This window comes from Dermacentor variabilis, chromosome 10 (genome assembly GCF_050947875.1).
Source record: "Dermacentor variabilis isolate Ectoservices chromosome 10, ASM5094787v1, whole genome shotgun sequence".
Taxonomy (NCBI): Eukaryota; Metazoa; Arthropoda; class Arachnida; order Ixodida; family Ixodidae; genus Dermacentor; species Dermacentor variabilis.
In genome coordinates this window covers 26,544,612-26,769,893 of record NC_134577.1, presented here as the reverse complement: position 1 = coordinate 26,769,893, position 225,282 = coordinate 26,544,612, and the positions used below count along the sequence as shown (strand labels likewise).

Here is a 225,282-nt window from a genome sequence, read left to right as displayed (position 1 = left end):
CAGCTTAGTTTATCTATTTCCAAAGAGCACCTGTAGTTTCTCAGACAGACAGAGGACCTCGGCGAAGATCCAAATTTCTGAAAGGCAGCACTACTGGCCTATTCCTCGTTTTCAACCACCACAGTCGTTTGTGGCTGCCCCCGTCTCCTCCTAAGACCAGACACCTAACAGCGTCGTTCGATTGGGGTGCAATAGAATAATGCGATGCTCAGGGGTCCAAAGTCTCAGATGGTTAAAATTAGTCTAAAGACATCGCGTCCTCCCGTACACACACCTACAAACACAAAACTACGCGCGAGCATCGGACGAAGCGTAAAATCTTTTTTTGTTATTATTATTTTTACTCTAGATTTCATGCGCAGATTTTCTGATGTACTCATTAGGTGAGTTCATGCTTCGTTCGTAAATGGAGGGCTCCAAATTGTGTGGCTTCGCTTTGCAGTGAAAAGCTTGAGCTCGTTCTTCTACAGCGAAGCTGTTAGCCTATGGTTTGTTGACATTTTTCGTGTCGTCGTCCGTGGGTAAAATGTGGGCCCATCGCGGAGATAGTGCAATACTGGGCCGACCCGCGACGTAGGCGAACCAGGCTTCAAGCACTCAGCAAAGGGAAGTGAAAAGTGCACACATTCTTTGAAACCACGCATACAACATACAGAACAACATTCAATTCAGTAAAGAACATGCACAAAACAAGCATCCGAACCGCATAATTGATGGTAAGGCGCTGCTGATAACCAGCACCTGACGCTCCCCGCATATATTTCGCGGTAGTGTAGTGTCGCAAGCAGTCGCGGCGACGGCCGCTTGCGACGTGGGGAGTGACGTCATTAGCCTTTCGCGTGTAAAAAAACGAGCCTAGCAACTGATTTCATTGTTGTTGCAGCAACGCTATTGGTAGGAAACGCATAGTTAGGACTCCAGAGGAACAGCGTGAATATGAGCAGCAGCAAATGGGAAAATAAACGGCAATACGACCAGTGGCGTGCTTTCTATATTACCATGACTCCCATTACTATAATTACTCTAAGTTACCCTTGCTACCAGTACTCTAAAGCAACAACGCATTGCACATCCCCTTCAGCAGTTGTAGTGGTGGTTTTCAACAGCTCTGCTGGGCATTGACATTCGCAAGTCCGGTATGCCGAGTCAACAAGTGCCTTCACTTATGGCGATGCGAGCCCCTGCAGCAACTGCGCTAGCATGCCCATAAGTTAAGGTAAATTCGCACTTTTTTCTTAAAAATCAGGCAATTAACCGTGGTAAGTGTTATACTAAATGACGTAGACTCCGAAATGCAATCATTCAGCAAAATTTCAGCATGAACAGTGCAGCGGTGAGTGCAAAGCCTTTTTTTTTTAACAGGCGCGGCAAGATATGCTGGTCCCTGTATTAAAAAAAAATCGAATACTAACACATCTAGGGTGCTTGAAACAATATCCGTGAGATAACGTGCTGCGAAACGCGGGAAAGGAGGCCCCAAATCTATACACCCACAGCTTATGTCTACAAACGGGGCACCGAGTTCTCTATCGTTCACAACTTCTGAGCACAATCGTGGATGCGCTTTGAACACGTCTCATAAATCCGAATTTTGGCTTTCAGTGCGTTCGAACTTTGTTAAGTGATTCACAAGCTTGCAGCCACATGTGAAAGTTGGATTCTTCCGCCATCCAGTGCGACCTTTCGTACCGAGGCATCTTAAGTGACATAATTGACTCATGATCGGGCATGTCAGCGGTATATGCAAAAATTACACTGTGTGCCCAAAATACTCTGAGAAGCACAGCTGTGATGTTTGGCGTGCGACTGACTTCAAGTGTGCCAGTTTCTCTGGACCCCATGAAGCCTCGTCGAAAGACTGTCCGAGGCACAAGGCAGAGCTGAAAGTCCTCAAACATATGGTGAGAGACAACTCAAGGCACATAGTGGCCGCGGCCGAAGTGCAACGGCGTCGTGGCCGCCGCAGACGATCTTCGTTTATTAAAATACTGATACCGTTGTAAGAAAGACGCTACTACCTGCAACTGGAGCTCCCAAGCCGGTCAACCGCACTGAAAACAGACTTAGCTTAGTTTTTTAAGCTTAGCTTTTAAGCTTAGCTTTTGTAACGCGATGTCTCGCTCGTAGCGTCCATTGGTTCGCAAATATAAAAACCCATGGAAGTGACCATATACCTACCTACATGAAGCTAAAGCGCCAAGAAAAATCGCCTTCATCAAATCTTCAACAAACAATATATTGGCCTGTGTTTAAATCACTTATGAAAGACGCATACCACGAAGGCTTTTCATCCACACTGAAAATTCACATCGCCAAGGCCATGCAGAATGCTATGCGTTAATTTCGGCCATTAGAAGTATACACGAGTTTTCAGGCGGAAATTCAGCACATCCGTGCAATCAGCCTGCGAGCAGAGCGACGATGCAGACTGACTAAATCAGTTTACGACCTTAGAAAGGCCAGACGCATTCGAAAGAAAATTCAGCGCCGCATTGGTGCTTCAAAATCAACGCTGAAAATTTTTTGTGAGTGTCTTGATCCGCGTAAACCTCTATTGGTTGTTTAGAGAACATTTCATGGACGGCGAACAGCTCCTCAACAGCACCGTCCATTTAAATATTTAGCCCTCCTTCAAGGATGCCAAGAAGACGTAGCAGAAGATTACTGCACCAGGATTGTGGGTCCGACATTCCAGTCTTGCACACCTGTTCCTATTGTCATCCTTGGCTCCTGAGACCCTCGTATGGGTGCTCCTATCTCCACAGAAGAAATGGAGGCCGCACTCGCTAGGTGCAGATGATCTTCGTCACCAGGACCCTATGGCATCACACACCTTGCGCTTGCAAACCTTTGTCAAGAGGCCAGAGATGCACTTCACCTATACAATACATCGTGGCGTGACGGCTTGGTTCCTACGAGGTGGAAATTCAATGGCATTGTTCCACTCCTCAAGCCTCGCAAATCTTCATTAGAATTGTCATCTTACCGTCCAATAGCACCGGCCAGCTGCGTCGGCAAGTTAATGGAGAGAATTATTCTTACACAGTTAGAATGGTACTTTCAATTTTCTGTGGTCTATACAGAGCTAATGGCTGGCTTTCGGCGCGGAAGCTCGTCAATAGATATGGTTATTGACCTTGTAACATATAGACAGCACCAGAAGCACCTGAAACGAATCACTGTGGCGTTATTCCTTGATATTAAAGGCGCCTACGACAATGTAGGACGTCATGCTGTTCTAGACGCCTTAGACGCTGTAGGGATTGATGTACACGTCTTTCGCTAGATCCGCAGCTGTTTGAATGGACCTTTCTTTATTTTGACTTAAGATGGACCAATGCCATCTAGCTATACCACTCGTCGTGTAGCGCAAGGCGGAGTACTTAGCCTACCCTATTCAACATGGTGCTCGTTGGTCTCGCCGATTCGTTACCCCAAACAGTGCAGTTCTCCACATATGCCGATGAAATTTGTGTATGGACGACTGGAGTGTCCCGTGTTCAAGTCCGCGCACAACTTGAATATGCTTCAATGGCCATGTCAACATATTTAGGAAAGCAAGGCTTGGAGCTTTCAGCTGAGAAGTGTGCACTCGTTCCTTTTACTCGCAAAGCGATGACCGCGTATGCATTACGGATTAATAATCAAATGTAGCTTACAGACGAACGCACCGGTATTTTGGCGCCATCATTGAGAGAGACTTGTCTTGGAGCCCTTACGTCTGGTACTGGACAAATCGTTTGGCCGCCATTGTGGAGCTTCTCGTGTTTCTCGGCGGGAAGTCCTGGGACGCTACAGTACCATCAACGTTGCAATTATATAAAGCCCTATTTGAATTTTCTGTAGTTCGACTTTTATGTACTAGGAAATATCAGGACTAAATATATCCGCAGACTTCAGAGTGTGCAAGCCCGAGAACTCAGAACTTGTCTTGGTCTCCTAAAAACGACGTCGTCGATTGTGACGGTGGTCACTGCCAGATATTCTCCTTTGACAGCCTACATTGGTACAAATGTCCTGAAAGCGCACATCAGAAACCTACTCAGATTCCCTCAAGACATTTTAATTACTTGCCAGCAATGAGGCCACATTCAAATTTTCCCAAAAGTATTGTAAGACATCAATCGGTACTTGCCTACTGAATTCTCGCTTGCTACATGACTATCAGTCCCACTGGGGTGTCTACACCGGCCGCTAGTACAATTAACAATTCTGGGCTTCAAAATGAAAGCTGGAGCGCCGTTGCAACCTTTGATGCAAATAACTTTGGAATACATTTACAACGTCCACAGATTGCACCAACATGTCTACACAGATGGTTTGGTAAAACTTAGCAGTTCTGCTGCTGCAACTAGCATTCAAAAAATCTGCAGAGATCAAGTTAGACTTCATGTTTTACTACCTCAACGGGTGCAGAATTTGCGGCACTCAGTGCTTCACTGGATTTCAATGATCAGGCACCACCGCAACATTGGACAGTTTTCAGGGATTCCAAGGTAGCCTTTCAGTGCATACAAAGCCCAATGCGCCACGGACCCAATGAACAACTGGCCTCAGAAATTCGACAGATATAGATCATCGTATCCATGGCAAGGGACACAACATATTTCAGTGGCTTTCAGGATATTGCAAAATCAGCGGAAATGAACACGCCGCCGAAGTCGCCTGATCTGCGCATAAAAATGGTCAATGTTTCTTGATTCTACTTTCGCGAACAGACGCTGCCGCTCGGCTGCGAATGATGTCCCGTGAGTGTACTTTGCCCCTGTGGGACTCGAACATTTTGACCGTGCGTCGTTTCCGTTCGTTTCCTCCAGACATACAGATCCATCTACCGCTTCGACTGCCACGACCTGAACAGGCCATGTTTTAGCGTCTGTGGCTAGCCGTTGCATTTACCGACTCTTATGCTTTCCTTATTTGAACGACCAACAGCCCCACGTGCGGCACATGCAGCTGTGAAGAGACGCTCGCACACATTATCTGTGTCTGCCTGCGCTACAGCGCCGAGAGACAGGTGATGTGCAGAGTGATGGACCAATTGGACAATCGTCCACTATGAGAACTAAAATGTTTAGGTCAGTGCACGCAAAAGCATCCGTGCAGAAGGTCTTATTCGCGTTGCTAAGATTCCTGCAGTCTACGGGCCTTCACGGTAGACTTTAAGAACGCCGACCCCTACCGCGCCATAATGTACGAGGCTTGTTTGTGCTCGTCCCCTCATACTCTCTCTCTCTTCTCCTTCCTTTCTTTTTCACTATTTATCTGCATACTCCTTCCCCCGTGCACTCTGGTTCACCTCCCCTGCCTTTCTGTAAAACCTTTCTTTCTCTCTCATCATGAAAAGTTTTAATATGCACAACATAATAAGAACAGGGCTATAAGTGCTGCTAGAATTTACTGTTGCCAGTGTCTTTAAAACAAATCTCACCAGTAAAGCGACGCAGAGTGCTTCGGCGACTCCGTCGTAGGTCTATGAACTAAATCGAAAGAGAGCGATGACTTTATTTATATATCGCGCTGAACAGCCTACACTTGATCCTAGAGTGTGAAGGGTCATTGTCAGAGAGACCCTGCTCTTGTGTAAAAGCTTCCGCATGGCTATTGTGCTGCACTCCGTGCTTCCGAGACCAAAATAGAAACTGTTCTTCGGTATACTGTGGAAACGATGCATATTAAAGACCTAAAACGTCGGCACCGGCCTATGTATTAGATTTTGTCGAGACCACGGATCTGCAGCTCAAGCTCTTGCGGCAAGGGTTGCTATAATTGCGGTTCCAAGTTAATCTTTCTGGCTTTTTCTCCAAGTTCATTTTTGGGCACAAGTTCATTTTTGTAGGAAGGCTTACAATAATAATAATTACATTTTAATATTTTCGGTCTCTTTCATGCTGTCGCTGACAATCCTGAGAAATATGTTCGCTGAAGTTGTTCCTAAACTTTTATCTTTTTATGGCACGTTGGTTCAGTCAATGATAACATATATTTATGCCTGGTGAAAAGCCGATGTACTTAGGGCACCACATTTCTTCGTACTGAACGAACGAAGCAATTGGCTAGGTTGAGTAAGCGCCAACAATCAGAAAACCTGATCGTCTTCCAATACCGACAACCAACCCCACTTTTTACGTAGTCGACGCAAACAAAAAACAGCAGTCCTGCGCCACTTTGCTGACTCGTAGTCCATGTTCTAGCAAAGCAGGTTCTGTCTTTTATGTGAGCAATTTTAATGCCCGTAGTTAAACAACACATTTCAACACCAGTGAGTGCCAATACCATTGTCGAGAACCGATGCAGCGTGTGACGTTCACTCACTTGCCCATTGCATCCTACTTCGACAATGGAATTTGCCGGATCTTATCTACTCGTGTTCGCTGGACCCTGACTTGCGAGTTTGTCTGTCACCCAGACTCTACTGTCGCGAAATAACTTCAATGTGCCGCCTGTGGTTTGGCGTCGCTTTCAGCAACGCTTATTGATTTCTTATCAGAAAGGCCAACATCAGCGCATGCCACTCTTGATGATATACGGGGTCTCATGGCACAAGGGCCAGATATGGCCAAACAGCGCCTTACGCACGGTGATGGTTTTTCAGTTATTCGTGTATAAAATGGAGAATTGTGCTTTGAATGGTGGATGTATTATGGCTGTAAATAGGCCTAAAATCAGTCGCCTTAAATTGCGTCAAATATAGAAGTATCAAAACAATGACAATGATGAGAGATGTGAACTATGGTCATAAATGTTTTGTTAGGCAGGGGTGATGTAATAAAACCCGTAGGTCAACGTAGCACTACTGCCTCATCAGGGCCCTTGAATGCAAGGGTCTGGAGACACGTGCTGTACTAGGTGCCCTTAAGGCAGCAGCAGCCTCTGGTAAGAGGCCATACTACGTAACTTTTGGACTGATAATGTGCAGTGTAAGAGTGTCACTAAAAACATTTAAACAGATCTGGGTTCAAATCATGGGTTTGTGCCAAGAAATTATGTTGGATGTAAAGGAATACGTTGTCGGTAACCTAAAGGAAAGTGCCCTTTCCTCTCAATTTCTGTTTCCCGAAACGCCACAAGGACTTGGTTGATGGTCAGTCTTTCGCCGCATCTGCTACATGTAGGAGCCTCATCACCAATTAGCAAAAAGTTGTGTCTATCGTACGTGTGCCCTATTCATAATCGGCAGAAGAGGACATCTTTTTCGCGCGATTTTATTATTGATGAAGAAGTGCTTAACTGTGGCTTAATTAGATGAAGTTTAGTCGAGGTTTCGGCGTCCCACAAGCATTGCCAATAGTCTCTTAATTTTTTTTCCACATGAAAGGTTTGAGATCTGTGGCGGGGAGAGCTATGGTAGAGTTGAGATCTTTTGTTGCTGTGGATGTGGTGATTTCATCAGCGAGCACAATACCATCGATGCCTCTGCGCCCGGGCACTCAGCATCCCATCACACGTTGATTGCATGCATAAACAGGTCACAAGAGTGTATAAAGATTAATAATTACAAAATTCTTGTGCTTTTGTAGCATTACCATAGCCTTGACAACGCTTAGGGAGTAGATGCATATAACTGCCTTTTCCAGTTTTAATTGTTTGATGTGTTTGACAGCCGATAATACCGCATAGGCTTCAGCCGTAAGTATACATGTTCGCGCATGCAGAATGCCATATTTCGAAAAGAACGGACCAACTACTGCATAAAAAACGCCGACTTGTGACTCTGATGCATCGGTGTAGAACTACGGGCAGCACTACTTCGACCGAAGTTCAAGAAAGGGCATTCGAATACGCATCTCAGGAGCGCGCTTACTGACTTCAACAAACGACATGTCACATCCCGCGAGCTGCCACTGCCACTGCGGTGACAGCGTCGCTGGAAGCCTTAGATGGTGTTCTAGAAGTGTGACACACATTTCTTCACGGAGATTTTTAAAACGCTGTGAGAAGGGCTCCCTGGCTGTGGGTCGATTATTACAAAGTATGGTACAGGATACAAAGTATACAGTTGTGTAACAAGGATGATCTGGATTCGAGTTTACTTTCAGATAATATGTGAGGCTCGAATACGACCTCTGTAGACGGAGCGCCCACTGGGTTGATTCTACATATAGGCGCGCTACAGGGATTGTACTGAACGCACATGTCGCGAGGCGGATGCCTTAAAGGTGCACGTGTCTAGAATTTTTAGCACGCTTGGCGTAGCAGAATGATAGATTTAGCGGCATAGTCAAGGCGAGAGTGGACAAGGATCCTGTAAAAGTTCAGGAGGCAGTTACGATCACTACCCCATGTTCTGCGCGAAAGAATTTTTAAAAGGTTCATTGTCTTCAGAAATTTTGCCTTCCGATATTTAAGATAGTAAAGAAGGTAAGCTTGGAGTCTAGAATTATTTCCAGGAATTTGTGTTTACTGCCCACATATGGTGAGATTTGGTACTGGTTTCACCCCTCCTTTTTTTTAGAAGAGTATACGCGTACTTTTCTGTCAGTTTATTTAAAATCTATTTGCATCCGCCCATTTAGACAATTTGTTTAATGTAAGCTGAACCTGTCGTTTGCAGATATCAATCTTACATTATTTGAAACCTACCTGCACATCATCGACATTCACATAAAACAGGGTGGGTGGAATGAGTGTATAGAAGGAGTTCATTTTACAACAAGGAGTGTGCAGCTAAGCACACCCGCTTGCGGCACGCCTGTCTCCTGGGTGACAGGAAGAGGGCACTCGTCCTGTCTGCTTCCTTGCTGTTGTCCTCGCCAGTGTGTCTGTTTATCTATGTGTTGTGCTGCAGCCCGGCGTATGTGCAAGGTTTAAACTCGTATTATTATCCGGGCAACAATAAATTCAGTATATATATATATATATATATATATATATATATATATATATAACCTTCACGATAAACCAAGTGCTCGTCGTAACCTCCTAGAGTGTCACATTTCTGTTTTTCATCTTTTTTCTTTTCTTGTAAAACATTTTCTTGCCGATTGCAAGATATCCCCAAAGACCCATTCCAAGAAAAAATCAATGTGCATTCTTAAGGTACTGCACAAGAAGTCTGCATATAGAATTTTTCCTAGAAAAACGAAATTTCCGTATTTACCGGCGATTTTCAAAATATATTCTTGAGCTGTTTACATTGTACTTCACAGCTTTTTGTTACAATGCCCCCTTACTCAATGCCCGACAGGGCCTGTGAGGTGTTTCCTAATCAAAATAAAAAAATTTAAATCAGGAATTTCACATTGTCCTTCCTTCATGACCTACCAACCGCTTGAACAGAAGACGCTGCTCTGTACTCGTTCTAAATGTTTCCGCAAAAAATATGCACTGGCGGTCACGCAATGACCAGTCTTACTGTATCATCTACAGCGTCTCCCTCAGTTTGCTGTCTTGTAAACTCAAGGGCGTCGAGGTAAAATATTATTATTACAGTCTGGGTTGAAGGAAGCTATATCTTATTATACATCGCTTCGGCTTCATAATTCTAACCTCTAGCCTAATTAAATCAGTGCTAACGTGGCGGAGAGCTCGTTCTTCTAGTGAAGGATGCGTTTATACGTGGTCCTAGACTTTAAATACGTTATAGAATAAAGGTTAGGGCACAACATCCGTACATTTCACAACAACCGGTTTTCGAAATGTCGAAATCCACACAAACGATGCGGCAGAGGCCTGAGTAGTTTTCTACCCTTGGTTAATATTACAAATGCAGAAGCAGCTACTGAAACTATGACGGTAGTGTTGGTCACGGCTACGATTTCTTGTCACCTCAATTCTTCTTTAATGCGAAAGTAGTGTACGGCTCATGAAGTGGGAAATCCGGTGGCGTGGCCTGAGGTGTACAAAAAGACACGTGGTCATAGAGAAGTGGCGCTCGCACCACGTCTCGCAGGTTCGTCGTCGTCTTCTTCCATAGCTGGCTCCGATGCCGCTCATCATGCCAGCGTTATCACACTACCGCTCCGTCTGTGAAGCCGCTGACAGCACTGGGCCACTACCAGGCCCAGTGCTGTCGGTGATTTCTGTCATGCATTCCGATGGACGAACCTTTCACTCCGACTTTTCAGTCAAAGTCTTCGCCCGGCTATTTCGAATGTCCACGCCAGTGCGGGAACGAGGCTGAGGCACGTGATGCGATAAATTATACAAGGCAACTCGAAAACAATATCATTACGCTTTGTGAAATGAGTCGTCATCGGGAAGACGTCGACATGCTTTCGCATTCATGCACGTAGGGACACCTAACCTAAGTGCCCTTGACTTTTTCTACCTCTCTAATTTTGATAAGTTCTCTGACTTGGCGAAACCCTTTTTGCCACGGAGATATGAGAATTACAGGTGACAGCAAGCTGCGTGTCCTCAGTGCCGACAGTCCGCCAGATCTATTGCACCACTAGGCCATGCGTATAAGTACCTTTATCACTGGGTGGACAGCTGGGCCAGTTTCCGTATCTAGAGATGTAAAATTTCATGAAATTTTACCGGGAAATAAATGGTTTCTTTCATGTTTTATTTTCAGAAAGATACAAAAAATTGGGGGAAAATGACGATTGCGCAACGACCTATGAAAATCATGACACATTTATTTCTCCAGCAATGAAATCAATGTAATTGTTTCATTATTGTATCACAAAAGTCCCAGCAGAGCTTCCAGGTTCAAAATCTAGGTACGATTTCAAGGCAAAGCATTGATTTCAAATCATGTCGTCAAGACTGACATTTTTATCAATCTGTGCCCGATTCATTTCCGCTTGCCGGGTCAACGCTTCGTTGTGCAGCGCACGAAGCCTTCCGGGCATTGAGGTTCGAGTGCACGCGCACAAGGCTTTGCCTGCGATACCTTGCGAGAATGTTGCGTAGCTTGATGTTATTTGATCTTGCCGCTGAGTGCCGGAGTTGGCCGACGTTGAGGAGGACTTGAAGAAATCAGTTTATTTACATTATTTACAGGAATAAAACAAAGCAAAATAACAGTAAAAAGTCATCGATCGCCGGCAGCCAATCGGGCGCTGCGGCTCGCGGCAAGAAGAACGTCTGTCATTCCAGTGGTTCTCGGGCTTACAACAGCTCCAGTGCATCAAGGTCACGTTCCGATGGTTCTCGGGCTTCGCCCATGGAAACGGGCCGCCGTGGCCGGGATTCGATCCCGCGACCTCGTGCTTAACAGCCCAACACCATAGTCACTAAAAGCGATCACGGTGGATATGGGTGGATCCTGGTGCTTCGCAGACTCCCAAACTCCTTCTTTCGACCAAACCTTTAGATACGTCGAAAGGAATCACATCGCAACAAAACAATCCTGCGGGGAAGCTGTTTTCCTTTCTTTTTTTTTTCAATTTTATCCTGGTTGAAGAAAAAATGAAAAGCTGCATTTTTCTTGAGATTTTCAATGTTATTTTTTTTTCAACCGCTTACATGTCTATCGGTATGTGGCAAATAGGGTCGCCATGTTCCTAGTGTCCAGTGGAAATTAAATACATCGTGATTATGTGGCTCTATCTACCTTTTCTTACACCATGGCTATATCTTCAGATCCTACTAATATTTTAAGTAATATCCCGGCATTGTGTTGGAAAAAATGCGCGTTTCCTCGTATTTCTTTTTCTTTTGGGTGTACTATTTGCATTTGGACGCTTCATTCATTGTACCAACGGGTGGCACTATTGCAGTTGTCGCTTAGGCTGCAATTATGTTCTTCTGCTCCTGCCGCTCTCTGTACACCTACACACGCCTTTTCTGTCTACTATGCACTGCAAGATTTTGTTTCTGCATCGGCCAGCGTTCCAGCAAACTAAACAAAAACGTCCAGAAGGCGTTCTCCGAGACCCTATGGTGGACCAACACTGGGATGGAAAGCAGGGCCACTTTCTTCCACTTCAAGGAAAATGAAAGGTAAGCACGATCTTCATGCCATCGTTATGAAGCCAATAGCTACTTATCGAAACGCCTATAAGACAAATGGAAGGGTCTTCCGTACGCGGTACATTCGTCCGTGGTGTGTAAATGCAATGAGGCTACCTTCCGACAGCAGCTCCTGAGTTGAGTTAGTGGTGGTTAACGCGCTGACGAAAATTTTCCGTCGTTATGCCTCGGCGCGTGCCGTTCTTTTTATGGAAGACTCAACAAAAATCATCTTTACTGGAGATCTTTGAGCGCGTGATGTACGGACGAGGTTGTTAGCCGAGACGACACTATGCTTGCCTCTTCTTCGTTAGGCACTGGAAGCCGCCTTGAGCTTCGTGAGGTGCGGAAACCAATTGAATGACCACTGCGCAGGCGCAAAAAGCACTACAAGCGTTGTTTTCTCCGTGTCGTGAGCTACATGCGCAGGGCTCATATTACGTTACAAAGCGAAAAGCTTTTTCTGTGTGTGTCGCTGAAAAACAGCCTGCTTGTCTGTTCTTCTTTATCGGATATTCATCCGCTATGTGCGATGTTTGCGGTTGTTAACTGAGAACCAAGCAGCCAGGATTATTTTCCTGAGAACAAATGAATTTACCTTTGCGGCAAGTCGCACTGTCACGCGTTCCGTACGATGGTGCTTACGTCGGTGCTGAACGAGCCACGTGCTCCGGTGTTCCCCCCAAAGTTTTGTTACCCCTGTGCAACAGGAAATTCAAGACAAGAAAATGTTCCGACAGTTAACCAGTGGCTTACAACATTTGGGTGCTAGCTTTCCTGTAGTAGTAATTCGACAGAACGAGGAAGACAGAGAATAAGTAAGCGGTTGAACCAATTAATCCTTCAGTGCCTTATTTACAAGTGAATAATAAACTTATGGATCAAGATAATTTAGCTGTCAGAGACTGATCAGCATTTTTCAGGCAGCTATTGAGAGCTTTTTCGGCATTGTTTTGCGGAAACATTGCTGAAATTTGTTGCAGCATTAGTGTTGCGTGTAAGCATATAAATTATCACTCCGTTTCTATCCAGACCACAGCCCCAGCATGAGCCTTGCCTGATTCTCTGCCTCGTCTGTGTCTCGGTATGCGAAATGTGGTCTCCAGCCTTTCAACTGGTCTTGTGTAACGATAATTTTTTGCATACGTAATCACAAATGAAAGTTGCGACAAACACTTTGCTTTTCAGGGATTGTCACAGACAAAGCAAGAAAAAAAACGTTTTGCTAATCAGAAGACTTCATGAAGCCTTATGTACTGATGCGGATATAGGATGTTCAGTTTGTGCTGCAGATAGGAGATATTCAGCTCTTTATTATTGTTTTGTGTATTGTATCTCTTGCTGGAGCAAAATTTCCGAATCAATATGTGAAATAAGGCACATTTGTCTGCCTGTGTTTGTTCTGTCGAAGCGCATGCCCGCACACTATGGCGTGCTGGCTCTCGAACCTAGAACGGAATAGGAACGGAACGGAATGTTTTTATGAAGCATGATTGCAACGACCATGACCAAGTAGCACCAAGTGGTGTAAACTGCCTGCTACTGCCCGTCTGTAGGCACTCGTGATATAATTTCTGCCTCCCACTCCAATGTATTGTAACTGTTTACTTTCCTGCGCCCTTGCACTTTGGTCCACAATATGCGACGAAAAATGAGCGCCAATGGTTTATGGTCCTCTACCTGTCGGCTTCTTGAAGTCCATTATCCGTATTCAAGAGAAGGTCGCTCTATGTGTAAAATAAAAAGAAACGGTCAGCCAAGTGTGCATGCTAAAGGAGACACGTTCGACGTACATGATGGTTCAAATAATTCGATGACTAAACGTTGATTAAATCTCTCTATTTTTCTCTTTTTGCCTCTGTTTCACTTTCATTAGTCACTCATATTGTATCTAACTATTATCCAACTTCCTCGCGCCGGTGGCGCTCGTGCTGAGCCAGTCATGCTGGAGTGTATCTTACTCGCGCCTTACTGCGCTCTACCCTTAAAAAAAAGTCGCAGTTTCGCCTGAAAGGCGAAGCATCAATTGCGATAACAAATTAGTGGACAGCTACATGAAATAAGGATGGTGTTTTTATGGGCTCTACAAGTTGTCAACATAGGCACACTAACTAAATTAGCAAGCATGGTATCACGCGCGCACAAGCAAACATGAAGACCTCTGACTGGATGATGGCGGAAACTCGCTGTAAAAAGGTTAGCGTGACGGAACGCGGCAGCAGCAGCGAGCGAAATGACATTCGTGCTGTCTACAAAGTTAACATTTACTGGCTCCAAAAAAAGTAGTAACAACATCACAAATATACAGACGCGGATCCCAAAGTGAAAGAACTGTAGTGGGACCCCCGGTTAATGATAAGAACATTGATGGTGATATCTACAGACAGCAAATGAGCGTTATTATCAAATAACATCGACAGATCAAATACATTATTATACATTTCATTTAATATCAAAAACACGAAAAAGAAAGTTATAAAAGAAAGTCGGGAAAAACCATCGATGAAACACAAGGAGCGGCATCTGAGGCACAAGTCAAAGATGCACCGCCAGATCATAGTACAGTTATCGCAGGAAAGGATGCTTAAGGTAGGTTTTCAAGATTTCAAGAGAAGTACAGGATTTTATAGTTGATGGTAGTTCATTCCATGAAAAATTGCAGCGAACACACATGTTTTTGCCTTAATTGGTATGAAACACGGGTAGCGAGAAATTGTTGTTAGCCGAAAATCTCGTTATATTTTTATTGTGCAGAATGTCAACTGCAATGAGCGGAAACGTAAGTTGTTTATGAAGCAACTTGTGGAATAAGATGAGTGTCTTAAAGTGCAACAAATGATTAACAGGCAAGGTATTCTACGCGCGAAGTACCACAGAGGCATTGATTGCATGGAGCTAGAAGTGATAATGCGTATTTACTGACTTTGGATATGTTGAATTGATTATAAGTGACAAGTGTACGTCTTACCCCATGAAACAATGTCGCAGGTAATGTGACTATGAATGAAAGCATAATACAACGCTAGCAGAGCCTCACGAGAAAAAAAGGGCGAGCGTTGAATAATGCACGCATACCAAACGCACTCTTCTGCTTGAGATGTTGGAAGTCACAGCGAAATGCAAGGTTAGGGTCAAGATGTATGCGAAGAAAAGTAACGTCGCTACAAACGGGAACTGAATGAATTCCAAGCTTTACTTGAGGAATAGAAGGCCCTCTGAGCACTTTTAAACAACATAAATTTAGTTTTCAGAGGATTAAAAACTAAGTAATTCTGGCTAAACCATTTCATAATGTTACTCAATGCAATATTTAACTTTCAAGTGAGAGCATCAATAGATTTATCAGATGAAGATATGGCTGTGTAATGTGCATATAAAACGCAATAAACGTAGTTGGAGTAGTTAAGAGAATCCGGAAGACCATTAATATATAAAAGAAAAAGCAAAGGACATAGAACTGATCCGTATGGTACACCCTGATTAATACATTTTGTTAGAGAGAAAGTAATTGCTATATGCACTGTCTATTTCCGGTCAAGTAAGTAATATATTAAGTGTTAGCGCAGGACTGGTTGTACCATAAGAGTCAAGTTTATTAAACAGGACTGGATGGGTAAACGTGTCATAAGCTTTACTGAAGTCTAAAATACCACATGTGACTGTTTCCCAAATAAATAACACGTTTTTTCTTTATGTAGTCAGAGACAGCACAGCTAGATTAGTGGAACTTCCAGGGTGGAAACAAAATTGGTTCTTTTTAGCAACATAAACTTTGTTAAGCAGTTATTAAGACGTTTAACAAATAATTTCTCGGTGAGCTTACTAAGGCAGGAAAGAATTGCAATTGGTCGGTAATTATCAAAGGGTGTACGGTAGCGCGATTAAAGGACGGGACAAAGGAGGACACACAGGGACACACTCAGCGCTAGTGTGCGTCCCTGTGTGTCTTCTTTTGTCCCGTCTTTTAATCGCGCATAGAGCAGTGTGTGTCACTGTGTGTCTTCTTTTCTCACGCCTTTTAATCGCCCTACCGTACATCCCTTGAAGGTGCGTTACCAACAAACCCACATTACAACCATCGTCGGTAATTATTCGAACAACAAACGCCAATATGTATCGCGATAATTGCGACGGTTTTAAGCAACGTTAGGAAACGTTATCATGCTCGTAATCACAAAAGCTCTGCAGAGTCAGAAATTAATTTATTCATACGCATACATTAGCGGATCATTCGGGATATAACGTGCACACCGCGCCATAATAAATACGGTAATTGTTAAGCAACAGGCTTGAGATAAAGGGTGCTGACACTCAACTTTCTTCCAAACAGCTCTTTGCATCTATCCACCAGGGCAAGCAATAGCACCGCAACATCCAGGATAAGGTTCTCTGGGATTAGCGAAAAAGCGTCGGCATCGCGGGTCGGCCAAAGCGAGGCACCTGAGAAGAATGGAAATCACTGTTTGAATGCACCTGTTCAGTGTTGTCACTCGCAGGGTGTGATACAGCTGCAGTGCTGTGCATACAGTTAAGTAAAAAATGTCTCGCTGAAATGACTGCCTTTTCATGGCACACCTTGCATCCAATCCGCCGACAAGGTAACGTTGCGCAAAATTATTTATTCCAGCGCTTTAATCCAACGTTATCGCACATAAGATTCACGTTTTGTTTCATTGGATGTCTCTGTTTATCAGCCCAGATGATATGAGCCCCTACTTCAAGCTATCGCAAAGATAGAAAACTTGTGTTCCAGCGTCATCAAGGAGCAACACACGTGCAATGAAGCAGCTGCATTGCTGGAAGATGTATGTTACAAGGTGCACAAAACAACATAGTATGAGCACTCTCTACAAGGTCGTTGACACAGCAGACCTCCCTCTTGTGTTACGAACATCAATGACAGACTGGTTGAACGCGAATACTTCCAACGATCCAGGCTAAATTACCTAGATTGAGAAAATTCCCTGGGAAAAGCAGAACGGCATGCCTTTTGGCCCTGCCTTAAAATATTCATAATGAAATATTACGCGCGAAAACCAGGAGATGATTATGAGCGGAGCCTCCCGGAATATATTTCGTGACCTCCGGTTCTTTAGCGTGCACCTTCCTCACAAAAATTTGTTTCGAGTTCCTTAGCCTACCCATTGAGTTCCCATTGTGAAAGAAGCAACTCTATAGGAAGTCGCCGTCTATAAGATAACCTTCATTAAATTTCTCTAAGAAGGCTAATGGGACTGTTCTATAGAAATTAATCCATACCCGCCATGGTTGCTCAGTGGCTATGGTGTTAGGCTGCTGAGCTCAAGGTAACGAGATCGAATCCCGGCCACGGCGGCCGCATTTCGATGGGGGCGAAATGCGAAAACACCCGTGTACTTAGATTTAGGTGCACGTTAAAGAAGCCCAGGTGGTCGAAATTTCCGGAGTCCTCCACTATGGCGTGCCTCATAATCAGAAAGTGGTTTTGGCACGTGAAACCCCATTATTTAATTTAATTTTAAATTAATCCATTCACATGCAATAAGTGTTCAATAGAATGTGTATTGCTGTCCTTTGTACTGAACACTAGTAACTCAATTTTATATAGACTCCAAATAATTTTTTATTAAGACTTCTCTATAAAAACTGTACCATTCGAAAGCAATAATTATTCAATATAACGTGTACAAAGATTCCTTGCACTAAATTCTATAAATTAGGTTTGATGCATCTTCTAAAAAGCTTTCCTTTGTGGCTTGTCTATAGAAGCTGATACGTACACAAGCGAAAAGTGTTCAATATTATTGAACTCTTTATGAATATGAGTAAATTTATGCAAGTTCTACACAAGTTTTATTTTTCTGTGATCTGTCTGTGTGAGCCCATTTATTCGCAAGCGGTGCCCTTTTATAACAATCGTATTGATGACCTATGTATCTAATTCTAAACATTGATTTTTGTAAAATTCCTAAAGAATTCCTTAGAAACCCTGCATTTTGAATCGGTCTCACTGCCTACTCGAGAGGCCTACTCGTACCTGCCAACCTACCAACTTCAAATTCAGTAAATTATCTGAACAAGACACTGGTGAGAGAAGTGGGAGGGGACTAATTGCACAGTTTTTTTTTCTCCTGTACTTGCTCTCAACACACGTCTTTTGAATGGATACATACGCACTTCACTAGCAATATTTTACATTTAGACGCAGCACACAAGTAGCAGCAAGCTTCGAACAGCGGAGACAGAAAAGGGACGCATTGTTTTTGAACCCAGCAATCTTACGAGCATATTTGTTTTTTTCCGATTTAGTTTGCTTCACGAATTTTCTCGAACTAACAACCACTCTGAGGTCCTTTCACTATCAAAAAACTTCTTACAGAAAATTCGGAAAAAAACGAGCGAATCTTTTTTATGAACATAATTTGTTTTTTCTTAATTCTTGCCGTAACCTTCGTAAAACCGTAAAGCGAGCCCAAATCGCAAATTTTTCCAATAACCTTTTAATTTAACAAACTTATTATCTCACCTACAAAAAAAAGATGTTCTGGCGACGTTGTTTGGCATTACGATGTCTACATTTGGTTCGATTTTCCTGGCGTTTGCTCACCGATTTTCATGCTTAAACAGGTCTAGATTTGTATTTCGAACAGCCGTCTGGCTTGACGATATCTGGCTGGACGATGGCCAGGGAGACGGTATATTCCCTTTTTTTAACCTTGCTTTTAACTTTGGAGGAACAGGAAGTCAGGTCGTGGCCGCACCGTTACCCCACGAATTCCACACTTTGCTGCCAACCACTTCTAAGCTCCCGCCCCCCCTCCCCCCTTCAGAGAAATCATTGCTCGGTCGACGGGGAGATTCGACACTCGCCGCTTCTATATGCGCGCATGCCTCAACACACAAACAATACACCCACTCTCCTACGTGTTACAAGAGTTGTGCAGAAGAGCATGGCGCAGGCGCATACCACTACAAATAATGCCGTGGGAAGTGCGCCCACGGGTTGTCATTTTTGCTTCGTGCGCACCATCGCCGTTATGACGAAGCTTTAGTTCTGGCCCAACTCCGACGCGGCCTATTCAAGTACACGTGAAAGGCAAAAATGTCTTTCTGAGACAGCCCGCGGACCGATTTTAATGAAATTTGCTGCATTTTAGAGAGAAAGCCAAATTGTAGTGACTGCGGGAAGCGGCATTTCGATTTAGGGCTTGAATATTGTTAAAAGAATTTTCAAAAATTCGAAACTTCGAGAAAAACAGATGTAAAAAGTTTATAAATTAATAGCTCTGCATCAAGAACAGATATCGCAGTTCTGTAAACGGAATCTACTAGATTATTGAAGGCGGAAAAATATTATATGTCAGTTTATATATTACGTGAATCTGTTACGTTGTGTACGAGGGCCCCACGATAGCTGTATTTCCATATTACTAAACTGTTTAACATTCATGTATAACATATACATCTTGTCCCCTTTACGTGTACTATTACATGCAATTCACATAATTGTGATATCATTTTTAATTGTTGAATTCCTCCGTTGTATGCTTGATAGTCTGGTTTTCCGAAAATTTTCTATTTTCACTTCTTAATAAAATGTTGACGATCTAAAACAAACATTCGAAACCAAAAGTCACTAGAGTCTAATCTTTTCTTATAAAGGCAACAAAGCCCGCCAAATTTGCTCCAGTGGTTGCTGCGAAAAACTAATTCCCTTTTTACATGTATTTATATAGGAGCACCCCAGCTAAAGATTCGAGGAAGCTTTAGCTTGGGTGCACCTATCTAAATAGATGTAAAAGGAGAAATCGTTAAGAGTAAGCGTTAAGAATATATATATATATATATATATATATATATATATATATATATATATATATATATATATATATATATGGAGAGAGAGAGAGAGAGAGAGAGAGAGAGAAACGATGGCTTAGTAGTGCTGTTCTTGCATGAAGCTCGCGTGACAAGCGAGTTTGCGATACGAAAAACTAAAGGAGTCTACTGACGATTATGTTTACTGCATCACTGTGTTACTTGTTAAGATATCGAGCTATCTGTTTAATTTAAATTCACCTATTCCTTGAAATTATGACGATTTGAGGTCACTTTAGAAGCACGCTTCATCTGTCTACAGGCAGCTCCTATTTCTCACTTAATTGTTAAAGGAAACGCGGGAAAATGTGACACCAGATCGTGATAGTGCTGGAAGAAAGCGAATAGGCGTACATCATTAAATCACTAGCGCTACGTGTAAATTCCTCGTCGTCTTGCTGCATTGCCCGATGTTTTCCCTGGTTGTTTCTTTCTAGCTGTTCATTTATTATTATTATTACTTTTTAAACTGCCTCCTTCACGTGCGCCAAGAGCATGTCCCCTCAAGGGAAAAGTGTAGGGATAGTACATATGAGGAAAACAGAAGAAACAGAAAATATACGGAGAGGTAAGGACCTCAACATGGTTACAAGGGCGCTAGAAGAGCACTTACTGAGGTACAGCTCCACAGACGCCCAAAACACATCAGCTGTTGCACAACATCTAAGTCCTCTCTCTCTCTCTCTCTCTCTCTCTCTCTCTCTCTCTCTCTCTCTCTGGCTCTCTGTCTCTCTCTCTCAGTTGTGCTTTTTGTTCTTTCGCTCTTCTTTTTTTTTCTCTTCTTTTTTCCCCCTATGTGCTTTTTGTCGCTGCCTGTGTTTTTTTTCTGCTTTTTTTTTGCGTGCCGGTGTAATACTAATTGAATAGCCCAACTCTTAAGAACAGATTTGAAAGTGACAGTACCATATTCAGCGCTTCCAGGAAAGAACGTTCAACTTACTCTTCTTTCTGCAGGGTTCCATTTACACAATAGTATCCCATGCATGGATTTCTACAGGTCTTATTCCGTGGGCGCCTGACGCAGTTGGGTGGTCTGCATCTCCGTATCCCTCTTAAAGCTGTACAAAAAACAGGAGTCATTCACACCGCAATTCGGTCTTCTATTCTTATGCCCATGTTTTTCTGCATATGCATTAGCGTCGAAGTATAATTTGCTGTAGATACGACTCTGTACAGAACAGGTGCGACTGTGACCGCTGCTACATTTGTACCCCATTTATACAATATGTATTTTTATCGCGTGATGTCACAGTTTTATCACATGTTTAATTTATGTGCTCTATACCTTTTTCAATTCCCTTGTCGAAAAATTGAGCAAAGCGAGCTTCCCCCTTTTCTCTTGGCATTAAACCATAATATGTAAAGTCCACCAAGGAGGTGTTCACACGTCAACGCACATTTTAATTTTCGGCTGCAGTCCATGCCATGTAATGACTGTCGCTATCCCTTCTTTTTTTTCTTTTAGATTGTACGTAAGCGTCCATGTCTTTAACCAAGTTTTATAATTAAAGGTTCAGCAAACCAAATGTTGTTTCACAGCGGATTCAAAGGAGAAGGTTACGTCGCAGTAAAAGCAGCAATGCAATTTACTATTTGTCTCGCAGCACATCGCAGAAAATAAAGCGTTCCACAATTTGAAATGCGTGCTACAGCCACTTATGACTTGAGATTTAGCGTTTCAAGCTTAATTTATACGAAATCGTTTTATTGTGTCTGCGTGCCGGCTGCTGGTTTTTTAGTTAGGCCAACTGTTTAGACAACCGCTTCGGGCAGGTGGTGCAATTCGACCAGTACAAGCGGTTTACCCGAAGCAGTAGAAATTATTTTCGCTATGAATTGTAGTGTGCAAATAGTCTTCAGCTCGTCGGAGGACGCTTTAGAGAAACCTAATTAGAACGTCAATGAACTTTGTAACTCATCTCAAGGAGTGCTTGTCAAGGAATTATGCTAAGCAGACATTACTTCACAAATACTGGGATTTAGTTCGGCAATTACAACACGCTACCGAGGGTGAATAGTTGGGAATTAGTGAATCTGCTTAGCGAGTTTTTCTCATTTATTTTTGTCATTCAGGTATTTTTTTCACACTCCAGCAATCCACCTTCGCCGAAGGCGATGTACCCATTCTTAACCTCAGATCAGGGAACATAAACCGCTGAATTTAAGCGACGGAACATCACTTTTCATCACAGGTTATTTCTCACTATTTCTTGGAATTACAAAAAAAGATTGTGGTTTACGCACAAAAGGGCTCTGTGAACAAAAGCCTTCTACGACAGGAATCTTGACGGCCCCACAAGAGACCAGGCAATAAATAAGGGTACACTGTACAGCAGAAAGCACCTCCCATCACAACGAAGGTCATTCTGCGTGGTGTACATCGAAGAAATCTAAAGATTATACAAGGAGTCGGAAAGTCACTCTGACAGCCTGCATTCACAAAAACAAACTACAAATAATTATTAAGTCTTGTATTACAGTTGCAGGTCAATAATCGAACACAACATATTAAAATAAATAAAACAGTTTGCTGCAATGTGTCAAATAATGTCACAAATGGGATAGCATAGAGGCAACAGTGATGGATACTAAGAAATAGAACGTGCATGAAGAGTATATTCATTACTGGTCACGAAACTTCACACAGTGCTAGGAACTTTTTCATGCCTACAGGAATTACCGCTTCACAGCGATAGCATCGACATCGAACAGTAGTTAAGGTCTCCTGAAAAGTTGTTTGCTGGACGCCCCCCAAAGTAAGGACGCTCCCATCAAAAACTTCCAAGCCTTCTTCATGCAGGGATGATTCTATCACTCCTTTCAAGATGCAGCCCGTGCACTACCACTTATTCGCTATAACGTTATTCATCCTTGTGCTTGTGATAAACGTTCACGTGCACAAAGATTTCCTGCAATCAGCGTCATGTCATCAGAAAAGGCTACCATCGTCACTAGCCAATTTGAGCGAAATGCAAGATCAATGCCTCTCAAAAAGATGTCTAGTTACTCTTGCCTGTGGTGTGAACCAACCGAAAATTAGGCAAAATCAGAACTGCGCTCGAAAATCCCTAACTCTCATCATTCCATTTAATCTTTATCCTTTCTAGGCTGCGTTTCTTTTCGCACTCGCTCTAAGGCAAAGTTACTATTTTCCTTTGTGTTTCTTTCTTTTTTTTTAGTGGGGGACTGGCTTTGATAGTGTGTTGGTTGGTCTGAGATGAGGGTGGAGGACTCTGACTGGATTTGTGGGGGAGAGAAGGTCATGAGAGTGATGAGGGGGAGGCTGTGTGTAGGAGGCGGCATCGAGTGACTGGATGCGTCAGTGAAAGACCGTAATTCCGGCCGCGACGGATGCGCGCCTGCATAGACTCCGTGGCATGCGCGTGGAACGGACGCGTCCCAGTGGCGTGTGTTACACCGGCGCATTGGGTTGGCACGTTGTGTGATATTACAGAGATGGCTCGAAATGGGCGACTAGTCGATCTGTGAAGAGTGATGAACCAGCTGGAACTGCTTTAGCCAAAACACAAGAAGCTCGACAAGAGGTGGTCGAGAATGTCGCAATACGAAAATCTTCGGTCACTTAGACAATCATGTTCGATTGTTTCTGCATAGTTCTTTACTCTAATGAGGAACAAGATATTGTGGCTGACAGGTAGTCTCTTGAAGCAGTAAAGGAATATGTTGATAGTCAACGCCCACATCGATTCTCTGTCGTTTCTCCAGTTTTCCAAAAGCATGATTCAAGCAGTTTGGGTACTGGAACGCCAATTATTTCTTTTGGCAGGTGTTGGGAATGGATGTCTCGAACGTGGCTCTGGTCCTATGATTTCGGCTAAGCAGACATGACCGCTACTTATCGGCCTCAATTAAGAAATTAAAACTTGTGTCCTAATGGGAATCATCAACTGATTGCGTTTGAATGTTATAGTGAAATACTGAATATAGCGAAAATGTGTGAATATTTTTTTTTTCATTTTGCGTCATGGACATTACAATTTGATCAGCAAATAATGTCCACGACTTCAGGCAATGCACCTGAACAGATGTAATTGCTCTTAATGTGCTCCAATCGACTTCTTAAAAATTTGCTTAAAGTAAAAAAACAGAAACAACCAGTATTTGAGGAAATGAAGTCGCAATAAGGATTCACGTTTTTACTTACCTGTAGTGTAAAGCAGCAAACTAAGCACCATTACAGTGAAAATACCACACCAATACATATTTCTGTGCAACATGCTGACTCCTCCTCCTACGTAGAATTGAAAGTATTACTTGTTACATTGAACACGCAAGGTGGCGTACGGCTAAGAGCATCAGTCAATTTAGAATTTTTTACTTCTTTTCTAGAACTCCGAAGCTGCGGCTCATCGCACTCTGCCTTAATTACCACAAGCATCAGCATTAAATTTGATCCTTGTTTTTAAGTAAGCAACTAAACGAACAAAGACAGGGCTACAAGTATCGTACAAAACTCAGGCTGTGGATTCATTTGGTAACAGAACTGAGAGGCACATTGAAGAGAACGCAAAACACAATCTGTACAGAAAGTAAAAACACGAATCAGCAACCACACAAAGTCACAGTAACATAAGAAGTTAGAATTCGAGATCATCGGTAAGCAGCTGTTTAAACGCAACGGGGTTATGCTCGTTAACAACACTGTCTGATAAATTGTTCCGCTCTGCAATGGCAAAAAAGCAAAAAAGATATATCAAAGGCAGACGTTGAACAATGCAAGTGCTGGATGCTGTAAGATTTAAAGAAACCAACGAGATGTATGGATTGGCGGGATAGGACGTTTTTGATGTAGTTGTGGGAAGTTAGTGTAGTCGGTGGAAAAGACGCAGTTTAGCAATTCCCTGGCTGGGCAACAATGGTTCGATTTTTGTAGGGATGATTTAATCGCACTAATACTTTCTTCGCGGCTGTAACTAAAGGTGGTGAATCTGGCGGCATCATTTCGTATTGATCATACAGTGTTAATTAACCAAGCTTGGCGGGGGCTCCAGATAGCTGAAGCGTATTCGAGTTTACTTCGAATAGAAGTTTTGTAGCCTAGTTTTCGTGTGGATAACGGGCCTAGGGCGAGAGTACGTATCTCGAAACCAAGTGATTTAGAAGCGTTGGCCGCCATTTTCATGATGGAGTCGGACCAGGTAAACTTGCTCTTGATAGCGATACCGTGATAATGCTATGATTAAACTGTAGATATTGGCTTTCGGGTTTATATAGTACAGGTAATCGTCGCTAGTGTGTCTACGGGATATCTCCCTAGGTTTACATTTGGAGATGCTAGGCTTAAATTAGAGAATTCGAACACCAGGTTTCTATCACACGTAAGTTGTTCTGAAGCACTGCCCAGTCGGTTTGGTCTGCAAATGCTATAGCTTGTAAAGGAATGACATCTGCCAATAGAAAGGGTGGTTGATTATCCAAGACGCGGGAATACTTAAAGCAACTTAGAACGAATACTTAGACAAAATACAAATCAACACGCAATGTATATTTTTTTAATTAACCGTGCGCGACGTTTACTTGCATGTCCGAGGCGTTTGCCTCGGCGCCTTCTCCTTCGTCGCTTCTAATACTACGTCGTGCTCGCGCTACAGTAATGCCAAACCGCTGCTGAGGACTGCTGTATATTCACTGCTGAAGCAAGAGCCTAAAAAACGAGGGCACGATTGAGGCACTATCAACTTCTAATGGTGTGGCACGAGTAACCTGCAGCACAACCTTTCCGTAACCTATCTCCATGGCAGTACTCACCTAACAGAAAGCCCCGGCGAATTCAGGTTCCTTCCAGTGGGTCCCTGCAGCACTGAGCCGTATAATATAGCCGGGGATTTTCTATAGTTCCAGCCGTCCACCTGAGCATATCTGATTCACCGTTAAACAATCAACAATATCCGTTAGCTCTGCCCTTGTACGACCAGTTCAGCACCTGTTCGGTTCTTTTTTGTCAGTCATATATTCATGCTAGTTTGTTTTCACGCTGCTATTGTTAAGAGGGTGAACGTACCGGAGTCCCAACTATCATGCACCTGTTCTTTCTTTTTTTCTTTTTTAATAAAACACGCATAATTTTCCTCCAATAAGCCAAGAGCATGTTTTTTTTTAACGTCTCCTTGAGAAACCGCCGGTCACTTTTACTCCTTGACATCTAATTATATAATGAAAGCTAATTATCTATTTAAACTAGTATAATTGGTTATAATTGTCAAAGTGCCAATTAGGCGGTTGTAGAGAATCGTAAGAAACGTCAAAAAGAGGTGTCTCCGTGAAGGCACATATCGGGTGTTTACTTTTTTCGGCAATTAAAGAATGCCCGCGAAATATGAAAATTATCATGTGACGGCGCACCTGCGCGCCCGGAATAGCAGTCTTATCGAACCGTCTTAGTAAACTTATTAATGATTTTTCTTTCTCTCTTTATTTCTTTCTTTTCTTTTTTTTTCCTGCTAATATCAGCTTAACCACGGATGGCCTACCAGTGGGATCGGCAGCAAAATAGACACGCCCATTTCGTTGAGTGTACCACATGAAAAGAAGCACCTGGTACAATTTTTTGTAAAGATGGTGCGAATTTTGCAGAAAATATTTTGGGCCTATAGTATCAATATTTATGTCCCACCAGGTCAGTCGTCACAAGTGCAAGGACTAACCGATTACAGATGTTAACCTAGTATGCGTTATGGCATGAAAACCAAAGTATTTGTTCCAGGTAGATGCGCTGGTTATTATTGAGCATGGAACCCTTCACGCACTAGGAAGAACGCTTGTAAACTGCAGTAATACGAGAAACACATCAAATTTTTCGTCATACCTGGTAGTGACCCTCTTAAATTACTAATATTTTTCATTACACTGCGTAATAAAACGACTTAGGTAATTGTTTATCGTAAGCAGAGGGTTACGTTTACATTAAGCGCTACGTTTAAGACCGTCTTTTTTTTTTTTCGTTGTAGCCACAAGTCCGAAAAACCCAAAGTAACCTCCGTCTTAACATTTAGGCAGCTTGAGTGACTGATTTATCATATTCTACACAGAGCACCAGCTCCCAAAGTACGATTTCTGCTTAAGGTTTTTGCAAAGTATGTTTTTGTCAACTGGCACACACTCGAAGCAAACCTTCTCCCAGAAAAGTAGAACGGTAACCTTTAATGGTAAAGGCACAATGCACAATAGGAAATGACGCATTGTCCTTCATTTTTCATCCCCCACCGCAGACTCAGAAGTGTCGCGCAGGGAAGCTCTTTTTCTATATTCGTGGGCAGGAATTGTGCGCTAGCAGTTATGCAATCCCACTCCGGGATTTGTTAGCTCTTTGCTTAGGTTGACGTCTTGTAATGCCCTTGTACAGGGTGTCGAGATCCAAAAAAAAAAGAAACTATTAATGCAATTTCGGCTAACTCAACCCATACTTTCTTCTACGTCACTTCACTGTCGCCATTGGAAAATGGTCTAACCATATAACGACAACTTTTCAATCTAAAGCTATCTTTATATAGTGATATTCATACTATTATCGTGTTCGTGGCGTCCGAATTTGCGATATATGTATTGTTACTTAACGTCGAATTTTATTCTTCTGCGAGACAGCACTCTCTTATTTAGTTCCGTACAAGCGACACCGCCTTCTGGAAAGGTGCAACGCACATTATTTCGCGGTGACTCTAGCTAACGGCTCATTTCTGCGGGCGAATAAAAGCAAGAGCGCAGGACAAATAAGTGCACTTCTTCGTTCCTAGAGTACTTCGCACTGTCGCTAGCACAGTAAGCGGAGTTGAAAGAAAATCGCACGGCTCTGGTACGTCACATTCTCCTATTGTGCTCCCGTTCCGTCCGCGCACTCTAACAATGGCGCTAAAGAAAGCGCGGTCGGCGCGTTGACGTCGAGGCGCGCGAAGCTTGCGGCACCCCGCATATGAATGCGTACTGCCCACCGTCAAAAGCACGAACAATGGACGGAGACGACAAGCAAGCGTCTTAGCCTTGCCGAGGTGCTTCGTGTCCTGGAATTCGATAGCAGCGACAACTGCTGAAGCCCGGGTTCACCGTCTAGCTCTGTATTTCGTAGAGTAGCACACGTGCGAGAGCCCGCGTGTGCGTAGCCTGCGGCTACGCACCGCGCGTTTCACAGCCGTCTCGCAGGCGATGCTGGGTAGCTAATTTAGCGGAACAACCTCGGTCACGTGGCCTGTTGGTCCCGTGGTCACGTGGCCTCGCGAGGCACCTTGTGCATTATATTGCGTATTGCCTTGAATCTTTTTTTTTCCAAACTTGACTCGAGAGCGATTACATAAAATATTCATCGGGGATACCAACTAACATGGTTCAATTATAGTTAGCACTGTAAATGTTCGAGCTATAATTGGTGGCTCATCCTTAACAGCGCAATGCTTTCCGTGGACGAAAGAAGAGACTAGAAATAAGACACGCAGAACTAAGACATCTCCTTGCACGTGAAGGCAACCAGGGAGCACTTCTCAGATGACAGCTCTAGTCCCCGCTCTTAAAGCTAGTTTGACGTCAGTGTAGCCGCTCTCTGAATCCAGGCACGTATGTGCACATGGGTCACCCCTGATGGCCAGATGCATATTTCATCTGCGCATACTTACAGATGCACGGACCGTGGAAGTACATCAGCAAGGCCGATGAGCGCAAGGTTAAAGAGAATGGGGCTCAGGACTCCACCTTGAGGTACACCGCGACAGGTACTGTGGTGCTTTGTTGTACCATGTTCTGTCTGTACAAAGAAGGTTCTGCCCTTCAAATAACTGTAAATACATTGGTAGACACGACCCCCCAATCCAATGTTCCCCAAGGCGTCCATAATAGCTTAGTGTGATGCACTGGCGTATGCGCCTTTCGCGTCCAATGCATCGCCGCAGATAATCTCTCTGGGCTTTTTGTCGCTGTACAGACGAGACAAGCTCAATCACATTATCTATGGAGGACCGTCCATCGCATACAACAACTCGTGGTGCAACGGATTTGTTCCTCTATCGTGGAAGTCCAGCCGCCTCGTTCCTCTACTCAAATCAGGCAAACCTGCCCTGGACTGGCCTCCCATCGCTCTAGCCAGCTGTCTTTGGAAAGGCGATAGAGAGGATGGTACTGACTCACCTAGAGTAGTACCTAGAGCTATGACCGGCTTCCGGCGTTTTTTCCCGAAAGCTCTTGGCCTCGCGAGGAGGCAACTGATGTAGTGAGCATGTCATGTACAATGCTGCGCATCAAGGGGAGCATTTATTTAGGGCGGCTGCATGACAATCCCTCAACGTAGCAAAAAAAAAAAAGAACTGGTGCGACTTGATGCAAAAGTTGCTTTTGCGATGAAGCCGTCCTCCAACAGGTACGCCGCGAAGAAATGTGCATGATTGGAGCACATAAAAGTTGTGGCCACCACTAGTACGTGGCATAGTGCTCGATGAAACAAACGAAAAGCAGTGCTTTAGAGCACGTACAGCGACTGAAATACTGTCCCGGAAGAGGCTACATGCACTAAAGGAATCTATAAGCGTATGGTAAATTTGGGAGACGATATTCCCTCCTTAAAGATCATAGGCTGCCAGACCCATTTCCACCGCAGGCCGATGAGCCATCTCCCATCATATAGCCATCATCATTTAAGCAAGGAACAACAGAATTCCGAAGAAGCGCCAATTTGCGGTGAGTCAGCCGACGTGAGCACGCCACCAAAAATCAGGCGTGTGAGAACACGTGACACCAAACAGCTGAATCTACACTTGGGCCGTCTCGAGTCTTAGGCGAGTATCCTGAACCATATTTTATGTTATGTTACATGTACCAAGCTCAAGACGGACACCCAGCTTCCCCACTCATAACCAAACAGATTTTTCGTGCATAAAAAACCACTCAAAGCCACATACGGCTTTCAGCGCAGTTCCTTCAAACGTGACTGGTGTTGGAATGCTAGCTCAGGCCGACCTCTCTGCCTTCTTTATAGTAAACTCTCTCTCTCTCTCTCTCGCTTGGTGCTTACTACATCTAGGCTGATAGCAAGTCACACTCTAAACAATAGAAATACCTCCATTTTCTATAATCAAAGAAAGCCCGGCGTGTTGTGTCAGCAAGCAACGTAAAGGCAATGGCCGGCAGAGATTTTGACGGCATGACGCTTGTGTATCTATTCTAAAATGTAGACCCGCACCAGGAAACAATTTGTTGTCGCTGCCAATCGCCTGCGGGGCGTCATGGAATGTAAACGAGGTAGCATGCTTCGAGAACGCGCCATCCTGTGCTACAACAAAGCGTTGCACTTTCACACTCTGCTGCCAGGGCGACTGCTGCCAATCACTCCTGCGGCTTTTCTGCGCTTGCGCACAAGCCGCTTCTGCAAGATTCTACAGGCTCGTCCCCTTGGGCATCAGCGACCCCTTCACTGACATGAATGAATGAATAAAGCCTTTACTTTAAGGAAGGGGACGGCTCTAGGCCGCTGATGGGGATTAGGAGGGAAGGGAATGTGGGTACCCAGACTGTTGGCTGAAACACTTCATCTCAGTCTGGGATCTTCCGCTTTATGCAGGCTCAGGTGCATGTTCAGTTCCGCCGCTCTCACATGGGCTGATCGACCCCCTCTACACTACTCGAAACAGGCCACTTTGTCTGCCATATGTCGCAATGGCTTTCTGTGCTTCAGGGTTAGTTTGTATTGTAATTCCAAGTGTTCTAATGTCTCCGTGTAGTAGATGCTGAATGTTGGATCTCCCTTGTGAAAAAGCTGCACAGCTCCAAATGAGGTGTTGCAAGTCTGCTCTGATTGACTCCTGGCAATGTGTACATCGGGTGTAAGTCTTCGCAATCGTAGCTTGTCTGGGTTGGTGCCATTTCTCAAGTATGTGTGGTGTGTATGCAGCGTTGGCCATAACCTTATTCAAGAAAACCTCTTCCGTGCGGGTAAGCCCCCCTTGTCGTCAAACAAATGTACTGGTGTAGCTTCTAATAATCTTCGTTTACTGTCTGCTTTTATTTTAGTACGAATGTAATGCATCAGTGCTCTGCTAGGAGAGCCTGCAGCCAATATCTTTAGGTATGGATTTTGGTCCGCGGGGTTTGGCGAGGAAATGGAGTGTGGGGAGCTGTACGCGTAATCAAGCCCACCCGCTTGCGCGGCAGCTGCGTGAGCGGCTGCGTTTCCCCCATCCGTGCCGGTGTGCCCCGGTGTCCATAGGATTTCAACATTTGTCCCATTGTCCTGTATTCTCTTTAGCTTTTTTCTGGTGTCGTTGGCCACCGCATCATCTGTCGTAGGCCCCGTTAATTCGACCACTGCTTCGTACGAATCAGTAAGGATCCGATAATTATTTCGCACACTCTGCTCTACAATGTCTCCCATGTCAATGGGAATGGTGTTGACCGCTCCCCATATAGCTAAGAGCTCAGCGTGCAAGGTTGCACCCCCAGGAAGCTGACATGTGTGATAGCCATTGTGTTGGGGTGCAGATGTGCTAACCCAGGCCATGCTTGCTATGTCGTTTGTGATTGCAGCGTCCGTGTAGATGTCAGTGGTGTGCTGCGGCGTGCTTAATCCCAATCTCTTTTCAAATATTTTTCTAGCTTCCGCGTTTCGTCTGGCGATAGGGCGTTGTTGCCTCCGTATGCCCAGTGGTGCTTCCCATGGTGGCGTTATGGAAGCATAAAGATTTAATCATTATTCATTTCCTATGGTAAAGAAGAAACTGTCCGGCGCCCACTTTTCCTTTGACGATGGTGTCATTGATGTCGCGTGCTTCTTTTTGAAGAACCAAACATTCAAGCTGCCCGTAGGCCGAAATTTGAGCGCTCGAAAACACTTGTGCCAAGTTGTGTGAATATACCAGAGAACTAGGTTGAAAAGTGACACATGCTAAACAGGGATAAATTAGAATTCATCATGTGTAGCACACCAATAAATTCTCTTGCTTTTTTTTTCGCAGAAACGAAATGTTCTGCGATGCCATTATAAGGAAAGCCTTGTGCACCATCCACAACAGTGGTAGCTTCTTAATGATGATGATGCCACGAAGTCAAACATCGCGGACCCGAGACCGAGCCCTGAGTAGAGACTCTTGTTATAATAATAATGATGACAACATTTATGATGATGATGATGATGATGGTGATGATGATGATGATGATGATGATGATGATGATGATGATGATGATGATGATGATGATGATGATGATGATGATGATGATGATGATGATGATGATGATGATGCACCTTTAAAATGTCACATACAATGGGGGATGGGCCAAAAATTGGGCAGTTGTACGCGCAGTTAAGGACGCCAGAAAAGAGTGAACCTGAAAGCTTCGGATAAACTAGCAGTGTGTACATGGGAAGTGGGGCAGATAAGTGGACGATTATAATTTAGAAGAAATAAAAAGAAGGTTCACCGAACAATTTAGAATGGATGGAATTTAGAAACATTATAATTGGAGTAGTCAGGAAAGCAAGGCCCGAGAAGTGAACAATACTGCAGCATTTAGATTCAGGCCAAGTTGTGAACGGATATATGAACGTCCAAAATAATGTTTTGTTTGTTTGAAAATGTTCGTGCTATCTGTTTTTGCGAGAACTGTCACTCTGGGCTTCTCGCAATTCAGCGGAACGGAGTAGACGAGGTGTCAACGAAGGTACTTGTAGGTACGGGTAGAAGGTGACCGATGGCAAGGTGCCCGAGTTTTCCTCAGTCGCAACCACACAAGGCCAACACTTAGTGAAGCCAAGGAGCATAGGCGAAGTTACCTGTTGTTTTTAATGTAGGTGTAGAAAAGATAAGGTAAAGGTAATTTAAAATGGCCGAAAAGCAACTTGCCACCACAGGGAGCCTAACCCACACCCTCCGCATTACGCGTGCGTTGTTCTACTAATTGAACTACCACGGCGGCTGTTCCTTGGGTACTCAGGTAGGGAGATGAGGGTAATGCAGCAGTGAAATTGCCCTGCTTTGGCCTAGATTCATACTTGTAGCAATATATACTTTAAATTCCAATTGCAAGATACTTATTTCACTTCACCCTAATTTAGTCAAAAAAACAACAGTTCCTTCACCGCGCGATTCATGGCCGATGCCTCAGAGTGGGTTGCACCATTTCACTAGGGAACAAGAACAGGATGAGTGGATGGCGCGGTCAAGATCTGCGCCCTTGGAGGAAGAAGGAAAAGAAGAAGGGGTTTCCGCGTCCCTGCCGGTCTGCCCGCCGCACAACGTAGCACTATTTCCGAAAGTTGAAGGCTATAGGTATGGGAACGGTGCGGCACCTGTTCACAGCTCTCTGCTTCTCGGCGCTCTTCGCGCCGGCCATCCAGGAATGCAAAGAGGAATACCGCAGCCGGCGGCCCACTCACACGGCCTGCAGGCCTCCCAACAAGAACTGCACCATCCGGAACAGGACGGTCACGGCGCGGGAACGCCGCCTGATCCTCGAGACTCACAACCACTATCGCAGCACGGTTGCCCTGGGAAACCTGTCGGGCTTTCCTCCAGCCGCCGACATGAGGGAGCTCGAATGGGACGAGGAGCTGGCGTCCGTGGCGCAGGCAAAGGCCGAGCAGTGCACCGACCCCAACGGTGACGCCTACCACGACCGGATGGCCGACCGGTTCACCACCCGGTTCAACCGCACCGGGCAGAACCTCGCCTGGACGGGGAGGAACTTCCCGTTCAAGTCAGTTGTTCTTACTCTCTCAGTTATTCATCAGTTTATTGTTGCTATTCTTGTTCTTAACCTGGTTGATGGTAAAATGAGTCATGTGAAAATAACTTTTTTCGTTGCTTTATATTTACTTTATTTGTATCAAGTGAAAAAAAGAAACAGTTTGGACAGATAGAAAACCTGAGACAGACCGACCGACAGACAGTTCTTAAACCAATGCAGCTATCAATTCAAACATCTTCAATGCGGCTTCCAAATCGGTTTCAGACAATTAAAGAAAACAAAACATAGATAGATAGATAGATAGATAGATAGATAGATAGATAGATAGATAGATAGATAGATAGATAGATAGATAGATAGATAGATAGATAGATAGATAGATAGATAGATAGATAGATAGATAGATAGATAGATAGATAGATAGATAGATAGATAGATAGATAGATAGATAGATAGATAGATAGATAGATAGATAGATAGATAGATAGATAGATAGATAGATAGATAGATAGATAGATAGATATGACAAGGCGATGACTTGTGACGACGCGTTGGGCCGGAACAGAGGTATTCCCTTGCAGCCGTTGGCGCTGGCATCAACTTCGATGAGCTAGATGAACGGAGTGCATGCGCACTTCTCCTTTTCTTTTGCTGTCGCAAGTGCTTCCCATATTTCTCGCTCTATTTTCATTTTTGCTGTGCCAAAGACTTTGGTGATATCTGTTTGCGGAGAACATTTGCACTGTTTGCAGTACGCAGCCAAATTGCTAGGCACTGTCAGAAGCTGACACGTATATTTGCGCCCCCATAATCTGTCGTTTAGACAGCGTTCGGTCTGCCCAATATACACTTTCCCGCAAGTTAGTGCGATGTGGTAAACCACGCAACTAACGCATCCCACGTACTTGTTCACGTGCTTAGTTTGACAGACTGTAGCACCTCTTTGTTCCTTGAATCCTGCGTTCACCCTCTTGCAAATGCCTTTTATTTTTTGCGGAGCGGAGAACCGTACTTGAACGTCATATCAACGTATCTTCAACAAAATATGCGCCCAGCAGCGGAGAGCGTTCTTCTTTTAATGCGAACGCATTATATCCCCCATTACGCTATAATCCGGTGTCGTCAACGGCGGCGTGAGCGAGCGATGATAACCAAAAATTGCCGACGGCGTAAAGAGTAAAACCTATCAAAAAATACTCGTATTGGCGTCAATTTTGTCAGGGAGGTTCCTGTAAACAAAGTAATTTCATAGATTTCGAAAGAAAACTTGGTACATTTCGGTCTGGGTGGGAATCGAGCCCGGGCCTCCGGGCACGCTTCCCCGGCGACTCCACGGTTGTGGATGACTAAAGGAACTCCGCCTGAAGGCCGCCTTAGTGTAGGCGTCACCAAACACGTGACCGCGCAGCCATTGAGAGGGAGGGGGAGGTAGCGCCACGTTACGAGTGTACAAAATGAGCGCGCTGCCTCTCGCGCGTCACTCGTCCGTCAGATTTTATCGGTTCTCTCTCTACTGTGGTGGACTCTGAAGCGTCTGTAATTCATCGTTCTGGAGCAAAATGGGCCGAAGCTTGCCGGTCTGTGGCGAACGTATACACAAACAAACACAGCTAATCAGCAGAAAGAACCTAATGCATGTCGAAAACATCGATCGAAAACATTTTTTCCAAAGCGACTACAGCTGAAACTCGATATAACGAAGTGATGATCGCGCTCGGATTATTTCGTTAAATCGAGAAGTTTCTAAAATTGAGAAAGGAATTTTTTGGTCCTTCGAAATCTAAAACTGCAATGTAGCGACACGCAAAATCTACCGCGGCATTGTATTTGCCGCTAATCCACCCATCTGCCGCTTAAACCATCAATAACAAAAGCAACCACGGCCACCCTTACCGAGGCGGTGTTGAGTCGGCTGTTCCATGCATGGGCGCGGTTTGCAGCCTCGGCAAAAAAGAAAGCTAAGAATGTGACCATGGCGCCTAGATGTTTTAACGCGACAGCTTTACAGCGCACGCACGAAGAAGAACCCCTCTGCGTCAAAACTAGAAAGAAATCACCGCTTTTCTTACTCATCTACTTCAGGAAAAACATCGTTAAATCGAGTTTGGCCAAGTTTGTTTCGTTCATTCGGGATGATAATAACATTGAACCCTGTAAGTACCTGACGGGGAATGGAAATTTCTTCGTTAGATCGGGAACTTCGTAAAATCGGGTTTCGCTAGATCGAGTTTTTACTGCATAAAGCTTTCGCATTCCCACACGTAAGCAGTCTTAAGCAGGGTGCGGAAACTCCCTATGCCTCCCTTGGGACACCCGGTCCCACGCCGATACACGGTGACAGCGCCGTTTCCACCACTGGCGGTTGCCGGATATCCAACTGGAAACAATTCAGGAACAAAATGCCCCCCATGACGTCACTGATTAGGTAGGAAGGGAGAGGGAGAGGACGAGTCACCGAGACGAGTAGGCTTGCGCGAAGCCCTCCTTTCCCACTTCTAATGCAAGCGGGCTGTGTTCGCGGTCTCTTGCAGGTCTGCTGGCCGCGCGGCGACACTGGCCAAATCGCGGAGCAGAACCCGCTGAAGTGTGCCGTGTTTACGAAACGCTTCTTTTTCTGCCGCGTTTACTTTGGAAGCTTAATTCTGTATATTTTTGAAGCACCGTGACAGCGCTCGTACACACCAGTGTCAAACAATTATAATGAAAAATATTTATATAGCAAACCGTCGTTAACTTTTTTGCGGGCAATATATTAGATTTCGTCATTTCGTGAAAATGGTCGCGTTTAAATTCCTACCTTGAGGTTAAGTTTAGGCTACAGTTCAACTAGCCCCCAGATATGGTGGTGGCTAGTATAAAGAAAATAACTTCCTGGCACTCTCAATCGTTAATTTTGCTCGTGTGTTGTGAAGTGGATCAACTAAAGCTGGCCGATTTCTCAGTCAGCCAAAACTCGACACAAGTAAAACTTAAACGTTATTGTTTTTATTCACACATTCCGTACTGCAAAAGGACTGACCTCCACGCAGTGGGAAAGTGTCAGTCTGCCGAAGCAATTTTCATTCCCAACTCAAATTTGCACATGATGAGCGAACATAGATTCCAGAAGATCCAAACCAATGCGAAAATTAACCATCACGGCCTGTTCGCACGGAGGTTGACTATCACATATGTTATGATGACGAGACATTTTGTGGCTTACAGAAAGAAGGTAGAGTAGAACTTATGTATTTCATTGGCAGTATGAGAAGTAAGGACCCAAAGGATTTTAAACTGGCTACATGAATCTGCATGAACAGGAAGTAGCCTATGATTGCTGTCATTTTTTGAACTGCATGCCGAATGAGGGAGCATATTTCTATAGCGCTTACAAGCGCATATAATCGGCCTCTCGTCACACTTTGCGTCACATTCATACATACAGAAAAGCACGGCGAGCATTCGGACACTATTTTGACACAACAGCAACGCAAGGAACCAACCATTCATAAAAAGAAACAACATAATAGAACTCTTCATTGCAAGGGGGATTAACAGTTCGTACTTAGCAATAAATAGTCGATACTTGTATTACTGCTGTTATTAAATACATTTTGCTGGCGAAACAAATAACATTGTGCCTCTTCTATAATACTGGTGCCCAAAAGCTTGCACGTACTGGAGCTGAGCCTAAAGCAAGGTAACTGATCCTATGGTACCGTCTACGCTCCAAAATTCAGATGAGATAGAGGGCTTAAGCCTTCTTCAGTACGATATCTTAGTAGTGGTGCATCAAAACGCAACAGGAAATTACGGGCATGCATCCTTTTGCCACCCTTGCTCTTGAAATCTGATAAAACATCACGGCCGTGTCTTTCTTTACTTCAGCCTTGGCTGTACGTGTCGACAAAGTAAATATTGCGCAAAATGTATAGCCCAAACAACATGCACTAAAGTCCTTCAGTACAAGTATTTAACCTACAGCAATGGGTCTGCTGTCATGACGAATGGGTTGAGCGACACTGCTCCTATGTCAGTTCACTCAGGCTTGCACAGATCTGGTTTGCTCATGCAAAATGCATACCTGCTCAGAAAATAAAGCGAAATACTTGCGCTTACCTGCTGTCATACAAGCCGTGGTTGCTCAGTGGCTATGGTGTTGGGCTGCTGAGCACGAGGTCGCGGGATCGAATCCCGGCCGCGGCGGCCGCATTTCGATGGGGGCGAAATGCGAAAACACCCATGTGCTTAGATTTAGGTGCACGTTAAAGAACCACAGGTGGTCAAAATTTCCGGAGTCCTCCACTACGGCGTGCCTCATAATCAGAAAGTGGTTTTGGCACGTAAAACCCCAAATATTATTATTACCTGCTGTCATTGAGAAACGTGAAAAACTTAGCAGAACAGGAATTTTCGGTGTTAGAACACCACAGAGCCACGCAACGCATACGGTGGCCCGATTTAGCCATCTTCTGCGTCTTCCGTTCGTTGCAAGCCTGATGAAGCTTACCTATCTTCTCTTTCCCATCTTCATGCTTAGGACGACAACCGAAGTAGATGACCAAGCGCGATCCGACTTGCGTTATCGCCGAGCGAGTGGCAAGGCTGAGCGGCGGTAAGCTCGACAGGAAGCACGAAGACGACCACTTCCCGCGCTTCGCCCGATTTAGAATTCACAGAAAGAGAGATAAAAAAAATAAGCTAGGATGTCCGGCAACCGTTTGGAGCGCGCATGTTCCTTGAAACAGAATCTATCACTCCACTTCCGGGGGTTGTCGTCAGCGTCCCTGTCGAATTTTTATCGCAGAGCGGCGGCGTAAACATGCGAGATACAAATTCGTCCTATACCGCAGCGTGTTAGGAGTTCTCCACGAAGGCTAATCGCATTAACGCGCAACGGTGCTTAAGATGCATCGCCATCAGAGGAAAGCATCACCAACTATCCCGCTAGCAAGCCTTATTGAAGTTTCAAGTAAATCCTTCTGCAGGACCTTCCACGCTCAGCCACTTTCATTCTTAAGTCAAACAGTTCGCGATTTCTTCCTCTCCTCAGGTCCAGGAACTGGGCGGGTCGCATCAAGAGCTGGTTCGCTGAGTACGTCGACTACCCGCCGGCGAACGTGAGCCACTACATGGCCGGTCGTCAAGCGATGGTGGGCCACTTCACCCAGGTCGTGTGGGCCAAGACCCGCTACGTTGGCTGCGGCTTCATCGAGTACGGCAGCGTGCTGCCGACCAACTTCACGAACATGCAGTACTACGTGTGCAACTACGCCGTGACGGGAAACACGTGGAACGAGCCCGTGTACCGCGCCGGCAAGACGTGCTCCGCCTGCCCCAATGGCACCGCGTGCGTCGTGGCCACGGGTCTCTGCTCCAGGACGATCCCTAGGAGGCAGAAAGGGAAAGATGGCGGCCGCGACGTCACGACCAGAGCGCCCGTAACTGGAAAGAAGGAACACGGCGGCCCACTCTCGGAAGCATACGGCAGCACTAAAAAAACGACTGGCGGGAAAAACGAGAACAGGAATGCCACGTCTAGCGGAAATCGCGCCGGGAATTCTGGCGTGTACCAATTGTTACTAGCCCTGATTGCGCTATTGGTTCTTTTGAGTTTGGTATTTCTTTTATTTAGAGCACGTAGATCAACGGAAATGCGCAATAAGACGGCCTCGTCGGCTATTTCGAGGTGAAGGACGGATAGCAATAAAAGTCAGACCTGATTAAAGACATGCATTCAAAAATTGTGATAACTTGTGAGACAAAAAGAGCCTCTATTACAAGGAAGGTACACATTTGTAAAGTGCGCCACCTCATCGAAGGAGACATACGAAAATGAAGCACACAGCAACACGTGATGGAGCTAAAGATATGGTGAAGACGACGATGAAGGTGAGGACGAAGACTAATAACCAAGCACAACTAATGTTTTCTCCTCAATACTCGTTTCTGCCACGCTGTTATATCCATCATGAATCGGGGGCAGCTTGCCAAAATTACTTTTTTATATATAGCTTATTCTACAGTAATGCCAGAGTACATGTGAAATAACTTGAACACATGTTCCGCCACATAAATCTGAGGATCAAGCGTGTTTGTTTGTTTGTTTTGGGGTGTGTTAAATCGGGACATGAAGTTCTCACAACCTTGTTCAGCCCTTCCTACGATATATGGATGCGATTAATTTTGCAAGTCATTGTGTGCGCCGCTATAAAACCCGTTCTGTTCCGCGAAGACGCAAACGAAAGGAATATTGGGCAGCATTTCTTTTTCTGTAAGGATACTTCACGTAAATCTGAGAACATGGTGCCGGATGGAGCACATGTTTTATTTGTTGGATGGATGGATGGATGGATGGATGGATGGATGGATGGATGGATGGATTGATGGATTGATGGATGGATGGATGCTATGAGCGCCCCCTTCGGAAAAGGATGGTGGGTTGCGTCACTAAGCTCTTCTTACTATATTGCCTAATGCCCTACCTATGTTAAAGAAGAAAAAAAAGAAAGGAAAACCCAAGATGAATTCCCATAACCAAATTTTCTGACCCCCTATTGTGAACTTTGTTTTTTTATGTCTCCATTTATTGTCGTTTCCCTACTTTTCTTCCACCAGTCTTCCAATGGCCTCTTACTAATCTCTATTGCGGACATGTTTACTTTTTCCCTACTCTCGCTGAACCCAAGGGCATCAAGGAGGCCAGTGCTGCCTAAATCGACCGCTGGGCAGACGTCTGCACATTATAATAAAACATGCTCCATCGTTTCCCTAGCTTTACCGCAGCAAGCACATGCTTCTTCTTCCTTCTTATATCTCGCTTTATAGATGCGCATTCTAAGGCATCCTGATCTCGCTTCGAAAAGTAATGAGCTTCTCTTTGAGTTATTATAAATTGTTTCTTTCTTGATTTCGTTTCTTCCTCTGAAGTAGTTACTCATGGCAGGTTTCTTTTCCATTGCGGCACCCATGAGATTATTTCAGCCTCTCTGACTTTCCACTTGACGTTCTTTGTTGCTGTGTTGCTCACCCTACAGGCCTCATACTTGCTGGTAAGCTTCCTAGTTCTTTTCCTCCAGTGTGAATCAATCTTTTTCCTGTACAAATACCTCAACACTCTCCCAGCCCATTTACTTTCTTCCATATCCCTCAGTCATTCTTCATAACCAATTTTATTGTGAGCTTCCCTCACTTCAAAACTTGTCCAGCCCATATCACCCTGCACAGCATGATTTGTAGTCGTCCCGTGAGTGCCCGATATGAGGCGTCCCACTGACCTTTGTTTGACATCGAGCCCTGACTGCACCCCTGATCTCAAGCAAACAACCGCATTTCCAAAAGCAAGTCCTGGAACCATTACACCTTTCCACATACCCCGGAGTGTCTTCTACCTATTATATCCCCATAGCGATCTGTGCTTCCATTATGGCTGCATTTCTCTTCCTTTTTACTGTTATTGTTTTTTCCTGCGTTTGCATAAATCTAATGCCATCGTTTATTCATTTACTAAGGTACTTATGTTCTTTTACCCGACGTATTTCCTGGCCCTGTACTGCCACTGTCCACTGTTTTCACAGCTTCACAGCTGCCCAGATTCGCAGATTTCACAGATTCACAGCTGAGCAGCACGCGCCATCTAGCGCGAGTTTCTGAAACCTGCTCTTGTGGGCGGCAAGTGCAATCTGGCGGGAGAAGAGCGAATGTCACCCCACCGAGCTGGAGTAGGGAAATTCTGCCCGAGACCGAGTCATCGACTGGCCAGTTCTGTTACACCAAACACGGACCATTTCCGCGGTCTATTCACACGGGTTGCGAATCTTGGGAAAGGGAAGCATCACAGAATTTGTCAGGGACATTACTAACAACAGAGAGGAGGCAGAGGGGGAAAATGGGAGTGTTGGGGAGAAGAACACTGGAAAAAAATTTAATTTTGTGTGTATATCATATTGCGTTCTATCTCATTCGTACAATCCAATTTTTTTTTTCGCCTGTTATAGTCGAAGTTTGCAGCCTATTGTAAAAACAATTCACGTGATTTTGGTTTCAGTCTTAGGTCTATTTACGATGTCACCTATTACTTTTTTCTGAATTTCCGGTGGCATTTAGATCAATCGCACAATGCTGACGTATTTCGTCTTTCGTCGTTGGCTTCACGAGATGCCTGCACTTACTTTTGTCGCGCGCAGTTTAAGAATTTCGGAGGTGTTCTCAAATGGACTCTTCTAACACCCGCCGCTGAAACTGGCAACGATTTGCGCAGCAACTCTTCATGATAATCTTAAGGCAACTCAGAAATATATATAGTTATTTTTGAAGCCTTGAGCACTACAAGGCGCGTTATAATTCGAAGAATAATAACAATCTTTTTTTTTCTTCTCTGAAACATCACACAACAAAATAACACCGACATCTTTAAAAATGCTAGAAAAACACCCTCGCTGTCCCTCTATGTGAACAACTATGCAACTACGTAACTCTATGTAACTATTATTTCCCTTGTGACGCAGATTCCGCAGTCTAGCAGTAAGTCTAGGTCGACCTCTACGATGCCTTCCACGTGAACGTGAACAGTGAACACGGCTGGCATGTAGTGGTGAGTTGTTGAGGGGGAGAGTTGGAGAAGGCATCTTCAAGTTCAACGCCTGGCGACTGGCAGTTCTGTTAGGTGGTATGGCTAAGTCGGTGGAGAGCGGGATCGATTTCGACTGCAGCTCCGTGGCTGCTCCCATGGCAGTGGGTCACCTGCAATGGCGCTGTCCTGCTGAACACGAGGTAGATATAGGTTCGATTTTCTGCCCTGCTGAAGCCGTCTTTTATTTATTTATTTATTTTTATTGTTATGGAAATCGAGTAGTGTAACAGATACAGTCACGTACCCTTTGTAATCAAAAATACCAGTGGTGTGGTAATTGAATTGTCCCGCACAGGAAATGCAAGAGAAACACGAGACTATGGAACTGTCTGATTTTTTTCTGAAACTTCTTTGTGCTCCCTCTTAGTCGGCTGTGTTCAGTTAATGTGAGCTTGTGTCCTTCCAGTTTTCTTCAGACCGAGGTCTCGACGTCATTCAAGGCCTTCGAGATCCGCCCTTTCCTGAGGATTTGCTGCACCTCACTGGGCCACAACAATCAGGATACGGCCCAGTCCCACCGTAAGGAGCGTCGCAGAGAGGGTCGTCTGCTCCTATGCATCTGTTGTGGAAGAAAGATAACACGTAACTGAAAAAAATGTTTGTTCATCCATCTCGCTTATTTCCCCACTCTCTTTAAAAGGATTTCTGCATCTATCAAAGACAACTAGTCGTATGCGCCAACAATGTATGCAATGTCTTTGCCAGAATAATGACTTTACTCTTATTGCTCGCGTACAAAACGGCCGTGCTCTATCTGAACATTCACAAACATTGTCGTCGCTTCTATAGCGACACAGACCCCACAACACGCATAATATACGTTCGTCAAAAAACACCTCAGCACATTCTTAAACCGACTGATGTAGCACCGACGGCACTTCTACATACAATAACACGTGCATAAATATTAGGCACACACGATTCAACGGCCGTGACCGTCCTTGCCGCACTCGATGTCGCATGCGTTTCTTCCCTTTCAGAGTGGCAGTTCGTCCAAGAAACAGTTCGATTGTTCTTATTCATTCTCTATGCCAGTGTTTCTGCCTGTGCACTGTGACTGGCTCATACACCATATTAAACTCTATATAAAGGAATGTTCGCGCACATAGAACTTTTTTATATATTTAGCTTTATCTATATTTATACGTTACCTTTCTCTCGTGAATCCAAAATAACCTTGTCGAAAATGGTTCAGTTACTTTTTGGCAAAACGACCACTACCGAAATATTTTTTTTCTGAACAGTTATCTGCTTTCGATTTCGCATTGCAAAAAAAAAATCTCGCAAAACATCTTGTAAAACACGTTTCAGGCTTCATTTAAGCCCCTTTTAGAACCGCTCGTGTTATCAACTATATACTGTGTGCCCCTCTAACCTTAGCTGAAAAACCCTATAAGATTTTTTTTCTTTCCTTTTGATCATCAACGCATATTTAAAAACTACACTGTAAGAGCAGCGCAGGTGGGCTATTCTCCCAGAGATACTATTACGAGGGCTGCATTAAACGGCAGAAAGAAACCCACACAGAATGCCTAGTTAACAAAAAGGCGCTATTTAACGTCTAAACTACGGCATTTGCGGTAATTGTCTGTAAGATGGAAGCGGGGACAGTCTTTTCAAAACGCCAACCCATTTTCCTAACTCTAAATTCCGCGCACAGTTTGAGATATTAATTGTCAGACTTGTCCCTTCGAGTCAGCGTACACGGAAACCGAGCACGCGAGCAGCGCCGGAAGTCCAGCATCCAGAGGGATACGTCCAGTGACGAAATTTACGTCTTAAATGTGCATGCACTTGCGGCTTCTTTCACGCTCGGAAAGAAACACTGTTATGTAGCACGTGTTGCATAACAGAAAGCAGTATCGGGAGTGTTTTTCACGTTGCTCTACAATTTTCTCATTGATACTTTTCATCTAATTATAATATTTGAGAATTTGGTTAATAATGAAGACTAATTATGTGATTAGGTGTAATGCGAAAGATAATCTGAGTATCTCCATGAGGCGGCAACCAATGTTACCTTGTGTTTGGCGTGCCAATTGGCATTTGCATATTTTTAAATCATGGGTGCATGATAGTTTGCCCACTCTGTGCATACATATATATATATATATATTATTACTCGATGTATACGGTATGCGCGGCGCATCGGTCATTTGGTGGTAGCATGTTTGAGAGCACTATTTGTCGCAGCGCCCGAGTGTCTAATCACGTGGTACTTTCTTAATCTGGCGGAATTTCTATGCAGCTCGGAAAATATTGTTATTACCTAAACTCATACAAAAAATACGTCGAGTTCCTCAAAAAGCCAGTGAACGATACCAAGTTGGTTAATTCTCGTGATGCGCACGTGGCTTTTTTGTAAAGTTTATCGGCACGAGTTAATTGAAACGCCCTGCAGAGTAAGAGTTACTTTAGGTTGGCTTGTCCTTTTCGCGTACCGCAGTTATGTCGCTAGCAATTGATGTATGCTATTCTTCGAGTCCTGTGAGCTTATCTTGACAAATTTTCTTCGCGGTTCTTGTAGCTTTAACATTAAGAGTAGTGCTGAAAACACGGCACACAGCCAAGGGGAAAGTGTTATGACTGCAGATTTTCCGAAAAGTAATATTGGGATTACTTGAGAGTCACGAGGCGCCCATCCTTGCAGAAGTATCCCACGCATGGGTTCGTACAACTTATATTCTGTCCATTTCGGTGTGTGGAACAGCCTGGCTTGACGCATTCAGGCGATCCTTTCAAGCCTGTTAAAGAGAGAAAAAAACACCAGCATTATATTCCAATAACATTTGTGGATTTCTTCGCGGCTCGCCTGCTCACTAGAAATATTGCGTAGAAATAAACATAACAGCCAGATCACGCCTTCACGCCCATGTTCACGTCTATCTTTGTTGAGCTGTTAAAACAGCTGTTTCACTCCACTTTGAGGACGTTCTTTCGTGTGCCTGGTGGCTATGGTGAAGTCAGTAATTCTTTACTACAGTGAGACCATAGAAACAAATATCCTGCAAAAGTTTATTCGCGCTGGCGAACATCACAACTGGGCGATAAACAGTGACCACCTGTTTCCTGAACTGAAGTTTACTGAGGGAAACATGCAAGAATCACTTACTGGCTCTTTTTTTAGGTTATTACTAAGTACCACCTTGCTAAAACTCCTCTGAAAGAATTAGTTTGGAGACGAGCATTTGATACGTGCTTCAGACAAGTGACTTTGTCTTAACGTGAAGCCTGTCATTTTCCTTTCAAAACCTGGTACCAATGCTCATTTCTTTTATTATTAGTCTTTTTAGTAAATGCTACAGCCCGTAGACGGCGCTGACAACTACTGTCCCTTGAGCTAATAATTATGCATGAAATCTCAACAGCATTTCTGCAGTCCCACATTAGCGCATCATTTGCGCACATGAAACCCACTTGGTCATGCACTCGGTTATGCACTTGGTTAACTATCTTCGCACATTGTTCTAATATCGAGGTGGTTATCTTCGCGTAGAATGGCCCGCTTTTTTTTTTTTAAAGAAACGTGTTGCATGAAAGCTGGGACACTCTGTATACCACAACCACATACATCGTACACCCAGAAAGAAGTCGCGTATTAAACAAAGCAATGTAACTACGCCGTCGTAAGCATATTCGTGGGATATATGAGCGATTTGAAAAGAATACGTGTAACCATTACATTCAAAAAAGACAACCTTTCATCGTGATATTCAACTTGATTGTAGCACAATTTCTTGCTTCCGCTGAAATTTCTCTTGGACGTCAATTTCTTTTGAACGACACGTTAGGGTTGACGGGCTAGATGCTCTACAACCCATTTTTTTCCTGCCAGTGATTTCTTCATCATGGCCCGTGATCTTCCGGGTTGAAGATGGAAAGTTGACTCACCCGTACTTCTACAAAGCACCGCACCACAAAGTATGACGACAAACAGAGTGGCTCGCAACATGTTCCTTGGTACTCCTGTTCCCTAGAGAAGATGCCAGAGTAATATTTCAAATTTTATATTCAAATGATAAACTCAATGCATATTCACGTTGTTTTAGGCATGAAGATGGGCCTTAGTAAGTCCTAAATGCGTGCACTTTTGGGGCACCATCTCCAAAAATTTTACAATGATGTTGTGTCCAAATTCCGCAGAATGTTAGCATCTGACTACACTTCAAAGCAACTCTCGCAAATTTGATCGCTTCACGCTGTAAACCAAGCAACACAACACTTTTTCTAGCCACCTGCTACGCTCCCCGCGTGAAACATTTATCGCTTCTCCTAACACTCTGACGCAAGTCCTACTACCAGCAAGCTAGCATAAATTTCGTATACCTATGTTGTATTCAATATATGATTAAGGCTCCAATCAGCGGTCACGTGATGACTAGTCAGCTTTCAAGTGAGTCACTTAAGAACAGCGCAACACAAAACGCAACGCTCCCGAAGAAACAGGCACGGTAGTTCTCATAGCACGGCTACATTTAATGAACCTGGTGAAGTCCATTGTTGTGCCGCTGCTGCTTACCAGGCTCGGACACTCAAGAGCTCCAACTTCGCAAAGAGCAAACATAGGCGAGTGCAATTGTTATTCTGTTCAAGTTTAGACGTCGCATGAAGGATCATCGCAAACGTGCACAAACTGTAAGCATAGCTTCGAAGCAATTATTTTCGGGGCACAAACGAACACAAGTGCACGTACTCTGTATCTGTATCTGTATAAGTGCACGTACTCTGTACTCTGTACTCTGTATCTGTATCTCCAGAACAGGGCTCACCGGCAGGCGACGTGGACTCCTTCAGCGCACGGTCTTCCCAGGCAGCTTCTGCGCGACTCGCTGATGAAGAAATAGCGGGAAGGCCTCGCGCAATTATAGGCGTTCAACCCAGCAGCTTACCTTTGCATTTCACGGGAGTATTACCGCCGTCACTATCTCGAGGCCCTGAACTCTAAAACAAAAGGTTTCGTTCTTCGTCTCTTCTCCCCGCTTCAGATAACAACGAAGGATAGCGGCCCATCGCTATCCGAAGTTATCATGGTCCGCCACTGCCCCATACAATGCACATGAGTGCGCTTTAGCTAAAGACGGGGAGCCGACCAGGTCGCTTCAGCCGTACTTGTGGCCTAGTTGTCCAACAGAGTTCTTGAATATGATTACTTTATTAATGACGTGAATTATTTGGGTTTATTCAATGAGACATGTTTCTGGATGAAAACATGTAACATTCACCTTGACATGTGAGGAACGCCATACCTGAATATGGTGGCTGTGAGAGCGACGGTAGTAGTGCTACCAGTCTAGTTATCGGAGCTGCTTCTGATGTTACGCTCGTGACTCCGTTGAAGATTAAGCTTCTCGTGCTCCTGGCAGCTCTTTAAACAAAAGGGAAAAAATAAGTTTAGCTATAGTCGTAGATTAACATACGACAATGCCAACCAAAGTCACTCTTACCCGAAAAAAAGAATAAGCTACGGTGATCTAGAAAAGTCGGAAACACGCAAGACGAGTGGTGACGCTTCCTTGAAATTGCCGCACCAGTTCGACGTGACCTCACGGATTTCGACGACGTCTGCTCAGGCCTAGCTCATTTGTGCGTGTGAGCGTGCGTGCGTATGTGTGCGTGTTTGCTTGCGTCGGAAAATACAGGTTCTATTGCAATTTAGAAGAACCTAGGACTAAACTTAAAAGTTGCAAGAACTTTTACCAAATCGCAGCGGCCCAAATACACAATAAAACGCTTTCAAATCTGTGACGTCCAACTGGCGCATAGGCACTAGGGTTTCGGCGCGAAATTAAAGAAAAGGAAGTCAACTTTGAACTTCTTTTTCTCTTTTAATAATCAACCTATTAGCACAAAATCTGCAAAAAATGGAGTCTTAGAAGAATACTTGATCAGCCTGAAGGGATTTTGCGTTTCTCTCTAATGTCCCTTTCAGCTAATATAAGCGACATCAGGCGGGTGAGAACCACTGAAGCGAACCAGCAGCGTGAAACATATGACTCCAAGCAATTAACTATCTAACTTGCGAGAACAGTGGCCTCGGCCTTGGTTCGTTCGCGAAAGCAAATGAAATAGATGGTGGCCGCAAAGGCTGCCGCCAAGGCTATGGGGAAGCCGCGTAGTCCCCCATTGGCCAGGTCAAATAGCGTCACAATTAGGTCAGGCCTATACGTTTAGGACCGGTTCCTTCCCTGGCGGTTGACAGCGTAAAGAGTCAATCGCAAACAGGACAAAAGCGGCGGCGACCTCACGCACCCGCTCATTTCCCCTGGCAACGCGCACAACACTCGACAATACTTACAACACGCATGATCGACTGAGTCGCAGCTGCGCTTATCAACTGGCAAGCAACTCGCCGTTTCGGAACAATCTGGCAGACTTTCACACTGAGGAAATGAAAAACGTTTTCGTTTCTTTCATGTAATAAAATTTGTTTTGTTTTTTAACGTTGTACTAGTTATAAAAATACTGCAACAGAAAGCACTATCGACGCACTTTAGTTCATGCGATTTTATCGTTTATATTTCGTTTAGCCAGCCGTCCGTCGACAGGGCGGCTCGGTCGAATTCGAAAACGAAATTAGCGGTTGCTTTCCGGGAGTTTCTGCCACTACTCGTGCCTTCCGCTCTGCAACGAATGCTGCAGATGCGGTGGGCAAGGTCGCCCACAGCGATAAGGGCACACCTTCGCTTCTTAGTTTCGTTGCAAGTCCGCAGGCCGAATCGCTGATATGAAGGCCACGTAGGTGAGTTGCAGCAATATGCGACGGACTGCTAACCTGTCAACGGAAAACATCTACTACTTTGACCGCCGCGGAGCATTTTTCGTCAATGTGGCGCCATCGATTCACAGTACGTGGTTTCTTTTTGAGCTGGAAAATATTCACTTCGTTTGCCAGGCAGGATTCTTGCTCATTTAGGATAAATCTTTTCTTCGTGTCTTATTAGGAGTTAGTAATGTGGCCCCTGGAAAACACTGTCAAAATTTACGACGTCACATTGAGCTAGTGCAAGACTTTCAGTTTGGGCATCGTAGCCGGTCCTTTATTTATGAATCTTTTCAACCACAATACGCACAAGTTCACGACAAAACTTAACTAATTTAATTTACTAATTGTTAAGATTAAGTACCAGCTAAATAATATATCCCTTTCGCGCCCCTCGGTTAGTTGATGGAGGAGGAAGAAAATTGAAAGGAAACAGCCATTAGATGGAAGGAAGTTGCTGATTGATTGGCTTAATCTTAATTTCCTTTGTCAAATATGGGAGAGCCCTCTTGCTCGTTTTTCCTCGCCAACATCATCAACTTTCTTACTACTGGAGAACAGATAACAAACTAGAGAACGGCAAATTAACAAATGATCATTGGAAAACACAAGCGAACAGGTGGAGCAGTTAATGTAGGCAATGGAACAAAAGCAAAGAAAGGGTAGACACAGGGGACGAAAGTAACATATTCGTGAAGTACTCTCCTATCGCGACTAAAAACTCGCCTAATGGCAAGGGACGAACAGTACCAGACAATGCATTCCATTGTTCTATTGTACCTGGGAAACAATTGTGTTTGGACGAGTTAGAAAAGGGAAAGAACGCGTTCGTTTCAACTCATGACAGCTACGAGTACAACTTTCTTTAGCAAGTGTTATATATGACTGCAGTCAAAAAAGCCAGAAGCGGAGTTGAGGATGACATGCGAAAACAAAACTTTAGAGATCTAATGTGATAACGCAGCAATAGTCGTTGGAGGTTAAGGGACTGCAGTGCTTGAGCCGGTGAAATATCCACGAACGAAATTATAGGAGGCGAAGTGAATGGGTTTTCCTTCTGCAAATTCAAGTGAGCTTTATTTGCGCTGTTTGTACGGATACTAAAACCTCAGAGGTGTATCCAGCCATGTTTATGGGATCTATATGACATGAAGGGAACACGAAATATCACACCCGCTGCAAGATAATCATGGATACGAACATTTACCTCAAACAGCTCCTACATTTTATGTCAGCAAAATGGTAGTCAAAGAAAGAATGTGCAGGCATCTGTGGCAATAAAACTAATTACCAAAAAAGAAATTGCTGAACAAGCTACGCCATTCCAATGTAAAAATAAACATCATAAAACCAGGAACACTGAGCCATATTACCATGCAGCAGAAATCTGATTACGCGGTGGTGGTGCCTCCTCGTGCGAGACCTTCCTTCCAGCAAAGTCGGTGGCGTCAACTGCGGGAGTAGCACTAGTTGTATTACACTGCTTGCAATATATTCGCCTTTTGGAGGGGTGTATCTGAGACCGCTCCTATATAGGACCGAACGCGGGTAGCGGGTTGAAATTAGCCTCGCCGATTGGCTATCTAAACTAGCCTGCATGGCGTGAGGGAACGATTTCATAAGAGGGCTTTGAAGACCTAGGGTCGTTATTCTTATATTTCAACATGCAGGTCATAGAATCACAAGCAAGAAGGTCTTTCTGCACACGTGGACTGGAAAGCCAACAGACATGGTTATTGTCAAAAGATAAAGAGATGTAAAAACTGAAGAGAAGCATAGGGATGGACTTCATGTGCAAAGAACAAGCCCTCCCATGTTGCCATGTTGTGAAATCATCGTTTACACAATGGTCAAGGATAAAATGAATGAGCTTTTAATGCAATGTGCCTTTGGCGAGAGGTTTTACCTTTAGGCTTTCAAATATGTTGCACATTTTTTTCTGTTTTAAGCACTGGCACTAATCATTCTAGTGATTTCACCCGCATATTTTTCACGTCTATATAGGTAATTTAATTGCTCACTTCTGTGGCCAATCGCATTCATGGTTATGCGCCACGTTCAAGACGACTCAGCATCAACGTCTCGCTTTCTGTGCTTCTCGTCTCTTGAGCCATGACAGCCATCCAGGAGTGCAAAAAGGAGTGTCCAAGTGGCAGCGACCGACGCACATGGCCTGCAAGCCTGCCAACGGGCGACTGCATCACCAGGAAGAACAGGGTCAGCCCGAGGGAGCGCCTGTTCATCTTGAAGACGCACGATTACCAACGCAGCATGGTGGCCCTAGGCAGGCTCAAGGACCAGCGCGGGCTGACGGGGGACGACGAGGTCGCGTCCGTGGAGCAAGCGAATCGTACACACACGCATACAGGAGTCGCGATGCTGCGGGAGCCTGTTGTCTACCTCAATCTCACAATTAACAAAGCTCAACATGAAGCCCTGGGGCTTAACGCGCCAAAACGACGATGTGATTATGAGGCCCGTTCTATGAGCGTGGATTCCGGATTAATTTTCACCACCTGGGGTTCCTTAACGCGCGCCTAAATTTAAGCACACGAGCTTTCTTCTTTCCACCTGCGACAACTTACGGTACCTTTGCACCACCCCGTTCCCAAACACGGGCCAGAACCTGGCCTTCCGGGGCTGGAACTTCCCGTTCAAGGGAACCGACTGGGCTGGTCGCATAAAGCAGTGGTTCATCGAGTACGCCGACTATCTGGCGGAGCAACGTCAGAGCTTCCGCATCCCTGCCCGACAGGAGCACAAACCGGCCGACCCTTCGCGCAGCTCGTGTGGGCCGAGACGGGCTTCGTAGGCTGCGGGTTCGTCGATCGAGTACAGCATAGCGAACGCGACCCATTTGCCGTACATGTAGTAATATGTGTGCAACCATGGCGTCACGGGCAACGTTTTCAAAAAACCTCTGTACTTGGAAGGCGAACCATTGCACCGCCTGTCCCAACGGCAGGGTCTGCGCCAAGGCAATCGGGTTGTGCTCTGTCGGAGCCGAAAGAGAAGAAGCAGTCACTTTAGTCAGTAAAGAAGTAAAAAAACGAAATGAAAAAACAGCGAAATAAATTCAAGCATGGTGAACCACACGCTGCACGCTTCCAACCTGCTTTGGCAAGGAACGTAGTGCCCTGCGGCACTTACGACGCTCTGCTGAGGACGCGTCGCGTGGGTCTGTTTTGGTGCAGCGCGTACCGTGGGACACGCTGCCACTCTGAAATCTTATCCACCGTCAAAGTTCGTTGTGGTTGTCAGCCTATTATACGCGTTTTGCGGTGTTCAAGCGATGCCTTCTAGGATCAACAGTCTTGTAGATACATATATCACGGGGGATACGCTTTAATAGACCTGAACCTGGTCTTTGTTGGTGGCACTGTTTCAAGTATTTCTGGGACTTCTTTCGCGCCAAGTGAAGGTGGTGACACATAGGTTTGTCTATCATGATACGTGACAATGATAAAAATTTGCCGCTGCATAGCATTTAACGAACGTGCGTGCTGCACATAGGCGCGGGTACGGCACTGCTTCCCTTCTGGCAACTAGGCAATGGCTTTTATTTAATCACTCCACCAGTGCTGACACGAAAACTAACACCATTGTAATACACATCTATTCAATTTATATGACTGAATAGTAATAGACAGTTGTGTGATCAAACCTACACCGTATATGTCGTCCTGCGCAGGTTTACGAGCGGAACTACTGCTGACTAGTGCACTATAAATATTGCAGACTGCAACGTCATGCCTTGGTAACTATGCCCAAAAAATAAAAGGTTGATAGACTTTGCGGGCGACTGTTGAATACATAGGAGGCAGCCGAACGGCGATCGAATCGCCATTTGAATAACGTCCGAAGCACTTCGTTGGTTTTCATTAGGTCACACAGAATCCACTGTGTCATTTCAACCATGTTAGTTCATGGCGTCCTCGGTATGCTTGAAAAGCTGGGACGCAAAAAGAAGACTAACAAAAAAACTGTTAACCCCCTCCCCAGCGCCCCGCTTGCCATGGAGACGATGACGTCCACAACGTCGTTGCCATCGAAAATAGCTGACTGAATAAGCGCCACATACGTACACGATGACTGACGAAACCCCAAGTGTTCCCTGCACTATATGTAATTATTTCCAGCGGACCATCACGTCAAAGCTTTCGCAACTAAGCTGGAGCTTTTGTGATTTCCCGCCAGACAGCAGCTGTGCAAAGAGAGAGAGAGAGAGAGAGCAATAAATATACACTTCACCGTCGCAACTGTACGGAACCCAGCATAAATGTATCACGAAATTTCGTATCCGCCTAATCGGTTAACTGTGCATCCCTTCAAGCCAATAAGCCTTCACTTCGCCGCGCTGACGACTGAGCGCGCGACACCGTCACCCGTCAATGCGCGCGAACGCTTCACTGCTGTCGCGTGTTTTCGCACCTGACCGAAAGAAACTCGGTTCGTTATTCGGCGACCTGCGAAGCAGCGGCCAAATCCTCCGTTTGAGTAAACACACACGGCGAGTATAGCTCCGCCACAATTTCTGCGTCGGCGACGATCCGACGCCTGCACCGCAGAGGAAACTTCGTCGTGGTAATGCGAGCGACTGACCCGGGCTCAAAACATTTCCCTGCCGCACTACCGGCGCTTATATGCATATTCCTTATATAACCGTGAAAGAGAAACCCGTGGCGGCTCGGCGAACCGTTGTTTATTCAGGAAACTCGCGAGCCGGCAACGTACGTGTTGCCGCTCTTTTGTCTCCCTCCCGCCACGCCGTACGTACTTACGCATGGCCGTATATATGTATGTCTGAGTACACACAGCCAGTGACGTGTGCAGTGCGTGTGGGTGGTTTGGCTGGAGGCGTCGTGAGGAGATTGTGCGTGTGTGAGCGGAGGGGAGGCAGGGAGGAGGGGGCAGAGGGGTATACATGTATACACACGTGCGCGTACATACGGCAGTTGCGGCTCATTTGCAATCTGGAAAAGAGATAAGAGCGAGGTGCGTTAACGCGATTAGCGGGACCGTATAGCCCGTTACAGACGCTCCATTGGGCGCAGCGTAACCTGATTACTCCGCCGCTTGGGCGGAGGCCGCTGTCAAAACAGCCGCAGCCAGGAGGCGCTGGCTACCACTCACCCCCCCCCCCCCTACTCGGCGCGGTCGTCTGTTTGCACACGACACGCCTCCCCTCATTGTGGCTCTCGATGAACTCGGACGAGCGGCGGCGGTAACGTGGCCCGCGGCGGGTGTTTCGGGCGCCGCGGTTTTCCGTCTCTGATTGAGGGCGTATGTCACGCGCTATAGCGACTAGTGCGATACGTGCACCACAGCACTGCCTAACGATCCCTCCCTTCCATCAGCACCCTCTCCCCCCCCACACTTTCTACCTCTTTACTTCAAAGCGCTTTTGGCACCCCGGGCGACAAGTTTTTTGACGGACAGGCGTCAACGTGCTTCGAAAAGGTTATACCACAGATGCCCCAGAACAGGACAAAATGGAGGACTTGCCTTTGCAGATCCGGCGCAGTAACTTTAGGGGCCCAGTTTTTTGTGAATGGAACATTGAAAAGGCAGGGATAACCAAGCAACCGGTGTCTCTGTTCACAAAAACGTTATTACGTGAGAATTGGCCGTATGAGAGGGTGAAACAATCGCGGCGTTGCACATATCAATAGCGAACTTGGTGATCAAACGCAAAAACCGTTTATCAAAAAAAAGAAAAACTGCCAGCTTTAGAACCGCTTTGCTATATTTAAGTCGAGAACTTAATGTTACGCTCACAGGGCAGACGTTGCATTGTGGTGTACAGCAATGGTCCATCGTCATGCTAGCTCAGATAAGAAGAGCAAACCAAGCAACCTTCAGCTAGGGGGAGGGGGGCGCACTCTTATTTAAGTATTTATAAATGTGCGGAACGCAGCAATCTCGTCAAGCAACCGCTGCAAGTGTTAGAATTTAATGTGTAGCCATTAAAATTAAGGACGTAATATCTCCTCACCGAAGGCGAGATCATTTTGGCTTAGGCTGTCAAGTGCGGTGACTAGGAAGCTGAGGAGGTGACCTGATCGCAATGACGTCATAGTGACGAAACGGCGCCGGCGGCATGACGACTACTGCGTAATGCACTGTAATTACTCTGTACCACGAAGCATTGATGTAGTGAACAAGGAGAAATAATGTATTGATTACTGAGCAATGGAAACGGCGGAAGGACAGACACAGCAAACTGGGTTTCCAGCTGCCAACTGTTGTCGCGATAAAAGCACCGACGATTCTGCAAGTGCGTCGATACTGCGATGAACTCATGTTCATCGCAGACCACGTAATCGAGCTAAAGGCCACTCAGACACCGCGCAGCAGTGGTAGTTTCTTTGCATGGGAGCGGTTTCCATCTACTCTTCTGCTAGGCTTCGCAGCTGCTTTGAAGGTTATATGACTCATGTAGAAAAGCCTATTGCAGCGCGCTGCCACATGAAAGTCGAAGTCGACTTCAGAAATTACATGTCATCTTTACATTCCGATCCATGTGTGAACGCAACACAACCTATGCCAGAAAATATGGCACAAACCCTCGCAGTGGCACAGTGAGTATATGACGTTCTGCTACTGAACACAATGTCGGGAGTTCCAGTCCTGGCAGCGGCGACCGCGTTCCGGTGGGGCTTCAGGGCACAGTAAAGTAGAACCAACCACAAAATTTTGCGGAACATGAGGTCTGAGAAAAAGCTGAATTTCTCCGCAGCCTCGCAAAGCAGCCTAGCATGCGTATTTACAGCCTCTACCGGTGTATGTGAACAACGTGTGATGTTAGGTTTCACTGAATACTGGCTGTTATAAGTTGCTCAAATGCTGAAAGTTTTCTTAGGTCCACGAACTTCTGTAGTTGACTGTACTTCTAGCATTCCATGTTTACCTACAGCGAGACCAAATCGGACTAGACCACTTGAATTATACTTTGTATTATAACGCGCACATTTGCTAGAACGTGATAATGTGCGATATGCTGCCTACACAGTTTAAGTCGTGAGCCGGTGCTCGTGCAATGTCGCCCTCCCTTTCCTGAAAATCCGGACGGATTTCTTAGCTTTGTAAGTAAGCATGCAAACTGTACCGACTCGCCCAACTCGCTATACGGCTCTCCAGCACCGTCAACAAAGCACATGTTCCTCCACGAGCCTGTATTGCACCTTCTTTTTGGCACCTTTTCTATTACATCAGTTAACGTTGTCATAAGATACAACAGCGACGTCACCGCCATTCTTTTTTTTAAACACAGCCTGGACACAGCGAAACCTGAGGACACACCGCTAATGCCCCACGTTTGAAATGGCTTCGGGTTAGCTTTTGTACCTCTCTCTTCTCTTAGTCTGTCTCTCTCTCTCCCTTTCTCAGTGTCTCGTATATATAGAGTGAGTGACGAAAGCTTCGCGCTGCTTTCACAAGAGTGACCGACGACCCTCCGCGGCGAGACAAAGCGAAGGCGTGTGCTCGAGTATGTACGTGTGTGCGTGTGTGTGTCGCGGTCACGGCAACAGCCGGCGAGCACGGCCGTACACGTGCCAGGTGTGTTTGCTCACCCCCGCGGTCCCGAAACTGCTTCTGCTGCGGCTTCGCCCTCAGGAATGCGCGCGCGGCCCTTTTCGGGGGCAGAAAGGCTATAAGAACAAAAGAAACCAAACCAGAGACAGTGTGTAGAGACGAGACCAGAATGGCTGCTGCTGCTGCTGCTTTCTGTTTTGCCGACAGGCCCGTAGAGGTCGCGCTGTCGTAGACCGGAGTAGACCGGAGCGCCCTTCGTTTAAGACCGCGGTGTAGGCCTCCCGGACAGGGTCGGTGGTTGTTGCGGGGCGAGCTGGAAAGGGGAGGGGATACAAAGATAGTGGCGTAGTGAGGGTGCTCGAGGGGGTCTTTGGTTAAAACCCAGGGAGCACATGATGTTGAGGGAATACTGTGAGAGGGGGATTCGAAGCAGAGCGGGGAAGGGGTGAAAGCCGGAGAGCAGTGACGTTTCCGAGGAGGCTCCCCCGTCCCCTCCCTAGGCTCGTACCCACCTCGCGCTCGTCATGTTGACATTTCCGCGCGCTACCCCCCCCCCCCCGCCATTTCCCCCCCGGAATCCGCGCCAGGACAAACAGCTTTGCTTTCCTGCAAAGGCGGCGTCGCCGGCTCGTGGGGGACCGGGCGTAGCACGTCTGCACTGTTTCTGTTGCCGCGGGGCGCTTGAGCCGTTTAGGGTCAACCAGCCGCAATTGCCTGTCGGCACCGAAGTTCTGGAACCATGCGTGTTTTCGGCTCCGCGGTGGCTGCAGGGAAAGGCGACTTGTCGCGAGACTGATTGACAGCCGGCCTCCACGGAAGGCGACCAGCCGGGAAAGAGAGATGGAAGAGCTAGTTCTATATATGTATATATATATATATATATATATATATATATATATATATATATATATATATATATATATATATATATATATATATAAATATAAATATATATATATATATATATATATATATATATATATAGAGAGAGAGAGAGAGAGAGAGAGAGAGAACAGCATGCTCCTTGGACACAGTGGGTAAATTCCACCGATTGGCAACAAGAAAGCCACTCTCGCGTAGCTGCGAATGCATGTTGTAACCGATAGCGCGCAGATTTACTGCCCTGTTCGCAATGAAGTGGTGCAAAATCACAGAGACGATGACTGCCGTAGGCCATCGCGCGGATTATCTGTAGATTATATAGCATGAACCTATTGATTACAGATATATAAAATATAGCACTAACAAGCTGTAATCCATCCCTCTACTGAATTCCCTCTCCCCATCTTAGGCCACAGGCCATCATTCCAAATGAATGAATGAATGACGCAGTTGCGCAACAATATAAAAGGAAGCGGCAGAACTGCCGCTTCTGTCTTACGTTTCTTACTTTCCACTGCCGCCGTCCGTCCGCCAAAGGCTGCCGGAATGATTGCGGTCTCCCGGTTAGAACACCTACTGTAGGGCTTGCCTCGGAACGTCCCGCCTTGACCTTGCCTTTGTCGTTTCGGTTTGCTTTTCGACTCTAGCACTTCGCTTCGGCCCTCCACCTCTCATTCCAAACCACCTTGAGACGTCTCGAGCTATTTCCATCTCTTTCGAACAACGGTAAACAGGACAAGCTGGCAATTGTTCCTTGTTAATTAGAAAAACACAAGTGAAAACAAAAGACATGCAAAAAAAATTATGGGGTTTTGCGTTACGAAACCACTTTCTGATTATGATATTATCAGACGCCAACAAACAAAGACGCCAGGACAACGCGGGAAATTACTTGTACTTACTGTAATTGAATTAAAGAAATAATAAATTAATGGCGATGAAAGTGGATGAAAAAGCAACTTTTGCAGATGGGGAACGATTCCATGTCTTCGAATCGCAGTTATTTGGTGTTATTTTTATTATTTGACGGTCTGAAAGCTATTTGACTTTCATCAGACCTAAACTAGAATACGCTTGCATTACATGGGATCCATACACTAAAAATAACATTCATATAATGGAAAGAATTCAGAGAAAGGTTGTTCATATTGTTTATTCTATAAGTTTAAGCGCACTGATTCCCCCACACAGTTAATGGTGGCAAGCGGCATTCCCGTCCTCGACACACAGAGGCAGTTGCTTCGCCTGAATTTCCTACAGCAACTAAGTAATCGTGAATTATCCTTAGACCCTTCGGTATACGTGATCCCTTTGTCCACAAGACGTACACATCACGATCGCACATATGCATTAACCCGTCATTTCGCCAGGACAAATGCATACAGATTTTCTTTCTACCCCAGAACAGTGTCTGAGTGGAACTCCCGACCCATGATGTAATAAAACCTTCCTAATGAAGTGCGTTACTCATATGTTCTGTTATGCATATTTACTTGTATTTATTGTATAGTAATTGTATTTCTATACTTGCGGATCTTCTTTTTTTTGCTTTTCTTGTTTCTCATTTGCCTTGTAGGCTTGAGTGTTCTTCCTGCAAGGACCGACGTGTGGTCTGCAGTATGTTATAAATATTTTAAAAAATCAGTCGGGTAACAAACATATATCATCAAGTGCTCAGAACTTATAGTAATAAGTTCTTACAGCCTGGCTGATAGACGAGACTTGCAGCGTACGTTTTCGCGATCGTCAGCGGTACGTCCTCAAACGAACAGTTGTCCCGACACTAGTAATGTTTTGAATGACATAGCGATTTATTATAGCAGTAGATGAATGGCGGTAATATACGACCAATCAACTGCGCACCGTTCCAGAATTTCAAGTATTCTACGGATCAGCACTTTGACCGTGGCATGAGAGAAAAATTATGGTCTCCTTGTTCTTTACCTGCAATAATTGGTTCTCTCATGCTTAGCCTACTTTTTTTTTCGTATTGTATAACTAGCAATGTTTTTTTTTTCTTTTATTTTTACTGTTCATTCAAGTCCGATCACATCAATGTAGCAAGCATGCTTTAATTGGTAATTGGTAGTGCAAACGCATGTGTGAATGGGGTTCTGGGATCACCAGTTGGCACGGCAAAACGATTTACCGCAATCCTCTTCCTTGGGGGCACGTAACCCTAAGGCTGAGAAGCAGCTAGATAGCTCAAATACCTTGTCTTTCTTGGCGCTGCGTCGGGCTAAAGCTTGCTTGATAAACTTCTGAGCATTGACTCTGCTTGGCAAACTTTAGGAAATTCTTTACACACATTAGACTGACTGAACTTCCTTTCTATGTCGCCTTCGTTTTGCATGCAATGCACTGCACTTCATTTTACGTGTTAGCATCAAGTCCACCGTTTTCACGCCCTCTTGCTCTCTCGTTTTCTTTTGCCTTCTCTCCCTCTTCTAGGGTCTTTCGATTCATGCTTGCTCATGGGTCTTTCGACACATGAGCAAGCATGTTGGCTATTAAACACACACTGAAGGAAATCTTGGCGTTTAATATATTTTCCTTCCTCTCCCTCTCGTGATATGAAACACTGAATCCGTGCTGAAGCAACGATCGCGGCTTTTGTTTCTCGAAACGTTTGTTTCTTTTTTATTGGCGTATTTTTAGGTTTCTTTTGATTCACCGCATGTAAAGCAATTGCGGGTAAACGGATGCACCGTTTACATGTATAAGACAACGTCAACGGGTTGAGTTTCTCGCTGAGGCAGTTCCCGTTGCACACCTGTCTTTAACCTGATTTTTATGCAACTGCTTACTTAATGATCTGTTCGTTTGCTTGTTTGCTCGCTCGCTGCCTTGCACGTTCGTTCGTTCATATGTTTGTTTGTCCATTCTTTCGTTCCTTCGCTTGTTTCTTATTGCGTGTTTTTATTGTGTGTTTGTTTTGTTTGCAAGAAATCTAAATACGTGGCGTTGCCGGCAAGCCGAACGGACACTCTCCGGAATATGCACACGCTTTCATTGACCGCAAACCGGGCTCTGTTAGAGCTGGTAGCCGTAGGGAATACAGAAATGTCGGTTTGCGTATTACAGTGCATCTTGAAAAGTTGCCACTGATTGTCCCCTTCCGCCGCCCACTTAATAATACAACCCTTAATAGGTGTACTCCCACCGCTCTTGCTTCTTCATTTCTTTCTTTTCTTTTCTTTCTTCTTTGTCTAATACGACTCCTGTCCGAGCTCTTGCATCTATTATTCCCGCTCTTAAACGCGTGACCTGAAGGCGAGCTTCACTGCGACTCCGTAATCACCGCACACGCCGAGACGCGACAGCGTCTCGAAAGCTCTCATTTCCGACAAATCGCAATTATCATTAGCCCTTTCTTTCCTTTTTGTTTGATTCGTTACTGTCATCCAAGCACTCCTTTTTTTAGCGAAAACTCGGGTATGATCGTAACGCGTCTGGCGACTCCTGGCAAATCACCAACACGTGTCGAGTTTGCTGCTTCGTGCGAGAAATTATACACATAGGTTGACTTCCATCTTTTCCCACGCTTGTAACAACCAAGGAATCCGTCCTTGTGTGAGGCGCGCTGTTAAGCTGGTTCCCTGATACACGACAATTAGGTTTTATGGAGTACGGGCGATCGTCGGTCTCTGCAGGACATCACGGCGAGTGTGTCCGTCCGCGAGTGCCAAACATTCTGCTGCTTCATCGCATTACGTCATTAGGCCGACCGGTTGGGCGCCTTCCACCCATTCCGCAAGAAGGACCGGTTGTGTTACCAGTTTTATCTGCCTTCTTTCATTTCTTGCAAGTACCACTCGCGTCGCAAGGAGATGCTTGTCAATCGCTCTGTTTGCGCCTGTACATTTAACGAGCCACACCCTTCCCGCCACGGCCCTGTCAGACAGCCAATCCTTCCCCCCACCCCACAGACACATGAGTCGAACCGCGAAGCATGATTCTGTAATTGCAGTCTTTACGTTTTCGTCTATTGAACGTCATTACTTCTATCCAAGTAATTTACTATACTATACATGACGCCTCTGCATGTCGGCTCGACCGTAAAGCTTTCATTAGCTCACTCACCTCCGGCGTCGCGGAGGAAAGGAGCGCGGGTTGTTAGTAAGCAAGGGGAAGCCCCCTGCCTCGCACACCACAAATGTGTCGCTCAAGGCATGAGACACCTTAACTACTCCGCGGCAGAATAAAAAAAAAAATGCCCTCGGTCATTCCCAGGTGGTCTCCCTCCCAAGAATTATGCCGCTTAACTGCGGTGATGCGTAAAGAACAGATCTATTCAACATGGCACAGCCTCGACGCCTGCCATCAGACGTGTGCGCTGTGTAGCATATATACGGCTAGCTTACAGAGCATTTGCCGCGGGTTGCCTTCTGTGCCCCCCCTCCCCCCTCCCCTTGCCTCCTAGGCGAGTTTAATTAGAAAAACGCCTCACAAGTTTGCCCAGGACAACCGGTTCGTCATGCGCACTTGCTAAAGTGTTTCAAAGTTCACTCACTTCGCCGGAGTTAACCTGCTGCTCGCCAGTATAGCCAAGCGTCGACTTCCACTGCTTAGTTGCAAGCAAGAGAGAGGTTTAGCTGGCGGCTAGTCGAAACGCATTCTCCTCTTGGGCTGCGCACGTGTTCTCGCCCTTAACGAATAAGCGGCCCGAGTGCGTGGCTGGCCGATTACACGGTGGTCCAAGCCTTCGCGTCTTCACGTGCCAGGGGTCGATGAACTCCCCTCTATGAGCCGGAGTCCGGAACAAAGCGTCGCCAGTAACGAGACAGCAAAAACGAGCAACCATACATTGGCGATTGCACGCTGTTCTAATGAACACTAAGAAGAAACGCTAAATCAGTTTAAGACTGGCAAATAACATTGAAAAATCAATTCTCGCTCATTTCTCGGTGATATTGCAAATATATTATAAAAGAAAATGAAGGTCAATGTTCTTTTTTTTTTTTACGCACCGGAGCACCAGAACTGGTACGGCAGTGTGACGCCGCAAACTTCAGTTGATTTGTTTTGGTTTTGCTTTTTTTTTTATTTGCGACATCGGGGAGGGGAAGGGTCGTTTTAGCACAGCAGAGACCCTTGAAATTCGTAAAGTGCAGCATTTCCCTGTTTTAGAACAGGATGTATTCCAGGTTTTCCGATAACAAATTATAATCCTAGGTGCGACTCTCAGAATCCATGTCGTCGTGAACGCTCCCATACGCTGACGCTTTTTATTCGAGGCTATGTGCTTATAGGCTTCAGGAATTCAGCGTCTACGCAACTCTCCTGTCCCATAAACTTATGTTTCCGACTGCAATACAGTCAAAAAAGCCCTTGTAAACCGCTTTATGCCGCCGTGCACTTAAATAGTTGGTCCAGATACGAGTTTACAAGATGCGTGATTATAGCAGAGTTGCTCAATCAATAAAAGCGATGCGACGCGTAGTGGCAGAAAGTTGAACTACTGGCGTGCCTATATAAAATTTTCGCATTCGCGCAAGAAGAATGCATATAATAACTAGAACTAAACACGGCACTTAGGTCCACAGTACTTACATGAAATGCATTCGTACGAAACATGCCACAGGTGGCTGGGCGGTGGTGAACGCTAATACCGTTGACAACGACTGAATTTCCTGGGTTCTTGGAAAAGTCACAAACATGGTGGACAACTCGTTCATTGAGAGCGCGAATTTTTGCTCAAGGAAGCCATTGGTTTTCTATGTTCTGGCCATGTTGTCGCTCGCACTAATCCTAATGGCAGCTTCATTTCGCCGGCTCTCTGGTCGAAGTGGTCTCCGCGGCAGTACTGGTAAGTTCGACCCAAGCTTAATAGGCCAGACCTTCAGATTGAAAAGCAAGAAAACAATGTACACGAGCCGATGCGTACTGTCTTTAGAAATAGATTAAGTAATTCAAGCAAGTATGCAATAAATATCACCAGTGTCATTTTTACTAAGGAACGTCGTTAAGATAGGTCTGTACAGTAGTTGGCGTGAGAGGTGCGGCATCAGGAACACAATGCTACGATTTGGAACTCAGGTTCAGTAGCACAGAATGAGAACGCGAAGCCAGGAGCACACAGGTGACGCATCGCTACCAAGCGCACAGAACCAGCGATTCGAGTTGTGTCCCGTTTCACAATTTTTTTTTAACATGTTGTGCCTCGTTGTTCGCTTCTTCAGCAGAGTGGGTCTTGAATTCTAGTCTGCAAATAATCCTGTCGGTCACGTTCTTTCGCATGCTCACGTGTACACCGTATTTTCGTTGTTGTCAATCTCTTACAGAAATGTATTCATACGGTCTGTAGACACAAGTGTTTGTATGAAGTCTGTAGACCATTGCATAGACAGCTTGCAGATTCGTTGGTCTCGCATATTTTGTGAGCTATTGTACATTAATTGTCCAAGAAAAACTCCTTGCAATTGCAGGGATCACATAGAGTCCAAATAAAGATGGACTTGTCAACAACTATTGTGAAGAGGCAGCCTGTCGTCATTCTGTAGACATGGCAAGTTTAATGAAACGCGAGAACGTGTACCAGAATTTGATCGGCAGTCTACAAACTTCATAACTTTACTTCTGTGGGACTAGCTCTCGGATATACCTTCAAGTCAGTTATGCATTTTACAATATCCGCAAGCTATATCCACACTTTGGCGACTGGTTCAATAGTAGAGACGTGCGTGTTAATTTTGTGCACCTCAACTTAGCTGCAGCGCTCCGTCAATCAACACATTGGGGCTCTTGAACACAGCGAGAGGGCCTACAAACATATGATCTGCTGGTCGCCACAACAACGTCATAAAAGCCTGAGCCATGATGTCGCTCACCGTTTCTATGCCTTTCTTTCTTACTATATGCTTTCTCCTTCCAGCGAGCTGGAAAAACTTGCTGATCGGCTAGCCGGTTGGAAATGTATCTGACTGAGCAACGTCACCCAAAGCACAGAACGAATGTGGTTGCCTTTTCTGTACATTTATCTGTACTGCCAATGTTTACAATGAACCTTGGCGTTTAACGCTATTTGGGCCGTGTCGTCGATGTGACACTTTCGTCAACATGACATTTTAATGATGCCTCATCGGCTAAATCAGTCAGCGCGAGCGGCATGAATTGAATGGGAGACACCCTATCACGGTTATGTCTACGCCGCGTAGTACCTCAACACGACAAGTCTCTGCCACCGTTGATAGCATTGGTGTGCACCTTCAAGTGCACGCAACTAGTGCTCTCTCTCCCCTTATTTCTTGCTTTTCGCTCCTTTATACCCTTCCCCCAGTGTAGGATAGCAAAGCGGTCGTGTGTCTGGTCAACACCCCTGCATTTCTTTGCTTCTACCTCTTAGTTCTCGAGTGTTAATGCAGAATGCCTGTGGGTCATTTCATTGAGAAGTCGAGCAATAAGTTACGTCGCAGCACAGCGAGACGAATAGAAATACGACAACAGCTGCGACGATTCAATGTACCGGGATGAATATTACATGGCTCACAGCTCGGTGCGTTTCCCGTTGCTCATATCATTGTCTCTCAGACCGAGCAGCAGCGCGTCAGTGGCATCGCATCCTTTGCTTCGCATTGCTACACCAAAAGTAGCCCTCGGGGTCGAACTGTAGCCGTGTGTAACTTAAGCGACACAACTTTCCACTCCATCGAGAGCCGGGCTCGCAGGCGGGGACAGTGTTTGCAGCGCGCGGCCGCACATTTTCCTTCAGCCGCGCTTCATTCGTGCTTGATGCCGGCTTCGGCGCCCAGCGCCCACGCCTGGCTTAGAAGTGGCGCGCACTGCGGACACCCCGGCGGACAAGCCGGCAGGAACAGCGGGCAGGCCGGCGTCAGCAGGCAGCCCGGCGGAGGTCTCCAAAGCTGGGCGGCGGCGGCGGCAGCTGCGGCAGCCGCGGCGGCAACCGGCGCGCGGAAAGCCGACCGTGCGCCGGGAGCAGAGTGGTGCAGGCGCTCGAAGGCGCGCACCCAGTCGCTCGCGCCGACGCCGCTTGCAGCGCCAGTTTCGTAGCCCCGCAGCACCTCCTGGAGGAACCCGGCCGGCGGTCGCTCGGACGGGGGCAGGGCGATGCGGGAAATCGGCGGAGCAGGGGACAGCGGGCTGCCCGAGTCCGCTGCATCGAGAACGACGGATGGACCGAGTTGATTAAACCGTGGCCTCCGAGATCGCAACTGTGCGCCGGTGCGATCTCGGAAGCAGCGACTGAGCCTGTAATACTACCTACTAAACTTAATTAATGATACCACGTTCTTACGCAGTTATGGTAACCGATGACAGACATTATGGTAGTCCACAGTACACTGTTAGATGTTACAAACAGGGATAACGTGCCTTAATAGGGCTGGCTTACGTTTCAACAAGTGGAGAAACGCATACAGAAGATTATATATATATATATATATATATATATATATATATATATATGGTAAGCAGCACAAGTATTTCATTATTAATTATTAATTATTAGTTATTAGTGGGCGCGGCTGAGCGGGCCTCGCAATGCGCTCACAAGCCGTTCTAATGCTTTAAGCAGGTTTTATTGACTCAGATAGCGCAGGTAACCTTCCAGTCATAGCCGATTCAACTCAGCGCGTGGCCGGTGGAATCAATGACGCACCATGCGCCGTATCACCCGTGCTCTTAGTTGCACGATATCAACATGACAGCTACGCCTCCCTCCCATGTGACTTCTTCGGATTCCTTCGTAAGGGGCATGTTACAACGCTATTGCTTTAGTGGGTGTGGCATACTGGGCCTCGCAATGTGGCTTCACAAGCCATTCTTCTGCTTTATGCAGGTTAGTGTTCACTGTAGCACAATCAAAAGCGACTACTGTGGCCCCCTGGTCCTGCCATGCCCTCGCCAGTGGCTTGAGATTGCTTGCGAAGTTCTTTGTGTACGTAAACTTTTACGGGGGAGTGGGGATATTCCGGTGAACCCGAGTGCTAACGCGGAAGCTTTATTGACCCAACTATCAGAAGAGCAGAACAAGCTAGTCACAGAGATAGCCACCCTAAATAATCAGCAAACTGACATAGGTACAATGACTTCTGACCTTAACCAGCGTTTCTTCGCTTTCGAAAGGCGTGTTTCGCGAGTAGACAGCCCAGAATTGACAGTAAGGCTGCTTCAGGCTAAAGTAGTGGACCTTGAAGACAGGAGCAGTCATTCGAATCTCGTTGTCTTTGGCATACAGGAAGGCAGGAGTGAAATGAAATAGCTCCGCACGCAAAAGTGGCTGAAGATATTGTTTGTTATAAATGCAACGTAAGATGCAGCTTTATCGCAGCAATGCATCGCGTTGGAAAGGTGGGGGGAAAAAAGGAACAGTTACAACGAAAAACCGGCAGTCCTTAAAAGTGCGCGAAAGCTCAAAGGAACAAAAATTTCCATTCAGACTGATTATTCGACAGGCACACTAAGAAAACGCAAGCTGTTATGGCAAAGCGCCAGAATATAAAACAACAGGGCAGGAAAAGTTAATCTTCAGCATGATAAGCTGCACATATACGATGACTTATACGCATGGGATGATGACGCCAATTCTAGGGCAGGATTGGTTAGTCGTCAAAAACCTTCCTGCAAAAATTGACAGAAAACTTCATGTGTTGAAAAACTTCGTATGTTAAAGGTAAACACCGCAGCTTTGCCAATAAAGGTGACCAGCTGGAAGCCATAATTCTGGGATACAGTCCTCATGTCGTCGTGATCACGGAAACTTGGCTCCGTAATGACATTCATGACAACAGCATCTTACCGCCTTCGTACCAAATTTTTAGGCAGGATAGGAATGCAAGAGTTGGTGGAGTGGCCGTCTTGATGAAACGTAACATTCCACCAACGCGTCTAAGACATATTGACAATCAGGAAAGTATCTATATAAAGTTGTCATGCTGGGGCTTTTCCATATTGCTCTTCACTGTGTACCGTTCTCCCGACGCACCACCGCAGTTTTTGCACTATCAATACGAACACATGTCGAATTTTGATCAGAAGAAAATAAATATTTCTGGCGATTTCGACCTTCCTGGCGTTGATTGGAACGATCTTTTTGCTTCTCGTGAGCATAGCGTACATGGTCAGAGGGTACTAGACTTAATGTTTTGTGGGAACCTGCAGCAAGTAATAATAATAAATAAATAAATAAATAAATATAAATAAATAAATAAGTGGTTAAGCAACCTACTCACGTTCAAGGCAGTTCGTACTCAATAGTAGATCTTGTTTTTGTAAGCCGATGTACGAAAAAATTTTCTGTGTCAGTCGAACAAGGTCTTTCAGATCCCTACATGTTAACTTATCGTGCCCTCTAAAAGCAAAAAATAGTGCTCCTATCAAAACAGTGACTGTTAAATTTTTTTGCGTGCAATCGGTGAAAGTATTTTAGACTACCTTGGTCTTAACGCAGCAATGTTTGTGGGTCTGATGTTTCACAGCTATGGAATAAATTTAAACAGTTATATTTGTACTGCATAGAGAAATTAGTGCCAAATAAAACGAAAAATACCGCAAAAAACTATGGATAACGTAGAACAACTTGTACAAGAAAAGAAAGCCGACAGATCCCCCGCCCTGTGGGAATCGATGTTATGCGAAGCAGTGTGCGGGGAGCCTACCAAGTTAACGAAGCGACCATGAGAGCACCAAGACGTAGGCGGCTATTTCATAACATACGTGGCCCGCATGTCATGACATTCATCACATGACCTATCATTTATGTTTTTCATACACTCTTTTCATATTACGCCAATTTTGGTACATGCCAAGACGCATGGCGACTGTTTCATGACCTACATGAGACGCATATGTCATGACCCATCATTTATGTTCATAATGCACCCTTGTCATATTATGCCAATTTTGGCTCATACCAATAAGGATGCGGCTGTTTCACGACCTACATGACACGCATGTCATTACCTATCATTTATGTTCGTCATACACTATCGTCATACTATGCCAGTGTTGGTACAAATCAAGTTAATTAAAGGACTATGAGAGCACTAGGGCGTAGGCGGCTCTGTTATGACCTACGGGACACACATGTCACGACATTCATGTCATGACCGATTATTTGTGTCCATCACACACTCTTGTCATACTATGCCAATTTTTGTACCTACCCAGTTAACGAAGCGACCATGACAGCACCAAGACGTAGGCGGCTGTTTCTTGACCTACATGAGACGCATATGTCATGACCCATCATTTATGTTTATAATGCACTCTTGTCCTATTATGCCAATTTTGGTACATACCAGGACTTATGCGGCTGTTTCACGACCTACATGACATGCATGTCATGACCCATCATTTATGTTCGCAATACACTCTCGTCACACTATGCCAATTTTAGTGTCTACGAAGTTTACGAAGTGACCATGACAGCACCAAGACGTAGGCGGCTGTTTCATGACCTACATGACACATATGTCATGATATTCATGTCATAACCTATCACTTATGTTCGTCATACACTCTTGTCATACTATGCCAATTTTTGTACCTACCCAGTTAACGAAGCGACCACGACAGCACCAAGACGTAGGCGGTTGTTTCATAACCTACATGACAAATGCCATGATATTCATGTGATGACCCATCATTTATGTTCATCATACACTCTTGTCATACTATGCCAATTTTGGTACATACCAAGGTAACGAAGCTACCATGAGAGCACCAAGACGTAGGTGGCTAGATAGATACAGTCAAAGTGGCACATCACTTGGTCAAAGTGGCCCACAACACCCTTCAACCAATCTGTAAGTTGTGAAAAGCAAAACTATTTTCAACATTCGCTTCCAGACGGCCCCTGAAACATTCCGGTCCCAGTTGTGTTGAAAAAAAAGGGCATTAATCAAATAATGCATAAAGACACACTCGTTACAGATAAGCAAAGCATCGCTTGGCATTTTAATGTGTACTTTCAGAGCGTTTTCCCAAAGGCTCGCGATGGCGCATGTGTCGACTCCGTCACCGTATCATTGTCCGGCGTGGTGCCTTTTAAAGAATTTGCATCTTAAATTTAAAGTTAAAACTTCACCAGGCTCTGATTGTATGCAAAATGGGTTTCTTCGTCGATATGCCGATATGGTTGCATGTTTTCTTGTAATCATCTTTCGTGCTTCCCTACGTTCATCTAGCATTCCCAGTGATTGGCAAACAGCGCGAATCATGCCAGTATTAAAAACAGAGGATAAATCATTGTTCTCAAATTATCCTCCCTTATCTCTGACTTGTTGCAAAATTCTTGAGCATGCCATAGCCAAAATAGAAATATATAGTATCGCCATGGTGCTCTCATGGTCGTTTCGTCAACTTGGTGTATACCAAAATTGGCATAGTATGGCAAGAGTGTATAACGTACATAAATTATCAGTCATGACATGAATATCATGACATGTGTGTCATGTTGGTCATGAAACAGCCCCCTACGTCTTGGTGCTTTCATGGTCGTTTTTTTTTCTTCACTTTTTCTTACTTTCTGCAGCAAGTGTTTAACTTGTTCATGTGCTCTGGCTCGGTAATTGTTTTCTTTTCTATGACGAAAAGCCATATACACGTCTGACAGTGCGATGAGGTGATATTTAGTAACTCCGTAATTATTAAATATTCACTACAAAATGCGCAGGGCATCATCCTACCACCTTGACTCTCTCTCAACTGAGTATTCAGTGCGGCGGAATGAAGTCATGCAACTCTGACACATATATGGACATGATCCATCATAATATGGAATGAAAATGGGATACCATCTTGAAATATACGGCAACGAGACTTTCTAGCGCAACTTCTTCCTTTCTGTTGCGGCCCGTTGCGCTATATTTAAAGATGGTTCTCATGTCAAAATACCAACTAGCCCAGCATTCATCTCTTTTGAAGATGGGACAGCAAAGTGTTAAACGGACTCATACAATACATCTGAATCCTCACTGTTCCTATAGCTGCAGGTAGACCTAACCTCGCAATATCCACCGGAAATTGCTCCACCCGAGTGCCACTTGTCAAGTGCGGTAATCTAAAGCCCGTCATAATACCTACAGGGAGGCCACGCCCCCCCCCTCCCCCCATACATACAAAACATGCACGCATGACGCGCCGATCACGTCACTTCCTTAGCTCCAGTTCGTGTCTCTGTTGCGCTCTTTACTCAAGATGAAGACCTCTACAGGGAAGGCGAGGACGGAGTCCAGCCGGAACGAAACATGCTTCCCGTCACCTGTCTCACCTATGAGCAACATATGTGTATACCGCCGGGGTTTCAACTGGACGTTGTTAACCAGGGCACCCACTAATTGAGTGTCACTGTGCGCTGACCAGGCTCGTTGTCTAGAATATACGATGACTGCAAAATTACATCTTTTATAGCTCTGAAAAAAATGTTATCCTCATTAATGTTATAAGTGTTCTCGATTTAACGAAGTGTTTGGTTTAACAAAATTGTAATTATTATAGGACATGTTGGACTGTGGTATATTGACGTTTCAATTTAATAAAGGAGGTGTGACTCCTAACTTTTTTTAAGTAAAGAAAGAAATGTGTCCCTACAACCAGTATTTTGTGGCTTAACAATATTCGCCGCAGATCCTCGGCTCAACCGAGAGCTCGAACAAGAAAAAGAGGATTTTTTACGAAAAAAAAAAAGGAAGTGTGAAACGGTCTTGATGAAGCTCCATAGCTAGAAGCCTAGCCTGAAGGCAACGGAGTTATCCCGACGAACAAAGAAATGCCGGGAAGCGTAGCCTTTCGGAATAGCGAAAAGGAAACGCTTTCGCAACGCATGGGCAACACGGTAGCGAAAACAAAAAGGAACGGGGGAAAAGGGGTGGCTGACCGCGATGGCAACGGAAGGAAGGCGCCTATTGCAGACTCCAGTGGAAACCCCCCGAAGAAGCACCGTCCGCATTACAATTCCTACGAGCACCCTTCCAGACGCGCCGTGTGTTCAAGTGCCCCCGGCAGCGTCTCCTCGGTGAGCCGCATGATAAATACATACATTCCCGCTCGATATGTGTACGCACACGTACTTGGCACTAGTCTGCGAAGCACTTTGTCATGCTCGATTCGTTCGCCGCTGAACGGCAACCGACGATGCTACGGGCGTGGTGTGTATGATATATACACGGCGCCTTCGTCTTTCCTACATACCATCCCCAGAGCTGGTGCTTCTGCGCTTCCTTCTCTCTCTTTGCCGCACTTCGCCTCGTCTCCGCTCGATATGTGTGTACGCGGACGCGCGCGGAGCCCGTATGCAGCGCACATTCCCGGGCGCGTTTCCATCGCTCGAAGGCAACCTTGGTCGTGTACGATAAGCCGTCCTCGCCCTTCTGGAATATCCACACCGTGCGGATCCTTATTTCGATTCCACCCAACCCACCCGACCGACCGCGTCTCGCTTCATCTCTCGGCATGCGGTCTGCGTTTCGAGTGGTCCCCTAACCGGGTTAGCATCGAGCGGTTACGCCGCCTCCCCCCCCCCCCCCACTCCCGACTCAACGGCGGAAAGCGTGGATGGATGTCGGTTGGCACCAACGGGAGGATATGTCGGGAGGCGGCGGCGGCAGTGGTGGCGGCGCAAGCGCAATCTGCAGCCGCACGGTGCCGCTGGCTGCGGCTTCGTAACTGGATTTGCTCCGTGTCGGCCCCTCCCGAACGCCGGAGTTTCGCCGTCCGCTGCCACAAGCGGTGGATCGAAGCCCTCGCCGCCTTTCCGCGCTGGGCTATGTGACAGGGACTCGATACGCTACTGACAGCCGGCTGTACGTGTGTCTGTAGCTGGCTGCAGACAGCCGAATGAAAGGAAGCCTCCGGGAGGCGAGGCGCGCGACAGTCTTTCGAGCGGCTTCTGGACAACCCCCTGTTTATGTATAGTATACTTCCATGGGCGTTTTACCGCAAGCTGGAGTTCTTGGACAGTTGGAGAAACATGCGGCCTCTCCAGTGGCGAAGACCGCTATTGAACAGTTTCAACACGTTCGTTCTTGAGCGACACCTTATAAGAGCAATCGCGCCAGTATACTTCGAGGATAGCTTGCCTTTGTCAAAACGTCGGAGAAATCTTTTCCGACCAAACATGGCTAGCTGGCCCACCTTCCAGTGCAAGCGGAAGTCTTGGTTTAGTAAGCGTGTTGCCACGTGGTAAAAGTTTACGTGACTTCTGAAGCTGCCATCCACTGCACAACTCTGAAACTCGCCTTGGACCGTAACTGCTGCAGCACGTGATTTGAAAGAAGCATGCTTCGAGGGTTACAAATATCGAGTGCGGCCACTAACCTTCCAGTTTTGCGTCATTTTTTTTGACCAAATGCGTCGTACAGCGAAGATTGGTTGGTTTGCATGTTGTGTCTGTCACTCCGAATGCCTTATACCTTTGTATGGTATTTATTGGAGCGTTTATAATATCAGCAGGTATCCAGTTATCAGCACCACTTCTCACTTCCCGTTTTCTCGTTTTCTTTCTTAGATTGGCGCCGCGCGATGAAATTCGGCCACCGCTGGAGTGGCTGTCGCCATTACTGGGAATCATACCACCCGCCCTATAGTGTTCAGCAGCTACAGGCCATAGAACCACAAAGTCACCGTGGTTTACACAGACATGTTTAGCAATCCTTGCATACCTTGCCAACGCGTGAACATTAAGATTCGTAACAAATGTTACCTATGCAAGACACCGCGTGGGGACGGCGAGAGCACAAGCCTTTCATGGGATACATACGCAACTTATTAAGGATGACTTTAGGCGAAGCACACAAGCCGCACCAAACAGGAGCCACCGCGACTGAGAAGCAACACATTGTTTTTAGATCAAAAGTGACATTTTCAGCGACATTGCTGTTGCCGATTTCGCCTGCTTCAGGGTCTCGTCTGCGTAAACTTAGGTGATGCAAGTACCCTTGTGGCGTCCTTTCACCGTCAGCAGACTTTCAACGGAAGGTTCAGAGACCAACGAGATAAATGTTTTCGCGACCAGAATCTATGATTCGTAGAGCTTGACGATGACATTCGCGAAATCGTAGAACGAGCCCGAATTCGTAAAACTTCGCGAAAGATTCTGAAAAGTTAGGAGGTTTGCACACGGAATCCATGCACGTCCTTTGATGGTGTAAGCACGGCGGAATTGAATATATATATATATATATATATATATATATATATATATATATATATATATATATATATATATATATATATATATATATATATATATATATATATATATATATATATATATATATACTTCTTTGTTCGCCATACGCATGATGCAGGTCCAACACTCCAATGAATGAGGACAGCTTTCAAGGTTATAGGCGCACAAACGAGCACAAAATTATTGACCGCGTTCACTAATAGTGCGATTTTTCTGAGTAGTACACATACTTAGCCGAGTTGGTTTGACATAACAATGGTGCAAGCGCGCTTGAATAGCGAGGACGATAGGTGACGACGAGAAAAATAGTTGAGCTATGTACGTCTCGCCTTCACCTATCGTCCTCGTCTTTTAACCGCATTTACACCATAGTCTCTTCTGGGTGTACGCGTTATACCTCCGAGATCGCCTATCCGGCCCGAGTGCTGCGCCGACGGTCTCGGAGGCTAATGACAGTGCCGCAAGCGCTAGTACACGTGCCCCAAAAGCAGTCGCGATGCACTTACACCGCGGAAGCTGATGTTTCGCAGTCGAACAGCACAGTGCACACATCTCTCACGCGCGTTCAATACGAACCCCGAGCGGTAACAAATCACTTATGTTACATTTCAACGCAGTGAAGGGTCGCATGCTGATGCCTTGCATTTAAATGAGATTTTGCGGCTAGTAACTGCAGCGTCGTTAATTATACGCAGCTTGCAGCATGTACGCGTGTTCACTTTCGTGTAGTTACAAACAGCGCCGGCTATCTTACTATCTGTATTTTTCCTTTCACATCGTCTCTATTTTTGCTGGGAACGTTTGAACGTGATCAAAAGAAGTTACTTACACGCGCGATGGTGCTATAGCCGCTTTGTCAAACAAGTTTCTAGCCCCACAGTTCGGTTTGAACGTCCGGAAAACCCGTCCGTCAAACTCCCCTCGCTGCCTCGCTCACCCGCCGTCTCCTTTGACATGCCTTGTCTAAGCTAAGGAGCCCGATTTGCTTCAAGAGTGCTCCAATATGTTTCCTTTGTACACTCGAAACCCACGCCGGACCAGACGACGTCAAAGTGCGCGGTCCAGTCAGGGAAGGACGAATAAAAGAAAGAGACAGGTAAACAAATCTTAGAAAAAAAGAAAACGAAAAACCTTAGTGCCGTCTACACCCAAGTGTCGAAAGAAGGGCGTTTCAGGTGACACCGGAACCCGACTCGCGCCGAAAGCGAAGCGAGCGCCGCCTGCAGGGAAGGAAGCGCGAAGGGAGAGACGCCCCGAAAGCCGAGCCGCCTCGAATATATCCGCGACGACGTATACACGCTAAGCCTCGTCTACGCGCTTCTTTCGGCTGCGGCAGATTTCGGTTCGCGTCAAGGGAGGGCCGGTTGCTTTAACGCAAGAAGTAGCCCGCGTGTGTGCGCTATAGTCGGCGGCGGCAGGAGCGGGCCTAGTCGAAGCAAGCAATCCGCTTGCAGGCTCGCGTACGCGAGCCAGACGTATGTGCCGACGTCCCAGACGACTACCGACCGAGAAGACCACCCGGGCAGTGTTTGCGGCGCTCAAACATGGCGGCTGAAAGCAGCGCAAACAGCGGCGTCCCTTAATGGCCTCGCTTCCGGAGGGGGAGAGAAAGCGTGAGAGAGGACTGCAAGAGGAGGAGGAGGAAGTGAAACAAGAAATAGACACCCCGCCCATAGTCTTTCTCAACTGCTTGCAAACGACGTCCTCCCAGGCACGCGGTTTCAGGATTGTGGCAGCCTCGTATGCGGAAGATCCGTGCTTCGACTGGCTATACACAGGCCCAACGCAATGAGTGTGGAAGTGTCCAACGTAGCCGCATGGTACCGGAAACAATTCTTCGATATGGGCTACAGTATCACAAGATCCACTAACACTGCGGCACGCTGATGCATGTCCATATAAATGTTGCGCTAACACTGCCACACAGGAAAGAAACACAAACGTCCAGTGTTGGCTCTCAAGGGACATGTCTGTTTGCGCACCAACAACATTTTTCGCCGCATTCGTTATGTTTCAGCGCATGCATGTCGTACACGGTTTCCATGAGAGCGCCTGCGGTGTCTCAAGTAACGATGCGGTGACCAAGGAGTTAGTCTATGAGTTGTGATTAATATGTTTAAAAATCTAAACTCTGGAGTGGCACTCTCCGTAGCTTCTTACCAGCAGAGGTGAATTGAGTGCTTATTCCCACCTCGTCACCTCGGAACAGACATATGCCCTAGCTGCAACCGGCTCCCCACTCAGATGTGTTTGCTTTGTTAATGCAAATGCTAGGCTATCCGGAAAAATAGCTCGTTCGTTAGGCTAAATATTCCTTTCTTTGAGTACTGATATCATTATCTCCGGCAATATTTACCCATATGTCGAGGTTTCATCCTAAAACCAGTGGCGCAAAGATACATCTCGGCCGGGATCCGTATATACGGAAATATTAGCCAGTAAGTAAAAAGAAAACGCTCCCTATTCTCCGCTATACGCTAACATTATTCTGTGCCCCAAGTAAGATGGCGGCGGTCCGGCTTTACTTTCAGGGCATCGTCTCCACTCCAGAAATGTTGTCTTAAAACTCCCTTGGTTAAGACGTATCACTCCACCCTTTTTCTTTCGTCATCGTATTCGTAGAGCTTCTTAACATACTTCCTACATGGACATCTGACGCCGCCGTCTGTGCGGGTCTCTTAATTGACAGTACGACTCCGTGGGGATGCCGGATTAAGGAAGTTAGTGCTTGCTCTTATTGTGCATCGACCATTTATCTGTTCTTGGCTGCTCAAATAAGCTTTTGTTGGAACAAAGATTTCATGGGTCTGAGTTCGGCTGTCATACGTTTTGCATTTATGTTTGCTCCCTTAAACGGAAGCTGGTAAAGCAACGGATCCCCATGAATGGAAGCCAGCGGACAGTGAGTTCGCTCGCAGAACTGCAATTTCTTTCTCCAAATTTTGTGGCCTGAATGTGTTATTCTCGATCTTTTACATCATTAAAACTTACTGCAGTACCAACACTGACGTCTTCTTATAATTGTTCATAATAATGTAGCAAAAACATAGCATATCTCCAGTTCTTCCTTGCCTAAGGATTAAAGTATCATCGCAGATCGCGGTCGCTAAGGTATAAGTTACGACTCTCAGAGAAAGGTGTCAATCCGAAGCACCAAGTCCCTTTCATAGCCATGACATTAACACGCACATACAGGACTCATTTGTCCTTTGGGTAATCGCAGAATAATTAATCTGCGGTCGTGTCATGGCCTTCGAGATCACTCGTGTAATACCCTACCAGCGCCGGTCATCCACAGTCGCGTTCGCGAACGTTCACTCTCGATATGCCTATACAGGGCTCTGACCTGCAGGTATCTCCTCCGCTCTCGACTGCAGCAACGGTTGCGTCGACACAGGAGCCACAGAAGCCGGCTGAGACAGTGGTCGCGCCGGCGGCTGTCCCGGGGACAGTGGCGAAGAAGAACGGCTTTCCTCATCGTCCCTCCGCTGCTGCTGCAGCTGGTCTTGCTGCCGCTGTTGCCTCTGTTGCTGCTGCTGCTGCTGTTGCTGCATAGCTCTGGCGGCCTCGCGCGCCGCCCTTTTAGCAGCCGCTTCTTTGGCTCGGGCTCCGGAACCCCTGGCTTGCGCCATGGCCTTGGCGGCCAGGGGGAGCCCGAAAATGGGGCCCGGGGGCAGGAACGGTAGAGAACGGCCAGTGGCCACGGCCCGCAAGCCCATGGCGATGGCGTCTTCGGCAGCCTGCTGACGCTTCAGTGCCACCTGCGTCCGTGTGCGGATGGTCCCGATATTAATAGCCGAGGAGCATAACGGCCTCATGGCTTCGTTCAAGCCGTTTAACGTTCCCTAATAACACTTGTGCCCCGAGACACGCCATAGTGTAGGGCCCCGGGTTAACATTTACCGCCGGAGGTTCTTTGACCTTCACCTAAATCTAAGTATAGACGAGCATTTCCTTTTCTTTTCTTTTCTTTTCTTTTTTGTTTGGCCTCCATTGAAATGCAGCATCCGCGGACAGAGATCAAGCCAGCGACCTTGGGCTGAGCAGTATTGCGCCAGCCACTAAGTTACAACGGCGGGCGAGACCAGAAATTTGGACTAAATCTGTCGAAAAATGGGAGAAGTCTTTGGCCGTTGACAACATTGCGGTAGGATCAGAGGACATATAAGGATCAAAGACCCTCTTGTCGCTAAAGAAGACAAGTCCTCTGATCCTTTTATTTTTCTTACTAACCACACTGCAATCATAGAAGACTGGCTGCTCAATGAAAGACGCTTGATGAAAACCCAGTAAGTTTTGCATTGACGAAGATGGACAGCAGTAAATTATTCTTCGCCTGTTGTAAATAAGTAATAGTTAAAAGGAAAAGTCATCATAATCATCAGCAGTAGCAGTCTATTTACGTCCGCTGCGAAGCGAAAGCCTGTCCCATGTAGCTATCCCCACTTACTCCTGTCCTGCGCCAGCAGACCTTAAAGGTCGTTCGTCGAAATCTGATCTACGCACGATGCAGCTTACATTACAGCGTAATCGCTGGTGCTTGAGTACTATCCGGAATGTACGCTAATACTCACTTTGTGCACGCAATCTGATTAGACAAGATTATTTCACTCAAAAATAGGCGACAACATCCCAGAATATTCTGATACGTGAAGGCTTATCTTGCATCGAGCCATAGCGTTTTAACAGTAGTTAGGCGGTTGAAATATATTCACCGTACAAAGGTAAGCAATGTACGCGAGTCAATATCGAACTATCAGATACAATGAAATCGTTTGGGTTTGGGTTTATTTAACCACATGGTGCATGAGAAACGTGCACTTCTCGTTGGGTATGATGGGGAAAAAGCTGCATGAAAGTTGCTTGACGGGCCACACCACCCCTAAATCAAAACAAAAACAACAAACACAAGCAGTAGAAAACTACGGTACATAAAATGCATATTCATATGTGGTCCTTCACAACAAATAATGAATAAAACATTTACATAACACGAGAACTAGATGCTTTACCTATATGGAAGTAGACACATCTTGAATAAGGCGTTTCTCGATGAAGTTCTGAATAGTTAATTTCCACCTGTTTAGTACGTTTGGAAGACAGCGACGAAGAGTTTCAAATCCATAATTAGTTAGAGGACATGGCAGGCACTTACCAATTCTCTGTATGTTGAGCTAGCCGACAGGCTGCATTAGGTTGCACCGGAGCTAAATTACGTATGTACAGTAAACAGCAAATGTTGCGGGATGCTCTTTTCCCTGTAAATGTGAATTCCTGCACTTTTACGGCATCGCACTTCTAATTTAATGAATCACTGAGTAAGAGGCGAAGGCTACTACATGCTGGAACATTTAATACGAGCCTGTGTGACCACGCTTCGCCAGGATTCAGCTTCTTGACAGATTCTGCATCCCTTAAACTTTCGCTCTTGACGGTACATGCTGCATCTGCGTATCTCAGATTTAAAAGCCGGAAAGAGCTGGTATTCATGCCGATAATCAACTCTCATGATTCCGAACTTCTTGAACGATTCAGAGGTGTGCGCAATATAAAAGGTACCTTCAATAGATCGTTTTTTGTTTCAGTGAGACTAAAGTATTTGAATATTTTTACAGCCTGTTGATCAAACCAGACAACAATAATGTAGATGAGGACAAAAAAAGGCATTGTACACAACGTTTTTGAGGTACATGCAGTATATGATGGCACCTAAGCAAAATGCCTAACACTCTGGAAAGTTTATGACTTATGAGCTCAGTATGATAATCCCATAACAAGTACTCGTTGAAGTAATACCAAGTGTTTTTACAGGTGGGGAGAGTTCGATTTCATTACTGCAGGGAAATAATTTCTCAGATGGATCACAAGATTATGAGTTCGCTCGGAACAGTACAGCTTTAGTCTTAGAGCAATTTCTCACGCATAAGCAAGTTCGTTATAACCGTGTTCAACTGATCGGACAATCACTTGGACAGGAAATTTGGATGGGAGTTCAAGAGGGAGGTGGGACGATCTGCAAGTGCCCGTTACTACACGAACGATTACGGGCGGTGTGCTGTGGGGAACCTACTGCACGTATCCGCAGCCTGAGTGCTCCGGCGCTGATGAATTTATTATCAGCATTTCGTGCTCGAAGGGATTCGGTACACAAATTTTAATGTGCGTGTATTTCTTGCAAAATTTTGGCAGGAGTTCAAAATATCTAACACTTCCAAATATTCTGGTTCGTTATAACGAGGTTTGACTCTATCGAACAATTAGTGAAGACAACCACTGCATTGTTTCGGAATTCATTGTTTATCCTGCGCTAAGACACTGGGGTTCGCAAGAGGATACACAACAAGCGCTGGACATAAACTGACGTCGAAGCAGAGATTATGTGTATTTCATCATAATCATTTGTTATCTCATAATATTATATTATTTAATATTGTTTTCGCGTTAAATGCTCCCCTTTCATTCGTTCGTAAAGTTATTTTTGTTGCATTCATTCAGTAGTTACGGCAAATGCTGTTGAGGGTTCCGGTGCAACATCTCCAATTATGAGATCCTCTGCTACATCTTTGCTTGTAAGTTAATACTTTTCTCTCTGTCGACACATAAAAATGACTTGATCTGATGTCGCGCACTTATTGTATACACGCCTTCTGAAGGTCCCTTATCGTTTCACTGAACCCAGGCTGTGCATCAGGCATCCTTTCTCTCCCAGAGTGCACTTGAAGCGCTTGCCTGTGCGGCCATGATGCGCTGCCTCTCGGCGATCAGGTTGCACTTCGCGCAGGCGCACTCCTTGAACCGGCACTGTCGTTTGTGGCCCTTGAGCCACGAGATGACGCCGTGGTTTCGGCAGCGAGCGCACTTGGGCCTCCTGGCGGCCGATGACGACGACGATGCGGGGGGACTCGGAGCACCTCCGCCACCGCCGCTCATCGCTCCACGAGCGCGAGATTACGTCGCCGCTTATCCTGCGTCCATCGAGCGCGCGATGTAAGATATAACTGAAAAAAGCAAACTACGAGAAATGAAACATTTATGCTTCTACAACGTATAACTTCTTTAGAAGAAAACAACGGGTATTCTTTCACGTAGAAAAAAATATGCTAACGCAGAAACACCGATTTTTTTTTCATGATATTACACAATTGGCCGCCTGTACTGGGGAAAGTGAATAATGTGTTGTCACTAATGCGAGCGCAGGGAGTTTTTGTTCGTTTATTTGCGGTCCTCAATTGACATTTCTGCGCAGCTTTGCCATACGTGTAAGTGCAGACTGACAGATGTTATACCATACACGCGAGCCACATTAGTATAAGTTTCTCGATAAGATACGTCTGCTCACCGGGCTGCATTCGTGACACTCAGAGAATCACTATATGAATACTGGTGTAGTTGATGCGTGGATGTGCAGCGCAAGGCCATGAGTGAGTGAGTGAGAAAACTTTATTTCGAATCCGAACGATGCGCGTCCGGCGAGTTAGTGGGCTGGGGCACCCGCCGTGGTTACGGCCAAGAGTTCTTGCCTCTCGGCGGCTTCCTTGGCCCAAGACCGTGCGTCTTGCAGTTTTTTCTTTTCTGCACTGACAAGCAATTATATTACCCTTCTATATGTTTTAAGAATTTTATTTGAAGTGTTTACTTTATATATGTATACAGGTTTTCATATATAACATCGGCAGTCTTCGACCTATAGTCGTCATGGTGTTTATGCATTCCTATGCTGGAAACAGTGAGAGGTTAGCGTGATAGGGATCGTACGCCGGCATTGGTGGTAAGCAGACGACAAGCGCTGTCCTATATATGAGTGAGAAGCTAATTTTTCATTTGTTTATCAAGCCTACGTTCATGGCGTTCATGCTTTCTTGAACTGTTGAATTATTGTTACAAAAATAGCTACGTGCTTCCGTGGTTTCTTGGTTAACTGCCTTGGTGCATGTACAAGATAAAGCCAAGTTCTTTTCAGCAAAGCCAAGCACAGCTTTATAAAGCGAAACGACAATTTTAAGAGACTGAATGCTGGTTTTACAAGTGATGTACTGTTCCGCGTGTTTCCGTACGGAAGCATGTCATGTCTGGAACACCTGAGCGATCTGGAGCGATGAATCGGCGATGAGACCTCACATTAACGCGAAAAAAGCGTATGAAACAGCGTAATTCGCTCCGCCGGGCAATAAAAGACGCCATGGTTTTGCCGTTCTGTTTGCTGTCACGCAGGCAACGAGCGCGTGAACTTTCCTTAAGATCGAAATGTGCATAGAATTAAGTACAGACGCCTATAAATTATAAAGAATGCGAGCTTAAACAACACGTGTGGTGCACTTAATAACAGCCGACTTACATACAGTAATATGCGGTTACATGGTGAGAATCCAGCTTTAGTAGCAAAATATCACCGCAAAGCGTCGCCACACACCATTTCCTCGCGACTTCCTGCGCAAATGTAAAAATGCATTTGCTACGTGAACGCCACAGCGTGTTCGATTAGACAACTACAAATCACGGTCTCTTTTTTTTTTTTTTACGCATCATTCACGGTAAAATGTAATTACCGTTCTGGGCAGTTGTAGGTCCCTTTAATAAGGTATCGTATGTATTAACCTGCCCGCAAAAATAATAATAATAAAAAAAGAGTTGACAGTCACTTTAGCATATGATAAAGCGAACGAAGGCGGAAGACTGCGCGCTCACGAAACATTCATTAAACTACTTGACATTCTCACTCGAATGCGTTGTTGCTTCCTGTTACTTGTTTTCTTCCACCAAAGGTCGTGAATTTCGAGTGCCTCAACGAACTCTATATTAATTAACTGTGCCTCAATTAACTTCGCCTGAATTAACACCAAAGCTCGTGTGTTCGACTCCCACCAATGGGCGCGGGTTTGACCATCAATGGTGGCACTATCAATTTTGGTGCCACTGAATTTTGTCCTCACCAAAGATCGTGGGTTCGAGTCCCACTAATGGTCGTCAGTGGCACCATCAATTTTGGTGCCACTGAATTTTGGTGTCATAACGCTGGACGATCAATTTTTCGGTAACGCCGGACAACGGATTTTTCGACCCATGAGGGCCTTTAGTATTTCGCCTTTATAAAATGGCATCGGGTACTGTGATTTTATTTTCGTAGATCACGAAATCGCGTTCACAAAAATATTGACCTAATCTTATGACCTAGATAATTGTGACGTTATCACCTTTGCCTTCGTAGATGGAGTTCATCTTGCTTTCAGACCACCCAACCGGAATTTTCTTCGTTTCAACCACTTTCTCAATGGCATTATAGCTAGCAGTGCTTTGCTCTTTGTAACGGTGTTTTTTGATTAGCTGTATTGATATTTCATCGGTTCTTGCGGCGGTGTTATTAGGGACATTGTCTTCTGCTTCTTTCTAGTAACACCTTTCTATGCTAAATTGTGATCTCTCTTGTCGCTATGTCTGATTGGGTGTGAACTACACTTTCATTGTGCCGAAGTTAACCTTAATGATGTCTGTAATACACCGCAGCGCATCCTCTCTTTCGAAGATGTTATCATCTTCACCCCTTATAGCCGTTTGCGAATTTTAGTGTTTCTTTTTTTAGCGTTTTCCTCTCCGTAATCTTTCTAACCCCTATCTCCCATCCCCAGTGTAGGGTAGCAAACCGGAGACTGATATCTGGTTAACCTCCCTGTCTTTCCTCTTCATCTCTCTCTCTCTCTCTCTCTCTCTAGCTGGAGCTCCGAGTGGTCTTACATGGTTCCATAATATTTTTGCCGCGCCTTTGTCTCTTTTGCGAATGTTATGCTCCCAAGGGGGGGGGGGGGGGGTTCACTTGTGCATTTAATTTCCTTTTGAACGAACTCACTCGCAACCTTTTTTCTTTTCTTTGTATTTGTTCCATCTAAGGAGCACTTCTTCGTGTAATCACAATTCTTTGGCTTCTCGATGATTCATAGACTCCTGCTTACACTCTTCTATAGCTTACTTTATTTCCTTGTTCCGCCACTTACGTGCTTTCCTCTTTCCAAGCAAACAATTTTTTTGTCTTGCCTGTCTTACTTCATGCTGCATGACGTCTGCCAGTTCCTTATATTACCAGAGTGTTGTGTTGTGTTTACCCTGTCTGTAGATTGTAGAATGTTTTTTTGCGATCTCTGTTATTTGCTTTTCATTCATTTTTTTTTAGAAAGTATGATGCTATTGGTTCGTGTTTTGCTGTAGTATCTCTCTCAAACTTTAATGTTAAACGTCTATGAAAGCTAACCAGGCTATTTTTTCCATGCTCGTCTATTATCATTTAGTCTAGTCGTTCGCAGAGCGTTTCTTAGGCTACGGCGTATTCGATACATGACAGCGTGTTCCGGCGTTGCTGCGTTACCTGTCTATGACACTTATTCGCCCTGTTAACTACTATAACGTTCTGTCCATGACACGCATCCAGCACTAGGGAACTGTTGTAACCAGTATATCCGTCTGAACCCTCCATGTGCGCATTCATATCTCCAACTCACATGACCTGGCTCGATTTCCGGAACTCAATAATTTCGCTTCTAGCGCAATGAATCAATCCTTTAGTTCTTATCTTTGCTATCACTGCCTGTCTATAGGTAAGCTACTCCAAGCCACGTCCTTTTGCCTTCCCATGGGTCGCTAATCCATAAAGGCTCCTTAGGCGTCTCTCTTACCCTTTGCTACTTGATACTTCGCCTAAATAGGATGCCTACACCTCCGCCTTTCCTTGACCGAGTCATTCAATTGCACCCCACCGATACAATAATTTAAATAACAGGCAGCTGCTCTAAATATCGTAGATGCGTTTCGATCTGGGCATACAAGTCAATAGCTTCGTCATTCAGCTATACGTTTGAATTTCCAGCCATTTTTCCTGCTTGCGAACACCATTGCACGTTTATGTAAAGAAAAAAATTGCGTCTCCATTCTTGTCCTTTGTGCGTCTTTTCTTAACTCCTTGAGGTCTAATCCTGCCCTTTGCTGGTGTATTTCTACATTCACTACTTAACCTTCCTTCCTAATTGTCTGGGGCCCACCTAGAAAAGGTACTGCCCATGCCGCGAATCGACGCGCAACCAGTGTTGCTACATTTTCACTAAAATGTATCCAGTCACGCACAAAAGCGCCTTAGTGGCCTTCTCGGTGCACTTCTCAGTTTGCGTCAATGACCGTAAAATTCACTGCCTTAGCGCGTGTCCAAATTTCCTTTTTTTTTACTGCAAGCACTGCCCTTTCAAATGCATACCTCTGCCTTTCAAACTCTGGCACCGTGCACACCGCGATTTGCACATCCTTTGAAACGTTCTGCAGGTCGGTAAGCCCTTTGGCTATTTGTTTCGCGATCTCTATCCCCCGTCCTTGCAGTACGTCAATCACTCCTCCCATTATCCCCACTATAGGTGTCTCACCTCCAATGTGTCTCACATGTGTTGCTTGGCTGTCGCTATTACTTCGTTAACCCTTTCAGACGCCACTTTATCCCGTTGATTGAAAACTTGCTTTCACCACATTTCTTGCATCTTCAGAATCATTGAAAATGTACAGCTGCAGAAAATATCAGGAATTTTGAAATGTTTATTGAGTTTAGTCGAGTTTACAGAATGTGAACTCCGTGCGAAAACTCACTACGGAAACATCAAATATGAGAACATAAACTATTTCGTGCTTTCAAAAGCTTGAAAAGCACTTATCGAGCCACTTGAAAATTATGCCTGGTGCATGGGATTGTGAAAAACAATGAAAGAAGGGAACCCGCTACATACGACGTACTGATACCGAGTAAAAACACCCAACTGTCCACCTTTCTAGTCACTTTGCTAAAACGTTCTGCACGTTATTCAATATTGCAGCTTAGTTCCAATAATAGGTGTTTCAAAATGTGTGCGACACATTTTAATTGTCATTATTTTGCAAGAACTGATGCAGAACTGATAGTTGGGGGAGTTGGTACGAATTCATAGTGAAATATTCAGCGCGCAAAATCGACAAGGACACAGTGAAGGGGGGACATACGAGCGCTTTCATCAGTGCTTTTGCTGTTGATGCAACAACTTGCTGCACACAGTTGTATAGACACCGTATGAAACGGTTAATCGGTTTGCTCGGAAGCGCGCTGATCTGAACTCGCTCGCCTGCATCGACCCTCTCGATTATACCACCGGTTCTACTCATCGCAAATTTGAATCGCCGACAACGATAACTCGACTCTATTCCTCCTCCTCGCCACCGAAAGCTGCACCGGGGGCCGCGATGTCCCAGATGCAGCTTGCAGTCCGTAGGCAGAGTAACAGACTCACATTATAGAGTCCCAGTGGTCACGTGTTTGGGTGAATTTGGCATAAAGGAAATAAAAAAAAATCGACACATATCCGCGTGCTTCGCTGCAAACGACTCGTAAACGCGCAAGCGTGATGCTTCTACGTCGCGGTACATCACAGCGTGTAATAAAGAAAATTGTTGCACATACTTCACATTGGTGTCGTGAAGGGACACGGTGTTTTTCCATTGCTACGTACTCTGTAATCCGGCGAAGTCCGGTGCCAGCTTCCTTACAATTCAAGAAAGGCTCCGGATCAATTTGGGCACTTTGCTTTTGTTTAAATTTGTTTTGCATGTGGAGCGAGTATAAACGTGCTAACGTCTTGTTCTGTGAATGCGGTTTCAAGCAGGAGGCTGCGTTGTTTGCATGAAACACTCTGGTTAGCACGGCTTGCACTGCAGCATCATTTGTGCTTGAGTGCAACAACTTCATTGACTAAATTTGTAAAACGAGCTTGCCAAAAATTCATACTATAAATTTTCAGTCTATTTGCATGACGAAAAAGTATACCTTCACAAAAACCGTATTGACAAACTAAACAAGTGTGTCTTTAAAACATCTAGGGAAATCTAGGAAATTTCTTTATACCATTAAGGAGAAAAGTGGCTTTGGAGGTTGGCAGAACTTTATTGCTGAGTATAAGTTGGCTTAAAACGAAACAATTTAAATTGTCAAGTTGTTGATGTTCCTCTTCGAGATCTCTGAGGTGGTATTTTACACTTTTGCAAGATTTTCAGTGCCTCAATGCCAGACGCGCCGAGCATGCTAAGGGCTCAGTTGAAATCTTAAACTTCACTGTATATGTGTTTCAAAAACATTCATTGATTCATTCATTCAAGTCTATTCTCACGTATCAGTGACGGTGGATAATACAGAGCCAAATCTGTGAATGACGAAACTAACTTTTATTGGGCGAACTTGTGCCCACAGAAGCCAGTTACACTCAAAGCACCGCGACAGCGGCGAATACGATCGGCGACCGTCGAAATCTGATCTGCCGGTCAAGCGCATCGGTTTTTATACATGAGCCATCGAAGGTCCCAGAGTAAACGCAGGGTAATCGCTGGTGACCGCGCGTCTTCCAGATAGTTCTACACAATTCACGTCACACATGCAATTAGGTTACACAAGCTTCGGTGACAAGAGACAGCAGAAAGAACCATCGATAACATTCTAGAAACTTCCGATACATGCCGGCGTGTCCCGCGCTGAGCGACAATAGTTAGACGGTGAAAAAGCGGTCACCCGAAAAAGATAAACAAGCACACTTTTTCAATTCAATTCAATTCTTTATTCAACATCGTCATGAGGATGTTGAAAGGACTTGTCAAGCCCCCCTCTCGAAGAGCATCGTCCCGATGCTACAAACATAAAAGAAGAGCGAAAAAAACAAAAGGACACTTATTAAGGAGTAACAAAACAACAAAGAAACAAAGTTAACAGTAATGCAGTCCAAAAAGAGAAAGTCCAAAGTTCAGCTATGCAAAGTCCCAAAGTTCGTTAGCGCTGGTAGAATGGCTTAAGTCCCACAACATGGACTCGCAAGCAATGGCGTCTGGCACGACCTCATAGTCCCGTGCGCTAATGCGTCGGATGATCTTATAGGGTCCGAAATAGCGGCGTAAAAGCGTCTCGCTAAGTCCTCGTCGGCGTATCGGGGTCCAAACCTAAACATGATCGCCGAGCTGATACTCGATGTATGTAGCGTCATCGAAGGTTGTAGTGTCGGCTGTCGGTCATCTGCTGGTTCTTGATCTGCAGGCGGGCGAACTGTCAGGCTTCTTCGGTGTGCTATAGAGATAGGTGACGACGTCAAGATTCTCTTCGTCGGAGACGTGCGGCAGCATGGCATCGAGAGTCGTCGTCGGGTTCCTGCCGTAAACCAGCTTGAACGGCGGGATCTGGGTTGTTTCTTGCCCCGCCGTGTTGTAAGCGAAGGTTACGTACGGCAGGACGGCACCCCAGGTCTTGTGTTCGACGTCGACGTACATTACTAGTATGTTGCCGAGGGTCTTATTCAGGCATTCCGCAATAATATTCGTCTGCGAGTGATAAGCAGTTTTCCTCCTGTGGCTTGTCTGGCTGTATTGCAGAATGGTTTGGGTGAGCTCCACTGTAAAGGCCGTTCCTCTGTCAGTGAGGGGGACTTCTGGGGCGCCGTATCTCAGCAGAATGTTCTCGACGAAGAATTTCGCCACTTCGCCTGCGCTACCTTTCGGCGGAACTTTCGTTTCAGCGAAGCGGGTGAGGCAGTGCGTCGCCACGACGATCCGCTTATTTCCGGATGTTCACATCGCAAAGGGTCCCAACAACTCCATCCCGATCTGCTGAAAAGGTCGGCAAGGAGGCTCGATCGGCTGTAGTAATCCCGCTAGCATTGTCAGTGGTGTCTTGCGTCGCTGACAGTCTCGGCATGTCTTGACGTAACGGGCGACGTCGGCGGTCAGGCGCAGCCAGTAATACTTTTCCTGTATCCTCGATAGCATCCGGGAGAATCCGAGGTGCCCATGCGGTTGGATCGTCTTGTAGGGCGTGAAGTACTTCTGGACGCAGCGCTGAGGGAACAAGAAGGTAGTTGGCGTGGACTGGTGAGAAGTTCTTTACGAGTAGGTTATTTTGAAGCGAGAATGAAGACAATCCTCGCTTAAATGCCCTAACGACAACGTCGGTATTCCCTTTCAAATACTCGATGAGGATCTTTAGCTCCAGGTCTGCTCGTTGCTGTTCAGCGATGTTTTCCGCGCTTATTATTTCAAGGAAGGCTTCGTCTTCCTCGTAATACTGCGGGGGCGGGTCAATGGGAAAGCGTGATAGGCATTCGGCATCAGAGTGCTTTCGTTCGTACTTAGGGACTACAGTGATGTCATATTTATGCAGTCCGAGGCTCCACCGCGCCAGCCGTCCTGAAGGGTCCTTTGAATTCGCTAGCCAACACAAGGCGTGATGGTCGCTGACGACTTCGAATGGCCTGCCATATAGGTGAAGGCGGAATTTTGCTGCAGCCCAAATGATGGCAAGGCATTCTTTTTCAGTCGTAAAATAATTGCCTTCCCCTTTTGACAGCGATCGGCTAGCGTAAGCTATCACCCGTTCAAGTCCGTCTTTCTTCTGAACTAGGACGGCAACGAGGCCTAGGCTACTGGCGTCAGTGTGGATTTCCGCATCGGCGTCTTCGTCGAAGTGCGCAAGTACCGGCGGCGACTGCATGCGTCGTTTGAGTTCTTGAAATGCGTCGGCCTGCGACGTTTCCCACTTGAACTCGACATCACATTTAGTTAGATGTGTCAGTGGCTCAGCGATGCGTGAAAAGTTCTTGACAAAGCGCCTACGGTAGGCATACATGGCAAGGCATCTACACATTGCCTTCTTGTCGATGGGCTGCGAGAACATTGCGATGGCAGCTGTCTTCTACGGGTCGGGGCAGACTCCAGATTTCCTGATGACGTGGCCTTCGGAACAGAAGCTCGTCGTAAGCGAAGCGGCACTTTTCCGGCTTCAGAGTGAGCCCTGATGACTTGATGGCCTCTAGTACTGTCGCAAGCCGCCTAAAGTGATCGCTGAAATTTCCGGCGGAGACGACGGCGTCATTCAAGTAAACAAGACAGGTCTGCCATTTCAATCCTGCTAAAACCGTGTCCATCACGGGCTGGAACGTTGCAGGTGCTAAGCATAGTCCAAATGGCATAACCTTGAGCTCATAGAGGCCGTCTGGCGTGATGAAAGCGGTCTTTTCGCGATCTTTCTCGTCGACTTGTATTTGTCAGTAGCCAGAGGTGAGGTCCATCGTCGAGAAGTATTTAGCGTTGCAGAGCCGATCCAGTGCGTCGTCTATCCGTTGGAGGGGGTATATGTCCTTCTTCGTGATCTTGTTCAGTCGACGATAATCGACGCTGAAACGCAGCGTTCCATCCTTTTTTTTCACCAAGACTACAGGAGATGTCCACGGGCTTTTCGACGGCTGGATGATGTTGTCGTGCAGCATTTCGTCGATTTGTTGCCTAATAGCTTCACGTTGGCTAACAAACCAGGGATGTATCCAGTATACCTACACAAATACGCAAGAATGTAGACGGGGAAGACAGTGCGCCGACGTACTGAATTGGTAGAGCATGGCCTCAGAAATCGCACGGGCCTAAAGTTGTCCCGCTGTGATCTCGGAGGCCAAGGTATAGAACATCGTGTGTGCGATGCAGAAGAAGCGGGTTCGGCTTCCACCCGCGGCAAGTTGTCTTTTCGTGCACCTCCATTTTCTGTTTCACGACTACATTTAAATTTTTGAAGGAAATTAACTTTCACTGTGCTTCCCTGGGCAATTGGTTGACTGTTGGCGCCATCATGTTGCAGCCACGTTGAAGTAGAACTGTCTCGCGACGCATTTTCGGAATCCGGGGCCGAATCAACAAATCGTTCGTTCGTAAGGGCGTTTCTGTGATCGCCTGGCGACGTTCGCAATATCAGCATCCCGATTTCCTGTAATTTTCTATTACGAACAATTCTAGCGAAATACCTTTTTGTGATTACTGACTCCGTTCTTCGCTACGAAAAAAAAAAAGGCTGGTTTCCGGAGACCTGCGTTGGTCTAACTTCACAGGAATTCGATCGAAAAAATTCGCATATGCATACAGCGCCGTACAGCACATAAAGCTGGGTTTGTATTACAATCTGTTGTTTCACTTAAGATTGAGTTCGCTGCGTGTGGGTGTGACACAGATGGCATGTCATTGCCTGTTTACACCTTGTGATCACTAGAAGCGCTAGTTATGCATGTACGTTTCCGCACATGGCAAACGCTGACATGATCTATTCATTCAAGTAATATACCAGACTGAGTAAGATTTCCTGAATTCAAGAACAATTGTTCATATTGCCGTGATTAATAACCCTGAAATTTAGATTTCGGCGTCCGTAGATTTTATAGAGATTAGCAAACTTCACTGAGATTGCAACAACGGGTTGATTAACAACTTGTGCGCATCCCCAGAACAACAGCACACTTCCTATAGCTGTACAGTGGCGCCTGTAGGTCATTTAAAGAGGAAAAAAAAGAACATTCGCACATGTATACATGGGGACCCACGCAACTTGTGCCAAAATTTAAAAAATATGCGATTTCCATATAGCTGGACAGAACCAGAGCAATGCTGTTTGCCGTCGCTTGGGAAAAGTCAGACTATTTTTCGTCTTTTGCATTTCGACTAATTGCATAATTAGTTATAATTAGTAAATTAACTTCTGAAATAGTATAATGAGAGCAAAACTGTCATACAGAAAATCGTCGGCCATCGTGAAAAATTATCCATCCATCTTTGTGTTCCTCAATATGGGCTACATGCAAGTTATTTCCAAGCGTTAAAGAATGCCAGCAAAAAAACAAAAAAGTGCAGTGCGACTAGTCACGCGGCATTTTTTGCGTGCTTTCTAGCGGGCTTCTTTCAGTTCGCGTCAAATTTTCAATTGTTTTCAAGTTTTTAAATTCACGCCAAACTTACAGCCGAAATGCACTGTTTTCCTCATACTCTTTCTTTGTACAAAATCTATTGAAACACAAAAGTAACTAGTCCGCCAATGTATTCTGTCGCAAAAGTTAATATCTAAAAATTATTGTGATCTCGAGAATTCTTTCCAAGTGGATTTACGCTTCGCAAGTTCATTGGTTACAATCCTTAAATTGCAATATGACCGCAAAGCAATTACATAAGAAAGTTAATTAGAAAATTTTGTTACTTATTCTATTGCGTATTTCTACTTCTTGGGCAAGTAATGTCAGCCTCGTCCAGTAATCCAGCTCAGGGACTTCAAATTCGTTATCTCTCATAGGTAGTTTCAAAATATTCTTTTTTTATTATATGATATTTCGGAGGTGTTGCCTTTAATTGGCGCCGGCACATAAGGATTTAAAAAGCACTAAATCATAACAAAAGTAGTGAAATCATAAGAACACAAATTCCATTCACATAAGTACACCAATGTCACACTACAACTGAAAGTCAACTCCAAATCATAAAAGCACAAAGTCCAGTCGCGTGAGTACACTAATTCCACTCTAAATCTGAAAGTCAACTAAGGTGCACAGCAACACAAAGTCCCGTCACATATGTGCACTAAAGTAAATAAGAAGTCCGGTCACTTAGCTGTACTAAAATCAGGGCACATAAGAAATCACGGGTTAAATTCATATGAAGCTACAGAAATCTAGGCATTGGATTTGCCAAAGTCGGGTAAAAGAAAAACATAAAATGTGCTTATCACATTTAAACACTCTACTCAATACTTTCCGAGGATGTCGCTCACTTCTCGAAATATTTGAGGGGCCAGTAACGCTCGTCATTGCAATGAGTATGTTGGCCAAGGACCTAAGATATTCCTGAGGCTGAAGGGCCTGCTATCTAAGGCCACTAAATCAAGTGCTAAGCGTTGTCCGTGTGTGTCGTGCCGCGGACATTCCACCAGAAGATGTTGTACATCTTCATCAGCGTGGCCACAAGTGCATTCCGCCCTATCGGCTTTTGCAATTTTATGTAGAAAGTGTTTTGCGTACGCGGTACCGAACCGCAGACGGCGAATGAGCGTTTCAAAGGCTCTGGTTGTATTTAATGTGGACGGGATTTTAAATTGAAGCGGTGGGCCCGTGCGAAATAAATCTGAAGATTTCGAGTTCTGACCAAACCATGTCCCTTTGCAACCACGGGCTGAGATCTGACAGTATGCAGCGCAATTCGCCTTCTGTTAAAGGGAGACCATGTGGGGCGTTATTACCACGCGCTTGTCCAACTGCCTTGTCTGCTGCAACATTCCTCGGGATATTGCAGTGGCCAGGTACCCATTGGAACATTACTGTGCGATTTTCTTCACTTGCTTATATGATTTTCATTAGTATCCCGTTAACTATCGCCATGTATTGCGAATTGTTGACGTCACTATGAAGCGAAGACAAAGCTGCCTGCGAGTCACAAAGGATGACCCATTGTTCCCCTTTCTTTGCATTGAATTTATGTAACGTAACAAAGACAATATTGCAAAAAGCTCTGCTGTTGTTGATGACGTCGTGGGAGATAGTTTAAACGTTTGTATCTGGTTCCATTCTGGAATGACGAAGGCAGCTGTAGAAGAATTCGTTTGACAAGAGCCATCTGTATACGCTTGAATATAGCCAGCGTATGGAAAATATATTTGGTATAACGCCAGTTGTGCGGCTAGCATAAACATATCTCGTTTGCGAATAATTACCTCAAACGAAAGTTCAACTTTTGGAAAATTCCTTATAGTCTAAAGAAGACACTCGATAAATTATAAATTATAATTATAAACAAAAGCGAAGGCGGAAGCCTTGTAAAGCCTACTTAATTCGCATTAATCCACCTGCATCTTGCTTACACCTTAATCCACTTTAATTTGCCTTAGTCTAATCACTCTTCAATTATTATCAACCTTGCTAATCATTATAATCTCTTATTCACGGCTCGACATGCTTTGGTTCGCTTCTGGCCTTCCTTGGGTCACGGTATGTTTTCTGTACCTCACAACGCGACCTTAAAACATAAGGGGGGGGGGGCGCTTTCACCTTAATAAAAAATATGAGGAAGTTTATTCAACCTGGCCAACAGGCGGTGTGAGAATCTACAAGCGGCATAGGCCGGTAAGTACTATTTTTTTCTCCTTCGCTTCGGTATAACAAATAAACGCCAGACGCAGCGTGAAACGGCAATGCAAATTTGTAAAATATTCAACTTATAACATCATCTAGCGTTTGTGATGCTGTGCTGCGCAGAGAAGAACTGAACTATAAAAGAAAGAAAGAAACAGAAAGAAAGAAAGGAACAGAAAGAAAAGAAATGATAAGAAAATGCGGAGGACGCTTAAATTTCGCCTTTGAGAGTGGAGCGGGATAGCGTTAAAAGATTCCTGACTACTTCTCACGCTTCCCGGCAACTGGAGCGCATGTAAGCGTAATGTTTACCAGGAAACGCTGTGCACAAAAGTGGTTTTTGTGGTGGGAACGCGGCCTCTTGCGTGTGGCGCGATGCAGGGTAGGCGAGCGCCAGCTGGAGGTATTGCAAGGAACCGGGCGCGCCGCTCTGTGGTCCCCGAGACACCCATCCGCGCGCCGGCGCACGCAAATGGTAGACGCCGCGGCCGGTCTGTGAATTGCAGAAACGCTGGAAAAGGAGTTTGAGTTTTCGCGCAATATAATTATGTTTTCTCGTATAGTCGAATTACAATCCGAGAGCTATCATGTCTGTAGGCTGTGTGTAAGTCGTAGTTTACGATTTCTCCACGTGTTTTAGCTTGAGAAATTAAATTGGTTCATTAAATTTCTTGCGTCACATGGACGGCCTGAGTATGTGTGGTTTGAAAATGTATTTTTTTTTCCGAAACGACGTCCGACTCCTACACCGGACTATCTGCGACACGAGGTCCATATCGCTGCCGCGTTAAAAGAAAATAGAGAGTTAGGTACCTCAGAGCCGGAAGAACTATTCTATCGCTTCTAAATTTTAAAAAACTCCGAGGACATCCAAACGCTTCTTACGAGTTGTGAATGCGAAAGCACTAATGTGCAAATGAACGCCGCTGAGCGTTCCTTCGAGTTATGAACTCCTCGCTAGCAAGCGAGTGCATTGAGACGCTTGGTGCGTTTCGAGTTGTCTTTATCGAGGCAAATAGAGGAGGCGGTGATGGAGGTGCAGTTAGAACTCAGGCGCGAGCTTGCGCGGACGAGGAACGCGCGGATCACATGCAGGCTTCCGAAAGCGAGAGTGAGCGTGACGTGGAGTCGCGGCAAATGCCTTTTCACCTCACGCAACAACTGGCACGCTAAAGCAGCAGCAAGCGTCCGCTTTCGCCCGCTCCGATTCGTCGAGGAGCGCTCATGACGCGGCGTCGCAGCCAATGGGAATTCACTACAGCCGCTTCGCTGCTACAACCGACAGACGCCAGCTTTTTCGCTCAAAGGGCCATTTGACGCTTTCACATCAAAAAGGGTATGGCGCGCAGTCTATATCACAATTCATGCAGCTCTCACAGAACCATAGGGGGAGAGAGAGAGAGAGGGCAAATGATAAGGAAAGGTAGGGAGGTTAACTAGGACTGAGCCCGGTTGGCTACCCTACACTGGGGAAAGGGAAAAGGGGACGGAAAGTAATTACTAGAGGGAAACTCTGGCGCTACGGTCGTTCTGCGGACACCTGAATGATGGGTAGTGCATGGATTTGTGTGATCTTCCTGCTTTTAGGTTAAGGCATTCTTGTGGCTTTGTTTATCGCGCTTTATCTACATTCAGTGTCTTACATTTCCGAGCGATCTATACTTTTCTAAGTGCAGAAGACTCTGCGAACACGTGCTATCACTCCTATGATAGCAACGGTTGAGCCTGTCGAGGTGGCCGAATCGAAAACGCGCCGGGGGTATTCGCGCGAGATATTCATAAAGCGCCAGATATTCATAATGGTTTTACATGCCGCTTGTCGATGCACGCGTACGTGGCGTAATTAACGGACGGCACGAATATTTCTATTGAACGTGTCAAAACTTATCAGGCAAGGTTTCAGAATGTAATTTTAAAGAAATAATGTTTTGCAGACGGATTAATTGTCTCTTCTCTGTTGTACTTGGAACAATGGAATATTGTTTTGTACAGTTGCAGGGATGATATTTTATTTTGGTATGTGTTTCAACCAACTCTTCGCAAAGATTTCGATTTAAATCCTATCTGCATAGTGCCAACTAGTTGTGACGGTGTACCCTTTGACATGTGCATGTCTATACTCATGAGTGTGTATATATAACCCGTGTAAAACGCGGATCTCAGATTTAAATCCCGAACCTATAATTTTATCAGCAGCTCATTTTATTCAAATGATCGTCCAACTGAAACATTTACACGAACAAATCGGATTTGTCCAGATTGGTATTCTCTATTGCTTAAGTGTTTATCCTTACCACCATCTAAGTGTTTTTGTGAAGACTCTATATTACTACGTTGTATATTAAAGTCACATTTAACATGTAAATGGACACTTGAAGCAGCTCTTCAGTGACTCTGTTAAACGCGGAATCTGTTTTCTTTCATGGCTACACAAGCTGCCCAAAATGTGACCACAACAACCAATGAAGTCCGAGCAGCAAATCATACCACGTAAGACTCATATTCAAAAATCTCACAACGAAGGCATGCGAATCCGAACGACTCACCAAAGACAACTCATCAACATACATCAAAGACGGCAAACCTGTAAAACAGAGTTGTCACGCCCTTGGGAAGTCCTCTTATAGTGGTCCGATTTTCCACTACCTCAATTCTTCCCGAGACTTTGCAAGCGCTTCACTGCATCCCAGCTTATCATTTTTTATAGTCTCCGCTACAATCAGAATCTTGTTTATATATACAGGTAAAACGTGCCCAAATTGTATGTTTTTTCGCTCGACGTAACTTTCTGCTCACGCGCTCACCTACGCATGTTGTTTTATAGACGCTCTGTAATCTACCGCAACAAAGTGAAATTACTGTCAGTTTCTGCAGCATTTATCGAACTTATACAGTGCAAAGTGCCACAAAAATATTGCTATGATTGACAAGTTGAGAGGAGGGGACAGCTATAGACGACGCCGTCCGTGTGCATAAGAGGGGCAAGTGCAGTCTCAGCTTCCATGAAAAATAGTGATGCGGACAAAGCCTGAAACACCCCCATATTACAGCTAATTTTCTGTAACTTTATTCCCAAGCGTGTCGGTTTTTTTCTACAAGCAATGGTGTGTAAAGCATTCACTATTTGTCTGTTATTTTCTTATCATGGTGTTGTTACAGTGAAATCTGTAAAACACATCGCGATGCAGACTCGCTGTAATTTGCTATTGATATATATAGTGGCATAAAAAAAAGTGCCAAAGTGCCACTTTTTGTAAACTCTGAGGAAGACCGGTCCGCCGTTCGAAACTGTTGAAATTAAATACTAGATTCGTTTGTAGCATCGCTCAAGTGCCTTACGCCCGAAAGGCAGCTTGAAGAAATTCTCTTTAATATATATATATATATATATATATATATATATATATATATATATATATATATATGCGTGCGTGCGTGCGTGTGTGTGTGTGTGTGTGTGTGTGTGTGTGTGTGTGTGTGCGTGCGTGCGTGCGTGCGTGCGTGCGTGTGTGTGTGTGTGTGTGTGTGTGTGTGTGTGTGTGTGTGTGTGTGTGTGTGTGTGTGTGTGTGTGTGTGTGTGTGTGTGTGTGTGTTCAAACGTATTTCGAATCCTTTCATTAAAGCGATTGTTTGGATGTATGACTGCTTTTCTCGCGGTTTGGGGCATCTGCCAGGTAGGTTTCCCGTCAAGTGGGCCGACACTGGAGAATATGTAAGGAAAACTACAATGATCCCGGGGACAGCGTGATCCGTGGACGAGACTATAGTTCCTATGCATGCAAGCGGGTCTGCACGCCTGGCCGTCTTGCATGTCGGGCAGTCATGCAGTCATGCACTCTCAAGCAGCATGCCGTAATTATACAAACGGCAGAATTGGGCTCAGAGCACGCCACATACTCTGCTCATGCGACCCGGGAAACAAAGTTCAGCATACCGTAATCTGGGTACCAGGGCACACTGGCATAACAGGGAACCAAGAGGCGGATAGGATAGCTCGAGGGCATACCAACCGGGCGTCCGACACATCCAGCCTTGAGGAACCCGAGTCAGTACCCTTGGGCTACTCAGATATCCTAAATTATTATAAAGGGGTCAGACTGAAGTACCCACCCCCGGATAAGGATCTAAGCAGAGAGGATGCTGTTGCATGGCGACAACTGCAGACGGGTACTTTCCCGAATCTAAACCTTCTGAATAAAATTTTCCCTACACAATATGAGGCTAAGTGCCCATGGTGCGGAGAGAAACCAGATCTGTACCACATATCATGGGCCTGTCAAAATATTGAGTCCCCAACTATCTATAAAATCAAAAACCCGAGTGCGGAACAGTGGGAGAGTATGCTTTCCAGCGTAAGCTTGAACGGCCAAAAGCGCCTAGTAGAATGAACTCGCGGGTTGGCCATACTCAGTGGAGCCTTGGACTAGGGCACCAACCCTGTGGTTGCAGACAGAAGAATCCATCAGAAGATAGAAGAGGCCGTCTGAAGCCGATCTCTTTTCTAGAGCCCAATAAATGTTTTCCGATCCGATCCGAACGATATTACAGCATTTGATTACCCGCTTTGCGAAAGCTTTGGTTGCACAAAGATTCCAACGTGGGCGCTAGGTTTCCTTAATTTTTTTAAACTCTTTGGTAGGGGTCTAGTTTATTTTTTGTCTCCAGGGAACGCTATTAATTAGCCTTGCCTTGCACGCTCATGTTACTTGGTGCTCATGACAAATTACTCACGACAACTTACGACCATCCTATACAATTGTAACGCTCTGACCCACGGCGCTGTCGTACGTGTTCTCTCTTCTTCTTTTTTGCGTCTCTCTTTAGCGCTTTAGTTGAAATGTCTAAATCCTACAGAATCAGAGTACACTATTGCAATCTGTGCATGCCTAAAGTAAAGAAAATAAACAAAAATTGCTATCTTACATCGCAGCACAGAGTGCTATACGAAGAAACCCCTCAAGCGGTTTTCGCAACTTGGATTTCAGGAAAACGGCCTACACGTTGCGTGTTTTGGCAAATATTGCTTTGGTTAACTCGCATTAGGTGACGCTATAAAGCAAGTTGACAGTAATTCAATGCATGCACAGACAAGCAAGCAAAATGCGCAACACGTAAACGGCGTTCTCTTCCACTAACTTTCACACCGGACCCCGTAGTCGTTTTGTATAATCAGCGTACGGTGCCACCAATAACAAAGCATACATATTGATAAGAGGCTCGAGATCGATGAATGGCGAAACAATAAACATTACTTCTCAAGAGGTATAAGGCACAGCTATAGAGGCGTGTGGTATACCACATATGAGTGCATTCGAGCGAACATCAAGAGCAAGATGTTGGACAAGTCCTGCAGGCAACGTGAACAAGTGTAACATATGTTAAAGAGCGGCGCATCATCAGATGGATTGCTGAGACTCGTAAGAATTTGGGTTTCAGGTGCTTTCGGATGAAGCAGGACTTGGGCAATATGGGTGATGTCGAAATCCGCTCCCCAGCATCCATTGCTTCTGCGTAATAAAAAGCGAGCTCGAAAATGTATCTGCTGGCTGACTGCAATAGAATTGGTAGCGAAGTAGGAAACATGTCACGGCCGCCACGTTTTTGAAACCACCTATACTCAATATGTATGGAGAGATGTCTATCTCTATCAGGATTAATTTAGATGATGAGCGTCAAGTTGGCGATTATATGCCCCGATTGCGCCAGCTTCTTTAGGCGTAACTACAGCGATAGCAATAATTGAGGCTGCTCGACGCAGCTTGTTTACTACTTATTATGCAGAATCGCGTGTTTTGCGTGCTCAATTGTGTAAGTCGCCCCATGTTGCATGTAGGGACATGAAAACATATAATACAGCCAAGACGACGCTGCTTAGGACGAAATCTGTAAGTGACGTAACATTTGTGAACATTATATTATACTTTAGAAGTAATTTCAAGTGCAGAAATTGATGTGGCATTCGATACGCATTATAACTGCACTTACCGCCTCTTCTCGATTTTCGTTCTTCGCTCGGAGACATTACAAATCGTGCGCTCAGACTCAAGGACTCACAAAAAGCATTATTATTATTTTTTCTTGCTCGAACAAATGAACAGAAAGAAATAGTGTTGCTCGGTGCAGCTACAGCCTCTGCGTGCTTTGTTCATCCAGCTCGAGCATACAAATCTTGCGAATGTTGCTGTGACGCAGCCCTTGTTATAAAATGCTGATGATTTCCTGTGCAATTGTGTGATGATTTCTGTCCAAAGCCGATATACAGAGCCAAAGTAAAAGCCGTTTCGCGTCGTTAATTCACGCAGCAACACCACTATGAAAGGAAGGAATCGAGCAGTACTTTCATGCTATTCAGTGCCTCCGTTTAATGGTATGACCCACTTGAATTATAGCCATGCATGCTGCAAAAATGTTTGTACACTGTCCTCAAAACTTAGGAAAGGATCTTAGCTGAGTGAGAGCATATGCTGATTGGTCGGAGCTCATGGTGTCTGCAACGCGATAACGATTCACGGAGAACAATACAATCGCCGCTGAGATATTCAACTACATATAGCACCCAGAAAGCTGGGCCCCTGCTCACATAACTAGTGGTAAGCGTGAGTGAGGCTAATTCTGTGAATACCAGTCCTGAATCTTCACCCCGAGAGACACGAAGACAGAAAATGAGCAGCAACAAGCCCGAATCCTAAGCACTGTCGATGTGGACGACGCACAAACCACTACAAGGTCGTACAGACCTCCACATTCCTGTCTAGAGCGCTTGAGCGGTGCAGAGCAAAGCAACGAAACCTTTATGTTTGTGTTCACTCGCTTTCTAAGACGACCACAGAGACCAGCAGCATAAGTCACACGGGCGCGACATCTACATTAATATTCAGCTTCCAATGTTTCAACAGCTCCTGAGCGCTCAACACCAGAAGTGTGTGCACGTCCATAAGTTTCGCGGCCGGCGTAAAGGCATGGCAGCCAATTCGGACGCGCTTCCGCCGTATCAAGTGCGCGTAAAGGCGGTCTTGTAAGAGGAGATTCATATCGGTAATCCTACACGATACACACCTCCGCAAATCACCACTTCATCACCATCGCAAGCACGCCGCACAAGCCGTAGCACGTAGCAACAGTCCGTTAGGGGCCACTCACCTTCCACAGCGTGCGGCCGCGCCACGTCCCGCTACAACGGTGGCAACACTTTTGATCGCCGGGGCGGGGCGCCTCTCCCGAACCCGTGAGACAAGCTCGGCGGCAACACGCCATTGGATTCCCGGCTCGGTGGGCGGTGCCGCCAATGTAGCCAACTCCGTCTCCGTGTGTCGTCTGATAGTGCGCTACGGGCGCCGCCATGTTGGGAGCGGGTTGGGAGAGGAGCGGCTTCCGCACAAGTGTGGAAGGGGGATACTGCTGCGAGGAAGGCTGTCAAGGAGCCGGCGGAGGTAATGAAGGAGAGAGCGGAGAGAGAGAGAGAGTAATATGCGGCGCGGAGGGCGCGCTCCTGTACCCAATGGGAGTGGCAACTGAGCCGCTCGAAACATCTCGCCTCCCCTCTTGTGTGTACTTAGTTACACTCGCCCCCGCAGAGTTGCGCACAGCGGTTCGCACTGGCGATGGAGAGAAGGTGGCTCGCTTGGGAGAGAGCGAGAGTTGAGAGTGGACGGGGCCCGTGGGTCGGAAGACGAGAAACGATGCTTGCGAAGAAGAACACAAGGACGTCGCGGCCCGACGCATTGATAATCATCGAGCGGTGGTTGGGCTTCTCTTTCACCGGCTGATTATGGCTTCTGCGGTTGCTGCTGCTCGCCAGGGGAAACTGCGGTGTCTTATGACGGGGGCCGGGCGAGACTTGTGGGCGCTGTATGGGTTTCGAGCGTTTACGGTGAGGGGGAAAGGAAGAGCCTCTGCCGAGCAAGTGGAGTGGCGAGCCCTTTGAGAAGGAATATTTGACTTTCTTTTCGCCACGCGCGCCGTCTGAATCGATGACTGCGTGTTTGAGAAAGGGCGCGGGAAAACAACGACCCGCGCAGCCCTGAGGCAATGAGGCCGTTTAGGATGGACGGGGCGACGGCTCTTGCGGGTGCGCTCTTACCAGCGCGTGGAGTCTTGAGTAAGGAACTAAAAAAAAGAAGAGAAAGAAACACAGCACAAAGTGTGCTGTTGCGTCCGTTGCTTGGTTGGACGTACGCGGATATTTTAGCCTGCTCTCCCGCAGTGATGACGAACGCGGACATAGAAAACGAAAAGCGATGTATTGCGCATGTGGTAGGATGAGTGAGTCGACATAGATGTCGAATCTGTGTTGTGGTTTCGTCTTTCTTTGAAACCTATCGCGTGCACATCAACGTCATTGATTGATCGCTTGGTCTGCTAAAAGCCATGAATTAGGTTAAATACGTTAGTGGACGCTAACACGTACCTAGCAAAGAAGTTACTCGAGACATTGCTGTTCTTCGTAATTTACGTTAAAATATTTCGCAACTGATCGTGAATGTTTCATTTGTGCCACGGGAATTTATGTTTTGTCGCGAAAGATACCGTCATTATAAGCTCTGCTTCCTTCCATGCAACAGAACAAGAATGATACATACATACATACATACATACATACATACATACATACATACATACATACATACATACATACATACATACATACATACATACATACATACATACATACATACATACATACATACATACATACATACATACATACATACATACAACGTATGTATGTCAGATAGATAGATAGATAGATAGATAGATAGATAGATAGATAGATAGATAGATAGATAGATAGATAGATAGATAGATAGATAGATAGATAGATAGATAGATAGATAGATAGATAGATAGATAGATAGATAGATAGATAGATAGATAGATAGATAGATAGATAGATAGATAGATAGATAGATAGATAGATAGAAAAGCGCACGAAGATTCTGAGAAAACGCGGTTTCTGTGACGCTGGAGTGGTTTCCGCGTTTGCGGGAAACCGGCTGCCTGCCAATAAGTGGCGACCTACTTTCCCTCAGAAGCGCCTGCGTATCGCCCCTATATACCATGATAGGTGTGCGGCATGTAAACAGAAGAAGTGATGAGCACATTGAAAATGTACAATGAGGCATATTCCATAGATACATATACGTGGAAAGAACATGTGTTCACTTCAGATGCAAGCTGGAACAGACATAAGATATTCAACTAGCATATAGTGATCACCAGCCCGTTGTGAGGTATTCTTTTCGGCCTCTACTACTGCACACACCTAAATGACAGATAAATTGCTGAAAACAACCAACATATTTATGCCAAAGCGTTCGAATATTAAACAAAACTGAAGCACAGTTTAATCACACGTGCTCACCATGCACATCCAAAAAGCAAATTAAATCTCCATTGCTGAGGGAACAACTCTGGTACTCTTATTATTTTATTTAGGTTTGAAGGCTGTTACGCCGCATGACGCATCTGTATTTTTCTGCTAAGTGTACATTTCTATAGCAAGCGTTGGCCTGTTCCTCTATGGGTTGTTATATATATATATACATATATATACATATATATATATATATATATATATATATATATATATGTGTGTGTGTGTGTGTGTGTGTGTGTGTGTGTGTGTGTGTGTGTGTGTGTGTGTGTGTGTGTTTGCTAACTATGTATCTTTGTAATGAGTACAATCAACCAGAAAATTTTACGGGAAACGAGATCTGAGAAAAAGCTGAATAATTGCATAGCGTCACTACGCAGCCTAGTATTCGCATTTACAGCATCTACAAGTATATGTGAACAAAATTGTGATCTTCGGTGTTATTCACTGATGTTACAGGCGAGTCGGAAATTGAACGTTTTCTGAGATCGCGTGGTCCGTAAACTTTTGTGACCAAGTGTGTACTTTTATAATTACCACGGCACTGTGTTAAGGTATGAGTGCAAATTATTCTTTATGTTGAAATGTTTCTTTATTCTTATGACTGTAAAGTTAGATTGTCGTTCTGATTTATTTTATGTTGCTGTTTCCTTCATTTTTCAATACTGCTTGAGTAGAACAGAGTTGCAATTACTATTGTGTGAAAACCGTTGTTTGAACTGCATGCATGGATGCCTTTTGTCAGGGATCGACACCTTAAGCCCTCGCTTCCCCTTAAAATTTCAAGAAAATCAAAGAATGATCAATCAATCCAACATTCAATATCATTTTCTAGGGAAAATTAGAACTCTAGCTGTGACCACTATCACCTTAATTTAACTGAAGCTTAAAAGAATACAAAGCAAAAAGTAACTCGTACAATGTTTAGTGAGGGTGCCAGTGGTTGATGACAAATTTGACAGTTTTTTTTTCTTTTACTTGTTTCTTCGATAGTACTTTTTTATTCTTGGTTTTTTTATGTGCCAAAACTATGATCTGATTACCAGGCACGCCGTATAGTGGGGGACTCCGGATTCATTTCGACAACCTGGAGTTCTTTAAAGTGCACCCAATGCACAGTCGTACACGGCCGTTTTGCTGTTTCGGTCCTATTGAAATGCGACCCCCGCGGCCGGGATTTGATCACGTGACCTCGTGCTTAATTAACAGCGTAACGCCACATCCACTAAGCAAGCACGGGTGGGTTTTTTTTTTCTTTCTATACAATTATATCTGTCTATCTGGCATACACTTATAATGGCGTATCTGGACACAAGTATGACGACAGTGGTTTCAGTAAACGGCTCCGCATACGATGTTAGATCAGGTTACATTGTCCGCGTTTTGCTAATAACAGCTATTGACGCCATTTATGTCTGCATAAACTGCGATGCCATTCCCTTCTCTGACGACGTATTTAGACGACAGTAAACATACGTACAATATCTTCACTGTTTTTCACGTATAATAAACGAAACTGCCAGTCCTTCCACGCTTTGTAAACGGATGTTCCACCAAAATTCTCTTAGTGTCCCGCTTTGGTAAGTTTCATTAGGGGCTCATTTTCGAATCTAAAGCCAGCAGCAGCACTGTTCCTTTAATCAATGGCAATAACTGTGTTGTCTTAAATCACTCGCTATGTATTCGTCTGGCCTAAAGTTATGCATCGATAAGAACCATTAGTCAAGAACAGCGTATAGCTTGTACCAGCTAACGTTATCCAACCTGATAAAGAAAAACAATGATTTAAAAAACACGATTCAACATACGATTATATAAGACATATGCTGTTCGGTCATCGGACCTCGGATGACTGAACACTGTAGGTTTTATAATCGAGTTAGGACCCCATTTTCTCAGTCTTTTTTTTTTTTCTTTAAACAGCGTGGCAATCCTGGGGCACACTATACATAGGGTGTCCCGGCTAACGTTAGCCAAGGTGTTCAATGACAAAAATTATTAGAAAGACGCGGTGCAAGATACAATTTTAATACTTACAGTGTTCGGTTGTCAGAATGCTGACGACCGAACAAAGTAAGTCTTGTAATTGTATATTGCGCCATGCTTTTCTTTTTGTTTATTTTTAAAACTTTCTTTTCCGTTAAACGTATTGGCTAACGTTAGTTTGGACACGCAGTATATAGGCTACTGATGAAGCAGACATTGCGCTCCATAGATCCTTGCATTGCGTTCTCCTGCGGGCTTGCTTTTTTTTTTTCACTTCTTTCAGCAACAACGTTTTAGCTATACGTATACTACCGGCGGATATTCAGCGCCTCGTCGGAAAAGAACATTTCCGAATGCCCAACCTTCGCTTACTGCTAAATGCAGCCACGAGGACACCCGCGAGACTGCCACCCACGGAGCGCGTGCTCTAGGAATTCGTCAGTGCCACATAGTGCGCAGACTCCTCCGCCTCTGACGAAACGGCAACCCTTCCGACCGCTGCGCTTTGTCACGCTTCGCCGCCCAGTCGTGCCTGTGCTATACACCGCAGCCGTCGAAGCGCGCGGCGCGCGGCGCCTTCTTGTGGCTGGCGCCGTGCCCGATCCATGGTCGCTCCTTCGGCGGTGTATTCGCCCGCCTATAGGCTGCAGTGGGGCGTCTATAAATGCCGGTCGTCCGAGGCTTCGCAACGTCGTCGGCGGTGGTTGCGTATATGTCATCAGAGTTGGAGGCACGACGCCGCGCTGTGTCGAGAGTGGTCCTATACACCACGCGTGCGCGGGGCCATCGAGGAGATCTGGTGTGCGACAACGCGGGCGACGTTGTGTATCTCCGCGCCTCGCCACCATGCTCCCACGACGTCTCCCACTGAGCTCGTATATGGCAAAGTTTCTTTTCAACTTGCCGCATTTGAGCTGGCCAGTAGAGTCCGCCACTCCCTCCCCCCCCCCTTTTTTTTTTTTTGAGCGAACCTTTCTTTTCCTCTTCCCACAGCTTTGGGAGTGCTGCAGAGTAATGGCTGCTGGCTGGCTGCTTCTGTCTTGAACAATTTGCTGGTGCCCGGACGCATAGTGCAAACCGAGGCGGCCGGAGTCGGCAGGCAATGTTCGCGCAAGCGCGGACGTGAGCTCCAACACAAATGCGTCATCGTCATGTCGTACTCGTCATCGTCCCGCCGTCTTCACTCTGTCATTGTCACTGCGTTGTCAGTTTGTCGTCGTCGTTCGGTCGATATAGTCGTTCCACGGCCGTCATGTCGTCGCCGTTGCACTGTCGATCGTAATCTTCTGGTCATGCATGTCGTCGTCATGTACGCATTATGCCAAGTGTGTCTCCGTAACGCCGTGGTAATCAGGCCGTCGTCATTCCATCGTCGTCACTGCGTCATCGTCGTCAAGCCGCGCGGTGGTCGTTTCATCGTCGTCATTCTGTCATCGTCACATCAGTTTCGAAATGTTGTATGCCACGCCATTGTCATCATGCCGTCGCCGCCATTCCATCGCCCTCAATACTTCACAGTCATTCCACTGTCGTCGTCACTTCTTCGTCACACGTAGGATCCGCATGCTCGAGCTCCACGAGGTTATGTTGAGCAAAGCGTTTCTCGGTGAATATGTGTTCACCTATGATGACGTGTCCTAAAAAGCTTCCAAATAGTTGCTAAACAAGAACAGCGTTCTTCGCAAACAGTAGTGAAAGCTTCACCTAAACTGCATTCCTATAACGACGCGGTACCAACACGTTTTCTTTTTCTCTTCTTCACCTTGAGTTATAGCTTCACTACCTCTCCTTTCTTCATCGGTTTCAATACTTTTTCATAGTCGGGACGTTAGGCCAGCTTCATCGTGACGGCGGCGGATAATGATGGCGCCGGGCGTTGATGGTCGCTCATTGCAGGATACCATTACGAAGTATATCAATATCACTCGCGAGATAAACATGATAACGACTCTGTTATAACACCAGATCTGCGCAACACTGCTCAGCATTGGTGAGACTTTCTGCAAACTACCAAGTTAAACGTTTTATGTTTAACAACTTCAAACGGCACACTGGGCGCACACAAGGGGCAGCGCCGTCGAGGACTCCGGAATAATTTTCACCACCCGTGGCTATTTGCCGTGCAGCACCCGAAGTACGTTATGTACACGAGCGTTTTTGCATTCCGCCTCCATAAAAATGCGACTGCGTTGGCCGGTATTCGAACCTGCAGCCTCGTGCTCAGCAGCAAAAGTCTCCCATCGAAGCAAATGATTCCAAGAACAGGAGGAAATCATTGGGGGTTCACGGGGTTCCTGCCGAGTCGCATGTATGCAGTCACGATAAACGGCAGACCAATGAATTGAGCGTCGATTTCAGATGACGCCGGCAATTGTCGCCACAATAAAATGGCGACCGGCTTCCCTCCAGAAGTGGACACTACAGGAAAACACATGTATAGAGCGCAACTGTGGATGCCAACGAGCTGTAGCTGTCACTATACGCGAATTCGTCGATGACCCTGAGGCTCCAGCCACTGGCTGCAGGCTTTTCCATATCGGTCCTATACCGGACAAAGTATCAGCTCCCACGATGCGAAATAATAGTTCCACCATACCGCACCCCCCCCCCCCCTACAACTGTCCCTATGTGACCACTGTCTTCTATTAGCCCTGCCCCTTTCCCAATCCATCGACGGCAGCCCTCTAAGGTGAAGCAAAAGAAGTGAATAAAAACAGTTAAACGACGACAGTCACTTAGACGCCCGCCCTCTGCTGCGTCGCACCGAACGTGTACTGCATGGAACTGCGAAACGTGTAGTAACGCTGGCGACTCAGAAAAGAACCAGATGTGTCTGAAGGCGACATTGCATCGCGCGCTATAAATGCAACCGTTGCAACAGCCTCGCAGCAAGCGCCTGCGAGCAGACAAGCTCGTCGAGGTACTTGCGCGTCTATATAAAAAACCTATACGGAGGGACGGGGGGTAACGCATGGGTCTGAGCGCATGTCTGACATGCGATGTTATCGGCGCTCCGCAGCGTCGCAGCTTCTGCGAGTAAAAGCCAACCTTCTGGTTTGCCACTTCTTGCGTGGGTGTCGAAGCGGTATGTTTCCAATGGCTCGCATGGCATCCGTCAAAAAATTCTACGCGCCGTCGGTGCGGGCGACCTTCCCCGCGTGACGTATTTCTGTTCTTGCGGCTAAATATATTTGTGATAGCTGCCTTTTGCCACCCAATATATATCGCTGGGAGAGGCATTCGTCATGAAATCAAATTTAATTATTCATGGTCAAATTTTATAAATCATACGGTTTCCAAATTTTTGCCATGTTCCAAATCTTTCGCTTTTCCATCGTTCCGCATTTCTTTTTTATGTTCCGCTGAACATTGCCGTTACATTCTGGGTAAAATTGTTGGTATTATATTTAACGTATATTTTTTCAGGTGTAGCATATAATTTGGGCATGATCTTCCGCTTTTATATATATATATATATATATATATATATATATATATATATATATATATATATATATATATATATATATATATATATATATATATATATATATATATATAGATGTATGTCTACATGTACAGATGCAAATATGTATATATGCTGGGTTGGTGTAGGTACGTATATATATATATATATATATATATATATATAATCTGATATGAATAAGGATGTATGTACAATATGAATTCCTTTTGTACACGTGTAACACATTCTATTTGTGAATATGCTGCAACTGTTTGTCAAAGAAAGGGGACAGGAACCTCGTCAAGCTGTGATTGTGCAGTTTTGTTCCTGCCCTCGCATTTTCTTTTGCTCTAAAAAGTAAAATGCGAAATAAAGTTGAAAGTTGAAAGAAAGGGGACATAACAATGGGATGATAGCGCAGATGATGATGATGATGGTGGTGGTGGTGGTGGTGGTGGTGTACTTCAGGTGTTTGTAATAAGGCAGGCTGTTGCAACCGACGAAGCAAGATCAGATATTCAAGAAACACTGCGGTTAAAAACCCATCACAGACATATTAAATGTACAAGGCATATAGACGAGCAAGAGGAGGCTGGGCGATTAGTTGAATTTGAATTTTGAATTGAGTTTATTCCGCAACAAGAAAATGTTACGAGGAGGACAGGTAAAAGCTGTAAAAACAGCTTGAGCAGCCATGACCCCCTATCACACGGGGAAGCATAAAAGCGTGCGGCTAAGGGAGTACAACCTACTAAGAGGAAAACACTTACAGGAGTTATAAAACGTCACTTGTAGAGGGGTTCATACAGGATAAAGTTCATAGAGGATAAAGAGTGCTATCGTTTTTGCACTTCTTGTATTTTTATGTTTGTTCGTTTCTTTCTATGCCTTCATAGCTGTTACGTTTTTAACTCCCCTTCTCCCAGTGCTCCTTCGGGACCTGATGGTAATACCAATAAATAAATAAATAAATAAATAAATAAATAAATAAATAAATAAATAACCAGACTCAAAGGACTCCGCCAATTCAGTGAACAATGACAAAAGTCTTACATCCAAGACTTTCGATATAGAAATGCTACTCTGCAAGACAGGCAGTTTCGATTACACGCGCGCCTCCCATATTGAAAGAGACTGACTCTAAATGAAAAAAGAGAGATGTAGAAAAAAAGAAGAGAAGCAGGGATGTTAACCAGAAGGGAGAATGCTGTTTGCTACCCTACACTGGGTATAGAAGGGAGAGGGAGGTCGAAAAGAAAGAAAGAAAGGAGAGAGAGAGAGAGAGAGAGAGAGAGGGAGAGAGAGAGAGAGAGAGAGCACAGAGACACAATCGCAGCAGGTCCGAATCACCACAGGCTGTCACAGAACAGTAGCACTTACAGCACAACGAACATCGATTCAGATGCCCATTCAGGAGCAACAATAAAAAAAGAAAAAACAATGTAATACAACTATTAAGGCGTACACAACCAAAAAATCTAGCTAAACGGGCACAGCAAAAAAATATTAATTCAATAGCAACGACTCGGCAATACATCAGAAGATGATGAAAAATGTGCGAATATTGCTAATAACCAGTGGTTTATAGCTTTAAAAAGCACTCGATACTGTTTACAAATGTCGCGTGACCAAAAAAAAAAGCATGTTATCTCAAGCGGGAGCAGATTCGATTGACGGAAGCAAATAGGAACAATGAATAATAAAGACACATTAGTACGAGCGCAGATACTTCGCGATTGGATTCGATTGAATTGGATTGGAGCAAACTTTATTTGTGATCGAGTCGCGCGCACACACGATGGGCCGGTTTATTATGTAACGAGCTGGTTTGATGTCTACCAAACCCTCAGTGCACATTCATTGAAAAATCTAGCGATGAGCGCGCCGGTCGTTTGAATGAGTCGTCTCTTTGGGCGTTTCTTCGTTCAAAGAAGCGGAATTTCCCACGAAAATAATCTGCCTAGTGTACTACACAGTTCCACGACAAAAGCCAATGAAGCTACGAACCTTCTCTCTCTACACAAACTGTCCCAGCCGCACGTCAAGACGATGCCGCTTGCGGGCAAACTACGCAAGGCACTCGTCACCGTCCACAAATACACACGCTCATGTTTGAAGTCGTCTCGGCTCCGAGTTCAGCATGGAGTCTACCCTGTCGCGAATGTCCTAATGAGCACCACGGCGGAGCGAAAGTTGACCAGCGCCGCGCAAAGATAACAATATCAGAGCTTCCCAGAAGGCGGAAGTTGAAGACGTGTCTATTTTTCTGCGGCTACACGCACGCACACACGCAGAGGTTGAGTGAAGGAAATAGAAACAAATAAAAGAAAAAGAAAGCGTTGAGACACACGTGAAAGCGCGCGACTGGCAAAGTGCTAAGGAGAAAAAAGAAGCCCGGCGACAATTGTCAATTTGTCAGGCGTGCTGCCGTTCCAAGCTGCGCGGCCGCGAAGCGCCGGGCGTCCGGCCCCCTTTTGTTTTGACGGCACGTCTTCTTCGCGCTAATCCCACATCCTCTGCTTGGGCGACGAACTGGTGCTGTGACCGCGCATCTGGACGACGGCTGTCGCCCCGAGGCGGCGCCCCGTTTAGCCGAATCTTTTGTAGCCTTCGTTGCTCGCACGTACAAGCCACCCGCGATAGCGTGCGTGCGTGCGTGCGTGTGTGTGTGTGTGTGTGTGTGCGTGTGTGTGTGTGTGTGTGTGCGTGTGTGTGTGTGTGTGTGTGCGTGTGTGCGTGCGTGTGTGTGTGTGTGTGCGTGTGTGTGCGTGTGTGTGCGTGTGTGTGTGTGTGTGTGTGTGTGTGTGTGTGTGTGTGTGTGTGTGTGTGTGTGTGTGTGTGTGTGTGTGTGTGTGTGTGTGTGTGTGTGTGTGTGTGTGTGTGTGTGTGTGTGTGTGTGTGTGTGCGCGCGCGCGTGCGTGCGTGCGCCTAGAGGGGGGGGTGCAACTGCTAACCCACTTTGTCTCTGTCTGGTGTTTATATATGTTTATGTGATTAATAAAAAAGTAATATAATAATATGTGCGTATCTGTATTCGTACGTACGTACGTGCAAGTGTGCGCGCGTGCTTGTTGTAACATGCATGCGCTTCGCACGGCAGCCCGTTGCTTTAAATCTTCGGCAGCACGTTAAAGAAAATTGAGAAACATAGCAAAAAAAATAAGGAAGAACGCTGCGGACGCTTGAAAAGACGCCGTGTCTGTGCGGTGCGAGCTCACAGGCCAGGCTTCTGGCGCACTTTTGCCGCTGCCTCCAAAACTGTGAACACCTTCGCGCAGCCGAGGTATACACGAAGCAAGAGGTAGAACGACGAGGATGGAGGCGATCGTTGTCATTGGAAGAGGTTTCCAATAACCACATAACGCGCCGGGTCATCGACCGCTCCCTTTTGTTCTTATCTAAGCAGTTACGCTAAAACGTCATCCTTAGCATCATACCTTGTTTCCGGGCTTCGCTTGTAAACGCCTGGAGGCGCCGCTCAGAAAAGATGTGCTGAACCCTTCGTACGAGCACTACAACCACATTGATGTTGAGGAATCAAATAAAGGGCCTGCCTCTTTGAAACAGTTTAAGGTGTGCCCTATCTTTTTCTGCGTGTCTTTTGATTGCTCTTGTACGCAATATGTAGCGCTTGTCTTCGTTTCTACTTTCTCTCATTAGTTTCTTTCGTCCAGCCACACACACACACACACACACACACACACACACACACACACACACACACACACACACACACACACACACACACACACACACACACACACACACACGTATAACTATATATATATATATACATATATAATTGTCACCGACACATCCGGCCAGATGCTCCTCTTTCTTTCCATGCTCAAGTACCTCAAGCTAAGTGGATATACCGCCAAAGCCACGTGGCAACGTAGACTATGAATTCTTTATTACTTGGTAAAGCGTTTAAGGACTCCTGCAGACTCTAAAATATGAGGGTTGAAGTGGGGTGCGATTTCTATGCGACGACCGTTGCGAGGATTAAACACTTACCCCACATCTGAGTCCATTTTCGACAGCTCTCGTTCGCCCCGTTAAAACACCAGAATTTGGCGGTTTTTTCTTTCATTTCAGTTTCAGTTTATTATTCTTTCAATATACATAGTTGGTTTTTAACAGTATACAGGCCTATGTACCAGTGTGAATGCGCTATAGGCGTGGCTATTAGTTTTAGAAACCAAGCAAAGTAAAATATGTACGGCGAGGAACTTGAGCTTAGGTGCGGCTTTATGTTGTTTCTTAGAATGTCGTGCATACTTGTTTCGTACATCAATTTAATAGACCTCGTCGCACCCATCAAGCGAGGGATAATATCGCGCCCGATTCACCCCCATCCCTCCCTCCCTCCCTATAGCGTACGGTTCGACCTCCTTCCTTCTGCCGTGCGGGGCGCGGACCACAATCTCACGGTCACTCGGTATTGCCGGAGAAGGCCACGCGCGTTCCCTTTAATTCGCACTAATGAACCTTAGGCCAAGTTGACGGGAACCCCCAATATTTCAAGCGGGCTCCTCGCATTACACCGCGCGACCAAGGGGAGGTCATATCGCTCTCCACTGCGGCCGCTCGCAGACTCATACTTGCCGTTAAGAGAGGCGAGGAAGTCCCGAAGGCTATCGAGTGGGCGAAGAAGGAGACCGCCCTTAGGAGGATGGGTCTCTTCCATTGTCTTCCGAGATTAAGCTTCATGCAGTGCAGTGTAAGCTCCCTTGATGACAGGGCGCAGGATAACAAAAAAGAATGGATGGAAGAAAGAGCGTATAAGAAACGTGGTTGATAGGGAAAATAACTTCGGTAAGACAAACCAGGAATGAGGGAAGGGAGAGTATGCTGTCCTTTTTTTTTTCTTCCTACGCGTCCTGTATTCTCTATCTTTCTGTCTCGTGCCGAAAGGCACATTATGAATCCCAGGATCGGGCCATATCGGACGCAGGTGCGGAACAACCAAAAACCGTCCACAGCACGTGGCAAGCATTTCTCCGGTCAGGCCTTCTCCCCCATTCTCTAACCCTCCCCAACCCCCCAACCCGCGACGAGAGTACAGTACTCAGTGCAGAGAACGTTCGGAGCTGCTTTATTAAATCGCGCGAGCGCCCCCTCTCCGCTGCTGAAGACGTCGCGCGTCCATCGGCGCGAATTAATTGCTCGGAGTCACAGCGGCTAACGCGCGTATATATCTAGCAGTACGTATATGAGGCGAGCGGAGAGATTAAAACTGCGCCGTTATAAACGACCCCTGGCGGCGGCGGCCGCCTCCGCCAACATCGCCTGCTGCTTCTGCGGCGATACCCGCAGAACAGTATATATGGTGCCACCCCAACCCCCTCGATCTGCGAACCCCGCGCTCGCGCGGCGAGGTGTGGAATTCGGGCGATTGCAGGGTCCGAGCGGCGGGCCCGACTCGAGAGAAACCACCGCTCATCCTCGTCGATCCTGCCGGCAGAGGGCGCAGCCGGGAAAGAGGGGACAGAAGCCGGAGTTTCCGCGAGGCTTCGGACCGAACAAGAGATTGTTCCTGGCAGAGAAGGCAGGGTGGAAGGGTTGAGGGGAGGGGGGGGGTGCGCATGTGAACGAAACCTTAATGTTCACCGTATGCAACTAGTGCAACTTTCTTTTCGTGGGACTCCCGCATTCTATTCAAGATGGCCGTGGAACTGCACATACGATAGGCTTCCTGCAACCAGAATATATGAAAGATATGAAATAGGTCGTAAAGGGCTGTGGCGCTGCTTCACCGGAGTGCAATAACTTGGTCGCTATGTCATCGTCTTCGCACTGTCGGCGGCGCACGCGCACATAAATTACGTGTCACTGGGGCGACTGACTGGTTATGTGCACTGGGGCCACTGCGCATCTGCCACTAAATACGTGCCCCTGGGTCCAGTGGATATGGCCACGGGGTTTTAGTTTGCTTTCAGTCTTGTATCTTGTCATTAGAAACATTCTGTCTTAATTAATATAAATGTACACTCCTACAGCTTATAATCTCTACACAACCGTTCACTACACAAGTTACACGATACAACCGTTCGCTACAAATCAGGAAGGCTTCAATCCCGTAGACATCAACTGTTGTTAAGTTTACCCCCCCCCCCCACACTTTTTTTTTTTGTAGCTACTTGCAAATTTGTAGGAGCATTTAGGTCATGTAGGTAGGCGGTCATGCGCACTAAGTGACAGACTTCAGAAATTTTCCAGCAGTCAAACCTGTGAATGTGTGAGTGCTCATTCTTCAGGGGAAGCTTTCTTTACCTCTTCTGCCCACTTTGCAGATGCTTGCTGCGGTTGCCTTGGCGAGTAAACAATTTGGGCCACAGCGTGTCTGTCTCTCGGCATTTGTCCATTCTAGGCCCAAACCCCAGAACGGGCACGTTTCACTGACTATGTGTCCGAATCGAGAAATCGAAGAACAGGCAACAAGTGAAGACGTAGGCAACAATAAAACCGAAGAAGTCGGCTACTGAGAGGCGAGCAAGTCGGCGACAAAAGCAGCCGAGTGTGGAAAACAGAAAAAGGTGAACAGAATGGCCGTGAAGTTGACATCTTGGATGAAACCAAGACGCTTCGACGTTTCCATAAACATAAAAGAAAGATTCGCATATCACCGATTCCGAGATGCGCGTATGATCAGGCAGTTTCTTCTGTTTGTTTCTTTTTATTTCTCCCGTTTCCATCCCTTACCCTTCAACCGGTGTGTGCGCTGGTCTATATAGGCGTACTGCTTCGCCCATAGAGGCGCCACTGATGGCCACCTAGCGGGCGCTTTCGAAATTACGATCGCGATGCAGCAGCAGGCAACACTTTGCAGCAAGGATGGCTTAAGTTCGCGGCGGCGGTTTTCCCCTTGTTCTGGTGCCAGAGCTTTACTTCAGCGGTGACAGCTGCAGGAAAGGCGCATGCTGCTGCGAGAGCGGACGTATAGTACACGATGTTACCGGAGTTTGGGACAACCCAGTCCACATACGAGCCGGGTGCGTCCCGCCGACATGCGTGACGAAGCCCAGTTATATGCAGTGGCGCTACTGTTGACTAGCCGCTTTGTTCCGCCCCCTGACGGATCCGATGTCTCCATCTTTTTTTTCTATTTCTACCCTCGCTGTAATACTGTTTCTGCAGCTCAATATTAGGCACGCGTCGTTGGTGAAGACTACTATCTGAAACGACACCGCAAGGTCTGATGCCGGCGCACTCGCGACCTTGCCATCGATGAATGTGCGTGAAATGGCCGACTATAGTGCCGTCAATGCTACCTCAAGACGACGAATTGCTTAATTGTAAATGTAAATGCTAACACTAGTCAACGAAGTCACCAAACGCACGAGTGAATAAAAATGCGAGTCCGCGCTGCACCGCCGATGCATTTCCGCTGCCGTCGACGAACTCCCCTTCCTGCAGAATTCTTGCCAACTTTTGGGAATTTCTTTTTATGTAAAATGAGACAGAAGCTACGTGGTACGTACAAACGCAAAAAAAAAAATTCTGCGGTGTTACGTGGCACAACCACGATCTGATTATGGGGCACGCCGTAGTGCAGGGGGAGGGGGGAGGGTGGTCGCGGATGAATTTTCACCATCTGGGGCTCTTTGATGTGCCCTTTTTTTCCACCCCCCCATCGCCGCATTTCACCCCCCATCGAAATGCGGCCGCCGAAGCCGGGATTCGCTCCCGCGAGCTCGTGTGCTTAGCAGCGCAACACCATAGCCGCTAAAGCCACCACGGCGGTCTGACTGAGAGGCGAAACTGCGCCGATAAAGCTATATGGGCATTGCTGGCAGGGCTGAGCTTAGTCCTTTGCGGTGCGCACGTTGCACTGCTATACGACGCAAAACATATAATAAATAATTCAATTAACTACAAAATCCGCACGCACAAAGACATTCTGCGTGGTAAGTCTGCTCAGACAGCATCAAGGTGTAAGGACTTCACAAACATGACGCGAATTCTTCAGCGAAAATCGAATAGCAATACTATATGCGTCAGCTAACCGCAATGCTCGCCCTGAGCTACCTTTTTGTTCTAAACCATTTTTCAAGCAAGCAATTACGGGTATCTTCTCCGGCGAAACAAATGAAGCTGCTAAAGAAGCACTTGCCTGTAATCGTTTCGATAACATACAACGCCATTTAATCCCATTGCAATAGACGTAGGCGAAAACCTCGTACTTAAAAAAAAGCATCGTATCAGAAATAAGCACCATGGCATGAAGGAAAGGGACGCCATCCGCTTAGTGCAGGCTTTCGTGATTTCTCGGATAATGTACGGGACGGCATTCCTTAACCTCTCCAAGTCGGAAATTGAAAAGCTGGAGACACTGATCCGGAAGGCCTACAAGACGGCACTGGGGCTACCAAACTCCACGCCTGCGGCAAAGCTCACGGCTCTAGGAGTACATAATACCCTCAAAGAGATGTGGGAAGCACAATACCTCTCACAACTCAATAGGCTCGCACTCACAAAACCAGGTAGAGATCTCCTCGAAAAGATCCATATTAATCTGCCCTATACGATACACCAAAGGGAAGAGGTACCACGTGATGTGAGGAGACGCATCAACGTGTACCCCATTCCGCGGAACATGCATGCCGCATATAACATCGAAAGGAGAAAAGCAAGAGGGGAAGCCCTGCAGAAGAAATGGGACGAGCAACCTAACACCCTCTATGTTGACGCCGCAGGGCCAAAGAATGGAGTGATGACTATTGTGGTCTCAACGCCTTCAGGATTGATGGTGAATTGCGCCTCGATGAAAACATCCAACCCCACTCACGCAGAGGAAGCAGCTATTGCATTAGCTATAGCATCTAACCCCAACGCTGATGTGCTCACTGACTCCCAGAACGCCTGTCGCAACTTCAATAATGGATTAATTCACAGGTCAGGGTTGTCATTGCTGACTAAGCATCCACCCAGCCAAGCCTCAGTCATCTGGTTTCCCGGTCACCTGGAACTACCAGGAGGAAACGAAGCCGCTCACAGGCATGCCCGAGCTCTTCTATACCGGGCGTCTCCCCCTGATGACCGTGAAGAGTGCTGGGACCTAACTGCTTTAGCAGTGTATGCTGACAATCTCGCACCATACAGAACAGCCAGGAAGGAGTACCCAACACCACATAAATCCCTCCATAAGTTGGAAGAGGACACTCTTAGAAGACTACAAACTAATACATACCCAACGCCAGCTAAGTTACACCAGTGGTACCCTACACTATACTCCCCGCAATGCCCACACTGTGGAGAGGTAGCTAACCTCTACCACATGGTGTGGGCTTGCCAATTTAATCCCATAGTTGACCCCATTCCAAACCCCTCAAAAGAGCAGTGGGAGGCTATTCTGCTCAGCGATGATGCTGACCGTCAGCACTGGCTGGTGGGGAGGGCCAGCGCAGCAGTAGTAACCAGTGGGCTACCGGAATAGGCGGCCCACCCACGAGTTCTATGAATATCCTGCAAATAAAGATGTTTTCAATCAATCAATCAATATACATGAACTGTGTGACAATTGGCGCGACAATCTAACGGACCCCATAAAACCAAATAAATCAACTAAATCAGTCCTTACAAGCCTCATCAGCTCCAAAATCGTTGTTGCAATTGCGCGCCATTGTCTCACAATAACAACAATGGTGTTGCCAACGCACTGCACCCCTACCGTTTGGGTTCTATCACGCCTCCTCGACGCAGTACTACCTAGGAACTTAATTAATGGACAGTTTTACGGAAGGTGCGCTGGGTAGACATCGCTAATAATGTGGGCTCACTAGTAGTTATAGCGAGTATGTTGAAATTAATGCCCACTCATCAAATGTACTGAGGGTCCTGTTTTATTTCTTGCGTATGTTAACGACTTATCGAGCCTAATTCTAGATGGCATGACGATATGGTAGTTTGCTGATGACTGTGGGGCTGTATAAGTCAATTTCGTCGCTGCATGGAAGAACACGAAGATATACAGAATGAAATCCCAGCTATTTTAGCTTGGTGCGAGCTTTGGAGCATGGAATTCGGTGCAGAAAGAAACTGTACTGATGAACGCAACGCGAAAAACAACTCCTAGCATATTTTCCCCTATTAGCTTGGCCACATTACAGTTACGGAGGTTAAAACGTATACGCATCATGGTGCTGCTCACTCAGTGGTCTTAAATGGCCACCGCACATTTCTCATATCTGTCATCGGTTTTATGTACACTATAGTTCCTAAGCCGAAAATTTAAAACGGTTCCGGTGCATGCTAATTTGATGGCTTACTCGTCGCAGCAACAAGCGAGCACTTAGCCCTATCTTTCCGAAGACAAGCAGCTTTAAGTTTGTTTGTTTGTTTGTTTGTTTTTCTCCGAGGTCAATTGAAGATTGGAAATCAACTCCGTTGCATGTCACGTCGAGTGATTTCGCTACAGAAACTTAACAGTACTTCCATTATTTTCAGAAACCTTTGTTGCTTGAAGTCCTCGCACTAATATTGTACATGTTATATTTGCCATCTTTTATGTATACTTTGTTCTTGTGTCAACTGCTTTACCATGTACCATTCTAGCCCCTCCTGCGTGGGCCAAATCATTCGCTAGCACTGTTTCGAAATAAATAAATAAATAAATAAATAAATAAATAAATAAATAAATAAATAAATGTAATCGCCGATACAGACATGTGTTATTTGGAACCAAAAGGTTCAGCTTTAAGAGCAGTTGAAGAGGTACCTTTCTTATGTACATTAAATGTTCTTTTTTCAGTGACTTTTAGCGATCGGCTCGCTATGACAAGTTATATTACGCAACTTCTTTTAAATAAGCATAACATCGAAAGAGTTTTTCGGCATAACGCCGTCTTCTCCCTGTGTTTACTCATCACCTGCTAACCTGGCCGTCTTGACCTTAGCTTTAGATAATTCGAAGGAATGTCCTATTCAGATTAAAGCCAGTGGACGCCGACCATGCAACCTGCGTCCATTTCACGCAGCATGACCGCCATCGCGTCCACGATTTTACATGATATGATTGCATACCGCCGTGTATGCGCGTACTAGGCTTTGAACGGGCTCCCAGGAAACTACAATTGACCAGTGACACTAGGTGTAAATGTCAAAGACGAAACAACACCGTACATTTCGCATTGTGTTTCAAAACATGCCGAGAACCCGTCAATTTAAAGCCACTATCACTGAATGAGAAATAGTTTCTTTTTCTTTAATTTAGTAGCCGTACGGCAACAGCTCCGAATGCTACTAGAGCCGACGCCCGCCTTGGAAAGACAGCGAAGTTTCGGAGGTTTTAAGACGTCGACCAGCCTGGCGCCATCTGGCCGGAAAAAAAGGCGACGACAGCGCCTGCCTGTTTCCGAATCCGCCGCAGAGCGGCAGCACATTACATGTATTGTGCCTGCGTACCGCGTTTGGTCGAGCAGCTGGGAGAACCTGAATGACACCTCAGGGGGGGAAGCTCCAGTTCGCGCTTACATTTACAGTGCGCTGCAGTCAATTGTTCTTAATCTCTCCGAAGCTGCCTGTCCGCAATGGCTTCGTATCGCTAGCTTCGGTAACGGTTTTTCGCACTCGGTTCTCGGTATTCAGTACAGAGGGATTCGCGCCGCTGGATGTCATACAGTTTCCCACAAAAATTACTAGGGGTAACTCTGGCGCTGCCATCGTCCAGGTACCACGGTAATTAGGGTTAGTGCATGAATTTCGCTAATCCTAGTGCTTGTGGCTTCAGGCGTTTGTTTAGGAAGTTCTTTAATACGCTTTATCGAAATTCTCAAGCGATAGCTTTCTGAACACCGCGAAGCAGTTAGTCTAAGCGCACGTGTGCAATCATTGCGAATCGTGGTAATCATGACGCCATGTTTTGCTGGAAGTAACCAATTGGTGATGTCTCAAAACCATGTGAAGTAAGATGGACGATGTTTTGTAGGTGAACCCATGGGTTGCTACTCACCATTCCCATGTTGGCTGAGCCGCCATACTTGCACCTCACGCGAACATTAATTTGTGTGAAACGGATTACATGTAATTAATTACTTGTAAAAATTACAATATTTGTTAGTTGCCCGATTGATCGATAAATTTTTTAAGTGCGATTCATTTCTTGGCGAACATTTGCCACTTTGACAGTATGCATTTAGCCGCCTACGTCTTGTTGCTCTCGTTGTCGTTTAGTTAACTTGATATGTTCCAAAATTGGCTTAGTACGACAAGAGAGTGTGACGACATAAACGATAGGTTACGACATGAATGTCATGACATGCATGTCATGTAGGTCATGAAAAAGCCGCCTACGTATTTATGCTCTCATACTCGTTTCGTTAACTTGTTAGGCTCCCCGCACACTGATTCGCATAACAACGGTTCCCACAAGGTGTAGGATCTGCCTACTTTTTTTTAGTTGGTAACATTCAGTATAATTCAGCAACTTTTCTTTTTGAGTAGCCAATTTCATGTTACCAGTTCCTTTACCAGCTTTGAGCACCTGAATTTGGTGGCAACTATACAGTATAACACCTGTTTTGCTGCGCCGCAGCATCTTGGCAAATGTGCTGGTTGATACAGTCAAATCCGGGTGTTCAGTATTTGTTTTCTTATCTTCATTAATGCCCCACCAGATTTTGGCGGACGATTTGAACAGCAGCTGCTATGGCTCGATAGCGATGGCCACATAGGACGTTGATGACAGGAAATCAACTATGGGCGATTTTTTTTTTCTGCTTTTCACTGGGCCTATCTTCAAACCGGACTGCGGTGCTGTGGTATTACACTTGGCTACTGCAACGAACACAATCTTTTAGGGCATGAGGTGACGAGATGCTTGCTCTCTCTCTCTCTCTCTCTCTCTCTCTCTCTCTCTCTCTGCGTGTGTGTTTGTTATTATTATTATTATTCTTTCATTATAATGGTGCACTAGATGACTGAGAGTTGTTTATCGTTTACAAGACACGAAATCTACAGGACGTCCGCTTGTGCACGGTATTCGATACGTGTACCATATGGCGTAAATTAGCCTTGTTTTCCCTAAACGTATTCTGCACAAACTTTATGTTTAACTTTGTTTAGAAATGAAAAAAGTATTCTATATTCATTTCATTTCATTTATTTCTCCTTAAGGGCCCGAAGGCATTGCATAAGAGGGCACACGTTGAATTTTTATGGGATATATTCATTTTTCACATATATTAGTAGCCGATTCGATTACGAAATTTCCCTATTCGAGCACCCTCAGTACAAGGGAACAGCTAGGTTATGTGAAGCCCAAACTTTCGAAAAAAAAAAGCAATGAATTTCTCATAACAAGTAAAAATGGAAGCTCTCAAGAGATGCACTTTGGTGTCGCGTTTCAAACAACCGAGTTAAAATCATATAATCCCCTCTCTCTCACTGTGCCTCTTACTCTGGCCCCACCCCCGTCATATGCAACATCCCTACTCACCCTACATATAAAATAATGCTTCGCCTTATAACTATAGAGCTAGAGGTGGTGCACGCTTTACAGGCAGCCACCATTATTTGTGGGAAGTTGGGGGTCCGATGACGTGCTTCACCCTGCACCTTCACCCAATTAACACGTGACTAAAGATATTACCCATGCAGCGTGGTGACCGCACCATGTACCTAAAGCGGAAGATGTGGATTCGCATCACACCTGCGGCAAGTTGTCTTCTCGCCCACTTCTATGTCACTTGGATAATTATTTCTAAATTTCAATTAAACATAAGTGCTAACTTCCCCTATACTTTACCTGGCTGTTGTCTGTTTGCTTCGTATGGTTGTAACTAAACAAATGGTGGTGTATCCATCCTTGATAGATTATTGCTGACTTTGTGATTAGCAATCTATATTGTGGTTGGTGCGTAATTATATTCTCGTTTTATCTAATGAAAATTATGAAAGGCGGTAAATACCCAGTGGCCCATACTCCGTAACCAAAGTTGGCAACTACAGAGATTCATTGAAGAGAACCACATGCCCAATGTAACATACACAGTGACTGAAGTTGGTCCGACGGTTGGTTTTGAACCCATTTCCCCCAGCACTGCAGCCAGGCGCTCTGATTTGAACATACACGGGAGGGCGAGGCGACGATGGCGGTTCCGACAGCCAGAAGCAATGCAAGTTGAAAGCTCGTGCCATCTACTCCGGGTGAGCTGACTGGTGACGCAAAGGAAGTTATCACACCAACATAGCTGCATTTCGGGCTTCAAAAACGTGACGTGACGGCCTCTTCTATTTCGTTTTTTCCCCCAAGGTACAAATTAATGTACGCGCCATGTTTGCTTAGTGGCTATGTTGTCGGGCTGCTAAGCACGAGGTCGCGGGTTCAAATACCGGCCAAGGCGGTCGCATTTCGATGGGGGCGAAATGCGAAAACACCCGTGTACTTAGAATTAGGTGCACGTTAAGGAACCCCAAGTGTTCGAAATTTCCGGAGTCCTTCACTACGGCGTGCCTCATAATCAGTAAATGGTTTTGGCGCGTAAAACCCCAGAATTTTTTATACATGAACTGGTTGCCACAGCACAAGAGCTTTATATCAGATTTGGGAGACATAGACGACTGTCTTCTGTTAGCCGCTATTCCGGGTCAAAAAAGAAAAGGCAAGAAAGTATGCCCAGAACAACAGAGCGGAAAAAAAATAAAGATATGAAAACGTGAAAAAAAGATGTGTCGAGATCTCTGCCACCTCACGCAACATGCTACAGAAAAATGTGGAAAAAAGCATACAGCAGGAGATGCTTAAGAGGCGGCACAGAGACGACTGTATTATGTTCCAGATTTTTTTAGCATTAGACCGGGTTTTCACAACATCACAGCAACCACACAAAAAGAAGGAGGGGAGGAAAGAAATGTCCACGCGAAACAGCGAAATTCAACGCGATTTGTGATAGATGCAGCGAATCGCTGAGTGTTCCCGATTATTCTGCCTGAAACATGGTCTCCGCTAGTTCAAGAGATCCCGCTACGAAAATAAAAAAATAAAAGGAAAAATAGCACACAACGAGCAGACAATGCAGTAAAATGAAGCGGCAAGACAATCGAAAAAGTCACCAGACGACTATCTTATGTTCCCAGATTATCATGGCCTCCAACGCCGCCGTCCTACAACAAAGGAGAAGCAAAGGCCGGATCCGCTCAAACGATGGGAGACGGGAGAACGCGCTGATTGTGTGTTAAAACAACGATACCAACTGGCCTCCTGTTCCCGATTATTCCGCGTGCGACAATGGTGTCTCCTCCACCACGACCGCGTGTACACGGCTGCAGTCCAACGCGGGCGCGGGAGGCCCAGGCACGGTGTGGGAGACTCAGACGCAACACGCGTCGCATGTCCTCACCACGGGGCTGTCAGAGCCAGACCACGGTCGTCTGTGGGCTGGTGGGGTGTTTATTATACAGCGAGGCTGCTACAATGGCACCGCGAACCGCAAAGAGGCCGGGCCCGCCTGACGTCCCCCGGCAGAGCAAAAGCAGACGAGCAAAATCGGGAGGTAGTTGGGCGACCGCACCTGCGGTCCCGTACCGCACGTGGCGACCGCGCTGTTGTTGAAAGCTTGTCGGCCCGAAGGAGGCATAGTTTCGTTTTTAAGCATTTTTTCCTTCTCTTGACATAAAAATTGTTACAGCGCAATCACATGCAACCACAAAGTATGATGGACGGGACACAAGCGCTGAGAACACAGAGGGAAGGGCCCACTGAACAATAAAGGTACTTCATTAAAACTTCTTTCTGGGCGAGTTGGTGCATACTTGACATAAAAATTGTTACAGCGCAATCACATGCAACCACAAAGTATGAAGGACGGGACACAAGCGCTACGTCCTTCATACTTTGTGGTTGCATGTGATTGCGCTGTAACAATTTTTATGTCAAGTATGCACCAACTCGCCCAGAAAGAAGTTTTAATGAAATTTTCCTTCTCTCTTGCCCGCATTGTCGCTTTGCCGGCCGCCCTCACTTCCTGTACAAACTGAACGAATTATTTCATCTACGCTATTGTGAATGTCAGTGCTTTTGTCGCAGGCTCATCAACAAACTCTCCCACGCGCTCGTCCTTGTCTTTTCTCGGCCTGTCCTCGTGTCTCCGCGCAAACTTTTTGGTATGCATTTCAACCAACCAGCCCAGCTATCTTCTATACACGAGAGTTCGTGCTCGGCGTGTAACTTGTGAAGAAGCTTCACACCACGTGTGCCCTTAATATGTAATGGTGCTTCTTGACTAACCCGCTTAGCGAGCGTCATCTAGTGAAGAATATGCATGCGCAGAGTGAAGCAGCGTACGTTACAGGTTCAATGGACACATCTTGCGTCGAGAAATTTTTGAAGTGACGCACTGGGATATAAAAACAGAAGCGATTTTCTGCTGTTGCCGGCTCTCGGCAGGTTTCCCTCGTGGCACCATACAAAGGGAATCACTTGTTTCACTGCGATATGACAGTTCGAGACGCTGCACTCAGCCACATTGGCATAGTGGTCAGCGCATCATACGACAACGACTTTGCAATTTCACCAATGCCGCAAGGTAGAACACTTGCGATCAATGGCTTCAATACAGAAGTTGGCGATACTCAGTTGCGCCTTATCGACCGGATCGTGCGGGGTCGTGGAGTCGACTCCAAAGATCTGGCTTCACCGCAACACGGTGTATCCCTTTCTGAGCACCTGTCGGCCAGTGCCAAAGTCGTCCACAGTAGTGTGTAAAACTGGACGAGGTGGCCCAAGTTATCTATGTCCATCCACAAGTAAATCCGGCGAGGAGATGACAAACGACTAAACCCGAAAGAGAGGCAAAGAACGCTTCGCTTTAAAAATAACTTTCCCAGTACGCCCTTTGTATGTGTGTGTGTGTGTGTACTCGGTATCATACAGAGAAAAAAAAACACAAACACATAAACATCAATTTCCTATATACATGGTGAAAGTTGGACTGCGTTGAATCTCTCCGATGGAATCCCGAACCCATGAAGCGATTAAGCTACCCTCACCTCGAGGCAACATGTCCATTCTTTCTGGCAAATGACCCTCGTTTCCGTTGGATACTTCGATCCGAGGAGAGTGTTCTTCTCGTCAGTTACTGATTTCAAGACCTGGGCTCGGAACGCACCTTGCACCTCGGTACGCACCTTGGAAAGGACTCGGAGGCCCTGGCGTGCGCCATGTGTAAACGTCAACCTGGGCCCTCCACAACCGAGTCGGCAGCTTTATCCTGTGTGCTGGCTAGAATTGTGCTGTGTAAGGTTAAGCGCGTGCCTCCCACCACGACGCTGCTCTGTCATAGCAGTAGCAATCTTGGTTACACCGTTGGTGAGAATACTAACATTGCTTATATAGTAGCACTCACAGACTTTTCTGATGGGGTAGCGGGATGAACGCGATTATTCTTTATCTCTTTCTTTTTTGTCGGTGACTTAGTGAATAATGAGCAGGGGGGGGGGGGGGGGGGCTATTGCACATCGATGCCAAGCCGTCCACAAGTTCAGAACAAAGAATGCTACAGAAATGTTGATAATTGTCTACTAATGCGTATGCATTCTTTGGCTCGACTGCTACTTCGCTTTTGCTTGCTTATTTAACTAGCTTATGCATGTCTAGCCATCGCTACCGATCATCTACCATTACACTATTATAAACATTACATGTGCGAACTTGACCAATTATGCATTTAATTTGCAGATATATTGCATCAATTGAGCCGAAACGCAGTCACAACCAGTCTCTCTCCCTCCCTCTCTCTCTCTCTCACTCTCTCTCTCTCTCTCTCGTTTTCTTTTTTTTTTTTTCGCACTACAGATTTCTCTGGGATACTCGACAAATAATGCTTACGTATGCTGCGGTCTATGTTTCGAATACGACCAGAAGCTTCTTTTTTTTTTTTGTAACACTACCAGTAATCTACTATTACTCTATTATAATTATTGCATGTGTTACCTTGACCAATTACACATTTACTTTGCAAATTTATGGTGTCACGGCACGGACTGATATTGCTGGGGTGCTCGCCAAAGAATTCTGACGCATTTATGACTTACCTGTAGTGCCTTTCTCAAACAGCCTCAAAGTAGGAACTCAAGCAGCCAAACTTTCAATATTGATTCTAACATAATGCTCCCTGTAACATTTCTTGTTATCGCCAGAGTGCATACAGCGTTTCCGTATTCACTCTGGCGAAACCAAAAGTTCGGCAACGTGCTCTTCTCAATGCTTCTATGGCTATGTGAAGATGACCACTGCGTGGCCAGGCAAATTTTACTCGCACTGTAACTCATGTAGGACGTAACGCGTCAGATGCCATGAGAGCGGTAGCGTATATGCGTTATTTTCTAAATCATAACAAGCAATATGTCGGAAAGAGATTCTTGATATGATGGCCGCGTTGATTGTGACAGCCTGCTCCTGTCCCCGCAAATAACTTCACAGCCAACGGAATCGCTATAGGTAAGATTGCTCTTCTTTTTCTTTTCCTTTTGAAGTGAAGCTTTCTTTGTGAATCTTCCCTGTCACTGCTGACCGTGGCTGCAGCTGCTGTCATGCCGAATTACGCATGCGCGGAAAATAAAATAACAAACTGTCTGACGATGGGATCGAACCTCGGATCGAGCCAATGGGGCCCACTCGCCTTGCTTTCTTTCTTTTTATTTCTTGAAAAACTAAACTGAATATATATTACACATAAAATAACGCCACACACTCGCAACTAAGGTAAACACACTCATGCGTGCGACAAGTGCCTCTTGTCTCGCGGAAAATCCGGCGTAGGATACATATTTCTTACATAAGCTTCACTTTCACGAAAAAACAACTGTGGCCTTTGACAATGACAATCACACATGCCTATGTCTCCTGAGGCTGCATAGACCTAGCAGCATGGTCATGTCACAGGGAGGACCGGCAGTATTCCTAAGCGGTAGAAACCTACTTGAGTATGGCGAGTTGTTTATAATCTTTCTGAGCACGTGCCCGTTTGAGAATGTACAAAAAATATACATCTCTCCGGTATTTATAAAACGGTAATCCATGGTCTCGGCACCTTCAACAGAGTCGACAGCACACACCTACTCCTCTCATGCCCACTTCAAGTAGCTCTTTAAAACGATTCGCGCATGCGCCACGTCGCATAGCACGTGCGTGCAAGAGTAGAGGTAGCTTTGGACGATAGCTTTTTTTTTCTTCGTAATGCTGCCGTTACACAATTAAAAAGAAACGGACTAAACACGCTGCCCTGCAGGACGCCTTACGCGATGCTTTGGTAAAGGCTCCGTGCTTCGTTGGTTTGCATAAATATATTCCTTTCAGACGGAAATTTTGAAATCCATCACGGTATCTCTTACCGTTGATCTTTAGCGGTATCTTCGCTTCATCTTCAAAAGGAAGAAATCATATTACATGCGGATTAACTGTAAGTTCGTTTTGCAGCGAAATAGTTGTCAACCAATTCGCGTCGCGCCGCATCTTAGCTCATAAATCCAAACGGGACGACTAAGCGAGACAAATGCTGAATTTTGCATCCGGTGTGGTCAAACAGAAAAGAAAAAGAGAAACGATTCTGCGTGTCGCCACCTCTGGCTCTTGAAAGCAACGATTCGCGCGAGTAGCTTCCAACAAGGGAGAAGACATCAAGGAATTCGTGCGACTGCATCCATTCAGGTGCACAAATTGAAGTCGCAATCTGTCCAATGTCGACATTTTTACAGACTGCAACAAGATGCCAGAGAGGTAACTGCGAAGTCTGAATTTGTACAGCGCGAAAGCATGTGAATTTAATGGCATTGTCTTGTGCTAGATGCCCGTTTCCGCTTTCTTAAAGTAAGTCTACAAATGTCTCCCGAGGTATAAGAATCGGTGTGAGATCAATTTTGGATGTTGTTACCTTGCATACAAGTATTTCTAATTGTACTTTGATTTTTTTTTTCTTTGGGCAATAAAATTCTGGCTACAAGAGGTTAAGAGAAGTTCCGCAACGGTTTCCAGTCCTGCGGCACATCGATATCAAAAATAAACGCAACGCAACAAGCGTCACCGCCCCGCTTTAGCTTAGACACGCAATTATCAATGATTATAAACAGAAGTTACCTAGTTAAAGGAAAACTGAAGAGGAAAAAATTATTTCTTATCTGTCAGTAAATTACCCTTATACAACAACAAAAATACCACTCTTACCACGATAAGACGTTTGGTAAGCCAGAAAAAGCTCAATAACGAAAGACGGGTGGCGACACCACCGTGAAATTGCCGCACTAGTTCTAGGGCCTAGTTAATTCTTTAGCGGTAAAGATAGGCTATATACATTGTGTTCTAAAGAAGCCAAAGTTTGAACATGGCGAGTGTCGGGAATTTTTCTGAGTCAACGCGGCCTAAACAGAAAAATAATATACTTTGAAATTCGTGACGTCACAGTGACGTTCCAGCGTTAAAGATTCCGCGCGAAATTCAAAAAAGCGGAAATCTTGATCTTATTTTTCTTTTCTATCAATCAACCTATTACTTCGGAATTCACTGCAACAGAGCTTTCAAAGAACGCTTTATCCGTCTCAACTGACTTAATATTTTGTTTTAGTGTCCCTTTGATTAACGCTATTATCTTCATTTTTTTTTTGCTACCAATGTCCGTCAAGAATGGCAGGGGCCCAGATATGACTCATCTTTAAATGTTTCGCATAAAACGAAACACCTTGTATCTAACCCCTTCCCTTGCCAGCCAGCGACCTTTTATCTGTCAGTGTGTAACAGTGTCTCGGGAGAAAAACAGCGCGAATTCACACGGGCGCAGAAAGAATAGACATACGTCATCGTTGATATATGTCTATTCTTTCCGCATCGCAGTTTGCGCTGTTTTTCAACCACATGTTTGCGCTAACTAGCACAAATGTCAGCACCAGCGGTCGTCAAAACGACTAGGGGAGCTATCGCCACAAAAGCAAACGGGGCCCATTTAACATAGTACCAACTATATAGGACGCATGGAACTTCGATGCCTCAAGCCGATGCTTTTATACTCTTCTTAAACAACGAGCATGACAAAAAATACTGCTTCGGGCCTAAAATTTTTCTTCCGCTACTGCGAACTGTAAAAGACAAAGCGTGTCGCAACCCCAACCAAAGTTTCTTTGAGCGCGCCTTCTCAAAGCATTTACCTACTATTACCCCACGGCGAATATTTCAAATATAAGAAATATAGCAAACCTTTTTTTTCTTTTTCTTTTTCTTTTTTGTGGCTCTCGCTCACTTTCTCAATCGCAGCAGCATTCCTAAACCTCTGTCTCGTGTAGGGTGTGTTTCGAGGCGCTTCTTCCAACATGTCGCACCGTGTGACACGAAGCAAATTGATATCCGACTCTTTTTTCTTCGGGTTTTTTTAATCGGTTAGAAATGGAACTTCTAACTTTCCTGTCTCCTCCCGTTTCGCTGCCCTCTTCCCCATTTTATCCCACTTCTTGGAAGGGGGGGGGGGGGCGAGAGCGAAGGGAGGGGGCAGGGAAGGGGGAGGAGAGGCTTCGGCAGGAGGTGCGATCGTTGACAAGAGCCGATACGGTTAAACGAAACGAATAGCGAACAGACAGCACATGGGAAGATCTTGCAAGAGAGGACTGAGAAACGAAACAGCATAGATTTCGCTTCGGCAAAGGGCGAAGAAAAAAAAACAACGAGAGAGAGAAACAAAAAACTAAATGGGTAAGGCTCGTGCCAGAGAGAGCAATTCTTGTAGCCTCGAAGCGGTTAGGGATGAAGAGGAAACCGCGCGGTGCGCAGCGAAGCCATCGAGGTGTGGTTGGTGCTCGCAAGAAGAGAACGGAAAAGGAAGAAACGGTATGACGAAGAGGCAACATGAACGCGGTTTTCTGAAAAGAAGAGAAGTAAGTGTCTGAAAGGAGGGTAGCGCCTTAGGTGTTGTTTCAACGGGGCGCTCTTCCATTACGAGGCGAGAAATTGAAAGCTTAGCACAGTCGGCTGCCCGGATTGATGTGCGGTGTCCGAGACAGCGGATCCCGCCAGAAGGCAATCGCAAAACGTTTTCCCTCCTTTTCTCTCTCTCTCTCTCTCTCTCTCTCTTTATTCATTTTACGCTTCTTCTACTTCTAGCGCGGTCGCTCCTTCCATAGTTTTCTGCTTTTCAGTGGTTCGGCAACCTTTGCACACACGTGGCGAAAAAACGAAACACGGGTGACTGGCGCACATCCCGGCCAGGCCTCCGCGAACAGAAGATAGTGGGCAGATGCCAGACGGTCGAACGGTTTTCCGTCCTTCCAAGTGCAGTTCTGGTGTGTAGTTACGAGCATCTTGGTTCGTTTTTAAAGCGAAGCCTTCGTTGCCTCTTCTGCCGACTTTCCGGGCGCTGCTGCTCTGGTCTTGCCGCGCATGCCGCTTGGTTTCTTGCAACACCACCAGATGGCGCAAATGGGTTGGGAGAGTGTTCAGATATTTGTAAAGGAAAGACAATGATTCACAGTGGATGAAAAGAACTAGAAAGCTTACCAGCAAGTATGCGACCGATATGGTGAGCAACATGGCAACAAAGAACGTCAGGCGGAAAGTCAGAGAGGCTGAAACAATCTCATGGATGGCGGCAATGGAAAAGAAACCTGCTATGAGGAACTGCTTAAGCGAAAAGACGAAATCAATAAAGAAACAAGTTATGATAACTCAAAGGGAAGCTCATTACTTTTCGTAGCGAGATCAGGATGCCTTAGAAGACGTATTTATAAAGCGGCATACGACAAGGAAGGAGAAACATGTGCTTCCTGCGGTAAAGCTAGGGAAACGACGGAACACGTTTTATTGGAATGTGAAGATATCTGCCCAGCGGTCGATTTAGGCACCTCTGACCTCCTTGAAGCCCTTGGATTCAGCGAGAGCAGGGGGAAAGTAAACATGTCCGCAATACAGATTACTAAGAGGCGATTGCAGGATTGGTGGAAGTAGGCAAACGGCAGACATCGGAGGCGTACGAATACAACGTTCCCAATAGGGGTTGAGAATGTGTGGCAATGGAAATTCTTCGTAAGTCTTTTTTTCTATGTCTCTTTTCTTTCTTTTTCTTTCTTTCTTTGCGCACGTTGGACATTAGGCAACACAAGAACAAGAGCTTGGTGGCGCAACCCACCGCCCGGTTCGAAAGGTGCGCTCATAGCATCCATCCGTCCTGACCGGCGCCGCCGTGGTCCGGGATGCGTTGTTTGTGCGTATGGCAAGTGCTGTGCTTGCTTTCCTACGTGACAAAAATGTAGGCGCTGGGCTATTGACGTCGCGTACTTGGCTGTTATAGTACAAACATTACAATCATCCATAGCCTGAAGAGAGCGCTTGGAGCTGGCGTCTGAACAGCGTGCTGACCACGTGTGAAGAAAGAGTACGTAAACACGTGCCAGCAAACTGGCTCGTACTCCGTGTCGAGGACATCCAGGCCCGAAACAAGCGTCGCACGAAATAGGAGCGTCTTCGCTACGCAGCGAAACGTGGTGCAGACCGCGAATGTGTGTATGCAGTGTATACACACAAATACAATAATTGAGTGAACCGCGTACAGCCCCATAATTCAATTAAAGTTCAAGGCTTCTGCCAAGATGCGATGCGCCATGTGAGGCAAGGCAACGCTCAACCCTCTTAGATGTTATGAACAATGCCTGAAGCAAACCCGTCTCCCTGTGTGTTCTGTGGACTACGAAGACAAACAACAGCGGTGCACGCAAGGTAACGCTGAACATCCACTCACCACTCTCGTATCGGATTAAACGCTGGAGAAATTACACATTCGCCGCCAACGTTACCGCTCATTTTCGTCAGTGAAAGCAAACAGCATACAAAGCTTCGCTCACATTGATTCCCACAGTGTGTGGTATCTGGAGATTTCCGGTACTATTTTTGTTCGTTTCTTTCTTTCTTTCTTTCTTTCTTTCTTTCTTTCTTTTTGATTTGGTCCGAACGTACGCTCTCATTATTAGTGGAATTGCGGCAACAGCGGCGGCAGTCTGCAGGAATAGCGTTGTCGGTTAGGTGAAGCATACCGCCACTGTATGTATATTCCATACAGCCTCCTCCCTAACGACAAGTTCCACATTTGCTCACGGGCATACCAAGTAAAAATAGCTCACGGACATTTTTCTGCCAAGTATGCGGCGCCTCATCTCATTACATTACACTAGCAGCTGCAAGGTCCGGACGCCTAAAGAGTCTCTCAAGTGGGGAAATCCCATGAATGTGCATCTGGATTCCTTACTATCGGTTCCCCACGCGTCTTCGTTCTCGTGAGCAAAGAATGCGTATCACGATTATCGTAGTTCGTAGCCGTGGTGTATTATGCAGAAAGCGATATACAACGGTATGGTTGTGGTGTTCTCCACGTGTGGAGCCTACCCGTAAGTTATAGTAGCACGAATGAGACACGCACACAATTAACTAAACAGACATACCGATACGCACACGCGCGAACGACAGGTTATGTATATATATATATATATATATATATAAAGAATCATCAGCCTTCTTCATGGCCGATAAAAGCGCATCCACGAAGATCCTTGCACAAGACGAACGCCGACGTCACGTGGAGCAAATGCCTGTTGTGAATGCGCTATGAGAAACGGGGCCCGAGATCGAACTGACTGAACACGAAAAGCCTGAATAAACGTTCGTTTTATGTCAAACACAATTAGAGTAAAATTATTAATTATAATAATTACATTGATTGATTGATTGATTGATTGATTGATTGATTGATTGATTGATTGATTGATTGATTGATTGATTGATTGATTGATTGATTGATTGATTGATTGATTGATTGATTGATTGTGAACTGCGTTCACGACTCTACAGACAGACAGACAGACAGACAGACAGACAGACAGACAGACAGACGGACATTCTTGATGCCGTTTTTGCTGTCTACTGTGTACAAAGGGGGGAAATATAGGCCGTTAGAATTCCGGACTATGATTTTACCTGTAGAGACACACACAAAACAAGCGCGCTACAGACTACCTGAGGTCTATACCATGTTTCCAGCTCTGTCATGACCCAATTTACGTTTCTCTTGCCTGTGAGAACACGGCCCCTCGAATATTGGAGCAGATCTCTGAGGTGCACGCTAAGCGTTATACAGGTGAAATAAAACACGGGTTCACACTTGCGCAAGGCGCTCATAGGTATCAAATAAAATGCTAAATCGCGAACGCGTTTCGAGCTTTAATTATGAAAGTCACGATTCTTTGCACCTCAGCGAAGTCATCATGAGCCTGGCTACGCCCACTGCAGGGCAAAGGCCTCTCCCATACTTCTCCAACTGCCCCGGTCATGTGCTAATTGTGGCCATGTTGTCCCTGCAAACTTCTTTATCCCGTCCATCCACATAACTTTCCGCCGCCCCCTACTGCGCTTCCCTTCCCTTGGAATCCAGTCCGTAACCCTTAATGACCATCGGTTATCTTCCCTCCTAATTACATGTCCTGCCATTGCCCATTTCTTTTTCTTGATTTAAACTAAGCTGTCATTACTCGCGTTTGTTCCCTCACCCAATCAGCTCTTTTTTTATCCCTTAACGTTACACCTATCATTCTTCTTTCCATAGCTCGTTGCGTCGTCCTCAATTTGAGTAGAACCCTTTTAGTAAGCCTCCAGGTTTCTGCCCCGTAGGTGAGTACTGGTAAGACACAGCTGTTATACACTTTTCTCTTGAGGGAAAGCGTTAGACAACGCTGCAAAACCGTCGAAAAGTACGGGCATATACCAAGTACAGCGCACGATAAAGGAAGAAGCAGAAGGGAGCACGAAAACGGGAGGGGGGGGGGGGCGTAGACGCGTACAAGGCCCCGTAATAATCGATAATATTGAAAGGAGTCCGCCAAGGCGAGAAATTCCCAGTTGCGTACAAACGAGTCTATAAACTTAATTATACATATCTACATCCCAAACGCATCCAACTACGTATAACAAAGTTAAACTTTCATGACGCATATATTTTGCGTTTGCATCTAGGGAAAACACGGGGAAGGCGGGAGATGGAAATTCAAGACGATGAGCGAAACGAGACGATGAGCATACGTCGTCTTGAAGAAGACAAGCCCACTTTTTGAAACTTTGGCTTCTGCTTTCACCTTGTTCTCGCTTTGCTCATCATTTGCATCTAGACATCCGTAATATTGGGCTCAGACAGGAAGATTTATTACGAACCCTAGGCTTAATTCAGTGTTCCGTTTTGAGGGGATCTGAACCAGACGCACGCGGGCCGAGCGCAGGCAGCGTGAAATCGGCCAACGTTTTCAAACACGTGTCCTGACCCCGGTAGAGGCGGGGGGAGGTCAAGTGATACAAGAGATAGAGGAAAAATAAATAGGTGAAAGAGAGAAAGAAATAGAAGAAGTAGAAACGACTACGACTGCTGATCGCAAGGCTGTATGATGGGAGGGGAGGGGGGGGGGCAGCAGACGACGCGGTGATCGCCGGCGGCAGAAAGAAATCCGCCACCATGTCGCAGCACGACTGCTTTCTCCGCTCACAAAGGGACTCGAGTTTCGCTTCCATTCACAAAAGGCGGGCGAAACGAACAAGACGCGCGCGTTCACGGAGCCGTGAATGAGTCGTCGTGACACGACAACTGCGACTGCACCCCCGGTCGCATTAAAATCGTGCAGTAGTACACCGTGGGAGCTATACTGTTCACGCAAAGCGCAGTTCCCTGTACAGCACGCTACAGAAAGTAGCCCGCAGTTCTGGAGTCGCTTCTTCCAGCATGTTCGTTAAACAGGTTCGATTGCTTCATTCTTTGATTCCTTCCTTGCTTCCTGCTTTGATTCCTTCCATCCTTCATTGCTTCCATGCGTACATTTGCATTCTCGACGTGCGTACGGTACATTTCCATAAATAACATTTCGTATTCGTCCTTTTTCACAAACATTTGCTACCTCATAGCGTTACGTTTCCATGATGTTTGAATTAGCATCTGCGCGAACATCGAGGAAAGCTTTGCTTTAAAGCGAACACCACATAAGTGGAATCCTCCAATTTGTTTTTAAACATGTTCGTTTGACAGCTTCAATTCGTTCCCTCCTCCTTTACTTCACTCATGTATTCCTCCCTTCCATCTGCATTGCGTCCAACCTATCCGCGTTCTTTCTTTCATTCCACCAATCTATCCTCCCATGACTATTTCATTATTTGTTCCTGTTTTTCCTTCCATTCTTCACTGCTTCCTTCCTTCATTGTTTCAATAATTCCTTCAATTCTTCATTCATCGCTTCCTTCCTTTCCTCGTTCTCATTCCTTCAATAGTCTGGTTCATTGATTCCCTCCTTCATTTATTTATTTATTTTATGCTTCCTTCTTTGTTTCCTTTTATTTCTTCCTTCATTACTTCGTTCCTTTCATCCTGAATTGCTTCCTTCATTGCTTCTTTCTTTCCCTCATTCCTTGAAACCTTCACTGCTTCCCTCCTTCACTGATTCATTCACCTCTTTTGTGCTTCTTTCCTTCTTTCTCTACTTCCTTTCATCCTTCTTCGTCCTCCATGTGCCTCTTTTCCCGTGCGTGTAAACATTGAAAACCGGCTACACAAATGCCCTGTTTCCCTTTATAACTTCTTTTCTGGAACATGTATGAACATATTCACCATTATCAGTGCTGTATCAGCATTCGGTGCCTCACTATCTTGGCCCATAGAGTGCTAACCCTTGCACGGAGCAAGCGATGGGCGTCTGCGGCTGCGCAGCGCACACAGGAACACGCTTAACCGGCATGTTACGCACCCGTTGCTGATTGGCTGACACGAGCTGCAGCTAGCGCACCGCTGCACGGCTTACGAGAGACAACGTAGACGGGACGGTGACGAGGAAACTCACGCACACACACGCACGTACGTACCACTGTGTCGCTCAGTGCACACCATAAGGCGGCTCTGCAGACAATGGCCTTTTGCAAACAGCCGCCCCGGACACAGAAGCACAATGCGCTTCGTCGGGCGGCCTTCAAAAGAGCGCGCTAGACACCAGCCCCTCTCCGTCCCGATAACAAGTCAGCTCGAATCGGATCACGCAGCCATTAACAGCAATGGGGACGGAGAGGCTTCGAAGCGCTGCGACGGCGACCACGATATGCACCCGCTGAGAGTGCTAATGAATGCCGCTGCCCTTTGCTTCGGCCCGCGCGGCGAGCGTATAGAGAGAGGAGAGGGCGTGCAGAATGGCGCGCGCGTACGGAGCACTCAAAACCGTCACCCTCCCTCCCTCCTTCCCTGCCATATTATTTTCTTTTCGATTCATATTCCGCGTTTTTATTACGTCTACTCCGCGGTACAGGCTACGTCCCCCACCCGTGGCGCCGGAGCTTTTGCCGTCGTTTATTCGGAGACGGGAGCATCGCCTCCGCTCCAATTTCCCGCTGTGCGTAAGAAGAAGAAGAAGAAGAAGCTGGCCATTGTGTCGCGGTGTGCTTACAACTCCCCCCTCCCCCCCCCCTCATCCCCGTCCTCCCTTTTCATCGCTCTTTACGCGCTGAGGCCGCGGTTCATCTCGTAGCCCGAGGCAGAAGCGACGCTGTTACACGGAGTGTTCGTGGGAGAGCCCGCCGAGGAGATACGTGGGACAATGTGTAGTTTGCAGCGTTATTACACGCTTGCTCGTTGTTGTATCGCAAGCGCGGCGGGTCCCGAGTTGAAAGACGAAGCCGCGGCACTCACGTTGGATACTGACGACAACCGGCCGACACTCACTGGGAGATGGATAGATACGATGGAACACCCTCTCCCATATTACTCCGTTTTGACACCTCTCTCCCTCACCCGTCCTCGTTCCCTCGCGTCCATTTGGAGGGCAGCTGCCTTACGCGACTAAATTTATGAGGTACGTTTTATGAGCGCCCCGTGCAGGCCCCTCGTCTCTCCTCTACAACTACTTTTTTATAATGCGTCCTTTGTTGGTGCACGGTTTTCAATCTCGTTCAGTACATTTTTTTGACTCGTGATATTTGTTCGCGGACAATTTTTTTTTTGCTACTTCTTTATTTGTGGTGTATGCTGGGTTATTAGAGTAAAACGCGGCAGCATTTGTAGAATGCGATGTCGAAAGATGCGGATTGAGTTCTGCTGGTAGCAAGTTAGGTTTGTGAAACCAGCTCTTTGAACCGGAACGCGTGTAGGGGGAACGAGACTGTACAATAAGACCACCTCGGCGGAAGGAATATTGAGTATCTGTCGACATGCAGTAGCACGGTTGCCTGTGTTCCTCAGGCTCCTCTTTTCTGTATATTTCATTAAAATGGAGACAACCGACAAAGCCAGTTTCACCAATTTTGTCCACCATTGTTACCGATCGTGCTGGATTTTGTGGCGCCGCGTCAAAGTTCAATGAAGAATTATCTGTTATTTGTATAAAGTAGCCAACGGCCACACGTTTATGTCAACAGTACTTGATCGCGAAAAACGCGATATCAATTTCTTATTTCCATCTCACGCTACCACTGCCTCAGTTTGTACATACCTGGCTCTTCTCCCGTGGTGCGTGTATCCCGCCCTCACGTTTTTCAGTCACAATTCCACTAATGTCGGGACACGTGACCAACTAGCTCGAGGGATGCAGCCTTGAGCTATACAGTCGCACGGGCGACGGCCACGTGTCGAAGGAAAAGAGCTCTCTCCTTATTCTGCCACTGCCATTCCTCCATTTCTGCTTCGATATTTCCGTACCAACTAAAACCAAAGAACAAAAAAAAAAGAAGCGTTTCGTGCGCCCACAAATTGGCCGTTCTCTCACTGGAATACAGTCAACTACGAAACAAAACATAAAAGGAATGCTCGAGGGGGAGAAACATAAACTCAAAGCGCCTGTTCTCGCTTGGCTTCGACTCTTCATCATATGTGCGCCAGCTACGAGCGAATCAGCGGCTCGTCAGTCAGCCTTGCCTTCTTTTCGCAGCTTCCATCGCTCCACGTGCTTTCCCATCTCTCTCTCTCTTCCCGTTCCATCCTCCTCATCCTCGTATCTTCATCCTCTATCCTCTCTCCAAACTTGTCAGTATATAAACCAAACTAACGGCCAATTCACTCCATTAACGGCTCGCATCTGAAGTCTACTCCCGTTTCTCATACCGCGGAGAAGGGTGCTGCAAAAGCACCCCCCCCCCCTCCCACCGCCCAACCCCACGTTCAGTCTTAGCAGTTCTGTGCAGTGCTGCCGAAGCTGGGTGAGCATCGAATGAGCACAAGAACACTGCGGGTGCGTCTGAATGTACAGTCAGACTTGTACTACTGTGCAACTGGCCGGCAACTCGGACAAAGCACTCGGCTAGAGCTTTTACCTCGTTCAGTTTTCGCACCGATTCGCTGGAGATAGAGCCTTCCGCAACGAAAGCTTTACAAGTTCTTTCTTCACGTGCATATTGAAACATGCGATTGTTTTGTTCGTGCCGAGTTGCTCTCAGGAAAGTTAATCTAACCCTTCTTACGTTTCATTAAATAAGTAAATACGCTATATATGTCGTAATTCGTTTGTCCATATTATTCCGAATTCGTGTGGAGTGCCAAAGCTTGCTCGCCGGAGCTCTTACGGCACACTCTTCATGTTTCGGGCACCCCATGATTGCCGTCTTTGTAGTGACGCGTAACAAGCAAGGTTCCACGGTTGGAAATAAAGCAAGCAAGCCAAACAAAACTGCACTGGGAAAATTTTTCTCGGGCATTGAGTAACTTGGACTGTGTCAGAAAACGTCAATCAATCAATCAACCAAACAAATAATTTTTTTAAAAAGATAGATTTCAGCGCTGAGTTTTCTTTTTTTTTTTCTACTTGGACACCACCATTTTACCACAACTTTTGAAAACGTGGCAGCTCTAGCGAAATAGCTTTGGCACCACGTGGTAACATAGCGCGTGACTTGAAAACTTCATAAGGCATCATATATCGTACTTTTTACACAACATCCGATCCACGTAGAACTTGCGATAGTGGACGCGCGTTTTATTTTTCTCCACATCGTAGCATGCACACGACATCAAATTATCAGGTCTTGTGTATAACCATAGAAGCTATTATTATCAGGTCTTGTGTTGAACCATAGAAGCTATTATTAAACAACGGCATGACGTCTTTCACAGCTTGGTTGATCTTGTTTTGACTCCGAGAGTTCAGCGCACATGGTCGACCTAAGCGAACATCCCGTTGCCTCTGCCTCCCTCCCAACTGGCATGCCGAACCGTTATGTTTCGCCACACTGCACACAAGTACCAAGGCAGAGCGTGACTTCTTCACGCTTGCGTGGCGACAGCAGCAAGAAACTACGCGGCACCGGTCGCTGGGGGTACGACTAGAGGGGGGAGGGGGCGCAGGGGAAAGGGTGGTGGAAGAAGGGGATGGAGGGGGGTGCAATGTAGTTGGCGGGCTGCCGAGTTCCACTCGAGAGTTTAATTAAAAGCCCTGTCTCGCACCAGCGCGCGACTCGCCTAACGAGTTTGTTGTACACTGACGGGGCTGGCGCGATAGTGGCGCCCCGCGACGTGCGGAATCTGCACTTGGCACGGGAGTCCCGAAACAAGTGGCCTAGCCTCCTAGCAAACAAGAAACCATACGGGCTGTCGCGTCTAGTTGAACGGAGTCACGCTTTCCGAGGCGACGATCGATGCCCCTTTCTCAGGCCGTGCAACCCCCCCCCCCCCCCGGAAACCGCGGACGGAAACCACTATACCCCGATTCCAAACACCCTCTCTTAAGAGTGTCCTTGTTGTATGCTGTCCTGCGCACACGCTCCGAATGCGACGTCGCTTATTTTGTCACGCCTCCCTCCCTTTGGTGCGCGCCGCGAAAGTTAATTAGGTGGCCTCGACCGTTTCGCCCACTTAGCTTCGCATTCCGTTGCGCGAAGAGTTTAACGAAGACGCACCAATTTCCTCTTCTTGCATCGAGGATGCATCGAAGCGCGTTCCTTTACTCGACTCGAGGTTTAGTTTCCGGCCTTCACGAAAGTATGCACCGAGCCTATAAGGCGAGCTCTAGTTCAGGACGTAGTTCCGTACGTCTTTGCAAAAGCACTGAAGAAAACGGTTTCTGAACCATCTGCAGTTGTCACGCTGCTACTTAAACTGCGGAGAAACGTCTCCTTAATAACAATGACGGAGATCTGTAGACGTGCATTTACCTTGAACTTGGAGGAACGAATGGACGGAGTCCGTGTGGAAAAGGTGCAGAGGGCACGTCGTAATCTTTTCATATTTCCGAAAGTGTACCAGAACGGGCGCTGCCTTTTGGTGTTTTCGATGTGGCGGGAGGGGTTGAGAGACGGAAGTCTGAGTGGCCCATAAATCAGAAACACGTGGATCAGCGGTTCGTATTCATGACACTAAATGAGAGCCCGTGAAGAAGTTATCGCGAAGTCTAGTATAACATTCAACAGGGCTTTGTAAGCCTAGAGCAAAAAGCAACAAAAAAAGAAGGCGACATTTAAGTTCCAACACAAGGGGTGCTGCTCCTCTGCTCATACCCCTAAGGGAGGTATGAATATCCGTGCTCAACTAACACGCCCCCATCCACCCAACATTGACGACACTCATGATGAAGGTCGCCAAGAGATGTTAACTTTTTTATATATAGTTAATATTAAATTGTGGGGTTTTACGTGCCAAAACCACGATTCGATTATGAGACACGCCTCAGTGGGGGACTTCGGAATAATTGGGACCACCAGGGGTCATTTAACATGCACCTAAACCGGGAGTTTTCGCATTCCGCCCCATCAAAATGCGGCCTCCCGTGGCTGCGATTCGATCCCGTGACCTCGTGCTTAGCAGCCCACAACCCCATTTTTTATATATGTTTCGTATATCATTGCTTTCTTTTTCAGGCGGAAAAATTCAGCACGCTAATTGTATTTTTCTGACCACACATCTGTTCGATGTTTATTATAACTGCCTAGAACTTCTTAATTTACTTACGTCTTACCAATCAGGTTATAGTAATTGACGAGTTAGATAATTATGTGTAATTACCTAACTGAATATCGTCAAGAAATATTTAGAGGTGGCTTCTCTCCCCTTCATTGTGAACAAAAAGTATGTACTTAGTTTCCTTCGCGCAATATGATCCACCTTTTATTGTTGTTTTTTGAAAGTTTGGTACATGGTAGCTGGGACAACCCGTATATGTTTTAGGTACAGGACAGGTAATCAGCTTGAGGATAGTCTGCAAGCTTTCTTACCTTCGGTTTACTGTCCCCAAACCATTTCACCAACTATAGTTGACTATTATAGAAAATTCATGCGGCGTGTTGCTGCTCACGACATGGTTCACTAAGGAAAGGAACATTTAAGTGTAAGACGACCTCGGATACACGCCATTATTAGCACGAACTGACGTCTGCACGTTGCAATACCAGCGGCTCGCGAAGTCCAGTGACGGGCTAAATTGACGTCGCAAACTACAATTTGGCGAATCATCAAAACGCCATTTCTACCACTGTGTCTTGTGATAAATGTCAACGTTTCAGACGTCACCGTCTCATTTCGTGATTTAATAGGTACTTCTGTGATTGCCCAAGTTAACTTCAAGCATGGATTTTAATTCAGACGTTCATCCGTTCCTCTGCCTATGACAACGTCCCAGTTTAACGAAGTAAATCTCTATAGCAAACACCGGGTTCAAACGCGAACAAACCACCATGCGGAAAAAGGAAGGCGGGGGAAGAGATTTAAGTGACACAAAAAGAAGTGAGAGAGGAGGTCCGGGTGACACAGACGAGTTACTCTCCTGACAGATCGAAGAACCGGAAAGCCCGAACGCCTGCCCCCATACGTTCTGCCCATAATAGTATCAGGCCGCATTCTCCCAATCGAAGTGGGGTGGTGCCTCCTGACCTCTCGCGGCCTACGCGCACATTCGAGACTCCGCGTCGCTTCACACATTACGCACAGATCGCGACTCCTTGTCGAGCCGGATTCCCAGGAAGTCACTGATACAAAGCCACGCTCCTCGCTCGCGAACGATGTACAGCGACTTGAACCAGAAACTCGCCGCGGCTACAAACACCCTTTGTGTCGTCACAAGCATCATCGCTCCAGTGCTCGCGCTCGCCGCCACGAGCAGCCCGCGGAGAGAAGTGCGTTTGTCCCCGGCGTGCTTTTCTTGTTTCCAGGCCTCACAAAGAAACTGACGTTCCGCAGCCATCCTCGCAGCCCTTACAGCGAAGCGTCCCGTAGAGGCGAGTGAGTGGCAGACGAGCCGTCCGCGCCAACGTGCACGGTGCGCAAGCTTCATACAGTGCTGCCGCCCCGCGGCGCGCGCTCTCACTACGGGGGTGCTCTCGCGCCTGAGCGATCAAAGCGGCCGCCGACCGAGCGACAATGCGACACGGAGAGCCGGGAGAAGTCGATGTGGAGGGAAAGGGATCGGGGGGAGTGAGATGGGGGAGTGCCTGTAGTGATTTGAAGAGGAGGATCTGTCAAATGCCCAGCGAGCATTATGATCTCCTGCGTCGCTGTACTACGGCGCGGCGACGGGTGCTCGAGTGGCCGCGTCGGGCCGTTTAGTGGCCCGTCCGGCGGTGGGAAAAAGCGATTAGGCGGGGCGTTTGCCAACAAACACATCGACCCAGCCGCTCTGCGTTGACTCTTTCCACCGGCGCAAGCAGGCAGATGCGATTAGGGATGTCGCCGAGGCCATTTTGTTGCGCCAACGCGGACGTCTCCGAGTAGAACGTTAATGAAACACGAGAATTCGACGCAATAAGCCGGTACTAAAACAGGCGCTGTATTCCATGTGTTCTACTTTCTGTGTTCATCAGCGTTCATTTGGTCATCATGTCGTTAGCAATGCACCAGCTAAGCCAGCAGCATGTTATTTGGATCCGAGGCTGTGTTACAGCTAAACTATAAATCCGACTATTCGAAAGCGTTCAGAAGTGTTAGAGAGAACTAAATATCGCATCTGGTACGAAGGGAATTAAGCATACGGGAAGTGTGACGTGACAGCAAAGCTTTAGGTGCGTAGGTTAGATGCTTTTGATAATTTTTCAAAGCGAAAGCTTTACTGACCGTGAACTTGCGATTTCGCCGTGGCGGTGCTCCAAGGAGGCACATGATGTCACAAAGCGCGCCTCGCCGCGGATATTTTTCTCTCTCTCTCGCTCCAGTACTGCGCACGCGCCACTAGTAGCACCGAGCCACAGATGTTCCACCGCTGCGCAGCGTGCCTTACCGCCGCCGCCGTTTGGTATGACGTCACACCGCGTTCCTCGTCGTTGCGCTCGCCTCCGCTCGCCTCGCCAGCTGCGTAGCATGCCTGATAACATGTCGGAGGATTGAAAAGGAGAGCGTGCATGCGCTGCAACCACAGTTAAGGTGGCAGTATGGACGGTGACAATTCTGATAAGCAGGAGGAGGCCTGTAATCCACATTGCAACGAGATGAAGAGGAAACGAATCGCTCAGGAAACAGACGAAAAGCACGCCGAACGACTGGCTAAACACCGCAACATAGCCAGACAACCAGACTAACCTGGACTTGTAATCAAGATTAAACAAGGCTAACCATGCTTTTGCTACGTATATCCTGGCATAGCCGAGCTAAGCCACAGTCAATATTTAAAAACTTGTCTTCGCCCTGTTTGGAGACCCTATACGAAGGGAGTGGAATGATGAAACAATTTGCTGACAGGACTAAATGTGGCATAGAGTTTCAATTTGACGGGGTTGGATGGTGTGTCAGGGGTGATAAGGGTGCAAAGTTCGATGTTTGGGGGTTAATTAGGTGCATTGAATAAAAGTTACTAAATCTAGACTTCTTTCTCATTGAAGGCGTTGTACGAAGCGCATGGAATGTTTGTTCGCTGTCATAGCAGAACTACATGAGGCATCGAGTTTACATTTAACGGAATGAATCTGGTGTTCTCCAATTTTTCCTTCAGGCTAACCCTTCATTGCTCACAGTCAAAGGTAAACAACTTCCAGTTGGATGCGACTTTTCAGCATGCGTTGCTAAGAGATGCTGTGCCTACAGGAGTTTATTACCAAAACTGCACAGCCAAAATCATTGTTATTTGACATATGCACATTATTTGTGAGAGTAAATTAGATATTTCTACTGAACAAGCCTGAATTAAAACTTAGCAGCAATACGTTGTAATTAATTTCACCATCTAAAGTATGATTGGGGACTTGTGAAGAACTTCCTAAACTTTTATCAAAGTGTCTCTCTTAGGCATACATTACGTAGTGCACGCTGCACAATATGATCGAAACAACCACGCAAATTCGCCATTTTCTGGGTCCATGGCGATGTGCTGCCTCTGCTTCGGTTGCTACGAATCCACTCCTGGTGATTTTGCTGCACATATACTTCAACCAGGTACATTAAATTGCCTCGAGTTTGTAAGCTGCTGTGTTTTGTGTGCATGTACATGTTTCTCGTGCAGGTGCGTATGTTTCTTTATTCATTTGTTTTTTCTTTTTACAGCGATAGTTCTTACGGGACCACTCCGGTGTTTGTTTCTGCCGCCGTACGAATTCGCTGTGATCCCAAAATCCTTCGCGCGGCAACTACAAAAAGATAAATTCTTATTGTACCTCGAAGATTCGAACTCACGACCAACAGATTGGCAGTCCAAGGTTCTAACTCTCTCACAAATTTTTATTTGTCTGACACGGTATTTGTTTTAACGGGTGCAACACTGTTTGCGAGAACTGCAATATCCAACACTTCACACATCGATGACCTCAAAAGGCTCTATAAAGCACGATGCGTACCCCTTGGAACATGCAAAACTGTATATAACTCCAAAATCGGGTCACGCCATTTGGGGTATATCTTTGTCCGACAACAATAACTGTAGTCTGTTTCATTTGCGTTTCCTTTCACGAAAACTCTAAGCCTGCTACTTTCCTATCAAAAATGCTGTGCCGAGCCGATAACGCTGTACGGTTCGCGATTTGGAAACAGCGAGCGCGCCTCGTTTAATAAAGAACGGCATCCAAGATACATGGTGATCATTGTCCTGGAACAAATGTACACGCCCCTGAGCGCGTAAACTGTTTTAACGCGATAGCGTTAAGGAGCTCGTGTCGCAGAAAAGCCGGTGTCGTCGGCGTCGGTGTCGGCGTCCGCGGCGTTGGCCGTGAGCGATAAATCACGGCAGGCACTTCATAAATAAAAAGCAACTTCCAAGATGGGCTGGGTGGGAATCGAACCAGGGTCTCCGGAGTGTGAGACGGAGACGTTACCACTGAGCCACGAGTTTTTTTTTTCTTTATTTCCAGCTGGGCTAAAAGCCTCAAAAGTGTTTGTGATCATAGATCACACTCGTTTTATATGTGTCAAAGTATCAAGCATTGACACCACAGCTTCATCGAGCCACGAGTTCGATGCTTCAAAGCGGTACAAAAGCGTCTCTAGTGAACGCGGTGTTGCCTTAGAAACGAGCTGTTTCTAAGGCTCAGGCGTGCGTCGCTTGCTCAGGCGCACATTTCGTTGTCGCGCCGAACGCTGCGTTGCTCGACGCTCACCGCGTCCGATGCGGGGCGCGTAGTCGCTGCGCCGTAGCCCATTGTCTTACACCCCTTGGCGGGTCGACGGGAACGCTGTCGCGTTCCACTCTTGAAGGCGAAGCTTAAGCGTCCTCCAATTTTTAGAGAGTTTTTGTGCGCCCTTGTGTTGTCTTTCCTTGTGCCGTCGTTTAGCGTGCCTCAAGATAGTTTCCAAATGGTCCAACGAACTTAATTTTCAACCCTTCTGTTTTTTATAGACTACGAGCACGTCTGTATCCAACAGGGTGGCTATGACAGACAATAAACGAGAAGAAAGGGGGTTAACCGAGGGGCCCGATTTTTATTAGTCATATCATAAGAAACCAACAAACACTGACACCAACGACAACATAGGGGAAATTACTTGTGCTGAATAATGAAAACAAAGACACGATAAATTAATGGAAATGAAAGTGGATGAAAAACAACTTGCCGCAGGGGGAACGATCCCACAACCTTCGCGTTTCGCGTGCGATGCTCTACCAATTGAGCTACAGCGTCACAGCTTCCCCATCCACTTTCTTGGGTATTTATGTTTCCTAGTAGAACCCTGGGAGTGTTACCAGCGCCACCACTCACACACCTTGGCGGCGGGCGGATGTGGAACATCCTTTCTGCCGCAGGCGTCACGAGAACGTGATCTTTTTGGGTGAAGGCTACCGGTCAATATCGTTCCTTTGTTTTCATTTATTAAGCACAAGTAATTCCCCCTATGTTGTCCTTGGTGTCGTTGTTTTTTGGCTTCTTATGATATGACAGGCAAGTGATTCAGCGGTGGCACCCAGTCCGGTTGAAGCTCTTTTAGGTTGGACGTGTTCTTCAAGTGAAGAATCGTTTGACCAAATTGAATAGAGGAAACAACGGGCTCGGCATTCTCGTTCAACATACGCGTCTTCCATAAACAATATGAGTTGTCAAAAATGTTTTGTGAGAAAAAGAGAGAATGTAGGCTTTTTGTTCTATTCTGTTCTCTATTAGCTTGGTTTTCTGTGATTTCACCAAAATTACTTCATCCTTTTTCTGTAATTTTAATGAAGAAAACTTGATGGATAGTGCACTTCATTAAAGTAGTGGGCTTTATTCTCCTCGTGACCGCAGCTTTCATGTAGTACGAAGGAGTGAAATGCTGGCATGCTGTACAGTAACAGATTGCTCATGTACAGGAAATGCGCTGCGTAGGACACGTGACCACTGACACAACAAAGTATCTGCCCTATCAGTTTATATAGCCATGATCTGAGTGATGCAAATTGGCCGCCTCAAACAGACGGTAGCCGGGCGAGCCCTCCTACAGCGCCTTCGAAAGAGATCCGAGTTCCGAGCGTACTAGAGGTGGAACGTACGCTAGAGGTGGAACTAAGAGGTTGAAAACACTTTGGTCATTCGCGAGCCTCGATTGTTCGTTGATAATTCCTCACGTTTGCGCAAAGCGGAGTTCTCCTTTGGCAGCGACGCGTTCGCTTGTACTGGAACATCTTGAGACTGAATATGCACGTCATCTTCAAATTTTTACTGATGGCTCTTTGGACAAGGTCAGAGGATCTAGTGCAGCTGCTTTTCACATTCCCTCTTTGAAGTATGGTTGGTCTGTTCGCTTCACTGCAGTCGTGTCCTCCACAACGGCCGAAAGCGTTGCCATTGAGGCAGCTCTAAAGAAGCTACGGTTTCGTACGCATCAACCTGTTGTCATTCTTACAGTTTCAAAATCTGCCCTTCGAAGGTTAGAGCACGGGTTCCCTGCTGATGCCTTATGTCTTAGCTCCCTACGCTCGGTGCACAATCTCCATATCAAAGGCTTCTCCATACGTTTCCAATGGGTGCCCTCGCACATAGGTGTCATAGGCAACGAGTTGGCGGACTTCGCCCATAGAGCGCTGTCTGGAAATCCATTGATAAAAGTGCCTCAAAAGGACAACAGACTTTTCAGAGAAGCGGTGTTGTGCCAGTTCAGTTCTTTGCGGAGCTCACCTCACAAGCCATGTGTGACAAAGGGCCTCAAAAGAAACCAAGCCACTTTACGCCTGCGCATTCGCACGGGCTCTGCTCGTACCCCTGCGTGGATGTATAAGACTGGCCTGGCGTTGTCTCCATTATGTTCAACGTGTGGTGTGTGCGGTGACATAGAACATTACCTTATGTGCTGTGCTCTGTATAACGCGGAAAGGAGTGTGTTATTCGGGTCCCTCAAGAAGACCGGAGTTCCTCACAGTTCTCTTCAGGACATTGTTTTCCCGCGCGGAAACCAGTCGTGTAGGAAGGAGGATTCTCGCCTTCTCTTAAATTACCTGCAGGACACGGATTTGGCCTCCACATGGTGACCTTAGGAGTGACTATTTGTAATTGTGAGGTCTGTGACTGATTTATGTGATTTATTTATTTTAAGTGTCGCTACGGTGGATCAACTGCTGACAGCAACTGCAAGGCTAATCCCAACAGTAGCCTACAACCACTCAACTCAACTCAACGACATGACTAGCCTTGATTGCATGTGTAAGTTATTCCGAAACTAAGATTAATTGGATCGAACCTATTGGACCTCAAACAGAAAAACGCAATTTTTTATTGAAATATATGTTTCCTCCGCTGAAAGAAATTTTCTGTAGTATTTTCAGATTTATATTTTTGAGCGCAGTACAATTAGGAAAACACATCAAATGGCACGTCATCTTCGTGGGGTGCAATGCTATATCAGACGGTATGCTGATTCAAAATAAAGTATTTCGACGGAGTCCTTTGCAGCACATCCGAAGACAACTCATGAAGCAATGCAATATAGCCTCAGGTAAATCACAAAGGTGACAATTTACAGCAGATACGAATACCTTCTTAAGCAAGAAAATTTTCCCATGCAACGTTTCACTGTGTAACTTAAATAAACCGTTTTTGTGTGTATAAAGTATATTTCGCTGCGCAGTTTCATTTGGTTCGGTTTCGCATCGAATATCGCTATACAGATAAACCGATCCAGCAAGAATTTAATATCAATTCTTTTTTTCCCCGACACCATTACCGCTCTGCGTTCTCTGGCTTGTCAGTAAATGACATACTTCGCCGGGTTCGCAAGATGCCTCTATCCCTATGCCCATTTTTCTCTCGGCCACTCTGCCAAACGCCACTCTAGGGGAGAATACAGGTCCTGGAAAGCGTCATCGCGCTAGCAGCTGCTACGATTGACTAGCACCATCTCAGCATTTGTGCACTAAGTACAGCTTGCGTGCTTTCCGTGATTCACCGCCTCGGCAACTGGAAAGGCACTGCACGCATGCATGTAGCTACGAGGATTAAGCGCGCCCGATTAGTCCCCATTAGTCATATTCTGCTAACGCTCACCTTCTTCTCATGATTACTGGATGGCGCTGCCGTCGAGCTCGCTTTCTTCAACGATAACGCTAGGCCTATTATTAGAACAGCCGAAATATAAATTTGGGAAAAGCCGAACGAATCCGCCAATAAGAACGTAAGGGCTTGTTTTAGTAGAGACCAGCGGCTAAGTCCGGATAGGTAACAGGAGGAAGAAACGCCGCATTTCCGCTTCCATCACCAGATGGCGCAACTTCCAAAAACGAATAAGACTGACACTTCATTTACCTCCAGAAAGGGGGTTGCTCTTTCGCCTGCGGTGGCTGCTCCCTCCAACAAAAATCGCACAAAGCAGTCTGAGGATTACAATGCATTATATTTGGCCAGCTATCACGTCACTTCACGTTAGGGGCGAAACGGTATCCTTTTTTTTTCTTTATCCCATAACCACGATCACCTGGGTCGAGTAAAATACCAAGCGCGCTCCAGCTCTCCAGTAATCATTAAACACCGTCGGCGTCTCACACAACAGCACGGGTTCTCGTTTCCGAGATTTTTCACACTGTACGAAGGAACGACAGAAACGACTCGAGAAGTACCTGGAGGACCTTAATCGTGCGTCGCACGGCCTGTTGTGTCGACTACGCTCTTTTTCCTTCGCTCATATCGCTCTTTGCTTCGCTCTTTCTTTTTCTTCGTGTTTTCTTTAGCTGTATTTATTTCTTTCCTTCTGGGACACATGCAAATTCGCCACGCGCGTGTCGACGTGGGCGAGACACGTACAAGCCGCGTCCCAGTTAACCCTCATCTGCAGAAAGCCTCTGCAATCTCGCCGACCCTGCTCTCGTGACGCAGGCGAACACACCGCTGTCCTTGTCGTCTGCTCTACTCAAACGATGCCCTCGCGATGGAACCCACGCCGACACACGCTCATGCTGGACGCAGGCACCAGCACAAAAGCTTTTCAACAGTCGGGGAGAGGAAGAAAAACACGATGAGTAACAGAGGATGTATCAGACGCCACTCTACCTACGCAGAGCCGACGACTGTCGGTCCATCAGAAACAGATGCCGCGCAACTTACGGACAGGAGACGATTGAGTGGCAAGCGTATCGTTCAACACTTCGTCTGCTCGAAGGCGAAGACCGTTTGCTCGGTAACAAACTATATATATATATATATATATATATATATATATATATATATATATATATATATATATATATATATATATTGGAGCCGACACCAACGCAACACACAAACGAATGCGAAGAATAAAGAGATTGGAGCAGCATTGAAAAATATATGCGAAGGACAAAGAACAGGGAAAGAGAACAACACAGTGGTTGCAGAATAAATAGACGAAAGAGAAAGCAAGAGCGAAAATGAATGAAACTCAGGGTAGCGATACTGAGACTTCGTGGGGAGTCTCATTCGCATTCAAGGAGGAATGACAAAACCAAGAGCAAATCATGGATGATCTCAGATACAGACGAAAAACATAGGAAACAAACAATTATGAGCAGGGATGAGTACAGCGACGGAAAGAGTCAGATACAAACTATAGAAAGAAAGAAAGAAAGAAAGAAAGAAAGAAAGAAAGAAAGAAAGAAAGAAAGAAAGAAAGAAAGAAAGAAAGAAAGAAAGAAAGAAAGAAAGAAAGAAAGAAAGAAAGAAAGTGCTCGTCCGAACGTCAGCGCGGTACGTCTAAAGAGAAGCGGAGGAGAGACAAAAGGTGCGGAAGGGAGGGGGCGAGGTGGGTGTGAAGGCGTAGAGTGGGAGTATAGTTGTGCAACCATGTGTCGGTTTCAGAGGTCGCCGACGAGCGATATCCGTCCGCAGCGGTGGGAGCGCCTCAAGTCCCCATCATCAGTGCCGGATTCGGGCAGGCACACACGGGGACGAGCGAGCACGGAATAATGCCCCCCCCCCCCACCCCGAAAGTGGCTCCCTCTCGCGAGCCTGCCAGGAAAACCTGCCTCGCCGAACTCACCCCACCCGGACCCTTCTTTGTGGGGCCCCTCGCGGGAGCGTTACACAAGGGGAAGCCGTGCAATGCCACGTGCTTCGTCCGCGTACCCGCACGCACGCACGCGCAGACACAAACACCACCGGCTGCGAGCCCGGACGCATCGCGGACGAGCAGCACCGGTGCATGGTAAAAGAGGGGTGGTTCCGTTCCTGTTGTGACGACCGCGGAAAGGACTGTTTCTCTCTTTTCTTTATCCTCTTGATACTTCTGGTGGCAATTACCGCGCCCGCGGGCAGCGAGGCGGCGCTGGAATCGCTCATGTACGCAGCGCACCCCCGTGGCTGCGTCTGTCACCGGAGGAGAGAATGAATGACGTTGATGAAGAGAACCGGTCATCGAGTGTAGCTGATGAAGTGCGCGCATAGCTTCCGCCCGGTGGGCTGCAGGCCCCGTGTTTGAGAAGCGGCAAAACTGCGCTGCGCATTAGAAAGGTGTCGCGCGCAGCGTTCGGCCCCCAGCATGACCTCACGCTTCTATTAGACCGGCTTGATGGATTTCGCTAACCTGTACGCGACGCAAACCTACGGGGGCTCACCATGTAGCGTAACCCCCAAGTGCGACCTTTTAGTGTTATATAAAAGACGAAGGACACTTACGAGGGCCGATGCGACGCGTGTTTTTCGAATGGATAGCTTTGGCTCTTGTACTGAAAGAGTGTGGGAAACAACTGCCGATTGAATGGAACCCTCTAGATAGCACATGTTATGCATAGCTGTCATGCCAGTGAAACCGTACATAAGAAGCTTGCCGGGATATGGAAGACTTTCGATGAAGTCCTTGTGTCGACTTCCTCTAGTCGATCTGTAGCTACACTGTAAAATAATTTACACCCTTAAAAGTGAAAAATGGTGTAAATGTGTTTATAACTCTCACCATAAGGGTGGGAGTTATAAACACATTTACACCCTTCACTTTTAAGGGAGTAAATTATTTTACAGTGTATACCGAAATCTGTCTTGTGACATTGTTCAAACTTTTTCTATAGCGTAAATAATGACTTAGGCAGGTTCAAACCACGCTAAATGCGCGTTTGCATTAAATACACTGTCTGCGGCTTTGCAAAATTTCTGCAGGCGGTTCGCGTGTGCCGACATTCAGTAGACTTCCTGTGGTCTTTTCTGCAGTTTTAATTAGTTCATTCGTATTAAGCTTTAATCATGCACGTGGTTAGTTGAAATATTGTGGAAGTTATCAAGGTGTTGGAATATTTTCTGTTGTCGATTCATTGCAGTATAAAACTTTTCTTGACACGGCATACACTTTCATTGGCCTATAGTGCATTTCTGCTGTTGATGCATAGTCCCTTTCGGCAGGTTTAAGCGATGGGTAACAAGATATTAGAAAGGGCTACTCAGAATAAAACATCCACATCCGCCAAAACAGCGGGGGCAGGCTCGACTTGCCCGAAAAACGCCGAGCACAGGATGGCTCACATATTTAGGACCCGTGCTCGACTACTGGGTGGTGACAAATAGATCATTCTTTTCTGGAAACTCCTTCCAGCAAAACATAGTCGTAAGCACGATGATAATAGCTGTCATGGACGCCAGAAAAGACGACTCAAGTTTCTTCAACAGTAATAGCTGTGAAAAAAATACAGTAGGCACTGCGTTAGAACGAAACCCCAAGATCGCATGTATTGTTTGTGCTATACTTTCTTTTGAAGGTGCATTTGCCGCTACTTCCTCCAGTGCTATGTGATGATAGGTCCGCTAAATGAAGCAAGCAGCGTGTAAAATAGATGGGAAGGAGATATCGGTCAGTACCGTGTGTGTATGCGTGTGCGAGCCAGCTGCGGATTCGATCCCGGCCGCGGCTGGCTTAAATTGACGGGGTCTAAATGAGAAAGCGCTCGTGCATTTTACACTTGGGTGCACGTTACACAACCCCAGCTGGTCAACCTAATGCGGAATGCCCCACTACAACGTGCCTCATAATCATAACGCAGTTTTGGCCTCTAAAACCCCCAGAATTTTCGCTATCTTGATTTTTTTTTCTCCTGCGTGTTTCTCTTCTAGCGGAAATGGATTCCTTATGTATTGTTCGTTTTTGAAACACAATAAATTGCTTGTACTTCAATATTTTAGTTAATACCCCCTACTGGCATTTGGCTACGGGTCTAACGGGTGTAGCTTTTTTTAAAGGAAGTCAAATAATGAAAGAGAGAAACAAAAAGTCGTAACCTAATGGACAACGGTGATCTGCGAGGCCTAGCACATGCCTACATTTCCTGCTTCCTCCCTGAGGCAGGGATGCACGGAGGCTAATTTAAGACTAAATTGAGAACTAAATTGACAACTTCACCGTCCCAGTGCTGCGCGTTGGGCTAGGAGGGACGCGGTAGTTGGTCACCTGCCGTGGTGCATAACAAGGCGCATAACACGGCGCATAACAGTTCGTTTTTTTTTTTCCTAGCGTTTTATAAGGCCAGGCCGGCTACGCTCCCGAATTCGTGCAATAGTGTGTGTTAGGCGACGCACTGCAGATTATGTCCATGACATTTTGAGGGCATTCGTTACTTTCGATGTGTTGTGGGCCCGTTGTGAGCGATAGTTACCGGGGTACAATTTTGCTGATCATTTCCTTCATTTCTTCAGCGCATTTCGTTTTATTTCTGCAATATATTCGCGTTACCTTATTTCCTCTTAGGTAAGCAACTACTCATATATCTTTCATTCTGTTCCACGTTAAGCTTATCGTGATGATCTAACTTTTCATGTTGCTGTCCTTACATAAAATTTTCGAGTGTTGCCGTTGCATTAAGTGTTTCATGAAATACATGATCAGTGACGCAGTTTCCCGTTTAGCTTGCAATTGTTCGGTAATGGTATACAAATAACGTTTGGAATATTTCCATTATGTGTACTCAGCATCCCCTATTTGACTGCTAATTAAAGTTTTTCATACTCTGACATTCAGGATCGAGGTCCCCAGACATATGTGTGCTCCGAAATCTCGTGTATATTTAGGTATGAATGTCTGACACTGATTAAAGTGAACAACCTGAAACTGAGTGTACAACGCCCTTCCTGGCTGTTAGAGCACGTGAACTCAGATATAGCCAAAGGGCGAGAGAAGGACGCGTTACTGAAACCCTCCGAATTGTGAACAAAATGTGCACATAGTATGCATGTATGTGGGTGTATATATATATATATATATATATATATATATATATGTATATATATATATATACACGCGCACAGCATCCCCCCCCCATGACAAACATTTAGATTTCACAGAATAGCAACCACGTCTCTGAAATATACACACAACTCCACCAGGGCTTCAAGAAAGATCGCTGAGGCACAAAACGTGAGGCGGGCACAAAGAAATAGCTATAATGGTGCTCGACATTCAGGATGTAGGTAGAAAAGTCTTTCGTGAATGGAGTTGTTCCCCGCAAAGGGCATCGCGGCAACTGAATACACTGCGCATATAACCACGCCCGATGCAAAACCATCCGACCGTGTCACGTCGCGCATTTGCATAACGCGTCACAAGGGACAAAGCTCCGTTGCTTGTGCTACAACCTCACCACTTAGCTCTTCCGACAGTTGAAAGGCGAGCCCTTCGGTTAGGCGACTTCGTCTTGTGAACGGGTAAGCGAGAACAATAAGCTTCTTTCGAACAGAACAAGTAGGATTTATCTGAGTTGCGTCGAGGCTTGAGTACATATATAGTAAGAAGGACTTTCGACCGACGATCTGCTTAAGAAGTTTGTGCGAAGAGGCAATGCTTGAGGGACCGACCTTCGTGAGGAAGGGTACGTACTTAAAAGCCAACCTTAAAGTGTTATGACGGCGAATCAAACTTCGCATGACTGGTGCGACATCTGTCATTTGCATTCAGGCTTGCCGGGCCGCATTCACAGGCTCGCGCTGATGCTGGGCTGAGCACGAGGTCCAGCAGGGTTTGGTTCTGCTGTCACGCGAATAGTAATGTTCATTTCGTACGTAGAAACCGTCACGGGGCGTATACTCAACGTGTGGATTCGACCCGAGGATCTGAAGGCTTTTGCAAAAGGAAAAGAAAAACGTTTTTGACGGTCTTTCACTATAAATTGAAGCATGTAAAATGTCTAGATGGAGAACGCGGAACATGAGATTGAAAACAGTCAGGTTTGCATTAACAGAAGAGAAAATTATGCTCGAAAAACCGAAAAAAAAGAAAGATAGAAATGACAACATTCCGAAGACACAAACGGTGGAATTCAGAAACGATGCTTCCCAGCGCGACATAAGCACTACTGTTACCATTCAAGACTATGAATGCTCCGAAAGCACGTATTATTTCGGCCAGCTTGTACACACACTATTAAGTATTACGAATATAAAAGAAGTCTTCTTAATATTCTAAATCAATGACAAATTACAAAAAAGAAGGGATCGATTGTTTCGGGTTTACCGCCAAACAGGCGCGAGAGAGAGAAAACTTAAATTTTCTTGCTCGAAGGCCGATCGCCAAATGGTGTATGCATCATTGCGAAGACACTTCACAAACGTTTATGTATTCCACAACATTAATGAATCCCCAGGAAGGAATTTACTGTATTTTCAAAAAATAAACAATATCTTCAGCGGAAAGTAGCACGAAGCTACAAATAAAAACTATGCGGATTTCTAAGAAAGCTTCGCAGTTGAAAAATTCGTCTTAGTCCCGGGATCGAAACGCAGACCAACGTCTTGGCGCACGCTTCACCAGCTGGCCTAACTAGGAGATTAGCATACAGCAGCACGAGGACGAATTATTCAACAACTCGAAGCGCAGCGTCACAAAACACAGCAAGTGTGTTCAATGAAAACCCACGAGGCGGAGGATAGGTGTTGCCCAAATTCACGTCCCAGCGACGGTCGACCCCCGTCTGAGTAACATAAAAAGATCTCGAAGGCTGCGCTTTTGCAGACTACGCTTTTGCAGACTACGCTCTTGCAGACTACGCTTTTGCAGACTACGCTTTTGCAGACTACGCTTTTGCAGACTACGCTTTTGCAGACTACGCTTTTGCAGACTACGCTTTTGCAGACTACGCCCTTGCAGACTACGCTCTTGCAGACTACGCTCTTGCAAACTACGCTCTTGCAAACTACGCTTTTGCAGACTACGCTCTTGCAGACTACGCTCTTGCAGACTAAGCTTTTGCAGACTACGCTTTTGCAGACTACGCTTTTGCAGACTACGCTTTTGCAGACTACGCTCTTGCAGACTACGCTCTTGCAGACTACGCTTTTGCAGACTACGCTTTTGCAGACTGCGTGCGTCGGAAACGATTGCAGAGCCGGAAAGGCCTCACGAGTACCATGTTTTAGACACGACAAATTTCTCCACCTTGCCGATTTCCACAGAACAGACTCTTTTTCCTCCCACGGGGCCAAGCCTCGATGAAAGCACGCATAAAAGACAAAGGCGGCCGGCATTTGTTGGAGGATAAATTTATTTGCACGTTTGTGAGGTGTTCCATTCATGTTTCTTTATCACACCGTGTGCGTGTGTATTTGCGTGTGTTCATCGGTAACAACATTTCACATACAGTATAGGCATGCACAGTAGATTCGTCGCGAGTCATTCGCGTATACTACGCGCTTCGTCCGGTTATACACGGATTGCGGTTCTGCCGTTGACCCTTTCGATGTGCGGTGACTAGGCCAGGACAGTGTGTCGTCAGCGAATAAGCGGTTCAGCATTGTTTGAACCAGAATCCCTCAATAAAATAACAGTTCCGAATCTCCGCTTCTATATGGTGGTACGCTGGGGTACCTTTTTTTGTGATGGTATACAACTGACGCGCCACCACTAAGCGACAAGATGAAGCTCGCGGTCACCCATCGTCTTAAAGAGTGTCTGAAACTGCTAATCTGACTGAAAACTGTGGTGCTGATTAAAAACACCATTATACTACGCTTGCAGTGCATGCCAAGACCTTATTTCATTGTTTTGCTCAAAAATAGAACGTTTTATAGCCATTTTTTTTTATCCACAGGTGGCGCGACAATCGCAGACCTCCCACGCTGTAAGCCAAGTTTGAAACACGAGTCCAGTGGGAAGTTTGGCGACTGGTGTAAGTGAACAAACTGGCTTGAACGTTTGCCCGTCGCGCTCACGAATTTCTGTAATCATACAACCCGTCTTCGCTTTGAAACCCGTCACCTCCCGCAACAACGCTTTGGTGGACAGGCGCACCCCACGTAATTAACTGTCAGTATGCATGTGTCCATTGGGGCAGTTGGAGCCAGATTTTGTTTCTGCAATTTGTTTTTGTAAGCTCTCTTTAAACGGGACCGTATGTGTCATGTCGCACCGTTACGACAGCTGCCAGTCTATACGCGCCTTCTTGTGCGCGTCCGCATTTGAACAGTGAATAATGGGCGTCTTGAAACCTCAGTAGTAGAACCCGGATGTGGGGGCTGAAACGTGGGTAGGAAAAAGTTATTGCAGGCCTCGTGTCCTCGGGCCCGAAAGTCGTTGTCTCCTGCCCGTAATATATAGGCACAGTTTTTCGAGCACCAAGAGCAAAAGGCAGTCCGGGGATTGTGACGTCGCGCTTGCAGCTGTCCAGACTTTAATAGAGAGCTACTTAACGAGAAGTTGCAAGCACGTCATCGGCATTAAACGAGCATAGAAGAGTCGAACCAAGTTAACGTATAGTGTATTCACAAGTTACGTATTTCGGAAGTTCAGCCGAAAGTTCGTCTTGCCGTCTGCGAAAACTTGGTGCACCGTTAATAACGTCAAAATGACAGACAGATGGTGACGCTGTCTCGAGCCTCCAACACTGTGGTCTCGTGACGTCGGAGATTTTAGTGGCGGTGTCCATGATCGCACTACGCTCGCAATTTTATTTTAAAAGAACTGTTTAACGGAGGCGAGCTGTGTTCATGTTGAATCAAACACGATTACATACGCTCGAAATTTTACAAAAACTAAGCCTAGGCACTTACGTATACGCTTGTTTTGCGCATGGGAAAAATAATACTGCGAGATCCGTAACGTCTTGCTGCCGTCATGAGCCCATGGTTCCGGTGCGAAAATCCGAACGTTCAAGCTTAAGTTTAGTTTTATTTGGATAAGTTCTCTGCACAAGATTGATAGCAGTGCGCTGTCACATAGCACGTATTCTTTTTATATAATTCCTTGCTTTTTGGCACAGGAATGAGAATACTAAAACAGGCCTTTAATTCCGTTCAACAAACAACCATGAAGTACCCTGCATACGTTCTTTCTACCTTGTACGCATTGTGCTTTGTCATTCGAGTGCGCAGGCGAAGCTAGTTATTCGAACAATACCGTAGTAGGTCTGTTGATAATACTGAATGAATACTTTGCACGGCCGCGCGTATAACAGAGCGTTTTCATCGAATATGAAAGTCAGTTTCGGACTGTTATTGCAGCAGACGAAATGTACGGAGTTTTGTTCCTACCTAGAACAGCCGTGATTGTGAAGTTACGGCGTCAGCACCTAGCATACAGTGCACAATCGAGACTTGCACCGATGTTACGGCGTAATGGTAGAATACTTTAACACTAGCGAAAAGCTTAACGAATCGATTTCGAATTATCGGGCACGTGGCTGCACCGACAGTGCTAAATGTTCTGTTCTTTAGATTCATTAATAACACGGGTACGCCACCAAGAAGAGTATACGGTTAAAGTGCTTTACACCTGAATGTTCAGTGTCAAGTGTAAAGTGCTCACAGTCAGCCTCACATTTAGGCCCGATGCACCTTCAGCGTGTTTTAGTTTCTTTTGCGCAGGAAGAGCGAACTTTTTTTTTTTTGTCACATGTTTCGCACCTGCTCACTTGCACTCTCTGCTTTACACGTCTCTCTTTATTTCACAAATTTTTAGACCGTACATCCTTCAGATGACGTCTCTAGAAGCGGGCTTTATGTATTCGGAGAGAATGCGAGGTCGGCTGTGTACTTGAACGGAAGATTACGCCTCACGCTAACGCGCGAAGCGAGAGAGCTTTCACAATTGTACCTCACAGCTAACCTTAAGTTTTCTAGCACTAATACTTGGTCCAGGACCATAATACCTGTGTGCCTCATCCGGGGCAGCCACTCCGCTGCTCTAGTGCGACGGATTGCAGCAACCAACAGGCCTGCTACACCTCCACATCCTGCTATCACAGTCTGCTAATCATGCACTGCTTATTGCGCAGCGCGCTGCCCAAGCCAGCGCAAGTCCGCGGACGACACACTGGCCCATAGCCCAGCCCCCGCAGGTCACAGCGGGAAAACGAGAGGCAATACTGAGACGGTCTCATCGAAGGCGTTGTGGGAGGCCGTTCCTGGGGCGCCTGGTGCGCCTTCGAAATCAACGGTTTCGCTCGCTTATTCACCGCACGGCTCTCCATGCGACACTATACATATCCCTCTCACAATCACGCTGACGCGGCATTCTCTGTCGATCCTTTCCGGGGATGCTAACTTTTCTTTCTTTTTCCTTTGCGATGCAACCAAGGTCTAGCGATGCGCACCGCTGTTGCGACGGGCATCATTTAAACGCATCCGACAACCACACGACGTGAAAATAGGGCCTGCCGCCTGCAGTACGCAGCCAAAACAATGCGCGCACTGAGCGCGATGTCCCCGAAAATGGCGACTGGAAAACTCGGCCGCTGAAGGGCTTCAGCTGCGCCGTGAGTGTTAAAAGTCCGCTCAAGAAACCGTTCCGGCTCTCCGTCATGTACAACTACAAGATTTCTTCCCATTAAAAATGGCCCTCGTTCCTCTTGGCGGTCCACAGTCGATCAGCTCTTCGACCGAGACGTCACCCCCGAGGTTCTCCGCCGCTTCCTCAACTATTCGCTGTGTTTCGGCTCAGGTTTCGACCGAAGGCGAAAGACGTCATCCGGTGCCCCTGCTGCGCGCTGGTTTTCGTGCCTTGGAGGCAGCCGGAGTTTAAAAAGTGCGTGAGGCCGACGGACATTCTATGAAGACCGACCCAAGCTCAAACGAGTAAGCGTCGATGACGCTTTCATAGGTCCCATTCGAAGTCTCTATACTGGCTTCACTGCGATACGCCACCAGATCTGCCATGGCCGATGCTCAAACCGAGAAAGGGAGGACGCTAAATATAGTAAGTGGTGAGTGGGAGAGGAGGATGCGGGGAGTAATCGGCACATTTAGTTGAGGTGGAGTTGGTTATAGAAAGTGAATGAACGTACTAATAGTTTTCTTCGCAATGCCGTAGCTACCAATTAGTAGCTACACAAGGGTGTAGCAATGGGGCTACGTTCGTGGTCACGTCGGCTAGGTTTTCCCAGAAATCAGGGCACGCGTATTCGCACACCTTTACGTTCGTAAGTGCTCTTCGCCACTGTCCGGCAGCCCCTCCTCTGACAGGATGTCCAGCATCGGGATTTGCTGGCATTCGCTCTTACGAACGATCGTATCGTAAGAACGTTTCGTGAATACGTTCCGAGGTTTCGGCGAGCGACGCCACTACCACCACAGTGCGAGTCGCGCATCGCAGTGAAGCCAGCATTCTCAATTGCGCGTAAAAAAAAAAAAAAGAAGAAGGGGTCGCAGGCGCGTGGGCGGAATGCCACGGATCCAAACGCGGCCCTCTCTCGAAAGCAAAGAGGCACAGAACAGCGGGGCGTCGTTGGTGTGGCAATACTGCAACGGTGCGGCGGCGACGGATCGAGACGGTGAACAACAGCGAGAGCCTGTCTTCGTCGTCGTCGTCGGGAGTCCCAGTGAGGGCGGGAGGAGGGCTCAGTCTGCTGCGCTCTTGTGGTGGTCGGCGGCGGTGGGCTGCTGGGGCGACCAGAGGCTGGCCAGTCGCTTGGCGTGCTCGGCGGCGGCCGAGGAGGCTGGCGGCGGCGGGGGAGGCGGCGGGAACAGGCCCGGGTAGGCGGGCACGGCTCCGAGCAGGCTCGCCGCCGTCACCGGGGGAGGCGGGGGAGGCGGTGGGTGCCGCCGGTAGTCCAGCGGAGGCGGCTCCTGCAGCAGCAGGTGGTCGAGCGCCTGGAGAACGTCGCCCCCGCAGCGGTCCAGCACGGCGGCCAGGGTCGACTGCGGCTGCCGTGGGAAAAAGGGGACCACGCGTCCGAGCACGTAAGTAAGCTACCGGGGGACAAACCGGGCAGTATACTTCGGTGCCTGTATATCAACAGAACCTAGATAACCGCATGTTCTTCCACATAACCACATGTTCTTCTTAGATAGCCGCTGACATACATTGAATATATACACATATGAACAAAGAACGGTTCGATTTAGTGTTAATCACACCCATATAAAACCAACAGGCAATGAAGTCAAGGAACCGGTTCCATAGAAGTAATTAACCGTGGTTGATACTTAAATGTAGAAAATAATGAGGAAAAGGCGAAATGAAAGTGGAGTGTGGGTTCGTCTCCCACCGGTGACAAGTTATCTTTTCGTCGACTTTCGTTAATATAAGCCTGGCACCAGAAGAAGCCGACCAGCGGGTGAATCAATCTCTGTAGTCGCCGTGCTCTAATTACACACTTGCCTTCCGAATACACTCTCGACCCCCGCCGCTCACCCTGCTAGGGAACAGCCTGGCCAGCGTGTCCAGCGGCGACCGGCGCTGCGACGAGCGCGTGTCCAGCGCCAGCGGCTGGTCGGGCGAGGGCGACCGGTCGCTGTCGTCGCAGCGTGCCCCGTCCTCGGTGGCCGACGAGGCCGGTGCCGGACTGCCGCTGCTCCCGCTCGGTTCCTCGGACGACGAGGCGTCCGACGGGGGCCCGCCGCTGCCGCCGCCTCGCTTCCAGTCTGGCGCTGAAAGTTTACGCATACTTTCTCCTTCACTACTATGCCCCCCAGGAATAGGCGCGGGTTAACCACATCACCGGCTTCGACAGTATCAAACAGAACACCCCCTACCAGAACTTCTTGTTGGGCTAGTTAGTGCATGTTACTGAAGTACTGAAGCGCCAAGCAGACGACACAAGAAGAGACAGACGAGCACTCGTCCGTGTCTCTTCTTGTGTCGTGTTTGGCGCTTGGTACTTCAGTAACACCCCTTAGAGCGGCCCCTAGTGAAAAAAAACCCCATGCGCCCTTTGTCTGAAATAATATACGATCACACAGGCTTCTGGGCGAAAACATTCACAGAAAGAGAGAGAGAGAAATGAGATGGAAAGGGCAGGGGGTTGGTCTAGAAGAGGAAACCGGGACGTTCCCATAAAGACCAAAAAAGACGATATATGATTATGATCGGGAACTTATGGGTACTTTTTCAATGGGCCAGTATGATGCAATCTGTATTCCGAGCGAGACAAAAGGGTCACAAGGAGATAAAGACGTAAGACAAGAAATAGTGGCCTCACAGGAGAAGCCTCGAGGCTGGAGTCAACGTTTCGAAAGATGGAATTGTCTTCGCCAGGCCCCGACGTAATTAAGTCCTCTTGTAGAAAAAAAGAAAAAGAAGATGGCTCTAGAATGACGCTTCCCCTATTCGACCATGGGAGGCGAACCAGAATATGACGCAGGCGTTTATAACAAGAACAAAGAAGTTTCAGGCAGAGCACACTACAGACTCGGAAATAATGAACAGGAACATTGATATAACGCGTAAGTAAGCTAATGCAAGACACAGAAGACAGAAGGACTGCGATTCCATTAGAGACGAAAAAGAAAAAGAATAAGCCCCACATTATTAAACCACGTCACCAATAATGGTTGCAATGGACTAAAAATAAAGTTTGCCTAACATTTTAATACGTCAGCAGACCGACAATTATATCGACCCTGGCCGCAGGTATGTTTTCCGACTCGCTCATTCGTTCCTCCCATTTTCTGAAAATCTCCCGCAATCCTGTGCAAAGTCCCCCAACTGGTATCCAATGATGACAACGCCGAAGATGAAGGCACGGCAATGACAACACGATGGTGTGACGACCATTACACCATGATAACTGGCACGAGAAGCGATAAACATCGATGTCGTTATCCCTCCACCTAATTCCCGCGGGACTTAAAACCCAGTAACGAAACGTAGCTGGGATCGCAGACAGCAGCAGAACTTTCGCCGTGATGTCAGTCATCCGGTTTCCATCCTATTCAACCTATATGTTTTGACACTTGATTCCCAAGCAAGGCTTCGGCGAAATGCTGTGCTCTCTTACAAAGCTTCCTTTAACAAGAAACAGAAACTCATTGAAGAAAACTATACAAAAAGAAGTGTTGGAGAGTTTCGCTAACACTCTGAAGACAAACGCAGTACTGGTAATTAATCTTCTTATGTGACTAACTCATTGTTTTCAAAGCGGGGTTTTCTTTGCCTACTTTCCCGGGTTTCGCGTGGCTGCTGCAGAGTCGGTCGCTCTTTGGGGAGGCATATTTGTGAATATATATACGAAGGTTATATAGAGATACCCGCGAAGTGGCTCACATAAACGTTCTTTGTTTACCATGTATGTCAAGCTCTGTTCTACGTAACCAGAAAAACATCTTACATATATCATTTTGGCTCACAGGCATCCCTAAAGCACACCCATCCGTATGGAATGGTATGACTGTTTAACGAATTCTTTGGTTGACGTTATTTTAGTTTATTCAGCCACTCAAGTACGTGCCACTGCATGATTTCTTGGCCGATCCTCCAGAACGGGCATGTCCCACTACGATTCCTACATAAGACAAAGATGTAATCTCGGCTCACAGCTTTGTCTACAGCACACAATTCTGTTAACAGAATGGTGAATTATTTCACAGATTATTTGACTAATCTTTCTTTTTTTAATTACCAATTCGGTATACGCTATGGGGAAGGTGCCCGTTCTAGGACAATCCTATGGGTATGCTCCACTGCGACCCGAGATATACAGAATCCGTAAATGTCAACTGATACGTGTCGTACTTTTTTGCGCATACCCCAACAGCAACAAACTAAATTAAAATTGTGAACCTGTCATCATCCAATTGTACGCATCACCGTTAGCTGTAAAGCTTTTATCAACCACTTAACTTAAGCTCTGCTTCGCATAGATTCCGCGATGTGCGCTGGATCTCCATATTTCTCCTTACTCATTCAATGTTCAAGAGTGGTCGTACTCTGCTACTCTGCTCTACTAATGGTACCAGTACTCTGCTAATGTAATGTAATGGTACCAGTACTCTGCCGTACCAGTGCTCTGCTAATGGTATCAGAAAAAAAAAGTACGAGTGCTCTGTCAATGCATACGAAAACATTTGAAATCAAGCGCAACTTTGCGACAATCGGTTTCACTCACCAAAAAAAAAAAAATTCCCAAACCTCCGCTTGTTCTTGTCGAAGTGAACTAAGGTTAACCGAGAAAGTCCCCGATCTCCGGCACAGAGGCCCGGATATACGGCGGTTCACCACCGCATTCCGGGCGCCATCAGCAAGGAACGCGCTCACGTGCGGATCCATAACCTCTAACCGAAGCTACAGCGACAACGTGGTTCCGTTCACCGGCGCAATTACGCCATTCGCAACCGGATACTCGATTCCCCGCGAAGCTTCACCATCATATACACGCGCGCCCAGTGCGTCAGCGCCACGGGCCGATGGAACGAGAGAAAAAAAAAACGACGAAAAAGAAAGCAGAAGCAAGCGCGGGAATCATATTCTCCCGACACCTGCGGAGCGCACAAAAGCGCAGTAACGTCATATACGCGAGTCGGCTCACGTTATTGGAAACGCTTTTCTTTCACGCCTGTAACGCGCACCCTCGCTCGTTCCGCCGGGGCACTGAAGCCTGGCACAAAAGAAAGCTTCTCGCAGTCCTCAGAGACTCGTGCACTGCCACGCCAAAAAAAAAAAAGGGGGGGGGGGCACACGTGCGCGCGCGGGCCTTAATAACGAGGCGTTGGCTGCGACGAATAGCGGCGGCCAAGGACAGAAAATTTAATAAGCGACATAGTTATCCGAGCTGCCGAGAATGTCAATAGGTGTCGCTCTTTGCCCGCGCTGGGAGAAACCTCGCGCACTCTATATATCCCTGGGCGAGCGTATTAAAAGAAGAGTCCACCCAGGAATGCGGCCCCTCTTCATAAGGAGGCGGTGAAATAAAGGGCTCGGGCGTGTTAAAGCTGTGACTGCCGCGTAGCGCCCGTCCCAACACGCACCACCTCCTTTCTTCCCCCCTTCGCCTTATATTCTCGTATAACAAACTGTCAGAAAGTTAGATGACGCAGTGTCGTAACGCTCGGGCACTCGGCACGAGCCCCCGGATATTATGAGGCGTCGCATTCCGGACGTTCCCAGTAGCACCTACCTCCCCACCCCCTCCCCCTCCCCACATTTAATACGTCGCAGCTCCGTCGCCTTCTCAAACATCCACACCGGCCTCCCCCAAGCCAGAGCCATTCCTCCTCACCGATTCTTTCCTTCTTCAGCACTTTTACCCTCTCTATCTATCTCCCTCTCTCTCGTGACATAGGGCCATTGTGGCACGGGAGTCGCGAGAGATTAATGGGGGCTAGACCTGCGAGCGCCTTCACCCGCCACCACCACCGCCAAACCCCTCCCTTGCGGCCTCGCCGCGAGAGTCGCGGCTTCGCCGCATTGCGCCCCCGTACTGGAAGAAAGCGCGCTTGCCAGCGCGCCTCGCGTACGTGTGTGCTTCCGTGCCTTAAGCTCACTCTCTCCTTGTCGGACTGGCTTTCCGTCTCCCAGCCCCGAGCACTTGTACGCCTGCCCCTACTTCCTTTTCTTTTCTATTTTCTTCTTTCACCTCGCAACGTTCATGCTGGTTTCTAGCTCGTAAGCCTTTTTTTTTTTTTTTCCTACGGGAACCCTTTTGTGATCTCCAGCGGTCTCTCCTTTTCCTCGGTCACACATGTCCGAGAAGCCAGGCACTTAGGAAGCTCTACGCCTTTCGTTCTTTCATTCTCTTTCTCTCGCTGACGTCTTATACAGCACGACGTACAAATTCCCTGGCTGCTCGCTGCTGCTAGCCGCGATGGTGGCTTCCTCGTCGGCCCTGTTGTTCCCGTTGTTGTCGTCGCCCCAACCAGCTATAGCGGTTCCCTATCTCGCGTCCTCCAACTTCGCGGCCTTTTGCATTCCGCTCCTTTAAAGATTGGCGTGTAGCGGCGGCGACTAAATGGAGAAGGACACGCGTTCCGAGTTTTTATTTCCCGGCTTTCTCCCCGTCGTCCTACATATAGGAGCCCCTTTTGTCGTGCTTCCACTCATATCGACTCGGAGAGGCTGTCGTGTTCAACGGCTTACACCCTGTGCATTGCTGAACAATATATTCGCGCTTCCGCGTCTTTCTCTATTTTTTTTTTCTGTTTCTAATATATTTATTCGTCTCCAGCGTGTAACCTCGCAAGGCGCGTTACTCCTGACGTCAGAATCGTCAATGTCAAATCTAACCTCGGTAGGTCAGATCCCTGTTATGTTACGGTTCGTCTCGATAAGATAAATTTTGTTGATGCAAGTGACAAAATTGACTGGACAGTTATAGCTACCATACAAAATCCAGAAGAAGCACTTCAATTATTTTATTCTTTATTTTTAAAAGCTGTTCATGCTAACTCTAACTGTATAGTGCAATTTTTTTTTTATTGCCGCACAGTCTTTGGATTACTAATGGGCTGCTTGTGAGCACGAGGAAAAAAGAAAACATGTATAGTAAGACTAAAGAAAACCTTTCAGCGCTAATTTAATGTTACGCTATAAGAAATATTGAAACGTCTTGAGCAATTTATTCAGAAGTCAAAAAGGCAATATTACGAAAATGAATTCGTGAAAAATAAGTTTCAACCAGAAAAACAATGACAACTTATAAACAATTTTTTTTTTGCGTGTACCGTATTTTGACAGTTCCATTCAAAAAGTAATTTACAGTAATGTAACTATAACTGACCCGTCTAGCATTGCCCGTGTGTTCACTAACCACTTTTATTAAATACATAGTAATACCAATGTTTCCTCTGACTATCATGCAAGCCGATGCCACCAATCTTTCTGTTTCCATCTTAAAAAACATAAGTCTTGATAGAATTTCCGCATTTCATTTAAAGCTTGTTGCTCCGACTATTTCTGATGCTCTCAGTAATTTCATTAACCTTATGTTCAAAACTGGTATATTCCCTAGATGTCCGAAAAGAAGCCTAAGGTAAATCCTGTTCACTAAAAGGGTGACGAAGCTCAAGTCTCTAACTATTGTCCTATATGTATCTTATGTTCAATTAGTAAACTTGTGAAAAAGTTATTACTTAACCGTATTAACAGCTACCTTCACAAATTTGGCTTGCTGAAACCTTGTCAATTCTGCTTTCGTTCAGGAAACTCGACTAACTTGGCTTTGCTAGTATTGACTAATTATATGAGACATTTACTTGATATCGGATACTTCGCTGGCTCGGTCTTTTTAGACTTAACTAAAGCATTTAATACAATAAACCATAATGCTTTACTTGCCAAACAGCACTGTATTGGAATTTCTGGTCCAGCACTTCATATGTTAAATAGTTATCTATTTAATCGTGAATTAACAGTGTACGCAGACGGGGCTTTCTCTGAAAGCAAAATTATTAACCAAAGAGTGCCTCAACCTCAATTTTAGCACCACTATTATTTTGCGTTTGTGTGAATGATTTATTCGACTGCCTTAATTATACCCTACCTATACTATACGCGGACGATGCGACTGTCGCCCTCTCAGATAAACCATTACTTTCGCTAACTTTGAAACTAAACAGCGACCTGTTCTAAAATTACTGATTGGTGCAACGGCAGTTTTCTAAGTATAAACCCTACGAAAAGGCAACTCAAGATGCGTATTTACGTAAGTTATCGCAGAGACATTTACCTTGCTCTCCGATCATAGTCCTCAATGGGCGTGACATTCCTGCCTCCACTTGTGTGTCCTTCCTCGGCATCAAATTATATCCCAACCTTAAGTTTACTAGCCACCATTGTACACATCGAACAAAAAAACTGCATTTGGCATTAAAGCGCGACTCAAATCACGTGCAGTTTTCTCCAAAGAAGCATTATTGCCATCATACTTCGCTTTCATTTTTAAAAAATTATAGGGTTTTACGTGCTAAAACCACTTCCTCATTATGAGGCACGCCGTAGTGGAGGACTCCGGAAATTTTGACCACCTGGGGTTCTTTCGTGCACCTAAATCTAAGTACACTGGTGTTTTTAGAATTTCGCCCTCCATCGAAATGCGGCCGCCATGACCGGAATTCAATCCCACGTCCTCGTGCTTAGAAGCACTACACCATAGCCACTAAGCAACCACGGCGGGTTGATGAAAAGGACTGGCGAAGCGCTTTTTCAAGTATACCGCGAGATGGCAAGAAAAATGCAGAATGCCACATCGACCACGCTGCAAGCAAGCACTGCTGTGTTAAGCACACAAGAACGGTCTTGATCACACTACACATCAGAAGGCGGCACCTTCGTCCCCGAACATGAAGATACTGCTTTGAACATATGAGTGTGGTACTTATATCTCAATTATTTTTTGTTCGAGTTTCGTAACATATAAATAGCCGACTTGAAAAGCGGTTAAGTCCGTGTGCTGTCTTCGGGTCTCAGAAAGATACGTGCCACCCGGAGGCTTGGTGGATCCATGCACATTTGGGAATTGCAGACATCTGTCAAGTAAAAGCAATTTTCGCTCACGATTTATAGTTGCGTCACCTTACTAAGCTCAGGCACAACATCCCCTCAATATTAACCCCTTCCCCTTGTCTCATCCGCCACTTGGACCGGCGCACAAAGATCGGTATATCCCTGACACATTTATGACCGACAAACGCAGCCTCTATAGGGGCCACAAAAAACGTATAGGGGCAAAAGGGCAATATGGAGGGCCCACCGTTTTTACGATGATATGTGGGGCACGCGCCCTCGTGACATCGGAACGCAGTGACCCCCCCCCCCCGCCACCTCCTCCCGCTCCCCGCAAGCACCCCCTACCCCCCACTCCCATCATCCCTTTCGTCGATGACCCTCAGCGACCATTCCAGCAGGGCGAGTGCAGTTTGAAAAATTGCTCTCGAATCTCTGTGCCCCACTCGAAAAGCTTTCAAGGTCAGCGACCTCAAATTCATTAAAGCCTCCCCGTCCTGATGGGCACACTAGGCGTTGTTGATGCCGACGCCGTTAAATGTACAGTTACAGGACACAAAGATCCTTAGAACAAAGCACTGGCTTACGTATTACAGTTGATACAGTTGAACGCTACTTGGACTCCGATAGAGACTTTCAATAACAAGCAATATGTCATTAAACGCTAAAATTAATCATTCGGAATGTCGGACCAGAACGGCGACCGAGGACAGGAGGAGCTTACTGCGTGCACTGTTGCAAACACGCTGCTCTGGGTAGCAGTCTACGCTAAACGCACATGCATGTCAACAAACACAAAACACGAAATCGGTATGAAAACATACCCGCAAGTGACATATCTTAAGTAACAATATTCGTTTGGATGGCCGGGATAATGTACTAACTACACCCGAATTATTTTTTCTTTTGCTTTTAATCAATGATTTTAGCGGTATACTACGATTTTACGTTATCACTAGGATATGCCGGTCGTGAGAAAAGTTTACAACTGAGCGAAAAAAATCGAGCTATGTTATGCGAGCCCATCAGTACAGCGCAGAAATCCCACAGAAACAGTGTGCGTGCTTACTCTACTTCTAAGAAAATTTAACTTTATCGACAGTATGATAAGTGGGTAAGCCGACGAAACACAAGAGCCACTGGAGGGAAATCGAAGAAACCTTCGACAGGCGGATGTGATACACCATAGACTTGATATGTCTGTAGATATAATGACGACGATCATGCTGCACGAAGTCGTGTCACGTCGGTTACCATCGACGACATAATTGCTACCGTCATCTACTTGCTGCCACCTTTGATTAGGCCACTTAAGGGGGAAACTGATCGATGGATCTTGCATGTCTTAAATGTGCTTGCGAACAAAATAAATGAAAGTGGAGGCTTCACCTTGACGCGATAAAAATACATTTCATGAGGAGAACCTATCACTTTTTCCTGCTCTCGTCATGATATACCAAGACGCTGACTGAACTCGTCACTAATGACATCAGATTGTCTACCATTAAGCTTCAAGAGGTTATTGGGCCCATGGCCATTAATAGCCACGAAAAAGTCGGCGTTAATAGCACTGAAAATCTTTATTGAGGACAGCAAGATTGTTGGTATTTATTAACGCATGTAGAAAGTGTCTTGTTCGTGAGAGTGTTGTTTAATTGTACTGACGTCTTGTGTATTTGTGACGTTGTAGTTTTTGTTCGCATTGTCACTTTGAAAGCTTGCTTGTAATAACGCCATGTTGTTTTAATTTATATGTTGTAATTTCTTTGTGCATTGCCCGTCTTTCTAAGTCGTTCATCTAAACGAAGCATGTGCGCAGGTGTACAAAGCTATATGTGTTAATGCACCACCTATTGATTAATTCAAGGAGTAGCCGAAGCCGTGGTAGTGCGCAAACATCTACCGTGTCTCCAAAAATCTTTTTTCTTAAAGAAGCTGTCACAAAGTCCATGTGTTCCCAACGCTATCCCGTCGACCCAAGTCCACCTTTCGAAAACTATTGAAACTTCTCGGTGTGCCACCCTAAGTTAACTCGTTCCTGTGTACGCACATATAGGTGCATTAGGAAGTGCACGTTAAAGGCATGAGTAACTGTCCTCTACTTCCTTCAGGGCGTTTCACGGAGGTCTTTGCTCTCTCGAGTGCAAAACTCTTCTACAGCAATGCGCCTGATCGAAGGTGGTGGCGTCCTTGTGCCCACACAGAGACGTCCGTTCCATGACCAGAGCGGGGGAGCCTCTGAAGCCACGGTTCAAGCAAACCGTACTCCCGCGAAAGGCACGCACATTCCTGCGTCCACACAAGGTTGTCTGGCTTGCAGACGCGCGCGGAGGTAACACGCGTTTATAGAACACTGCTTCTTCGAATACATGCGCGTTTGCCCATGTGTCCGTGCAAAAGCGTGGCGACTTGTCCAAAAAGGAAGTATAAAGAATAAATAAACGCCCTACTGAACACGCTGCTTCTGAGGGAGGCACGGTCACTCTTGTGTCTGCACACAAAGCGCAGTGACCTGTACGGCGAAGGAGAAAAAGGGGGGACAACGCGAGACGTGAGGTCATTCGGAGGAACCACGCGCATTGCGCGTGCGCACAGAGTCCTGCATCCCGAACCGGACAGCGTCTTCGTCTCCGCTTATAGCACGCAAGAGGACTAACGAAAACTCAGTGTCGTCGCCCGTCGGACGGGATCGTCTCTATCGAAGAACGAGCGGCACAGAACGGGGAATGCAGCCGTAGGGAATCGGGAGGCCACGGAGGAGGAAGCGAGGACGTACAATGGGACGCCTCTGTATCGGCCGGGTTAATCCAGTTGACGCGGCCATTCTTCCGCAGACACCTGGGGCGCCCCCTGGGTGGCGTTGGTAGAAAAGGAGTGGGGAGGAGGGGGGGTTACCTAAATGGAGTGGCGCACAATGAACAGACCAGCGCCGTCATTGTACCCCCAATCCCTACCCCCCGCCAGGGATGGGGGATGCGCTTGATCATTGTCGCCCAGAGGCTCTGCGGTGTCGGGTTGCGCCGACACGCCTGTTGAACGCGCTGCTACGTGTAGACCCGGCGCCTGCCACACTGTCTCGCACTTCGGGGGCACTGCCTTACGTGAAGTATATAGCCCTGGGACGCCGAGAATCGAAGCCACCACGGTTGCGTTTTTTTTTTAGTTCTTTTTTTTTTCGGCAGACAGACACGGCGGCGTCGGTTGTGCGTTGTCTTTGTCTGCATTATGTATTTCGCTTTGTACGAGAAGGGACATGTCGCTCGCGCCTGCCGTGTTTGTCCAGATCGCCCTGCTTCCTTCAAGGAAGAACAGCGAAGGCGGGGAAGACGGCGAGAGACAGTTACGAACTCTTTTGGACAACTCAGCGTTTTCTTCCTCTTCTTTCACCTCTGTCCTTTCTTTGGCTGCGGTAGTAGAGCTGTCAAGACGTTAAGTGACGAAAAATAAGCCCAAATTCGCGTCCTTTTTAGCGAGACTCCTGCAGTGTTGCTTATCGGCTGTCCCGCATCTTTCATTTTCATTCTTCATTTTTTCATCTTGCGACGGTTTTATTGCGGTCCTTATCACGTTTGTTTACTTTTGCTGTTGTTACTATTGTAAAGCTCAGATGATTCAGACAAGCTGCATTGTCCGCTGCGCATGCAGGCACGATTCCGCTACATTCTTCGCTATCTCCTCGGGAATAAACGTGAACACGCAGACGCCCGCTGTCCACAGGGAGTTCCCAAGCGGGGAGCAGTACAATGGGCATTCGAAGAATGCGCAACGCAGTTGTACCATTTTAAGCGCATTTTCGTCAACGTTTTGAGAGTCTCTTGACGACAGTTTCTTAACAAGTGCGTACCTGCGCACGTTCTGCCATTTGAATTACGTGTTTCAGCGTGCATCCCCGAAGTTCTGATGTGTTGACAATAGCAGTGTTGGTTCGATTGACGATTGATTGATTGATTGATTGATTGATTGATTGATTGATTGATTGATTGATTGATTGATTGATTGATTGATTGATTGATTGATTGATTGATTGATTGATTGATTGAAAACATTTGTCTAAAGTAAAGAGGATTGTGTGCATGTGCGTTAACCTCTGCTTCAGGGGTGGGTCAAAGATCACAAGATGATCTTTGTGAGGGCATACAGCGGGGTAATACACCAGGCTGATGTGGACAGCGCACAACGCCCTTCTTTCATAAACCCAAGAGAAGCGCGACCACGATTCCTGGACATAACATCAAATGCAAGCGAGGACGCTATGAAGGCACCAATTCATCTAAAGTTCGGGGAGTAGCGAGTGTCAACGCCCTGGAAAACTTGAAAATGCTCGTACGGGCATGAGAGATCACAGAGCTGAAGGGTGCTCCGTTTGTTCGTGACATGAATAATCAAGAAGGTGTGATTCCGTGTTGCAGCGCGGGGTGCTGTATTTTTTACCCAAATTTCGAGGAACTTGATTCCTGACTCGCTGTTATATAGAGCCATGCAATTCTCTGCTGACCCTTTTGATATGCATTACTGTGGTAACCGCTACGTGTTCGTACCAGTTTCGATGTCCATGTCAGTAAATATTGGCAGGAAACTATCATCGTCTAGCTGTTGTGGAGAGGAATAATTAAGATAAATATGCAATACTCGGAAAAGTCGAAGGCCCCATACGCTCTCTGGGAAGACACCACTGATGTAGTCGTCCTCCGCCATCGTCGCGCCAAGTGTTTGAGAAATTAAAAAGTTCCAGTCGGCCACGTACCGCAATTTATTTAATCAACCTGCTCTCTTTCCTAAATCTCAATCTCACTCGCGCGCATTTCCCGCCGCATTTTCAATTCACATACCTTCCACCGACTTTCACAATGCCCAAAGACATTTTCCATTGCGTGCGTAACACGTTTTTTTTTCTCGCACAACAAAGTTCACACTTGCAAGCACAACCATTTCCCTCACATTTCACCTTCACCATACCAATTAAGCCCATTACTGCACGAAAGCCTGGAGGGTCAGCCCGCACACTTCCCACGTATACCGACACACGTACGGTAAGGGACCAATCCAAGAACTCGACAGCCTGCAATCTTCTCATATCATGAGTTACGTCTCGTTCAACCAGCATTGGTTGTATTTTGCTTCCGTTGGTATCGATTGTGGACCGGTTTGCACAAAGTAGTTCGCATGCTATGTTACAATTAACTTCGGCACGCAGAGAACGTGTCACTATTACCAAACGGCACAGCCAAATCAGAATAGACCTCGGACACGAAAGGCTTTGTTCGGTGGCTATCTATTCTGCCTCCCATGACATGTAAGTGATAAATCAGACAACAGTAGCAATGAGGTGCATTGAATGGCGAGAGAGCAAAATAAATCAGCCAATTTTGCTCGTATTTGAGAACCAGACATTCTGGCCAGACACACTGGCCAACAGCGGTTCATTTTTTTTTCTTCTTCTTTGTAGATGTCTACCGAAGTGTGATCAGCACAAGACGTTAAATCTTTTAAGCTATATTAGAGCGCCTGCGTGACATCTGTATGTCGCTCATGCACGTAATCCTTCACATGGTTTCCCATGTTTCATGAGTATGTTAAAAAGGTTCGCTACTATACCATATACGACGCTGTTCGGCCCGATGCTTTTTCATGATCTGTCTGCGAAATTTACTAACGTGTTACTACTCTGTGCTTGAAGGCGCCTCCCGAACTGTCATCAGCAGACATCGATAAATCGTGTAAGCTATTGGTAGTCTACGATGACGCTTTCATGTCGGTTTTGTTCTTCAGCGTGTACTTGTACTGCGCAACTACACTACGTCACTTGTGACGCCGGTCGCCTGATGCCTTTTCAGGACGTATTTCTGTGAAACTTCCTAAATTTTCCAGTTCTACATGTTTATAAACGCTAACAACATTTTTTTTTACTAAAATCATGCATAAGGTATAGCCCTGCTGCTGCGGTATATTATTGTCCGCGAGTCAAACCTCAAGCGCTCTTTGTTCCGCTCGGCCGCGCATGTAGCTGCACTTAAAGCATTATTTTCCATTCAGAGTTTATCCTATTCAACTCACAACATCAAGAACTCAGCATCAGTATAACGTAGACTATGTCATGAAACAAAATTATTGCTTTCGAATATCACGGAACATGAAAGGATGATGTGGAAGCACCTGGTTGGTGCACCCAATAAAATCCTTGCTAGTTTTCGCTCAACATGTACCTCAAGAGCCGACATCGCCGACATCGCTAACATGTCACCATGCTAGTATCGTGTTAAAGCAGCTCAAAACCGCCGCGCCATTATGGTGCCTGGTGAAACTGGTTCGGACCAAAGTACACATAGCTATTTCTAACACGCGTGAATGAACTCTTTGCGTGCCAGAGTAAGTTCCCACAGCTGCGATGTAACCTTGCAACAGTTACTGTTGCTTCATTTTCACGAGGAAATGTCCGCGCACCTCGACCACTATAGTACAACCTACTCTGGTCGAACGCAACTTGACAACATGCTGACAACTTGACAATATGATGGCCAAGTCTCGGAATCACGGCGTGTACACGGTGGTGGTGAGACTCGGCCCGGGCCAAACGTCAGTCACTCTCGCAAACGTCCCTCAAGGCTTCCCTGTTCACATTGCGTCGCGGCTGTCGGGCCCTCGTGACTCCGGAGCAAACTCACTACTCCCGGCTCTCCTATCGTCATGCGCATGTAATCTTCCATGGAAAGCCGGGTATCCCATGTCAGGGCCGTCCTGGAGCACTGGACTGCGCTCTGCCCCTCTCATTGCCCTACAGTGCAGCGAATGCTACGAGTGGCTATAATGGCTCCCTCATTGTCCGCCTCTGATCGCACTCCATGCGACGCCGACTGAATTGAACTGTCACAAAAGGATTAATAGCTCGCAATGAACGTGTTCTACTTGCTTCTCTGTAACAAGCGGCCAGCTCCCGCTACTGATTGGCTGACACGAGTCGTTGGGTGGCGACAAGAATTGGGAAGGTTTCCAATATCAATAAACAAACTAATATACCAGGCATTCAGTTTAGGGAAGTCAGTACACAAGAGTTTCCTTACAGCATGATATTTTCCGTCAGCTGCAAGCGTGATCCTAACTTTTGTTCAGAATCAGAATCGGTTTTGTTGTGATGGTTAGAAAAAATTACAGGATGTTATTATACAGAAGGAGGTCCCGAAGTTAATGACTGCAGCGGGACCTCCTTTACAAACTAAACGTAATAAAGCACAGATCACAGCAGTTTTAAAAATCGTTAACAAAAAAGAATTACAGGTGTAAGTATGAAGAGCATAATTAATTAATTAAATGTACATAAATGAGAGGCATATAATAACGCACTTTAGGTTAATCCCGTTGAACAATAATGAATTAACAGTACAAATGACACGACGTACAAAGCATAATTGGCGAACCCAAATACATATGCATGACAAGGGGCATCCAACGCCAATCGTTTCCAGTAACATTACAGCCGTTTTTATATACATGCAGGTGTGGACCAAGATGATTGAATTTACAGCAAGGGAAAGTAAACCGGATGAACATCAAGATCAACGTGCCAGTCGACTCAACAAAGCGACTTGAGCTCACCAAGAACTGGATCCGACTTATCTCTTATTTCAAAAAAGCTGGGTGTTGAATTTTAGGCATCAACAGAACAAATAACCTGCACCAGGCGTTCAAAAATCTCCAGTAAATCGGCTCCTTCGTTGCACGGCGCGAATTTAGCGAGACGGGTGCTAAACAAACAAACCCTTATTCCTCTCTCTCTCTCTCTCCCTGTGTCTCTTCAAGCGTCGGCAACGTTATAAGAGAGCCTCTCTGTAACGAAGCACCACGGGTCACGTGGTCAGGTGCGGCGACCAGCCGGAGCCGGTTCCGAGTCGTAACTGCGATGCAAGCGTACCCGACACGTGTTCCAGCCGGCGCCGATCGATGCCTCGCCCCGGGCGGTCCCTCCCGGGAAGCCACTTACGAGCTCGAGCCTACCGCGTTCTCTCGGCCAGAACCGGCGGGACAACGGAGCGCGCACTGCGAATAGCGATCCCTCTTGTCCAAGTCTCCGTGGCTCCGCTGAATTTATCGCTACAACAAGCGCGCGGCGCTTTCTGTCAAAGCTTCTTCGAAACACGGGAGCTTACGCAAAACTCATTTTCGCATATGTTCAGTTGCGACGGAAAGCGTTCACCTTTCCTGCAGGACTATGACACAGAAAAGGAAGAAGAGGTGCGAAATGACTGGCTAATTTGGTGAGCGCAAGTGCTATAACATTTGATGAGCACGTGTATAATCACAGAATGCATATCGTCGATATGAGAAAAGCGGGGAGGGTACTACTTTTAGCACGCCATTATAAGTTGCTTGCAAGGTAGGAATCATGCAAAATTATTACTTTATTCCGGTCACGAATAGCTGGGAGAGCATGAATTAACATTTATATATATCATATAGTACGCCTTTACAGTCTTAGTAATTGCATATTACCTTGAAGAAGTGGCAGTGGCAGTCAACCGGCTACGGGCAGTCGCCAGCTGGCGTTGATATTTTTGCGACAGGCTCTCCATTCCGTACTGTATATTGTCGCTAGTCACCGCACTCGCCAATTGGCAATGCTTGCCAACGCATCTTGCCATCACAACGGTTTCATAGGTCGTTATGCCTAATCTGTACACCATTCCCCACTGCTGCATGCGTGCACGATACATGAAGAAAACAAAGACACAACAGCGTCGCGTCGCATCCGTACGCGCTGCGTCATGTTGCTGCTCGCAGTCCGCAATGCTGCGGCTACGCGTGGCTCTGCACAGACTCGTTTTCGCGGCGATCGACTCGCACCTGCGGAACGCGATGCGCGCCGACGAGAATAGGGTCCGAACAACCATATATGAGTGAGTTTATGAGTGAGTTTAAGTGTGAGCGAATGTCGGCAGTGCGCGCGGCACAATCATTTATGGGTGAGTTTATGAGTGAGTTTAAGTGTGAGTGGATACCGGCGATACGCGCCAACGAGAATAGGGTCGGCACAATCATTTATGAGTGAGTTTATGAGTGAGTTTGAGTGCGAGTGAATGGCGGCAAGTGCGGGGTGTCAAACGGAAAACGCACTCCCCGTGGGTATGGGTGAACGTGAGTCCGAGCGAGCGCACCGACGAACAAAAAATGCGCTTGTGACTACGAGCGATTGTGGTTGGAGACGGTGAGCACATAGCAGGGACGGGAGAACACGTGACATCGTGAACGTAGGTAATCTTCCCAGAGCCAACGACCACCGCTCTTCAGAAGAGACGAATTAACGCCTAGCCGGCATGCAAATTCGATTGAGAATGTCGCAGAAGTCCCAACAGAAGCGAAAGCGACGACGGCCACTTGCCAAGGCATGTGAGGGGAGCAGTATATAGGAACGTGTGTGGCTTATACGCTCGTATATATTGGGGCTGCCATGACATATGATTTCCGTACTTTCGGTAAATATGCCCAACTCAATCTGTACATGCCGCGTGTCGTGAAAATTAAAAAACTGCCGAGTACAAGTGCCTAACCGACGCTCTCAGCCTGACGACGTGTGAAAAACAAGGCTACAAGGATAAACTACCACGGTAGCCTGTCTATAGACGAAGCAAAAGCCTGTAATGGAATCAGGCCGAAATGCGATAAGATCACTGTAAAAAGTATATTCAAGAATGCAGAAGAATTGAATTAACACAGAACTGAATTAGAATGCAGAAGAGCTCTAAAAACCCTTATGAACGCGTAGCGTTTCTTTTTTTCTGTACATACGCCACGGAAAAAATTATCCTGCTGAGTAGGGTGCAGAGATGGCATTTGCATCAAGCAAAGCTTCGGCCTTCCTCAACATGTGTAAGTATTCGAGTAAATACCTGCTACGTCACTCGCGTCGGAATTACAATGAATAGAAGATGAGATGCATGCAAGACCAAGAGATGGAAGTTAGACGGCACGAACATCAAAACTAAAGAGCTCGAGATCCGAGAACCAGATACATGGAACTAAGAGACCAAGAATGCCAAGACCGGCTCTACAATATCAAAACACGGACACGCCTTTTGGAAAGCATGGGCGCTATAACGTAAAACTATTCGAAACTTTTCTATTCCATTTCTGCAATCAGCCAAACGTGATTGGTCAAAAACTTTTTTGGACCATCCCCACTTCACCTGTCTGTCACGCGACGTTACGAAAACCGCTATAGCTCCCAATCTGATATGACGTGTACACACCGATTATGCATAAATTGACCGAACAAAACAAAAATAGTTATTTCTGATTCGACGCCTTTTTGCCATTAGCCCTCGGCTATATTGGTCAAAAGTTTTCGGGCTGCACCCAATTCACCTGCCTCTCACGGACGTCACAAAACCGCAAAAACTTACCGCGTCAAAGTGACGCGTACGCATTAAAGATGCATTAATATGCCGAACAAAACTGAATTTTCTTTTGAATAGCCGCAGGCTGCCCCGCTCCGAAAAGAATAAAAGATGGCTGCCGCCGATCGCTCCGGCACTGGCTACTCGCACCTGCCGGAGAGCATGGGTTTATTTGCAACTAATACAACCTTTTGGGTGGCCGTGTAAGGTTTTCTAAAACGTTCGGCACGTTTACGACCTCGTTATGCCAACTCTTCTTTGCTGAAGATCCGTTTTAGCATCATCCTTAAGCTTCCGTTGCATGCCACCGCGATTGTCGACGATCCACCGCCAGCTAAGTAAGAGAAAGCGGACCAATCGCAGACGCCGGAACCACCCACTTCATCCGGTCATCGATATTCAGTGCAGTCGCTCGGCCCCTTCGAATCCCTCTCCACTTGAGCATTGAACTCACCCTCTTGTGAGCCGATTAGATACGACAAGCCGCTCAGTGCAGGCAATGTTATTCGTTTTTCAAGCAAACAAAAGTGACCTCCTATGAACGACGGGAGCATTTGATTGGTTTGTTCAGACAACCCTGCGGGTGACCGCCCGATGCTTGCGTCGGCGGTTACGCAAATATGACGTCGGGAGATTGGAATAAAAATTTATTGGAATAGTTTTACGTTATACGGCCCCATTTCTCATGTCCAGCTTTTAGACGCGAGTAACATTCTGAACACCTATAGCAAGGTCGTTTAAACCTGTCAAAAGTGCAACAAGTGTTGCTTTTTCGCTGCCGAACCCGTCGATTCAGTGCAAGAAGTGCCATGCATGTGGGAATCTGTTAGTTCGCTTCCTCCGACAAATGTGCGAAGTGCCATTTTACCCATTTTACCTATGACTACAGCAGCCGAGAGGGGTGGGGGGTATCCTATAGTTCAAATAAATACGTTATCCACTTGTACTACACGACGAGCAGCTATTGAACGCTTCACACAGATCCAGCCTACACATTATAGAGCAAGCATCATTGTGATAGGCTGACGAAACGGCCATGTTGGTCAACTGAAACTACCAGGTCAGTATGGAAACCAGCAGGACGCCCAAAGTATGCAGTGTCTCCGTACAATTTACCTAAACGCACGCCCCTGTAGAAGCTCTGTACGATTGCTGGAGTGATTCAGCATAGCGATCCATAGCGGACATGTATTTATCCTTATAGGTACATTTCGATGGCAGCGTGACGCAAAACAACCGCACAATTATAGAAGTATATTGCGAAGGTCATTCGACCATAGCCTGCAGTATTGTGATTGTCACTGTTGTACATGGTTGAGTTGAATAGGAAGACATATATTGTAGTTCAAGGTGCTGCACAATAGACGTTCCGCTAGCGCCACATTTCTTGTCTAGGACTCGATGAGCCATCGATGCACTCAAGAGTAGCTTGCATGTGTTCCAGTAAATCGTTCTGTGTTCGAAATTTATCCATGTGAAATATATTGCAGAGACAAGATATGCACAGCTCCGCGGTGTCTTGGAATTCTCATCAAAACTCATCTCGACCATAATTTTTTTAAACCTGGATTCGAGACCACATCGCCATTGCAATCCCTGAATACGACTATAGAGGTGTTAGAGGCGCTTGCAGCACTTCGAAATTACAAATGGCAAAGGGTACCCGGCTCAAGTAACAAAGTATCATTTTAAACCGAGACCTCCACCATTTGCTTTGCACATTAGGACTCAAATGCAAGCACAAGCTTTGTTCCTTTTTAGCCCAAGAGTCAAACACTATTTGAATCTCTTAATTTGAGCTCTGGTTCATGCTGATGCCATATTTCTTGTCAAAGGTACGTTAGTACAGGAAACAAGGTCGTGGTCTGTTAGTGCACGTTCAAATGTAACCCATTGACTCTAAGGTACCGCTTTAGAAGCGCGCTATAATAGCGTGACTATCACTAATTTACCGGTGTAGTGTACAGCGGCACTGCGTCGTTCGTCGAATAGATTATTCATTCATAAACTGCCTGACCTTGATGTCAAACGCTCCGCCATCGCAAATCAAGCCCTTCGCGCGAACGAACGAAATTCCTGAAATCAACGCACGATCGCTCGTAGGATTCGGTAGCGGCGGGCGCCCGCGGGCGTAAATTGGCGCGTGAAACTATGGCTTCTCGAAGACCGCCTGCAATCTTGCATCCGACTATAGCATGCAGTCCCGCAAATGCGGCATGACTTAATTAAATGCGGCCGCTGGCACGCGCGTCTCCAAAGGCATTCGAGCACACAGATCCCTGAGAAGCTGGTGCGAACGCAGAAACTGCACGCTATAACCCCAGACCGCATGTAAAGTGCGTGAACGGCGTTATGTACTCGATATCGTTGTGTTTATGGAGACCCTATATAGGTATAGGTCAAATTGGAATTTGGGTCAATGACCGAATACGAGAGCGCTGATTTTCATTAAAGGAGGAAGATGTAACGAAGCTTAGCCATGCTTTGCAAGCCCGTAAGAATTGGTTTCGTGAGGTTCACATACATAGGCGGAAGCAACGACGTGTTAGCAAGAAAACTCTCGCAGCCTTTTCACAATGAGCGGCGAAGACTGTCTGTTTATCTACATTAAGCATCGGATTCCAGCCTACTCTCACATTGGTGTGAGCTTCGTTTGACCGCTGGACGCATTCCGATGATGCAAGCTTACCTCTCTTGTTTCGGATAATAAAGCGCTTAAAATTTAGTGCTCGTCCTGTCAGCTAGCCTGCGTGCGGTCTTGACGCTTTAACCCGCAAGCTTAGGCTGTGCTCGCCTTGTGCCAGTTTGTAGCGACCTTGCCAGGGATGAATCGCACTCGTTCAGTGGGGCACTTCGTTTCGGATTACGGTGATGAGTGATACGCGCCTGCTCGTTCCACCAATAATTGCTGGCCTTTGGCACTTATGTATATTATTTTCCAGTTTACATGTGATTTGGTGTCATGAGTGTAGGTAACATTATTGAGTACCTTCGAGCAGCAAAGCGAGCAGAGCGCGGAAGACGGGTGCGCAAAAAGAGAGAGAGAGAGAGAGAGAGAAACGAAAGACAAGAAGGTTGACCAGAGGTACGTCCGGTTTGCTACTTCGCACAAAGAGAAAGGAATACAAGGACACAGAAACAAAGATACGCAAGGCGTCGTGCGTGTCTGGTACCCCATCTTCAGCTGGTGTGCTCCTTTCGCCATGAAAAAGCAACCGAAGTTGTGCACTTGGTAACGTGTACGTGCACTTTAAAAAAAATACATATGTCTAGTGACATCTTACTCCATGTTTCCATTGAAAACAATGGATAAACGATATAATTAACCTCTTCAGTCTGATAGAACCTGATCGGGGTACATAGCTTTCATTTCTGCTCAGGAGATTAGCTCAGCTGCAATTACGTATATAATATCCGACCCCGATGTAGTGTCTGAAGCATGATGAACTGCGTAAAAGTGGTTTAGGCGACTTACTGCTGTAACGTTTTGTGAAAATTTCGAAGTAGGTCTAGGGCGTTGTGTCGTCACAGATGGAAGAAGGCTACCATCAAGTACCTCGCAATTGATGTAAGTTGACACGAAAATAGAGGAGGCACCATCAACAAGTCAACGTACCACGTCAACAAGCCAACGGACCACGCGATGTTAGATTTTCGTATATGTATTTTTGTCAACAAAGACGGTTTTTGAGACAAGAATGATAAGGAGACAGCTACGTTCTCTAGTTACATGCACATGCTGCCTGCAGTATCTAATCGGAGTATTTGAACGAAAAAATGGTGTTTTCACGTTTATAATGTGCAACATAACGCAACAGTTGTGACGGTGAAGACTGATCGTCAGAACTTCTCGAAAGGAGCAGGCGCAGCTGGCACCGTTTTTTTTTTCTTTTTTGTCTTTCAAGCAACGCGCACGTGAAGGCGCACGGGAGGCACTGGGTGAAACTCACTGCGATGCTCACAGTGGAAACTCCCTGCAAAGCGAGTTTCCTCGGCTGGGGTATTCTGCATTTCTTCGCCTCAAAGCATTTCTTTCTCTGGGCGCGCACCTTATTTTGCGTTGTTTACATAGTAAAAAGAACTTAAGAAAGGAGCGCGAACAAAAAGCCTTCTACAGGCTCTTTGTCCCGGGACACTAAATATAGATGCAGTATTCGGTCACTACTTCCCTGATGACTCTTGCAATTAAGCCATGGCCCTCAGTCGCCAGCGGCTGCGGAGCCCCTGGACAATGCCGCGGTCAGACGTGCGACGCGGCAAAGGGTGCTGAGGATCTCGGGATCCGGACAGGCCGCTACTGGAAACTTACCCTGACAACCTTTAACCCGCGAACCCTCTCGAGTAAGACTAGCTCATAGCAGGGCTCCTTGAGGAAGTATCAGGCACTACCTGGGATATTATCGGCTCTAGCGAGGCAAGAGGAACTGCTGAGCCTTTACAGTGGAGACTAGCGACCACGCCCTCTGATACAGAGGTCTGCCAGGTAAAAGAGAATGCAGGGTGGGATTTCTAATCCATAAGGAACAGCGGGCAATATTGATGAATTATACAGCATTAATGAGAGGGTATCAGTCGTCGTAATAAAGCTAAATAGGAGATATAGATTAAAGGTAGTACAAGCCTACGCTCCAATCTCCAGTCATGATGATAAAGAAATAAAACAGTTTCATGAAGGTGTTCAGTTAGCAACGAGAAAGGTGCAAACTCAGTATGTTGTAGTCATGGACGACGTCAATGCAAAAGTTGGGAAAACGTAGACTAGGGAGCAAGCAATTGGCAACTACGGCATTGATTCTGGGAACACTAGAGGAAATAATCGCATGTTGGTAGAATACGCGAAACGGAATAGACTCTGAATAATGAATTCAAGCTTCGTCAGGAAGTGGAGTAAAGTTGACCTCGAAAAGCATTAATGGGAACACAAGAAATTAAATAGATTTCATACTCTTTGCTGATCCCAGCATTGTGTAGGATGTAAAAGTGTCAGGTAGGGTACAAGGCAGTGATCATAGGTTAGTGAGGTCTAGGATTTCTCTCAATTCGAAGAAGGAGTAAGATTAGTCAAGAAGAAACCGGCCCACCTAGCAGCAGTAAGGCTAAAAGCAGACGAATTCAGGCTGGTGCTCGCAAACAAATATGCAAATTTAGAACAAGAAGGTGAAAATAACATATAGGTACTGAATGAAACCGTAAGTAGGCTGATTTCAGAAGCAGCGATTGAAACGGGAGGTAGAGCACCAGGGCAACCAGTATAGGTAGGCTCTCCCAAGAAACGAAAGGCCTATTAAAGAAATGACAAAGCAGGAATGTGTCTAATTAAAGAGATCAGATAGAATTCGCTGAACTGTCAAAACTGATTATCAAGAAAAAGTAAGGGATATTCGAAATTATAACGTAGGAAAGATTCAAAGATTAAGGAAACAGTAAAAAATGTCCGCATCATGCAATCAGTGAGAAGAAAACTTGGCATATGACAAGGAAACATGTAGCATGGCAATGTCATCAGCAATATCGATGATATAGTGAAAGCAGCAGTAAAATTCTATACTGACCTGTGCAGTACCCAGAGCAGTCACGCTACCTTCATTAAAAGCAGTGATGAATAGGATGCAAAGGCTCCTTATTTAACTAGCAATGAAGTTAGAAGGGCCTTGCAAGACATGACCCGGGTGAAAGCGGCAGAAAATGGAACAACACTCGATTTATTCAAAGCTGGAGGACATATTAAGATTGAAAAGCTTGCGGCCCTTTGTACCCAATGCCTCACGATCTCAAGTATACGAGTGAGCTGGAAGAATACCAACATTATCCTAATCCATAAGAAAGTAGACGTTAAAGGATTGAAGAATTATAGTCCTGCTAGCTCGTTTTCAGTATTGTATAATATTCATATCCACCAAGATAATTTCTAATACAATCAGGGCAACACCTCTATCAACGAATAGGGATAGTCTACGATGGATCACATCCATGTCAACAGTCATGTTACTGAGAAACCTGCGGAGTACAATCAACCTCTCTATATGAGCTCCATCAGTTATGACTAGGCATTTCATTCAGAATAGACACCAGCAGTCATTGAGGCATTGCGTAATCAAGGAGTACAAGAGATATACGTCAATATGTTGGAAAATATCTACGAGTATTCCACAGCTACATTGGTTCTCCACAAGAAAAGTAGAAAACGCCTATTAAGAAAGGAGTCGGGCAAGGAGACACAATCTTTCTAATGCTATTCACTGCATGTCTAGAAGAAATATTTAAGTTATTATACTGGGGAAGGCATAGGAGTGAGGTTCAATGACGAATATCTCAGCAACCTTCGATTTGCAGATGACATTGTCCTGTTCAGCAACACTGGGGACCAGGTTCAACAAATGCCTAAGTACCTTAACAGAGAGAGCGTAAGAGTGGTGCTGAGGATCAATATGCCGAAGGCAAAGGTAATGATCAATAGCAGGGCAAGCAAACAAGAGTTCTGTATCGCCAGTCAGCCTCTAGAGTTTGTGAAGGCGTACGTTTACCTAGGTCCAGCAGCGGGACACAAATGTAAGCTGATGATGATGATGATAAAATATAAAAATAACTTGTACAGTATTAATGACTAATGTTTCTACAATACTAAATAAACATTGTCACTCTTATATCATGAGAAGTGGTATATATGTTTTTATCGGGAGAAACTGTATAAGGTATAAGCAAGACGCAAAAACGAAAGGCACCTAGCGACACTGCCTTGAAGCTGCCGCATCAGCCCTCCATGACGTCATAGATTTTGACGTCGTCTGCTCGGGATTAGTTATCAGTTCAGATAGACTACACTGTATACTATAAAATGGCCAAGGACTGAACTGAGCAAGCTTCAAGAACTTTTACTGTGCCACAAGGGCTCAAATGCGAAACAATACTTTGAAATTCGTGACGTTACATTGACGTATGGGTGCTGGCGCTCTGGCGCGAAATAAAAATAAATGAAACTGACCTCTTTTGGCGAATACTGGCACATGTTGCGCGCCTCAGTGAAGTGTAGCCTCACGTATATTGCTCAAGGACAGTCGAAAACCATTCCTCTTAAGCAAGGAGCTCGCCATAATTGTGGCGCTATAGAATTGCATTGTGATGAAAGTTACCTGGCGGACTTTGGACGGGGCAACTCATTGCCTATAACTAGCGCGTAGGCAAACTAGTCGAGTCATGAGAACGCCGAGATGGTCTTCAGAACACCACGAGGAGACCTGCCTCGCGGACAGTGGCGGCGGAAAACATGCGAGCTTGGAATATCGAGTAAAGCATATGACTTATCAACTACGTGGAAAGTGGAACGTAATCAAGGCGGAAGGCAAGATTGACCGTGGGAACAACATGCGATCTCGTCTCGTGTATACCAATCGTGAAAATGAATACCTCTTCCGATTCAAGTATAATGGCAAATTCAACCGCGGGCAAGCCAGTGATGAGTGCTCAAAGAACCATTAGCAGGACAGCACACAGAGAATCAATGACTCAGAAACCAGGAGCAACAGCCGCAATGACAGCTACGGCGCTACATTGTCACGAGCTGCATGTCCTTTTAGCGCCACTTAAATTTAAGCGCTCATCCGGCCATCACAAAGCGGTTTAGCAAGCTGTTCTGGAGACTGTCAACAACGGCGGCTGCAAGACATATCGCAGCCGTCGGGCTGGATTTCCAACAGGGTGCACATAGCGCGCAGCGTGTGCTGTTCACACGCGCAGACACACACCTGTGGCAGCGGCAACGGCAGGCGGCGCGGCTGCAGCCAGGCGTCCACCGTCGTGCGGCGGCGACGACGTCGTCGTGGCCGTCGGCGAGGGCGACCCTCCGCCTCCGGCGGCGACCGCGGCGGCCGCCGCCGCAGCCGCGGCGTCCCTGGCCAGCAGCTGGGCCATAGCCGCCGAGAACGTGTATCCGGCACGGTGCATGGCCAGCAGCCCGTCGTGGCACCCGTACAGCAGGCTCAGCTCGCGGGCCTCGTTCTCCTCCTGCGCTTGCTGTCTCCGGAGGGCCACCTGTGCCGCCATCACCCGCTGTCTCTCGGCGATCAGGGTGCACTTCGCACAGGCGCAGTCCCGCCAGCGGCAGTAGCGCTTGTGCCCCTTCAGCGCCGACACGACCCCGTGGTTGCGACAACGGGCGCACTTGGGCGTCCTCTGGTACCGCTCCGCAATGGGGAGACCCGCCGCCGCCGCGCTGCCGGCGACCCCGACGCGAAGGCCCAGAAGGCCCGCAGCGGCCACCGTAGCCGGCTGGGGGCCCAAGCCCGAAGACCCGCCGCTAGTGGTGCTCATGGCCGACGCGGCCGTCGACCGCGGCTCGCCGCGCCTCCTCCTCCTCCTCCGAGCGCCCGGAGAAATGCTGAGGCGGCAGAAGCTTCCAGCTTAGCGGCGGACGGCGAGCGACGACCACCGCCTCCACCATGCACCGCACCACACCAGAGCCAGAGCCGACGGAGTTGCCGCCGGTGTGTTCGTCGACGTCTCGAGACTGTTACGGGGCTCGCCCTGCCGGCGGCACTGGTTTTTGTGACCGCGCCGCGACGTGTATTACTTTTTCATCCGATGCGCCGGCAAGATTTTCCCCCGCAACTGGAAGGAAACGCCCGTTTCTGTCCCCAAGCTCCGCCCAAGAGCGGGAGAGCCCGCCTTTCGAACCTTCCTGCCCGCCAATCGAGGGAGCACAATGGGAACGGTCCTCCCTTTCTCTTCCCTCCCCCCCCGTCCATTCGTTTCTTTTTTTTTTCTTTCGTCCTCGACGACCTTCCTGAGCGACACACTATACGACGACGACGTGTATATATACGGCGGCAACGAAAGAATGGTACGAGAAGCGACACTCTTCTCTTTTTCCCCTTATCACGATGTGAGGACGGGAAGAATGCGGCTGCGCTGGCGGCGATGGGGATGAAAAGGTTGGCTCACGTGGAAATGTGGTGGATGTGTAGGGACAGTGCGGAAAGGGGAAGAGAGGGGGGCGACGCACCGTGGGCGGAAACTTTGGCGCCGCCGTCCTCGTCGCACTTGTTGGAAAAGCGCGTTTGTTTTCCTGACTTTGCCCCCTTTGTTCTCCCTCGCTGTTTGTCGCCTCCCTGCACCCATATGGCGCTGTTCAAAGGGTTATAAGTACGGATCGCGGGGGATTAAGGGGAAGGCTAAATCTGAGGCAGCTCGTAGCGCCCCGAGCCGCGGAATTCCTTTCATCGAGGGGGCGTTGTTAGAGTGAATGAAGAAGCTCAGGAGGAAACTTCCTTTTCTTTTTCGCTTCATCGTTGAGCGATCGGTTTCGTGCTTCCTTGCGCGTTTCGTTTTTCGCCAAGTATTTTCATTCCTATCTGAGTGTGTGTGTTTCGTTGGACTTCTTTGTTCAATTTTGTGCGAATGAATGCACGGACTAAAAGAGTCGCAATTTTTAATCAAGGTCATGGTAATCAACATCAGTAGGACTTCGTTATGTTTTTACAGTAATTATGTTTCTCCACTTAGTGCCTTTTGATATACTTTTGCCGATCCTGTCTTAATGCATTCCTTTTCCCCTTCTCTTTCCGGCCTAGTAGATCAATCTTCGTTTAGTCTACTTCTCTTTCTTTAGCATAAGCTGTATGTGAAGTGCAGTAGACGTGGAAAAAGTGGTTCACAAAATTAATAAGTAAGCAGAACTGGCAATGGTGCCACACAACAAAAAGATTCAATAAAGTGTAGGTAGACACTTAAGAAGACAAGGTAAGCCGACTTGGTCGTTCAAATGATTCCACGATTAAATGATTACATCCCTCTGTTATGTCTTTTTCTTTCTCTTTTTCATGTTGATTAATCACTCATTTCGTATCTTATTTGTACCATATTGCATGCGCAATTACGTCGACCTTGTTTTATTTAGCATTCCTTTCTCTTTTGATCAAGAAGCCAGGTGAGGCGATCTTAGAGATACTGCTGTCCATGGTGCAAAGTGGCTAATTTTCGACTATATTGGCGCTTTAAGGCTGTACCGCTAATTTTACGTACTCTGACTAATTCAGGCTTCTTAAGTGTGGGCACCGGCGAAGCCCTCTGCCAGACTTCATTACCTCGCGCAAGCCTGGTTTGTTCAAGCGAACTCACTGAATTTCCGTAATGTGTGACATGTGGCGGCTTTGCCTCAATATGTCCATATCTGCGGCGGTGCACCCTTTACAGGAGTATAGTGCAATGTGGTTATTTTCGACTATACTGGCGCTAGTTACGCCCATGCTGGTAATTCTACCAACTTTGCAACTAATTCTCGCTTCTTGTCTCGTTCAGGCCCTCAGTTCTGAGACTAACTACGACGCTCTGCAGGCGTGAATGTGTCGGCATTTTTATGAAAGTGTTTACAATATACTCATATATGTCAAACCCGTGTGAAGTCAGCTAACAAGGCTTTTATCTTCAAGAACTATAATAAGGTATACGGGGGTAGACAGATGGAGACACACTGTGGGATAACAGTTGGACAAACAGGGATAAGCACCTCAGACAGACTGGCCGATGTTTCGATAGGTGGACCAATATTTGTCAAAGGTGGCGTTGTCACCCGTGGCGTGTTAGTCTTAACGGGTTAGTACGGCAGATAGCCGCCACAGATAACAACACTACGTGCCGTCACTATACCAACCCGTTAAAACAAACACGCCATAAGCCGCGTTTACATGAATTCGACAACTGGCGCATCGCATCACATCAACTTTCTAGCGCGTCGCATCCATGTAAACGGGCCTAACGCGCTAGGAAATCGCGTCACATTAATGCGTCAGACCGAGGTGGATTGAGACGAGTAAGTCGACTTTCGCAATGCATGTAAACGCGATCGCATCGCATTAGAAATTCTGGGAAATTGAATGTTGCTACTGATTGATACTACTCGCCGAGCTGCAGCGTGGCGTGGCGCCGAAAGCGTCTGATAGCGCTGGTTTACCTTCTACGTCAGACGCTCGCCGAGCTGCGGCGCAGCGCCGGAAGCGTCTGATGCGCTGCTTTGCCTTCGATGTGCCACACCGCGCGCGCCACCATCGCACCAAGGGTAATGCGCTACATGTAAATGCTGGCGCATCGCATTACTCGTGATGCAATAGGAAAGGTGATGCGCTACTGGCGCATTCTGTCGCATTCTGTCGCATTCATGTAAACGCGGCTATAGATGACGAGTACGCCACTCATTAGACGCCACCTATTGACGCCAGCTACCCGGCTAAGCAAAGAGGGCTCGGAATCGGTAGACTTGGAGCCTGCACGACTGACGCTATAAAAACAAGAAATTGATTGAGGAGATTCTGGGATAATGATGATAAGAATGATAATTACTGCCCAGGCGCCGCAACAGCCGACGGCATTCTCACATGATGCAGCTAATAGGCCCGTGAATATATAGTTTTGTGCGCAAATTTCCTGTCCAAGCAACACAGCTCGTTCGTTTCAAGATGGACAACCAACAAGCCCATATCGGCGCTCTGTTTTCGTCGCCTTCTTTCTGGTCCTTGTCTTTTCGCACTGCTCTTCACATCGTGACACCATATAGATCAACAAGTACGTTACGTCACAGAGCGAGTAAACTTAACTGAGAGGTTACCCTAGCTACGGGCTTCGAATGCTCCGTTAATATATACTGAGGTGGGAGAAAATGGAGCAAAACACGTGGTACGCACTTGCAGACAGACTCTATGACGTAGGCAACAGCGCAGCGGCATAAAATGAACAATGCGGAAATTAGAGTTATACACGCAGGCAATAAATAAAATGTTGTCCATCTAGTTCCCCAGGAGCCACAAAGGGCGCATCCTGCATGACAATATCGAAAAATAAGCAAATGATAGCTAGCCTTCATCGTCGCCTTCGTCGTACAGCGTTCCAGTAATCATAACGTGACTGTCATCGCCTTCCTGTAGCCTGCGGCTTCGCTTTCATTGTACAGCGTTCTCGTCTTCGAAACATGACTGACTGCCTTTTTACAGCCTTGGGAGTCGGTTTCATGGTGCAGCGTTCCCGTAATGACAACATGACTAACTGCCTTCTTGTAGCCTTCAGCGTCGCTTTCATTGTACAGCGTTCCCGTCTTCAAAACATACTGAAACAAGTTTTGGGTACGGGCTAGTTGGTATTCCATGGTATCAATCGTCACTTACAGCGCATACATAGACGAGGGACAAAAAAGGACGACGAAGACAAGCGCTGACTTCCAATTGATATTTATTTTAGGAATGAAACATATATATGTACTGAGACACCAAGACAAAAGCGCCCCCTACAAAGCATCAACTCGACATGAGTATGCATTCAAAATGAACCTAAGATGAACGAGAGCGCATGTGCGACCTCAGAAAAACCAGTTCTTTGTCTGTCAATGCAATTGATGGCTTGCTAACTGTGCCACCATCGGCAATCGCTGCTGCTTCAATGATAAGGCTGGTGCATTCATTAGAATGCCTAGCTAAGATAGTGGTTTCTTCAAAAAAAAAATATATATATATACATATATGTGTGTGCGTGCGTGCGTGCGTGCGTGCGTGCGTGCGTGCGTGCGTGCGTGCTCCTCAAAATAAAAGTCAGTTGGAAGTCAGCGCTTGTCTTCGTCGTCCTTTTTTGTCCATCGTCTATGTATGCGCTGTAAGTGATGATTCAAAACATAACTGCCTTTCTACAGCCTTCGGAGTGTTTCATCGTGCAACGTTCCCGTAATGATAACGTGACTGTAACTGCCTTCCTACAGCCTTCGGCGTCGCTTTCATCGTACGGTGTTCCCGTAATCATAACGCGACTGTAATGGTCTTTGGGCATCCTCCACCGTCATTTTTGTTGAGAGGCATTCTTGTAATCGCGTTACGCTGCTAAGCACAAATGTTGCGGGATTGGTTACCGGCCATGGCGGCATTTCGATGGGGACGAAATGCAGAAACGCCCGTGTACCGTGCGTTGGGTGCACGTTAAAGATCCCCAGATGGTCAAAATTAATTCACTACCGCATGCCTCATAATCATATCGTACCTTTGGCATGTCACACCAAGAATTCATTTTTTTTTTATTCACGATAACTGACTTCGTGTAGCCTTCGCCGATGCTTTCGCAGTACAGCGTTTCCGTAATCATAACGACAGTAACTGCCTTCATGCAGCCTCCGCCTTTGCTATCGTCGTAAAGCGTTCGGGTAGTGATAACGTGACTGTAAATGTATCAGCGCAGCCTTCGCCGTCGTTTTCGTCATAGAGAGTCCCCGTAATCTTAACGACTGCAACTGCCTATACGAGCAGCCGACGAGTTTGTGGTCGATTTCGTCGCACAGTGTTCCCAAAATATAATCATGACTGTCATTGTCTTCCGAGTCATCGTCGCTTTCGTCGCACAGCATTCCGGTAGTGAAAACAGAACAGCCGTTCTCTTCTTTGTGCACCATTTCCCGGCGCGCGCTTTCGTCGTAGAACGTTCCATGTAATCATAACAGGATTTCTACTCGCCATGGGTGCTCAGTGGCTAGGCTAAGGTGCTATGGCTTTGCACTGCTGAGCATGAAAAAAAAAAACATTTGTGTACCGTGCATTGGGTGCACGTCTGTGTACGGTAAAGAACCCCAGGTGGTCGAAATCCTTCCGCCACTGCGGAACTCTTCAAATCATATCGCAGTTTTGGCACGCGATACCCCAGAATTTAATTTTGCTTTGATAACAAGACTGTCATTTTGTCTTTGAGTTGCCTTCGCCGTTATCTCCTTTTTCGACTGCCATTGTTTCGAGCATCTTTCGCCGTTGCTTTTCTCGGACAGCATTCCCGTAATCGTAGCAGGATTTCCACTGTCTTTCTCTTAGCCCCTTCGCCGTCGTCTCCGTCGTACAGCGTTCTCTTCACCTAATCAAAAACGTCATTGTCTTCTTCGTGCAGCCTTCACCGTCGCTTTCTTCGGACCATTGTGTTTTCAGCCCTACGTGACTCGTTTCAACTATACGGTACAGCTCGCTTCTCATCATCGTTAAACTTTGCGCAGCAATGGCATTGCAGTGATCTCATCCCCCTCCGGCCATCATCAAACTCATATTGGCACTTATATCTGCCTAGCCCTGCCTTATAATTCATACAAGCAGGCCAACGATCAAAGTGTGAAAACGTTGTTGGCTGAAGCAAATATAGGAGTCGAGCTTATCCCAGCTAACAACGAAACAAAAGGCAATCAGATCAATGTGCTAACTTCCACAGCAGCAGAGGTGTGAGGCACGAAATGCGAGAACTTTTACCCAAGTCTGGAAAATAGCTCCTACTGTACCTCCATAGCAGTCTCGTCCTTCTGCGAACAAGTTTCTATGTTAGCAGTGTGTTCAAAGGGGCTGGCTTGTTCATCATTGGAATAAAACAGAAACAGCGCGACACAGGACAGAGCGCTGTCCTGTGCTCTTTACTCACTCGTCCTGTGTCGCGCTTTTTCTGCTTTATTCCAAAGTTTCGATATCTATAAACGTGTGGGAGGCAAGAGATCGGAGAGATCGAAATTTTTCTGATGTCCCATCGGAACGGTTCCTGGCTCGAATTTCACTCGTGAAGACTATATCTCGACAAAAAAAAAAATAGAGAGCGAGAGAAACGGTAATGGCATACTCTTTCCCATTCTCTCTTTCTTACCATCTTGGAGCTACACGCCCGTCTCATCGCATACACCAGAGCCCGCCCGCTAGCCTTGTCGGTCACGTGACGGCTCACCTCACTCCCCCTAGCGGCGGCCGCTGCAAACACACCGACACGTTCTCGTTGCGCCGGGTGGCGGCTTCGAAGCCAAGAAGCAAAGAGAAGTGATTCTCGACTCTGCGGGCGGGGACCCGGCAGGCCTGCCACGATCGCATTGTCGTGGGGCGGCCAAGCGCACGGGTGCACAAAGTATAACCGCAAAGGAAGCCAGGCGCAGCCACCGCAACGACACGACGTCGGCGAAAGAACGAAGCGCGCTTAGGCTCGTCGGCGGCGGCGTCCGCCAGGGCGCGCTCCGCGCGCTGTCCATGGAAATCAGCTGTCAGCCGCAAGCGGCGAGTTTTTTTCGCGCCGTCCGCGCGGATTACCAATTTAAATGCAAAAGGTTTCTTCGGCACGGCGCACCCGCCTATGAGCTCCGCAGAGGCGACGACGACGACACTATACCGGCCTGCCACGTTATTTATGTGCGCGGATCGCGAGCGTTTGCCTTCATCCTGGCGAGCCATACCACCCTCTTCCCGCCTATAGCAGCCCCGGCGAGTCGTCGTAATTCGGTCGGAACAAAAGCGTCGCACGCCGGTATACGTCGGCAAGGAAAAAAAAAAGACGAAGAAGCCTCTCGATGCGAGGGGCGCGTCGACAGACACCGCAGGCACGCGGCGATGCGGCTTCATCATCGCCAAGTGTATTATGCGGACATGGGTCGCTCTCTCCAAAGCGGATTATTTATCGTGCCCGGGTGCGCCCATTTACGTACATATAAGGTGCGCCGGTTTCCTCATCTCAAGCGGCCGTGGCGAATCGTCAAGAAGCTTTCTCCTATTGTCCGAGATCGGTTCGCGCTGCGACGCGCCGAGTATTTTACGCGGCGCATATAGCTGCGCGGAATATGGACACCGCGCGAATCGAGCCCTCCTAGTCGACGTCGATGTGTTCCGGGGAGAGGGTATCGACGGGCGGCGTAGATTTATTCTCTCGCGATGGTATACGATGCAGGTAACGCATGCTTTCGACGTTAACGATACCTCTCTTCTTTATTTTTCTTTTTCTTTTCGGGCACTTGTCCATTGTCTCCTTGCCGCCATGAGGTATACCCCAGTCACGCAGAGCACTCGAATTTCTCGATTGCGAGTGACTTCTTTGTGCGAGATGCGGAAAGGATCCAAACGTGATCGGGGAGTTCAAATCCAATCGAGTATCCATCCATCCATCCATCTATCTGTTTTCCCGCCTACCTGGATCTGGGTAGTCAGTGCAAGAATGGGTAGAGCATCGGGCTGCTGTGATGAGGTAACAGGGTTCGAAACCAACTATCGGCCGAACCTGCGTCACTGAGTATGTGGTAATGTGTGCATACGTGCCGCTCTTCAACGAACCATTCACACCGACATGTGTGTCTTCAAGTTGGGGTAGCCCTGACACCTGCTGTCAACTGTGCCTGCGGATCTGCAGGCGACAACTCTACATTGTGCCCTAAGTTCCCGGCACCGATGTCTATGGCGGACAGTCATATTTCGGGTCTGTGTCCTGATACTAAGAACATTAGGCGGCACAATATGCTTAGGGAGGTTAAACTTAAGCCGTATGTCTCAGATGACTAGCCGTACAAGTGCGTCATTTCAGTGCCCCCCCCCCCCCCAGCTGTAACTGCCCGCGCATCGAAACAAGGTTTCGCTGTTGGCTGGTAAGTTGGCCTGCCCATTCACAGGTTCCAAGATAACCTCGACACGTTTTCGATGCTCCGAAGGTTGAAGTACATCATTTACAGCAAGTTGCTAGAAAAGCTTAATTTCAAATAGCTTGATTTTTCAATGAGCGGACTCGCATCCAGAGCACGGTTCAGACCTGACGCGAGGCTTAGCCGATCAGTAACTCACATTGGGTCGTCTGCGACGAAGCTTCGTTGTCCGCCAGACATCGGTCCTCCGCGTTTGGCAGTGTGTCTAAGCAGCCCAAGAATCTGCGACAAACAGCAAAGAAGTCGGTCACTTGACTCAACAGACGCAATCTTGTAAGAGTGTTCGCATCTGCTGTGACTCACCAGAAAAATGAAATGCTTCCTCTTGTCGCTCTTTCCGTCGATGAACTGCTGTCTGCATGCACGATGCAATGCCGCGGCCGACTATCTCGGCAGCGCTGCTACACGCTGCTACTGACGAGTAGCTGGAGAGAACCTTCTTGTCTGTAGTGTCAACAGCGAAAACATTTCTTCGCGGTTTCAATTAGACTACTTGAATAATAGCAAAGGGCGCTAGTCTGGACACTCGTCCAATTCCGTCATATCAAATGCTACAAAGGAATCGTTTCGAGCTAGTCGAAGGCCGTAGCAGCTCAGCCAGTCAGAACAGACAAGATGACGAATTCCACAATATGGCGGAATTTTTACAATGCCCACAGAGACTACCACCCCAGGTACGAGATTTTAAAAAAAATGGTTCTACTTCATCTTGGAAACGACGTCCAGTGTGTCTGTGACCGCAACCGCCGGAAAGGCAGCAATTTCAATACGTGAATATATGGCAGTCGCTTAAAGTTTATGCTGGAGACGCGTAGTTCATTGAACATCGACGAGTCAAGTGAAAGGAATGTGGTAGACCGTAAAGTTAACTGTGTTTTTTGAGTCAAGAGTCGCCTCCATCCGAAGATTTGGAAAGCGGCAATGCTTTCGAGTAGCGGAGATACGATGAAGTGTCGCAGGCCCACCCAATATAAGCAATGCATTACTTACATTGGGTGGACCAGCTCTTAAACGGGCCAGTTGGTTGCTAGATTCTTGATTCACGTTACCAGCGCAGTATACACTGGACGCAAACAGAGGACGCAGACAACACAAACGGTGGATTCGTATAGGTTTAAATGATTAAATCGAAAGCTAAGATATAGGTATCCTAGGTATTTCGCATCAAAAAGTAATCAGATAATTGCGTTACAACCGCTAGTGCTTTTTTTATTTATTTATTTAGCATACCCTCAGGGCCATTACGGCATTATAGGGTGGAGTGGTTACAAGCAAAACGGATAAATTAAAAAAAATTTGAAGTTAATACAAAACAATATATATATATATATATATATATATATATATATATATATATATATATATATATATATATATATATATATATATATATATATATATATATATATATATATATATATATATAAACAAGAAGAAAGGGGGTTAACCGAGGGGCCCGATATTTATTAGTCAGATTATGAGAAGCCAACAAACACTGACACCAAGGACAACATAGGGGAAATTACTTGTGCTTAATAAATGGAATGTAGAAGCGAGAAGTTAATGGAAATTAAAGTGGATGAAAAAACAACTTGCCGTAGGTGGGAACCGAACCCACAACCTTCGCATTTCGCGAAGGTTGTGGGTTATATATATATATATATATATATATATATATATATATATACAATTGCAAATTGCACCTGGTTATACAAAGTTAGCTATGGCGTTCGTAGGTAGGGGTTGAACAATGTGACGAAAAAGGTTCCTAGTCATATAGTATTAGCTATGACGTTCTTGAATAATTCGTGATTTGCGATCCTGACCATCGAGGGACAGGGAGGCGATTCCACTCATTGGAATTGCGCGGTAGAAACGACTGCAAAAAAGCGATGGATATGCAATGGAATGCCCACCTTAAAAATATGATCTATATCCTGGCCGATACATATGGAGGCGGGGAAATAAGTTTGCTACGTAAAAGACGAAAAATTTTGCGACGTGATGACAAGGATGGTAAGTTAAAGCTAGATCTCATGGCACTGATACTCGCGGTTCTGTTATAGTTAGAGAGAATGAAACGAGTAGAGTTATTCTGAACCATTTCCAATGAGTGCGTTAGGTTTATTTCATCTAGATCCCAGAATGACGTGGCACAATGAAGTTTTGGCCGTATTCGGGTAATTTTAATAAAGAAGGCGCTTTGCAAAAGTTGCGTCGTAAGTAACCTAGCATTCGGTTAGCGATGTAGCGTTGCTTATTACATGCGCGATGTGGGTCTTCCAAGTGGGATCGGATGTGATGTGAACACCAAGGCACTTGTAAGTTGTTACCAGATCTATGGGAGCGTTATTAAGGGAGTACACAGGTAGTTCCTTGGTAGTTCTAGATACAAGCATAAATTTACACTTGTTAACATTCAATTCCATTAAACATGAATTCCACCGTGCAGAAGCGGCATTAAGATCAGCTTGAAGCCTGGTTACATCATCGCAAGTTATTTCAGTACAAATTACACAGTCGTCAGTAAATAGATGAATTTGAGATGAAACACAGGAAGGTAAGACGTAAATGTAAATGAGAAATAAGAGAGGTCCAAGCACGGAGCCTTGTGGCACACCCGAACAAACTGGACTCACATTCGAGGTTACTTCGTTAGCTGAAACAAACTGTGAGCGGTTAGCGAGGAAAACCTCAAGTCAGTACAGAATTTTGGATCGAGGTTTAATTGTTGCAGTTTGTAGATCAATAAACTATGGCACACTTTATCGAACGCTTTTGCGAAGTCTAGCAAAATTGTCTGCTACTGAATAGTGGTCAAGTATTAGTCAAGTCTATGAGTGAACGATGGTGGTTGGGTGTCGCATGCACATGTTTTGCGGAAGCCGCATTGAAACTCAGAAAAAAGTCAGTTTGCTTCTAAGAAGTTGGCAATGTGAGAAAACAGAATATGCTCGAAAATTTTTCATGATGTGCTGGTTCAAGAAATAGGCCGATAGTTAAATGGGGAATGTTCAGCGCCTGTTTTGTACAGTGGGATCCCCTTCCCCACCTTCAAATCAGCAGGCAGTGGCAGTTTGCAAGTGTGAAAAATCTTTGTAAGAATATCAGAACAACGTGTGTTGGGTGTTTTCTAGAGACTTTCCACTAATTAAGTATCAGCGAGGAGCAGATGAGAGTTCTACGCTGATGGGTTTAATTATTAACGGGTACATTGCGGCATAGTCGTAAGATTGTGCAGCTGAACGCGTTTCATGAGCGCGTTTAGAAAAGTTGCGCATAAAAAACGTCATTTAACATGCATGCACAATCGACAGCGGGAATGGCGTTACCAGTGTTACCAACAAGGCTTGTGGTGTTGTCATGCTTTGGGTTAATAGTTCCTCAGAACTTTTTCGTATCAGTAGTTAGCATGGATGGCAATGCGTTCTTTAAAAAGTCAGCTTGCTTAAGCGCTGTTGTGTAGTCATGTGTAACGCGTTTTTAGGCTGCCATTATTTCACTCTTTGCGGATGTTTTAGCTGATCTGTACAAACGTTTCTTTTTGTCAGCAAGACGCTTAATGGGAGTGCTTTAACAAGAAGCGTTATCATTATAGGAAAGAGTGTAGGTAGGGATTTTTTTTTTCGTTAATTCACGGGTTTTAGCAATAAACATGTCCCAGTCGGTTCGTACACTGCGGTTATAGAAATCATTCAGGAACGTGTCAAGGAAAATACAGAGCTTTGTTAATTTATTAAAAATCACCTTTTTTATAGCCACGAATGGTCTTGATCTTTTTTTTTTTTTTTTGGCCGTGATATGTTGACGTTCAAATGGCTAAAAGAATGATCGCCCAAGGACGGTAAGTAGGTAATCACAAAGAAAAAAAATTATCTCAATCCAAGAATGAGCGGCACGGATGCGCGGCAGTAATTCATGTGTTTTACGGTTCTTGCATACACTTTGCGTTAAGTGAATTTCAAGGTTTGTGATGTATGCACCCGCTCTGTGTGTCCCATTTTATATAGTGCACTGGTATACCATGAATCAAAGAACTACCCAGTGTATGTCTGTGTAAGTGCCTTGTACGCCAAAGCACGGGTAGCAGACACGGCCCCCATGCGGATCAGGCTCACAGAAAAAAAAGATGCAGCAGATCCAACGAGATCCAACCCCGCTGTACGAGCGCTCGTAGCCGGAGCTAAGCGTCGAACGCAAGCCGAAGAAGCCGAACCGCGAGAAACAGCAACGCGACGATGCGAGACGGCACACTACCAAACGTGCAACAGGCTGTCACCTTCACGTGTTACAGTAGTGCCGAATTTTTTTTTTTAACAGAGCCGGTGTGCCACGCTAACATGAAAAATCAGACAAAACAGAAGGCTGGGTTAGAATTTCCTGGTTTAAAGCTGTTGTGCACAAACACTTCATGTTTAAAAACTGAGGAGTATACACAAATTTGCAAAAACGACTCTTGAATATAATAAATAGCTGTACCAGCAAGAAAAGCTTAAAATTTCAGAGCAGTTATTGGTATAGACTTCCCCTTGAGCGATATGTCCCGCGCAATCACGCGACACCCAAACAGAGTTTAAACAGGCGAATTCACGGGCATATAGCAAAAAAAAAAAAACATAGACGCATAAGAAGAGCCACCCCCTTGTGTTGTCTAATGCGTGGCTGAGGACATCGTTATTGCTCTCGCAATATGAGTGGGCACTTCGCTGCCATATCAACCTTGCCCAGCCCGCGACGAAGCGCTTATGCATGGCACAAAATTTAAGGGTCACGGAGAACACTGCAAATGCGGTTAACGTGGAAATCGTCGATGTCTACTACAGTTACCATAAATCAATCTGCAATGTGATGCAATAATAAGAAAAAGGTGGTAACACCGCGAAAAATTGCAATAAAGAAATCCGAGGACACCTAAGCACTTGTTATGAGTTGTGAATGCGAACGCATTATTAGAGGGCTTTAGCTTGTCCGGTATTCCGGTAAGCGCAGGCGCAAACGTGGGTCACCTGCACGGTGCAGCCACCTGGAGGGGCAAAGCACAGCCAGACAAACACTGCTAATATTGCAGTAACCAAGTGTATTTTACTTTGCTGCCAGTGTTAATTTTTCGGCAGCAGCATGGTTATGCCACTGGCAATTTTTTTACCCCTTATTGATGCGCACACTTGAAGATATATGGCTGCATATAGAAACTGAACTGAACAGTGACCTCTTCCCTGACATCACATGAAAGTTTGCATCTATTCTTGAGTGAATGTGTAGTCGTGTTATTCATGGTCAGCTTTGCCTTCGCTTTTTTTTTTTTGCTTGTCCGCTGTTTTATTACTCACTTAACTGATAATTTTTTTCTTTTTTTGCATTATTCTTCTCACACTGTGAAAAAAGATATGTGATGTACATGACATAGTGAGTTGTCACCAAGGCCGCAAGGCTGGTGACCGCCGCAAGAAATAAATCAATCGTATCAAATCAAATATCGCCCCTTTAAATCTCGCCCCACGTTTCATTAAAATGTAAACTTCGCGAGTGCTTACGATCCAGCTTGTTTAAAAAAAACATGAAAACTGACATATAACGTTTTTTCTGAGCGCTTCTAGTCTCATAACAGCTTCACCGCAAAATGTTGATAAACGCTGCTCCACATAATACCTTTGCTGCAACGGAAACGGAAGTATTGCGGAAACGTCCGCGGACTACTGCGGACTACTGCGGACTACTTATAGCGGAAACGTCCGCTATAAGTAGTCAGCGCTAGTGTCGCTGCATATGCCCCGTTTCCCTTTTCCTCGCGCCGCTACTCGCCGAGCGGCATCACGTGGTCTAAAATAATGTCAAACGTTCCGCCACGCTGCGGAGAAGACAGCACCACGGACGCGCCGCCGACTTTTCGTTTCCTTCAAAGCCACCATCATAGCGATTCGCAGCTTCCGTAACACGCGTAACATGACATCATTGACATGGCATATATGACGTTACATAACACGCATGGCATGACCAAATGACGAGCACCCATGACATACATACCATGACATGCATGATAGGACATCATGAATGACAAATTATGACACACATGCAATAAATCAATGACATGGATGTAAATGGCATGCCATGAATGCCTTGAAATGCCTTAAAATAAGAAAACACGCTATTTCGCTTTGCTTAAGCTTCTGAGAATTCGGATGCATGAATAAAATATCACGCTGCTGCTAATGCATTTAACTAGCTCAACGTTCGAACGAGACGCCACTTATTTTGTTCCATATTACCATCTATTACAGAAGAATCTTGAGCGCTTTTGGGAGACCATAAATTCTTACCACTCCAACGACGTTTCACTTTGCGACGTCTCTAGCGCAGCTGTCCCAAAGCTACAATTCACTAACTTCCTAAACAACGCATTCTCTTCCATATTTACTAATTAACCGAGCGATTACCTTTCTGATTTCAAGCCTTTAAATTACTCCGTCTTGGATAGTATAACTTTTGATCCCCATAGAACCACAAATTTATTCGATTCACTAAAGAATTCATCATCAACAGGAATGAACGGCATCAACGCGAAAACACTTTAAAACACTAAACAAATTTCTAGTTTCTTTAAACCTTTTTCAACAGTCGCTTGAAACAGGAGCTGTACCACTTGACTGGAGGATTGGTAAAGTCATTACAGTTTTCAAGCAAAGCCCTAAGCTCTGTCATAAGAAGTGTTGTCCTGCTTCTATTACTAGAATCCAATAAAAATATTCTGGCCCACGCAATCAGTTATCATGTTGCTAATTTCCTGTCAACTATGAACTTCTTTCTCCTTCACCAACAAGGCTTCCGTAAGGGCTTCACTTGAGATACCCAACTCACTCTCTTTCTCAACGATTTTCACTCTCTCCACAGTCCCTGCATTCCTGTAGATCTCCTTTGCTTAGACAGTGAAAAGGCCTTCGGCAAGCCGTCCAATTCCCGTGTATTACTCAGCTTAAACCTGCATAAGTCAGTCGTACCTTTTTTTCGAACCTTTCGAACTATACGTCCACAATTCATCCACGTAAAATCACACTTGTTATGCCCCTTCTTTCTTCTGTTTTATCTGCCTACACCAAAGAACCATTCTTGGACCGCTCATCTTCCTCATTTACATAAATGATCTGTCATCTAACGTTTACTCTGACCAACGCTGGTTCGCCTATATGTGATTGTGTTGCCCAGCCGATTCTTCCACTCTCCATAATTACCTCCTTCACATGCAAGAATCGTGCGAAACTTGGCTGATTATGACATCGCGTGTAAGTAAAAGCACGCTAATTAGCTTCCACCACCGTCGCAACTTCTCTACCCCAACTTACACAATTAAAAATTGCAATACGACGTCTGCAGATTCTTTTAAATACGTTGATATGCCTATTTCTCATTATCTTAATTGGTCACTTCATACTAATCACAAAACAAATTCTGCTAACAGTGCACTTAGCTACTTATGTAGTAAGCTTACCTCTGCCCATTATATGAAATTACTAGCCTATAAGATCATTGTAAGTCCCAAACTTGAGTACTCCAATGCCTGTTTGTGACCCTTTCCATTGAAATCATGACTAAATAAGAATCCACTCAGAACTGAGCCATTCGATTTATCGTATCTAACTATTCTTATCATTCCACATAAAAGCAATACAATCCAAGCTTCTCTACTGTCCTCGGCTTCCCATCGTAGAATCGCTAGGTTATGCCTTTGTCATAAGATTATTCTATACCACCAGACAATGCCCTCATTACCCATGTCGACATAATTGGTGTACCAATTATTTCTCGAGTGGGAGGGGCGAACCGCAAACCATCTCACCCTCCCTCCCTCATCTCTTTCTTTATATATATATATATATATATATATATATATATATATATATATATATATATATATATATATATATATATATATATATATATATATATATATATATATATATATATATATATATATATATTGAGTTCACAATTGAGTTCACTTAATTTTATAATTACCAACCACATACTTGATTATCAGTCACACATGGTGAACCATGGAGGACGAAAAATTATTTGAATGTAGATAGATATTCTTAGAAATTACATTAAATCTCAAGATGATGCCTGCAACGACGAAAGGCAATTAGCGCCTTACAAATGTACCTGACCCCACACAGCAGCAGTAGTACAGCGCATATAAAAATAGACATTTGCTGCAATTTTAATTCAGCAAACAATGCTACTTGGTGTATAAGTATACGGCACAAATTTATCGCTATTTAAGGCAATAGTATTGTCTAGCATATACACAACAAAGTACAGTCAACATAAAGAGACTCGCAATATTCACAAGAAGGGGGAAAAAAGCGTCAGCGGCTGTTTTTCACCTTGCAGAATTGCCAACCATTTTCCAGCGAAGCTGTTTTTTCGATCAGTTGAAGTAAGGGCTTCAGTTTCCTGGAATTACACTTTAGAACATTGCCCGTATATAACGATTCCATTGAAAACCTTGCCCGCATGTAACGCTTTCGAACACGTATAGTAGGGAATCCTTAAAAGGCAGTTGTTTACTTAAAAGGCAGGCAGACATTTTACTTCGCCCCTCTCCCCTCTATTTTGCTAGACTTGACCTCAGTTTCGTTTCCAGTTCTCCCAGAGCAGCCAGATAAGTTCTACTTTGTTCGAAAAACACATTGACAAAGCACCGGATCACTTGCACGTGTAATTTACTGCAAATGTAATTTGTCCTCTCCTTTTGAACTTAGCCTACGCATTACCCATAACGCGCCCCTTATTTTCGCCAAATATAAGCAAGGTGGCTTGATTAGTTCATCGAGGACTATGGGAAACAAAACTACGAACGTTTTGTGACGCATGAAAAAAAAATTAGTTTACGTACCTAAGAAAACAGGGGTTCAGTAATTATTTGCAGCGCTTCTAACTGGACCAGGAACGTAAAAATTTTGTCAGGCATGGCACATACCATGAGCCTGGTGTTAACAGCGCCAAACGTAGATGAGACACGAGACGAGAATACGACACCATAAGCGATAACTGAGATAACTTTGAGATAACTGAAGCAGCCGAGATTGCCAGACATCGTGACCAATGCGTTAGCACGCCATCCTTGTTACTAACAAAAAAAAAAAAGAACCTGAGCTTTTGCACGTACAACCCCTATCTTGAGTGCAAAAAAAGAAAAAGTGCGTGTTTCACGTGATGTGCGATCACGTTACTGCGACACGTGTGGGCAATGGTATGAGAAGCCGTGTTTCTTTCAAATAAACGTTGCTGAAAGTCAGCGCTTGTGGTGTCGTCTTCTCGTGTCACTTCTGCGTCTTGCGCTGTTAACACCTGATGGAAAACCAACAAGCCCAAGCTGCTATTCTAGCAACACACCATGAGCACCCCTCCTATTTCCACGAAATATAAACCTGTTGTAACCTACCGATATTCCCGCACAATGGGAAGCATAGCTGACATTGGCCGTATCACACGTTCTAAAGCTTGATTAGGACACTTTTTTTACGAAAGCTGTGCTTCATCCAACTCACTTAACTTCGCACAGAGATTTTTCAAAGCGTTTCACCCATTTTCGCTAAATTTGATATCGGTGGCATATGCAGCTCTGCCAGAGCAACAGGTTAAATCCTAACCCCTTCGTTAGATACGCTCAACGCTCTAGGGCGCTTGTATACGTAATGTATTACCACACCCTAAATTACCTTTGAACGTTGCCTACACATCACCCATCAAGTCGTCCTTACTGGCACCAAGCATACATAGTCTACCTCGCTTAGTTCCCTGAGGATACTAGGAGGACTCAACATACGTATCACGCAAAAAAAAGAACAGACAGGGGTCTATTATTTATTCGTAACGGTTCTAAATCGGCGAGAGAAGTTAAAACTTCGCGACACATTGCACTTAAATAATGCTTTTGCAACGCAGAGTTCTCTTGGGAATTTGGAGAACGTAGCTCGTAACAGCTGCTTTACACTTTGAAACGCTGGCTCTTTTTTTTTCTTCTTTTTTTTTGAGCAGCTGTGTTTGATTAACATGCGTTTAACATCGCACACAAACCTGGCATATGCGTCCCCCTATGTTCGTAAAATTTGACCTCGGCTGTAGCTGTAATTATGCCAGAGCCGCACTATAAGTTCTACGCCGCTCGTAAAATACTATAATAACGCTCCGAACCAGATGAATACGCAATCTATTGTAAAAAGTCGAATTTAACCCACCTATATGGTAGGTTGCCTACGCATTACCCATACCATGCTCCTAATTTTCCCCAAATACGAACAAGGTGCCTTGTTTAGTTCACCAGAGACGCTCGAGAAACGAACTGCGAGCCTCGTATGAAGAACAAAACTAGGCGAAAAAACGAGGGTTCAGTAATTATTTACCACGCTAAACTTTAAGCAAGTACATGAAACTTTCACAACAGATTACACAAGAATTCTCCCTATTTGCCACGGAATTTAAAGTTCGTACATCGCGCATTTGTTTTGGGTGTCTGGGAAACATATTGAATAACGGCAGCATAACACCTTGGAACGCTTGAACAAGTAACATTCTACAGGGGCTGTAATGAACTCACAAAGATGAAACATTTATCGCGCGTCACTCAGACCTACTCCTACTTCAATAAAATATAGACACCGTGTTTCGTATAGCTGACCGAGGAAACCGGGAAAAGCAACTAAATGCTTGTATAACGCATAAAAGCTGAGAGAAAACAGGTATTTAGCAAATAACTTCAAAGCACATAGTAACACAAACAGGTAGAACTTTCAGTCCATATCACTCAAAAAGTGCCCCCCCCCCCTTTTACTCGAACCATGAAATATCTACTTTTCTCGCTCCTGCCAGGGAGCCTATAACGTATGTTGAAACAGCCTAAAAATAAAATGGAGAGACGTCAGAAGTGACGCATGCCGATAGAAAAAAAAAAATTCAGGACAGTGTTGTAATGGTATTATAATGGATATGCACATTCGACAATGTGGTTTTCCTCTTGACGTATGAAACGCGAAAGCACGACACAAAAGAAAGCAGAAAGGCTGCACAGGAGAGCTGCCTAAATGATTGGTCACCAACAACCCAAAAGTCAATATAGACCATCCATACTGGAAGGACATGCGTGTACACCCCTTACCGAAAAATATGCACCCCACCCACCACGACGACCACAGGTGAGCCAAGGCCCAAGCACTCCACAAGCTATATCATAATAACGCAGATGTATAGTCTATGTAGACGCATCGCCATATAACGCACATAGTGCCCACGCCGTGACCGTGCTAGAAGAGGTGCGATCACATCTGGAGGCACGATTCAAACCCATAGGACAGAGTGTGCGGAGGAGGGAGCCCTGGCCTTCGCCTCTCCAAAAAGCAAGCTTTCAATCAGTGACTCCTTTGTAATTTCTCCAAAGGGCGCATGTCCCCTGAAGCTTACAACATCCTGAAACGAAACTCACTTCGCCATTACCTGGGCAATGGCGCATTCCTCCCTCTCCGGGACCGAAGTGGCCCGCTCCATCGCGCGAGATTTTACCAACCACGCCTTTGGCCACGACAAACTGGAATCGGTGAGGGAATCGGATGGTCTCCTTCCAGGAGATCACCACCCACTATCGCCTCCTGATAGTGGAAGTGTCCCCTTCCCGGTAAATGCGCATATGTTCATGTCCATCGTACCTCAAGCACTGTTGACCCAAACGTCGTGGTGCCATTACGCGCATGCACTTTAACGTTTCAGCAATCCTTTTTTTTTTAGTACTGCTCTGTAAAGTAGGAGCTTGCCAATCATACTGCTGTCATATCATCAACATCTCCCATTTAAAATCTGCTCTCGGTGCCGATGCTTCAGGTCATCCATGAGGTGCGTACTAAAGCCGTTCTTTGTTATCCACCACTCACGTAACGTCCCCGATAAGAGACCCTTTCTGGCATCATCAAATAAATTATTAATTAACGCATTACACTAATGACATGCACGCGCGACCCGAATGACCTGACAAGAATAACATCCATGTAGGACTGCACGGATGACGTGTAATGACATGAATGACGCACGTCCATGAGCACATACGTAGTGGCAGTAGGTAATGCATGACGTGACATTAATAAAGTTATAAATCTGTGGTACAGCGTCAATATACACTTCTGCCGCCGTGCTAAGTTTGGCTGCTGCACGCGAGAGTAGTGGCTTTACCGCACAGCGTTGGAACAAAATGGCCGACCTTTGCGCAACTCTGCTCGTTTCGGGAGTTGGCGCCAATTCCGAGTGCTTCGTCACGGCCGCTGCCGTGCAAACCAGGGAGCATTTGGACTTAGGTGTAGATCGTTCAAATGCGTTTTTTTTTCCTGCGAGTGCACTCCTCAACACAACGTATACAAGCGCAAGCGACCATTCCAGTCCTAAAACGATTTCATTACGGAGCAGCCCAACGAAGCGACGTTCGCGGAGAACCTACGGCTTCAATATGATCTCCAAGATAACCTAAACAGGAATTTACAACACTACGAAGCTTCAAGTATACACGTAATTTGTAGTAATTGGCCGAGGAAAACAAATGCCAATTAATGCAACTAATGTGCGGTTCCCTCAGCCCATCCGCCACTCACATTCGGTCGTTTGCGTCGGAGTCCGTGGCTCGGAATCAGATATCTTGTCTCGATTCTCGTTTCTTCCCGGGCGTCGCAGCATCAGAAGATTTCAAGCGTGTCTGAAGAACGAAAAAGAAGCCGGAGACTTGAATTTACATGACAGTCACATTTGGTTCGAATGAGCACCGGCACAGAAAATCGTTGCCCCGCTCGGGAGCCAAAGCGGGAATCGGCGGCTTGCGCATGCGCTGACGGAGGTCCGCGTTCCGCGCGCGTCTGGTAAAAAAAAAACAACAAAAACTGCATGCTAACCGTAGTTTCGAAGCTTCGTGCAGCCGCACACGAATGCGGTGTCGCGTCGGCATTCAATAGGGCACCGCGCCAACTAGTTTCAACAGCGTTGATGAGCTAGGATCTCGAAGGCACTGCAAATGAGCTAGACGAAGACATGCGCAGCGCATGTGTAAACGTTGGAGCGCGCCATATAGACAAAAAAAAAAGTGAAACTGCTGCATCATTGCGCACCGTACTGGTGTTCTCTGCTGGCATGTTCTCATGCAGTGCATTCTCTCATCGACAAACCGGCGTGACATACTCGCCGGAAATACGAGAAACTAGGTTAAAGTGGCCTAGAATATTCCTAGTACACTCTAGTACACTGTACACGGTCGCGTTCGAAACAGGAGACCGCATATGCAGCGTTCTGTTGCGTTCAAGCGCAGCCGTTACTTCATTGGTTCCAGTTTCGGATTTCGTCGCGCGAGATGTAAGCGGGCTGCCGCAGTGTCATACGCTAGGGCTGTGTTCCAATACTCGCCATATCGACGGCAAAGTACAGCTTATCGAAGACAGCATCCAAGTCAAAAACGATCCAGGCCACTTTCCTGGCCAAACAAGATGGCGGCTGATCGGGACGCTTCGAAAGCCGACAGGAAAGTGATCTTCGCACAAGAAAACGTAGACACGCTATTCTACGCTATAATTATAACCTACATCGAGTCTTTCATATCTTCGCAGGCGCAAATACTTAAAATACAGAAATAATATGCGCATTTCTCAACTTTTTCATGTCGCCAAGAGGTGGCTTCACGTCGCAGAAGCATCAAAAACAGATCCAGCAACAACAGGGAAGTCTGAGAGATCAAAATTTAACATAGAAAGTTCTTATTTGAAAAAGCAGAAGCAAATGTCCCTAATAACGCTGAAGCAGGACCCGATGATACCCCAATAGAGCTAAGCAAAAACCTCGGTCCAAAGAGCAAGGTACTGCTGACTAATGCCATAGAGCAGGTAATTAGAACGAAGGAAATTCCGGTAGGATGGCGTCAAAGCAAGATGAACTTCATCTACAAAGTGAAGGTGATAAGGATAAGACGAGCTTGTACGGGCCAGTTACAGTAACGTCGGTGATATATAGAATGGCTGCAAGCCATAAAATTGGAACTGTCGAAGTAGCTCATCAAGCTTTTTTTTATATTGTAGAAAGGTAATTTACTGATACAGAAGAAATCACTTTTCTCGATCTTTAGGGTCCCTTTCAATTGCGTTTTTTAAAATATGCCAGCTGTTTGAAAAACTCACTCGCCTACATGTCATGAGAAAGGTGAGATTGGTTCACGCATGATGTGAAAATGTTAACACAAGAAAACGAAGGAAGAAATACGTGCACTCACATATACTTTATACCTATCAGACACTAGGTGTTTTAGCTTCAGTCACAGCCTTTCTTTATTAATCTATGCCTGCTCTCAGCTCAGCACAAAGAGAACCTCTATACTCCCAACTCAAGCATTTCAAGCAAATACGTAATGCTTGAAACAAAAAAGGATATTGTCCTCTCAACATCATCATCACATCATCAAAGTATTCCCGGGAGAAAGCCACGCTCAGTGTCATGTTTTCTGCGTCGCTTACATACACAGAGACTTCAGCCAAAGTAAGATCCGTGACAGCCATTTGAACCTGCGTTTGACAAAAGCATCTGCTGTTTTGCTTCAGGTGCATTGCGCCTTTATCGAAAAACGGTCTCGGACTGCACGGACCTTTCAAAACTTCTCGGGCACTTTACCTCGGATAGCCTCGGCGGGCAGCACATACACGTGACGATGGCATCGGGACTCCCACCGATGAACGCTGTAGGCCTCCTCAGCGACTGGTCCGAAAGTGATGCCTCTCTACAGGTCCTCGTTTGTGACGCGAGCTTCCCTCATGGGCAGCCTAAGTAACGGCCGCACGTCGTGAAGTTCCCGTCTTTGTCCGAATCGCGCTAACACGCGCAAACACTGTAGGGCGAGCGACGCAGTGATCATGGCGACGCGATGTTCTAACCAAAGCTCGCTGCAGCTCTCCAGTGGCACGTTCGATTATCTTGACATCGCCGGGTTGGTGCTGCTTGCTGAGCTTCTGCAGCGAAGCTGTTTATGCGGACACTGTGCCGTCGTTGTCGGACTTCGCTAAAAAGGGGCCACGTGACCTAGCGGACGAGTAAGGGAAGAGCTCAACAGGGGGAAAGGGGTTGGAGTGACGCCTTTCCCCCCCTGCGAGAATGCTATCTTACACGCGAATTTTATACGGTTGTTACACGGTGCACTTTCGGTGATCGAGCCAGATCGGCACCGAATTTATCGATGATTAAACCCTGCTGCGAAAGGAACAAGTGTTATGCTGGCGGTTTGCGGCCAACGAACAGTGCTCAGCGATTGAAACGCGATACTAGGAGCGCGTCGCTGACGGCACTTCTAGCTGGTGCAAGAAGCGCCGGCCAGCCACGTCAGTCGTCAAACCAATCCAGCCAATTGTCAAAACGATTGCAGCGCCCGCATCTCCAGGGGTGGGCCTTGCGCCCGATATACGGAGCTTTGGATGACTAGGTTCCGCACATTTCATCCCAGCTACAACTATAGGAACGCCACGAGTTGTGTGTACTCCTTGGGAAGAAGCTGCCTACCGCGAGCGTCAGCGCAGAAAGGGACGGAGCAACTTGCACGCCAAACAGAAGAACGGCAAGACACAGACAGAAACCTCACGCACACAAAAAAAAGAAAAATACTGGGAGAACCGCAAAAAAATAAAGCACTCCTAAAGCATACTCACCACGCGAAGCACGCGAAAGCGAAAATGAGGTGAAAGAATGGTGAAACAAAAGATTTACAATATAGACTACTTGCGAAGTTTGACTTGCATGGTGCAACACTCGGTGTAACTAACACAGCTTCGCTGTTCGACCATCTTCACGGACTGGAAGGGGCGGTGATTTTTTGACGATGCACTCTACAGACAGCTCTTTCTTGGCTTGCTTCGCCGAGTCCGTGAATGCGAGAATGGCGGCTCTCAGTGTTTTCGGTGTAGCTTCTGGTTAAGATTCTTACTTGAGGTACTTCCAAGACACGAACGGCTTGGGCGTTATCAACGTGTCGCTGCATTCTCGACAAGAAAGTAGCGAGCGCTGAGTTTTCAAGAAAGGAAACGCAAGCAAGGCAGGTGAAGATTATTGTCGTGGGACAAGCCCCAGAGGGTGTAAACTCTTTTAAGAGTGTACTGTTGTGGAACAAGATACGCTCCAAAGGGTGCAAACGTTTTTTTAAGAGTGCAGAGGAAGTCACCAGCTTCTAGCTTTTATTTTGCACAACTATCTTTGTCGAAAAAAAGGACCCTCGTTCCATCAAGTGAACCAGTATTTTGCGTAAGCGCACTTTCTATCATTTCTGCCGCAATTGTTTATATAGATACCATCATTGTTTTTCTCATTGCCGTCCTTCTATACCTCCGTCCTGCTCCGTCCATACCACGGTTGGTCCATACTACTTCGAAGCAATGAAGCACCAACTGCTCTTTCCAAGTGCCAATCTATCATGTACGTGCCTCTCCGAACGCCGAGTTATGTTGGGCGCTGAAGCCATGCATAATAGTAACTGCACAAACAAAACGACGACGGAATGAAAGAACGCAGAACGAGCGCTGGTCCTGTGTCCTGAAGCCACACGCTCCGTGCCGCGCTATTTGTGCGAGGTGCCACTGCGCCAGCTTTGTCGATGACGTCACGCGCAGCACCGCTCACCTATCCTTACCCAGATCATCCATCATCCGCCGTGACAGCTGCGCCGCTAAGCTCATTCTTGGCGCTGTGACAACATTTATCGCCGGGTTTCATACACCCGCATCGCGAATCTTCGAAGTGGGGGCATATGTACGCTCACGCGTAAAATATTGTACGCCCCCATCCGTTAGAATCACGTCGAGCGGGCTCTGTGGGGATCATCATTAACCGTAACTGTAAGGAGGCTGGAAGCGTAGACCTAGAGTTATGGCAAATTCGTGGGTTCGATTCGAAGAACCGAATTGCAAGGCGCTCCAGATTAGAGTCAAAGAAAGCACGCGCCACCCGAACGGCGTGTCACTTTCCGGAGCAGTGAGAAGGATGGAAGCAAAGACCGAGGGGAAGACGCACGTCTGAACACCGCCGCATCACGCAACGTTAAAGCATCACGACAAGCGAAAGTACAAGCAAGACAAAAAAATACTGAAAACTTCCTATAGTGGGACATGTCAGCGCCACCACTCACAAACCTTGGCGGTGGATGTGGAACATCCTTTCTGCCGCGGGCGTCACGAGTATACGTGATCTTTTTGGGTGAAGGCAACAGGTCAATAATCCCACACATGGTAACTGACATCAATGTTGCCGGATTCAGATGATCGTTATGTAATAAACGAGAAGAAAGGGGGTTAACCGAGGAGCCCTATTTTTTGTTAGTTATATCATAAGAAGCCAACAAACACTGACACCAAGGACAACATACGGAAAATTAGTTGCACTTACTAAATGAATTAAAGAAATGATAAATTAAAGCCAATGGAAGTGGATGAACAAAAAATTGGCGCTGGCTAACACTCCCAGGGTTCCAGTAGAGAGAGAGAGAAACGAAGAGTGAAAGGTAGGAAACATAAATATCAAGAAAGTGGATGGGAAAACGGCGCCGCGGCACGTGGCTAAATTGGTAGAGCATCGCATGCGTAATGCGAGGATGTGGCAACGCTCTCCACCTGCGGCAAGTCTTTTTCATCCACTTTCATTTCCATTAACTTATTATTTGTTTAATTCATTTAGTAATGAAGTACAAGTAATTTCCCCTATGTTGTCCTTGATGTCATTGTTTGTTGGTTTATGATATACACACACACGCACACACATGTGTGTGTGTGTGTGTGTGTGTGCGCGCGCGCGCGCGTTTGTGTGTGTGAGTGTAAAATCATAAATCTAAGTAGTCACAAGGCATTCTCATATACACCCCTATAGGACCTCATTTACATGTATACCTATGCAGCACATCGTGTGACGCGTTACAGACAGACGGACGGACAGATTTCCGAAGGAACCCTAGAATGCTTACGCAGTGAAAGTGACTGGCCGTCGCTTGCAAGACAGCCCTACGCCAGCACGGCAAGTTTTCAATCTTTTTGTTCGTTTGTCAGTCGTTCTTCTAATTTTCCTTTTATGTCACTGGACGCTTCCTAGTCAGGACACCGGTGCCCACGACGACTCCGCCGCGACCAACAACCGCGAATCGTCGAAACGTGATGACGGGGCGACGTCGATCACCAAGTTGAAACAAAAACGAGTGTCGAAAGAAATACACTTTCGTTCCACGTGCGTGTAACCCGTGCTCCTTTCTTTTGGGATCTAAACGACAAAATTTATCTGCTAAAGAACCAAAAGAAACAGACTCATGTAATACTCGGAAACGTGTGAAAAGACTCGCGAGAAAATCCACCTTTGCTTCTAAAGCGCAGTTCTTAGGCGCCCGCTCCTGCGGCGAGTTTCGCCGTAGGCGTCCCTCGGCGTAACCGAGTGAACGAGCGCAGCGAAGGATGAGAGAGAACGTGGAGCGGAGCGGGGGATGAAAGACAGCGATAGCGAAGAGAGTGCGAGGAGCAAAGCGGAGAAGGGTGCAGCGCTACCATGAGGTGGAAAGTGGAGGAGGAGGAGGAGGAGGAGGAGGAGGAGGAGGAGGATATGGCGAAAGCTTGAGAAGAAAAGCGTAGTGCCGCGCAAGACGGGCTCTGTGACGACGATGGCTACGAGATGGCGCCAGAGTAGCGCGCGTAGGGGGGATCTGTAATCATATAGGTCAATAGTTGTACTGAGCAATGTTTTAAAGCTTTTCAGCACACATTAAGCCACCGATAGCAGAAGTACTGTGAATACAATAACATCTTCACAGGGTCACAGAATGGCTTTCGATCAAATCGTCGAACAAGCGACCACATCTTCACGATCACCCAAGCAATATAAATGAAATTCAATGAAAGGTAACAACTACACTTGACCTTCCTAAGCATGAAGAATGCCAATTACTATATCCCCACCGGATACTGCGAAAGAAAATAAAAGAAATAGGGATAGAAAAAGACCTCATAACACTGCCGGCAGAGATCTACTCAGACGGCACAGCGGTGTACGAACTAAACGACCACACTTCGCCTAAAATCTGACTAAAATTGGGCTGGAACAGGGATTTCCGCTTTCGCCAACCTTGTTTAACTTGTACATACACAACCTTCTTAAAGCCCTGGACAATGAGGGACCTGGCCTACGACTAAGAACTGTCACAGCTAAACGCCAAGAATAATAGACCAAAATTTATTGTCTTGCATTTGCTGATGATATTCTGTTGAAGCGGTTCGCACAGCTTGTAGCCCAGGTGACCATACAGATACTTGCTGGAGAATAAAATATGATTTGATTTTGATTTGATTTTGATATTGTTCTCCTCGACGAAGCAGCCCCAGACTCCCAGCACCTCCTTGACATTTCCTCCAGAGTGGCAAAGGGGGACGACTTCATATTAAACTCAGACGAATCGCAATGTATGGCCATAAATTTACACAAGACAGACCAAAATGTGACATGACTATGGCAAGGGAAAGACATCAAATAACATGAACTTACAAAGATTTAGGTGTCAAGATGACGGGCCAACCAAATTACTTTGACCAGCAAGAACAGATACTGGTAAACAAATTAAATAGGGTGAAAGGTCAAGTCTGGCTCTGGCTCGTCATTGCCACAATTCATATGCAGTCTGAAGCATAGAGTTTGATACAATGTATTGTAGGAAGCTCTTATGGTCGGAAGGACGCTGCGGAAAGCCCTTGCAGTACCGGCCCTAACGGCTGAAGATGTCCTCGCATACACAGCACAAGCGATGAAATGTTTCGACAGACACCAGCACTAGCTGGGGCACTGCCTACTCGGGAGCAACTGCGCAACAGCGAATGCAGCGCTAATTGGAGAAATGAACTGGGTTTTATTGTAAAGCATAGAGGCAAGGTCAAAAATTCAATACGTAGGACGGCTGAAATCCATGTACAGCAAAAGTTACAGCTTCAAAATACATAAATACCTACGGTACTGCGGCCAGAGGACGCAATGGACAAAGCGGATAGAGTGCATGGAAAAGAAGTGCGGCCGAAACTATGGTCGTCAAAAAGCAATAACGGAGGCAGACAGGCGCAAAGCGGCGGCAGAATACATCACCAAATACAGCACGGAGACCTGCACCAAAGCAGCATAAGCAAGAACCGGCACAGGAGCCATACTACAGAGGGCATAGAGCAGCGCTCTCCTCCTTCAGGCCCGGACAGGTTCCCTCCTGACATAGCTGCGTCGACGAGAATTGTTCTGGTAAGAGCCAACATGTCGCCTGTCCGGCACCCCGGAGGTGACAGTAACACGCGTTCTCCAAGAATGTCAGGGGCTACCTACAAATCCCCGGTCACACACCATGGCCGAAATCCTTGCCCTCAACGGTCGGACCGAAGACCGAGCCAAACTGGCAGAGACAACGCAGAGGCACCTGCAGAAATGAGAACGGCTCTGCAAACACACCGCAAAGACAACTTGGGTCAGTGACGTGGGCACATCATCCAACACCGCGTCAGGCTTGAACAACCAGCCAAGAAAAACACCACCAAACCAAGCACATTGCGACTCGTCAGGACGCACCAAGCCGACCCAAGCGGCCCAGAAGCAGACGAACAGCTGACGAGCCGCTGAAAAATAACATTGGCTTCACTTGGACCGACGTTGGCTTTATAAAGATCACCGCAAGAGGACACTGGTAAACAACGCGTACCATACGGCCTAACGACTACAAGAAGCAAAGTGTTCCTTATTTGGTGAACTTGAGAATAAAAAACAGAAAATTCTGCAAGCACCTACCCTGTTTCAAAGGAATAAGGGATATTTCTTTATTTAACTATTTATCGACACTTTCTCAGTACTAAACTGCGCGGCCACTATCAACACCTTAGCAGAACCTCTTTCAAAAATTGAACTCGCTTTCGGATCCAGAATACGGATTCCTTGATTCTAGCGCTTTCTTTTAGCAAGGATACACACTATTTGTTAATATTTTGTTGTTACTAAAGTGTTTGGTCCTAATCAACACAAATAGTAGCAACTGTTACAAAAACTCAACACGCTTTCGGATTCAGTATACGAGTTTGATAATTATAGCCTTGTGGCGAAGAAATAAAGTATTCATAAACATTGCTTTGCAGCCAAATTGCAAGGTTCAAATTACATGCATAGTAGTACCTGTTTCAAGAAATTGAACTCACTTTCGGGTCCACAATACAAATTTCTTGATTTTAGTATTCATATACATTTTCTTGCTACCAGAGAGTTTCTGAAACTCTATGCTTGCTACTAAACTGTGGGGTCCTAATCAACACGCTTAGTAGCACCCGCTTAAATCATCAAACATCACGCTCTCTTTCGGGTTCGGAATACGGGTTTGTTGATTGTAGCGCTACCTGTTGGCAAAGCAACAAAGCACTCATCAATATTTTCTTGCTACGAAACTGCACGCTTCTAATCAATAACCTTAGTAGCACCGTAGTACCCATTTAAACAAATCAAATTTATTTCGGACGCAGAAAATAGGTTTGTTAATTGTGGCGCCGCCTGTTGGCAAATAAATCAAGTATTTATCAATATTTTCTTGCTATGAAATTGCGAGGTCCTAATTAACAAGCTTAGTAGCACCCGTCTAAAAAAAAAATCGAACTCTTTCAGATCCAGACTACGGGTTTGTTGATTGTAGCGCTACCTGTTGGCAAAGAACAAAGTACTCATCAATATTTTCTTGCACGGAGGAAGGAAACTAAGGAGAGGCCCTACCCCCTCCGCGCGCTAGGAGAAAAGTGTGGCGGAAATGACGTAGTAGGTTCTCATTTTTTTGCAGCTTTTTTATTTTTTTTTGTTGTATGACCACGCCTTTTGGGCCACAATGGCGGCGTTGTTATGGTTTTGAGCGCTCACACGTGTTGCTCTGGTAGGTTGGTGGTAGGCGCTGTGTAGGCGCTGTGTGGGCGGGTTTGCGTTAGTCACCGTGTCTTGTTCCGCTGTGTTACCTGCACCGTGCTATGCCGGATGTTGCGCGAGCGCACGCGCTCCGCGCGCGAAACCACGCGCAGCGCGGCGTGGTTTCGCGAAAGATGTAAACAAGAGAGGAGAGGGGCCCAAAAGGCGGAGCATCGCCATGAGCAACGCCAACTTCCGGCTTCACTTTTGCTTCACAAAGAGTGACGTCAGGGCCTCTCCTTAGTTTCCTTCCTCCGTGTTTTCTTGCTACGAAACTGCACGCTCCTAATCAATAACCTTAGTAGCGCCGTAGCACCCATTTAAAAAAATCAAATTTATTTCGGGCGCAGAAAATAGGTTTGTTAATTGTAGCGCCACCTGTTGGCAAATAAATCGAGTATTTATCAATATTTTCTTGCTATGAAACTGCACGGTCCTAATTGACAAGCTTAGTAGCACCCGTCTCAAAAAAAATCGAACTCTTTCAGATCCAGACTACGGGTTTGTTGATTGTAGCGCTACCTGTTGGCAAATAAATAAAGTATTTATTAATATATTTTTGCTACGAAACTGCACGGTCCTAATTAAAAACCTTAGTAGCGCATTGCACTGATTTAAAATATTGAACTTTATTTCGAGCTCCGAAAGTGGGTTTGTTGATTGTAGCGCCACCTGTTAGCAAATAAATGAAGTGTTTATTAATGTTTTTTGGTTATGAAATTGCACGGTCCTAATTAAAAACCTTAGTAGCGCATTGCACTGATTCAAAATATTGAACTTTATTTCGAGCTCCGAAAGTGGGTTTGTTGATTGTAGCGCCACCTGTTGGCAAATAAATGAAGTATTTATTAATGTTTTTTGGTTATGAAATTGCACGGTCCTAATTGAAAAGCTTAGTAGCACCCCTCTAAAAAAAAGAATTGAACTCTCTTTCAGGTTCAGAATATTAGTTTGTTGATTGTAGCGCTACCTGTTGGGTAATAAATGAAGTATTTATTGATATATTTTTGTTAGGAAACTGTACGGTCCTAATTAACAAGCTTAGTAACCCCCCCATTTAAAAAATTCAACTTTCTTTCGGGTTGAGAATACGGGTTTGTTGATTGTAGCGCTACCTGTTGGCGAAGAAATATGGTATTTGTTGGCATTTTCTTTTTACAGGTTGCAAGCGGTGTTGCGGTGTGGTGGCTGTTTTTCCTAGCGTAGCAGCCGTGCAGATGTTACTCCAGCCTCGACTTTAGCGGCGGCACGAGCGACCGTACTGTTGGCAGCGACAAACGCTTTTGAAACATTGGAAGCGACAGCAACTAGCAGGCCCGGCCGCGCTCTTCGCTTTTTCTTGTTCTGGATAATTTAAATTTCAACAGAAAACCGAAGTTCTCGACGTTAACTCTAATAGGCCCGCGTCCAAACCGCGAAACTGCTGTACTGTAGCTAGCAAGACTGTCTACGCCAATGGTCCAGGTATGAAGCTTTCTACAGGCGCAGATAACAAAAAGCAACAGCCCGAACTCGGCTAAGAACGCCAGCTACATGCCAAGTGTTTTTGTTGACCTTGTTCTGATGACAGACGGGCGCATTGGAGTTACCTGCGGTGCGCTATTTTGCACTCGGCAACGCGTGTTTTGTCCGGTAGACCGGGCGTGGTGTGCACGAAGTGGATATGAAAGTAAATTCGAATGTCAACGGCTGTTGGGTGGCACTCGGACGTTAAAACCGTGACTTTGGCCAGCATATATACCCCCCTGCATAACGAGAACTGTCATTTGCAGGCGTTCATTATTTTACAACATTCTGGGACAAGTCAACACGCATGTGGCGTGGTGCTGACAGCGATGCGACGGCGTCTTGCAGGCTGCCGTCCCGCTGTAAACATTTTTTTTTTAAATCGTTTACGGCTTCAAAAAAGTTCGCATTCCAAAATAAGGGTCCTTGATCATCTGCCAAGCGGCTACCATGACCAACTACTGTGTTTCGCAAATCAACATCCAATGGGAAGGCGGCACAGCGCGTGTTAAAATGGCGAATGTGCTTTAGTATGCTTCACCTCATCACAAACCTGTAGTAAGGTGAAACATATTGATTGGACAAAGACGAACTTTGCACGTAAGGTTACCGTCCCAGTGACGGTTGTCAAAACGTCATCCAGAACAGAAAATCAATCCAACCGTACAAACTACATCGCTGCGGACGGGTACCTTGGTATCGTTCCTCCTGCTTATTTTACAGTAGAATTTGGCACAGTGGTTTGTCTTTTACCCGCAGCACTTTCTCATGGTATAAACAGGATCAGGTAATGTTGGTTCGAAAGGTCGTTCCGTTTCTGTAACGTGCATATATGACCAACGGGCATTCGACGTCCCCCAAACCTAAAGCACCTGGCCTCGCCACACCACAGTGAACACTAGTCATCTTGAAAAGCGTAGCTAGCCGCCAATTAAGCTGTTCTAGCTTTACTATATTCTGGTTTCAGCTCATGAATATTCGTAGGCCTGACATGTTGTCCATGATGAAATGGCTAGCACTTCAGGCACGTCACTGACTTGCGCATCAGTTAGACATTATCTCGTGAACATGCAGAGTAACAACCGCAGTCTATTTGCACTTTTCCGAAACACCGGCGTGGCGGTCGCTTGAATTCTTTGGCTGTAAACATGAAAATCACGTGGGAAGTGGGAAACCGGCAATCAGCCATTTATTAGTCTGATGACAGAAGAAATTCACAATAAGTTGAGAGAAATGGTCATCGATGAGGAAGGGTATAGCAGCATAAGGTGTGACCATAAACTCATCATTTTAAAAATGGAATATGTAGTTGGGAAAATGAGCAAGGAGTCCAATATAGCTAGTCTAAATTTGAACGCTGAACAAATAACAAATATATTCGCAAGAGTCGAGGAAGAACTTTGCAAATGGCCAAGTAAAGAGTGGGAATATAGTGAGCTTCTAAGTGTAATAACGACAAAAATACAAAAGAGAAACAACATGTTCATTGGAAAGGAAAAAAGAAACCGAAAAGCTGGTGGAACAGGGAGATATGAGAAGCAATCACCGAACAACAGAAAGCCTGCCGAGAGCACAGGCAGGCATAGAAGGTGCAGTTGCCACAGGATGAAGTGGCCAGTAAATGGGAAATATACCGGAAGAAAAAGTCTATGGTTGAAATACTGGTGCAAGCAAAAATAAAAAGTGAAAGTGAACGTTGCGGTCGTCAGAGAAAGAGAGTCGCACCTAGAGTATTTTGGAACCACATAAAGTTATTAGGCAGGAAGTCAACAATACAACAACATATCCCAGACGAAGATGGAAACAAATTGGAAGGGAAAGCGGCATTAAATTGGATCCGAAAAGTAACAGCTGAATCTTTTCAAGGCAATGACGAGGTTGTATTTGAAGAAAGAAGAGCGTGAAAGAGAACCCGAGTGAAAAGGAGCTGGTTCCGACAGATTTCAACTGGAAGACAGCCAGAGAGAAAATTCCTAAGCACACAGCCACATGGCTAGACGAGGTTCCCGTTAGGGTGATTAATGAACTAGGACCAAAAAAGTAAGGGAGCTCTGTTGAAAGCAGTAGAGATAAGTATAAAAGATAGACGAATACCAGACAGTTAACGACAAAGTAGCATGAATTTATAAACGTAAGGGGGAGAAAGCTAGAATTCCCTCGTATAGACCATTGACCATTACATCGGCAATATAGAGGCTAGCAATGCAGGCAATCAAATTAAAGCTGCAAGCATGGGCTAAGAATAATGGTATTTTGGGAGAACTTCAGAATGGCTTCAGTAAGGTAAACGTTTGGATGATAACTTGTTTGTTTTTACTCAGTGTATTGAAATATCAAGTGTAGAAAGCAGACCATTATATGTGGCCTTTTTAGACATTACAGGAGTTTATAACAACATAGACTACAACATTTTGTGGCATATTCTCAAAGGGGAAGGCTTAGGTGACGATTGTCTACAGCTTTTGAGAGAGATTTACCTAGAAAATATTGTTTGCGTTGAGTGGGAAGGGATGAGGAGCGATGAGAAAGTTGATATAAACAAGGGACTGAGGCAAGAGTGACCGTTATCCCCACTGCTCTTTATGATATACATGGTGAGGATGGAGAGAGCGCTAGAAGGAAGTAATATCGGGTTTAATCTCTTATACAAACAGGCAGGTACAGTAGTAGAGCAGCAGCTTCCAGGTTTATTTTATGTAGACAACATTGTGTTGCTAGCTAATAAGCAAAGTGATTTGCAGCGTCTGTGGACAGGAAGGCGAGAATTTAGGTTTGAAATTGAAACTGTGAACATACAGGGGCAATACAAGGCCAGGAAATACCTCAGGTAAAAGATTATAAATATCTTAATTGGTATATGGATACGCGAAGGCAATAGATATACGGAAACACAGGAAGAAACAATAACAGTAAAGGGGAAGCGAAATGCAGGCATAATGAAGCACAGAGTGCTATGGGGATACGATAGGTACAAGATGCTTTGGGGTATGTGGAAAGGTGTAATGGTTCCAGGACTTCCTTTTGGAAATGCGATTGTTTGCTTGAAATCAGGGTTAGAATCAGGACTCGATAGCAACCAAAGGTCAGTGGGACGCCTCACATTGGGCGCTCACTGGAAGACTACAAATGAAGCTATGCAGGGTGATATGGGGTGGACAAGTTCTGAAGTGAGGGAGGCTCACAGTAAAATTGATTGTGAAGAACGACTGAGGAATATGGGAGAAAGCAAATGGGCTGGGAGAGTGTTGAGGTATTTGTACAGAAAAAACATTGATTCACAGTGGAGGAAGAGAACTAGGAAGCTTACCAGCAAGTATGTGGCCTGTAGGGTGGGCAACACAGCAACAAAGTATGTCAAATGGAAAGTCAGAGAGGCTGAAATAACCTCATGGGTGGCGGCAATGGGAAAGAAATCTGCCATGAGTAAATAATTAAGAGGAAGAATAGAAATCAGGAAAGAAACAATTTATGATTACTCAAAGGGAAGCTCATATCTTTTCGAAGCGAGATCAGGATGCCTTAGAACATGCACCTATAAAGCGAGATATAAGAAGGAAGAAGCATGAGCTTTCTGCGATAAAGCTACAGAAACGATGGAGCATGTTTGATTAGAATGTGAAGATATCTGCCCAGGGGTCAACTTAGGCACCACTGGACTTCTTCAAGCCCTTGGGTTCAGTGAGAGCAGGGGGAAAGTAAACATGTCCGCAATAGAGATTAATGAGGCGATTGGAAGATTGGTGGAAGAAAAGTAGGGAAACGACAAAAAATGGAGATGTACATAAACAAACTTCACAATGGGGGTTCAGAAAATTTGGTTAAGGGAATTCATGGTGCGTTTCTTTCTTTTTCTTTTTTAACCTAGGTAGATTAGGTAGTAAAATAGCAAGAGTTTGGTGGTGCAACCCCCTGGGCCCTATTCTAAAGGGGGCGCTCATAACATCCATCCAACCATCCGGTGGCACCGCTTAACAATGCGCAGTGTGGCTATAATCTCTGCTGATCCTTGCAGACTCCATGGTGACTGCTTGGTGTAATACAGTCTGGCAACTGATACACTGACCTTGTGCTGTCGCTGACCTTCCGCCTGGTATGTGTGTGTGTCGCTAGACAAACAACAAAACACGAGGCATTTTCTGAGCAGGTTCATGATTGATGCATGCTTAAAGTGAAGGAACTGCAGGGAGTCAGTGCAGCTGCCGAGGCCGTCGGCGAAAAAAGCACTTGCGATGCAGATGATGTGCGTAATAAGAATTCCATTTGACTCGGTTTTTAAATATAGATGTGTAATTAAGATCAGCACTAGTTTTGTACACAATAATAGTCGGAGATTTTTGCAAAGAATTGTACTGTATTTCTGTGCCTCTGCCTTCGACTTTTCCACTGCTGCTGCTGTCGTGCATGCCATGTCGGGGGGTGGTTGAGGGCATGTATAATCTATGTAGTAGAAGAGCGGACCAGGGAAAAGGTGGTGTTGGAAAACACGCTATCGTTTAGGGGTCTGCAAGACCTTTCCAAGAAGAACTCCCTAGTCGTTGCCATGACCTCTGGACGGTGCCACCCTAGTACACTGTAGCATTGTCTTAGCGCGAGGGCCCTTTCTTTTTTGCTCTTCTTTCAATCTTTTATAACATCTCTTTTCTATTATCGCTTGTTACCCTTACCCGCTTTCTCCAGCACAGGGTTGCCAGGCGGTCTGAGAAGTGGCTAACCTCCCTGCCTTTCCATGTCTTCCTCCTTGCTTCCTTATTAGCAGGAGGGTGTCACGCGACACAGAGAGACACACTGCATGAAGCGACATAGGCACCAACTCCCCAGTTTGTTATTGTTAGGCTACTGTCGCCCAAATCTGAGGTTAAATCTTTTAAGTTGCCCCTAGCTTTTCACTAGTTAAATCTTTCAGTTGACTAAACCTTGTTATAGTATTGTTATTTATTTATTTATTTATTTATTTATTTATTTAACATACTTTCAAAGCCTGTAGGCGCTACAGAAAGGAGTGGTACATATACACAGAAAATGAATGCAGAGCAATGAATAAAATATTTGTTAGATGGCATGGAAAACAGCAGTCTTGAACCTCGATGAGTCTATAATAGTAACGACTGATGTGGGGAGGTGGTTCCAGTCATTGCAGGTGCGAGGTAAAAAAGAGTAATAGTACGCATTCATGCGACAAGATGGCACGAAAACTTTATGAAGGTGATCGCTGCGGGATGAAAAGTAGGAACGAGGAGCAAGAAGTTTTTCTTTTAATACGGGGTTGTGGTAAATCTTGTGGAAAAGGCAGAGGCGACTGTATGCACGACGTACTGAATGTTCCAGTATGTTAAGGGTTTGCTTCACGAGTGTTACGCTAGCATGACGAGAGTAATTAGATAGAATAAAGCGGTACGCGCAGTTCTGAATGGCTTCGAGGGAGAGGTTTAGTGTAACTTGAGGGGGATCCCAGATGGCCGAGGCATATTCTAATTTTGATCGAACAAGTGTTTAGTAGAGCGTCAGTTTTAAAGATGCAAGAACGGCATAAAGGTTTCTGCGTAGATAGCCTAGCGTGCGATTAGCATTAGAAGTTATAAATTCAACATGCTTGTGCCATGATAGATCGTGAGTGATGTAGAGGCCGAGATACTTGTAAAAATTAACTTGACAGAGAAGAGCGCTATTCAGAAAATACATGCGTGTCAGTATTGTTAGAACGGCGTGATATGCGCATATATTTACATTTATTTACGTTTAGTTTGGATGGATGTATAGTATATTAGTATGCATTCGCTCTGTGTGTGTGTGTATATATATATATATAGAGAGAGAGAGAAACACAATTATAATTAGTGAATTTCTGTTAATTAGTCAATTATGTATCTAAATTTTTTAGGCAAATAATGTCCAGCTCATAGACTAGAATTGTGCCATCTGCCACAGGCAATTAAAGAAAGAAAAATTTTTGAAAGTGTTCACTGAAACAACCAGTAAGAGGCAAGGATAGACACACACAGCTTTCTTGAATAAGTGATGTATGCAGCAATGATAATGCGCCTATGGGAAATGTGCGGAATAATTTCTGATGAGGGGCAGATGAACAACTAGGTTATAGGGCTACTATAAATGATTGATATACAGGGAGCATGAAGTTCAGGTTTTGCATGAGAAGGTCGGCACATGCAAGAAACTAAATATTAACAAATGGCTGTCTGTTGTCACTTCGTTTTACAATCTCCTTTTATGTCACTTCTCTTATGTAACAAAGTGTCTGACATCACTACAATGTGAAGTAAAAATTTGCTGAACTGAGAATCTTGATAGGATCGTGAGGATCACACAAAGAAAACGCTACTTTTTCAGCTGCTCATTGATCCGTATAGTTGCTAAATGCAGTAATGCTGTCACTGCCTGTGTTATTCATTCGTCAATGCCTCTGCTGGTCAGCAAGTATGCCACATTAAAAGCTTCTTGTCCCCAACGTTGCCT

At 46.0% G+C, this 225,282-nt stretch overlaps 3 protein-coding genes and 2 long non-coding RNA genes across 7 annotated transcripts; 1 reads left to right on the top strand and 4 right to left on the bottom strand.

Moving 5' to 3' along the window:
• Nucleotides 1-16,065: 16,065 nt before the first annotated feature.
• Nucleotides 16,066-25,641, bottom strand: LOC142560206 (uncharacterized). Its single transcript, XR_012823317.1, has 4 exons — nt 25,528-25,641; nt 23,924-24,010; nt 20,699-20,816; nt 16,066-16,341 (listed from the first exon to the last, which is right to left on the bottom strand). It is a non-coding gene; the product is annotated as an uncharacterized LOC142560206 (long non-coding RNA).
• A 7,355-nt stretch (nt 25,642-32,996) lies between these two features.
• Nucleotides 32,997-39,133, top strand: LOC142559461 (scoloptoxin SSD976-like). The gene is made up of 2 exons (XM_075671055.1): nt 32,997-33,441; nt 38,465-39,133. The coding sequence occupies exons 1-2, from the start codon at nt 33,017-33,019 to the stop codon at nt 39,102-39,104; spliced, it is 1,065 nt and encodes a 354-aa protein (XP_075527170.1). The 5' UTR covers nt 32,997-33,016; the 3' UTR covers nt 39,105-39,133.
• Nucleotides 39,134-42,212: 3,079 nt separating this feature from the next.
• On the bottom strand, nt 42,213-46,969 carry LOC142559460 (uncharacterized). The gene is made up of 4 exons (XR_012823115.1): nt 46,813-46,969; nt 45,935-46,016; nt 44,664-44,787; nt 42,213-42,602 (listed from the first exon to the last, which is right to left on the bottom strand). It is a non-coding gene; the product is annotated as an uncharacterized LOC142559460 (long non-coding RNA).
• A 16,190-nt stretch (nt 46,970-63,159) lies between these two features.
• LOC142560205 (uncharacterized) lies at nt 63,160-210,641 on the bottom strand. Of its 3 annotated transcripts, XM_075672133.1 has the most exons (5): nt 210,007-210,641; nt 207,957-208,057; nt 80,101-80,336; nt 76,718-77,132; nt 63,160-65,334 (listed from the first exon to the last, which is right to left on the bottom strand). In XM_075672133.1, the coding sequence occupies exons 3-5, from the start codon at nt 80,299-80,301 to the stop codon at nt 64,940-64,942; spliced, it is 1,011 nt and encodes a 336-aa protein (XP_075528248.1). In that variant the 5' UTR covers nt 80,302-80,336; nt 207,957-208,057; nt 210,007-210,641; the 3' UTR covers nt 63,160-64,939. The 3 variants fall into 3 exon arrangements, with proteins under 3 accessions (XP_075528248.1, XP_075528249.1, XP_075528250.1); XM_075672134.1 differs by lacking the exons at nt 207,957-208,057; nt 210,007-210,641 and adding an exon at nt 100,464-100,513; XM_075672135.1 differs by lacking the exons at nt 63,160-65,334; nt 76,718-77,132; nt 80,101-80,336; nt 207,957-208,057 and adding exons at nt 156,395-160,997; nt 161,488-161,723; nt 195,467-195,549.
• On the bottom strand, nt 186,618-187,227 carry LOC142559804 (uncharacterized). Its single transcript, XM_075671464.1, has one exon. It carries the CDS (start codon nt 187,200-187,202, stop codon nt 186,618-186,620), a length of 585 nt encoding a protein of 194 aa, XP_075527579.1. The 5' UTR covers nt 187,203-187,227.
• Nucleotides 210,642-225,282: the final 14,641 nt, after the last annotated feature.

Coding starts and splice junctions, on each gene's coding strand:
- LOC142559461 (XM_075671055.1), top strand. CDS start 33,017: ATGGGAACGGTGCGGCACCTGTTCACAGCTCTCTGCTTCTCGGCGCTC. Junction 33,442..38,464: donor GGGAGGAACTTCCCGTTCAA/GTCAGTTGTTCT, acceptor TCCTCTCCTCAG/GTCCAGGAACTGGGCGGGTC.
- LOC142560205 (XM_075672133.1), bottom strand. CDS start 80,301: ATGAGCGGCGGTGGCGGAGGTGCTCCGAGTCCCCCCGCATCGTCGTCG. Junction 77,133..80,100: donor AGCGCATCATGGCCGCACAG/GCAAGCGCTTCA, acceptor ACACGGACGCAG/GTGGCACTGAAGCGTCAGCA. Junction 65,335..76,717: donor AGCGGAGGAGATACCTGCAG/GTCAGAGCCCTG, acceptor TTCTCGATGCAG/CGGACTCGGGCAGCCCGCTG.
- LOC142559804 (XM_075671464.1), bottom strand. CDS start 187,202: ATGAGCACCACTAGCGGCGGGTCTTCGGGCTTGGGCCCCCAGCCGGCT.